Genomic DNA, 256,088 nt, shown 5'->3' on the forward strand with positions numbered 1-256,088 from the left:
GGGTCCTGAGAACCCAAAAATAAGTAAATCCCAGGCATTGATGGCCTGGCATATCTGTGAACTAAACTTTGGGGAGGATTGATGTCCTTTCCCATGAGCCTGGCACGTCTCTTTCTACACACAAAGGTTTTCTGTGCTTCCTGAGGGCTTTGTTGTCATAGGAAGAGTCCCTGATTAGTTCAGTTGGCAAACGTGAGTGGTGTTCATGTCTGTCTATCTCTTTATGTACTAAATAAAGATGTGCTAAATTAGTCATAGCTGATCATTTTTGTGACTTCTTTGAATTTCTACGTATGTATTATCTATGTTTTTATTTCTCCTTTTCCTTTTCTTTCAGCAATTTCTTTTTCATCCCTCATTTAATTGGTTAGACTCGAAAATAATGTGTAGCTGTATAATTGTTTATAGCAATATTGTCTGAAGGGTGTGTGATTTCACCCTAATTAGGCGTTTCAGAAATGTGGTAAGGTGAGCTCGTGTTTAAATGCGAATGTCCTAATCTGAGTGGTTCTCAGCGGAAATCTACAAGCATTTTCCTTTTGCTTTTGGAGCCACACACCTTGTAGTGTGTCTGATGTTTGAGCCTTTGTTCCAAGGCTCAGTCATAAGATTGGCAGGCGTGTGGCTTAAAGGCAGAATACTGAATTGAGGTAGCCTAACCGTATGGAGAAAACAATCACGGTGCACTTGGACTGAGGAAGGAACTGGAAGAGAAATTTGAAATGCAGCCTATGTGGCAATAGGCTTTTTTTTCGTTAGTTTTAATTTTTAAAAGGTTTTTATTTTTGAGAGAGAGAGAGAAAATGTGAGCAGGGGAGGGGCAGAGAGAGAGGGAGACACAGAATCCGAAGCAGGCTCCGGGCTCTGAGCTGTCAGCACAGAGCCCAACACGGGGCTCAAACCTACAGATCGCGAAATCGTGACAGAAGCTGACGTCGGATGCTTAATTGACTGAGCCACCCAGGCGCCCCGGCAATATATGTTAATATAACTTCTAAAGAAGTGATCAGCAGGTCACAGGGCAGTGGACTTAACTGCAGCCTTTGACTCTTAGAACAGTCTTTAGGAATAGAAACCTTGCTCCCTGTAGATATTACATGGAGGTTCTGACGGCCTCTTCCCCCCCCCCAAAAATCATCCACACACACAGATTGGCAGAGAATTTCACGGACTCCACAGACCTCTTCAAGCCCACGGCCAAGAACCCCGGGCTAGTTCCTGGAGAGATGTGTAGTCACGGCCCCCACGCTAGAAACACATCTGTGGAGAAGCGCTGTTTACAGGTGTCTACCTCCGGTGTAGGTGGGTGGTGTTCCGCTGTTCTCCAGAACACACACTTGACGTCTGTGAGAGCCTTCCCCAGAAAAGCTGAGATGGGATATTCTCCACGATGAGATCTGGCGATCACATGAAATTACTTTCCCTGAATAATCGGCTTCTTTTGATAGTTAGTCCGTTCCATAATGTTTTCAGAGCTTTTAGGTGAGGGCTTAAGAAAACGAAGACTCCTGTGGGGCAGCTGGAGTCTAGTAAAGAGTAACTGGACTTGAGTCCGTGTGGTCCCCCAGCTCTCTGTCTGACCTTGGCCGCCTGAGCCTCCCGGCTGCGCTCCCACGCTGGTGAGACGGGGCTCCTGCTACCACCTGGGAACCGGCCCTGGGAGATTTAAGAAGGCGGCATGAGGTAAGGAGGCGTCAGAAGACAGGGAGGAAACAGTATGAAACAACAGGTTAGCACTGGAAAAAGTAGGCGGGTTAGATTGTACCTCACCGTTAGGGGCCAAAGTCGATTCCAAATGGATGAAGAGTTTCAAGTGAAAACCCAGAACCACAGAACGGAGGAAAAGATGGAAAGTTCTTCACGCTCTGGCATAAAAGTACAGAGAATGAACAATAAAAGATAACCACGCAAATAAAACCACCATTATAAACTTAACCACACAAGAATCAAACTTCTGTCTGCCTATCTCATAATTAAAATTATGGCCAATGACTAGGTGGAAACAGGAGCAGCCACAACGGAGCATTAAGATCTTTAATGTATGAAGCTCTGTTACCGATCAGTTTAAAGAAGTGCACGACGGGGGCACCCGGGTGGCTCAGTTGGCCGAGCGTCTGACTCTTGAATTCAGCTCAGGTCATGATCCCAAGGTCATGGGATCAAGTCCCATGTTGGGCCCCACACTGAGCATGGAACCTGCTTAAGATTTTCTCGGGGCGCCTGGGTGGCGCAGTCGGTTAAGCGTCCGACTTCAGCCAGGTCACGATCTTGCGGTCCGTGAGTTCGAGCCCCGCGTCGGGCTCTGGGCTGATGGCTCAGAGCCTGGAGCCTGTTTCCGGTTCTGTGTCTCCCTCTCTCTCTGCCCCTCCCCCGTTCATGTTCTGTCTCTCTCTGTCCCAAAAATAAATAAACGTTGAAAGATTTTCTCTCTCTCTCTCTCTCTCTCTCTCTCTCTTCCTCTTCCTCCCTCCCTCCCTCCCTCCCTTCCTCAGTCCCTCCCTCCCTCCTGCTCTCTATCTCTTTCCCTCTGCCCCTCTCCTACACTAACCTGTCTCTCTCTCTCTCTCTCTCACTCGCTCAAAACACACTATAGTGAGCAAATGCCATGAACAGAATGCTCACAGGTGAAATACAGATGACCAGTAAGTATATAAGACTCATTTCAAAATTGTAACTAACCGAAGAAACCCAAAGCTCTGAGACTGCATTTTTCACTTACTAAACTGGCACAGCTCAAAATGATGATATGCTGCTGTCTTGGGAGAACTGACGAAGGCCGTCATACAGCCATACACAGGTGGGAATATAAACTGGCATTCCTTTCCAGAAAGAAATGTGCCTTGGCGTTTTAAGAACCATTTCTAAAATTGGAACCCAAATCATCCACCTCATCCTCCAGTCTCTTGTCTTTTTGGATTCCTTTCCTGAACAGTCCCCCTCTGTGCTTTGCTGGGTCCCTTTCCTTCTCTGACCTCAGTCAGTCACAGAGGGTGTCTTTCACATCCCTTCCAGCCGTCTGTCCAGCCGGCCTCTTTCCTTCACCTGTTGCGCAGAGCCACAGCCAGGCTCGTTCATCTGGGGCTTCTTCGCGCCTGTACCTGGGATGCAGGGCGTGGTCCAGAAAGATCGTCTCATGTGGAGGGTCAGGCCGGCCCAACTGTCACGGCCTCCAAGCTCAGCTGGGCTTTAAAGACTGCCTTCCAGCCCTTGGCGCAGTTTCCCATCCCGTTTCCCTAAGCCTTGTTGCCAGACTTTTACTTCCCTCAAACCTACTCCACCCCTTCTGCAGACACACCCACTCTCCTGGGCCTGATGACCTGCCTCCCAGTTCCCAGAGAAGACCTGCTGCTGCCACCTTCCCTGCCGTCAAGGTCGTTACCTCCCGCGAAGACCTGCTGCTGCCACCTTCCCTGCCGTCAAGGTCGTTACCTCCCGCACGCACACGGCTCTCCCCCTCCCCGGGGGCTTCCCTCCTCGGCCTTCCTCTGGCCACTCTGCATTTCCAGCTTCCCTCTCTCCACTGGCTCTTTTCTGCCACTCGCGATGTTCAGGTTTGCGACAGCTCGCGTCTCTCTTCACGTGGCTTTGCTTCTCTGTCTGCGCTCGGCGCCCTGCGTCTTGGCTCCCGGGAGCCACCGCCCTCACACCTTCCTGCCCTCCCTGCCACACTCTGCATTCTCGGCTGGTCCTTCATCCTTGCTCTGGTGGCCCACACTCCCGGCTTCTTGGGCTTCTTCCCCGGCCTCCCCGCTGCTCTCTGCTCTTGGGCTGCTCTTGCGCTGCGTTGCCCCTAAGGCTTCTGTGCTTAGCCTTCGTCTTCTCCCCAGATCTGCGTTCCGAGCAAACTCCCCCAAAGCAGTGTTTTTTGCTGCTCCTGCTAACACGCTCTGAGTTTCCTTTCCGGGCGCCTCTGCTGTGCTTCGGAACCTCATAGCAAGAAGCACACCGGACGTCTCCACTGCACGCCCAATCGACCCCTTAAATCCGGCATTTCCGGAGCTGACCGTGTTGACCCCAACCTCAGAGGCTCCCAGACTTTCTCTGGAGTTGAAGAGCCTCGCTGTCTAGCCGGCCACTCAGCGTGGAAACGTGGTGGCCGTTCTAGGGGATTCCCTCTCCCTCTCCATCCACGCCACGTCACGAAGTCCTGCGTGTTGTATCTTTGTAATAGCTCTCTGTCGCCTCCCCTCCCTATCCGCTGCTTTTGGGCGGGGTGGGGGTGGGGGGAGGCTCCTTATTCTCACTTGGATCTCCCATTCTCCCTCCGGTCTCTTCATTCTCAAGTCCTCAGTTTCCCTGCGCACCGGTGTGTCTTCCCTCCCCAGCCCTCCACGCACCTTCCACACTGTTGCCGGGAAGATCCTTCCAAAGAAAATAATTGTAACACTGCTAGCTTACGTGTGTTTGGGTGCTTACCATCTGCCAGGCCTTTTCCCAAGTGCTAGTCTTGTGTTGACTCATTTAATACCAAAATCAGTGCTGTATTATCCCCTTTTACAGGTGAGAAAACAGAGGCCCAGAGAGCTTCAGTTAAGTTGTCCCCAGTCACAGAACCAGCAAGCCTGTCTGCAGAGTCTACACCCTCAGCCACTTAACGTCATAACAACAAAAACCACATTTTGAGCTTTCTAGGAATTAGCTCGTTGCGTGTATCATCTCTTTTAATCCACTCAGTTCTGGAAGTTGGAAATTCTTAACGTCTCCACTTTTCGGACGAGGAAACAGGGGCACGGAGACATGAAGTAACCCGCTCATACTTACACGGCTTTTAGGTGGTGGACGGGGCTTTGACCCGCAGCAGATGTGCTCTGGGCTGTCAGTCTTAGCCACCTCACCCGCCCCCAAGGGGCCAGCACCTTCTGAACTCACACTTTCAGGAGTATTTTTCTGTTCTTCTGGGTTGTGGGTGGCAAAGGAGGTATACTTGTGTGAGATGTTCATGCTACTAAGAGTGTGATGAGAAAAGACCAGCGCCTGTTCAAGTGATATCCAGATGGAATGGGACGCTTTGCCCAGTAATGCCATTGAATTTCCTGTGCCAGTTGAACATGCTTCATTCTGTTTTTCCCTCCTGCCTTTGTAGGCGTTGACCGTATAATTTGGGATTTTTCATAAATCCTTAGGAATACAACTACCATAGTAATATGTTATAGCACAACAGCTTGTCTCCACCAGTGGGTTCCTGAAATTATCCAGGGTAGGAAAATTCTCTCGTGAACTTAAGACATTATGGGAGACGTTTTCGTTTCAGGTGACCGGGTGAACACGTGTGTATTTCTTCTCTCTCATTACAGTCCACTGAAATGTTAGGTATTTAAAAAAAAAAAGAAAAATCTGGGAATTAGAAAAGATGGTACTAAAAGCCATTCAGAAAAAGTCCCAGATGACTGATTAAGAAGCAGCCCTGGGGCTGTTTTATTTGTTCGCTCATTGTCCAAGGCAGGACAATAGGATGTTAGAAAATCCTCAGAAAGGCTCGTACATCCATTAAAAAAAAAAAAAAAAAAAAACAACAAGCTACTGAGAAAAAGGTACAGAGTTCTTGGCAATTAAAAAATCTGTCACCAGTTCATAAAAAGTCCTAGGACACTAAGCAAAGAAACGGTCTTTGGAAAAGCAGTGAAGCAAGTTTCTGTGTTCTTTCATTTCTCAGGATATAGGACTCCCCCAAATGGACATCGTCGGGAATAGCACTCATAAAACAGGCCATTACACAGTCAGAGCAGCGTCCTTCCTGTTCCTGCAAGCCTCCCGTCCTATTAAGGTGACTAAGTTACGTTGACTTTCACACAAAAAGACTGCTATCTTTTAGCCTTCCTGGCAGCCCTAAAGATTTTTTTTTTTTTTATCCCAGTGGTTCTTAACCGGAAGCAATTTTGCCGTCCTCCTCGCCCCCTGATCTGGCAGTGTCTCCAGATGGTTTTGCCTGTCCCTGCTGGGGAGAGGGGGACATGTTGCCACTGGGTTTTAAGCGTGTAAGGGCCAGGGATGCTGTTAACATTCTACAGTGTTCTGGACAGCCCACAGGAAGGAATTATTTAGACCAAAATGTCAAAAGTGTCAAGGCTGGGAAATAGTTAACTGTAAATTGCCAAGCCGACTTGCAACCAGAACTTTTCCTTATTCTCCCAAGATGTCAGAGACCTAAGAAGTTAAAAGCTGCAAGCTGAAAGTTGGCAGTCTTCTCTTTATGCTAAACTCTCCTAATACTTTACTAGAAAGTAGATAAGTCTCTAACAAACACTTCTTGTGCCTGATGTGCCCGCACAGTGAAGCTTAAGGCGTGACATCAAGAATAACATTTAGCCTGGGGGAAAAAAACATCCGTAGTTGGACTGATTGGTACATCCTTCTGTCGTCACTGTCAGTCTGTCTGGTTCTCTTTCCCAGGGTGCCTGGGTGCAGTCTCACAGCCCTCCTTTGACTGGGACTGCAGACAGCCATGACGAGTCAGTGCTGGCATCATCCTTCCCTAAGAGCTATCCCCACCCAGACTGGTCCAGTATAGATGGCAGATGCCTAAATTCTTTCCTTCTCCGCCTCCCTCTCCCTCCCCTCCGCACGACCGTGCCGTGGTGAGGTCTTCAGGAGATGAGATCTCTTTAACCTTTGTCTCTTTGATAAATGTCATGATTTTAGGGTTGCCTGGCTGGCTCAGTTGGTAGAGCACGCGACTCTTGATCTTGGGGTCGTGAGTTCGAGCCCCACATCGGCTGTAGAGATTACTTACAAAAACGTTACTAGTTTTGTCTTCATCTTTGAAATATTGGCATTTGGTGTGCAATTGCAGGTTGACTGGATTGTTCGTTTTTTCTTCCTTTAGCACTTTAAAATGCCACTCTATTATCACTTGGTCCTAGTGTTTCTGATGATGAGTCAGCCGTCGTTCCTGTGTCGCTCCCCTGCACGTTAAGTGCCTCTTTTTTTTTTTTTTTTTTTTTTTTTTTCTGTCTGCCTTCAAGATTTTCTCTTTCTCTTTCTCAACACTTCAACCTTGATCCTTTTAGGTGTGTTGTTCTCTGTGTTTATCCTGCTTGGAGTTCTTGGAGTTCTGAATAAGTGGATTGGTATTGTTCATTAAATTTGGATACTTCCCAGCCACTGGGTATTCAGTAATTCTCTGCCCCACTGTTCTTGGATATCGCTCCAATTTTCTTCCTCTCTGTATTTTCATTTGGGTCATTTTTTAAAAAATGTTTTAATGTTTTTATTTATCTTTGAGAGAGACAGAGCACGAGCGGGGAAGCGGCAGAGAGAGAGACAGAGACAGAGAGAGACAGAGGGAAACACAGAATCCAAAGCGGGCTTCAGGCTCCGAGCTGTCAGCACCGAGCCCGATGCGGGGCTCAAACCCACAAACTGTGAGATCATGACCTGAGCCAAAGTCAGACGCTTAACTGACTTGAGACACCCGGGTGCCCCTCGTTTGGATAATTTCTTTCAACTTCCAAACCTCTGATGAAACCCCTCATCTACTCATTCATTCGGCCCGCCTTTTTCACTAGATGCTCTAAGGTACTTACTGTAATTGAGTTCCTGCAAAATAATTCCAACATCTCGGCCGTCTTTGGATCTAGTTCCACTGACTGTGTGTCCTGATAATGCATAGTTTCTATTTTTCTCCTGTGGAGAGTTTTGACGGGATGCTAGCCACGTGTAGACACTGAGAGTGCCACACCTCTTGTGTCAGGCTGTTCGTGCAGGCACTCAGCTCTGCTAGTCTGTTGTTGCAGGAGTCTGGGCTCTGCTGTGGCTCTGGGCGCATTCAGTTCGCCACAGGCTTCCGCTTATTTGAGGGTCGGATGAAAATGTCTCCTTTGGCAGCTCTTGTTTATCTCAGTTGTCCTGCCTTACCCCCAAACTTAGTAGGACTTGTGTGCCTGCCTCAGGAGAGCTAGAACGCTCCTCAGCTCTCGTGCCCTCCCTACGGTAGTGGACCAGTGCCCGATACTCATTTTGAGGTGCAGAGGCCGGCAGGGACCGCTCCTCCTCTCGCTCGTTCCCACCGCTCTTCAGCAGGCTCTGCCTGTCTGAGCCTCGGATGGTCCCAGGGTCGGGGGTGTCGTCAGCTGTCCCTTGCCCTCCTTCCGTGGTGGGCGGCCCTGACCTCCCGCTCCCCCTCAGACTCCAGCAGGCCCCACACACCCAAGCCTGAGGGGCTCCGGGGCCCGGGGTTCTCCCACCCCCGTTATCGCCTTGCGTGTGATCTTCCCGCGCTCTCTTTCCCACCTCCGTCCTCACTGCCTTCACATACCCTTCCTCAGCACCCAAGCTTCTAAATCCAGCTCACGGAGTAGGTCTCAAGAGCCATCACCGGTTTCAGAAAACCTTCCTGCTCTCTCAGGCCTGCATCAGATGCCCTCCCATCACTTCTAACCTTTGGTAAGTTATCATCATCTCTGCGTCTAGGTTTCTCATCTCCAGAATGGGTATGGTGATAGCATCGATGGCTTAGTTATCTTGAGGATTCAGTGAGTCCACACGTGCAAAGCACTCGGAACACAGAGGCGAAGAACGGGATCTCGGGAGCAAAACTGCCCAGACTCAGCGCCCTCCCGTGAAACCTGGAGCAGGTCACATCACTTTTCAGTGCCTCCGTTTCCTCCTACCTAACGAGGTAACGATACTTACCCCCTGGATGTTACCGCCAATGTCAAGGGGATTAACTCTTACGAAGCACCTGGACCAGTGCCAAGCACATAGTATGAGCTCAGTACACGTTAGTTAGCTGTGATGGTGGTGACGACAGCCCTCTCCTCTCGGAGGCCATGTGCCTCACTCACTGCGCTGGAGCATTAATTGCTTACTTTCCTTGACAGCCCTTGCGCCCAGTCAGCGCAGGGGCCGTGACTCTTACTCGCGATGGCTCATGGAAGGGACTCCAACACATATTTGCTCAGTGACTAACTGAATGAAAAGGTTAGTGGCAAAGTATGCATGACAGCCTGTGGGGTCGAGTGCAGCGATGGGCCGTACTGTTCCACTCAGGCACCATTTCATCATTCTGAATATCCTTTGGAGGAAAAGCCTCTTTTTAAGGGTAAAAAAAAAAAAAAACTCGCGTTCTGTTTTGAGTCATCAATAGCGTCCTTCCCTCCATCAAGCCACGGTGTTGGAACACTCTTTTCTTTGACCTTTAAAAAAGGGCAAGTGAAGATTTATGGTGTTGTCCATCCAGAATCTCGCCGTCATCCAGCAAAAGAGCCTCACCCCAGTTTTCCAGGTGAACATTTTTTCCCTTCATTTTCTGCACCACGCTGATCATGGAACTTTCTGGGCTACATCTGCAATGTGTTCTCCTCCTCGACACTTAGAGGATCCACAGTTACTCCAAATCCTTTGCCTTGCATGCCTTGAAAAATATGTAGCATTTATTGTTGTTTATAGAGATACGACCGTACATTTGCAAAGCACAGCTCTGAAGGTTTCAAATATTCTCTTTTCTCACAAATATTCTGTTTTGTTGCAATCTCTTAAAAGTTGCATGAGATGGTTGATGCAAATGTAAATAAAGTGAGGTACAGGAATGTCACGAGTTGTATTTTTAGAGCATAAGGTTAGTTTGTGGTGGAGCTGGGACCAGAATCTGGCGTGAAAACAAATGAGGAGAGAGTCCGCTTTGGTCAGGGACCTTAAAACTGCTCTTCCTGAGGGTCCAGAGGCTTCGATTCCCATGTCATTTATTTAACGGGTGGCTGCCCCAATTTCCACACCCGTGAGATAGGGATAAAAATTGCCCGATAAGGGTACGTGTAAGAGAATAAAATGAAATAATTATGCAAAAGTGCTTTCATAACAGAGAGGAATGTACGAATGCAAGCTTAATCTAGTATTGGAAAGCTGGTTGATTACCTGAGTTATGGTCCATGAATTCTAGCTTCTGTTCTGATTTTTTTCCTGATGAGAGAGACCTCCACATTTTATAGGTTTTTCTTGAACTTTTTAAAGCGTTTTTCAAGTTGATGGTTTATAGTCAGTGAGTCAGTCAGTCCTACCATTTCTTTTAAAATAGCAGCATGGCATCGGCCCAGATCGGACTGGGAGGGCTTCCTGCCTGTGTTCTTGTTCACTGCCTGAATAACTGCAGAGGCCCTCAAATGCTCTCCTACCTTTGGCCTGTCCTCCAGTGTCAGAATTTTCATTCTGAAACTCAAGTCTGATGCCACTCCAGGACAGAGAAACCATCAATGGCTCCCTGTTGCCCCTTAGTTCCTGGTTCTTGGTTCTTTTCAGCCAGGCCCCCCTCTCCTCTTCTTCTGTGCCCTAGTGTAGGACCCTTTGCGCATTCCGTCTCCCATACTGTTGGGGTCTGCTTAGGCTGCTTCCCTGTAAAGCCTTTCCTGGCCACACAATCCATTCTGCTTCTCTCTCTGCTCCCAGAAACTCGGAACAAAGTTGGTTCTTTACATTTCTGTCTTTCCTTTTAGCTCCCAAGGGTGGGGACTGCGGCTCATTTCTCTCCTTCTAGCCTCCCCAGTTCTTGACATTTAGAGAGGGCTCCACGAATACCGGCTGAATGAATGAAGATCTACACATCTCATAGCAAGGTCATCCTAAGATGGTTTCTGTCCAGAGAGTTCTTTGGCCCTCTGGGAAGGCACACCTGAGAACCACCAGGGCTGGCATTTTTATAGCCTCATTCCCAGCGGCGTCAGGCACAGAGGACTGAGACGTTGATCCTTCGATGAAGGGTTTTTGCTAACTCACCACGTACTAGGTCTCTGAGTTTCTGTGCGTTACGTGCCTGTGATTCTCTTTGGGGGCCTCCAGCCCACGCAGTGTGACCACAACCAACTCTTTGTTGTAGTTGAACGGGCTGCCCGCTTCTGTTGTGGTTTTATCTTTGTGTGGCCTGCACTCGGCCATAACTTCTGGGAGAAGCTAGAACGCTTGGTCACTGCAGAAGCCTTCCACAGATAAGACTTAGCTTGGGAGTTATCTGAAGGTGGCGGTCATCTGTCGTACTGCTCCGGACAGCTGACGCTCCGTGAACCCTCACCCGGGACCACATTAATGAGCCGAAGGCGATGAATGGCATCGCTAAACGATCACTGTGGTGGTGGCATTATTATGACCATCGTTCCCATTTGACTGTGGAAGGCATGGGCACTCATATTTGCAGCGACCAAGCAACAGCACTGGGACTCCCAAGTCAGATCTGTCTGACCCCAGAGCCCTGACTCAGCTCGTACCGCATTCCGTCTCCTTCTTTGCCTGCGGTGAACCTTAGAGTCCGCCAGCCCTCGGGTTCTTATCTTTCAGCCTGCAAAGGCAGGAGCGTGAGCTCGGTTGTGAGTCACACACATCAGACCCCGTTCCAGGCAGTACTGACCCAGCAAGGGTGCGGCCGCGGCCCGTTCTATGGGAGCACCTCTGTTTTTGCTACTGCCAGCCATTTACTGCTGGACCCTCTTTCTGTCGCGTCCTGGTGATTACCGCGCCACCTGCCAGCTTCGGTCCTCTGACCCTCCTCCCTCGGGGGTTCTCAACCCTCACCGTACTTTGGAATGGCCGGGGAAGCTTTACAACAGAATGCCCGGCCCTACCCCCAGAGGTTCCATTCGGTCATTCCGGCTTGGGGTCCGGGTATTAATCTTTCTGAAACCACCTTGGGATGTCATAGAATTCGCACGTTTTAAGTGCAACACTCGGTGATTTCTTTCTTTCTTTTCCTTTTTTAATGTTTATGTTTATTTTTGAGACAGAGAGAGAGACAGATAGACAGTGTGCAAGCAGGGGAGGAACAGAGAGAGAGGAAGACACAGAATCCGAAGCAGGCTCCAGGCTCTGAGCTGTCGGCATGGATCCTGATGTGAGGCTTGAGCTCACGCACTGCGAGATCATGACCTGAGCCGAACGCAGTCAGACGCTTAACTGACTGAGCCACCCAGGCGCCCCCAAAACTCAGTGATTTCTTAGCAAACCGACAGCATCGTGTGACCGTCAGCACAGTCTGATTTTACAAAAGTTCTCTCACCCCGATGAGATCCCTTAGGCCATTTTAGAGTCAGTGCTCAGTTCCACCCCTGCCCTCAGTTAACACTAATCTGCTTTCTGCCTCTGTAGATTTGCTTTTTCTGGCCATTTCATACAAATGGAATCATCTGGGGGTGGCTGGGTGGCTCAGTCAGTTAAACTCCAACTTTGGCTCGGGTCACACTCTCACCGTTAGTGAGACCGAGCCCCGCGTCGGGCTCTGTGCTGACAGATCGGAGCCTGGAGCCTGCTTCGGATCCTGTGTCTCCCTCTCTCTCTGCCCCTCCCCTGCTCGTGTTCTGTCTCTCTGTCTCTCAAAAATAAATATTAAAAAAAAAAAAATGGAATCACCTGTAGTATTTTTAAAGCCCCCAGGATTATAATGTGTAGCTATGGTTGAGAATCGCTGTTACCTCTTGGATTTTTCTTTCTTTTTTCTTTCTTTTTTTTTTTTTTTTTTTTTTTTTACTACTGTTGCCTAGATTCGCAGTGGCTCAGAGAAATCAATAGGCGCCTACAAGGGCTACCTTTTAGATAAGCTGTAAGCGTAATGAGCACTTCAGATAAGCCGTAAGCCCAACGGGTCCTGGACTGAGAGCTTCATGATCATTTATAACCCGCTTTTTATGGAAACGTGCTTTTCAAAGTCCAAATGTGCTGACTTAGGGAGAAGCATTTGGAAAAGAGCTTGCACAACCTGTCTTAAGATGCGGAGTGCCTCCCTGCCGGTGGGTGGCCACGGCACTGAGTCAGAGCCGAGCCCTGAATTCGTGTGGCCTTGCCTTTGGCACTTCTGCTTTACATTTTTTTGTGTATGGCCTTTCGCCTCCGCCTGACTTCTTGCCCGGCTGTGGCAGTAAACTGAATCCCCCATCCCAGAACCGCCCCCCCTCCCCGATAGGATTTAGCTCCACATGCTTTGTCCGCATTGAGATCCTTTACAAAATATGTCTCACATATTTCTGCCTGCTTCAGTACATTTTGAAATCTCAAACTCAGCTGCCCTCAGGCCCAAGCAGGTTTACTATCTAAATGACTCCCCTGGGGAGACCGCTGCAGGGACTTGCACAGTGTCCCCGGCAGCGAGCTTCCTTCCGACTTTGCCACGAGCAGAAATTGTTGGTGGAGCACATGGTTACAGCAGGGACAGCAAATAGATTCCATTTCGTGTGCCAGAGGGGGAAAAAGGCCAACTGACCAAACAAAAAGCTGTGGGATAAGCTTACGTGCGTAGGAAGACAATAAAACCCAATTCCGTTTATCTGAGAATATAACCTTTTGTCTTATTGACTGGAATTCAAATAATAATATAGAGATTCAGTTAAGAGCCATCAGGGTTTTGTTATCGTTGTTTAAGGCAAAAAGTAAACGGTATTAATCTTAGGAAAGCTATAAATATGAAGGCAAATATGTACGTAGGTATATGTATTAGGTATATACAAATAGGTATTAGGTATATTTCACCCATCCTATTACCAAAATACTTTGATCATTTTCCCTCTGAAAAATACCCTTTTTCTTTTCAGTGTTATGCGGGGGGGGGGGGGGGCTCTTCTGTTTTTCTTTTCCCATACTTTCCCTTTAGAAGTCTATAAACCCTCTTTTAAGTCTTTTAAAACTACTTTTGGAATGTGTAACAAATTGTTTCATTTATAAAGTGTCATAGGGTTCCTTTACTTTTAAAATCCAGTTAGGTAGACTTCAGATCACTGCCCAGAAATTTAAGAAGACAGCTAATCTAATGAGACAGAACAGGAAAACCTCACCCAGTAGTTCCCTGGCTCACTGTGAAATCAGACGAGTGTGTCCAGACTGGGCACAGAGGCTCAAGTGGGTTTTGTAAAGGCTTGTACCAGGAGAGGACAGCGTTGCTTAAAATCTGGTTCCCGGCAGAATGCATCTGGCCGCTGTCATTTCCCTGCAAATATAAATTTCATTGCATTCGGTGACCATGTATGTCTTTGCCCTGTAGACCGTATTGAGACGCCTCAATTGATTGGTCATAGTTTATATTCTTTCTCAAACATGCACTTAAATATTTGCAGGTAACCAGCATTTCAAATCAGTTTATTAAAAATTCTCTCCATGTCTCCCTTTTTTTTTTTTTTTTTTTGATACACCCAACTGTGATTGTTTAAGTGAAAAACCAACAGAATTATGAGCTCTTGTGTGGATTCGTCAACCAAAGCCGTCAACACCACAATCTTGGGGCAGTGGGAAGGCACTGATGTTTGAAGTTCGTGTTGGCTCTTGGGCCGTGTGTTTGCCATCCCTGGGGAGAGAGGGACTGAGTGGTAAAAGGTGAGCTTTTGCTCTCGGGCTGAGAGTGGCTCAGAGCTGGTGAAATCCCGAAAAGCTAGCGGCGCCGCTTGCCTTCAGAAGAGCAAGTTGGGAACGCGCAGACATCCCCCTTCAAAGTAAGAAGAATTGGGAGTGATTAGAAAAGATCGAAGCTTCTTGGGAAACCACACTGAACCGGTACACAGATCAGAGGTCAGCAAACTATGCAGGTTTAAATGTTTGGCGAAAAAATCAGGAGAATATTTTGTGACCTAGGAAAGTTATGTGAACTCACATTTCAGCGGCCAGAAGTCACGGTTATTGGAACATGGCCAGGTCCATTCGTCTGTATGTTGTCTGTGACAACCTCTGTGTCTCAGCGGCAGAGCAGAGTAGTTGCAGCGGCAATGGTGTGGCCTGCAAGCCCGAAATATTTACGATCTGGCCTTTCCGGAAAAAGTTTGCCGACGCCTGACCCAGGCAGTTGTATTTATTTAGAACTTGTCCTGACATTGGTGTGTCGGTAAGGATCGGGAAGAGAACAATAGTTACAATACTTCAGTGGGTTTTGGGGAGGGGAGTGGGTGGAGGTGGGTAGGGGGGAGGAGAGACATCATTTCTGATTTCCGCCTGTCACCAACGTCACCAGCATCGGGCTGTGCCTCACATTTGGACTGTATCATCAGAGTCAGCCGCCCCCGTTCATTTTAGCAGCAGCGTCTCAAACATGAGGCGGGACTTCGGAGAAGGCCGGCTACACGCCTCCAGACCGGCTTCACGTACCAGTCCTCAAAGTGACTCCAGAAAGCCTCCTTGCGAGGGTTGCACCACACCCCGTGAGGATCACTGGTGTGCAGCCGGGGTTGGCACCCTGGTTGGTAGGCAGCCAGAGAGTAAATATTTTGAGCTCCACAGGCCGTCTGGTCTCTGTCGCAGTAACGCCACCCTGCCGTTGTGGTGTGAAAGCAGCCATAGATGATGCAGAAACGTATCAGCCTGGCTGTGCTCCAGTCACACTTGATTTGTGCACACCGAAACTTGAATTTCGTATCGTCCTTGCGCATCGTACGTATGTTCCTCTTTGGAGTTTCTTTCCCCCACCCCCAACCATTTTAAAGTAAAAACCATTAGCTTGCCATACAAAAATAGGCAGTGAGCTAGATTGGATCTGTAGGCCACAGTTTGCTGACCCCTGGTAATATGGGTAGTTTACTTGCTGTATTTTTTTCATTAAAAAAAAAACAACAACATTAGCTTTGGAAGGCACTATCATGTTTTAATTTTAGTCGCTGTGGATTTTACTGTGGAAGGCAATTCTACGCACACGTCTGCTTTTCTGCCTACTGCTATTGAATTTTTTTCTTGCTACCTCTGTTGAAATCTAGAAAGACCTTTTTTTCAAACCATTCTCTATTGTTGGGACAGCCATTTGCTTTTTCATTAATGCATTCAGTGTGTATTTACGAAGCACCCACAATGGTGTGGCAGGCAGGTGGCCATGGCAATCCGGGTGCTCCGGGGAAGGGGGCCGTGATGGCCGAGATAGACTTGGTCTCTGCCCCCGTGGATCTCTCTGGCTCGCAGGGAAGAGGTCAGTCATGCACAGTGCTTGGCAGATCACAGCATGCATTGAAGGTGTGGACTTGAGCATTTGTTTCCACGGTCCCATAATACGTGCGTTATGCAGGTGGACGCGGCCCACGTGCAGTAGTCTGTATCCTGGGAAACAGGGTGGTGTTTCACATTAGTGGCGTTGGGCATTTGAGTGTACCGATGGCAGAAACTTCTCCAGAAATCAGTCCACAATTAGAGTTGGAAATTGTCACGCCAGTTGGAGATTTTCCTTTGACTCTGTGCCCTAGTGTGAGCAGTGTCTTTCCGGGTAAGTTGAACTGCTTCAGGTTGGGGGCGTTTCCATTTTCTTCTGGCCCAGTAAGAGTGAGACTCCCGTTAGGCACGACTGAAAGGCTGGCCATTACCACAACCAGTCAAGGGAACCGGGGAAGACATCAAGGCCTGCACAGCCCTGCCGCTTGTAGGTTTTGGGGATTACAAGGGAAAAAGTTAATGCTTTACCAAAAAGTAATAAATTTAAAAATCCTGCCCTATGTAAGCCTTGTTGGAATGACTAGTGAGATTGCACGGTGGCTTGCATAGGAAAAAACAAACCCCAGAGTAAAATGGTGAGCCGGAAGTGCTTTCCTGCTTTGTATCGTTTTCCCAGTTACAGACAGGAAACATTCAAGTGTGTTTTCAAGCACAGAACGCTGGACACAAAGAAGGCTCTGACGAAGCAGAAAAAAGACCCGTATACAAAAAGTTTACGTCTGTGGAGCAAAATGTCTGATTGAAAACAATCTGATTTAGCAAGTATTATGTTTAATCGTTGGCTTGTGTTGTCTCTAGGTGCCTTGATAAGCTTAACATATTGCTCTCCCTCTTTGCTTTATTCATGAATTTTTAAAATCTGATCAAAAATCACATCTCAGGGGCGCCGGGGTGGCTCAGTCGGTTGAGTGTCCAACTCTTGATTTCGGCTCAGGTCACGATCTCGCGGTTCAGATTGTGAGATTGAGCCCTGCATCAGATTCTGTGCACTGATCTCGAGGAGCCTGCTTGGGATTCTCCCTCTCTCTCTGCCCCTCCCCTAGTCACACTCTCCCTGTCTCTCTCAAAATAAATAAATAAACTTAAAAAAAAATCACATCTCAGTAAAAACCAAGTTTCTGTGGCTAATATACTCTTTGAATGGACACCGTGGCCAGTATTCTGAGTAATTGCCAGACTTTCCCTGGGTAAAAATTCTACTGGCAAATTCTCTGCTAAAGATGAACATTCCCAAACAGTTCAGCATAGAAAGGGCTGAGCCTTGGACCAGACACAGTGATGAGAAAGATCGAGTCATTTGGAGCACATATTGGGGGAGGTAGGGACCATGGTGGTTCCCTAAAATTAAGGTGGGGATAGCATAGACCAATGGGGGTATCTTTGTGTGAAGGAGCCACCCCAGTTTGTATGTTACATTCCAGACTCATGATTCGTCACGAAAAGTAATCTTCCTCATGGTTTAGACGACTTAATGTTATTAAAACCTCCATACTACCCAAAGCTGTCTACAGATTCAGTACAGTTCCTATCAAAATTCTAATGGCATTCTTCACAAAAAAAAAAAAAAAAAAAAAAAAAAAAAATTGTAAAATCCACATGGAACCACAAACGACTGAAACAGCAAAAGCAATCCTGAGTTAGAAGAACGAGGCTGGAGGCGTCACACTTCCCGATTTCAAACTCCTTGACCCTTGAACAACGTGGGTTTGAATGGCATGGGCCCACTTATATGCAGATTTTTTACAGTACAATACTGTAGATGTATTTTCTCTTCCATACAATTTGCTTAATAACATTTTCTTTCTAGGGGTGCCTGGCTGGCTCAGTCGGTTAAGCGTCCAACTTCGACTCAGGTCATGGTCTCACAGTTCGTGAGTTCGAGCCCTGCATTGGGCTCTGTGCTAACAGCTCAGAGTCTGAAGCCTGGTTTGGATTCTGTCTCCCTCTCTCTGTCCCTCACCTGTGCGCGCGCGCGCGCACACACACTCTCTCTCTCTCTCTCTCTCTCTCTCTCTCAAAAGTAAATACACTTTAAAAAATTTTAAAAAGTAATAACATTTTCTAACTTTCTTTATTGTAAGAATACATTAAATAATGCACATAACATATAATCATGTTAACCAACTATTCATGTTCTCAGTGATGTTTCCGGTCAACAGTAGCTACTAGTAGTTAAATTTTCAGGGAGTTAAAAGTTACGTGCCAATTTTTCACTGCACAGGGTCAACACCCCTAACTCCTATGTTGTTCAAGGGTCGGCTGTATATTACAAAGCAGTAGTCATCAAAATAGGATGGTATTGGCATAAAAACGATACATAAATGGAACAGACTAGAAAGCCCAGAAATAAATCTGATTAAGAAGAGATATTGGATCTCTTTCTAAAATTAATTTTATCAACGTAATATATGGCTGAGTGTCCATAAAGGCAGGAAACATAGCGTAAACTTATTTTCAAGCTGTATGTTAACATTTTCATATAATATGTTCCACATAGATTTCAGTCTCCAGATACCTTTTTAGGTAAAGTACCTCTAAATTGAAAGCAAAGGGTCTAGTTGGTAAAATGAAAAAAAGGATAATCAATACATTGATTTGCTTTGTAATCAAATGACTTGATTACAGGGGTGTCAAATGACTCGACTTAAATCACTGTTTGAACCAGAAGTCCCACTATGGCACCTCGATTGCCATCATTCTGGGTATTACGTACAGCAACAGTGCTGCCCCTTTGGACTGCAGAGGAGTCCTCGGAAAGTACCGTGATCTGGCAACTGAGGCTCGAGCAACTCAGGCTGTTCCTCTGCCGATTGATGGCCGCCAGGTCGGCTTTCTGGAAAGGTCTACATAGTTAATGATAATTGGAAAGCATGAGTGGGAGAAAGCTGTGAAAATACTTTGTTTCTTTTTAAAGTAAAGATGAGATGCCTGAAGGAAGGAGTACTCAGTTGTTAACTATTTGTGTGTGTAGTATTGAATCACGTTCCTGGATTTGTGACAAACTTGTTTCAGTAAGGCTGTGTAGCTCAGAAATGATCGTTTTAGGAACTGAAGGTTCAGCTTCTCTACAGCGGTCTTTTTTTATTTTATTTTTTTTTAATTTATTTTAAGTAGGCTCCATGCCCAATGTGGGGCTCAAACTCATGACCCCCAGATCTAGAGTTGCACATTCTACCGACTGAGCCAGCGAGGCGCCTCTAGAGGCGCCTCTAGAGCAGTCTTTTCTCCAAGGGTGGCCTGTGGGTCTCGGCCATGGAATTCTGGGAGGCAAGGGCCTCTTAAAGAAGCAGGATCGTGTTCCAGACCTGCTTTTGAACAGAGGTGAGGCCTGGAAACTGGCATTTTAAATCCGCACACTCCCCACCCTCAGTGATTCTATACACGCCCAGGTCTGGGAGCCACTGGTCTTGAGGCTTTGTTCTTGTTTGCGGTTGCTATTCTTTGCAGACTTTTGTTTGCTGGTTTTTTTCTTTGGTTTTGCTCAAGGAGCCCTCTGATTGGTGGAATTTCCACATTAGTGGAATTTCTTCCCATGTTATCATTCATTTCTTCCTGTTTTATGTATTTTTTATTTTTTTATTTTAGAGAGAGAGAGTGTGCATACACAAGTGGGGAACGGGGTGAGACAGGGGCCGAGGGAGACGGAGAGAACCCCAAGCAGGCGCCACCCTCCACACAGAGCCTGACGTGGGGTTTGATCCCACGACCCTGGATCATGACCTGAGCTGAAGTCAAGAGTTGAACGCTCGACCGACCGAGCCACCCAGGCGTCCGTCCCTAGCTGTTTTGTTTTAAACTCTGGGATAATAATTGTTACATTTCACGAGTTCCTTTGCATTTCTGGATTTCTGACTCTGAGCTTTTCATTTTTTCCCACAGAGCTGAGAAAACAGAAGTCCTCAGTGAAGATCTGTTACAGGTAACAAAATAAAATCTTCTTAAAGTGCTTTGCTTAAAGAGGAAAACAAAACAAAGCCTCATCGGCGAGAACTGAAGCAGATCTGTGTACGTACGTCTGTATGTATGATCTGAGACACGATGAGACTGATCGGCCTGGTCCCGAGCAGGAAAGAAAAGCAGTTGGGTTGCACGGTGATGAAAAGGGGATCTGGAACTTCGGTGTCATGTTGTAAAGTTCAGATGGGGCTGTCCTGCTTTCAAGTGCCAGGTGTCGGGGTGGGGTGGGGGAGGCGCTGGCTGGCCTGGGCGGTCCACCGGCACTGCAGCCTGGTCACGGGTCCCGGGCAGGCTGCGGGCCTTGTCGCTCGCTGCTATGACGGTGTCCTTGATGGGACAGGCCCTGCCAGCAACAGCCTAGAGTTTCCACTTCTTGCCTCTCATGCTATCATCCTCCACTTCTGGGCTGAGTTGGCTCCTGAAGGACTTAGAGTCTCAGTGACGGTGACCAGACCTGTCAGAACCACCCTGAGGCCCTGAGGTGGCCTGTTACCAGCCTGGACTTCTCTGCCCTGCAGGAGGGATATTTCCTGCAGGGACCTCGGCCGGGGCCACCGCACTTCGTCTCTCACAGGCTTCCCTAACTTTGGGGCTGGGGGTTTCTTCCAGAAGGCCTGGGGCCCTTTGTGCACATCCCTTCACTCGGCCTCAGCCCCGTTCCGTCTCCGCCCACCCCAGAGCACGCCGGGAAAGACAGAACCCTTCTGCACTGAGGTTTCCCTTAAGCCTCCTTGCTTGTGTCCTTGCTTCTCATTCCATGACCTTCGGCAGGTCTTTTCACCTGAGCCCCTGAAGACCAGCAATCTGCTCCCGGGTGACTTTCTGTCTCTTCCCACAGAGAGGAGCTGGCATAGCTTAGAAAAATGGTGCCATGCCAGCCCATGTCAGAACATCCTTCTAAATTATGACAGCCACCTGCAGGTAGAAGATTCTAAGAGCACGTTTTGTTGTTGTTGTTGTTGTTGTTGTTGTTGTTGTTTTTTAAGGACCAGAAGTTTTTATTATGAGTAGGAGGGGTTGTTTTTTTTTTAAAGAATTATTAGATAATCATATTCTTTTTTTTTTTAATTTTTCTTTTTAATGTTTATTTTATTTTTGAGAGAGAGAGAGAGAGAGAGAATGTGACCAGGGGAGGGGCAGAGAGAGAGGGAGACACAGAATCTGAAGCAGGCTCCCGGCTCTGAGCTGCCAGCACACAGCCCAATATGGGGCTTGAACTCCTGAACCGTGAATTCATGAGCTGAGCCAAAACTGGACACTTAACCAACTGAGCCACCCAGGAGCCCTGACAATCTTATTCTTAGTAATATTTCCTCATTGGCTTTTATCGTATATTTCAGCTTCACTTTCAGACTTTCAGAAATGTTGCTTGGGCTCGATAACCTTTAACTAGACTAGGTTTCCCATCAGTGTTCTCTCTCCCACATCCCACATCCCACAGTATTCCGTCAAGGCTGATGTTTGCTAATACCCAGTGCAGTCAACGGAGTCGGGTGCAGGCTCGGCCTGGGAGCCGGTCAGACCACTGCACACCACGTGGCCAGGTGCACGCCACGTGGCCAGGTGACTCCCACGTGCACGCCAGGTGCAAGAGGGTTTACTCCGCAGCATGATGTGTAACGGGACCTATGACGGAAAGGACTCACATGCCCATCCGCTGGGGTTAAAGCAGCTGTGGCATGGTCGTTTAATGAAATATTACATTGCCATGAAAACAGCAAGAGGACATCCAAGTAGACGTAGGTACAGATGTAGACACACATACACAGATACGGATGTGGAATGATTCTCAGATAACAGACTCTCAAAAAGTACAGTACAGAGGGATGTGCGTAACATGCTCCTGTCTGCCCTTAAGAAAAAAAAATCTCTAGCTACATTTATACATGCACAGAATAATTCTGGAATCTGGCAGTGTTGCTTCCCAGGTTGGAGGACTCACTAAGGTCCGGGGTAGAAGAGAGACTTACCTTTCCCTGCATACCCTTTTGTACTATTTGATTTTTTTTTTGAAGTTTTGCATGTGGTGTTATCTAATGAGAAACCACTTAAAACCCCCTTCTTACAATGTTTATTCGTTTCTGAGAGAGACAGAGCATGAACGAGGGGAGGGGCAGGGAGAGAGGGAACCACAGAATCCGAAGCAGGCTCCAGGCTCCGAGCTGTGAGCCCAGAGCTCGACGTGGGGCTCGAACTCATGAGCCGTGAGATCATGACCTGAGCCAAAACCAGATGCTTAGCTGACTGAGCCACCCATGCGCCCCCCATTTACCACTTCAAAAAAACCATTAACGTATCTATACGCACAAATGTCACAAAACGTACATAATACACTGCGCACTATTATTACTTTGTCCCAAAACGTCAACAGTTTACTATACGAAACGATTCCCAGAGCTCCTGTGACAACGGTGGCAGGCAAGAAGCAGCATCACTCTCTCTCGGTGGATGGGTGAGGCTTACGTGGCACGGATGGTCACACTGGGTGTCTGTGAGCACGTGCTCCGTCGTCTTCCTGCCTGGGTCTGAATCCTGGCCTGAAACTTACCAGCCGTGAGGCTGTGCGGCCGTGGGCAGCAAGCTGTCCAATCCCTCTGTGCTTCAGTCCCCTCACCGGCCACACCCGCCACACCCTGGTTACTGTGACAAGTCGGTTAATACAGGTCACACTCATGGAAGGTGCCTGCTATATAGCAAGCAACTTCTACAAGTTTGCTACCCTTATTATATCAGTACTGAAATCTGCATCACTCAGGGCGCCTCGGTCGGTAAGCGACCGACTCTTGATTTTTGGCTCAGGTCATGATCTCACAGTTTGTGGGTTTGAGCCCCGCACTGGGCTCTGTGCTGACAGCATGGAACCTGCTTGGGATTCTGTCTGTCTCTCTACCCCTCCCCTGCTCGCTCTCTCTCTAAGATATAAATAAATATTAAAAAAAATTTTTTTTTCATCATTCATGTGGTTTTTGTCATTTTAAAATACTGATTAGGAAATCACGGAAGGCATGTGAGCAATTAGTACACCTGAGGAGGCTGATGGTTTGCATTTGTTAGGAAATTGCTGAATTAAGTTAAAACGGACACATCCCCAGGCTTGCTCCCAAGTGACTGGGTCCGTGGTCAAGATTCACTTCATCCACCATTGCTATATGACGTTGAATAAGAGAATGCACGAATGAAACAAGGTGAACAGAGCAGGGTGAACACCCACAATGTGTGAAAACAAAGCAGAATTCAGGGGCGCCTACGTGGCTCAGTCGGTTAAGCGGCCGACTTCGGCTCAGGTCACGATCTCACAGTTCGTGAGTTTGAGCCCCGCGTCGGGCTCTGTGCTGACGGTTCAGAGCCTGGAGCCTGTTTCAGATCCTGTGTCTCCCTCTCCCTCTATCTCTGCCCTGCTCGCGCCCTCTCTCTCTCTCTCTCAAAAATAAACAAACGCTAAAAAAAATAAGATAAATTTGAAAAAGAAAGCAAGCAGAATTCATTTTCCCCAGTCCTGGTATCCTGCAAGCAAAGACAGATTCCCAGGACTTACAGAAGCCAGATGAGGCCAGCTACCATTATGTCCACTCACCAGGACTGAAGACCGAGTCTGAGGAATGCCCCCAGTTACACAGAGGGAAGGAAGAAAACTCAACCGAGAACCACCTCTACGGGAATGTGGCCTGGAGCATGAAGGGGTGAGAAAGTCAACCAAGGTAAGATCTAGCCGTAGATCTGTCCATAATTATGTGACACGGGGCAAAGCCTTTACTGCTCCCATCCGTAATGGAATTTAAAAATAAAATGAGATGAAAAAAATAAAATCAATAAACTTAAAATGAAATAAGCGGGGCGCCTGGGTGGCGCAGTCGGTTGGGCGTCCGACTTCAGCCAGGTCACAATCTCGCGGTCCGTGAGTTCGAGCCCCGCGTCAGGCTCTGGGCTGATGGCTCAGAGCCTGGAGCCTGTTTCTGATTCTGTGTCTCCCTCTCTCTCTGCCCCTCCCCCGTTCATGCTCTGTCTCTCTCTGTCCCAAAAATAAAAATAAACGTTGGAAAAAGAAAAAAAAAAAATTAAAAAAAAAAAAAAAATGAAATAAGCAATGAAATTAGCCACCACGTATTCAGTCACGTGCCCCCCGCTACACATCATCTCATGAACTCCCATAATAGTCCAGAGAAGTTCTCCCTTTATAAACAAAGCCCTGGCGGGGGCACCGGGGTGGTTCAGTTACTTGAGCGTCCATCCAACCCTTATTTCGGCTCAAGTCATGATCTCACAGTTCGTGGGATCAAGCCCCGCGTCAGGCTCCAGGCTGCCAGCGCAGAGCCTGCTTGGGATTCTCTCCACCCACCCCCACCCCCACCCCCACCCCCACCCCGCTCCTTCCCTGCTCATGCTCTCTCTCAAAATAAGTAGAGAACTTTAAAAACAAATCGAAAACAAAAACAAGGACCTGGGGCTCAGAAAGATCCAAATCACAGCTAATAACCTGCTCAGCAGCCGGGCAATCCTGAAAACGCTCCTGTACAAATTAACTCGCTTACTCCTCACTACACCCTGTTAACGTCGGGACTGTTATTATTCTCATTTTCCTGATAAAGAGACAGCACGGAGAGGTTATGAAACTTGTCCAGGTCACGCAGCTAGGCAATCTACCTCCAGAGCATGGACTCCCAACCACCCTACAATTCTGCCTAAGGGCACCCGGCCAATCATAAGAGCCAGGGCCAGGACTCGGACCCACGCTGAATAATTCCAAAGCTCTAAAACAGAACCCTTCCCACCACATCAGAAGAGAAAAACAGGCAACCAGCGGGCCAAACTCGGGGATCTTACAAATTAGGAATTTTACATTAAAATTCTACACTGTAGCTTCTCCTGAAAAATTGGGGGTTCTCAACTCCAGGCTCCCATGTCCACGTGGGAACAACGAGGTGGCACTGAGCAGGGGTGAACTGTGGTTCACCAGAGTCCCCAGCACTCCTGTCTGCCTTACACCTGGCCAACTTCCTCCACTGCATCACCTGCCTGCCTCGGAAGGAATCAGGGTTCGCTACCCTGACACCCATATGTTAGCCAAAATTCCTTCCATCGCGATCTATGACTCGATAATTAATACAACGGTAAAATGTGAACTTTACAAAGTTTTTGTAAAGGCCAAGAGAGAAGTTCCAAAAACCCTGGCTGCGAGTTTGCAGGAAGTTAAGAAATCAGGAACGCTGGGAATTGCTAGAATCGATTTAAAAAGGAGATGTGTGTGTGGCCAGAGGCGGAAGGAAAAGAGTGAGTGGAAATTTATACTGAGGTTGCTCAGAGAGGGTTAGCCACCACGTGAACGCATACAGCACGCAAAGGTCTTGAGCTTCCTTTTACCTGTGCGTAGTTTATGAACATAGCTGTCTCAAAACCGTTAGCTGCCCACTTGAGAAGGTTGGCCGACTGCTCCGGAGTCATGTAAACCAGCACGCGTTCCGTTATCAGCAGTGTTGGCAATCTTCAGAGAAGAAAAAAGGCACATAAGTATGTATTCATCAAATCGGGACTCTAACGGCAGCCACGGATAGTGCTGGCAGGGCAGGAAAACCCTGGGGTGCACACCGCAGGAAGAGGAGAAGCCCCGGATAGCACGTCAACTATCAGGGCGGTAAGAGGTGGAGAGCCCCGTTGTGACCCAAAGTTTCAGACCGTAACAACGTGAGCACTGAGCAAGGTTTTGTCTGGCTTGCTCCAAATTCTCCCCCGGCATGCCCGCACGTGGTGACGAGGTGGCCCTGCAGACCCCTTGCTCCGAGGTAGTCTAGTTCCCTTCCCCTGGAATCTGGGTTAGGCCTGTAACTTGCTGTGGCCAATACAACAGTAGCAAACACGACGCAAGTGGAAGCTGAAAATCACTTGCACGTTGGCCCTTGCCCTCTTGCTCGGAAGCCTGAACCAGTGTGGCAATGAACCCAAGCTGGCTTGCTATCGGAGGGGAGGCCCTGTGCGTGAGAATGAGGCATCCGCATAGGAGGGAACCCCAGGGGATCTCAGCTACAGGAGTGAACCCCAGGGGACCTCAGCTGCAGCCGGCTCCAGTGGAAGAACCACCCAGCTAAGCCCAGTCCAAATGGTCAACTCACACAATCCCGAGCAACTTGTGAACTGCTCTGAATTGTGAGTTGTTCGAGACCGCTGAGGCTGCAGAGATTTTGGTACACGTCAAAAGCTGACTGATAAAATGCAGAAATACTGCTGTCCCTTTAACAGAATCTAATTCTTCTTACACAGACTTTTATCATCAAGAATTAAAAACAACACGAACAGTCTTCAGCAAATGACACACTAGTATGCGGTCTGAGTTACCAGACCCGAAGTAACGAACAAATTACGAAACAGGAAAAGCAATAAACTCCTACAGAAATCTCTAAAAGCTTTACATGTTGGAAGGGAACGCAGGCAGCCCTAAATTACGTGAGCTCTGCTGATTTATTCCTGCTCCTTCTGACTCCTTTACTGGATCCTCCTCCTCCTCTGCCCCTTTACGCTGCTGTTCCTCATGGCTGGTTGCTAGTTTTCTCACAAAGCAAGTAGGTTATTTTTGCCTATTTTTATTGGCGGGGAATTTCAAAACAAGTAAATTGTCTGAACTGAAAATACCCAAGAAATTTGCTGAAAAGAACATCGTGTACGCTAGTGTCAGAATGTAACCCATGCAGTTAGACTCAGTGCCTGGACTCATGATCGCTAGAGAGAAAGGCTGCCCACAAATGCTGCTGGCTTTGACCTGACAGTCCCAACTATCCACTGTTACTGTTTATCAGGATTTCCTTTTTTTTTTTTTTCTTTTTTTGACAAGGAAATGTTGTATAACTCAAGTGACTTAAAAATATACATCCAGGGGTGCCCTGGTGGCTCAGTCGGTTAAGCATCCAACTTCAGCTCAAGTCATAATCTCACGGTCCATGGGTTCGAGCCCCACATCGGGCTCTGTGCTCACCGCTCAGAGCCTGGAGCCTGCTTCGGATTCTGTGTCTCCCTTTCTCTCTGCTCCTCCCCGGCTCGTGCTCGCGCTTGCTCTCAAAAATAAACAAACACTAAAAGAAATTAAAAATATATATCCAGGTGTGCCTGGGTACCTCAGTCAGTTGAGCATCTGACTCTTGATTTCGGCTCAGGTCACGATCCCAGGGTTATGGGATTGAGCCCTGTGTTGCGCTCCATGCTGAGCATGCAGCCTGCTTGGGATCTTATCTCTCTCTCGTTTCTTCTACCCCTCTCCCTGACTTGCACATGCTCTCTTTCTCTCTCTCTAAAATAAAAATATATGTATGTGTATATAAATACACACACACATATGTATGTATATATCTACAAATGCTCTCTGGACCCAACCGGGTCATGGTACAAAGAATGAGAGAACTAAATCCAGAGGATAGACAATGAAGTCCAAGTTGCAGATGAAGTTGAAAATCAGAAAGAAAAACATTAAAAGGAAGTTTAAAGTAAGCATTTTTTTTTAACCTAAGTCTAAAACCCCAGATTATATCAATAGGAACGATTAGAAAAAATGAGTGAGTGGGGAAAAAAGTTTCAAAACCTCAATAGGTTGGTAATTAGAGAAAAACAGTTCCAAAAACGTTTTTATTTATTTAAAAAAAATTTTTAAATGTTTATTTATTTTTGAGAGACAGAGCACAAGCAGGGGAGGGGCAGAGAGAGAGGGAGACACAGGATCTGAAGCAGGTTCCAGGCCTCCAGGCTCCAAGCTGTCAGCACAGAGCCTGATGCAGGGCTCGAACCCACGAACCATGAGATCATGAACTGAGCTGAAGTCGGATGCTTAACTGACTGAGCTACCCAGGTGCCCCTCCAAAAACCTGTTTAATGCAAAAGGCACCGACTATTACATACGGTATTACCACATGGGGGGAAGCCAGGTGGAGAAGGCTACGTGGGAATTTCCTGTACAATTTTTGCAACTTTTCTTTACAAATTTGAAGTATTTGAAAATGAAAAGTCAAACACGTTTACAGTGTATTTTTAAGAGGCAGCCTTCGCCAATATTAAAAACAGGATTAATACTTTTCAGAAGAGAAGTCTAAGCGAAGCAAAAACAGCCCACGGAGGAAAACACAGCACAAATGAACCCCAGAGAATTATGGATGTAATTCTAATACTTGTGATAGCCGCTGTTCCTTATCCGTTTTGTAGATCTCCATAAGTGAGGCAACCTTGCCTATCAAGAGCTCCCCTGATTAATTTTTTTTTAAGTGTATTTACTTATTTTGAGAGAGACAGAGGGCAAGCAGGGGAGGAGCAGAGAGAGAGGGAGGGAGAATCCCAGCAGGCTCTGTCAGCACAGAGCCCAATGTGGGGCTCAATCTCATGAACCATGAGATCACGACCTGAGCCGAAATCAGAAGTTGGATGCTTAACCAACTGAGCCACGCAGGCATCCCAAGAGCTCTCCTGATTTGTAAGTGATTATTTCCCTGGCTATGTAGTACATTTGCCCAAATGGTGTGTTTCTACGTTCGCAGCGGGTTGCTGCTGGTTACCACTGCAACTGTAATAATCTACAGATTATAGCTTATGCGCCAATTTCCGTTCAACTGCTTTCACACGCATACTTAATATAATCTCCAAGCTGTCAGCGCAAAGCCTGACATGGGGCTCGATCTCCCTAACCGTGAGATCATGACCTGAGCGGAAATCAAGAGTTGGACACTTAACCAACTGAGCCACCCAGGCGCCCTGCGGTTGTAGGTTTCTATACATATAATTATCTTCTCTCAAACTTTATGGTATTAGGCATCGGTATGTTATAAAAGCAATACACGTGATTCTGATGTGAAAACAGGAGAAACAGTCCTTCTCAAAAACTTAGAAAACCTCCCTCATAGCAATGAAGTGATAAACATTTCAGAATTAAAAACGGAACACGGGTCTCATGCTGCACTTTCAGCTGACCTCATTTCGCATTCGCATGAAATCACAAACGCGTAAGAGGTTAAAAAAATATCTCACTGTGGATTCATGTTGCATTTCTTTAGCTTCTCTTCGAGTTCAGGTAAATCTCGGAGATCTGCTCCAATAATGGCATATCTCTTTGAATCCAGCAGGTGTCCATCTGGAAAGCCAAGAAGAGATTATCATTTCAACAGAAATTCATCCAGAGATGATCATTTCAATGGATTTTTTTTTCAAAATTAAATTATTTTTTCTCCAATACAGAAATACATGTCCCACTGCAAAAAGGAAAAAAAAAACAAAATCAGGAAGGAGGAGGGTGGAATGAACGAAAATCACATCTTCCAACTAGTAATGTTTTGGTATAGAACATTCCAGTCTTTTTCCTATACATACAACATAAACTCATACACACATCATAAGCACATTTTCTGTCACACAAATACATACACACACATCACACAGGAAAAAGAAAACAGGGCCAATTCTTCTTTTGAAAACTGCTTTTCCTACTTAACAGTAATATCAATGACATCATCGTCTGTAATGATTTCCCAGCATTCCATCAGTGGATAAAACAACTTACTCAGCCAAGCCCTCACGATTAGGCCTGTGGTATCTCCAAATTTTCTCCATCTGAGGCACTGCGATGAGCATCTTTGTATAGACCTCATGAAGCACCTGTCCAGTTAAGTAGGTCTCTAGGAGTAGAATTAGGAGGTCAAAGGGTAACCTATTTAAGTATTGGTACCGATCGGCTGGCCACTCTCTAAATGTCGTGCCAATTTGTGAGATACTATGTTTAAAAGAAAATAGCTTCTAAAGTATTTACAAACACCATGATAACATTTCCTTGAAAATACTCCCACAGAGATCGGACAGCATGGTTTCTATAGTGGTTCTCGAGCTTTGGCAGTCATCAGAATCACCTGGCGGGCTTGTTAAAACAGACTGATGGCTTCTACCCCCCGAGTTTCTGATGTAGCAGATCTTCCAGAAGTAGACATTTTGTCAAATTCTTTCAAAAGCTAGACATCTGTATTTCCAACAAATGCTCTGCAGTGGTGATGTCACTAGTCCAGGACTACACTTTTAGAACCACTGGTACGGATGAAATTGGCCACAGTTAAAAGTTCAGTGATGGGTACATGGAGGTTCATTTACTTACTTATTTTGAGAGATGGCGGGGGGGGGGGGGGGGGGGGGAGCGGGGGAAGGGTGGAGAAAGAGGGAGAGAAAGAATCCCAAGCAGGCTCTGTGCTAATAGCACAGAGTCCAGTGCAGGGCTCAAACTCATGAACTGTGAGATCCTGACCTGAGCCCAAATCAAGACTTGGCCATTTGACTGACTGAGCCACCCAGACGTCCCCCTTGATTTACTCATTGGGACTGACTTTTCATTGTGTGCCCATTTATATACTTTTAAGTTTCACCTCATGCATATTTCAGCTTTAAGAAATGATCAATTTCAAGATGCGTATTTTTTCTCAGTTTCACGTTTCTGAAATGAGGATGCATCAGTCAATAACGTTTCGGTTTAACTTATCAGCACCTTTTCTTTCCTGACGGTAAATAAATAGTGCGATTCTTGCAATCACAGCCTCAAACGTTTAATGAAATAGGGCAGTTTTTCAATGAAAATGTGTCAGTGTTATCATCGCCTATCACTTTTCTCAAATTTTCACTCACATTTGTATTTTCATTAATTTTTATTTCAACTGTCCCTCTCCCAGTATGATGGCAAGATCAAAAACTATCAAGGCCAGGACTAGAAAATTTGCCTACACAAGACACAAACCCAGAGTTAAAAACCAAGTGACAGGCTAGGAAAGAAATCTGCCAATCAACAGTTGACGAGGGATTTATATCAAAGAACATTGCTTTATGTTGTAAAGGATTCCTATAAATTGAAAAGAAAATGAAACAATGCAACTGGAAACTATATGAGCAAAGGAAATTTACAAAGAAATCCCACAGGCCAACAGAAGGAAGGAAGGGTACTCCGTTTCACCAGCACGTTCAAAGTTATAAAAAATTTAAAACAAACAAAAAAAGTTACAAAAAATTTTTTAATTCATAGATTTGGCAGGCTGGCAGGAATTTTTTAAAATGGTAGTAGCCAGTGTTAGTGAGGGTGTAGAGAAAGAGAACCCTCATCTACTCTAGTGAAAATACAAATTAGTCGAAAGGGTCTTGAAGCACGGCTTGGCAGTAGCTATTAGAATTCATAAGGTACAATTTTTTGAACTGGCAATTCCTGCAAACATGCACATATAACTAGGCTTTCTACAAAACTGTTTCACAGGAAACCATAAAGAAGGCGGCAATCTAAAGGACCATCAGTCGCAAATACGTTAAGTAAAATGGAATTTCCATGCAGAGGAGTACTACGAAGTCACCAGAAATAACGAGGTAGATCTAATATGGCAACATGAAGACAGCCGTGATTCACTAGGATGCACGAAGAACAAGTTTCAAAACAGTACGTGTAAATGATTCACTTTACTAAAATTATACATAAAACTGTATTTATTTATTTATAGAAGTATAGATTCACTCTTTCAACAAACACATGTTGATCTACATCATATATATTTATTTATTCAATATATGCATACATTCCTTCAACAAAAATTTACTGAACCTTTAGCGGGCCGGGCACAGGATTCTATTTACGTGTGTATTTTCTTACGCGTGATATTTATCTGCCTGTAGGGACACTGTCCATCCACAGGAGAAAACACCCTGCACAGTGGTTATCGTGGTGGGGGGAGAGATTACGCAGGGTCTTTACTTTCTACTTGACCTGTTTCTACACTGATGGGTCAAAGGCAATGCAAAGTGCTAACCCTTTCATTACAGCTAATCCTTCTGAGGCAAATATTAACCAAATACACAGAAAAGTATGACGGCTACGATGTAGAGAAAGCAGATGTGCCAGCCAATGGCAAAGCCTGAGGAGGTTCTACTTAAAATTTGTACGAGGGACACAAAGGATGGAGGAGATATTAGTTTCTGTGGGAGTCTGTTCACTAGGAGCGTGACGAGGGCACTGTGCTGGTGTAGAGGCCTGTCTAGTTGCCTGACGTTTCCTGTGTTATCTGTGCCCACCATCTAAGGCCATCCTCTCTGAGCATGTTTTCTGACCTGAATTATTAATAAGCCCCTTGAACTTCTCTGTCAGACACACACTGAACACAATGGAACATTCTGGAAGAGTGTTTGTGATCTTAGTTTTAAAGGCTTAGAAGGGAGGAAAGAGTTGTTGGAAACACTCATACTGAAAACTTACGGGGAAAAACTGAGCCCCGGGGCCAAGGACCTAACCTAACGTGAAGCGGCTCAGGTACGAGACAACAGTGGTGGGGATGTGCATTCCCTCTCAGTGAAGCAGCCATGTAGGAGTCAGGGTCTGAGGCTGCCGGACTGGATTTTTCCAAGGAAAGATTTTCGGGAAAAAGCTCCTATATTTGAAATGTTTGCAACTCACTGAAATGTTTTTAAAAAGATTTAACATTGGGACCTATGGACATCTAAGAGGGGCCATACAAAAAATTGTTTCAAGTTCCTTTACAGTAAATGTGATGCAGAAGTATACACTCTGTGACGTCATGTGCACACAAGCGCAGACTCAGACGTGCGCGCGCGCGCACACACACACACACACACACACCATCTTTAAAAAGAAAGGGGAAGAAAAGCAGAGAGGTAGCCCGTACTGTATTACTTAGGTTAAGGGTACTTGCCAATTTGCAGTGTGTCCTCTGAATGTAATTCTATAATGGGTTGTAATAAGAAAGGCTTGTATCTATGGGAAGATGGGAAAGAGAGAGAAATGAGTCAAGTAGCTTAGTTAGTGAAAAAACGCAAACACCCACTACCGAAATGGCCAATAGGTACCGCTACTGCTCAAAGCAAGGGCGACTCCAGAGGGCCTGCTGCTTAATCACGTCTGACCCTAGGCACACACATGAAAAATTCAGTGGGTCAGCTGTCAGAGTAGGTCAGTAAGCGTTACACTCCGAACCTGACGTCAAGTCACAAACTGATCATGAAACACTCAAGACATAGAAATCGCCAGATAGGCTAGCGATATGTTTCCAAACGTTCCAGTGTTTTCCAAGCCATCTCTCGTTTCCTGCTTCTGCTCACTCAATTAAAAATTTTAACCATTATTAATCACAGAGAACTAAACAAACCGATTCCTACTCAGACCTGACGTTCAGTAACATTTGTGTGATGACTCTGCTCTCCTCCAGAATGTGCAAAAAATTAGACAGCAGAGAGCCGATTTCCGTATCGCAACCACCATACACACATCTTTCACCCCAGAAACCTCCTCTAGGCTTAAGTGAGAGCCCACCTGCTCTTATTTGACTTGGTGTCCTAACAAGCTAGGTCGTATTCTGTGGCTGCACAGCGTCAGATGCCATAGCGCATCTCAAATGCACACTACGTGGGGCGCCTGGGTGGTCAGTCGGTTGAGCATCCAACTTCGTTCGGCTCAGGTCATGATCTCGCACACAGCTCGTGAGGTTGAGCCCTGCGTTGAGCTCCGTGCTGACAGCTCAGAGCCTGGAGCTTGCTTCGGATTCTGTGTCTCCCTGTCTCTGTGCCCCTCCCCAGCTTGCACTCTGTCTCCCTCTCTCAAAAATAAATAAATATTAAAAAACATTTTTTTTAGATAAAATGCACATTCCGTGTAATATAATCTTGTATTTGGAAAAGGGGAAAACTTGTTTCCATAGGGTAAGTTAGAAAAAAAAAAACTTGAAAACTATTTCTAGCTTGTGGGAATTACACATCTTTTAAGGACAAGGTGAAAGTTTTAATGTTTACTAAAAATTTTTTTCAATGTAAGACTTAAGATTTTGTTTAAATGACTAATTTAAAAAGAAGGGGAAGAAGTATATGTTAAAAACCACTGAGAAAATCTGACCTTGGGCTTGAGGTCAGGGTTTAAATTTCAGCTGTACCCCTTTGTCAACAGGTAACCTTATGGAAATTAGCTTAACTTCTTTGAGCTTTGGTTTCCTCAACTGCTAATAAAAGCATGTCATTCCTGAGTCGCCTCTGAGGGCTGAATGAGATCATCTGAGTGAAGCATTTCACACGGTGCTCCAAAAGCTCTCAGCAAAGATTTACAAACTCGTCATCTATAACTGCAGAATTCTTAAAACATGGACTCAGGGTGGCCCCCATACTATCTCATATATAGTAAATGGCCAATTTGGCCTCCCATTATTCATTCAAACGCTATTTACTACACATCTGCTCTGAGCCAGGCCCCTTTCTATGCTCTGGAGATACAGAAGTAGCCGGAGCACACATAAAAATTCAGATTATCGGAGCGCCTGGTTGGCTCAGTCGGTTAAGTGTCCAACTTTGGCTCAGGCCATGATCTGACGGTTCATGAGTTCGAGCCCCACATCGGACTCTGTGCTGACAGCTCGGAGCCTGGGCCCTGCTTTGGATTCTGTCTCTCTCTCTCTCTCTCTGTGCCTCTCCCCCACTCATACTCTGTCTCCCTCTCTCTCTCTCAAAAATAAATAAAACATTAAAACACTTTTTTAAATTTCAGATTAAACCACTATAGGTCATTTCTATTAAGTGTTCAGAGAATTACGTTAACGGACAGAAGAGTTGCAAGGGAGGGGACATTTCATTTTGAAGACAGTTTGGAATGGGGATCTTGGGGCCAGAAGGAAAGTGGGAAGGGGGTGAAAGGGAAGAGTCCCCTAAAATGAGGTGTCTGGCGTTCAGACCGGCCACCTCCTGAACGCTGCCCCTGAATCCTACCGGGCTCTCTCATCTGGTCAAAGCCATACTCACTTGATGCTGCGCAGCTTTCTCGTGACTCTCATGGGAAAGTCCACTTCACAATATTTACTTGGGAGAAGATCTTCGTCCTGAGGAAAAACACGCAGTAAGCTTTAGAATTATGTATTCACTCCTACATTTACTGACCACCTTCACGTACCGAGCGAGTACTAGGCCCCGAAGAGCATCAGGGCACTTAAGGGTTTGACATCCAGGAACGATACGGGCAGAGACGTATTTTCCAGCTTACTGTGGTCTCCACGTGGGGAATGGATGGAAGGCAGGAGTCAGGGGTTCAAGCTGTCCAGGGAAGAAGTCACGGGGAGCCTGAACTGGGGGAGCAGGGCCTGGGATGGAGGTGGGGGTATGTGGAGGCGCTGGGGGAGTAGGACCTGACAGAATTTTCTAAAAAGCAGATCGAGATGAATCAGAGAGGGTCAGGACACCAATGCTGACCAGCATTTGAGGGATAAAATGGAACAAAACAGCAAAAATCCCGAAACATCGCACACAGTGGGGATGAGTACTCTTTTGTGACACGTTTACTTTCTTCTGTGAGGGGAGGATACAGCGGGTGGTAAAGGGCAGGTGCTCTGGAGCAGGGGACGGGGGTTCGAATCCCAGCTCCACCGCCTGTCTGCTGCGAGGCCCCAAAGTCACTCCACTCCCTGGGCCAAGTTTCCCTCCTCTGCGAAGCAGAGACAGGGACAGCACCTCACGGGGTTGTGAGGAGTAATGAGGAAATAAGTACACACAAGGGACACTCAGAACAGGGCCTGCCTTAGTAAGTGCCACGTGTGTGCCTTTATCATTGACTGTCACGGGGACAGGGCGCCGAGGTGGCTCCGTCGGTTAAGTGTCTGACATTGGCTCAGGTCATGATCTCACGGCTCGTGAGTTTGAGCCCCACGTAGGGGCCAGGGCCCGCTTTGGATCTTCTGTCCCCTTCTCTCTCTGCCCTTCCCCCACCGGTTCTCTCTCTCAAGTTAGATAACTAAACTTAAAAACCTTGTTGATTGGGGCGCCTGGGTGGCGCAGTCGGTTAAGCGTCCGACTTCAGCCAGGTCACGATCTCACGGTCCGTGAGTTCGAGCCCCGCGTCAGGCTCTGGGCTGATGGCTCGGAGCCTGGAGCCTGTTTCCGATTCTGTGTCTCCCTCTCTCTCTGCCCCTCCCCCGTTCATGCTCTGTCTCTGTCTGTCCCAAAATAAATAAAAACGTTGAAAAAAAAAATTAAAAAAAAAAAAACCTTGTTGACATGGGTACTTAGAATTAGGTCTTGGCCTGGGGTGTACATTTATCTTTACTGAGGGCTGCAGTAAAAAAGCGTGGCAGACGCGCGCGCGCACGCACACACACACACACACACACACGACCCTGCTCCCCCTTCTGCATCCCCAGCCTGGTCTCCCCTTGGCCCCCTGGCCATCCTAGCACATTCTCTGTCACGTCCAACCAATCCCTCAGCCCCGATGCGTATTCACGAACGCATTCTCTCCTCCTCAGCTCGCCAACTGCACACTCTGTAAGGACACCGCTGTCTGGACTCTCAGCGACACCCTGCGTGTTGCCTGCAGCAGCTCCCGATGCCCCTGAGGCTTGGGGAAAGAAACAAGGCGCTCCACAACCTGGTGACCTGCCCGGCGCCCCCCCAAAGCGCTCTTCTAACGCCTCCGTATCCACCTGTACTTACATTCCACAAGTTCAGAGCCGCTTACTTAAAGTGGAAAGAAAGACCAAGAAAAAGACAATGGTTGGTGCCCAGAACCCGGTGGTGGGCCTCACAGGTGTGGGCCGGGATTAAGGAAGAGCTGGGGTGAGGATGACACCCCTCTTTCTGACTTGAGCAACTGCGCAGAACACCATTTACGTGCACAGTAACGAGCGATGGACAGCAGGGACAGAGAGGGAGCCGGCCCCCCAAGACAGCATGATGGCAGGGCGGGGGGGGGGGGGGGCTGCAATCACAAGCAAGCATTTTCCAGTAGGAGGTGACCCTAAGGGCAAGTGTCAGAACTGTGAGAGCCAGCTACCCCTCAGCCCTTGGAAAGTCTCAGGGGATCTGGTCTGGGGGACAAAGGGGGAGGGAGGAAGGGGGAGACAGGAAGACAGAGACAAAGACAGTCTCCTGACCCATCAGAAGAGACACGCTCACCGATCTCAACCGTTCTCTCTCGGTGCTGCCGCGCTCCCCTGCCCGTGTGTAGGGCAGGGCCGGGTAAAAAGCTGTCCGAAGATATTTGGAGGAAACGTTTAGAGCGTACCAGAAGATGACTTTTGCTAGGAAATTCCAGAACACCCTCTAAGGATTTCGCTCACACGATATGAAGTTAAGGACACGCTAAAATTCAAGAAGGCCTGGAGAACAAAAGCAAATGAAGGACAGCATACGATCCTATAGCTCGTCTAGGACTTCTGACTTTCTAAAGAGCTTTCCCACTCATCAGCTACTTGCCCTCTTAAGAATGCCGATTAAGGGGTCACCATGGAGGGAAAGCTTCCAAAAGGCACACCTGGAGCTTTTAAGGAACAGACATCTTCTTTCTTGCCTTTGGGAAAGGGGCAACAAATGGCTGTGGGACATGAGGCTTCAACTTTTTATTCTGGGATTCCCTGAGCCCTTCCGACACTCCACTCGCCAGTAGCTCGCACGTCACAGGAGGCATGGAAGGCAACCAGGACCGTGCCTAGCTACCGGAGGGCAGCCGGGGACAACCGTGAGGAAGAGTATCCCGTAGGCTCGAAGGAGATCCAACGTGGCCGACCGCTGCACAGGCTGCCATATTGAGACTGACCCCCTGCGTCCTTGATCCTCTGGCCGTGTGGAAATAGGATTCAAGAGACACCAAGAAGCTGAGGTCCCTTAAAGGGTTTCACTCACCCTTTATTCTTTGTCTGGGGTTGTACTGGCTTTCCTGCACCCTACTCTCACCCGCTGCTTGAAGGTGGGAGCCTTCAACTGTCCCAGTGGTCTTGGGGCCTGACGTCATACAGAACGAGCTCACACACCAGCGGCAGCCAAAAGCCTGTGACCCACAGCCAAGCCTCTGCTGGTGCAGCCAGGGGACCCTCCCAGGTGGAAGGTGCACGAGACAACAAGACTGGCCGACGGGATTTCCCCTCCTCTTTTACAGAAGCACATAGAGCTCAAAAACAGGGCTCAGCGAACGTGCTGTAAACAGCCAGTACTCTAGCCTTTGCAGGCCAGACGGTCTCTGCTGTGACTTCTGCACTCTGCTGCCGTAGGGCTAAAGCAGCCATAGGGAAGATGGAAGGAACTGGGAGTTGGCTGTGTCGCAGTAAAACTTTATTTACCAACACAGGTGGCAGCCTAAGTTTGGCCCGTTCAGCTCCTGCTCCAAAGAACAAACAAGCATCATTTTTCTAAAAAGGAACTCAGATTTTTTTAAAACCCTTTAGACTAATGTCATTATCAAACAAAACGAAAAAACTCCACCAAATTTTTCAGACCCTGCACTATTCTCCTTCCTCACTGCTGACAGATAACCTTTTTCTTGGAAGGGGCACATGAGCTTCAGTGTACCTTGCTCAGAAATAAAAATCTCAGATTTAGTAACAATTAACCCACCTACACGGCGGGGGGAGAAATCGAACCACGGGACCACGTTGAAAAGGGTGTCAAGCCCAAAGGAGGAGTTTCTCCCGTGGCTTCTGTTCACACTGCACACATTCTGCCACTGCATTCTCTTCCAGTTCCTTCCACCACACCGTGGTCTCTGAGGCCCAGAGGCACTGCCGACCTATAGCAAAGAGCCCCCCCCCCGACCCCCCCGAGCAGCCGCAGGGCTCTCTGGAGAGAACAAGGAGGGAATCTGGACGTGGACGAACTGCAGTCCGTCGTTTGTTCCACGCTCCAGTGCCACTGGCTGTCCGACCTGGGGACGGCACAAGCTCTCGGAGCCCGCCTTGCCCCATCTGGGTAACCACCCCCCCCCCCACCTGCAGAGCTCTCATGTTCATTCCCGAGGTCATGGATGTGCACGCACTTCAGAAACGTTAGCTATCTTATCCTGAATGAAGAATGCAGAGGCAACCGGTTAATACTAAGGCTGTGCTGAGGCCACTGATTTCTCGCCTCAGTGAGAGAGAGGCTGGGGGGCACCGATGACCAAAGACCTCATCGGGTGAGCTGATGAGGGACAAAATACACACTCAGGTCTCATTAGGCCCACACACTCTAGTTTATCTTGGTGTACTTCTACAAGAATCTGGGGAAATGCACGTACCCACGACTGCCACATGACCGACCTGACAGAAGAACCAAGAGAGATCTGTACAAACCTACAAAAAAGAAAACGCAATCAGTGAGATCGTTGTAGAGAAAAGGTTTGGTGCTACAATTCCAGCCCGGAATCAAAGACCAGGCCTGTGGTCCTGATTCTGCCACTAACTGGACCCATTTCCTCTTCTGTGAGTGAATGTAATTATACCTGCCTTTGAACCCTAACGAAGGAGGTGAGGGACCAAATCCGAGAATGGAGGGGCACCTGGATGGCTCAGGCAGTTGGGCTCTGACTCTGGATTTCGGCTTGGGTCACGGTCTCGTGCTCTGTGGGATAGGCCCCGCATCTAAGCCCCACTTAGGATTCTCTCTCTCTCTCTCTCTCTCTCTCTCTTTCTCTCTCTCCAAATGAACAAATAAACTTAAAAGGGCTTTGTGTCATGCTACCATCACCCAGCCTTGCAAATCTCCAAGCTATGCTGAAGACACCGTCACGACGACAGTAAAGTCTTTTGTTGTCGTCAAAACGGCAAATGCATGGGCCCCTGGTCTCAGCTACTCCACTGGCAGGGCTCTTGCACACACGCAGAGAATGTATACAAGGATTCTGATCAAAAGCCCTGTTTGTAACAGCAGGAGCTCAGAAGCAAGGCACATATCTAGGGCCCTGGTGACATCACGTACGTGGCTGACAGTGGTGGCACAGCGGGTGCAAGCAGATGGGGACAGGGACGCGAGACAGGCAGTCACCGCATTCCTTTTGAATAGATTTCTAGCATTTAAAAAAATGTCTATTGACTTATTTTGAGAGAGAGATGGGGGAAGGGCAGAGAGAGAGGGAGAGTGAGAGAGTGACAGAATCCCAAGCAGCCTCTGTGCCGTCAGCACAGAGCCCAATGCGGGGCCTGAACCCACAAACCGAGAGATCATGACCTGAACTGCAGTCAAGGGTCGGGTGCTCAACCGACAGAGTCACCAAGGCGCCCCTGACATTTTTGAACCCTGTGGGAACCTTCACAAAAGTAAACAATTCGGGAAACAAGGGGGCGGTATTTTTTAATTTACCTTGAGTCTCCAGAAGGGTTAGGGTCATCCCAGCCCCAAGATTTAGAATCTGACAGGGACATTCTGTCTTCCGTAGAAATGCCTTTATAAGCTGACTGACGCCGTGGACGCGAGCAACATATCCTGAGAGAGAGACAGAGACAAGCCATGACTCAGTGATGATGGAAATAAGCCTTGCAAAGTTCACACCAGGAGGACAAAACACAACCCTTCTGCCCTTCTTCAGGGGTAGCGGTTTAGGTTACCCATAGACCTTAGGGGAGAAGTAATGACTTTAACATTCTCTTCCTTTTTTTTTTTTTAAAGGCATTTGAACCAAAAGAAGCACAATCTATCCAATGGTTGGATCAACTACCTTAAGGAAAACGCAACGCCCCCTAATTCTACATATGAAAGAAAAATATTTTACATCAAAACATGGGATCTAAATGTCCCTCTTAGAAATGTGTCTTTTCGTGGCTAAGTGAGAGCTACTCTGAATTCTGCTGAAACTCAAAATTGGGAGACCGTCTGGAAAGTATTCTGGGGTCAGGAAATGGGGCAGATAAATGTCAAAGCAAAGACAGCCATATTTCTTACCGTGCTCCCTTCATCTCCATCCTGTGCGGGTTAGAGCCTCGATGTTTGTAAAACATCCCAGGCGGGGTTGGGCGGGGTGCGGTGCACAGGCAAATGGTGCCTAATAAACTGACTTGGGAAGCTCTGGCGTGGGAAGCTGGAACAGAGGAGACAAGAAATAAAAGAGGGTGAAAGGAAGATAAAATTGATCTGTGTTCTAAACCCTTCTGCTTACAGTATTACTATTTTAAGAACAAAATTTGAGTGGCATTTAGACACTTACTGCAATTTGACATAGGGATTTCATGTCTATGGATTCTACTAGTAAATAATTTGAGCTTGTCTTTTTACATGTCTCTTTTGGGGCGCCTGGGTGGCTCAGTCGGTTGAGCGTTCGACTTCGACTCAGGTCATGATCTCACAGGCTGTGAGTTCGAGCCCCCTGTCGGGCTCTGTGCTGACAGCTTGGAGCCTGGAGCCTGCTTCGGATTCTGTGTCTCCCTCTCTCTCTGACCCTCCCCTGTTCATGCTCTGTCTCTCTCTCTCTCTGTCTCAAAAATAAATAAACGTTACATGTCTCTTCCATTTTACTTTTCTAGTAAATCCTTTTTACCGTGGGTTACAGAGTTATCACCCACAACGGACTGGACATTGGAAAAATTTTAAAAATGCTCCCCACACGCTGTTTGGGAAGCGCTCTCCTACTATGGGGCCCTAGTCTAGCGATGCCAACCCAGGGAGAGAAAGAAGGAAGGCCGGAGGGCTGACCTGCTGCCCAGGGCCCCCAGCACCCAGGGCACCATGGTGGGGCCCTGCCTCTGCCTCATTTGTTAGGAAAGTGTCCTCAAGAGTGCGGGAGGGAGGCTTAAGGCCTCTTAGCCAGGCCTCGTCCAATCTTACTGATGCCTAGTTTCACCCTCAGCTCAAAGTAAGTACCATGTCCTTATTCTCAGGAAGCACCACTTTAAAATTTCTTTGCATTTCTCATTGAAACTACCCATAGGATCCGTCTTTAGGGCCAAGATGCCCTGCACCCACAAGAACTATGGTCATTTGGCCAATTTCTCAATCTGGCTGAGACTAAGTCACCCTCCTGTCTCAAATCCTTTCACTGCCTTGATAGAAATGACTTGTACAGCCTAACACGGTTACTATCACTTTGACAAGGCCAAAAAAAGTCATTCGTTCCATGAACAGTTCACAGTAAAAGACATATAAATGGCTCTTCAACATATAAAAATGATCTTGGGGCACCTGGGTGGCTCAGTGGGCTAAGCAAGTGTCCGACTCCTGATTTCAGCTCAGGTCATGATCTCACAGTTCAAGGGTTTGAGCCCCACATCGGGCTCTGTGCTGACAGCATGGAGCCTGCTTGAGATTCTCTTTTCTCCCTCTCTCTCTCTCTCTGTCCCTCCCTGCTTGCAAGCAAGTGAACTCTCGCTCGCTCTCTCTCTCTCAAAATAAACATTTAAAAAAGATATTAAAAAAATAATCATAATGATCTTCAACTTCACCCCAAAATAAGAGGAATCTAAAATAAAATTACTGTAAGACACCATGTTTCATGGATCAGATTAACACAGATGAAAAGTTTCATAATGCACTGTGTTGGTGAGGATGTTGGGAAATAAGCACTTTCATATACTACCGGAGAGAAGGAACACTGGAACTCTCATGTTAAGAATGAATCCCTATGTTACACTGCTGGCTTTGCAATGGAGAAGGGGTCATCTTCCATGGAATGTAGGTGGTTTCTAGAAGGTAGACAAGAAAAGGAAATAGACTCTCCCCTATGGTCTCCAAAAGAAACGGCCCTGATGACACTTTGATGTTAGCCTAGTAAGACCCATGTTTGACTTCTGACCTTCAGAACTGTAAGATAATAAATTTGTATTGTGTAAAAAAAAGAAAAACGAATGAATCCCTAAAACGCCAGGCCTCTCTGCTGATGAGGGAATAGTGAGAAGGGAGGGGGTCACTTGCTTCTGTTAATTTCGGGGGCCTTCCTCTCCTTAGACAGTCTTACCAAATGCTGGATGTAAGGGTCATGCCAGTAGCCAAGGCTCACTGCAAACCTGGAAGGGATAAAAAGGAGGCAGGTGAGTAGACGTCAGTAGATTCAGGTTCTCGGGAACCAGGTCAAGGAGGAAAACCATCTACTTCACAAGGCCAACACGCTCCCAGTTAGCACTCCGTTACAAATGTAAACAGACTCAGCCATCCGCCGAGGTGCTCACTTACACTCCTCTCACCCTTCCCACGGCGGCCATGTGTCACCTCTCTTTATTCTGACAGCTAATTCCTTTCCCAGGACCCTGGAGAGCATATAACCTCACCTCGTACCTCACCCAGAAGACGTGCAACCGTTTATTCACTCGGCAGACTCGCTGGCCAGAACTATTCAGACAACTCTACTCAACCAGAAGTTCTGGGTCCACAGGAAAGATCTAGAATTGTTTTGTCAAACTCGATAATGACTCCCTAAGTATTTCCCCCAGCTCTGTCATTTCACGTCCCTTAAGGAGTAAAAGGGAAAACCAGGAACAAACAAACAGAACAGCTACAACCTAGAAAATTTTGCCATTGTAGCTTACCCTCTCTGGCATGCACTACAGCCTGGAAAATGCTACAGTAACCTAACCTCTCCCCAGGCCACACGACAGGGAATCAAAGCTCTAGTGTTCTAAGCCAGGGATCTGAAACCCCAACGACCACTTAAGGTCTTCTGGCAACCATGAGTGGAACCAGCCTTAGGACAAGGACATGTAATGGAAGAAACCTGGATCCTTAAGGCAGAGCCACTGTGGGCCTGCACCCCGCTCTACCTCTCCACAGACATTTTGAGAGTTTCCAAATGTCTTCATCGCTTAAACCAAACGGAGTCAGGCTTCTGTTACCTGCTACACCCTGAAGCATCCTAAGTGATATCCTGAGTGTATGAGCTCATTTCCGTGTTTCTTGATGAACAAGCGGAGAGGGGAAGGGGTGAGTGACTGTTACCCAGCTAGAGTCTGAGCTCCCAGAGGCAGATATGATATCTTCTCTTCACGTCCACTGACAAGGCTTACCGCTGCCTTGACTGTGGTCGGTGCTAATCCTGTACAAACCTATCCCCCCCAGTCTGTCTCATGTCCACGTTCACACATACACACACACACACACACACACACACACACACATAAGGAAGCACATACTTTTGGCTTCTCGAGGCAGCAAGTCAGCACGGAAATGCACAAAGTACTCATTAAGGGATGCGATTCGCTACGGGCCCAGACTGTCCAAGTTTTCCAAGGGTGAACAGGCTCAGCTGTCTAAAACGGTGCTTTTCAAACGATGAATTAGGACCCATCCGTATAATAAAATCAGTGTAGTAGTTTGCAAGTCTCCATCTGTGAAAATGCAGTCGAATAGAGTGAAATAGACAATATCAGTATGCATTCCACACTGTAAGAGTTAAGACGGTTTTGTGAAGCTTTTGTTGAGGTGGGTGTTCGGGGTAAAATGCAATGAAAAGTCTGTTCTCCGAACAACCAAAATCGACTCTGAAACACAGAGAACAAGGTGGCGGTTGCCAGAGGGGGCGGGGGGATGGACAGAATAGGCAAAGAGGGCTTAAGAGGTACAAACTTCCAGTCATATAAGTAACGCACAAAGACGAAAAGTGGAATATAGGGAATCCAGTCGATAATACTGTTATAACAGTACGGTGACAGATGTGACGACACCTAACCGTGATGAGTGCTGAGTGATATGTAGATTTGTCAAATCACTCTGTTGCACGCCTGAAATTAATGTCACATTGTATGTCGACTATACTTCAATAAGTAAAAAAAGAGAGAAGATGCTGTTCTCACTGTTGGCGGATTTGAGGAGCCCCGGCCTCAAAGGAATCACCTAGTGCCATCTAGTGGTAAAGGCCGTATCTGCAGTCCAACAACCACAGACTAGTGATGCGAACATCAAACATGGACCTAAGGGTTGGAGGCGGCCTTGGAACTGACCTGGTCAACCCTGACATCCGACGCCAGAATCCTTCAACGACACCAAGCCACTGCCTGACTATGCACCACAAAGAAGGCACTCACTCCAATGCCCAGCAGCCCTACCTGCTGAAAAGCTGATCGAGTCGCCCCCCTCCGCAAGCTCTGCGTTGGACTTACTACCGCCCTCCTCTGGATGACAAGGAGCAGTTTCCCCTCCTCTCAACCGTATCCTCCGTCAAGTTAATACTATTGATTCCGTCAAGCCATCTTTGGTGAGTGTCTGCTAAGTGCCAGCCATTGGGGATACAGTAGTGAACCAGACACGAAGAGAAGGAAGGGCTTGTGACAGATGAAGGACAACAGCATGGAGGATGGATGGACCTACGTTAGAGAATGTGAGAGGGAAAGCCTCTCTGAAAAGGGAATGGGCTGAGTTGGGTCCTTACAGAACTGGAGAAAGCTGTGCAAAAGGTGTTCTAGACAGGAGGAAGAGCAGACAGAAATGCTCTGGACAGGAACCGCCTTGGAATATTCCAGTAACAGAAAGTCGGTAGGGAGGCTGGAGAACAGCGGAGAAACAGGAGAAACTAGAGAGGCGGGTGGTGGGAGCCAGGGAGAGACCTCTGCAGCCACGTGCAGCGGCCCCAAACCACAGCGAGGTGCACAAACGTAACAGGTGGGGACAGAACACAAACGTATCCGGTCACGAGTCCTTACGACTCCCACTTCCTAATGTTTCCAACATGCGTCTCCTTCCGGTCTCCAGATCTAGAAGACTGCCAGTGGTTTCCGGGAGGAAAAGGATGTCACTGATCTGCCCTTCAGAGTGGCTAACATGACAAGATTTACAGAGCACTGCTAAGAAGAGTAAGGGTCAAAGAACTAGCGGGCACTGCTGATGGGGAGTTCCAAAGGGAGATGGGCAACCTGTTTCAGAGCTCAGAATTCTGTCACCCCTGGGAGCCCAGCTGAACATGGTGGATCCACACAAGGAAACACTAACCGGTCATCTCAGACATGAACTAGAAGGATCAGACATGCCAAGATGTTCAAGACACCGTGAAGGGAAAAATGTTAGGCCAAAAACCTATGTAGCCAACGTGCCTGTGAACACGTGTATGTGCGTATCTACAGACGAGTACTAGGGAACTGGCGATTTCTGGTGTGTGTGTGTGTGTGTGTGTGTGTGTTTTAATTTATCTCTATGTCTTAAACTTTTTCTCCATGAACTATATGCCATATTTCATCTAAGACATTATCAATTATAAGACTAAAAAAAGAAAGAAGAAACACTGCCAGTTAGTTAGCTTAATGTTTTTCTTATTGCTTACAATTTTAATTTTGTGCTTGTTGGAAAAAGCCCGTTTACTTGTTTGTTTAATTAGTTTTCAAGTAGGCTCTGTGTGCAACTTGGGGCTTGAACTCACAACCACATCCAGAGTTGCATGCTCTGTTGACCGCCAGACGCTCCTGCAAAAGCCCTTTTGTGCTTATTTAAACGGATTGAAAGGGAATGGATGAATGCAATAAGAGGGTTAAGGCTTCCCTTTTGGGGTATCTGTGAGTTTCCACACAATATTGACCTTCGGGCCGCCAAGGGCATTGGCAAGGCTGCATCCCCAAGAGATCACCATCATCCTCTCCAAGATTTCCTTCCACGCTACCGACCCTCCGGTGCAGGTTTTGTTACTGAGCCTTTCTCGATCTCATCAGGAGGTATCAATGGATGGTTCTCCAACAGCATCAGGATTTGTGCTCCTTCTGCAAATGGCCCTTAAAAGGCACGTGGCCAGAAGCACCCAAGAGCTGACGGTGTAGTCCTCCGGCCATGCCGCAAGCAACAATGACCACATCCACTTGCACAGGTAATGACAACTCTAGCACGGCTTGGCAGTGACCGCGGGACACATCGAGAATAAATCACAGCTGACGGCAAAGACGTAAGAACGTGTGTCACAGCATGGATCAAATACAGTATTGCCTTCACCACATGAGCAACAGTAAGCTTAGATATCATAAGCAAACATAAGAGGCAAATATTAAGCGATGAAAAGTACCTGTGACATCACAGAGTAACATCCTTAAAATATAAAGAACTTATGAATCAGTAAGGAAAAAATTCCTAATATCCCAGAAGAAAGGCCAAAAATGGGCAGTTCACCGAAGAGCCAAGTGATCACTGAATATACAAAATAAAGAAACCCAAAAATGCAAAATGAAAGCAGAAACAGCAAGCAGTAAATCTGCTATCAAATCAGCAACAAAACCGTTTAATAGAACCCGGCTTTGGTGAGGATGAGAAAGAGGGTCACTGCCATGCCACGAGGCACTTCGGCTGCTGGTACTCAAAGCTGAAGAGTTATATTTACGCGATGACCAAGCAATCCCACTTCTAGGATTTTACCCTAAGGAAATACTCAAGAATGAACACAAAAAGGTTTCGGTAAGAACACTGAACCTGGGGTTACGCTATCAGGTGAACAAAGCAAGCTACAAAATTCTATGTACGGAATGTTCCCAATTCTGTTAGATGAATATACACGTGAATATACATTCATGTACAGTATACATATCAAGACTTCCCAGAGTAGGCACCAAAAGGTGAACAGTGGTCGCCTCTACACTGACGCTGTGCACCTAGTGCTGCTGTCTGTCTGTCTGTCCCCACCACAGTCCTCTGTTTCCCAAACCCAGAAAATAGCCCCTCTCTTTGTGTATCCTGACTTTGTTTAAAACCCAAAGCATCAAAAATCTCAGATTTGGGAAGACCTATTTCGCAGTCTTCGGTCAATCCCTATTGCTTTTGAAATTTTCATGACATTCACATACCACCTGTTCAGTGTAACATTTCTTTAAATCAACTCGCTTTGTTTTAGTACTCGGGTCTGACGTGCTACCTGGGATTTTCTTCTAACACACGCTATAATAAATACCTAACTATTAAAATTTCAAACATCTGTGTGCCACCTAAAGTCATTTCACATTCCTTCCGTGGGAAACACTGATCTGGGCCAACCGCCTACTCACTCGAGAGCATTTACTGACTCTGCCCTATAGGCATGAGTACCACCTGCAACAGGAAAGGGGTGACATGCTCTCCGCCAGGGATTTCTTCACCTGAAGGAAAGGGCAGGGGCCCTCCGCGCTCTCCCAGCCAGTGAGGATCAAGGCCAGGTTCATTTTACTTCTATCAACACTCCTGAGAGCTGACTACAATGCCAGGCATCATTCCAAATGCTTGACCGATAGGAACGGAACGCCTACAACCCTCATAGTGACCCTCCGTGGGAGGCACTGCTTTACAGACTGAGGTGAAGGTCGGTCCCTCAAGCTGCGGAACCTTGTAGAAAATTTCATTCTATTGCTTTTCAAACCTATTTACCCACCTGGATTTGGATCCCTCCCCTGACACTTCAGTTGCTTAAATGATATCTGTGTGTGCGTGTGTGTATATATGTACACACACACACACACATACATATTTATACATTAAACACATATATGTAACGTATGCACACATACACATACATACAACGTACTTAAATGCAATTGCAAAAATCAATCCGATACTCTTGGCATCAATTTTTAAGTTTGAAATCTGAACTACATACTGCATACTAGCCTAAGATACTGCTCTACCTCTTATTGTTAATTTTATTGTTCTTTTTTTTTAGTCTCATTTTTTTTTGTTTCTATTTCTTGGTAGTTTTATTCTTGGTTATAAATGGAAGGCAGGAAGCAAAGTCTTAAGGGCAACAGACTTTGTACCTAAACAGACTTTCAGTTTGTTTCCTTTCTTGTGAGCTCTGTTGCTTTCTTAAGTAGATCCATAGGCCTCTGTGCCCCCACCTATAAAATGAAGTCTCTTCCAGGGCAGGCCACGCAAACCTTCTCTGTTACTCTTGGTAGAGCCCTAGAAATACTGCTACTATTCATCGGCCATTACTGGGGGCTCCTGCCCTCTGCCAGTTTTCAAGGCGCACAGATGAAAAAGTACCCAGAGTTTCAGGACACTGGCCAACGTGACAGACCTCCCCCGCTCCTCAACATCACCCCGGTGTCAGAGGTGGATGGAGGATTCCACACCTCCCTGCAGGTTACCCAGCCCTTGGTAGCCTCACAGCATGTGGTACCACAGCAGCGTCTCCCCAGCACCTGGAACGTTGATGCTTTCTGGCCCACTGGAGAAAGTCCAGTGACCCCGTTAGCCCAGGGCTTGATGTGGCCACAACTGCTCCTGGAGAGACCATGAGGACTTCAGGAATGGAGCTGTGGACAGGAGCTGGGATAGAGTTAAGGGAAAATAAAGCCATCTGAGCCATCAGATTGGGGTACGTGGTGCCCCTAGTATCAATCTTAAACACAGGTGCCAGGGTTGGTAAGGCCTGGCACAGATGAGGTCCCCAGGACCCAGGTGGGTAGCAGGTAACCCAGATGGGACCAGGGCCCTTCAGGAGCGAAGGATTGCGGTTTTCAAGCCTCCCGTCACTCTGTTCCCCTGTGTTTTCAGGGCCAATTTCTTGGCCCCTAAGTAACCTCCATCCTTCCTCGTACCTGCCTCTTTCCTATCAGAGGGAGAATGGGCCGGTAAAGCTAGAAGTCCTGGTGGTGACGGTTAACCCTTCTGGGTTTCTATAATCCTTTCCCGAACTTTTCCAGATCCCTCGGGCCAGGAGGGGAACTAGTGACTCAGAGTACTCAAGCCTACTTTGCCAGCAGGGCGCATCATCCCCATTGTGGAGAGGCTCAAGGAGGGAACGTCACTTTCAGGGGCCCAGGTTCCAGATTTTCTGATTCTCTCTTTATCACGCCCCTGATTGGATCCACCCATTACGTTCACAGAGCTGCCTTGCTAACAACCCTCCCCACTTTAGAGAGCAGCTGAGACCTGGAGGGAAGTGACTTGCCCAGGGTCACATGGCTTGCAGAGATTGAGACCCAAATGGATGGACAGGGATGTCTTATCAGCTGCCTGTCTAACTAGGTAGCTGAAGAAGGGGCGGGGACTGTGGATGAGGCGCTGGGTCCTTGCTGGGCTCCCTGTGTGGTATGAAGAAAGCTCTGCTGTGGCCAGGACAGCCATCCCTAATAACCGTGCCCTCGCTTGAGGTCGCCCACTAAGGTGGGCATCAGAAACCCACGTGTAAGCCCCCACTTGATAGGGCCTAACGGGCCTCTTCTGTCCGGGGAGGATCTGCTGGGAACCGGAGAAAGGGGTTGAGAGGCAGCAGCACCGCAGGGAAGGCTGGGGACCGGAAGGAGAGACAGCTCATGCCTCCAGATCTGCCTCCAGCAAACCCCTCTCTCCTGCTGTGTGCCTCAGTTTCCTCACCTGTAAAACAGGGTTGAGTTCTAAGCTTTTTCCTCACAAAAGATCCCCTGATTTTGCTCCCTGGAGCTTGCAGTTTGAAAGATGTCATGTCAGTGCTGTGTAAGTGTCACGTCAGTTTCAGTTCCCCACCAGCCATACTGATACTGACAGTAAGGTGGCGTGTCGTTGTGGTTGACTAGAAAAGACAAATCCTGAGTAACCGTGGCAAGGGCCTGGAGCGGCTCAGACCCTGCCAGCTCTGCGAAGGAGCTGGAAAAGAGTAGGCTCGCGGCCCACATCAGCATGGGGGCTCCCACCCACCAAGGCCTGTTCCTGTGGTCTAGGGTATTTGGAGGCATTCCCCGGCTCCTGCTATGGGCCAATCTCACAAGGTAACTGAGGGGAAAGCTCAAGGGCAGGTCATTTCAGCAGACCCAGCATTCAGGTGGCCATCAGAGTCTGAGAGGTACCAGAAAATAAAGCCATTTTATTTTTTATCTGCCATCGTGGCCTGGGGAGAAGGGTACGACTGGAAGGGAGGGAGGTGATGCTGTGGCCCCAGCTGAGGCCCTCGGGTCCTCTACTTGGCCTGGACTGTCTCCTCCAGACTCTCCAAGCGCTTCTGTAGCTCCTGCACTGTGGCCTGGAGCTTCTTCATTTCCTCCTCCAGCCGGTGTATGGCGTCCTGGGGGACCCATCGTCGCGTGAGTCCCAGCTCCATCCCGGGCTCCCCTGACCCTGGCAGCCCCCCACCCCCCTACCAAGAGCCCCAGGGCCTGGCCCTTCTGTCTCTCAGCTGGTTGCTGCCCAGACAGCTGCAGGCCAATAAGCTTGAAACCTGTTTTCTGAGGCCTCAGGATCCCCCACTCCCGGCCCCCAAAGGATCCCCAACGTCGTGAGTGTGAGGGGGCCCAAACACCAGCCACCTTCCACTCGGACAATGACTCCATCTATCAGTAGCAGCCCCTGCCCTATAGGTCTTCTCGTCCTGCCTCCCAGGTTCCCGTCCACTTCTCACCGAGCTGGGGGTACCACCGGCCTCTGGTGCTGCCTTTCTGCGCCCGGTGTCCAGGCCCCGGTTGACCCTCAGCTCGCGGCTCTTTGGGGGCACATAGCCATCCTTGAGGGAAATGAGGAGGGGCCCGGCATCCTGGCCCTTCAGCCACTCCTCAGCCGTGAGGGCAGCGTCAGGCCCCGCGGTGGGTGGGTAAAGGTCCTCCTGGAACAGGTCCGACTGTGGGCAAGGCCAAGGCTGGGTAAGCGAGTGCTTGGGCCACACCACCACCACCCAGCAAGTGTGTGAGGTCAGTGCCTGGCCCGCAGCCCAGGAAGGGGCATGGGAGCATCACCTTTCTAGGCACTGTCATGGCAATGGGCTCACACCTCCGCTCGTGCAGCTTGTAGAATCTGTGGAAACGAGAAGGTGAGCAGCGCCTGCGGCATGGGGGCGGCTGGAATCCAAGGTCGGCACGGGGTCAGCACAGCCCAGGGAGCATGCTCGGGGCAGGGGCAGGGGTCAGTCACCTGGCAATCTCACACTTGTTCACCTCCAGGCCGCGTTTGGGCATGTAGCCCATGCCCCGCTGGGACTCCTTGGAACTGAACATGGAGAGATAGTGCAGATATGGGGCCTCGGAAGTGATCTCGAAGTACCGGATGGAACTGTCACCCTGCAGGTGGCGCGTGCAAACCCCGGGATCAGCACCGACAGATCCCTCTTGCCTGGTCCTCTCCAAGATCCACCCCACCCCCACCCCAGACCCCCCCTCCTCCCTCCACAAGCCGCTGCCCGACTGGGACACCTTGCCACAGAGGTAGACTATGTTGGTGTCGGGGTCAAAGAAGGGCAGCAGGACGCCACTGCTCGTGTCCAGTTCCTGCAGGGACAGTGGCTCCTCCAGGTGTTTCTGTAGAGATGGGTGAGACAGGGAACAATGAGCTGGTCCAAGTCAGGCCTGTGAAGCCCACCGGGCAGGGACTCGGGGAAGGCCCTCACAGAACAACCAGCGGAAACCTCCATCCCACAGAGGGTAAACTGAGGCCCATGGCTGTGTGGGATCATGCAAGTGGCAGGGCGGGGACTAAGCCTCCAGTCCTGCCCGATCGCCGCTCCCCACCCGGCACTCACCGTGTCCCACAGCGCCACCTGCCGCTCACTCATGCGGCTGAAGCCTGTGGTCAGGATCTTCCCATCAGATACAAACACGGCGCGCACAGGCCGGGTCCCCTCATGGGGACGGTCCTTCTCCTGGAAGGAAAGGGAGGTGGTCAGTCAGTACCCGCACACTCATCCTAATGACCAGACTCCAGGTGAGAGCAAGGGAGGGCAGCATCTAGGGACCCAGCTGGTGGCGTGTACAAGGGTAAATGTCCTAGGGTCAAGGGGCACGATACATGGCAACTCACAGCTACAACAGTGCCTTTGCGGGGCTCGATGATGCGCACGCGCTTGTCGCGGCAGGAGGTGCAAATGAGCGCGCCATCTCGGCTCCAGTCCACACTGTAGATTGTGTCCGGGTGCACGTCCGAGCCCAGCGTCAGCACAGCCGCCCCGGTGCCCACGTCCCACACCAGGATCACGTTGTCGCAACCTGGGTGATATCCCCACTGTCAGAAGCCACGAGCCTCGCTGTCACGTGACCAGCCCGCCCCTCCTCTTCCCCCAGGCACCTGCACTGAGCAGCACATTCTGGGCTGTGGGGTGCCAGGCCACGATGCCCACGCGCTTGGTGTGGCCCTCCAGGGTGACGACAGGCTCCCTCAGGGGCAGCGTCAGGCCCCCATCAGGGATCTCCCACACCTGCAGAGAGGGGGCAAGTGAGACTTGGGGGCTCCAAATATCAGATCTGGTGCTGGAGCTCTCCCGGCCCCCGTGTCCCCCCCACCACTCACCATGACTGTGCAATCCTCAGAGCCACTGGCAATGACATTATCATTGTGCGGGCACCAGGCGATGTCCAGCACCGGGGCTGTGTGGCCGCAGACCATGGGCGCGTTCTTGTCCACACGTCCAGTCTAGAGAGCACAGCAGGATTCTGAGGGAGGTGTTTTTGCTCTCCAAACCTGATCCAACCTCCCCAGACCCTTTCAGAGAGGCACAGAGGAAGGCAGTGGGGTCCCTGTCCGGGCAGCTCAGAAGGGCTGGCCACAAGTAGTGCAGGAAGGGGATGCCACACCGGGCGCTGGTCCTGCCTTAGTGTTAGACCCTGGCCAAGGTCCTGACATCTCACCTATGCCCTGGGGCTGGCCCCCGCCCCCTTCCCTGAGTGAAGCTTCCAGGGGATGACAGGCCAAGGCTCTAGGGAAGGGAGGCTGCATTAAGATTAGGGTTCCCCAAGGAAGTGTGGGGATGGGGATGGAGATGGGTCCTTCCAAAAGGACAGGGACCAGGAAAGGCCGTCATAATTGGCCCCAGGCAGGAGCAGAGGTTTGGAAATGGCCGCTTCCGGGGACGGCTGCTGCCTCGGCAGGGCTTCCTGTGTGAAGAGCGCACCCAGCTCTCACCCCACAACCACTTCCTCTTCTCTCTGCTTCCATCGGCCCTTTTAAGGTAACGTCTTAGGGCCGATCTCCCCTTCCTGTCTCACCCCCCAAGAGCACAGGAGTGTGCTGGGGGTGGGGGTCAGCAGAGCGGATGGGGGTGGCTGTGAGCAGGACCAGAGGAAAGGCAGGTTTGGGGGAGGAGAGAGGGCCTCTTACACCCTCCCTGCCTGCAGCAGGGGGGGCCAGGGCTCAAGCAGGCCCAGGCCCAGAGCCACCCCTACCCTGAGAGCACCGCTGGGTCTCCCCTCTCCCCACGGAGCCCTCTCTGTGCTCCACAGGGGCATCAGGCTTGGGAGACCAGGCCCTGGGTCTGCAGGACTCGCCGTGTGACCTTTCTGGTGTCATCTGAGCTCCAGTTTCCATGCGACCACTACATGTAGGAGCTGGAGGAGGCGTAAGGCTCATGTGGCCCAGCTCAGTTTTACAGATGACAACGCTGCCGCCCGGGGAGGCTTAGCGACAGCCATCAGGACCCCCAAGGGGCCACTGGATGGCCAGAGGCCCCCTCAAGTGGAACACTGCGGCTCCAGGGGCTCACCTTGCCCAGGGACAGCACCAGGAAGGCCCCTCCCCCGCTGGCCTCACAGATCAGGGCAACGAACTTGGGGTTGACAGCACAAAAGCCACTGTCCCAGGTGGTCTGTGAGACGCGCACGTCCTCATAGCACTGGTCGGCCTTGGCTGGCTGTCCAAACACGTGGCGGAACTTGCTGGAGCGGACCACCTGCCGGCTCATCCTGGGGGGCGGGGAACGTGGGGTTTGAGGGCTTTGAAGGGAGCTTCAGGTCAACTCTGACCTTAGAGTGTCCTCTGTGCCCCCCAGAACACCCCTCCGCCTGGCCTTTAAGGTCTCGGCTAATTCATCTCCCTGGGCTCCCTGCCCCCTCCACCATAACTGCCATCCTGTTGCCCTCATGCTCGCCTTCCTCACCCCTTCTCACCCCACCCCACCCCCACCCCCGGCTAACCTGCAAGGCCAACCTTCTCTACCCACCCCAGGCCTCACGTCTGTACCCTCAGCCTCTAGGGCAGAGCCTGGTGTGGGGTAGCACCAAGTGTCGATTTGTCGACCGCTGATGGACACAGCCCTTCCTCTCTGAGGCCTCACTCCCACACTCTGGGGGCTTCAGTGTAGACAGCCTGGAGGGTGGGTTCGCTCAGTCACAGCAGCCAGGCCTCGCATCCTTCACACCTACATGGGGAGCTTCCTGAAGGCAGGGACAGGGCTGGCCCCCCATCGCCTGCTGGCACCGGGCTCCGCAGACACAGGGAAGCAGCGTGCAGGCCTGCCTGGGAGGCAGGTCCTTGGGGTCAAGACAGCTTCCCCAACAGGTCTCTGGACACCAGAAACAGGCAGATGGCTTGGGTCCTACTATCTCCTTCCCACACCTCTGCTTCTAGAGTCTGCCAAAGCAGGTGCCCTTAAATACTGTCTCCACCTGCACTGAAACTATCCACAGGGAGAGGCAGTGCTGACTTCTCTGAGGTCCAGTGAAGACGGTTCCCCCACCATGGCTGGGCAGAGAGCGATTAAAGCCAAGGGGACTGCCTCTGGCTCCCCAGGTTCCAGACCCCATCCTGACTCCCACCTGCATCACCTTCCTGCTGAGCCGCGGGGCCACGCTGCCGGCTCAGAGGGCGCCCTGCCAGGCCTCCACTCCACCCGCCCAGCTTCACCCCTTCTCACCCAGGCATCCCCCCCGCCCCCCCCCCCCCCCGGCCTGGCCTGGGAGGTTCCAGGAGGCTCCAGGGCCACCTGCCCAGAGAGCAGGTGAGGAGCATTGTGAGAAGAAGCAGTCTGGAAACAGGGGGATCAGTCCCAGGTGAGAGACCTGGGCCTGGGGAGAGGGGAGCCCCAAAACCGAGGTTGGGGGACAGGAAGCCGGCGCCCCACCCTGCCTCCTCCCCCACCGCAGGTACCAGGCCCAGAAACCGCGGAAAGGGGAACTTGGTCTTTTCTTGTTTTGCTCTCAACCCCTTCCTGTCTCCAGGCTCAGGGCAGCTGCTCGGCGCACCCCACCCTGTCCCCACCCCCACCCCCGATGCCCGTTCCGGGGAGCGTCAGGCCCCCGGCTCCCCCACCTCCATCTTGGCTGCGGTGGTCCCTCACCCTGGCCTGCTCACAGCGCCCTGGGACACGCGGATGGGCCCTCCCACGCACGCCCACCCCCGGGGCCAGTCCCCTCCACGGCGGCGCGGACGGTGGGCTCTCTCCCACCCCCGGGCGGCGCGCGACAGCCCGGCCGCCCCCACAGCCGGCTTCCGCCAAGCTGACGCCGGCCCCACAGGTGGCCCGGGGCAGGGATGCCTAGTCCCTTGCCCGGGGACCCAGGCTTACCTGCCGCTGAGAGATGAGTGACCCACCCCCAAATGGAGGAGGAGGAGGAGGAGGAGGAGGAGGAGGAGGAGGAGGAGGAAGGAGCCGGCGGAGCCAGAGACTGCCCGCTGAGGATGCTCTTGTCAAGACAATGAATGAGAAGCGGCGGCTGCCCGCCTCCTTCGGGGTGGCAGCGCCCCTTTGGGCGGAGCTCTTAAAGGGGATAGCCCTTCTCCGGGCGGAGGCACCGCCCCCCCCCCCCCCCCCCGCCCCCCGCCCGCGGCCGCCCTCCCTCCGCCCAGCTCGGCCTCGCCTGCCAATTCCGAACCCAAACAGATGCTGCCGGCCAGTCTCTGACAATCTCATGGGCGCTTTTGTAATGTCAAAATGCAAAAATACCCTGTTCCTTCTTCCCTCCCTCGGTCCGCTCCCAGCCCACTCACCATCCTGTCCCTGGCGTTCGTAGAAGCGCCCATCAGCCCCCCCCCCCCCACCGCCCACCCCCAGCTAAGGCTGAGCTGCCTTCTGCAACCCCCCCACCCCACCCCCGCCCCCGCCAGACAGGGAATGGAGGGGGAGGGGCTCGTCCAGGCTCCTGCACTTACAAACGGTGGCCTCGGGAGGGTCACCACCTCTCGCATCTCGTGCCTTCATCCGGGAGCGCCTCCGCCCCGCCTGCCTCGCGGAGAACGAATGAGATACTCTGGCATCACGGAGGCTTCTTCGTGCCCGGGGTTGCAGAGGTGAATGAGTCAGGGAGGGTCAGGTGCCTGCCCCGCAGAGAGCTCTCAGCCTGTTGGAGGGAGGGGAGCGAACGAACGACGGCTCCAAGGATGCTAAGCAGAGGAAGAAGCCCGACTTCCTGCTCAAGAGGAAGGGGGAGTCCACTGTCATCCTTGGACTCAGAGAAGGGGTCATGGAGGCTGCAGAGGGTACGAGGGGCCTTCCCCAGAGTCAGACTGCTCTCTGAGTTGGGCTCCTGGCTGCCCCTGCTGAGTGATCCCGGGCAGGCGTATTTCACTTCCCTCAGCCCCAGTTTCTCCCCTCTGTAAGCCTCATACCCCGCTCAAGAGGTTATGGGGAAAGCAAAGCCTTATGCACTTCGTCCGGAGAGATACAAGTGCTTAAGAAGTGTGGGCTCTTATCATTTTTACTATTTCCAGGGCACCGGGCTGGGCCTGAGAAGGTGGGAGGGGGGCCAAGAGGCATGACCGGAGGAGGCCTTGTGGGCTGCGGGGCAGCCGAGCAAAGGCCCAGTGATGTGATTCCTCGAGGGACGGGGTCAAATCCCACCTCCACCACGGACTGGCGGCACGATCTCGGGCGTGAGGTCTGACCTCTGACAACCTCCGTTTCTCCGTCTGCAGATGGGGGACAAAGACCGTGTGACCTGCCCTCTTCACAAAGGTGTAAGGCTCCAATGAGACAAAACTCGTAAAAGTGTCCTACACACTATTAAATTGTAGAAACCTATGGGTGGTGTTGTACCCGAGAGCCTGCCACTGGACTGGCCTGGACCGGACTGGACGGGGATGCTCGGGGACTGCCACGGGTCGTCTCCACCCGAAGTGATGAGAATAACAGCTAGCATTTACTGTGCGCCTACTGTGTGCCGGGCGCTGTCTCAACACTATAAATATGTTACATCCTTAGCACAGGAAACCCATCCATCCCTCCTGAGGAAACCGTTTCATCCCTATAACACAGATACCACCTCCCTTTTACGGAGGACCCAGGCACACTTTGCCTTCGGCCCTGGAGTGCCCCGCTTCCCGGCAGGAGACAAGTGGACCGGCCAGAGGCCTGAAAACCATGCCCCCCGGAAGCGAGAGCCTGACAGGCCTACAGAGGGACAGGCTGGGAACCGCAGATGCCGCTTGCACATCCCAGCAGGTGTGCGGCGTGTGGTGGGACGGACAGGTATGGGGCTGCCGCAGATGACAGATGTGAGGCCAGTGGCACCGGCTACGGGGAAGCAGGTGTCCGGGGAACGCAAGCCCGAGAGGCAGTCCAGTGGTGGGTGGCGAAGGCCCTGCCGCGAGGCTCCTCGTGTGCCTAAGGAGGGGCAGACGGCTCCCTGAGAGGGGCGTTGGGACAGTGTGACTGTGGCGTGCTTCTGGCCCAGCCTCTTAGCGTCCTTTTCCTTCGGGGAACCAACCTTTCCACACTGGCAGTCTCTAAACTTCAAGAGGGGGTCCGAGGTGGGCACAGGGCCACAGCTCCCCAGTCAAAGCAATCTTTTCTGATTGGTTCAGGGAGGGCCGCTGGATTCAAGGCCATGTGATCAGAAGCAGACGCGTTGGAGCTGCTGGCAAAAAGAGCCCACTTTCCACTGGGGGTCAGTAAGCCGATAGGCTATAAGCCCGGCACTGGGAGTGACCATCTTGTCACCGTATAGGAAAAGCTGGCCCGAATCAGCCCACACAGACACCTCCAGAAGCAAGATATGAAGACTAACATGTTCTTGGCGTCATTTGAGTACCTGGATCGAGCTGTGCCTGAACCCCTTAACCTTTCTGTCACGTAAGGCATAGGTTCCTTTCTCCACATAAGCCAGTAAGTCTGAGTCGGATTTCTGACACTTACAACGGAAAGAGGTCCTGATGGGTACACCCACTCTGAGAGAGACAGGACGGCCCTAAAGAGACTGTAGAGCATGATGGAGTCGGACAGACCTGGAGAACCGTAGCTTTGCACGTTCTGCTGCCCAGGCAGAGTGATAGTTCCTAACCGCTAAAAGGTACACAGCACTGCTCACTTTCTAGAACACGTACCCATCACCCAGCTTTAACAATTATTAACAGGTACCCAGTATTGATTCATTTCTTCTTCCACATTATTGTCTTGTCTATTAAACAAATAGACATATTTGTCTATTAAAACAAATCCAAGACGTCATAGCATTTCAATACTTAAATAAAAACTTAAGTATTTTCAGGGGTGCCAGGGTGGCTCAGTCGGTTGAGCGGCCGACTTCGGCTCAGGTCATGATCTCGTGGTTCGTGGGTTCGAGCCCCGCGTCGGGCTCTGTGCTGACAGCTCGGAGCCTGGAGCCCGCTTCGGATTCTGTGTCTCCCTCTCTCTCTCTGCCATAGGTATATAATAGTTTATATTATATAGTATATTATAAGTATAGGTATATTATAGGTGTATTATCGTTTTGTAACCATTTTGAATGGATTCTTCTTATCCTAGAATGCTTTCTTTCCTTCTAAAATCGCTTTTATTTACAATAAAATACGTCTTTCTTTCCATACAATGAAACACATTCCTTTTAAAAGGCATGATTCAATCAGTTTTGACAAATGTATATACCCAAGTAATAGGCACCATAATCAAGATGTGAAATACTTCCATCTCCCCTAAAAGTTCGCTCATGTCCTTCTACAATTAATCCTCACCCTCAGCCCCAAGGAACCACTGATCTGCTCTTTATCAGTCTGGAGTAGTTTTGCCTGTCCTAGAATGTTCCACGCAAATGCAATCATACAGTATGGGTCTGACTTTTTTCATTGAGCATAATGTGTTGCAATCCATCCATGTTACTGTATGCCAGATAAGGATTTTTACTCTACCTAAGCACAATACCATTATGTAATACATAATTACACCTTTAAAAAGCTAGCAATAATTTCTTAACGCAATCTAATGCCCACGTTATGTTCACGTTTACATGATTACATTAAAAAAAGGACTTCAGCCGTCAATCTTAACCTCACTATTGAATCTACTCGATTCCCTAGATCTAACTGTTAGTTTGTATGAAATACTGGGGATAGAAAACCAGGGTATGAAATGGGCAGAAAACATGAATAGACACTTCTCTAAAGAAGACATCCAGATGGCCAACAGGCACATGAAAAGATGTTCAGCGTCGCTCCTTATCAGGGAAATACAAATCAAAACCACACTCAGGTATCACCTCACGCCAGTCAGAGTGGCCAAAATGAACAAATCAGGAGACTATAGATGCTGGAGAGGATATGGAGAAACGGGAACCCTCTTGCACTGTTGGTGGGAATGCAAATTGGTGCAGCCGCTCTGGAAAGCAGTGTGGAGGTTCCTCAGAAAATTAAAAATAGACCTACCCTATGACCCAGCAATAGCACTGCTAGGAATCTACCCAAGGGATACAGGAGTACTGATGCATAGGGGCACTTGTACCCCAATGTTCATAGTAGCACTCTCAACAATAGCCAAATTATGGAAAGAGCCTAAATGTCCATCAACTGATGAATGGATAAAGAAATTGTGGTTTATATACACAATGGAATACTACGTGGCAATGAGAAAAAATGAAATATGGCCTTTTGTAGCAACGTGGATGGAACTGGAGAGTGTGATGCTAAGTGAAATAAGCCATACAGAGAAAGACAGATACCATATGGTTTCACTCTTATGTGGATCCTGAGAAACTTAACAGGAACCCATGGGGGAGGGGAAGGTAAAAAAAAAAAAAAAAAAAAAAAGGACGTTAGAGTGGGAGAGAGCCAAAGCATAAGAGACTGTTAAAAACTGAGAACAAACTGAGGGTTGATGGGGGGTGGGAGGGAGGGGCGGGTGGGTGATGGGTATTGAGGAGGGCACCTTTTGGGATGAGCACTGGGTGTTGTATGGAAACCAATTTGTCAATAAACTTCATATAAAAAAAAAAAAAAAAAAAAGAAAACCAGGGTAAATGACACCATGGGGGGTGCAATTACATAAATCTGCATGTGAAAAATGTGTGAATCTAGAAATGTGTGAAAACCCTATGGGACAAATAAACCAGGTTATTTGTCATTCAACAAATGAATGGCATTCAAAGAAAAGGAGGGGAAACGGTATGAGAGACTTTTGAAAACATCAATCAACTGTAATATCTGGGCTGTCCGTGGATCCTGATAGAAACAAAGCAACCGCAGAAGGAGATTTTTTATATTCGGTTCTGTCACTTACAACCCAGAGTCCCGACTGCTCCAAGCAGTACTAGGTCCCCCGTGCAGCACTAACATTCTGTCCCTGAGGAGTCTCGGGAACCCTGTCAGGTGTTTTGCTGTCCCTCTTTTCCAAATGATGAAATCGAGGCTCAGAGGAGATAAGTGACCCACCCAAGAGCACACAAAGTGGCATTCAAATCCAACCCCTCAGGGCAGGTGGGTTGACAAACTGGAGTGGAGCTCTTGGCCATGGCTGGAGCCTTGGGGGCTTGGGGTCAAGGGGAAGGTGGTGAAGCTGGGAGGATCCGCAAGAAGCAGATCCGGAGGGTCCTCAACTCATGTCTTCTCGAGGAGTTTGCTCCCAAGACAAAGAGAAGCAGGGCGCCTGGGTGGCTCCGTGGGTTAAGCATCTGACGCTTGATTTCGGCTGTCATGATCTCATGGTTTGTGAGATCGAGCCCCACGTGGGGCTTTGCGCCGTCAGCGTGGGGGTCTCTCCCTCTCTCTCTGCCCCTCCCTCTCGCTCTCAAAAGTAAATGAATAAACATCAAAAAAAAAAAATGACCAGGGGAAGCGCACACAAGTCTCTAAGCAAAGAAGTGGTGGGGCCTCATTTGCAGGGCGTTACTCCGGTAGCCTGGCCCCTGCCCCTGTGGCCCCCCAGGCCTTCTCTCGGCTGTGGTCCTCCAACTGCCTCCAGGCTCAGCTCTAACCCACATCCGAGAACCAACCCTGACCTTAAGCAGGAGGCTCTAAGGGCGCCGTGGCCACAGGCTCTGGCCTAAGTTAACCTTGCCAGTCCCTCCTCCTGACCATCTGCCCAGGCAGCCTTCCTCACATTTACGAGATGATCGCCGCTCCTATTGCATGGGGAAAAGAGGTGAGAACTCTTCTGAACCCTCTGCCCCCACCAGCGACAGCACCTCCACTTCCTCTGACCAGCCAGACACTGTAATCACACAGACGTCCCACTTGGGCCCAAGGCTGAGTCCTCCTCCTTGGGACGCATTCCTTCCCTTTGCCCTAGTGACCTCACTCGGTCCCTCAACCCCTTTCTCCCGCACAGCCGAGTCCTACTCTCCACCAACCCTCTCTCTTCGCCGTGTACCAACGGGCTTAAGTCCCCTGTGCCTCTGGGGGGAAGCTCTCTCAACTTGGCAACCTCTAAACCACTTCCCTATCTCATTCTTACCCTTCACCATCAAGTTTCTTGACAGAGCTGTTCACACTCATGGCCTCCACTTCCTCATCTCCTACTCTGGCACCTACGTGAGACCGGCTGCGGTTCCCACCACCAGACATCGCCTCGCCCTCGCCAAGGCCACCGATGCCCTCCTGATCGTGAAATCAGACGTTTTGGCGGCGAGGCCGCCAAGCTGATGCCACTGACTACTCCCTCCCTCTGGACTCTTGCCTTGGGGTCCCCCTCCTGCTTCTCTGCTTTGCTCTGCAGGTTTCTCCCTCGACCCCCTGCAGAGCGGCTCCCTTTGCTCAACTGGCAAGGTGCTCCCAGGACTTGGCTGCTTCTCCTCGCTCCCAAACTCCCCACCCCATCGCATCCATGTCTGCGGCTTCAACTACAAATGTTGACGCCCCGCCCCCGCCTCGCCCCCATCTGTCTTTGTGGCCCAAACTTGCCGCCTGTGCTCCCTGGTTCTGACTGACGACTCCCCGGCTCGACCTGTTAGCACCTCAAGGGAGGGCCTCCCAGAGGAGGAAGTCTTGACCTTGAATCTCTCCCTTTCCCTCCGTGCCCAGCACCGTGGCCTGAGTTGTGTTGCTTGGGCCATCGCCCTAGCTCCCTGTCTAGTGACCGTCCGCTCTCTTATGCCATTGCTAAAGTCACCTTCCTGGTCATAATATGCCTACCTTACAAAACGCTACCGTCTCCTCAAGCAAAAAAAGTTGAAACTCTCCCAGCACGATGTACAAAGCCCTTCCTGATCTTCCCCTTCCGGCCTTGCTGTTCATGATGACATGCTGCCTCCCTCCTCCGGTCCGGAGGCTGGACCCTCGGATGTCTACAAAGGGAGGAGAGCAGGCGGCTGGTCCAGTTACCTGTTGCAGGGTAAACTAGTCCCAAACTACAACCACTTCTTTATCTCTCTTTATTCTAAGGTTTTGAGAGGGAGTGTGCCAAGAGAGAGCCCTCCAAGATGGTAAGCCCATGATTGACACGGGGTCCTTCAACTACATTCTACTGGGTGAGCAGTCACATGACCAGTCCAGATTCCAGGGGAGAGGAAATTAACTCCTCCTTTTGGTTCTTTTTTTTTTAAATTTTAATCTTTTTTTAATGTTTATTTATTTTTGAGAGACAGAGACAGAGCGTGAGCAGGGGAGGGGCAGAGAGAGAGGGAGACACAGAATCTGAAGCAGGCTCCAGGCTCCAAGCTGTCAGCACAGAGCCCAACGCAGGGCTCAAACTCATGAACTGCGAGATATGACCTGAGCTGAAGTCAGATCCTCAACTGACTGAGCCACCCAGGCGTCCCTAACTCATTTTGACGCGGAGAGTGACAAAGATCTTGCAGTCATCCTTAATCGGATGCAGAGGACTGGGCAGGTAAGATGAAGAGTTGATAAGGGCCAGGTGAATTACGATAGGGAATGGAGGGGGTGTGGCTGCACTTGACCTTTCTACCACAAGGGAATTCAGACGCTGAGCTAAACCTTCTGGTCTTCCTTCCTTCCTTCCTTCCTTCCTTCCTTCCTTCCTTATTTATTTATGTATTTATTTATTTAGAGAAAGAAAGATAGAGCGCAAGTGGGGGAGGTGCGGAGAGAGGGAGACACAGAATCTGAAGCAGGCTCTGAGCTGTCATCTTAGACCCTGATGCAGGACTCCAACCCATGAGCTGTGAGATCATGACCTGAGGTGAACTTGGATGCTTAACTGAGCTGAACTTGGATGCTTAAGTTCACTGCTTAACTGGGCACCACCCAGGTGCCCCAAATGTTTATTTTTGAGAGGGGGGGAGGGGCAGAGAGAGAGAGAGAGAGACACAGAATCTGAGCCGTCAGCACAGAGCCAGATGCTGGGCTCGAACCCATGAACCGTGAGATCACGACCTGAGCTGAAGTCGGATGCTTACCCGACTGAGCCACCCAAGTGCCCATAAACCTTCTGGTTTTTCAAGACAAGTTAGATTTATGTATTTTTATAGGCAAGCTCCAGATCTTTCAATGTTGGCAACTAATTCAAAAATTTCTAAAAATATTATATGAACAAAACTAAATGTGTCTTTAGTTTGAATGTGGTTTTTCTGGGCAACAATTTTTTTGGACTCTCTTCTTTGCCCTTGGCATAGGCCTGAAATCTCTTATTCCATGTTTGCTACCAGACTCTTATGTGCCTTACTTATCCTTTAAGACTCAGGTTAGGGGAACCCGGGTGGCTCAGTCGGTTAAGCCTCTGACTGCAGCCCAGGTCACGATCTCACAGTTCATGAGTTTGAGCCCCGCGTCGGGCCCTGTGCTGAAAGCTGGGAGCCTGGAGCCTGCTTCGGATCCTGTGTCTCCCTCTCTCTCTGCCCCGCCCTGACTCGCGATCTGTCTCCCCTCTCTCTCTCAAAAATAAACATTAAAAAAATTGTTTTTAAATAAAAAATAAAAGAGACTCAGGTCAAAATTCCCTTGTCTGTGAAGCCTTCCCTAACAACACACAGCCCCTCCCAGAGTGATTTCTCCCCCCCCCCCCAATGCTAGTGACCCCTGGTGCATTCCTCTATCATGGCAATTTGTATATTGCATAATAATTGTTTACAGGTCTGACTCTTCCACCAGGTTGTTTTATTTCCCCAGCACAGGGCCCAACACGCAGCTGGCATTCAATAAAATCCTCCTTCCTTTCCCAATACTGCTAATCAACCACCAACTCACGCACACTCTACCTTCACCCATTTGATTTCCTGCTCGGTCCATCCTCCATCCGATTGCCATTACCCCAGTTCAACCCCTCCTCGCTTCTGCCCAGAATGATTCCAAGAGCCTGCTAGCAAATCTCAATTCCAGTCTCCTCCATTGCCCCCGATCCCTGTCCCTTAACCAGGCTCCTAATGCACAGATCTGACATGTCAACCCCATTTCAAGATTCCTCCTTTATTCTTCAGAATAGAATCCACTCCATGGGGTGGGTTGGTGGATCTTAGGTTTTGTGCCTGTCCATTATGGCTGGTCCAGTAGACCCAATCAATGTCAGCCTTGGGTCTTTTTCTGGAGCCATTTCTGTCACTATGAGAGGAAAGCCTTCCTGAGAATGAGGCCAACAAAGGAAAACCAAGTGGGAGTAAAGGGTGAGGAAAGAAAAAGATACAGGTTGATTCAGTGACTGTGTTGAGCCCCTCAGTCTAATTGTGCCTGAAGCTGGGTACATTCCAGGCTCTTCTGTTCTCAGAGTCAAGTGAGATAGACAGCCTGCTAGCTAGGCTCAGGGGCCTGGTTTGACTGATGTGAAAAGCAGAAGTGATATGTACATAAAACAAAGGACATTCAGCAAAGAAGACTCCTGCTTGATTTATTTCCACCTTGCTGCATTTCCAAGAACCAGACCCACCACGAATCAACTTCCATTTTGGAATTGACAAACCAAATTCACCGCACATGAGCTCTAGAGAGGGATTTTATCCCAAAGCTTTGTCAGCCCCAGGGAGGATCTCTCCAAGTGATACAGATTCCTCCTGTAGCCTCCCTTAGGGGCTCTGCGATGGAATCTTGGGACACCAGCACCGGAAGGGATCTTTGCCCAGCTCCCTCTTTTTATGGGTGACAAAACCAAGACCCAGAGACCAGTTGGACAGAGTCTGAACAAAATTTTTCCCAAAGTAAAATCAGAGCAGAAGAAAGAATAGTCCTTGGCAGGCAAAAACACAGACTAAACTGCATGATTTAGGTGGCTATTGTCAATGAATCATCTACGTTTCTGATGCTATAGGAGTCTCACGGTACATAAATATTAGGGTAAAGAGATTTTGAGTGGTATTTACAAAAGTTGCTCTTATGTTGTTATCAGAGTTGCAGAAAAGCATGTGTGCCTTTTTCATTGCTAGAAGGCTATATTGCTATATATATATATATATATATATATATATATATATAGCTATGTATATGCTATGTGGAGATATATATATATATATATATATATATATATATATATTCAGTAGCAGGGCTATTTAAAAGCTAGAAAGAATAATTCCATTTGAAGAAACAGGCCTAAAGAGTGAAGTAATCTGTAAAATCACCCAATAAGTTAGGAGCAGAGTCCAGTATATAAGTTTTTCTCACCACATCCCAGCTGTTTCTGATGGTGCCGTAGACATCTGTTTTTTTGCCTGGTCATCATCCATTCTATACTCCAGTAATAGGAACCAGAATTCCCTTTGGAAGTCTATAATGGTGCTATGATGGTTGCCTACCTAAACCTCCATTCCACTCCAAACAATGAGTCTAATTCAATCATGGAAATTCTATTCTTCATGCTGAACCTCATTGGTTCAGAAATGATCGTTAGTCTCAAACTGGCCAATGAGACCAGAAGAAGTCATTAGGGGTGGCTTCATGTAAAGACTTCCTTGCTCACAAAAAAGATAGACTGGTGATCCCTACCTTCCAAAACTTGTTATTTTTTTCTTATTTTATTTTATTTTATTTTTTTTGTTTGTTTGAAAGAGAGAGAGAGAGAGAGAGAGAGCACTTGCATGAGCAAGGGAGGGGAAGAGAGAGAAAAAGAAAGAGAGAATCCCAAGCAGGCTTTGCACTGTCAGTGCAGAGCCCAATGCAGGGCTTGATCCCATGAACCACATGCGATCATGACCTAAGCCAAAATCAAGAGTCAGATGCCCAACTGACTGAGCCACCCAGGTGCCCCTAAAACATATTATTATTCAACTTTTTTATTATAACCACCTTAGTAAGTATGAATGGAATCTTATTGTGCTTTTTATGTGCATTTCCCTAATGACTAATGATGTTGAGCATCTTTTCATGTGTTATTGGCCACTTGTATATTTTCTTTGTAGTAGTGTCTGTTCAGATCTTTTGTCCATTTTCAATTGGGTTGTCTTTTAAATACTGAATTGTAAGTTTTTTATATGTTTTGGATATAAGTCCTATATAAGATGTATGATTTGCAAACGTTTTCTATTCTGTGAGTTGTTTTTTCACTTTCTTGATGGTGTCCTTTGAAGAACAAAAATTTTTAATTTTGATGAAGTCCAATTTATTTTTTTTTATTTTGTTGCTTGTGCTTTTGGTGACATATCTAAGAAACCACTGCCAAATTCAAGGCCATGAAGACTTATCCCTATATTTTCCTCCAAGAGTTTTATAGTTTTAGCTTTTACATTTAGGCTTTTGATTGATTTATGTTAGTTTTTGTATATGGTGTGAGGTAGGGAGCTCAAATTCATTCTTTTGCATGTGTGTCTACAGTTATGCTAGAACCATTTGTTCAATGACAGTATTTTTCCTATTGTATTGTCTTGGCAGCCTTGTGAAAAGTCAATTGACCATAGATATATGGGTTAATTTCTGGACTCTATATTCTATTCCATCGATCCATGTGCCTATCTTTATGCCAGTACTACACTGTCTTGCTTATTGTAACTTGGTAGTGAGTCTTGAAATTGGTAAGTGTGGTAAGTGTGAGTCCTCAAAATTTGTTTTTTTTCAAGATTATTTTGGCTATTCTAGGACTGCTAAGCTCCCATATGAATTTTGGAATGCACCTGCCAATTTCTATTTTAAAAACCCACTGGGGTGGGTGTTAAACACATAGGGATTGTGTTTAATCTGTAGATCGATTTAACAATGTTATGTCTTCTTATCCGTGAGCATGAAGTGTCTTTCCCTTTATTTAGATCTTCTTCAATATCTTTCAACAATTATTTGAAGTTTTGAGAGTATATGTTTTGTATTTCTTCTGTTAAATTTCTTTTCAATTACATTATTCTTTTTTTCCTTTTTTTTTTAAATTTCAATTTTAGTTAGTTAACATACAGTGCAATATTGGTTTCAGGAGTAGAATTCAGTGATTCATCACTTACATACAACACCCAGTGCTCATCATAGCAAGTGCCCTCCTTAATACCCATCACTTATCTCGGCCATCTCCCACCTGCCTCCATCCATCAACCCTCAGTTTTTTTTCTCTATCATTAAGAGTCTCCTGTGGTTTGTTTCCCTCTCTCTTTTCCCCCTTCCCCTATGTTCATCTGTTTTTTTTCTTCTCAAATTCCACATATGAGTGAAATTATATGGCATTTGTCTTTCTCTGACTGACTTATTTCACTTAGTATTTATACTCTAGCTCCATCCATGTCCTTACAAATGACAAGATTTCATTATTTTTGATGGCTGAGTAATGATGCTATTATAAATTGATTGTTTCCTTAATTACCTTTTGGACCATTCATTGCAAGTGACCATATTATAATTGATTTTTACATATTGACCTTGTATCCTACAACTTTGGACCCATTAATTAGTTTTTTAATTTTTATTAATTTTTAACTAACTTTTAATGTTTATTTACTTATTTTGAGAGACAGAAAGAGAGCGCATGTGCGCATGTAAGTGGGAGGGGGCAGAAAAGAACGAGAGAGAATCGCAAGCAGGCTCCACACTCAGCACAGAGCCCGACACAGGGCTTGATCCCACAACCACGAAATCATGACCTGAGCTGGTACCAGGAGTCAGGCACTTAACTGACTGAACCACCCAGGCAACCCCCAATTTTTTACAATATTGAAAAACATATAACATGAGACCTACTGTCAACAATTTTTAAGTGTATAGTACAGTATTATTAACTATAAACTCAGGGTTGTACCACAAATCTCTTTTTATCTTGCATCACTGAAATTTAATACCCATCTAATAAGAACTCCCTATTTCCGGGGCGCCTGGGTGGCGCAGTCGGTTAAGCGTCCGACTTCAGCCAGGTCACGATCTCACGGTCCGTGAGTTCGAGCCCGGCGTCAGGCTCTGGGCTGATGGCTCGGAGCCTGGAGCCTGTTTCCGATTCTGTGTCTCCCTCTCTCTCTGCCCCTCCCCCGTTCATGCTCTGTCTCTCTCTGTCCCAAAAATAAATAAACGTTGAAAAAAAAATTTAATAAAAAATAAAAAAAAAAAGAACTCCCTATTTCCTCCTCTCCTCAGCCCTTTTGTTTCTATGAATTTGACTACTTTAGACAGCTCATCTAGTAGAATCATGCAGTAGTTGTCTTTTTATGACTGGTTTGTTTCACTTTATGTAATGCCCTCAAGGTTCCCCCACGTTGTAGCATATGACAGAATTTTCTTTTTCATGGCTGAATAATATTCCACTGTGTGTATATACCACATTTCCCACCACACACACCCCCCCCCCCCCGTTTCATCCATCGGTGGACACTCAGGTTGTTTCCAGATCTTGGCTGTTGTGAATAATGCTGCAGTGGAGTTGGGTGTGCAAATATCTCTTCAAGTTCCTGATTTAAATTCTTTTTGGATAAATACCCAGAAGTCAGATTGCTAGATCATATAGTCATTCTATTTTTTTTGAGGAACTTTCATACTGTTTTCATAGTGGCTGCACCATTTTACATTCCCCCCAAGAGTGCACAAGGGTTCTAATCTTTCCACACCCTCATCAACACTTGTTATTTCCAGTTTTATTTTATTTTTTTTTATAATGACCATCCTAACAGGTGTGCAGTGATGCCTCACTGTGGTTTTGATTTGCATTTCCCTGATGATTAGTGGTGTAGTTCTAATTTTGAGTGGATACCTTAGCATTTTCTACATACAAGATAATGTCATCTGCAGATAGAGGTAGTTTTATTACTTCCTTTCCAATCTGTATGCCTTTAATTCATTTTCTTGCCTAATTTCCCTGGCTAGAATATCCAGTACAATATCAAACAGAAGTGGCAAGAGTAGACATCCCCGTCTTGTTCCTGAACGTTCACCATTGAGTATGATGTTGGTTGTAGGGTTTTTGTAGATGTCGTTTATCAGGTAGAGGAAGTTCCCTTTTATCTTTAGTTTGTTGCCTGTTTTTATCATGAGAAGGTATTGGATTTTGGCAAAGGCTTTTTCTGCATATATTAAGACGATTATGTAGGTTTTTTCCTTCATTCTAATAATGTGGTCTATGACATCAATTTATTTTCAGATGTTAAACCAACCTTGCATCGCTGAGATACACCTCATGTGGTCATGGTCTATTATCCTTTTTATACTTGCTGGATTCCGTTTGCTAGTATTTGTTGGGATTTTCACCTCTAAATTCATAAGCAATATTGATGTATAGTTTTTGGTGTGTTTTTTTTGTTTGACGTCTTTGTCTAATTTCAGTAACAGGGTAATACTGGCCTCATAGAAAAAGTTGGCAAGTATTCCCTCATCTTCTATTTTTGGGAAGAGTTTATGAAGAAATGGTATTCATTCCTCTTTAAATGTCTGTTCAAATTCACCAGTGAAGCCATTTGGACCCGAGTTTCTATTTGTATGTGGGAAGTTTTTTGGTTACCAATTCAATTTCTTTACTTGTTATAGATCTATTCAGATTTTCTATTTCGTTTTGAAATTTGCCAGTTTTTGTCTTTCGAGGACTTTATCCATTCCGTCTAAGATATCTAATGTATTGGCATACAGGTGTTCATAGTATTCCTGCATAATTCTTTTTATTTCTGTAAGATTGGTAGTAGTGACGTCCCCTAGGTGTCTAATAACAAATTGGCTTTAATTAAATAGAAACTGAAATAGATCAGTTGAACCTAAAATAACTTTTTGGGGGTCAGGTACTATGTTTTAAATCCCTTTCATTTTGCTGATAAGAAAAGCCATCTGTAAAAATAGACTCCAGAAATTACTAATCAGGTTTAAAAAAACTTCACTTGTGTCTTGTCTGGAATAGGCAAATCTTTAGAGACAAAAATTAGATTCATGGTTTCCAGAGATGCGGGGTGTAAGAAGGAGTGGGGGAATGACTGCTAATGAGTGTGGGGTTTCTCTTGGAGTGATAAAAATCTGGAATTAGGTAGTCGTGATTGATACACAACTTTGTGAATGTAGTGAAGAACAAAACCACTGAACTTTTTAAAGTTTATTTATTTTAAGAGAGAGAGAGAGAGAGAGAGAGAGAGAGCACATGAGCAGTGGAGGGGCAGAGAGAGAGGGAGAGAGAGAATCTGAAGCAGGCTCCGAGCTCTCAGCACAGGGCTTCGCGCGGGGCTTGATCCACCAACTGTAAGGTCATGACCTTAGCTGAAATCAAGAGTCAGATGCTTAACTGACTGAGTCACCTAGTCGCCTGAACTTTAAAAAGGTATACTATGTATTGTATTTCAATAAAACTGTTTTTTTTTAAAACATTTATTTATTTTTGAGACAGAGAGAGACAGAGCATGAACAGGGGAGGGGCAGAGAGAGAGGGAGACACAGAATCTGAAACAGGCTGCAGGCTCTGAGCTGTCAGCACAGAGCCCGACGCGGGGCTCGAACTCACGGACCGTGAGATCATGACCTGAGCCGAAGTCGGACGCTTAACCGACCAAGCCACCCAGGCGCCCCAAAACTGTTTTTTTTTAAGACTACATGTGGCCTTACTCTGTTCCCCATTTTAAGGAACTAAATGCTGTGTTTTCCTGTCATTCAATAAAAGAGATAAGAGCTCTCTTGCTGTCAATTTATTTTGTTACCACTTAAATTTTTTTTAACGTTTACTTACTATTGAGAGAGAGACACAGAGCATGAGCAGGGGAGGGGCAGAGAAGGGGGGAGGCACAGAATCTGAAGCAGGCTCCAGGCTCCGAGCTGTCAACACAGAGCCCAACGTGGGGCTCGAACCCACAAACCGCAACATCATGACCTGAGCTGAAGTCGGTTGCTCAACCAACTGAGCCACCCAGGGGCCCCAGAACTTTTCATCTTAAAAGCAATACATGCTCATTGTATATTAAATCCTGAAAAATACAGAAAAAGTTAGGGGTGGCTGGGCAGCTCAGTCAGTTAAGTGTCCGAATCTTGATTTCCACTCAGGTCATGATCTCACGGTTTGTGAGTTCGGGCCCCACATCAGGCACTGCGCTGACAGCACAGAGCTTGCTTGGGATTCTCTCTCTCCCTCTCTGTTCCTCCCCCACTTGCGCTCTCTCTCAAAATAAATAAACTTAAAAAAAAAAACAACAGAAAAAGTTAATCCTTCCATTGCCAACCCTGCATTCTCATTACCCCGAGGTAAAAAATGTCAACAATTTTTTTGTCTAAAAAAGAGAAAAAAATTATTTCTTTTTATTTTTTAAATTTACATCCAAGGTAGTTAGCATATAGTGCAATAATGACTTCAGGAGTAGATTCCAGTGATTCATCATCCCCTATGGATAACACCCACTACTCATCCCAACAAGTGTCTTCCTTAGTGCCCCTTACCCATTTAGCCCATCCCCCCACCCACAACCCCTCCAGCAACCCTCAGTTTGTTCTTAAGAGTCTCTTATGTTTTGTCCCCCTTCCTGTTTTTATATTACTTTTGCTTCCCTTCCCTTGTGTTCCTCTGTTTTGTATCTTAAATTCCACATATGAGTGAAGTCATATGATATTTGTCTTTCTCTGACTAATTTTGCTTAGCATAATACACTCTAGTTCCATCCACGTAGTTGCAAAGGGCAAGATTTTATTCTTTTTGATTGCCGAGTGATACTCCATTGTATATACATACCACATCTTCTTTATCCATTCATCCACCAATGGACATTTGGGCTCTTTCCATACTTTGGCTATTGTCGATCGTGCTGCTATAAACATGGGGGTGCATGTGTCCCTTCGAAACAGCACACCTGTATCCCTTGGATAAATGCCTAGTAGTTCAATTGCTGGGTGGTAGAGTAGTTCTATTTTTAATTTTTTTTTTTTTATAATTTTTTTTTCAACGTTTATTTATTTTTGGGACAGAGAGAGACAGAGCATGAACGGGGGAGGGGCAGAGAGAGAGGGAGACACAGAATCGGAAACAGGCTCCAGGCTCCGAGCCATCAGCCCAGAGCCCGACTCGGGGCTCGAACTCACGGACCGTGAGATCGTGACCTGGCTGAAGTCGGACGCTTAACCGACTGCGCCACCCAGGCGCCCCTATTTTTAATTTTTTGAGGAACCTCCATACTGTTTTCCAGAGTGGCTACACCAGTTTACATTCCCACCAGCAATGCAAAAGGGTTCCTTTTTCTCCGCATCCTCGCCAACATCTGTTGTTGCTGAGTTGTTAACGCTAGCCATTCTGACAGGTGTGAGGTGGTATCTCATTGTGGTTTGGATTTGTATTTCTCTGATGATGAGTGATGTTGAACATTTTTTCATGTGTCTGTTTGCCATCTGGATGTCTTCTTTAGAAAACTGTCTGTTCATGTCTTTTGCCCATTTCTTTACTGGATTATTTGTGTTTTGGATGTTGAGTTTGCTAAGTTCTTTATAGATTTTGGAAAAATTTTTGTTTTTATACTTGACATACAATGTTAGCTTCAAGTGCGATGTCAGCAGCTTAATGTGTATTCCTGCCCACCTGGTAAAGAATATCCTAAGTGTAGGTATTTCCCAGACAGCCAAAAAAGTCCTGGCCAACATAAGCATTCAAGGGAAGATGCGCCTAAGCAAGAGAATAAAAAGAGAAAGCTGATGGACTGGAAAAGGTATGGGAAATCTTTTTGAGGAGATGAAAATGTTCTAAAAGCAGATTGTCATAATGGTCACATGACTCCCATGAATTTGCCAAAAGTCATTAAATTGAACACATAAAATGGGTGGACATAAATTATACCTCAATGAAGCTGATTTTTTGTTTTTGCTTTTTATTTTTTTTAATGTTTTTATTTATTTTTGAGAGAGAGAGAGAGAGAGAGACAGACAGAGCGTGAGTGGGGGAGGGGCAGAGAGAAAGGGAGACACAGAATCCGAAACAAGCTCCAGGCTCTGAGCTGTCAGCACAGAGCCCGACGCGGGGCTTGAACTCCTGACCCTCAAAATCATGAGCTGAGCCCAAGTGAGACGCTGAACTGACTGAGCCACCCAGGCACCCTTGTTTTTGTTTTTTAAAGCAGCCAGGGAGATAGGAGGAAAACCAGGTGCTGGGGCACAACATGGGTGTGAGAGAAACTCTGCCCTATAGAAGCCACAGAATAATGCCCCTTCAGGGAGGTCCACACCTAACCACTGGAACCTGTGAATATGTTATCTTACATAGGTAAGAGGACTTGGCAGATGTAACCAAGTCTGCAGACCTTAAAATAGGGAGATTATCTTGGATTATTCAGGAGAGCCCAATCTAATCATATGAACCTGTAAAAGCAGAGAACTTTCCCAGCTGGCAGCCAGAGAGATGAGGCACAAGGGGAAGTCAGAGGTTCCACATGGTGCTGCAGGCTCTGGGCTGGAGGGCTGTGTGCGAGCGCAGGAATGAGGTCTCTGGGAGCAGAGGGTGGCCCACAGCAGACAGCAGCCAGGAAACGGGAGCCACGGCCGTACTACAACCACAACGAACTAGATGCCGTCGACTACCTGAATGAGCAGATTCTTCACAGAGCCTCCCGAGTCCGGCCGGCCAGTACCTTGATTTCAGCCTGGTGAATCCCAGAGCGGAGAAACCAGTGGCGCCAACCTTGACTGCTGAACGACAGAATTTGCGTGGCAATAAATTCGTGTTAAGTCTCTGAGTTTGTAGTAACTGGTTAGGGCAGCAATAGAAAACGAATACGATACCTAAACAATAAATCTGAAGGCGGACCCCATTTCAAACCTTAATGACCTTTACCGCCTAAAACCAAATAGAGTCTAAACTCCTTAATGGAGCACTGATGGCCCTCCGCGACCTAACCCTTGAGTCACTCAGCCAGAGGTTATATATCCACCTGAAAGCCCTCTGCTACCTCTCACCTCCCTTCTCCCTGGTATGCCTTTCTCATTCTGTGGGTCTACACTCAAGCATCACCCGTTCCAGGAAGACTCTCCTGTCTGTGTTCCATGGCACCCTCTGGATATTTCCAGCATGATAATACAGTATAATTAATAATAATAATAATAATATAGTGTATAACTACACTTGTAAAGTATTACAATGAACCATTTACATGCATGTATTCCCCACTTAGGGTGTAACTTCCTTTGGGACAGGATCAAGTCTTAGCTTTGCTTCCCCAGGTGCCCTGTACACAATGGAGTCTCAATAAATATTATTTACATGTCCCATTTGGAAGAAGAAGTTTTGGTAACTAAGAAGCTCATTAGTCTAGAGGGGCATCTGGGGGGGTTCAGTCAGTTAAGCATCCGACTTGCGCTCAGGTCATGATCTCACAGTTCATGAGTTCAAGCCCCACATCCGGCTCTGTGCTGACAGCTCTGTGCCTGAAGCCTGCTTCGGATTCTGTGTCTCCCTCTCTCTCTGTTCCTCCCCTGCTCACTCTCTGTCTCTCTCTCAAAAATAAACATTAAAAAAAATTTTTTTTTAAAAAGAAGCTCATTAAACTAGAAATAGGCTAGATCCTGAAGTGCTATTCACATGTCCCTTTATTCGTAAGGAGGTAAGCGGGGGTTGGGCTTGTGTTGCCTAGATACATTTTCATGAAACAGAACTATGTGTTAGTCCTCAAACTCTAAAACAAGCTCCTCTTATCCTCCTTCCAGATGTTTTTTTTTTTTTATGTTTATTTATTTTGAGAAAGAGAAAGCGTGCACTCGTGGGGGAGGGGCAGAGAGAGAATCCCAAGCAGGCTGTGCACACTGTCAGCAAGAAGTCCAACACAGGACTCGATCCCATGAACAGTGAGATCATGACCTCAGTAGAAATCAAGAGCCAGACGTTTAACCACACCTGAGCCACCCAGCTGTCCCCTCCTTGCAGATATTTTCTAGAACACTGCTGTTGACATCCGCGGCAGAAGAAAACCTCCTCCCCCTTTATCTCAGTGTCAGAGTGACCTCCTCGCAGCTACACACATTCACTCTTGCCACCTGGATTTGGATTTGGATGCTGTCCGTGTCAGAAGGACCTTGGGAGCCTGTAAGCTTCCCGAACTAATATCAAGCTAATAGGCCTTGGTGGCGTTTGGCCATCACCTTTCCTCTTTTCTTGACGATTAACGTCAATGACACATTTCTGCGGGTTGCATATTGGGATCTTTGTTTTTCGGGCTGGACTTCTATTGGGGAGAAATTCATCTCACGTACGCATGACCCCTCACCATTTTCTTACGACTTACAATTGTTGCTACCTGCACACTTTCTACTTCGTCCTTTTGACACTGATGAGGGATGGCAGGGTTCACAACGTTTGTAAAACACCTCGAAACCAAGCCCGAACCCAGGACGGGCTGACGCTGAGTAATGCTAAAAGGACCCACACAACCATTAATTCCATCTGTTGGTTCAAGCAGAGTTGGCACATGCTTTTTCTCGGGTACAGCTTGCTTTTTCCTGTAAAGATCTGTCCGCTGAGCAAGGGAAGAAAACCTTGTGCTTTGACTTGAAATTAAAATTGTGTTATACTATGACAGCATGCACATTTACAGGCAAATGTTCAAAAGGTTCACCATCAGCCTCCGCTGATTGTTGAGGATGATAAATCCTTTTGTTTTCTACACTTGGTCCCATCTCCTCTTTTCAATAAACGAGCGCCAGATAAGTTCCACCTCGAATCCATCATGGAACCTAAAGGTGACCGCACGTCTTGGCAAAGGAGTTTCATATTTGCGTCTCCAGCACCGCGGAGCCCTTGGTAACCTTTTCCTCTTCCTTCAAACCCACTTCCAATGCTCCAACATCAGGTACGATCCTGACATCCTGAACCTCTACTTTTTCACCCACACTATACCGGGTGCAATCATATGACATCAGTAACACCAACCGGGGAGCTTATCGGGAACCGGTACAAATGGTCACATTTTGCCTATTTTTGTAAATGCCCTCATCAACATTCAAATGTGTGAATGTTTTCCTGCAACACCCTGAAGCTGAGTAACATGGCAGAATACTCTCTCCTGGCAGAAAATCCAATCTTGTTATCCAAGCCTTCAGGATTTCTTCATAATTTGCTGTCGATTCTTCAACACACAGCTCTAATTCTTGACCCCTTCACTTCAGGCAAATACACTGTCTTCTGCATTTGGTTTTCTCATCACTTCCTCCTACCTATTCAAACCCCACCCGCATCCCCGAAATCCCGGTTTTTCCATGAAGCTATTTCTCTTCTGAACTCCTAAATAATTTCTTAAGAATCAGACAACTTCCCGCAAACAAACCGGATGTCTATCTTACACTTCAAGAAAAGATTTCCTGTTAAAAACTGGAACCCTTCAGATTAAAAATGGTGTGTTCGGGGCGCCTGGGTGGCTCGGTCGGTTAGGCGTCCGACTTCGGCTCGGGTCATGATCTCATGGTCCGTGAGTTCGAGCCCTGCGTCGGGCTCTGGGCTGATGGCTCAGAGCCTGGAGCCTGCTTCTGATTCTGTCTCCCTCTCTCTCTGCCCCTCCCCTGTTCATGCTCTGTCTCTCTCTGTCTCAAAAATAAATAAACGTTGAAAAATAATTAAAGAAAAATGGTGTGTTCAACACAGGTATTTACCTCTGCTCTGGCCCGATAATAAACATGGCAGTAAGAAGATGTTTTCAATGCCAGAAATCTACAGCCACCATGGGATTGGGAGGGAAGGCTGTAGGGACACGATTTTCAAAGCCAGTTAATAGATGGACGTGTGGTAATTGGTTTACTAGAACCCAGAAAGCAGAATCTGGAGCTGGCAGTGGAAAAAATAAGTCAACGGATTTTCTTTGCAGAAGCCACAAAGGACACACCTTCAGGCAGGAGGAAGTTGGAAGAGCTTTCGGGAGAGGATCTGGCCGGCTGGGTCCCTGCGATGAAGGCCACGGGAGAAGCCTGCCCACGTGTGTAGAGCTTTCAGCTGGCCTTGTAACTGTCCCATGATTAAGAATGAACAGACCCCCAGGATTCACCAGACATTTGAGAAAAGCATCCAATACACAAAGAACAGAGACCAACTGCTTGAGTGGGTAAACAAAATATGATACACACACACACACACACACACACACACATAATGAATTATTCTGCCTTATGAAGGAAGGAAATTCCGACACATCCTACAACAATGATGAGCCTCGAGGACCTTATGCTAAGGGAAATAAGCCAGTCACAAAAAGGCAAACACTATGTGACTCACTTATATGAGCAGTCAAATTCAGAGACAGGGAGTTGAATGGTGGCTGCTAGGGGCTGGCGGGGGTGGGGGGGACAAGGGAAGGGAGAGTTGTTTAATGGGTACAGTTTTGGTTGGGGAAGATGAAAGGAGTTCTGGAGATGGGCTGCCCAACAATGTGAATGTACATAACACCACTGAACTCTACACTTGGAGATGGCTGAGGTGGTCAATTTTATGTTACGTGTAGTTCATTCTTATAAAGTCCCAAGCAGGTGGAACTAAACTGATTGCTTAGAGATCTATCCATGGGAGGAAAACCTACCAAGAGAAGCAAGAAGATGGTCATCAAAACAGTCATGATGGTCACTAGACCCCCCAGGGGAGGGACCCATCTGGGTTTGAGACTGGGCTTCTGGGGATGCTGGCAATCTTTCATGTCTTGATCTAGGTGATAGGCTTTCTTTCTTTCTTTCTTTCTTTCTTTCTTTCTTTTAATGTTTATTTTTAGGAGAGCGAGAGACAGAGCACGAGCGGGGGAGAGGTAGAGAGAGAGGGAGACACAGAATCCAAAGCAGGCTCCAGGCTCTGTGCAGTCAGCACAGAGCCCGATGCGGGGCTGGAACCCACAGACCTTGAGGTCATGACCTGAGCTGAAATCGGACGCTTAACCGACTGAGCCACCCAGGTGCCCCTAAGTAATAGGCTTTCTTAGTACACATTTCTACTATAAAAAAGAAAAAAAAAGAAAAAATATGTAGGAAATGAATTTCCAGACTGGTGGGATCCAACACAGTGAAGGGAAACAGATCCAGACCAAGAAATTTGTATGTTTGTTTGTTGTTCGTTTGTTTGTTGAGTAATCTTTACACCCATTGTGGGTCTCAAACTCAAGTCCCCGAGATTAAGAGTTGCATGCTTACCGATTGAGCCAGCCAGGTGCCCTGAAACCAGGAAATTTTGAACACTGGGGCTGGAGAAGACCCCCACATGCTTCCAGAGAGACAAAACCATTTTCTAAAAGTCATGATCCAGAATGAAACTGGATTTCTCAAAGCTGACAACAGAAGACATAGCTGGACAGGGGTGCCTGGGTGGCTCAGTCAGTTAAGCATCCAGTTTTGGCTCAGGTCATGATCTCTCAGTTTGTGGGTTCAAGCCCGTCAGTCTCTGTGCTGACTGCTCAGAGCCTGGAGCCTGCTTCGGATTCTGTGTCTCCCTCTCTCTCTCTGCTCCTCCCCAACTCACACGCATGCTCTCTCTCTCTCTTTCTCAAAAATAAATAAGCACTAAAAAAATTGTTTTTAATGCTAAGGACAAATGATTTCCAATCTTGAATTCTCTACCCAAGCTATTAAGTATGAAAGTAAAATAAAGACATTTTTAGACAACCAAGTCTCCAAAATGCACTCTTACTTATTAAAGTATTAGAGAATGTAGTCACCAAAACAAGGGATGAGGCAAGAAAGGGGAAGATATGGAATCCAGAAAAGCAGGGATCCAACTCAAGAAAACCATGAATGAAGTCCCAGCAGGTGGTGATTAGAGTTCTCAAGGACCCGGCTATGCAGCAAGCCTGGAGAATAACCACCCCAGCTGGAAGCAGGTCAGAAGGCTGCGTAGAGGTGTTTTTTTAGAAAATAAAACCAATAGAAAATCTAATGTGCTTGAACGCCATGAGATATTTACACCTGAAAGCAGAATTTAAGATTGAATTAGTGTTGTTGGTACAATGCAAACAAATGATAAGAACAGGAAGTAATTATTAACTTAGTGGCAGGGAAAGTTGGGGGGGGGGCAGACAAGAAGTGCAGGAAAAGAAAAGTAACTGCATGGTTCAGCTGTGGATAGCATTTACATAGTTACAGTGTTGCAAACTGGGAATATCTATGTAGCCAAAACTGTGTGCGATAGAGTAACATGGGGGGGGGGAGGGGTGGATGCTGAAGACAGGAAGTTTAGAAAAGATGAAAGAGTTAAAGTCTCAACTTTCAAAATGATCACGGATAATGCCCAAAACCAAAAAAATCAAGAAGCAGCAAATGAGCACACTACTTAGATATATAGAGAATACAAAGGAATCCGCTAAAGGAGTTGAATGTGGTGCTTCTGGGGAACAGGAAACGAGGGATAGAGGACCCTGGTTTTTATAATAAGCCACACAGCATTCCTAAACAGGTGCATATGTAACTTTGGAAAAAAAAGAAAGAAAGAAACCAAATTGAGATGGAGAATTTTCTCACTTTCCACACGTCTGAGTTTTTATAAGAAGCATACATTTATTTTTTTATGCAAAGATGGCTTCATTGATCAAAAGGATAAATGTTTAAAGTAAATATTTCTGGGGCACCTGGGTGGTGCGGTCGGTTAAGAGTCCAACTCTGGATCTCGGCCCAGGTCATGATCTCACAGTTTGTGAGTTCAAACCTCATTTCAGGCTCTGCTCTGATGGTGTAGACCCTGCTTGGGATTTTGTCCCTCCTTCCCTCTGCCCCTCCCCCGTTTGTGTGCTCTCTCTTTTTCTCTCTCTCAAAATAAATATAAAAAAATTCTTTAAAAAATAATAAAATAAAATAAAATAAAATAAAATAAAATAAAATAAATATTTCTGCTCACTGGTTTGGCCACCATCCAGCCGGGGACGTATACCTGACCTTTATAAATAATTATTTGTAAAGTTGAAGCATGTTTAAAACTGGGCTATAATTTTTTTTTTTTTAATGGCTTAAAGCAATACTGTTTTATTTGGCTTACAATTCTGTGGGTTGGCTGAGCAGTTCTTCTGAGCCATAAATCCTTTGACACTCCTGACATAGGTGTGGCCAAGGTCCTTCCCCTTCCTCTGGGCAGACCGTGACTGCTGCAATAAACAGAGTGTGGTGGAAGAAATGCTATGAGACTTCCAAGGAGACTTTAAAGGCCATGCAGTTTTCACCTCGCTCACTGGAATGCTCGTTCCTGGAGTCCGGAACTCCCGGGGAAGAAGTCCAGCTCCCCTGCCATAACCAGGCTAGTAAGGACAGCCATTGGCACTACAGTTGACAGTCCCTGTCCAGGTGGCAGACAAGTCAAGAAGCCATCTGGGAAGGGGGTCCTCCAGCCGTCGCTCTCCAAACCCTGGCTGTTAGAGTCGCCCCCTGCTGTTCAGGCCAACGAGCTGAGGCTGGACATTGCGGAACAGAGTCAATGCCTGATAAATGCCTTTTCCAAATTCCTGACCCACAGAATCAGTGAGTATTTAAAAAAAGAAGTCATTTTTATGCCACTAAATCCTGTGATGATTTGTTACGCCGTAATAAAGAAACAAAAGCCGAGGGAAAAAGTTGCATGGCTAGTTTATGCATAAGTGCATGAATGAGGCGTCGATGGCTATATTAATGAACAATTACTACATGTACTAAATCTTTTTCTTTATATTCCAATACTAAATTAATATGTGTGGTTTTAATGATCATTTTAAGAATAGTCATCTCCCCCAAAGAAAAATAGTCACCCCTTCATCCCTTTTAGATCTTGATGAGGAAGCAGTGAGGGAGCATTTAAAGGGACACGGGGCGCCTGGGTGGCGCAGTCGGTTAAGCGTCCGACTTCAGCCAGGTCACGATCTCGCGGTCCGTGAGTTCGAGCCCCGCGTCAGGCTCTGGGCTGATGGCTCGGAGCCTGGAGCCTGTTTCCGATTCTGTGTCTCCCTCTCTCTCTGCCCCTCCCCCATTCATGCTCTGTCTCTCTCTGTCCCAAAAATAAATAAACGTTGAAAAAAAAAATTTAAAAATAAAGGGACAAGGGTGGCTGCATAGGAGACTCTATGAGAAAGGACAGAAGAACCACCTTCTTCTACATGGTTCAGCTGTGGATAGCATTTACATAGTTACAGTGATGCCAACTGGGAATATCTATGTAGCCAAAACTGTGTGAGATACAGTATAACACGGGGGGGGGGGGGGATGAACCGTGTGAATAAACACAGAAGGCTGGTATAAACCTGTAAGACTAGTGTCCGGATGGCCATAACGCAGAATCAGCTGAGGTTGTGAAACATGCTATAGACAACAAAAAAAAGGGTTTTTATAGCTATATTTGGAGCAAGAAGAAGGAAGAAATGGGCCCATGGCTTAGGGTAGATGGTGTAATATTAACAGATGACCAGGAGAAAGCAGAACTTTTCAACTTTCATTTGGCTTGTCTTTATAAGGAGAATGATGCTCAATAGTAACATTGTCCAAAGTTGTAGTGAGGAGGAAAATGAAGCCCCAAAGAAGTGAAGAATGGTAAGAGAACATTAACTCAATTGAAATGTTCAAGACTCAGATTTGGATGCAGTACATCCCCCACAATGAGGAAAGAAAGATACGGTTTTGGAAACATTGCAGACAAACTCTGAGACCTTTTGGAAAATAGGAAGAGGACTGGGGACGGGCAAATATTCTGACTTTCAAGACGTTTTCAAAAGTAATTGAGAAGATGGTTCACTGATTATGTTGGTATTAATCACCCTGACAAGGTTCTGGATGCTACATTCTTTCCGATAATTTGTGAACACCAAGTGGCAGGAGCAATGAGGAGTACTCACTTCCCTTTTTCAGTGTTACAATAAGGTTACAACATTGTGAGACAGGGGAACCTTTAGGACTTCACTTGCCTTTTTTTTCTTTAATTAACTTTTATTTAAATTCAAGTTAGTTAATATACAACACAGTCTTGTCTTCAGGAGTAAAACCCAGTGATTCGTCTCTTATATATGATACCCAGTGGTCATCCCAACAAGTGCCCTCCTTAATGTCCATCACCCATGTAACCCCTCCCCCCACCTCCCTCCCCTCCAGCAACCCTCACTTTGTTCTTCATACTTAAGAGTCTCTTGTGGTTTTCCATAACCAGTAAAGAAATTGAATTGGTAATCAAAAATCTCTCCAAAAAACAAGAGTCCAGGGCCAGATGGATTTCCAGGGGAATTCCACCAAAGATTTAAAGAAGAGTTAACACCTATTCTCTTGAAACTGTTCCAACAAACAGAAACGGAAGGAAAACTTCCAAACTCTTTCCATGAAGCCAATATTACCTTGATTCCAAAACCAGACAGAGACCCCACTACAGAGGAGAACTATAGACCAATTTCCCTGATGAACATGGGTGCAAAAATCCTCAACAGGATATTAGCCAACCATATCCAACAATACATTAAAAAAAATTATTCACCACAACCAAGTGGGATTTATACCTGGGATGCAGGGCTGGTTCAATATCCGCAAAACAATCAATGTGATTCATCACATCAATAAAAGAAAGGACAAGAGCCATATGATCCTCTCAATAGATGCAGAGAAAGCATTTGACAAAATACAGCATCCTTTCTTGATAAAAACCCTCAAGAAAGTAGTGATAGAAGGATCATACCTTGAGATCATAAAAGCCATATATGCATGACCCAACGCTAATATCATCCTCAGTGGGGAAAAACTGAGAGCTTTCCCCCTAAGGTCAGGAACAAGACAGGGATGTCCACTCTTGCCACGGTTATTCAACATAGTATTGGAAGTCTTAGCTTCAGAAAGAAGACAACACAAAGAAAAGGCATCCAAATCAGCCAGGAGGAGGTCAAACTTTCACTCTTCGCATTTGACATGATACTCTGTATGGAAAACACAAAAGATTCTAGCAAAAAACTGCTAGACCTGATCCTTAAATTCAGCAAAGTTGCAGGATATAAAGCCAATGCACAGAAATCGGTTGCATTCCTATACACCAACAATGAAGCAACAGAAAGAGAAATCAAGGAATCGATCCCGTTTACAATTGCACCAAAACCCATAAAATACCTAGGAATAAATCTAACCAAAGAGGTGAAAAATCTATACACTGAAAACTATAGAAAGCTTGTGAAAGAAATTGAAGAAGACACCAAAAAATGGAAAAAAATTCCATGCTCCTGGATAGGAAGGACAAATATTGTTAAAATGTCAATACTACCCAAGGCAATCTACATATTCAAAGCAATCCCTATCAAAATAACACCAGCATTCTTCACAGAGCTAGAACAAACAATCCTAAAATTTGTATGGAACCAGAAAAGACCCCGAATAGCCAAAGCAATCTTGAAAAGAAAACCAAAGCTGGAGGCATCACAATCCTGGACTTTAAGCTATACTACAAAGCTGTAATCATCAAGACAGTATGGTACTGGCACAAGAACAGACACTCAGATCAATGGAACAGAATAGAGAACCCAGAAATGGACCCACAAACAGATGGCCAACTAATCTTTGACAAAGCAGGAAAGAATAGCCAATGGAATAAAGACAGTCTCTTCAGCAAGTGGTGCCGGGAAAACTGGACAGTGACATGCAGAAGAATGAACCTGGACCACTTTCTTACACCAGACACAAAAATAAACTCAAAATGGATGACAGACCTAAATGTAAGACAGGAAGCCATCAAAATCCTCGAGGAGAAAGCAGGCAAAAACCTCTTTGATCTTGGCCGCAGCAACTTCTTACTCACCACGTCTCTGGAGGCAAAGGAAACAAAAGCAAAAATGAATTACTGGGACCTCATCAAAATAAAAAGCTTCTGCACAGCCAAGGAAACAATCAGCAAAACTAAAAGGCAACCGAAAGAATGGGAGAAGATATTTGCAAATGACATATCAGTTAAAGGGTTAGTATCTGAAATCTATAAAGAACTTATCAAACTCAACACCCAAAAACCAAATAATCCAGTGAAGAAATGGGCAAAAGACAAGAATAGGCACTTCTCCAAAGGGGACTTCCAGATGGCCAACTGACACATGAAAAAATGCTCAACATCGCTCATCATCAGGGAAATACAAATCAAAACCACAATGAGATACCACCTTACACCTGTCAGAATGGCTAACATTAACAACTCAGGCAACAACAGATGTTGGTGTGGATGCAGAGAACGACGATCTCTTTTGCATTGTTGGTGGGAATGCAAACTGGCGCAACCACTCTGGAAAACAGTATGGAGGTTCCTCAAAATATTAAAAATAGAACTACCCTACCACCCAGCAATTGCACTAGTATGTATTTATCCAAGGGATACAGGGATGCTGTTTCGAAGGGACACATGCACCCCCATGTTCATAGCAGCACTATCAACAGCCAAAGTATGGAAAGAGCCCAAATGTCCATTGATGGATGAATGGATAAAGAAGATGTGGTATATATATGCAATGGAGTATTACTTGGCAATCAAAAAGAATGAAATCTTGACATTTGCAACTACATGGATGGAACTAGAGTGTATTATGCTAAGCGAAATTAGTCAGAGAAAGACAAATGTCATATGACTTCACTCATATGAGGACTTTAAGACACAGAACAGATGAACATAAGGGAAGGAAAGCAAAAATAATATAAAAACAGGGAGAGGGACAAAACAGAAGAGACTCTTAAATATGGAGAACAAAGAGAGGGTTCCTGGAGGGGTTGTGGGAGGGGGGATGGGCTAAATGAGTAAGGGGCATTAAGGAATCTACTCCTGGAATCATTGTTGCATTATAGCTAACTAAGTTGCATGTAAATTAAAAAAATTTTTAAAGGGAAAAAAAGGGTCTCTTATGGTTTGCCTCCCTCTCTGTTTTTATCTTATTTTTCCTTCCCTTCCCCTGTGTTCATCTGTTGTGTTTCTTAACTTCCACGTATGAGTGAAATCATGGTATTTGTTATTCTCTGGCTGACTTATTTCATTCAGCATAATACCTTCCAGTTCTATCCATGTTGCAAATGGCAAGGTTTCATTCTTTTTCATCACTGAGTAGTATTCCAGTGTGTGTGTGTGTGTGTGTGTGTGTGTGTGTGTGTGTTTATCTATATACCACATCTTCTTTATCCATTCATCAGTCGATGGACATCTGGGCTCTTTCCATAATTTGGTTATTGTTGATAGTGTTGCTATAAACATTGGGATGCCTGTGCTCCTTCGAATTAGCATTTTTGTATCCTTTGATTTTCTGCCTTGATTTCAAGGAACAAACACAATCTTTCAGGACATCGTTGCAGATCAGATAAAGAAACCTGAGCACAAGCACAAGAATTTAGTGAATCTATAGTAGTTTGAACATTAACATTAATTAAATGTTCATCTTGGTGGTGTCATCAAAAATAGCAAAGAAAGGACCTATGCAAACTCACTCCTACCTACATAAAAGCAATGAAAAAGCCCACAAAAATTGCCAGAATCAATTTCTTCAGAACTCTGGAAAGTAACCAAAGGCCTACAGCCACTTGAGGAATGCTCATTAAAGAAAAATGGCTGAATCTTAGTAAGGACAGTGAACTTTGTGACGTTTTAACTTGCCCTAGTCCTATCCCCCACTCTCCAGCTCTGTTACAACCTTGAAAAACAGGCCACATCCCCAATGCAACCTGGCAGTCAATGAAGAAAACAGTACAGAGCCAGACCTCTTTCTGGGTCTTACTCCCAAAGAAATGTCATTATTGGCACTGTCTTGTGGTTCCTTGGAAGATTACACTTAACGAGGCCAGCTATATTTGGAGTTGGAGCTTGCTCAGAATGAAAAAACTTCTCCCTGGGGGTAATTTGCTGAAAGCATTTACAGACAAGTGTTTTACTTTGCAGGTGCCTAAGTTAGTGGACAACTGTTAGGACAAACAATAGACTAACCAAAAAGCTTAAAAAGAAAACCTGGGGGAGGGGTGCCTGGGTGGCTCAGTTGGTTAAGCGTCCAACTTTGGCTCAGGTCATGATCTCAAGGTTTGTGGGTTTGAATCCCTCGTCGGGCTCTGTGCTGACAGCTCAGAGTCTGGAACCTGCTTTGGATCTGTGACTCTCTCTCTCTCTTTCTCTCTCTCTCTCTCTCTCTCTCTCTCTCTCTCTCCCCCTCCCTTGCTCACACTGTCTCTCTCTCTCAAAAAAAATTAACATAGAAAAAGAAATAAAACCTGGGGGAGATCAAAGTTTTGAGATGATGTAAGGAGCTCTGTATACCCAATACCCCCCAAAACAAACAAAGCTGGTTAAAATTAAAATTAAATTAAATTAAGATAAAATAAAATCTCTGGAAATTGTCCTAATGACATATAGCCAATTAAGACCCATTTATTTAAGGAAACCTCCTACAACTTAGTAAGAATAGGGAGAGTCTGCGGCATAGGAGCCACAACCAATTCCCTCCCTGCTTCTCACCCTCTCTCTCCCCAGCTCAGCTCGAGGGAAACTCCATTTTGAGTCCGTGTAGTCAAAAAGAGATTCCCAGAGTGCCTGGCAGTTTCAGTTAGTGGGGTATGTGACTCTTGATCTCAGGGTCGTACACACTGGGTGTAGAGATTACTTTAAAATCTTCAAAAAGAGGCGCCTGGGTGGCTCAGTCGGTTGAGCTTCCGACTTCGGCTCGGGTCATGATCTTGCGGTCTGTGAGTTCTAGCCCCGCGTCGGGCTCTGTGCTGACAGCTCAGAGCTTGGAGCCTGCTTCGGATTCTGTGTCTCCCTTTCTTTCTGCCCCTCCCCCGCTCATGCTCTGTCTGTCTGTCTCTGTCAAAAATAAACAAACATTAAAAAAAAATTAAATCTTAAAAAAAAAAAGATACAGTTCCCTCTCCCGTAAGATCCCAATCAAGTCTTATCATATCTCACAAGGAGGAGAAAGCTTTCAGCATTTCTCATCCCCTCCTACTCCAAGCTAACTAAGTTCAACTTCCAGTGAGTGTGGCAGAGAGGTAAGGGGCTTCCTTCCTTTATCCAGCCTCTATTCATAGGATGGAGGTTCTGTCCCAGGTGTCTAAAAAATATCAGGTTCTGACTGCCCTCATGCCTGCTTTCTCGCAGAGCAGGGATCTCATCCTGGGAAAAGGAAGCCAAGAGGACCAGAGGCTACGGCTCTACCAGGTGCCCAGAGTAGTACCTCAGAGAAGTTGTCCAGGGGACAGGCAGTCCATAAGAAAAGACACATGAGACTTTCTACAAAGGAACTGACTTTACTTGAGACAAGGTATGTGAAAGTTCAAGCCTAAGGGCACTCTCAAAAACAAAACCAAGCCAATAGCTCCCCACTAGGCTATTTAATCCTCCAGAGAGAACCTGGGAAAGAGACTGCTAAGAAAAGCCCTCCTGAGGTCAAGACAAACTTCAAAGACCAGCCTCAAATTTACCCCTCCCCAATTTAATTGGGTCAGAATGCTATGTAATATATGCCCCAGGGCACTGTCACAAACAATAGAGCCATCAGTCAGTAATTAGTGGAGCCTAACTGTTAGTGTGTGATACCACATGAAGAGGACAGCTTAACAGAGAAGTCAGGGAAAGACACCATCAAAGAGAGCCTGCTACAATTACTATCATCCCAAAGTGACTGCGCACTTGCCCAAGGCTATGCCCTCTGAGAAGCAAAACCAAATGTTTCCCACTGGGGGGGGAATACGCCTAACCAAAATAGTGGAGTCAAGTCAGAGAATAAACAAGCAAACAACAACAAAAACAATACCCAGGCAGGGAGAAGGGAATCGGTATCCAGAGTTGCTACGATGTACTACCTAAAATGTCCAGTTTTCAACAAAAATTATGAGACATGCAAAGAAAGAGAAAAGCGTGACCCATACACAAGCAAAAGATCAGGTTACAGACACTGACTGAGAGAGGAACCAAATGTCAGATTTAACAGACTTCAGTGTAGCCCTTCTAAAAATGTTCAAAGAACAAAAGAAAGCCATGCTTAAAGAAACAAAGGAAGGCATGGCGACAATGTCTCATCAAATAGAGAATATCAATAAAGAGGTAGAAAGTATTATTTTTTAACAATAAAAATTCTGGAGTTGAAAAGTACACTAATCAAAAGGGAAAATTCATTACTCAACAGTAGGTCTGGACTGGCAGAAGAATCAGAAGACTTGAAGATAAATAGATAGAGATTATGGAATCCAGAGAACAGAGAGAAAATGAAATGAAGAAAAATGAACGGAGTCTCAGAGAAAAGTGAGACATCTTCAAGAATACCAATATAGGGGCGCCTGGGTGGCTCAGTTGGTTGAGCATCCAACTCTTGATTTCGGCTCAAGTAGTGATCTCCAGTTTGTGAGGTTGAGCCCTGTGTTGGGCTCCATGCTGGAAGCTCAGAGCCTGCTTGGGATTCTCTCTCTCCCCCCACCTCTCAGTCCCTCCCCTGCATGTGCGCTCTCTCTCTCTCTCTCTGTCTCAAGATACATAAATAAACATCAGAAAGAAAAAAGAATACCAGCATAGATGTAATAAGAGTACCAGAGGACAGGAGAAAAGAATAGAAAAAAAGTTGAAGAAAACTTGGTTAAACACTTTCCAAATTTGCTAAAATATGAAGCTCAATGAACTCCGAGTAGGATAAGTACAAAGAGATCCACACCCAGAAACATTATAGTAAGAGTACTGAAAGACAAAGAGAAAGTCTTGGAAACATTAAGAGAAAAAAAAATCATCACATGCAAAGCGTCTACAATAAGATTAACAACTGACTTCTTATCCAAAATGACGGAGGCCAGAGGCAGTGGGATGACATATTCAAAGTACAGTTGAGTCCCATTGTTCATGGTAGTTATATTCTATAAAGTCACTGCAAACACTGAGTTAGCAAATACTAAATCGCTGTTCCTAGGAGGAAATACAAGGTTAAGTTCATGCCAGCCTCTGGTCACAATATTTTTGTCAACTGATCAATATAAGGTTGACCCTTGAACAGCACAGATGTTGGGATGCCAATCTCCCATAAAGTCAAAAATCTATGTATAACTTTTGACTCCTCCAAAACTTAACTACTGGGAAGCCTACTGTTGACCAGATGCTTTACCAATAATATAAATAACACATATTTTATATGTTACATGTATTATACTATATTCTTACAATACCTAACTTTTTCTTAATATTTTGGCATTTCTAGGCTACATGGTTTATCTATGTGTTTTTATTTTTTAATTTTTTTAACATTTATTTTATTTTTTTGAGAGGCCAAGAGAGACAGAGCACTAGCAGGGATGGGGCAGAGACACAGAATCTGAAGATACAGAAGGAGACACAGAATCTGAAGCAGGATCCAGGCTCTGAGCTGTCAGCACAGAGCCCAACACGGGGCTCAAACCCATGAATGCAAGATCGTGACCTCAGCTAAAGCTGGACATCTATGAGTTTCCTTAAATTGTAAATTTCAATCTTCAAAAAATTTTCCAATATATTTATTGAAAAAAATTCCATGTACAAATGGACTTGTGTAGATCAAACTCATGTTTTTCAAAGTTTGTATAACCTTGTTTTATGTGTGTTTCTGCTTAAAGACACCTTATTTAATATATATTATTGATTCACTAACGTTAAACTCATGGCCAACTGCACTATAATTCATGCCTGAAGGAACCTTCTCTAGCACATGTATTTTTCTCCTAAGGCACATTATGGCCTTCTTGCACATAGGAACATTGGACAGCACTTCAACACTATTTTGGGGAACTATTTAAATAGTGAATACACCAATAAAATGCACAAAAATTCAAAATCATGGCACTAACTAGACCACGACAAGGACACTTGTTTATTATAAGAGCTGAAATAAGAGGGCAGAGCATCACTCTGTTCAACCTCAGCTGGGAGCACGCTCAATAAAATTTAGTAAGTAAGCAATTCGCAAATAGAGAATCTGTGAATAATAAGGATCAACTGTACTGAAAGAAAAACAATCAACCAATAAATCTTACATCCAGCAAAACTATCTTTCACAAATGAAGGTAAAATGGGTGGCTCGATAGGTTAAGCATCTGACTTTGGCTCAGGTCATGGTCTCATGGTTCATGAGTTCAAGCCCTGCATTTGGCTCTGCACTGACAGTGTGGAGCCTGCCCTGGATTCTATCTCTTTGCCTCTCCCCTACTTGCTCTCTCTCTCTCTCTCTCTCTCTCAAAATAAATAAAAAACTTTTAAAACGTTTATAAAAATTAAGATATTATCAGATAAACAAAACTGAGAAAATTTGTTAGCAGACCTGCCTTACAAGAAATACTAAGAAATATATCAGGCCGAATGCAAGTAAACCCAGACAGAAATTCAAATCCACACACACAAAAAAACAAAAGTACCAATTAAGGTGATTATGTCATTATGTCAGTATGAATGCATATTTTTGTTTTCTTCTCTTAAATGATTTTAAAAGCAATAGTATAAAACAATATGCGTATAATTGTGTTGTTGGGTCTATAACATATACAAATGTATATATAAAAACACGTAAAAATATATCTGACAACAACATCTCAAAGAAGGTGGGTGGGATGAAAGTTGTATTGGTGTAAGTAAATTATGCCAGATGGTAACCCGAACGAACCCACAGAAACAAACTAAGAGAACCAGAAATGGTGGAATAAATATAAGGAATTCTAAATAAAATGGAGCCTGGGTGGCTCAGTTGGTTAAGCACCTTTCTTTTGACCACAGCTCAGGTCTTGATCTCAGGGTCGTGAGTTCAAGCCCTGTATTGAGCTTCCTGCTGGGTGTTGAAGCCTACTTAAAAGAAAAAAAAAAAAAAAAGGAAATGCTAAATATATACTTGTTCTTTCTTTTCTCAGTTTTTTAAATGACATAAAATGATAAAAATGTGTAACAATGTATTGTCAGGTTTGAAACATGTAGTGATATGTGTTAACACTAACAGCATAAAAATGGGAAGGGGGAATAGAGTGACATAGGAGTAACATTCTATATCCCCATGGAATTAAGTTGGCATAAATTCAAAGTAGATTCTGATTAGTTAATATGCATACGGTAAGCCCTAAAGCAACTATTAGGAAAATAAATGAAAAATCAGTAAAAAAAAAAATTATAGAAAAAAATGATATATGACAATATGTACTCAGTGCAGAATAAAACAATAAAGGAAATTTAGATTGAAAGATACAAATAGGTTGAGGGCACCTGGGGGGCTCTGACTCAGGTCGTGATCTCTCGGGAGTTCCAGTCCCACATTGGGTGAGCTCAAGCCCCACTTCAGGTGAGCCCTGCTTCTCTCTCTCTCTCTCTCTCTGTCTCTGCCCCTCGTGGGATTCTCTCTCTCTCTCCCTCTCTCTGTCCCTCACTAACTTGTGCCCTCTCTCTCTCTCTAAAACAAACAAACAAACAAAAAACAAATAAAAAAGAAAGATACAAATAAGTTGAAAGTAACTGAATGGAAAAAGATCATGCAAAAAGCAACCCTAAGAGAGATGGAGAGAGAGAATCCCATGAGGGGGCACAGAGACGTGTAACATGGGTATATCCTTTGCGGTTTGGAGACCTGCGTATTCAAATATGTCCAAAATATTATTACTGTACCTCCCAACTTTGTGAAGTAGACAGCATCAATTTTATCATCCCAAATTTGCATTTGATAAAACTAAAGTTTCAAAAAGTTCATACGTAAAAGTGTTTCAGTCTCAGCATTCCTATGAAGTAAGTACTGTATCCTCTTTTCCAGGTGACAAAACTGAGGAAGAAGTTAAACCACTACGTGGTGAGCGGGTTCAAACTCAGGCAGTCTGATTCCAGAATGTGTATTTTTGTTTTGCTTTTCAGGACTTTTTGCGTTTGTTTTGTCTCATTTATTCAAGAGAGACAGAGACAGCATGAGTTGAGGAAAGGCAGAGAGCCCACCGTCGGGCTCGAACTCAAGAACCGTAAGATCACGGCCTGAGCTGAAACCAAGAGTCGGATGCCTAACTGACTGAGCCACCCAGGCGCTCCTTGCTTTGGTTCAGATTAAAGGAAAGCAAAATGACATGGGCCACACAATATGCATTTGCGAGCTGAATATGGCCTTGGGCCACCATTTGAAGCCTCCATCCTGGAGTCAGAGGGACATGGGTTTGAGTCCCAGGCCTGACACTTATCACATGTGTGGTCTTGAGCAAAAGGTCGACATCTACCTCACAAGGTTCGTGCGAGCCCCTCGGGAGGCACGCAGGTTCCCCCTCCATTGTAGCCATTGCCCCCTGGCACAAAGGGACTCAATAAAAGTGTGTTGAAGTAATAGAATTCAAGCGTCTGGAGCTAACCTCATTTCTCCACAGTTCTGGGAAGTAAATTCGCAGAAGCAGGAAGAAAAGGAACCTTGCAGCCCCCACACTTACAATCATTGCCCTCCGTCACCTCGCAAAGGGGTCGGCAAGAACAAGTTGTGATAAGTTCCACGCAAGAAAAGAACACCGTGAGGGAGGCTTATGAACAGCATATATTTCAGACTGGGGGTTCAGGGAGAGTCACTGTGTGGAGGTAGATAAAATATTGGTCCAATGCAAGGGAAGCAATACTCCTACCGCACTCCCACTGGTCTATTTTGAATGCTGCATTTTAACAGGAACAGAGTCAACCCTGCACTCATCCAGAAAAGCGCTCTCCCAAGCTGATGAAAGGTTTAATATGCACCATAAACATTCAGGTCCCTCATCCAGCAAATATCTATTGAGTACAAAACACTACTTGATACTAGAGAGAGTTTAAAAATAAAGACACCAGGGGGGCCTGGGTGGCTCAGTCGGTTAGGTGTCAGACTTCGGCTCGGGTCATGGTCTCATGGCTGGTGGGTTCGAGCCCCGCGTGGGGCTCTGTGCTGACAGCTCAGAGCCCGGAGCCTGCTTCGGATTCTGTGTCTCCCTCTCTCTCTCTCTGTCCCTCCTCCACCACCACTATCTCTCTCTCTCAAAAATAAATAAACATTAAAAAAATTGTTTAATGTCGGGGCGCCTGGGTGGCGCAGTCGGTTAAGCGTCCGACTTCAGCCAGGTCACGATCTCACGGTCCGTGAGTTCGAGCCCCGCGTCAGGCTCTGGGCTGATGGCTCGGAGCCTGGAGCCTGTTTCCGATTCTGTGTCTCCCTCTCTCTCTGCCCCTCCCCCGTTCGTGCTCTGTCTCTGTCTGTCCCAAAAATAAATAAAAACGTTGAAGAAAAAAAAAATTAAAAAAAAATAAAATAAAAATAGGGACACTAGCATTGTGGCCTTCTGGAAATTTTACAACTTAGTAGGGAGGGCAGGGTGAGTACATAAGGAAATAGAATGCAAAGTTGACGTTTGCCCCAAGACATAAGAAGTATAGATACAGCACGTACAGGTGTGGCAGGTGCAGCATCTCATAAGAGGGTGGTATTTGAGCTAATTCTGGAACTGGAAAGGATTCCTTTTACTGAAAAACCCATGCCACCTAAGGAGAATCCAAAATAGTAGTATGAGCGGAGGTACAGAAGCAGGGATGTATGCCAGTGAGAAGTCCAGTTTGGCCAGAGCAAAAGGTTCATCTAGGAAGTGAGCCCGGAAAAATAGATTTGGATCAAAGTAAGTAGGGCCTTGGATGTTGGTAAAGGAATTTGGGCGTTATTTGGTAGTTAATGGGAGGAATTAAGAATTTCTAATGAGGAACATTGTAATGAACACTGCTGCTCTGCCTGGTCAGCACTTTCTGGGGCTAGGGCCCCAATTTTCTTTTTTATTAAATGTCCTTAAACATTTATTATTGAGGGAGAGAGAGAGAGAGCATGAGCAGGAGAGGGGCAGAGAGAGAGGGAGACACAGAATCTGAAGCAGGCTCCAGGCTCTGAGCTGTCAGCACAGAGCCCGACACGGGGCTCGAACCCACGGACCGCGAGATCATGACCTGAGCCAAAGTTGGACGCTTAACCGACTGAGCCACCCAGGCACCCCTAGGACCCCAGTTTGCTGTAGGAAACCCATCCCTTCCCCAGCCTAGTTCAGGTGACACAAGTAGAGATAGCTAAACCCTCAGTTCCACACTGATTGGTTCAGGGATTTTTTTTTTTTAACATTTATTTATTTTTGAGAGACAGAGCATGAGCAGGGGAGGGGCAGAGAGAGGGAGACACAGATTCAGAAGCAGGCTCCAGGCTCCGAGTTGTCAGCACAGAGCCCGACATGGGGCTCAAACCCACAAACCATAAGATCATGACCTGAGCTGAAGTCGGAGGCTTAACTGACTGAGCCACCCAGGCGCCCCTTGGTTCAGGGATTTGTACAGGCTCCAAGCAGAACCAATAACCAATGGGAGTCAAATCTGAAGTTTTTGGTACAAGGAGACAGAGAGAGGTCACCTTTTCCCTCTGCTGGAGTTACTGGGGGAAAAATCAGACATAAATCTAGAACTGCTGGCATTCTTGATGCCATGAGAGGAACCACCTGAGACAGGAATCAATTGAGAAGAAAGCAGAGCTTAGGGCTGGGACCCAAATCTGAATGAGATTGAGTCCCTGAGCCAAATGCACCTTAATATCTACCTTTAAACTTTTCAGTAAGCTAATAAATTCCCTCTCTTGTTTAAGTTGGTTTGAGCTGGGTCTTTGACCTCTTGTTACTGAAAGATTCCTGCATGGAGTGCCTGGGTGGCTCGGTCGGTTAAGCCTCTAAGTCTTGATTTTGGCTCAGGTCATGATCTTATGGTTCATGGGTTCGAGCTCCAAGTTGGGTTCTGTGCTGACAGTGCAGAGTCTGCTTGGGATTCTCTCTTCCTCTCCCCCACCATGCCCACTCTTTCTTTTCTTTTCAATTTTTTTATTACATTTGTTTATTTTGTTATTACATTTATTTTTGAGAGACAGAGTGAGACAAAGTGAGAGTGGGGGAGGGGCAGGGAGCGAGGGAGACACAGAATCCGAAGCTGGCTCCGGTCTCTGAGCTGTCAGCCCAGAGCCCAACGTGGGGCTCGAACCCACCAACCGTGAGATCATGACCTGAGCCGAAGTCGGACGCTTAACCGACTGAGCCACCCAGGCGCCCCTCACTCTTTCAAAAATAAATAAGTAAACTTAAAAAAAAAAAAAAAAAGCATGGAAGATTCCTGCTTGATGCAAACCTTATAAGGGCTGAAGAAAGGAGACTAAGTCAATATAATAGTAATAGGACAATACGATAGTAAAGACTAAGGAACTGGGAGCGCCTGGGTGGCTCAGTCAGTTAAGCTTCCCAGTCTTGATTTCAGCTCAGGTCACGATCTCGAGGTTCGTGAGTTCAAGCCCTGCGTCAGGCTCTGTACTGACAGTTTGGAACCTGCTTAGGATTCTCTGATGTTAATGTCTTGATTTTAATAATTGGATTGTGTTAAAAAAAATAATCGTATTGTGTTTATTGACACTCTTAACATTTGCAGAGCATTGATGAAGGGTATGCGGAAATTCTTTGAACTATTTTTGCAGCTTTTTGGTAAGTTCTGAAAACATCTAAAAAGTTAAAAAGTAAAAAAATTAAAATATGAAATTTGGGTTTGATCAACAGTAGAGGCGATGGCCTTGGGAACGCCGATGGTAATAAATTGGCAAGGACTTGGCTGGATACGGAGAGGAGTGGAAAAAGGAGACAATATCCGGGTTCAACGCTGAGAGCATTGTGGCCCTACTCACCGCCACAAGCACAATCTGGAAGACAAGCAGGTTTGAAGTAGAAAGGGCACATTTCACAGGATGTGCTGAATTTTAAGTACCAGCAAGCCTCCAGGTGAAGCCGTCCAGCAAACGCTGAAACTTTGCACCTGGGATTAAGGGCAAAGACGATGCTAAGGACAGACGTTTCCATAAAGGAGAAAGTTGACAGCACAGGAGTATGATGTGACCAAGGGTGACACTGTCAAGGAAGGAGCCCAGTGGGGCAGGCAGTGCTGACCACAAAGATTTCAGAGAAGGGATAATCATCTGCAGAATGCTTATGCCAGAGGAGGGATGTTTGAGTACAGTTCATCTCGGAGATATGAAGAAGTGTCGAAACAAACAAGAAAACTCTTTCAGAGGTTTTGGGGGTCAAAAAAACCCCTAGTTCTTAAATCTTCATAAATTATTAAATGTGTTTTGACTCCTATTCCTGAACACTGGCTGCCTTCTTGGATTGTGCTGACTGGTTGAGTTGGTAGAAATGGGAACATTCACTGGTGCTCTTCAAATGTTACTCCCTCGCAAATTACCCACTGGCCTCTCTTGGGACCTTAACAACACAAATAAGGACTGGTTTAACATTTAATCTGGGTAGGGGCGCCAGGTGGCTCATTCGGTTAAGTTTCTCACTCTCGGTTTTAGCTCAGGTCATGATCTTATGGTTCATGAGTCTGAGCCCCACATCGGGCTCTCTGCTGTCAATGCAGAGTCCTCTTCGGATCCTCAGTCTCCCTCTCTCTCTGTCCCTCTCCCCAGCTTGCACTCTCTCACTCTCTCAAAATAAATAAACTTAAAAAAAAAGACCTGGTCTGGGTAGATTCAGAGGCTAGAACTAAGCCATATATGCGGCAGTCGTTAGAAAACCTCTAACAGTGCAGTGAGCTGTGAGGTAATGAACTGTCTGATGGAGAAAATTATTCCTAAAGCTCCTTCCAGATCAGTAGTTCAGTAAGCTTCTGGCTTTGTGTTCCTGTTAAATGTTCAGAGTATCTGCTTCATACGGCTTCTGTGAGGAGGACGGAAGATAAAGTACATTAAAGTGCCTGGAGCAGAATAGCTGTTCAGTCTTTATTAGTCAGATACCAATCTATGAAATAGACCAAGAAATCCCAAGGAAGTACCAACCTCGGCCACTAGAGGGGGATTTCAGTCACCCTCCTTTAAAAGACACTCTCTGATACCGCTTGATGGGGCAGACACCCCCTCCCGATGCACCAGCCTTTCCTCTGCCGGGAAAGCCAGTCCCACTCAGGAAACCTGGCTCCACGCTGAACTCCATGGTGTTTTCTCTGAGTCATTATATTCTCCCACAGTTGCAAAATGATCTGGCAAAAGTCCCTCAAAGGCTTTTACTGCTTACTGAGTAACATCCAAACTCCCTGCCTGAATCCAAAGCCTTCCTCAGTCTGGCCCCAACCTACCTCTCCAGCCTGAACTCCCTTCAGTCCTTTATACTGCGGCCACACTGGACAAATCAGCTCCTGCCTATATGTCGGGGCACATGCAGCTCCTTCTTGACGCCTTCCCTCTATCCTGACCTTCTGAAACCGTACTTCTTTTTCAGGAATGTAAATGTACCTCCCCCTTAACTCCCTTCTTACTTCTCTAGAAAAGAGTGATCTCTCCCACCGTTGAGCTCCCACACCATATATTATATCCATCTATCTTGTATTTCATTGATTTATGTATGTGCATCTTGTCTCTTCAATAGATTAGGAACTCTTTGGGTAGAGAAGCCAGGGAGTAATCTGCCCAGGATCACACAGCGAGTAAAGACGGGATTCTAACCCAGGAAATCCAGAGAGCTCTTGCTCTTAACCACGAATTCACAGCTATATAGTAACCTTTCATCAACCACAGTGCCTAGCTCAGAGCTTTGCACACAGTGCTATGCAATAGTTTATCAAATGTATAACTAAAAAACAAAAAACAAAAAACAAAAACCTCCCCCAAACATTGATCTAATTAGCATCTCTTAAACCTTCACCGACTCCTGGGCTATTGGGAAGCAGCAACTGAGTCTCATTAATCTGCACTACAGTGCCTGGCTGTAGATCTAATTATGAGCCATTTCAGAAGCATAATTACTGTTCCATTTGGTCTCTTGATCTGTAATGCATATAAGGATCTACTCTCAGCTTCTAAGGGATTAAAAAAAACCCAACGTGATTACTTTCTGAGGCCTGAGAGATGTGTTTTGTGAAGTTTCAGCTCACATCTTTTCTGTGAAGTGAGGGGGGTGGACATGGTGGTCCTTTCTTTGGTTTTAAGTCTATGATTCTGGGAGATAGGAAGGAATAAAAAAGAGCCTCTGCTTCTGCGTCAGAAGATACCATTTTGAGTCTCAACTCCCCAACTCAGATTCCCCATGTGTAAAATTTGATTCATCCGGTCAAAAAGCTTTGAATATCTGAGTGCCCCGCAAGGGAGGGGCAGTAAAGAACAAGGCAGAAGTGGTCCCTGCTCATCCTGCTAAGAAACTCGGTGGACGCCTATAGTGTGGGGTTGTCCTGTGGAAGAAACTCAAGTGGTCACAGTATGGTGTAAACTACAAAGTCTGGTACCAAATCAAAAGCTGATGATCTTGACAGGATCCCGGTTTTGTCAAGTCCAACGACAACAAAGCTTATCTCTTTTGCTGTTTTGGGGAAAAGCCTGATAGTGTGTTTTAACCAAACCTAATCAACACCGCACGCAGCTTTTGTGACTTTCTGCGGCAGTTCCACGTAAAGGTGGGCTGAGGTTATCTGTCCTCACTTCCGGCACTGGCCGGTTGCTGGGAGAGGCCAAGTTCCTAGCCCACCCCGGCAGGCCTCGGTCAGTACGCCGTCAGGCTGGGAGCCTGGGCCCCTGGGTTCTCCAGCGGTCAGTCGTCTGACGGACTCCCAGTGACCAGACCCGGCTCAGGCGTCATTCAATGACCTCGTCTGTGAAAGGCAGGCCACATCCGTGAAGAAGCCTGGCTCGGGGAGGCCACCCTCCAGAGCTCTGGGGAGGGTTCCCTTAAGGTTCTATCTCGAGCCCCAGGCTGCAGCAGAGCTGGCAGGGCCAGGCGACTCTGTCCCGGTCCCCGGGCCCGCGTACACTCGCAGGGTGGCTCTGGGGAAGGTCACCGGGCGGACCTGCCGGCTGCTCCGCGTTCGACGGGAGGCCTCGGACCGTGTCCAGACGGCCCCCGGGAGCCCCTAGACTGCCTGGAGCAGCCGGAGCGGCGGGGGTCGCTGGACCAACGCGGAGCAGGGGGTGAGCCGGGAGCGCTCGGGCGCAGGTCACGTGGCGGGCGCGGGGGCGCGCGGGGGCGGGGCCTGGTGCGCGCGGCTCCGCGGGTGGCAGGGCGGGCGGGAAGGGGCGGGGCCTCGGGCGGGGCCGCCGGGGGGAGGCGGGCGGGCCGGCGGGAGGGGAGGAGTGGAGATGGCGGCGGCGGCGGCTCAGGGGGGCGGGGGCGGGGAGCCCGGGGGAGCTGATGGGGTCGGCCCGGGGGTCTCGGGGGAGGTGGAGGTAGTGAAAGGGCAGCCGTTCGACGTGGGCCCGCGCTACACGCAGCTGCAGTACATCGGCGAGGGCGCGTACGGCATGGTCAGGTGAGGGGGCGTTCCGGGGGGAGGGGGCTCCTGAGGATGGGGGACCGGGAGGGATGCCGAGGGCCTTCTGGGCCGGGGAGACTCCCAGGGTCCTGAGGAGGCGGGGGCTTTCGGGAGGCTGGGGGGAGTCCCACGGAGGGGGCCTTGGGCTGCTTTCTGGGGGAGCGGCGCTGCGTACGTTCTAATGGGAGGGGGCTTGGAGGCCGCAGAAGCGCCCATTCCGTTGTGAGGGGAGGGGCATCTGAGTGTACGTGGGGGAGCTGTGGGGCCCTCGGGGACCCTACGGACTCGGGGAGAGGCGGAGAAACTAAGTATTCTTGGGGAGGTGATATCGTCAGCGAAGAGCGAGCGAAGGACCCTACTCTGGGGAGAGGATGCCTTGGATTCTCCCAGTAAGGCCTGCCAAAGAGTTTGGGAGAGAAGAGCGGAGCTCAGGGCTGGACAGGGTGGGGCAGGCCTTTGGGCCTGGGGCCAGGGGCCCAGTGAGCCATGAGGGGTCCAGGAGTGCCCGCTTGCAACTTTTAGGAGGGATCTGTGAGCTCTCTCATCCCCACTGTGTGCTCTGGGCCTTTGTTCATCTGGGAAGAGCTCTCCTGCCCAGGTGCCTCGCCCTAACACCCGTGTCTGTCTCAGCCCTTCTTTCCCGTCTCTCCTGTGACTCCCTCCTTCTCACTGTGTGTGCCTCACTGTACATCCTCCACTCACGTCCCACCCCCTGGACCTGTCTTGGGTTGAGGGAGCCCATCCTGGATAGGGGAGGATGAGAGGTCAGGGCAACTAGAATGGACAGGATCGAGGCAAGGGGAAGTCAGTGAGCGGTCAGTCTCTTCCTCTGTTTGTGAAGTCACTGAAGGGCTGCCTGGCTGGTCCCCAGCTTTCTCCCTGGAGATCCCAGGCCTTCACAGCAGGAAGGAACCAGCATTGTTTATGACTTGGCCAGAATCCTCTCTTGCTCCCTCCCCTCCCTGCTCAGGCCTGGGTGGGGCCCCCAGGCCTGGACTCCCCCTATGGAAGGCCACACCGACAGCATCTCTCTGGCCCCCTCAGCTCAGCTTATGACCACGTGCGCAAGACTCGCGTGGCCATCAAGAAAATCAGCCCCTTCGAGCATCAGACCTATTGCCAGCGCACACTGCGGGAGATCCAGATCTTGCTGCGCTTCCGCCATGAGAACGTCATTGGCATCCGGGACATTCTGCGGGCGCCCACCCTGGAAGCCATGAGGGATGTGTATCCTTCACCGTGGCCAGATGGCTGGCCAGGCATGGCCTCAGAGCTGGGCTGGGAGAACGTTGGCCTTCTTTCTGTTTCCTTCTTCCCTGCCACACTCCAAAACAAACCCAGTAAATGAAACTTTCCAGCAGAAAAGAGGCCACAGAGTGTAAGACGACTGGGAGGCCCGAGGTGGATCCTGGCCTGCCGCAGACAGGCTGTGTGGCCTTGGGCAAGTCTGTTCTCCATGCTCTGCCTCATTTGGAGGGGAGGGAGGGGAGGGCTGGGCTCTATGGGAGCTTTGTCTGTTGACATCTGCAGTTCTGTGACGTGATCCGGCCTCTGCCCACAGTCAGTTCTTGTTTAACAGACGATGATTCTTTTCTCTCTGGGTCCTCAGACGGGAAGGAAGGCAGGAAGGAAGAGAACTGCCCCTTTTTTGAGGGCCTACTATGAGTCAAGTGCAGTGCATGCCCAGTACTTTGACATTTCTTGTTCTACCTCCCAACTGCTGTCTGAGATGGGTCATCAGCTCCATTTCAAAGATGAGGAAACTGGGCCTCAGAAAGCCTAAAATCAAGTGCTACCCTTGCTGCCTCCTACCCTCCCCCAGATGAGAACTGTCCTTCTTTCTCTGGGACTTCCTGCTCAGAGCCTCACCCCAGTCACCTGTGGACTTGCACTTTGCCCAGGGAGGGACAGCCTTGCCTTTGTTGCCCTTCCCCCCACCCCCACATTGCTTTCCTAGCTCGCTGTCCACTTCCTGCCAGGCTCTGTTGTTAGCAGCTTGTAGCACCCATCACCTCTCCCCACCCAACCCACCCCCGGTTAGTCCCAGTTCCCCACTCAAATGTGGGGATTTGCGCTGCACTGTCTGCAGCCCCCACCACAAGCTGTGGGCAGGAAACCTCCACAGTCACCCCCAGCTTGCTGTGTGACCTTAAATCAGGCACTGCATCTTGCTGGGCCTCTTTGTCTCTTCAAACAGCAGGATTGATCCACATGTTTTCAGAAGGCCCTTTTGAGGCTGATTCTAAAAGACAGTCCTGAGGGTCATCTCACTGAATCTTCATAACTACTCTCTGAAGAACCGTTCTTTCCCCTACTTTACAGATAGGGAATTAGAGGTGCAGCCAGGTTGAGGTCATAAGGCCAATGAGCAGTGGCGTGGGGGTTTCAGACACCGGCGGGACAACTCCAGAGCATTGCTCTTGACTGTGAAGCTCTCCCGCCTCCTGCAGTTTATTATCCCCGTTTTCCCAGGAGGGAAACTGAGGCTACAGAATTGAAGTACTTCTGCTCAGCGCTCCCAGCTGAGATGCGGCAGGGGGCCCGAGCCCAACTGCTGAGTCTGGGCCTTGTCCAGCTCGTGATAAGGGCTGGCAGATCTTTCGAGTCCTAGCTGGAAGGGGACGTAGAGCCTAGTCACTAGAGCCTGTTCTTCTTAACCAAATATCTCCTGCTGCCCCCACGTGGGGGGTCTCCGGTGCCATCTTCAGCTACATTGTGCAGGACCTGATGGAGACAGACCTGTACAAGTTGCTCAAAAGCCAGCAGCTGAGCAACGACCACATTTGCTACTTCCTCTACCAGATCCTGCGGGGCCTCAAGTATATCCACTCAGCCAACGTGCTCCACCGGGATTTAAAGCCCTCTAACCTGCTCATCAACACCACCTGCGACCTTAAGGTCAGAGGATTAGGTACCTGTCCCTTCTTCCCATGGGTCTGGGGCTTCCAGGCGGCCATTCCGGCCCGCTTGAGTAGAACATCGCAAGCAAAGGGAACATTGTGGGCAGAGGCGTGGTGAGGTGACCTCTTGGGCCTTGGAGGCCTTAGGCACCGAGCTTAGCAGCCTGGGTTGGCTTCCAGATCTGTGATTTTGGCCTGGCCCGGATTGCCGATCCTGAGCATGACCATACTGGCTTCCTGACAGAATATGTGGCCACACGCTGGTACCGGGCTCCAGAAATCATGCTTAACTCCAAGGTAAAGGGGCCACCCATGCCTGAGGGAAAGGGACCAGGTTCCAGAGAGCTCCAGAGCCACCTCTGAGCCAGGCATGACCCCTAGATACAGGAAGTCTGCCCCCAGGCCTAGTCACATGACTCTGGTGCTTAGGCTCTGGAAAGAGGCTGAGCTTAGGCTCTGGAAAGAGGCCTGTGCCCTCTGCCTCCGTGGCTGGTATTAAGTCTAGACTGGAGTCGTGGCTTGGCCCAAATAGCAGGGCCCTGCTGAAGCTGGCCTAGGAGCCCACTACTTTCTCCTCCTCCCCAGGGCTACACCAAGTCCATCGACATCTGGTCTGTGGGCTGCATTCTGGCTGAGATGCTCTCCAACAGGCCCATCTTCCCTGGCAAGCACTACCTGGACCAGCTCAACCACATTCTGGGTGAGGGGGGCCTGGCCAGCTGAGTGGGGGTGGGGGGAGATTAGTGGGAGGTGAGATTTCTTTATAGTCCAGGTACCACCGCATGTGGAGCCCCTACAGCATCTCACAGTATTTCGATGAGATACAGGTACTATCCCCATTCGATAGATGGGAAAAGCAAGGCTACAGCCCACACTTAGGAAGTGCTAACATCAGATTTGAACATAACGACTGCCCAAATCCAGATCCCTTGCCCTTCATCACCATAGTATTGGCTGAGAGATTAACTGTCAGGGCCTAGAGCTCGATGGTGGGGACTCTAGTTTCTCTAGTTTCTGTTCCCAGAAGAGAGAGGAGAACTCTCAAAAAGGCACCTGCCTTACCCACAGGGATCCTGGGCTCCCCATCCCAGGAGGACTTGAATTGTATCATCAACATGAAGGCCCGAAACTACCTACAGTCTCTGCCCTCCAAGACCAAGGTGGCCTGGGCCAAGCTTTTTCCCAAGTCAGATGCCAAAGGTGAGAGAGACATGGGGGTCGGTATGGGGTAAACACACAGTGCAGAGGAGGGAACATGAGCCAAGCCCCTGGCTGAGTAGTCAGAAACCTGGGCATGAGAAGCAAAGCAATGCTTCTGGGAACTCTTCCAGCCTCCCTTTTGACCCCTGACTCTTGCCCTTACCTAGCCCTTGATCTGCTAGACCGGATGTTGACCTTTAACCCCAACAAACGGATCACAGTGGAGGAAGCACTGGCTCACCCCTACCTGGAGCAGTACTACGACCCAACGGATGAGGTGGGCCAGCCACCAGCAACAGGGCTGGTGGGTAGATGGATGGGTAGGCGACCCTCAGTACCCGGCCTGAGCCTGACTTCTTTACTACCCCAGCCAGTGGCCGAGGAGCCTTTCACCTTCGACATGGAGCTGGATGATCTACCCAAGGAGCGGCTGAAGGAGCTCATCTTCCAGGAGACAGCCCGCTTCCAGCCTGGGGCACTGGAGGCCCCCTAAACTGGACAGACACCTCTGCAGTCTGAGGCCTGGTGAGTGCTCCCCACAGCCCACGCACAGATTCAGCCTACGCCAGTGCTCCCGGCACGCCTCCGTATAGTCACAAGCTTGTTCACGCCAATGAGGCGTGTGCATGGTGGCCACAGAAAGGCTAGAGCCTGCCCGGGCCACAGACCTGGGGGCCACAGGTTCTTTACATCCATCTTCCTTTCCCCTAGTCCCAAAGTCTCCCCCCCGGGCAACACCCTGCACCCTCCAGCCCCCTCAGGGACCTCAGCCCCTCTCTCCCATCTGAGGGACAGCCAGAGTTCGGCTCTCCCGGTATGGGCAGAGAGGCAGGTGGGGCAGTAATTGCTTTGGGAGGAGCCAGCACCCGGCCTGACCCAGATGCCAGGCTTCCTCACACCTGGTGCCCGGGTCAGCGGTTTGCACACCCACCCACGCAGGGCTCCTTCCTCGAGTCTCCTTTCCACCTTTCCCGCCAGCCGCAGCTTGATGGAAGGAAGGCACACACACCTGGGCTCAAATTCCAGCCCTGCCCCTTAGTAAGAGCTGTGTGATGTTGTGCAAGATACCTCACCTGTCGGTGCCTCAGTTTCCTGGGGAGAGTCCTGATGACGAGAGCAAACATAGGGCACTAATCATTGGTCCGAGAGGCTTATGTGTATTAACGCATTCAGCCCTCCGGCTGTCCCTTGAGATAGGCACCGATGTTATCCTCATTCGCGGTCAAGGAAAACAAGACACATCCCAGTCAGCCGTGAGGAACAAATGAGGGGACTTGAGGTCAGGGCTCTGGCAGGTCATCTGGTGGGTGCTAATGGCTCCTTTCCTGCCTGCCTTTCTGTTTAGGCCCTGCCTCCTGCCTGCCCCTCCCCTGCTGGACTGTTAGAAAATGGACACTGTGCCCCGCCCAGACCCCCCCGGCAGACCGGGTCAGGGCGGAGGGCGGGCCTGGCCACCTTCCCTGATTTTGCTCTGGCCTCCTGCTTCAGGCAGGCCAAGGTTCCCTCTGCCCCACCCCCCTGTCCCTCCCAGGACCTGAGGGGCTTAGGTGGCCCCCCACGCAAACTACCCTCTGCAGCTTGCCTTTGTCTACCCCGGCTATCCCAGTCTCTGGTAGTTCTGGAATGGAAGGGCTCTGGCTGTCCCAGGACCTCCTGAAGGGCAGTGAGGGGATGGGGGACGCTGAGTAAGGGACTCAGGGCAAGCCCTGACCCACTAAAACCCCGCCCCATTTTCCCCGAAGGAATATTCCTGAGGCTCAAGGGCTAGTATCCCTGAGGAGCAGGGCCCAGGCTGAAAGCCCCTCCCCCAAAGCTGCCACATCTAACACCCCCTGCTGCCTGTGTGTGTGGGCGAACAGAAGTGGGGCTGGGGGCACGAGGAGAGCCTGGTGCCCCTGCCCACCCCTGTGCCTGTATCTAATATATAAAGATAGAAACGTGTATATGATGGCCCTGGCTCTGTCTGTATCCGCCGATGCCCTACCCTAACCATTACTTTGAGGACTGACTCGCCTGCCCAGCCCCTTCCCAGCAGGGTGGCTTTCCCCAGTCCTGGTGCTCCTTGGCTCCCCGGGTGGCCAGGGTTGAAGATGGGAGTGTAAGGAGCGCCAGACTCCTGGACAGAGTGGGGTCAATTTTCCCCTTAGTCACTGTCCTCTCCCCTCCCAAATGGCTTCCCATCTCGCTGGCTGGGGTGATTCGGGGGTGACTCAGGGACATCCTACACACCCCTGGATTCTCTGGAAGTGGCAAGGGGTGGTGTGCTGTATACCCCGGCCACCAGCACCCATGGGCGGGGGGAAGGTTGTAGCAGACCCCGCGCTTGGGGTGGGGGTGGGGGTTGTTTCCCCAGCATGGCCGAGGAGAGAGGGGTGCTGGGGTCCGTGGAGGATCTAGAGGCGTGAGAGCCAGAGCTGCCGGGCACCTCTCCTGCCTGTACCCCCTCCCCGGCTGAGCCCTGCAGCCTGGCCCCAGGCCAAGAGCCGGCTCAGCAGGTCCCAGGGGTGTGGTGGCTGCCAGCGGTGGAGCCAGCCTACGCTGGCCAGGCAATCAGCAGAGGCAGCACAGTCCATCAGGAGCAGCCGAGTGTGTGGCAGCGGGAGCCCAGAGAGGCAGCGTGACCATGAGCTCTCTGCTCTCCTACGCCCTGCCCGCCCTGGGCAGCTATGCCATGCTGTCCATCTTCTTCCTGCGCCGGCCTCGCCTGCTGCACACACCCTGGGCTCCAGTCTTCCTGCCACGCCTGGGGGCCCACCGAGCAGGTACGCTGGGCGGCGGTTGGGCGGGAGGATGGTGATGGTGACCGCTGAGGGTGGAGTAAGGACAGCAAGGTGCCAGCAAGGGTGGACGGCAGTGGGGGAGGTCCAAGCAGCGGGCTGTCAGGAAGAGGGCAGAGCCTGAGGTAGGAGAGCAGGACGGCAGGGAAGGACGTGGAAGGGGGAAGAAGAGGCAGGGGTGAGGGGAGAGGAGGGAGGCCAGGCTCCTGGGACCCACCCAGCTGCCCCACACAGGATCTGGGGAACTACTGGAGAACACCATGGAGGCCATGGAGAAGTGAGTGCACCTGCCAGCTGTGAGCTGCGAGACACCAGGAGGCGCCACTCACTTCCTAGTCTGAGTGACCGGGGCCCTCTGGAGGTGTGCAGTGCACAGCCTGCCCATCCTGCCGTGAACTCTGGCCCACGCTCCCCTAAGCCTCCCCGCTGTCCTGTGGTTTGTCCTGTTCCTTCCCCCGGGCCTCTCCGCACTGACCTTCACTCCCACAGCTCCCTGGCCCAGCGATCAGACTTCCTGGAGCTTGACTGCCAGTTGACACGAGATGGCGTGGTGGTGGTATCTCACGACAAGAACCTGTCCCGCCAGTCAGGCGTGAATAGGGACGTGAGCAGCCTGGACTTTGAGGTGGGCCTTGCCCCAGCCCCCCCCCCCCGACTCTACCCAGAGAGCCACGGTGCCTCCACGCGTGCCCCCTGGTGACGTGCTCCCTCTTCTCCCCAGGAGCTGCCCCTCTACAAGGAGGAGCTGGAGGTCTACTTCTCACCAGGTGAGAGTGTGACCTCACGAGTGGGGTCCTGGCCTCAACCTCCTGCCCTCCCTTCTCCTCTGGGACTGGTCCCCCTCCCCCTGGGCTCCCACCCCGCCCATCCCCCTCTGATCCCTCTTGCCACAACCCACCCAGGTCGCTTTGCACACGGGTCGGACCGGCACATGGTGAGTCTGGAGGACGTGTTCCAGAGGTTCCCTCGGATGCCCATGAGCGTGGAGATCAAAGAGGAAAACGAAGACCTCATTAACAAGGTGGTGCTGCTGCAGGGCTGGGGTGGGAAGGGACCTGGGGCTGGAGAGAGGCCGGACTCCCCTTCACCTCTTCCTTCTCCTCCTCCCAGATAGCAGGCCTGGTGAGGCACTTTGACCGAAATGAAATCACCGTCTGGGCCACGGAGAAGAGCTCGGTCATGAAGAAGTGCAGGGCTGCTGTGAGTCCCTGCTCCCTCCCTGCTCCAGCGGCCCCTTCTCCCAGGCGCTGGAGGCTCCAGGGGCCTAGGCTGGACAGGTGTGGGGTGTTGTGGAGGAACCAGCCCTGAGCAGAGTCTCAAAGGGTAGGATGCCGAGAGGAGAGGGGTGGGGACAGGGGGAGCACAGGCATTGCTGCTGGAGACCCAGAGGGTGCGGTCAGGCCTGAACGCTGGGCCGACATACAGCTCCGATCCCGCAGGTGGTGGACCTTCCTGAATGTCCAGCGCTGTTTTCCCTGCAGCCCAAGTCCTCTTTCTGCTTTCCTGGGAGCAGACTGACCCTCTTCTCCCTTCCCCTTGCCTCCCAGAACCCCGAGATGCCGTTCTCCTTCACCATCGGCCGAGCTCTCTGGTTGTTACTGCTCTATTACCTGGGGTTGCTGCCCTTTGCGTCCATCCCGGAGAGGTTTTTCTTCTGCTTCCTGCCCACCATCATCAATAGGTACCTGCAAGGTCCCTGCCTGCCTTCTACATCCTCCCCCAGGCCCCCAGATGCTTTTGTCCTCAAATAAACTCCCCCCACTTCAAGCCCCACTACATGGGGTCCCCAGCTCCCTGGCCACCCTCAAGGATCCCCCCAGGGTCCCCTGAAGAGAAGGATTTTCAGGAGCATTCATGAATACTGAGGAGCCAGGAGGCTTCCTCCTGGAACCCTTTCAAATTCTATGCAAATGTGTGTTGATGTGGATGGGTTTGAGGACAGAGTATTCATGTATTCATCCATTTCATCCAACAAATGTTTATTGAATGTCTCCTCTGTTCTGGGCACAGTGACACTAGTAAATAAACCCAGTGTGAGTGGAGTAAGGCCCTCGGTGAGCTTATAGTCTGGCTGGGAGACAGATATCAATCAATTATAGTATTCTCTGATTCTCAAAAGGAAAAGCAAGTTTTTTCCTGCTGGGAGAGTGGGATTAACAAAGTAACAGCTGGGTAAAGTATCAGAAATTTGGATACTTCACCAGCTCTGAAGCCTGGCCCCTCCCTTCCCTTTCTGAGAACTCTGTGGCAGCTCCTAGGCTTCCTTCTCCCCTATGTTATCCTGAGGGAAGCTCTCAGCCAGCCCCCACAACCTCTTGCTACAAAGACATCATTAGACTACCGAACTTTGTGTACAGACCTTCTCATACAGTGTTTGCAAAGTGTTTTCACATCCTTTGGTTGGTTAGAGCTTTATCTGTGGCAACCCAGAAGGTACTAGAATCATGACACCGCCCCCTCAGTACCCATGGAGAATCTGAGGCTCAGAGAGGTTCTGTAATTTGCTCAAGGCCACACAGCTAGAAGCGCAGGGCCTGGGTTTGTCTGGGTCTGACCCCAAAACCTGTGCTCTGGGACATTGTAAAGGGCCTCTAAAGTCATCCCTGAAGCGGGCCAATCATGGGCAAGTAGCCGACTCACTGGAGTGTTGTCTGGTCACAAGAAGCTGGTCGGGCCCAACCAGGGGACCTTTAGATTGTGCATCTAGCTTGAGAATCAAGCTGGGTTCTGGTCTTGGCCCTGACCCCACCACAGATTTGCTGCGACACCTTGGGCAAGTCACTTTAGCTCTCCAAAACTGAGTTTCCTCCTCTGTACAACGGCGAGGGAGGGCACACTCTCAAAGTATGGAGGCACAGATGTGCACATAGAAGAATCTCACTAAACAACAGGTGACTTTTTCATATGGGCTTCTAGAGGCGCCAGGGTAACACCGGTCAGGGGTCACTACCACCCCACTCCTGTGACAGAGTGAGACGCAGGGGGCTGATCATGATTCCACCTCTCTGCAGGACCTACTTCCCATTTTCCTGCTCTGGGCTGAACCAGCTGGCAGCTGTGATTTCCAAATGGTGAGGGGGTGAGGATGCTGGATGGCGTGTCCCCCTGGAGACCTGCCACTGCCCTTCTTAGTCCCCTCTCATCGTGGCCTTTGCCACCCTCTCCCCACTAGGTTAATCATGAGGAAAAGTCTAATCCACCACCTGGAGCAGCGAGGAGTGCAGGTGAGGCTTGACCTCCACGCCCTCAGCAAGTGGGTGATTCACAGTGTGGGCCTAGCACAGCGTTCCAGCGAACAGCTCTGCTACCGATTAACTGGGTCCCCTGGGCAGGTCACCTTCGGAGTCTCAGTCTCTTGATTTGTGAAATGGGGGTGATGGTACATTTAACTGGTACTTAGTAATGGCTTGACAAGTGTAGCCATTATCGCCATGATGCTGCATTGAACCTACTGTCCTGATTCCTGAGGAGGGGGTGAGTGGGCTGGGGAAGAAAACCGGCCGTCCCCTCCCCTGAGCATCCACTTTGATCATTTAATTAGCAAACCTTTGTTGAGAATGGACTACATTCCAGGCACTGTGGTACCAGGGATGGAGCAGGGAGTCAAATCAGGGGCAGAGGAAGGAAACGGGCACTCACAGGCACCAAGTGGACAGAAAGGAAACAGCACTGTGGTCTGTGGGGTCACAGGAGGCCCTCTGGAAGAAATGAGGAGCTGGCTCGCACGGAGGGGGAAAGGAGAGCATCTCAGGCAGGCTCAGCCTGTGGGAAAGCTGCGGGGAGCAAGAGGCCACGGCAGGAGGAGGAGCTGAGAGAGGTTCCACCAGGCCGCGGTGTGTGGCGAGGGGAGCTGGAGGAGGCGGCCTGTCAACCTCAGTAAGGAACCTGGACTTCAGCCTGGAGGACGGGAAGCTTTGGAGGGCCTGAAGCAGGGCAGAGACCTGATCCAGTGGAGTCTGGGATTAAGGGTCACTCTGGCCACCGATGTGGAGAAGCGATCACGGGCGCCAGGGTAGGAGCAGAGAATCTTAGGAGGCGCTGACTGGTCCTGGGCTGAGGCGTCAGCAGTGGGATGGGTGGACCAGCTGGCTGACGGGCCAGCAGCACTCCACAGCCCGGAGGTGGGGGTGAGTGAGGCATGGGGAGGACGCGCCTCTTTCAGATTTGCACCTCCACAGCGCCTCCACTCCGTGGGCCTTCACCACAACTCTGGAGGTTGGCCCATCGTTCCCATTTGTCACTTTAAGAAACCGAAAGGTCCTGGGGCGCCTGGGTGGCGCAGTCGGTTAAGCGTCCGACTTCAGCCAGGTCACGATCTCACGGTCCGTGAGTTCGAGCCCCGCGTCGGGCTCTGGGCTGATGGCTCAGAGCCTGGAGCCTGTTTCCGATTCTGTGTCTCCCTCTCTCTCTGCCCCTCCCCCGTTCATGCTCTGTCTCTCTCTGTCCCAAAAATAAATAAACGTGGGGAAAAAAAATTAAAAAAAAAAAAAAAAAGAAACCGAAAGGTCCAGTGACTTGCCCAGGGTACAGACACCATCTCTACCTACCGCCATGCCCACGAGAGAGGATTCAGGAGGCAGGACAGACACAGAGCGGCAGCAGATTCGGGCAGGCCTGGAGACCTCACAGCCGGCTTTCCAGGGGAGGGGGAACAAAATGCTCTGATTTGAGCAATAGACGATTTATTTCCCTGGGTGTGCATCCTCTCACCTTGTCCGATTTCAGGCCACCAACATGAAGTCACTGAGCACAGAGTTGGGTAGTATTTCCACCTTACACATTCAGCAGATGCGAACAACCGCCAGAGCGTAGGTAACAGTAAAATGTAGTAAAATCATTAGGAAGTGATGAGTTTTGAGTATTTATTACCTTCGTTTTTAAAGTAATTTATTGAATTACACGTTTATATAATTTAATATTTAATAATGGCTGTGTTTAATAACCAGTTTGCAAAAAAATCCAGACTAACAATCCACTCCAGCATCCCACTGCTGGGAGGTCTCCGCAGAGGAGGAGAGCTCCCACCATCTGGATTCAAGGGGAAACTCCAGGTAAAGTTGTTTGAAACTATGAGCCCCTCCCTCCCCACGCAGGTGGTCTTTTGGTGCCTTAATGAAGAGTCGGATTTTGAAGTGGCCTATGGCCTGGGGGCCAGTGGCGTCATGACAGATTACCCCACAGCCCTGAGGCGCTACCTGGACAACCATGGAGGAGCTGCCCAGGCGTCCTAACAGCCCGGAGGCCCTCACCCTCTCCTCTATTTCTCTTCTTCAATAAATATTTTCTTTTCAGTCATGTGGTGGTGTTTGGGGGGCATGGGTGGGAGGAGGTCCTAGCAGACTGCAGAGGGCAACTTAGGGCAGAAGAGGCCAGCCTAGGGCCAGAGTCTGGGGCCCTAACCACCTTGACCCACTGGTTCCACCACATTCCAGGCCGAGGTAATGCCACACCTTGTGCCAACCTGGCCTCCACTCTCCTCAGGAATGTCCCTTGCAGGAAGGAGCAAGGCTCCTGCCCCTTCAGGGCCACAGGTTCCATTCTCTTGAGGCTACGAAGAGCCTTAAGACACAGGCACAGGACAAGGGACTTCATCTGCTCATGGCACCGCAGATGGTGGACATGGCCTCAGAGGCTGAGTTTAGGGTTTGCTCATCTGCTGCTTCAGCCTTTCCAACCTTCACTTCCAGATCTATTCCAGAAGTTCCCCAAACTCCTCAACCCTCTCCAACCCTAGAACCTTATGCATTGAACGAATCACATGTTTCACAAACCTTTGTTGACTACTCTAGGCCAGGCTACGTACTGGGGCCACTGCAGGGAACAAGACAAGTCTCCTAGGGCAGACGCACACATTTTCCCGTTCAGAGTCACGTGAGAAGCCCACAGCAGACACCTAACTCAGCCTGCAGAGGCAGAGGCATCAGAGAAGGCTGCCTGGAAGAGGTGATGCTCAGCAGTAGGAACTGGCTTGTTCCCAGGCTCCGGCTCCCAGAGATCTAACACAGACGGACGGGCACCGTTAGCTCTTCCGTTCCAAGAGCCTGTCCCGGGTGCTATGGCAAAGACGGTGGAATCGGACCAAAGTGAGCATTCCAACTTTGCCTCTTCCCGGCTGGATAACCTCGGGAGCGTAGCTAGACCTCTTTGACCTCTGTTCCCTGTAAAATGGGGAACAAAAGCTGCCTCATAGGATTGCTGCGGGGATTAAGAGAGTGGGGCACCGGGTGGTTAAATGCAGATAATTATGGCTATTATCTCCCCGGGGACGTGCGTCCAGACACCTGACCCCGAGCCAGGTCTGGCACCGCAGATCCTCGCCCCTTCAAGGACCGCGGGAGGCCAGAAGGGCGACGAGACCCGGGCCGCGGGGCTGTCTGGCTGGCTTGCGGGCCGCAGCCGCATTTCCGGGCCGGCCGGAGCCCGGAGCAGGGGGAAGGGCAGCCGAGGCCTGCGCTGGCCGCGGTGTGACGCGCCCCCTCATTTGCATGCGGCGCGCCGATTGGCCACGGCGGCCGCCGGGACCAGAGGCCGGCCCCCTCCCCCTCCCGCCGCAGCGGCGGCAGCAGCTGGTCTCGGTGTAAACAAGTCGCGGCGGCTGCGAACCCGGGCCGGGGGGGACGGCGCCCACCAGGAGCGCCCCCCACTCCCAGGCCAGGCCACCTCGGCGGACCGGGCCCCCGCGCGCCCAGGCGAGGTGAGGCCCGCATCGTCAGGGCTGCGCGTCGCCCCGAGCCCCCGCCCCGCCAGCGAGGACTGCCCCCTTCCCCCGGCGTCCGCCCCCCACCCCCGCGCCCCAGGTGAGCCCCGGGGTCTCAGGTAAGGCTCCGCGATGCAGGTAAGAGCCCCTCGGCATAGACAGGGCCTCTGCGCCCCCCACCCCCCCCGCCCCAGGTAAGAGCCCCTCCCCTCCTAGGTGACCCTCCACCTTCAGTGAGGGCCTCTGCCTCTTCCAGGTGAGGGACCCTCTCCCCAGGTGAACTCCCTTGTACCTCAAGTGGAGCTGCTAAACCCCCACCCCGCCCCGCCCCGCCCCGCCCTTGGCAGTTCAGGTGAGGTCCTAAGGACCCTCCAGCTCCTAACCCCTCCATACTCCCCCTAAATGAGAACTGACAGCTCATCCAAGCCAGAGCCCCTTCCTCCAGCTTCAACTGCCAGGTCCGCAGGGGTGAGGCCGGAATTAGATGCGTGACTCACCTCAGGCTTCTCCAAGCCTCAGTTTCCCCGTGATGCAACTTGAGGCCTCCTCAGTGAGTCAAAACTGAGCCGGTTCCGGCCCCTGGAGAAGCTGCTGCCTCTGGGGAGAGGAGACAGCAGCCAAGTGTGACGGAGAGAGTCCCCATGGCCCTGGGTGTGCCCGCGTATGTGTGGCCCTGGTCCTGACAGCCCACTTCCTCCCCGGCAGGCACTGGGCTCCCTCTGCTCCCCGTGGGCCGCTCCCCGGGTGGGGCCACTGCCCCCGGCCCCCGCCATGGTGCGTATTTCAAAGCCCAAGACGTTTCAGGCCTACTTGGATGATTGTCACCGGAGGTATAGCTGTGCCCACTGCCGCGCTCACCTGGCCAACCACGACGACCTCATCTCCAAGGTAACCAGGTCCCAGTTGGAGGCGAGAGGGGCTACCTGGCAGCTCTCCCACCAATGGCCCTGACTCCCTTCCTTTCTCCCTCCACCCTTTAGTCCTTCCAGGGCAGTCAGGGGCGTGCCTACCTCTTCAACTCTGTGTGAGTATTTGGTCCCCCTTCTTTCTTTCCCTGACCTCTGTTGTGACCTGTGACCCCTGGCATCGTGCTGAGACTCCCAGAGTCCCCTGACTCAGGTTGGAAGCTGATGTGATCGCCCTTCTCTTGGATGCTAAGAACAGACACAGTTGGATACAAGCTAGCGGGGGGCTTTGTGATGGCGGGACCTTCCCTGGGACTGCCCCCATGTCCCTGCAGGGTGAACGTGGGCTGCGGGCCAGCCGAGGAACGGGTACTGCTGACAGGCCTCCATGCTGTGGCTGACATCCACTGCGAGAACTGCAAGACGACTTTGGGCTGGAAATATGTGAGTCCGTGACCCCTGACCCCAGGCAAGCCTTTGACCCAACCTCACTTCACCTCCTCCTCACAAGCAGTCATCTGGTAACCTTCCGGAGTGTACAGGCCCAGCTCACTCAAGTCAGACTGTCTTTTCATCCCCTGACCATGCCCTCTTCTGTCACATCTTGCAAGGGCTTTTAGAATTTTTCTCTCCCCCCATCCCTCACGTGCACATGCGTCCCATTTTAGAGATGAGGCGATCAGCAGAATGACCATTTATTGAATGCTTACGTGCCACGCACTGTTATGTGCTTGGCATATGTTATCTCATTTCATTGTTACAACAATCCTGTGGGTAGAGTCTGTAATTATCTCCACTTTACAGAAGAAAGGAAGGCCCAGAGATGGTAGGTAACTTTCCCAAGGTCACACCACGGGTAAGGAACAGAACAGGTACCAGAGTCCTGGTTGCGTGTTTTGTTGTCTGTTTTTAACTCCAGATCCTCGGCCACCGGCTTCCATTGTCATTCAGAGGTTCAGAGAAGTTGCCCCAGACCCCACAGTGACATGGAACTTGGGTCCATGAGCTTCCTTTTCACTGCCCTCATGGCCACAGCTGCTATCCGGGGTCTGATTTCACTACCTGAGTCTCATTTCCTTATCTGGCTGTGGAGGATGAAGCCACCACCTGGCACCCAAAATTGTCATGGGGATCAGATTAGATGCAGCAAAAAAAGATGCTCTTGGGAAACTGTAGGGGACATGGTTGGTTCCTCAGGCTTCACTTGGAGTTTTGGTGCCTCTGAGAGGTGGATGCCCCCAGCAGAGGCAGGCATCCCGCCCTCATGTGAGTTCACCCCTGGCCTTGCCACAGATTTGTGCTTTGTGTCCCCGGACAGGTGGCTCGGCCTCTCTGGACCTCTGTAAAATAAAGAGATGGCCTAATCCAGATGTCAAAAACTCAAGGGTTTGCAGGGCCAAGCGCATACTGTGGGTCTGCAAAAGAGGCACCATAGATCTGGGGTAGTGGGGGAGGAGGGTCTGTAGCAAACTGGAGTAAGCATGGCCTGCCTATATCCTAGTATTTTTAAGTTATTTTTACTAAACTCTCTGATGGCCAAATAAAACACCTGCGTAGGCCAAAATTGCCCTTCAGGCTACCAGTTTGTAATCCCCGGATCTTTTAGAAACTTCCATATCCTCTCTGTTGGAGCCAACATTAGTACTTAAAAAGTACCGGTGATTCAGAGAGCTCTGTCTGTCCCATTAGTGAGAAACCTGGCTCCGTCATTTACCAGCTGTGTGTCTTGTGGGCAGGTGGTTTGGCTTCTCTGCATGACAGTTTCCTTATATGTAAAATGGGGCCAGTCATATCTATTCCCCAACCCGATCCCTTTTGGTAAAGCCCTTGCTCCAGAGATGCCGTCCTCTCCCCTCTTTTCAGGAACAGGCCTTCGAGAGCAGCCAGAAGTACAAAGAGGGGAAGTACATCATTGAACTCAACCACATGATCAAAGACAACGGCTGGGACTGACCCCTGCTCCTGCCGCATGTGGCTCGAGCCCGGCCTGACCGCCAGGGGGCGCCACTGGCTTCCCTCCACCAGAAGGGAGCTCTGGACCCTCAGGGCTCCCGCAGAGGACGGATCCAGCTCCTGTACATATATTTTATTGCATGCACTGTGACCTTGGGGGGAGCTCAGAAGGAGGACGACACCCCCGCACTTCCCTGCGATCTGGCTGGCTTGGATCTCGTTTTTAACCCCTTCCTGCCCCGCCTGCCCTATAGATATGGCCTGTGTGCTGCTCTCCTGGCCCCAGTGCACCGTCTGCCCTGTGAACTTCTCCCACCGGGCCCCTTTTACCCCACGCGTGTCTGCTCCCCTTGTTCTGTAGCGTTTGTACATAATAAAACAATGGAGTGGAGACAGCCCCAGGCTCACGTGGAATCCGGGAAAGGGGGACTCAAATGCAGATTCCTTCCTCCGTCGACCTGTTCTTTTCTGGGCCCCCACAAGGCATGGAGTAGGCACTGCGGTCAAAGCTGGGAGTCTGCCCTCCGGAGACTCAGCCATCTGAGACCCGGGACCGATCTCACTGTCCGTGCAGATTCCCGAGCCCACTCTGGCTCCCTAGGCCTTGACCTCGGCTGATCTGCGCCTTCTCAGCTTTAGCGTTTTGCCGCCGCCTAGGGGCGAGCTCTCCTGGGAGGCAACCGCGCAGCCGGCTTCACCGCCCCTCTCGCCGCCACTACAACTTCCAGCGGCCCCAGCCGCGTCCGTCCGTCTCCTCCGCACCGAGTCTCGGCGCTGCGCCTGCTGGGAAGCGTAGTTCCGAGGGTTCCCCAGCGCGGGACCTTCTGGGAAACCCAGGCGCCAGCCGTCAGTGGCTGTCGAGCGGTGGGTGCTTCGGCACCTCGGAGACTCGGCGGAGGGTGGAGGTTTTTCAGAATGGGAAGCAGGAAGGACTACAGGGTTCAGGCCTCGGCTGCGGAGTCCTCGAGGTCCCCAGTGCCCCGCGTGACAATAAGCTCAGGCCGCGTCCCTCCAGCCCTGCTGTTTCCCTCAGGTCATGCTTCATCCCCTCCAAGCTCTGGCCTCCAAGTGAAGGGGGATGGGGGGGGGGGTCACCTGCTAGAAAAGTGTGGGGCGCCAAGGTCTGCCCCGGGACTCTATGGACTCCATCCCAGGGTCCAGGCCCCGCCCCTCAGTAGCTTATCCCTAGCCGGGGCTCCCCCCGTGGGAACGGGGACCAGCTGGCCGGAAGCGCCAAACTGCGTCCCTGTCGAGCCCCGGGGATCAATCAGGCCGAGGAGTTAATTATGTAATGAGGGGGCAGGGGGTCGGGGCTAATGAAGCCTGGGGTGGGGGGAGAGAAGGGGAGGGTACCCAGGTATCCGGCCCCCTCTTGGACCCCTTCCAGGCCCCAGGGGTCTCCACCCAGCCCAACTCCAGGGCCCCAAATAGGGGAGGGGCTGTGATCCCGGGTCTGGAAGGGGCTGAGCTGTGAGCTATAAAGGGGGCATCTCTCAGCACCCGGGGACTCTAGGCAGCGTGACCTGAGGCCAGACAGGACTACTCCATGTACCATCCACGAGAGTTGTACCCCTCCCTGGGGACAGGCTACCGCCTTGGGCCCCCCCAGCCGGGAGCAGATTCCAGCTTCCCGCCTGCTCTGGCAGAGGGCTACCGCTACCCTGGTGAGCATGGGGGCCAGCTCCGGTGTAGAGGCCGTGGGGGGCTGTGGCCCTCTGCTGGCTCTCATTCCTCCCCCATCTCCAGATCTGGACACTCCCAAATTGGATTGCTTCCTCTCCGGGATTGAGGCTGCTCCCTGCACCTTGGCCGCTCCCCCACCCCTGCCCCCGCTGCCCCCAGCCCTGGGCACTGAGCCGGCCCCCCCAGCCCCAGACGCCCTTCATTCGCTCCCTGGAGTCAGCCTGAGCCTGGAGAACCGGGAGCTGTGGAAAGAGTTCAATTCCGTGGGAACAGAGATGATCATCACCAAAGCTGGGAGGTGAGGGGCTGGGCCAGGGTCAAAGGGCCCAGTGTGCTCCTGGTGGGGGTCTTTTGGGAAAGGCAGAGTTCCTGGTGAAGGGGCTAGGTTTGGGGGTTCCTAGAGGGTCTAGAGCGCTCCCTAAGTTCAGGGTGTGATTGTGGCCTGGGTCACAGGTTACTCTACGGCAGGATCAGGGGTCACTCTGTGGCAAAGGTCAAGGGTCAGTCTGTGGAATCTGTAGCTGGTTTAAGGACCACCCTACGGCAAGGGTCCTAGGTCAGTCTGGGCCTGGGTCAGAAAGTCCGGCTGGGTTATAGTATAATTCATATGTGGCCCAGATCAGGGGTCAGTCTGTGACTGGAGCCAGGGTTCAGACTACGATTGGGGTCAAGGGCCAGCCAGTGACCAGCATGCAGAGAAATCTGGCCAGGATCAGGGTCAGTATGTGACTAGGTCTGGGGTCGCCCTGGAGGCATGGCGTGTGGCCTGTGAGCCAGGAGCTCGGGCCTGAGCGTGGTAAGTCCTCGGTCCCGCTGAAGGCAGGACACTGTTTTCCTGAAGCAGGTGTGTCCAGCAGTGTAGACTGTGGTGCTGGAGACTAGGTGAGGAGACCAGAGTGGGGAGCAGTAGGCTCTTGGCAAGACTTTAGGGACAGAAGCGTGTCACCACTGCTTCTGCAGATGGAGTTTGAGGGCTTAGGAGTCCAGAGTCTGGCTCTGCTCCTAATCTGTGTGACCCCGGTCAGATCACCTGTCTGTCCCGTCACTTCCGGCTCAAAGACCCTGCCCTCTGGATTCTAATTCCACCTCTCTCAACGTTTCTCTGACGAAACCGGGTGAGCGCCGGTGGTGGCTGCGCCCACCCCTGGCCGGCGGGTCGCGCCAGGCCTCTCCCATCCCCTCCCCTGTCCAGGCGCATGTTCCCTGCTTGCCGAATATCAGTCACTGGGCTGGACCCCGAGGCCCGCTACCTGTTTCTCCTGGATGTGGTTCCAGTGGACGGGGCTCGCTACCGCTGGCAGGGCCGGCGCTGGGAGCCCAGTGGCAAGGCCGAGCCCCGCCTGCCTGACCGCGTCTACATTCACCCTGACTCTCCTGCCACCGGTGCCCACTGGATGCGGCAGCCCGTGTCTTTCCATCGTGTCAAGCTCACCAACAGCACGCTGGACCCCCATGGCCATGTGAGGCCCTGGCTGGGACAGGCTGGGGGTTGGGGGTGGGACCCCGGGCGGGGAGTCATCTCGTTTCTTCCCTCTCAGCTGATCTTGCACTCCATGCACAAGTACCAGCCCCGCATACACCTGGTGCGGGCAGCCCAGCTTTGCAGCCAACACTGGGGGGGCGTTGCCTCCTTCCGCTTCCCCGAGACCACATTCATCTCTGTGACAGCCTATCAGAACCCGCGGGTAAGTGACCCTGCTGGAGGGGGTGGTGGGCCCCACCCAGGCCGTGGGAGCTCTGACTCCGAATGTGTGTCCCCAGATCACACAACTGAAGATCGCAGCCAATCCCTTTGCCAAGGGCTTCCGGGAGAATGGCAGAAACTGTAAGAGGTGGGCATTGCTCATTCATTCACTCCTTCCTTCAGCAAACGTCTATGGACGGCCCACTGTGTGTCTGGCACTGTGCTGGAAGCCAGGAACACAACAGTAAGGAAAAACACTTATTCGCTCGATGATCCCACAGATACTTGTCTTAGCACCTGCTGTGTGCCGGGCACAGTTCCAGGCACTGGAGATCCATCATGAAGAAAAGAAATGAAGCCCCTGCCCTTCTGGGACTGACACTCTAGTGGGCAGAGTAGACAAGTAAACACGAGAAATAAATAAAATATAATGTGTTAGGGATAAGTTCTGAAGAGGAAAGAAAGAAAGGAAGACAGGAAAGACTGGAGTGGGGTATTTATTAGATTAGAAGCCTGTTCCAGCTCCTGAAGGAAGTATGGGGGGAAAAAGTCCTGAAGGAAGTGGATATCTGAGGCACAGCGTGCCAAGAAGTGGGAACAGCATGGGCAAGGGCCCTGAGGTAGGAGCACACCTGCGGTGCGGCTGGAGTGGAAGAGGCGAAGAGGCAAGTGAGAGGCGAAGAGGAGCCAGGCTTTGTTGGACAGTGAAGGTTTATTTAGGACTTTGGCTTCTGTTCTGAGTGGAGCTCTCTCAGTCGAGCTGTTCTTTGCCCTCAAGGGGTGTACAGTCAGGCAGAAGAGACAGCCGTTAATCAAAGGGTCACCCTAACAAATATACAGCAGAACAGTTGACAGATGCTATGAGGGTGGTGGTGTAGTGCCGTGGGAAGTCGGAGGATTTCCTTGAGGACGTGAGACAAGAGCGTGAACTGAGCCAGGGATGAGCTGAACAGGTGAGCAGGGGCAGACGAGAGGGTTCCAGAGGATGGCTGCCAGGCAGCCAGTGATGGGGAGGTGGCCTCAGCCCACGCCCTGGCCTTCTAGCGTGGGAAGGAGTTTCCCAAATGCAATGAAGGCAATAGGAAACCACTGGAAAGGTTTAAGTGGAAGATACTTTGCCCTTTCTAGTCCCTTAATTCTCTGGCCTTGAGTTCCTTCATCTGTAAAATGGGTATAATAATGGCACCTCCCTAACAAGGTCCCTGGGAGGGTGAAAGGCCTGGCACCTGGTAAGTGCCATTATTACCATCATCATCATCATCATCACTATCATCATCATCATCATCATCATTGTCGCTGTCCTCTAGGGAGCGAGATGCCCGTGTGAAGAGGAAACTGAGGGGCCCAGAGCCAGTGGCCACAGAGACCTACGGGAGTGGAGGTGAGCGTAGTCTCAATAGTGATGGGGGCCAGTCCTCAGACGCTGTTCCTCCTTAGCCCGACCTCTCTCTTCTGCCTTCCCCAGATGCACCAGGGGGCCCCTGTGATTCCACACTGGGGGGGGACGTCCGTGAGTCAGATCCCGAGCAGGCCCCAGCCCCCCGCGAAGCGGCCCAGGCCCCGGCTCCTCCGTGTGGCGGCTCCAGTGCCGAAGCCTACCTTCTGCACCCTGCCGCTTTCCACGGGGCTCCCAGTCACCTTCCAACCAGGCGAGTGGGACGAGGGCGCAGAGTTGGGCTGTTTCAGGTCAGGGAGCCCTGCGTCCTGTCCTGACACCTCCTTTTTACTTCAGGAACCCCAGCTTCCCTGAGGCTGCGGACTCTGGGCGCCCGGCCCCCTACTCGGCCGCGTTCCTGGAGCTGCAGCCTGGGCCCGGGGGCTCAGGATACCCAGCAGCTGCACCCCCAGCCCCCTTCGCCTCGCACTTCCTCCAGGGGGGCCCCTTCCCCCTTCCCTACCCCGGCCCTGGGGCTTACCTGGACGTGGGCTCCAAACCTATGTACTGAGCTCTTGCTGGGCCCCTCTGCCTCCCTCCCTGTCCTCGGTCCCAGACCTCCGCCGCCCTTCCCCCAGGCCTGCAGCCCCATCGCTTCCACTGGCCCCATCCCCCACACCAAATGGCGGCCCGGGGGGGCCTCCCCCACCCCACTTCACACCTTGATTTCACTCCCACCCACCCTGGCTTCAAAGCTCTGGCTAAGCTGCTGGGAGTCCAGCTGGGGCCAGCTTCCCCTTCCAGGCTCTCACCTCGGTGTGAATGGAGGGAGGCTCTGCCTGGCCAAATGGGGCCACTGCCCAGCACCCCCTCCTCCTGGGCCTCAGCCTTGGGCTCTGCAAGTTCTACCCCCTCGCCCCAGGACAACCCACACCAGTTTGTTCTCAGGACCAGAGTATTTTTGTTAATAAAACTCAAAAGACCTCAGTGCTCTGGAAACATTGGCTAATGGTGTTTAGCCCTGGGCAGGGCTGGGTGAGCAAAGGTTTTGTGGGGAGACCCGAGCCCCAATTTACACTTGCCAGTTTCCAGCTGCATGACCTCGTGCATGTAAATCAACCGGCTTTGGTGCTGTTTCCTCTTCAGGGAAGTGGGGAAACGCGAATGTCCTGACCCTCACTGTTTTGAGAATTAAATAAGGCTGCTTCTGAGAACCCAGCCCTCTGCCTGGCACGGCAGAAGCCTTCCCGGAAGTCACTGTCACTGGATGCAGACCAGGAGGCTCTGGGGCAGTCAAGGTCCTCAGGTCTACCCCAGGCCCCAAGGCTGCCATCGCTGCTCAATACCAATTGAGTCTGACACAAACCCAAAGACCATTTTTCTCCTTTTATTAGAATTTTTCTTTCTCTCAAAATTTTTTTATCTAAAAACAAACAAAAAAAAAAAAGGAAAAAAGAAAAACAAAAAATTATTGGAAACATCATGGTTCAAGTGGGGAGAAAGGAGAGGAGCATGGAGCGGAAGCTCCAAGCGTCTCCAGAGAAAGTCCTCACCCTCGAAGTGCCCTCTCTGGGGGGAGAGCAGAGCCGAGACAACCCCCCAACGCCCGGCCTCCGTCTGGAGAAGAGGGCAGAGTCACAGTGGTCCGAGGGCCAGAGGGGCTGGAGGGATCACAGGAAGTAATCGGCCACGGGTTTCTTGGAGGGGATGCCCCGGGTCTCTTGGGGCGCGGCCTCGAAGATGATGAAATCTTTCTGGAGATGCTCATCTAGCTCCAAGATGGCTGCCACATTCCCACAGCTAGAAGCGGAGGGCAGTGGTGTGAGAGTAGTGGGTCAGCCCGGGCCCCCCACCCCCATCCCCTCCTCCTGGCCCAGGCAGCTCACCGGTAGCAGTAGTTGGGAGCCGACCACACAGTGAGCACAGTCTCATTGAAGTGCCACTTATAACCTTCCATCACCAGTTGGTGGGCGCGACAGATCATGTCAATGTCGTTGGCTGCATTAAACTGGGCCACCACGTCACTGCCAAACAGGTAGCCAGCCCCACGGGGGCTCACGCCCCAGCCTGTTGTGTCTGAGGCAAAGGAAGGTAGGGATGGGGGGAGAGGGTGTCCTCGAGGTTTCTCTGGTGCCCACCGCCCTTCGAAAGAGACCATCCTGTCCCCCTCTCTCAATCAAGCCCCACGGGGCCAGAGCACACGGCCTGTGTTCTGGGGGATCCTGGAGACAGGACAGCAAATGCTGGAGAAAATCAGCTCCAAAGGAGAAAGAATTTTCTGACGGTTGGAGCTACCCCATAACCAGAGTGACCACATGACTTACAGGCCAAACAGGTGCACACAAAAGCGAGAGAAGACACTTATAATGACCACATTGGTCCAGCAGGTGACAACAAGGGCTGTCCTGGCCACCCTGGGAGCAGTGGCCAGGCAGGCGGGCACGGCAGTGAGGGGGCGGAGGCTGTGCGTGTTACAGCAGGAGCTCTGGACTGGTACTTGGGAGACTCGGCGTTCAGTCTTGGCTCTGCTCTGTACCAGCTGGGGAACCCCACAAAATGAGGGACGTTCGTGGGGCCGTCGTTCTCGGAGTGTGAACTCTGCAGAAGCCCCTTCAGGTTCAGGGGGCCAATGATTTCGTCCCAAACAAGCCTCTGAGCGATGAAATACACACCCATCCCCTCTCCGAGCTCACGAGCACCAGCTGCCCACACTCCTCCTCCTCTCTGAGGGTGCCAGGGGGCAAGCCGGCCAAGTGCAGACACCAGTGAAGACCAGCTCCACTCTTCTCTTCCCTAAGCCCACCTGGCCTGTCTCTTCAAGGCGCTTGCTTTAGCTACAAGACCCCCTCAGTCTCCTGCCACACTAAGGGTAGAGCCACCCTGCCCTGCCTGCCTGCCCTCACCTTCAGGGTCAGACCAGAGCAGGTCACACATGGGCCCGTCATGGGGCACTTCTTGCTTTCGGTCAATTGTCCGGATCTGGTCCAGGGTCTGGATAGAGGGGGAGAGGCCCCCATGCACGCAGAAGATCTACAGGGGGACAAGAAAGGAGTGAAGGCCGGCTGAGCCCAGCGCCTCTTCCCCCGCGAGTCCGATCCCCGCGGGACCCGGTAGCCGGCCCACCTTGCCATCGATGATGGCCGACAGGCTGAGGTAGTCAAAGATCTCAGTGCAGTAGCGCCACACGGTCACCGAGCCATATTTGCGCAGACACTCGTCGTAGAAGCCGTAGACCTGGGTGATCTGGCGGCTTTCGTGGTTGCCCCGGATCAGGGTGATTCGGTCAGGATAGCGAACCTGGAGGGGGCCACCGATCCAGGGTTGGGGGCTGGGCTCTGTCCCTCCCTCACAGCCCCACCGACCCTTCCCAGGTCTCCTCATACCTGCCCACCCTGTCACCTCACCACTACCCCAGCCCAGAGTCATGCCATCTCTTGCCAACCTCACAGGCCCCGGTCCCTCCTCTAGGGGATTTGAGGCTGACCCCTCCCCATCAACTACAACCTATCGGTTCCCCTTTCACCACTAAGTCCTTACTGAGACCCTCAGGTGCTCTGTCATCTGGCCTACCGACGGATACCGCACCCAGGTGAACTCAACACGCTGCCACTTTCCGAGCACGGGGAGCCTCTATTCCCTCCCCTCCAATGCCGCAGCTCCGCCTTCTCCTCCAGGAACCCCATCAGATGCCCCGAGCCAAGGAAAGCTGCTCTGCCCATCCCCGGGCAAGCTGAACACCAGCAGGACGGCTCAGAGCTGGGGGTGGATGGAGAAGGAGACGAGGGCAGGAAGGACACAGGTCAGGCCGGAGGCGGCCCGGGTGTGGGCACCGGAAGCCCAGATTCCCACCTTAAGTGCCAGCAGCAGGAGGAACGTTTCGACGCTGTAGAAACCACGATCCACAAAGTCCCCCATGAAGAGGTAGTTGGTCTCAGGGACGTCGCCACCCACCTGGGGAGGGAGGAGCGGGGGGAGAAGGGTTTGCTCGATCCTCACCTGTCCCCCGCCGTGACAGCCCATGTGCCGGTCAAGTTGAGGCCCTTCTTTCACAGAGGGCCCACCAAACAGGAGGCCTCTCACTCACCCAAGTCAAAGCTTCCACTCTCAATTAAAGGGGTCTTCCAGTCACCCCCCAGGTCACCTGTCCCAGAGTCTCCCCACACTCACTCTGAACAGCTCCTTGAGGTCATAGAATTGCCCGTGGATGTCGCCGCATACCTAGGAAGTGAGGAGAGCTGGGTCGGAACTCGCACAGCCGGAGAGCCTCCGCCTCCAGGGGCTGGCCTTCAGAACACCCACCGCTTTAGTAGCTCCTTATCGCTCCCAGCGAAACCTCAACTTCTCAGGGCCACCAATCTACTCTCCTACCCGGACTTCATCTGCTCTGGAATCACCCCCCATCCCGCACTGAGTGCCAGCTGTTCTGTGGGCAAGAGCTAAAACTAGGTCTCTCGAGCTAGGCCTGTAGCTTCTGGAGGACCTGGCCCCTTCCTCTCCGTGTTTCCCTCAAGGAACCCGGAATAAAGCTACTAATGACACAGAATACACAGAAATGTGTGGGGTAGAATCACTCACCAGATTCAGAGTCCTTCTGCCCTGACCAAGAGTATCCCCCCATCAGCTCAAAAGACCCTTCCCGTAACATCCATTTCGTATAGCAAAGCTCCCTTGAAGATGGGAGAGGGATACACGGGACTTGCCGGGCTCTCAGGGATGAGGGGCAGACCTCTGTAGCCCACAAGATTAAGGGGAACGGCCATGTGCCTAGGCTCTGGAAGGACACGCGGTACTCACTGTGACTGGCGAGTCCACCCTCTGTACGTTGCTCTCCTCTACCAAGATCTCTCTGGGGACGGGAGAAGACCAGGGTCACCACAGCCAGGCCAGCCCAGCTCAGCCCAGCCCAGTTCCTCATCTTTTGGAAGGGAGGATCTGAGGTGGGCCTTGAACCTCTAGGGGGCAGGAGTGAGGTGTGCAATATCCCCAGGATGGGCTGACCGCAGGCCTCCCCAAGGCCAAGAGGCCAGAGCCCAAACTCTTGCTGCGGCATTCAAAGCCTTTCCAAGGAGACAGTGGCCTTTCAAGCCCTGACCCTCCCTGTCGCCCTCTTTCCCACATCCAGTGCTCGTTCCAGAGAACAGACCCGCTCTCCACGCAGAGCTCTCTGCTCACGCTGCTCCCTTGGCCTGGAGCGCTCCGAGACCGTGCCCCCGGCTGAGCCTCCTCTCCGCCCGTCACGGAGGCTTTCCCAGACTGTCCAAAGGCACCCAGTGATCAAACACACCATCAAAGTGATGCGCTTTTGCCTTATTTAGAGGGAGTGACAACTTTGTTCTTTCGTTCCTCCCTGCAGTGGAGTCTACTACTACTCAAGAGCGCGTGACGTGAAACCGCTCCGTCAGCTACACACACACAGCGAAGTAAGCGGTGCCACGTTTCCAGATTTCACCCTTGGTGATGATGGCAGCAGTAACCGCTCCAGTTCACGCCACACCCCAGGACCGTAGTAAGAGCTTGGTGTCGATGACACAAACCCAACGGCCACCCCCCAAGGCGGGCACTGTGGTGACACCCACTGCTCAGGCGAACAAACTGGCCACGGTCATACAGGTGGGATTTAATTCAGGCAGCCTGGCGCTGCCACCTAGCTACTCTGGTGTGGGGGGCGCCCAGGCACTGGCCTTTTTCTGCCAGCCTCCTCCTAGGAGACAAGCAGCTCCCTGAGCTCCGAGAACGGATGCTTTCACCTATGGCCCTGAAGATGCTCTCTATGAAAAAGGTGGCTTGAGGGAAGTGCGTTTGCTTGGCTTTCTGGGAATGGGGGGACGTTCGGGGGAAGGCACTGGCAGTGATCGAGCGGCCATCCAACAACCAGGCCCTCCCGCTAGGAACGCATCTGGCGTGAAGCACTGTTCCACACCAACTGCTTATGATGACCTCCCCAATGGACTCAGGGAGGTTCTTTTCCTCCTCGACAGAAAAACTAAGGCTTAGAGAAAAAAGGGGGCAGGATCACGGTCACGAAGCTGGAGAGTGAATGAACTGAACTGAGGAGCCCAATCTCCTATGAATCTGTGCCGGCCTCATCCACAGATTCCGGGCCCAGCCTCCAAGCCTAGCTCTGTCACTCACAGCACATCATCCGCCCTCTCAGGGGTCACACCTGCCCACCTTTACTTCCACAACGAATGCTACCTTTAGAAAATGCCTGCCAAAGTGCCAGCCCCTGTCCCTACAGATGCAGAATCTCATCTGAGCTCCGTAAGGACTTCAAAGACTTGGAGAGATGGAGAGACTTGACCAGGATTACATTGTTTATAGGTGACGAAGCTGGGACTCATATTGAAAACCACTGGATTCAAACCCTCTGCTCTTTTCCTGTACTGGTATTTTTAGTAGGACTGAGTTCAGTCCACACACTTCAGGCCTCTCTAGTTCCAAGGGTTTGAGACTATGTACCCTGTGAGCAAAGGGAGGTTCCTGACACTTCCAGCCTTGGCTGGGCCCCTGGTGGGTCTCCAGGAGGCCACGGCCAGGTGCAAGAGTTGTTCCCCCTTCAGAATGGGCCCAAGATAATACTGGCCAACTTGGGCCTCAGCCCAGTACCTCCCAGGCCCTTCTCAGTTTCGGCTGGATGGGACTCTCCCACTCCTCAGTCCTCTATAGCTCCCCAGTGCTTTGTACACAGTTTAAGTGTCTCTGCTTGGCTGTCAATGAGCATGGAGTACAGTGAAAGATCTGGGGCCAAAATGAACCTCCCCTCCAACGAGCTGTGAAACTGCAGGCAAGACATTATCTTTTCAGAGACTCAGTTTCCTCTTCTGTGAAACACTCACGCTTGACCTGACGAAGCCACAGGGCTGCTGCCAAGAGCAATGGAGACGGAATAAATTACCTCTCTGTTATTCTGAAAACTCCACCGTGCTATTCGAGCATTAGCTATCCTCACCACCGAATCAACTCGGGCCCTCTGGGCAAGATGAGTCTAACAGGAAAAAGAACAGTGCCAGGCAACAGTTGGTTTAAGTTCCTAAAAATGCCACTCAAGACAGAGAGAACAGGGATGACTAAAAACATCTTGGGGCTCTTCCAGTCAGGGAAATTTTCTTCAAGTGGCAAAACACAGTCACAGACAAAAAAGGGCCTTGCCTGTTCACCAAACAGGCCTCGTCTCACTGCTACGAGTCTGTCTGTGTGAAGTAAAACCAAGCAAGAGTCTGAGAGCCACAAGTTCAGAACCTAGCTCCGCCACATTCTCTCTGGGTGACCTCAGTCAAGTCATCAGGCCTCCAGGAGTCACGTTAAATGGAGCAAATAGTCCTGACCTCACAAAACTGCTGTGAGGAAGACGGAAGTTCCTTGCCAGTACAAGGCCTGTTGTGGAACCGTGGGCCTGCTGTTCGACAAACGTACGGTGGTTCTCCTGGCTCTTTCCCTACAATTCTCCGGCACGGTGCAAGCTGCAAACAGTACCTTAGGGGAGGCAGGTTTAAGTGGTCTCCTTGCTGGTGCCCACACATCTCGGGGCCTCCACTCCTGCCCTCATCCTACTACGAATGTCCTTCCTCCCTGGCCCTGCTCCCATCAGCCAGCCAAATGATTTTCATCCTTCCAGGCCACCTTCTCTTAGAAGCCTTCCCTGATGACTTCAGTCCATATCAGCAATGCCCTCTTCCTACACGGTAACAACAGTAACACCTAAGGATTAGTGAGCACTTACGTTGTACCAAGGAACTATGCTAAGCCCACCCCACGCACCAACTTACTGACTCGTCACAGCCATCTTAGTAAGTACTATTATCCCCAGTCTACAAATGAAGAAACTGTCAGGGACCTCAAGATCACCAACACAGCCAGCAAGTGGCAGAGCTCACCTCCCAACCTAGAACCATCACATTCCAAAGCCTGAGCTCCTAACCACTACATCATCCTACTTCCCACAGAACTCAAGGGTTGGGTTTATCCCCAAAGTTCAGTTCCTCCAAGAAACCTCGGTTCCTCCGGCAGGTAAAGTTGTTTCCGTGAGCTTCCTAAGTATCTTATGACTCTCTAATGCCACTGAAAACGCGTCACTTCATACTTTCGGTGTCTTTATCCAGGTCTGTCTTCTCCCAACAGGCTGGTTGCTCGAGGGAAGTGGCCCTATTCTGCTCCTCTCTGGGAAAGATGCCAGGATGATCCAGGCCCCAAGTTCTCACTGGCTTTGCCCCAGACCGGAACCCCCTTGGGCAGCGGGGCCACCAGGCTCACCTGGCCTTAGCGCACAGGGCCTTGACTTCGCTCTCTTTGATGAGCTCGCAGCGCCGCAGTTGCTCGATCTGCCGGTCCAGGTCGCTGATCTCCGCCATGGCCCACCACCCGCCCCCGGCGCGGGTCAGAGCCGGGGCCGCCGCCCCCTCCGCACCGCACAGGGGTCTCCTGAGGAACGAGAAGACGAGTCCGTGGATCAGAGCGTCCGTAGGGGAAGCGGGGGGGTGGGGGTGGGGAGGCAACTAAATTCTGGAGCCGGCCCGGCCCCCCCACCCCCACCCCCACCCCCGCCTCCCCTCACATCGGCCCCGGGACCCCCAGCGTCCCACGGCCCTGGCCGCTCCCCGCTAACTCCCGCCGAACCCCGCGATCCCGCGCTCGGGACGGTGGCCTAGAGGGGTCTCAGCCTATTACCGCCGCCGCGACTCCGGCTCCGGCTCCCGGACTCCCTGCCTGCCTTCCTCCTTCCCTCCGCTTTGGGCCGCCGCCACCGCCGCTACTACTTCCGGCCCCGCCGCGGAAGCAAAGGGAGATCAGTTCCGCCGCGCGCCGGATGTGGCGTCATACACACCTTCCCCCTCGCGCGCCGCGCCCTTACCCCCACCTCTCGGAGCAGAGGAGTGGGGATGAGCCGAAGGAAGCGGATGTGGGCAGCGTGCGGGCGGAGGTCACCGGGGGCCCGGCGGACCCGCCTCTTGCGAGCTGATGGACGCCTCAGTCCGCCCCACTCCCATCTCCGTTAGGGAAGCAAGCTGAGCCGCGGGGCCGCCGTGTAATTTTGTGACACGCTTTTATTTACCTGTTTGAGTCGGCCTACCCATCCCTGAGGGTCACCCTTGCAGCCCTGGTGCTTAGAACGAGGCCTGGCACAGTAGGCATACCTAAACATTTGTTCAGTGGGTGGAAGAATCCTGTCCAAATCTCTTTCCGTGGCCCCAGAGAAATCTCTGCCGTAGAGGACCTCCGAAGTTAGAGGCAGAAAGGAGTCCACCTTGCCCACACCGAGTCTGGGCCTCAGTCAAAATGACCTCCCCGATTCCAGAACAGTACCCCCCGACACCCTTCAGTTGCTTCCTGTTGCCTGCAAGTTTTATTCCTTTTTTTTTTTTTTTTTTTTAAAGGAATCAGTTCTAGTATCTCCACCTATCACACATTCTGGAATTCACCGTTAGTATAAAAAGCCCACCCCCCACCCCCGCCACTGGTATTTGGGGAAGGGACTGGTCTGTGAGCATACTTGGTGTCTGAGACTTTGCACATGCTGCTCCCTTTTGAAAACCCCTTTTTGCTATCTTCTGTTGACCTTCAATTTTTATTTGCTTTCCTTAAGACTTTGTTTCAGAGAATTGAGTGAGGCTAGGCACAGAAGCGAGGCCAAAGTTTAGAGAGGCACTGGGAGTGGGGTTGGTTTTGTATGTAGGTAATAGATGCAGATGTGCACTGAAGGAAATGACCAAGTTCTTAAACTCCTAAAAAGTCCTAGGTTAAGTCAGTTCTATGCACATCACTACAGGAATTCAGTAGGTCCAGAGAGATCACAAAAGTCAAGGTTATTTTTTTCCCTCCAGAAGGGAGCTCAGACAGTAAAGGGCCCAGAGGGAAATTCAGGAAGTGGCAGGACTAAGATCCCTGGTTAGAACTAGGGCCTTTAACAGCTCAAGAGACCTGATGCAGTTACTGCTACAGCCCAACCTGGGTGACTGGGAAAGGGTTCAAGGTGTGGCAGAGGCGTTAAGTACGGGGCCTTCATTCTGGCTTCACGGAACGCAGCAGCTACTTTGGCCCAGTTCTTAACCTGGAACCTGCGCCCTGTGTTGTTGAGGGGGCTGAACAATCTGTGTTGTTGAGGGGGTTGTTGGAATAAATTCCAGGTTCTTCAGGCGGTTCCATGGTCCAAGGAAGATTAATTAAGAAACCAGTTCTAATCCCATCTCCTGTTGAGATGGGAAAACAGACAAGCTCAACAGTACAGATTAAGGACATAGGCATTAATAGTCTTGTCTTCATCAAGAAAGTGCAACCTCAGGCAGCACAGACTTAAGCGGGAGATGGGAATAACAACACCCACTCATACAGATCACTTGTGTGGTGTCGTGTCGTTGTCACCTGGCTCATACCACTCAGGAAATGTTGGCTTAGGTTAGTGGCTGTTTTTGTCACAGGGGCCTTGTGCACCTGGGAGTTCTAGGTCTAAAAGTGAGACTGAGCCTAACACATACTCCCCCCCACTGTGAGCCTTATCAGGTGCTGCTGGTAAAAGCGGATGGGGAGCTTGATGGTAGGGGGAGAAAATTTCACGAGCTCTCTTCTTGAAGCCCTGGGCAAGCATAAAACAAAGCAGGAAGGTCCTCTCCCAACCCATTCACTTTTCTCCTGCCCAGGAAGGAAGAATAGGAAACAAGGGATCTTTCTTCTTCTAGGCTCTGCCACCTCCCCTGGCCCTCCCCGGTCCTGAACACCAGACACGGACGGCACACTCCCCCTTAAATAGATGTTTATTGGCAGTGGGCTGGAACGAGCAGTGGAGTTAGCATATACAGACAACACCACACACCAATGTCACATGGGAGGCAAAAGTGATGGGAAAGAGCAGCCTGGAGCCCTGGGTGAAGTCCCCTCCTCCAGAGTGAGTGTGGGAGGGGACGGGGCCTGGAGTGTTGAGGGGGCAGCCTTAGGACACCTCCGCTTAGTAGGCATGGTTAGAGATGAAGAGAGACTCGCTGGCTGCGGCCCCAGCCTGACCACTTGGGGTGTACTTTCCTTGGCAAGCGAGGCTGTTGGCCTAAGAGGGGAGAGGAGCCAGAGTGAGGTCTCATCAGAATCCCGTCCGCCCCGGCACCCCGCCCGCCTCTTGCCCCCATCCTTACCAGGGCTCGCTTGACATACTCCTCCTGGGCAGCCTTCAGGTTCTCCTTCTTTCCACCCCAGGCCTTCAGGGCAGAAGCCTGCAGGGCTCGGCCATAGGAGAAGGTCAGGGCCCACGGCTTCAGCAGGGGGCATTTGTTGATGGCGTTGAGGTTGATGGAAGCCTCCTCCTCACTCTGGCCTCCAGACAGGAAGGTGATCCCTGTAGAACAAGGGGTGAAGGGGGGGAAGCAGATATAGCCAGAGACTCAGGGCTTGGTAGGAGCCCCTAGAAGCTGAGCTGGAAGTCAGACCAAATGGGCGTAAAGATTGTGGGCACAGTTCATCTACCTCCCAGAGGTCAAGATGAGGATGTGGGTCTCACCAGTGACAGCGGGGGGCACCGTGCGGCGCAGAGCTGTGACAGTTGCCATGGCAATCTCCTCATGAGAGTATTTATGGGTGCAGGCGTGGCCTGGGGTTACCATATTGGGCTTCAGCAAAGTGCCTTCCAGGTAGATGTGGTGGTCACTCAGAGCCTTGTAGACAGCAGCCAGCACCTAGAGCAGAGCAGGGCCAAAGTCGGTTGCGATCGAGGCGGGGGGAACAGGGGTCAGTCCTACAGCCCTTGGCCCAGTCACCTATCCACCATACTGCCCAGGCAGGCAGGGAACTTACCTTCTCGGTTACATACTGACAGCGCTTCAAGTCATGGTCCCCATCAGGGAGGATCTCGGGCTCCACGATGGGCACGATGCCATTCTGTGGGGTGAGGGACAGGGTGGCCATGAGGCCTTCTAAGCTGAAGCCCACCCATAGCTCTCCACAGCTATCAGCCGAGATCTTATCTCCATGATGACAGAGACTCATGGCCTCACGGCCCTCAGCAGACTGTAGGGAACAGGCATCTCCTCCAAGACACCCACACAATCCCTATTCTGCCCCTCTGCTCACAGAACCCCTGAGTGTCCTCCACAGGCCCGAGCCTGATGCTTGGGGAAGATCCAGAACAACTGCGCCGGGGGAGGTACGTATCCTGGCAGATGGGTGGCAGGCTAGCTGACACTCTGGAACCAAATGAGGTGGGAGGTGGCCTGCTGGGGAACTGGAGGCCCACCTGCTGGCAGATGCTGGCATAACGGGCCAGCACGTTGGCGTTTTCCATGATGGCAAGGGCTGAGGGGGTGTGTTCCCCAATCTTCAGCACACAGCGCCACTTGGCAAAGTCGGCTCCGTCCTTCTTGTACTGGGCACAGCGCTCAGACAGCCCATCCAGCCCTGGAGAGGGAACAGAATCGTCAGAGCACAGCAGAGGAGGGGGCAGGCGGCTCCCCACTCAACCTTGGCACCAGAGGGCTGGTGGCCTGGGTGAGTCAGTCCGTAGGGCAGGCAACGGTTCTCACCTTGGGTGGTAGTCTCGCCGTTCGTTCCTGCCAGGGGTACCACGCCCTTGTCCACCTGTTGGGGTGGGGGGGGGGCAGCAACAACATAAGATAGGAGGAGTGACCTCTAGTACTCCACTCTGCCCCTCACTTTACTTAATCTTTTTTTAATTTTTTTTTTCAACGTTTATTTATTTATTTTTGGGACAGAGAGAGACAGAGCATGAACGGGGGAGGGGCAGAGAGAGAGGGAGACAGAATCGGAAACAGGCTCCAGGCTCCGAGCCATCAGCCCAGAGCCCGACGCGGGGCTCGAACTCACGGACCGCGAGATCATGACCTGGCTGAAGTCGGACGCTTAACCGACTGCGCCACCCAGGCGCCCCTCACTTTACTTAATCTTAAGTTAGTTACAATACCTGGGCCTAGGAAGGAAAATACACGGGGAGGTTACTGGACAAAACCTGGACTGCCACCACTTACTAACTCTGCGAGCCAAACACTTCACTGCCTTGAGCTTCTGGGTCTTAGTCTGTACAAGGGGAACGCCTTGCTCTTGGAGTTACGAGGATGAAAAGTGCCAAGCAGGGGTACCTGGCTGGCTCAGTCGGGGGAGCATGTGACTCTCGATCTTGGGGTTGTGAGTTCGAGCCCCACACCGGGTATAGGGATTACTTAACTAAAATATTAAAAAAACAAAAGAAAAAGAAGCCAAGCAGTTCCCGTAAGTTTCTGGCTTTTCTCACACATGCTTCGGAGGTGGCCTGGGGCAGACTCCACTCACGTCTCCAGGCTCCCAACCCAATGTCCACCCCCACCCCGGCCTGCCACTCTGATTTCTTTCCCCGAGATCCATCTCATATCCTGAGACCCAGCCCCCTCACCTTGATGCCCACAACACCGCCCTTGGATTTGATGACTTGGGGGAAGGGGCGGCCATCGTCTGTCTTCTGGTACAGTGTCTCATGGAAGAGGATGACACCCCCAATGCAGGGATTCACACGGTCGTCGGCAGTCAGCAGCAGCTGGCGGTAGAAGCGCCGGTTCTCCTCGGTGTTCTCGGTGCCGATGGACTGCAGCCGCTTGGCAATGCTCCCTAGGAGGGGACATCGTATAAAAATAAGAGGATCAGCCTGTCACCCTCAACCCTGGGCCCTCCTCCCACTGTGTCCTGCCCGTACCAGTGGACTCATCTGCAGCCAGGATGCCCTTGCCCGGAGCCACAATGCGGTGAGCGATGTCAGAGAGCTCCTTCTTCTGCTCTGGGGTCAGCGCTGGGTATTGGTAGGGCATGGTGCCGGTCAGTTCCTGGCCAAAGGAGGCAGACAGGGGAGGAATGGTTAGCTGGGTCTTCCCATGGTCTCCCCACAAGCAGGGCCCCTTGCCTGGAGGTCAGGATAAAGGTTCCCTACCTCCCCTAGTCCACACTGGGCAGGTCTTGGGGCACTTCCTGTGCCCAAGCCTCCCCTACACCCAACTTCCCTGTACTAGGCCTGCCTCCTGTACCTTCCCTAACTTTGTTTGTTGCTGGGTGTTTCCCACCTTAGGGTGGGGTTGCGTACTGGCATCTGTGGTAAAGCAATAGGCCAGAGACATGGAAAGACAGGTCATGTAGAAGCTGGACCCTTCTGGCTTGCGCTCTGCCATGGGGTCACCTTGCCTAGAAGCAGAACCGAACCGGAGTATTTTAGAATTCAGAGGTCGCACATCAGGCAGAGGGCCCAACAGAAGGACCCAGAGAAGGGAAAGCTCTGGGCTTCAAATCCCACAGAAACCAAGGGCCAGAGCTGAGACTAGAACCCAGATCTTCTGACTGCTGTACGGGATCCACCCAAGATTCCAGGGCCAGCCCAGGCTCCAAAGCCTCAAGGACATCCCAAGGTCAAGCTTCTCCTCCCAGGGTTGGGGGAGGGCCTTAGGAAAAGGGTGTTAGAAAAAAGGGCAGGAGGGTAACGGGAAGCCCAGGAAAGGGCAGCAGAGGAAGCCCAGCCCAAGGGGGAGGAACGGGGTAAGGTTTACCGATCTTATTGCTCATACAGGGTAAGAGAATTGTAGAGAGGCGAGCGGCCCCACCCCTTCCCCTGAAAATGCTCCTGTCTGCCCGCACAGCTGCAGCTGTTCCAGGCTCACAATCAAGGTCACCAGATAAGTAAAGGCACGGAAAGTGTTAACTGAGCAGCACGCGCCTCCAAGGGGTTTCCCCTCCTCGCCAGGGGGGTCCCACCTCCCAGGGCAGGGACCAACCACGCTTTCGGAAACCCTGAGAGTATACGGGCTGGCCCCCACCCCCTCGCTGCCTCTTAGGATCACCGCAGCGGCAAAGGGGCCGTAATCCTTTGCACCTGGGATCCCAGCAAGGAAAGGAGAAAAGGAATGGCCCTTCATCTCGTCCTGCTTCCTCCTCCGCCATGACTCAGCGCGCGTAGTCGCTGCATTGCGCAGCAAACCAAGGAAACTCAAGCTGAAGAGGGTTGAGGAGTCCGGGCTGGGAGCATGTATGTGGGAGGTAGTGGGGCGGGGGGAGATGCTGGGACGGGGGAATGGGGGTGGGCTCCGACCCGACCGGCCACTGCCCCCAGGATCCTTCTCCAGGGTCCCTGACCTTCGCACACGGCGAGGGGAGCTCACCTGGCACGGGAGGGGGCGGGTTTGCGGGGTGCGGCGGTGGAGGGCGACGGGCCGGCGAGCGGACTGAGGGAGCGAACGCGGCAGTCGTCACCAGCACCCTGGTTCTGCGGCGCGTTCCAAGCGGAACGCAGCCTACTCAGCTCCGGAGGGGGCGGCGCAGGGGGCGGGAAGCAGGGAGGTGGCGCCGGGCTTATAAAGGCACCGCGCCAGCCTCCGCCGGGTTTTTTCCCTTGAAGGGGGCCGGGAGAACGCTGGCGTCCAATTGCAGGAGAGGAACGGTGGGGAGGCCGCCCTCGAAAGGCGAAGCCCGGAGGCGGCGCTTGGGCGGGGCCAGCGCTACGAGAACACGATCCCTGCCCCCCCCCCCCAACCCCCGGCCCCCTAGGACGTGACTCGGGCCACATCCTTCGGGTCGCATGGGCTCTCCACCCCCCACCCGCCGTCTCCCTTCTCCCCCCAGTTGGCGCGTTCTGGGGAGCCGTGACTCAGCCGATTAGGGGCCCCGGAGGAGATGGGAAGGGAGGTGGGGGCAAGTGGGTGCAAGAGCCTGAAAGGACGGAGGCTCAGCCTCCCGGTCTAGGCCCAGCCGCGCGGCCGCGGGGCAGCCCCAGCTTCCGGCCTGCGCTGATGCAGCGTGTGTCACACTGTGACAGAACCCGGAGGTTGGGCGTCTGCCGGCCTCGCCTGCAGGCTCGACTTGCGGGCTCTGGCGCGCGGGGCCGCCCCTCCCTGGGTCACCAGCCCAGGCGGAAGAGCGGCGGGGGGAAAGGGCGGCGAGTGGCTGCCCCGGGAGGAACACGACAGGGCGGCGGGGCTGGCGGGGGGGTGGGGTGGGGCGGAGGCCGGGCGGCAGCCGTTCCGGGTGGCCCGCCCGCGCCGGTGTAGGCGCCCCAGCTGCCCGGGTCGGGCTCGCGGCCGCGGGGGACCGGCCTCGCCGTGCGTGCGCACGCCCTCTCCGCCCGGGCCGGCGCGGACCCGCCTGCGGCCCCCGCCGCCATCCAGAGCCAGACTGCGGCGGAACCGGCCGGCCGCCGCTCGCCCCAGCGAGTCTGGAGATGCAGCGCCAGAGTCCCCGCGCAAACGTCTCCCTGGGACCTGACTTCCCCCTCCAGACTCAAGCCTGTCCCTAGCCGGTCAGCCCCCAGATACATTCCGAGTCCCTCATCCTACCAGCCAAGCCTCCCCTCCTAATCTGGACCCCTTAGGCCCAACCCCAACCCTGCGGCGTCCTGCTGGCGCCCACCTGCGAGGAGGCTGAAGGAGCGGGCAGAGCCTGGTCAGCAGCGAGTGAGCCAGGCCGCTCCTGGGCTGGGTTATAAGGCAGCTCCTGCCCTCCCCCCAGCCAATGTCCCCAACCTTCTCCGGTGACCCCTGCCCTTTCCTTGCCACGGATCCCCTGGCAGGGTCCTATATTTAGGGAAACCTGAAGCCCCTGACATTCAGGCCAGCGTGGGGCCTAAAGTGAGAGAAGGGGGAGGAAGCTCTGGGCCTGCCCTAGTTGGGGGGCAGGGGGAGGGCCCCTGCCCACTCACGCGTCCATCTGAGGAAATTTCTTCCTTGGAAATCCAGCCTGAGGCCCTCAAAGGTTGTCAAGAGAAATCAATCTTTGCCAGGGATCTGTGGGGAGGGAAGGAGAGGAAAGGGGACTCAGATCTGTGGCCCTCTCTGCCTCCTTCTCAACCCCCTCCCCTCTGGGCCCTGATGATGGCTGTTGTGATTCTCAGGAGACCAAGGTTTTGGCGGGAGAGCAGCTGCAGGCACTACACTCACCTCAAAATAACCAAGAGTCCGTGGACAAGGTGTGGTTGTGGTACCCCTATATCCTGACGCTCAAGGCTCAAGTTTGTCCCATAATGTGGTCTGTGGTGAGCAGTGTCTCCCACCCTCACCTTCAATTTTAACAGTTTATGTGGGGAGGAGGAGAGGCGGGGAGGGGCACCTGCCAGCGCACTAGCCCCTCTCCCTCCTGGCCCCCCAAAGGGGTTGCAGTCCAGCGGGCCAAGGGCTCTCTGAGTCCTGCTCTGCAGGAAGCCAGGCTCTCCACAGCTGGTTCCCGGGCTGATGAGCTGGGCAGGCCATTTGTGGTTCCAGTGGCCTAGAGAAAGGTGTCCAGTGGCCCCTCAGGGAAAGGGACATGTGGGCCCAGGAGGTTGGCCGCTCCCCAAAGGGCAAGGACTCCGGGTCCTCATCGGAGCTTGATCTCAAAGCAGAGACAGTTGAGGCTCTGGCAGTCAGGAAGTTGGCACGCACAGGCACAGTCGCAGAGTGGGCAGCAGCGAGGGCAGCGAGAGGCCCAACCCTGAGGGAGAGGAGAAAGGGGTGAGGGCGGTGGGCAGGAGGAAGGGTGACCAGTGCCCTACGCTGTTTCCCTCTCAGGGGAGAAGGGAACAGAGAGGCCTGGAGAGTCCCATTTGCCCAGTGGAACAGAGGGTACCGTCTACCATTCTTGGGAACAAATCAATTCCCTGTGCTATTAAATCAGCAAGGAGGCAGTGTTCCAAACAACTGAGTTCAGGCGGTCCTTTCCTTCTTCCTATTTAATAGACAAGGAGACTGAGGACCAAATTAATCCTGTTTGATTAAGTCCCAATGTTCAGCTCCAAGATGATTCTACTATATCCTTGTGGCCTCATTCAATTCCAAGCCAGGAGACCGGGGAAAGCACACATTTTCTGTCCATGATGAAAATGACTTGGTTTTGTGAATTTCTTCCTTGGCATGAGACCAGATTGCGGGATCTCGTTCATCATTTCTGAGCGCCTACTCCATGCAAGGCACAGACTGTATTCATGAATGACTTTTAAAAAATCTCAATTGTCTTTGAGAATGGTAATGTACAGATCTAAGAAAATTTTTTAGTGTTTCACACAGAGTCACCTCTCTTTTATGTATCAGAACCTTGCACAGGGGGCCTCTTTACAAAAGAGGCAATGGAGGCTTAGAGAGGGGGATACCCCTCAACACCAATGCCAGGAATACAAGCTTCCTTCTGGGTCTGCTGGGACAGGGACAGTTTATCTCATGTCACCACTGGCCTAGCACGGGTACTCGTGCTCAGTAGGTATGTGAGAAACAAATGAATGTTGAATGAGTGGATAAATCAAACCATTTCCCCCTCTTTGGGCAAAGAAGAAAGAAGAGGGCTTCAAGGAAATCAGAAGGGTCTGTCTCTTGGGAACTAGGAACAGCATGTCCTTAGTGACAAGAACGGAGAACTGTCCTATGTCTCCCTTCCTGCCCTGTGACAAGGGTGATCTGTGACTGCTTCACGCATGGACTGGAGTCAGGCCAAGTGGCTGGGGTGGGACACACCCAGGATGTGACAGGAGATTGGCTCCTGGAGGCCTGAGGCAGAGCTAGTGACAGTCACAGTTGCACAGCTCAATCAGACACCAGGCCAAGCCAGGAATAGGGGAATGACCTTTCAAACAGCTGAGGTTTGGGGGTGCGGTGTCAGATGACTGGTGAGATCAGATATCAGTAGGGGCTGCGGTGAGGGGAGGGGATCTGCCCGCTGCAAGGACAGGGGTCTGAACTGGGCTGGTGTAGTGCCAGCAGAATTGTCTCTCAAGAAGGAGGCTAGAGGTGTCATGGTGGAAGGGAGATTGAAGTGGTTCCCTTGTGTTTGATGCTGGGGTGGTTTGGGGCCTCCCTGGGGAGTCCCAGTCTGGGCATGAAGCGGGCTCTGTGGGTTTTTGGAGGACCACACCGTCACTCCCTACACAGGACCGGTGGCTGAGAGACGCTCCGTTGCCATCAGCTCAGAGGAGAGGGTATGAAAAGTATTTCTGGGCTCTGTCCACTGGAAGGGTTTACAGCTAGTCATTTATAACTGTCTAATGGATTTCTCGACTCTCACAAGCAGCCATGTGGCTTCTCGAAGGAATCTGCTACTTCAGTACATTAGGCAAGAATGCCACAAGACCGTTAACCCTTGTGTGTCAGGCTCTTTCCGCTTCGATTTCTCTCACTTTGATTTTGGGAAGGCCAGCCATCTTTAGTGGCTAGAGCTCAGGCCCGGATGTGAATCGAATTCAGGCCCAGGTTTGGCTAATTCATGTTTCGAGCCTCAGTTTTCTCATCCAAATGTGCCTCCTTCATAGGCTCATGGCGGCAAGAACAATGCCTGGTACACAGTGAACACTCAATGGCAGGTAGATATTCTTGTCGGCGTTCTCTCCCCCAGGTTTTTAAATAGGCTCCGTGCCCAGCATGGAGGCAAACCGGGGGCAGGGGTGGGGGGAGGGGGGCGTGCCGACTTTGCTGCAGGTCGTGATCTCGTGGTCTGAGAGTTCGAGCCCCGTGTTGGGCTCTGTGCCTACAGCTCGGAGCCCGGAGCCTGCTTCGGCTTCTGTGTCTCCCTCTATCTCTGGCTCCCCCCCACTCGCATTCTGTCTCTCTCTCTCAAAAATAAATAAACATTTAAAAAAAATAAATAAAATAAACATTAAAAAAAAAAAAAAAAGAACTGAACCAAGATCAAGAGTCGGCCGCCCAACAGACTGAGCCACCCAGGCACTGCCCTGAACAATAGTTCTTAACCCTGATGTGCCCCAGGGTTTGTTTAATTAATTAAATAATTTGTTAAAAATGCACGAAATCCAGGGCACTTGGGTGGCTCAATCGGTTGAGCAGTCTGACTTTGGCTCAGGTCATGATCTCACGGTTCATGTGTTCGAGCCTCACGTCGGGCTCTCTGCTGTCAGCGCAGAGCCTGCTTCACATCATCTGTCCCCCTCTCCGCCCCTCCCCTGTTCGCACTCTCTCTCTCTCTCAAAAATAAATAAACATTTAAAAAAATTTTTCTTGATTCACAAACTCCAATCCCATCCCAGACCTACTGAGTGTGGGGCCTGGACGCGTGGTTTTCTATGTCTCATATGTGCCTCTGATCACACACAGGGCTGAGAACCAACCATTGCGCTGTATGACTTCATTTCTCATGGCCTAGCATAACTGCCTACTTTTTCTTCTCTGCCCTTCATTCGAATAGAAGCCCTGTGCGGCCGGGACCGTGTCCAGCTTGTTTTGCTGAGCCCCTAGGGCCTGGCACAGGGCTTCAACAGTGACTCCATAAATCTTTGGTAGGTGAAAACATAAGTGAATGAATAAATGAATAAGTGAATGAATGAGATCCTTGCCACATGCTTGTGAAAAAGCAGAGCAGGCAGGTTTGTCCCAGAAAGGAAAAGACACCTGGGTTTGTGTCCTGGCCTAGGCCTCAGGTGACTCACTCAAGCCTCTGTAAGCCTCAGTTTCGGACAGCTATAAAGTAGGCAAGAGCTTTGTAATATTTGTGGTCCTTGTTACTATAAGGAAACTGAAGAACAGACACTTTACTATACTTCGTACAGAGACGGCTCAAGGACAGAATGACAGAAAGATCCCGCCCTGCTCTGTGCCATTCTAGAATCCTTCCTTCCTGGCTCTGGCTGAAGCCGGAAAGATCAGGCCCTGAGGTCTCCAGGTCCAGAATTCCTCACTCCATCCTCACGGGTCTGACCAGGGAGGAAAGGCCCAGACTGACAGAAGGGGCAAAGGGCAACCTCCCTCCCCCCCCCCCCCCCCCCCCGCCAGGAGAGGGGGCCAGAAATCACTTTGTAATTCAGCATTTCCTATAAAATAGGAGTTTTTAGGACCCTGGGTCTTCGTTTTCCCCTTTGCCCTCTTACCCCCAGTCCTGGGCTCCTCTCCCGGCTACCCTTCAGAAACCAAAAGCAGATTATTTGAAGGAGAGCCCCTTGCCTCATAATTTATTTCAAAACTCACAACTTCTCCCAGGAATTTAACCAACTAAGGTCCGCACAAGTTGGGAATTTGCTGGGTCTTTTATCCTCTCTCTTTCCTCCTGGGGAAGGTCACCACTTCAAAGGCAAGAGCTTTGCTGTCTAAATCTGAGCCCCAAATAGGAAGGTGGTCAGTTACATTTAACATCGTAAAACCCACAAAGGCAAAAATGGCCTGGCCTCTGGGAGCAAGGCTCCTCCCTGAGGATTCTGTTTCAACACACAATGGAGCGATTTGCTCTGCAAGACTCTGACCGAATCTCCCGGAGGCAACTTGTCCCCCTGCAAAAACAGGATAAAAATACTTAACTATCTACACACACAGGCATAGCTAGGGGGTCGAGGTGTGATGTCCAGGTAAAAAGGGCAAGTAGCAGTTGTGATGAAACAGTATGTGTGGTATGACCCCATCTTTACCAAATAATGGCATAATATAGCAGGAATAGTACTGCATATTAGTATATGAGGGACGTACACAAAATGTAGCAACCTTGGTTATGGAGCTGGTTTATAAAGTGACTTGTACTTTCTATGTTTTTCGACACGCACACTGTAATCAATGCTTTTCATAATCAGTACTATATAGCTTTTTAAAAATACCCAGCGCTCTTGGGGCGCCTGGGTGGCTTAGTCGTTTAAGCGTCTGACTCTTGATTTCAGCTAAGTCATGATTTCATGATTCATGAGATCGAGCCCCACGTCAGGGTCTGTGCTGACAATGCAGAGCCTGCTTGGGATTCTCTCTCTCTCTCTCTCTCTCAAAATAAATAAACATTAAAAATAATACCCAGGGGCGCCTGGGTGGCTCAGTTGAGCGTCTCACTTCGGCTCAGGTCATGATCTTGCAGTCTGTGAGTTCGAGCCCCATGTCGGGCTCTGTGCTGACAGCTCGGATCCTGGAGCCTGCTTCGGATTCTGTGTCTCCGGCTCTTTCTGCCCCTCCCCTACTCGTTCTCTCTCTCTCTCTCAAAAATAAATAAATGTTTAAAAAATACCCAGCTCTCAGGGTTGCTGAGAAAATAATAATGCCAGTAAAAGCGGCACACTGTCTGGAATGTAGTGCTCACTCAGTGAACGGAAGGAGCGGTGAGAGGGGTCGTTTATATTTCCGTTTTCGGAAGCCATTGTGTGCCCTACATGGTACTCACCTTTCTCCGGCTGCCACCTTATTTTCTTCTCTCAAAGTAGTTTTCAGCACCAGAAAAGTATGTGATGTGCTGTTTATGGTGTCTTGGGCTGTCTCCCACTGAGCCAGGACCCCGAACGGGGCCTGGCCTAGAGCAGGTGCTCAGCAATCAACGTTGTTGAACAACAACAACACAAAAACGCACAGAGCGCGCCCAGGTCGGGGCTCGGGGAGCCAGGGACAGGACAAGAACTCACAGCTTCGGTGGGCTGGGGGCAGCAGGCATCCAGGCAGCGGGCAGGGCTGGGCAGAGGGAAGTCGCAGGCTTCCGCACAGGTCCAGCAACAGTCCTGGGGCCGGGAAGCGCCTTGCTTCCTGCAGGGGGAGCTGCAGTCCGTGCAGCAGCCCTGGGCCTAGGAGATGGAAAGGGCTCAGGATCCGGGCCAGGTGGCATGTGTGTGTGTGTGGGGCGGGGGGGGGACAGGAAAGGAGGGACCGTGATAGGTACAGATGCGGGGACTAAATGGCAAAGGAGCCTCAGAGTAAGGGCCTGCAGATGAGGGCACCAACTGACCGCCTCCTCTTCCCCAGAGCCCACCCTTCAGCCTCCACCAGGCCCCTCACCAGCAGGCAGTGTCTCGTCAGCAGCACTACACCGAGCAGCAACAAATAGATGCCCACAGCGATGAAGACGATGGCGGGGATGGGGAGCAGCAGGGAGGGACTGCTGACGGGAGCCGGGGTTGGGTTCCACGGGCTAGAGGAGGCCTGGACAAGCACAGGAGGAAGGGGTGACAAGGAGGTGGGAGGGGCTGCAGGAAGGCAAAAATACCAGGAGGGACACCGGAGGTGGCTGGGAAGAGGGGAGGAACAGCCATCAGATGCTGGGGAGAGAGTCATTGGGACTACACTATCCTGTTCCCCAAATGTGACCTTCCTCTGTCGTCCCCGTTTCAGCACCATCGGTACCTGTTGATCATTCTAGAATGTTCCAAGATGTGTTGCTCTTCCTCTCAGAATGCCTCTCCATAACATATCTATTGTCTCTGATTCCTCTGTACTACTTTACTGTCCCTTAGGCCACATTACTGGCCGCTGTCTTCCAACCCGCAATTCTGCCCCTTCCCATCCCAGCTGTGTTGTGTATCTGTCCTTTCCTTCCAGTCCTTCAATGGCTCCCAGTGACTCAGTCCAAACTTCTTATCTCGGTGACAAAGCCCTGAGCTAGCCCTGCCCACCTCAGCCTCCCTCCTCCTCTCCACTCCAGACATACTGAAGTCCCAGCAGCTCCCCAAACGCCTACCCTCCCTCCCACCCCCGAGGCTCTGCCCGAGCTGCTCCCCCAGCCTGGGATGCCTCTTCTCCTTGATTACTTGGCAAGCATCTCATCTTGCCAAGAAGCGCGGGAACGTGCGCTCCGTGGGAAGTCTATTCCCGGCACTGTCTCACAGCCCTCCTCCGGAGCTCGAAGGGTCTACGTTGGGTACAGAGCCCCCTGTCCAGTCCGGGCTCGAAGGCAGGCAAAGTCAGGGCGAGTTTAAGGCACTTAGGGGGTCCCTCCGGGAAAGGGTAAGGGGCCTAGGACTCACGTCCATGGGGCAGGACAGCGCCGGTCAGTCCAGGAGCTGCAGAGGAGAGAAAGTCCTGGGTCTCAGAGGCTGAGAGGGGCCATTGGACTGGGGTGCCCGATACCTCCCGCCCAGTTTGGAGAAACTGAGGCCGAGCGATGGCTACTGGTCGGGACAGTGGGGTCGGGGGTCCGGGGGATTCGGGCGGCGCCCCCCTCGCAGGCCCCAGCCTGGCCCTGGCCACACCCTTGACTGTCCCCACACCCCGGCCCCCTCCGTCCGCTGGTCCCCAGCACCTGCACCCGCGGGGCCGCGGGCAGTTCACGGATTCCGCGCCGCTCTCATCCAATCCGCCGCGGCGGCAGCACCGCCCAGAAGCTCCCGCTGCTTCTTGCCGTTGCCATGGGGATCCGAGCGCCGCTCCTACGGCGGCCGCCGAGACCCAAATTCCTTCTCCCAGCCGTTCTTCTCCGGCCAGATCCTCTGCGGTCACCAGCTCCTCGTAGCCGTGGTCGACCAGGTTTTCCCGCCGTTACTGAACGGAAGTGGCGATTTCCCGCTGCCACCTGCCGCAGTCGGACCCCCATCTTGTGCGGCGTCCGGCGGCGCTGCAAAGAAAAGACTGACACCCGGGGCTACACCAGCAGCGTGCTGTGTGACTTCGGCCAAGTCACTGAGCCTCGCTGAGTCTGTAAAACCGGGAAACGCCTGCCTTACGGGGATGTTGTAAAAATCAAAGCTACTTGTTAACTGTATACCGCTATTCTTTTTTTTTTTTCCCCAACTTGGCCGCACCCATTTCTATTGACAGTGTCCTAATTTAAGACTTCAGCGGGTCTCTTTAACCTTCACATAATTGTCAGAGTGATTTCCTCCCACCCACATCAGATCTTGTCCCTTTTCCGGGGGGCTGGGGGGCTCAGTTGGTTAAGCCTCAGGCTTCGGCCCAGGTCATGATCTCATGGCTCTGGGTTCGAGCCTCCAGTCGGGCTCTCTCCTGACAGCTTGGAGCCTGCTTTGGGTTCTGTCTCAGGGTCTCTTTCTCTCTCTGCCCCTCCCCTGCCTGTGCTCTCTCTCTCAAATATAAAAATAAACATTAAAAAAATAAAAAAAGGTCTTTTGTCTCTTTTTTAAAGTTTATTTATTTATTCTGAGAAAGAGGGAGAGAGAGAATGAGTGGAGGACGGACAAAGAGAGAGGGGACAGGATCCCAGCCGGGCTCCGTGCTAATAACAGAGAGCCTGATGCGTGGCTCAAACTCATGAGCGGTGAGATCTTGACCTGCAGGGAAATCAAGAGTTGGACGCTTAACTGACTGAGACACCAGGCACCCCAGACCATGTCCCTTTTCTATTTTAAACCTCCGGAGGCTCCCCAGCCGACTCCAGGATAAAGCCCAAGTGCTTAGCTGACAACATCATCCACTCTGGGCCCCTTTTGTCTTCCGTTTGTTCATTCACAGCATATCTAGGCTCTGGAACTCTAGCAGAGAATAAAGCTGACAAATTTCCTGCCCTCATGTTGCTTACATTCTACTAGGGGAGGGGAATCAGATAATCTGTAAAACCATAACTAAATAACAATATGTAATCATTCTTCCAAATTTCTACCGTAGGACCTGTTCAAGTTTCCTGAACCAGTGCAGAGGGTCTCACAGCTCCACACATTTGCAGATGCTGTTCCCTCTGCCTAGAACACCCTTCCCCTGTTTCCCTCTGAAGAGTTCCCTCATCCTTCCAGCCTCTGCCTCAGGGAGGTCTTCCTGCCAACCTCACGGGGAGGTGGCTGCTTATGACACCATATATGCACCGCTGTCCCATCACTGATGACAACTATTTGAATTCTCCACTTTGCTCCCCAGTTAGACGGCGAGTGCCTGGGTCTGATTCATCCCCATATCCCAAGCCCTGGCAGTTCCTGCGGTCTTGGGGGCCTCGAGTGAGTACTCACTGATTCTGTGAATGAATCAAATCCAATGCCATCCACCAATGAAGTGTTGTTATCCAGATGCCCTACCTCCTTTGGCTCTCAAGCCACTCGGGCCTCCCACTTTTCATTCCTGACCTTTCCGGTTCTACGCAAACAATGCTCGCGCTCGTGCACACTCACGGAAGCACGCCTCCCCCATGGAGGCCACAGACTTCCTCCATGATTACTGTATCTGGGCATGTTCCCCTGAAAGCAGTGCCACCGTGTACCTACTTTTGTCCATGTTGTCCACCCCGAAGTACCTTGCCACACTGCTGCCCCTGGGGATCTCCTGCACCACAAGGCAGCCACAGAAATCACCAGGGTCTGTGTCCCTGGTTCCCAAATCTCCCTTCTCACCTTCAACCACACTGACAGAGTCCCACCCAGCACCGCCCCCCCCCCCGCCCTCCCCAGCCCTCTCAGTGGGAGCCTCAAGCCCAGAAGACAGGAGGCTAGCTGTCCCCAATGTCACATTGCTGATTCTAAGTCAGGGGCAGATTGCCTTCTTGGGACTGTCTTCTTGTCTGCCCCATCTTCTTTGCAAAACCCCAAGGCCCAAGATGAGGCCAGTCCCCACCCCAGCCCCAGGAAAGGTCTCAGGTGACACCCACTCCCGCCCTCTGTTCATTTCCTGCCAAGAGAGACGTCAGCCTTGGCAAGGCCTCTGGACACGTCCGTGGCCTGCAGTGGTCAGACTCGCTGCTGATGGTATTCTGTTCCTACCGGGGGCTCATACATTATGCAGGATGGTGGACAGTGCACCGGGCCTGCTCGCCGTAAGACCAACCAATAAGATGGGTGATGTAGGCACCCCACTCTGCCAAGGCCACCTCTGCCCTCCCTATTGGAGGCAGGGAGAAAATGACTTCAGAATAGTCAAATAGCCATAAGGTCTCCTTCTCCCTGAAATTCAAAGCTGGGGGTGTCAGATATGATCGCATAGAGTTTTGCTCTGCCCCTGGGAAGGAGACAAAAAGACGATGTACTCTCAGTGGTCATGGGCTGGGCGGGAGACCTGAGACCCACTGAACACCCAGGAGATGAAGGAAGCCTGGGCGGGCCTGGGCTCGGGCGTGGGAACGGAATCTGGCAGCTCCGATTTTGATCTTGGACTTTCAGCCCCTCCTATGGACATCAGACAATATTGCCTCGCAGAGACTAAGAGGAGGTCCTCAGCCTCCTTCTCAGGAAAATTGAAGGCCTTTGCTCAAGTAGTTACCCTGGGGGAATAAGAAGTTGAGGTAACCAGAGCGAGAGCAGCCATTAGTCAAGGCCTCTTCCCAGACTTTATCTTCCTGAATCCTAACAGCAGACCTGAGTGGCAGCAATCATTATTTCCATTGTAGAGATAGAAAAGAATCCTGACCTGGTTGGAAAAGAATTTTAGGCCAGGCAAGATCTAGGTTTGAATTCTAGGTCTGCCACCGTGTGTCTCAGTGACCCTGGGCAAGTCAGTCGACTTCATTGTGCCTCAGTCTTCCTCATCTGGAAAGCGGGGATCACCTAACAGCCTCAGAGGGTTTGTGATGGTTGAAGGAAAGGTATGTAGACTACCTGGCATAGAATAAGGGCTCATGAGGGGTGCCTGAGTGGCTCAGTCAGTTAGGCCTCCAAACCCTGATTCTGGCTCAGGTCATGATCTCACAGTTCGTGAGTTCAAGCCCCACATCCGGTTCTGTGCTGACAGCACAGAGCCTGCTCGGGATTCTCTGTCTCCCTCTCTCTCTGCCCCTCCCCTCCCCCCGTCTCTCAAAAATAAACATTAAAAAAAGAATTTAAAAATATATAACCGGAACAACTAGGAATGAATATCACAGTACTTACAAGGCACCACATAGGAACTGTGCTTTAGACCCTTCTCATGCCCTAATCCTAGCAGCCCTGCTCCTGGCCCTGTCCTCATCCTAAGAGGAGATGAGTCGCTTGCACAACTTCTCCTGGCTACTGAGTGACAGAACTAGGATTTGAGCCCGGGGAATGGGACTTTGTGTGTGTACAACTGAGGCTCAGAGAGGTTCTGACACTTGACCAAGGTCACACAGCCCATCTATGGGAGAAAAAAAAAAACCAAACGCCTGGCTAGACTCTTGGTTTTCTCACTCCCAATGCACCTGTTGTGCCCCTCAGCTTTTTCTATCACACAGATCAAGGGGGGGGGGACTGGACTTGCTCAGAGCAGTACCTAGCCTGGGACAGGCACAATAAAAGCACTAAATAATAAATGTTCTGGCCCGCTGGGCGGGACTCTTTCCAGAGCACGGGTAGGGGGAATTGGACCCTTCCCTGGGTATCATGTGGGAAACAGGCCACTTCTGGCTGCTTATTGTTTACTTATTCACGGCCTTCGATGATATCACACCTGCACACCTCCCAGGGCCGTCGCGGGAGCCTGAAGTAGCAGGAAACGGTAAACTCCAGGCCCCGGGTGAATTGTGTGACAGGTGTGTGAGGACCGCGCGGGGGCGAGAGACTCACCCGAGGAAGCACGCTGGGCCGGGAGAGCGGGTCCCTCGAGCCTGGCACCCGGGGAGCGCCACCCACGCCGTCCCTCTCGGCAGGCGCTGTCCGAGGCGCCGCGTGGGCAGGGCCCGCACCCCTGGGCGGAACTGGCCGGCGCTGTCCTCCTTCGGGAAGTTCAGGCACTCCTAGAAGGCCCAGGCGAAGGACCACGGTGTGTGGAATGCGTCCCATCTCGGGTTTATTTCCCACGCTGCACCCCTCGGCAAGAGAGCGAGCGCGCGAGCTCTTCTCTTTCCAACTCCTTTTCAACGCTTCTGATTATTCCAGGAGCAAGTCTCATTTTGCCGCCAGAAGCCCTTTAACACCTCTCTCTCCGTGCTTATCTTGCCATGTCTTGTCTTTAACAGAGAGAGAGGGTAGGCCTCCGGCTCAGAATTCCGAGCAGATGAAAGTATCGAGCTAGAAGGTTAGAACGAGTTTGTTTGTTTGTTTTTCATTTCATTTATTTTTTGTTACCTTCTATTTACAAGTGATATTGGTTTTCTATTTTCGGTAGTGAGAAGACGTTTCCCTTTAAAGTACATGGTTAAAAGCAGGTACTCTGGAAATTAGACTAACTAGGTTCAAATCCCAGCTATGCCACTGAACTGCCGATGTGACCTCGAGCAAGTCTTGCAACCTCTCTGTGCCTCAACTCCCTCCTCTGTAAAGGGAAGTGATAATGGCATCTCCTCCTTATGTTATTGTAAGGATTATATTAGTGTATGTAAAGGGCACCGATGGGTGCCTGATATGTAGGCTGTGTAAATGTTTGCTGTTAGCTTAAATAGGGCAAAAACGAACAAACAGACAAACCACAAAACCCCGAGGTTTAGACAAAGTTTCTTTGCACCGACCCCACCATTTTCCATGTGAGGAAGCAAAGTTTTGGAGAAGATAATTAAGTGGCTAAGCTAGGATCTCCGCAGGTCTCTGGATTCCCCATCCACTTACCAGCCATTTCAAACTTTGATAATTAATATAGCTTCTCGCAGTATTCAGGTGTGCAATGAGACTAATACTATTTCACTGATGTTGAGATGGTGTGTGTAAAGGTGGCTCAGAACACGAGTTGGTGTGATGGCCCTAATGCATTTCAACAGGGGTAATATCGCCCCCAAGGGGACAGCAATAGGTTCTTGAGGAAAAAAAAAAAAAAAAAAAAAAAAAAAAAATCTTAACTTTTTTTTTTTTAAGGGTTTTATTTTTCAACATTTATTTATTTTTCGGACAGAGAGAGACAGAGCATGAACGAGGGAGGGGCAGAGAGAGAGGGAGACACAGAATCGGAAACAGGCTCCAGGCTCTCGAACTCCCGGACCGCGAGATCGTGACCTGGCTGAAGTCGGACGCTTAACCGACTGCGCCACCCAGGCGCCCCTAAGGGTTTTATTTTTAAGTAATCTCTACACCCACCGTGGGGCTCGAATTTACAACCCCCAGATCAGCAGTTGTACACTCCACCGACGGAGTAGCTAAGGAAGCAAGAACCATTAACAGAGATAAGTTCTGAAACTGTGACTGGCGTGAAGTTATTTTTTTTTTTTTTATCTTGCAGTTCCTTTAGGAAAATGAGTTTATGGGTTTTCTATATCTGCTTAACATTATAGAGACCAATGCATTCAGAAAATAAGATTTTAAAAATCCTACTTTGTTCACATCCTGTGTAACTTTGGACAAGGTACCAAACCTGTCTGTGCCTCTGTAAAGTAGACACAATAGAAAACAACTCATAAAGCTGTTCCTTTGTTAATGAGGAAATGAGTTGATATTTTTAAGCACCCAGATCAGTGTCTGGCCCATAGTAAATGCCATATAAGTAGCATTTAACAAACTGGAATTATTATTATCCCACAAATGAAGAATTGACCCACAGAAATTGACCCACAATCATTCAGGGAATGGGAGAGCCTAAATTTGTTTAGCATTTTTAAAATTCCAGGGACGACTGGGTGGCTTGGTCAGTTAAGCGTGGAACTCTTGATTTCGGCTCAGGTCATAATCCCAGGGGCATGGGATCAAGCCCCAAGTCAGGGAGACTGCTTGGGGAGACTGCTTGGGATTCTCTCTCTTTTTCTCCCTCTCTCTCTCTCTCTCCCTCTACTCCTCTCCCTCTCACATGTGCTTGCACACACTCTCTCAAAATAAAAAAATAAAATAAAATAAAATTCCAGCTTAATTTAAATAAAGCGCACACCATTTTAAGGGTATGCCTTGGACATGTTTATCCATGTATGCACTCGTGATCTACATAAGGGTACTCCTAATCTCTCAGAAGGCTCGCTGGGGTCCCCTCTCATCAATACCTCCCACCAAGTTAAGTGCTGTTCTGATTTTTCACTGAAGATATTCTGCCTGTTTTGAATTTCATCCAAGTGGATTCATACAGTATGTTTCTTTTATTATACACGGAGCCTGAATGTGAAGCCCAGATGGTCCCAGCCTAGAAATTGCCATCTTAACTCTTATCCTATACTGTACTGCCTTTTAAAGCCACGACTACTTAGGGCGTTATCTTCTCCCTCCCCTTTCCTTACTCCTCTTTTAGCTCTGGGGGAAATGTAGCTGTCCACTGAGCCATGACCAGTTCTAATTGGTCAATTCTGCATTAGAAGGCCCCACAGTCCACCCGCTGCCAGCAAGCATATGATAGGGCACAGGTGTCAAGAGTGGGCCAATGGGAGGATAGCATGGTCTAAACCGCCCACCAGTCCACCAATGGGAGGGAAGTTCCCGCCCTCTGCAACTGCCTCCCCAGAGCAGAGCCGCCTCAGCCTCGTGCCCTTGCAGTTTGACACTTTTCCTTGTATCCTGAAAGAAGGTCCCCTCCCTGCTGCCTAAGGGATGCAGGATGGCGGCCCCAACTCCCTGCATCCCCCCTGGGCTTTCTCCACCCCTCCCCTCCCTGGAGTGGACGGGAGGGGAGGCTTTTCCAGACAAAAATAACATATATGTAAATACGTCTGTTTTCAGGGATTCTGTTGTTTCTTGATTTTTTTTTCCCTTTGTCAATGGGATAATACTTTGGCCTTCCTCTTTCTTTTTTTAAAAAAAGGTTAGTTTTAAAATTCCAATATCTTTACGATGTGAACACCCTTTTTCCTTTTTCTGAATTCCGGGCGCTGATGAGAATCATCAGCCTTCCTCCGTAGCCTCCACCTCGTCCCCTCAGAGGTGAGGACCTAGGAGAAGGGAGAGGTGACCCGAAGAGCTTGGGGATGGGGCAGAAGATGGGACGGGGTAGAGTTAAGAAAGAGCAGGCACATCCTTAGGGTTGAGGATGAAGAGAAGAAATTTTAAGGTGTGAGATGGACTGGGAGGTATAGACCAGCTTCCAGGGTGACAGGGAAACTGCTTGAAATTGTTGGAACAGGTTGATAAAAAAAAAAAAAAAAAGAAAAAAAAAGAAAAAAGGATGTCCAATTGCCCTGGATGAGGGACATTTAAAGAGCAGTAAAGGTCCCAAAGAGATTAGGGAAGAGAGATGCCTGGTGGTTTTTGGTGCTTACAGATGGGTGGATCCCATGGGCTGTTGAGTTATTGGGGTGAAAGGGGTGTCTGGGGCTGAGGGACGCCAACCGTGCTGAGGCGTTCTCATGGTCACCTTTTCTCACCTTCTCTACCCCCCTCCCCCACAGGCATGCCCCTGCTCTTTGTACTGGGCTGCATTTTCTTCCCACTGAGCTTCACTGTCCTCTGCTGGGGCCTGCAGAACCACTCCCACCTGCGGATGGAGAGACCAGAGGCTGTTTTGGTGGCGTCCAAGTAAGAGGACAGAGTGAGGGCATCCTTCCTGGGGCCAGGGCTGGTGGAGCTGATCCCCTGCTTTCAGGAAGAGTCAGCGGTGAGAGCAGAAGCCCAGTATGCGCGCGTGCGCACGTGCGTGTGCGTGCGTGTGCGTGCGTGTGCGCGTGCACGCGCACCAGGGGAGATGAGTCAAAAAAAAAAAAAAAAAAAACTGGCTCTGGGATGTTTTGCAAGTCATTTCACCTCTCTGAACTTCAGAGCCCTCACTTGTAAACGGGCTTACTAAGAACACCCACCATCCAGTCCTTGTGGAGATGTTGGGTTGAGTTGAGTCGGTTGAGTTCCTATCTCCGAAGTCGGGGCTGCAGACTCCTGCAAGTCACACGAAGGCCACAGGCTCCGTGAGGACTGGTGAGCTCATCAAATGGGGCAGCGGCTGCTCAGCTCCAGCCAGATAGTATGGACCTAGAACGTGGGCTCCATGTTGTCTGGCCTTTGGATTCTTTCCTAAAGGAAGTTGAGCTTTGGTGGGAAATCTCCTAATTTTCAAACACTGACACAGAACTTGGAATTTCAGAAAATTCTGTATTGGCAACTCTATACTAGCCGAACAAAGCATGCCTGTGGGCTGGATTGGGGCCCTTACACTGCAAATTTATGACCTGTTTGACACAGCTTAATGTACATGTGACCTATCATGGAAACTTAGGTAGGAGAGAGAGCAGGCAGAAGGCAGAATTCAGTTGGGTGTCTAGGTGAATTCTTGGAGGACAGAAAAGTGTCTCTGCCTGCTGTAATTCATGTCATCTGCAGAGAAGCCACAAGTTGGCCAAGTTTGCTGTGCTCAATTCCAGTAGTTATGGTGCCCTACCATCCCCCAGGATGGTGCCCATCTTCCCCCAGACTCAGTGGCTTTACTCTTTGCCTTTGGAGCTATCCAGTTTTGCCAGTTTTCGTAGCTGTGTTATCTTGCTCAAGTTTTTTTGTCTTTTGTTTCTTAAATCTCTAAACCTGTTTCTTGTCCATCAAACATATATTACCATTTTGGGAGATTAAATAAGAATGAACATAAATCACCTTGCCTCATGCCCAGCACACAGTGAACACTCAAGAAGTTGGGTTCTGGGGCATCTGGGTGGCTCGGTCGGTTAAGCCTCCGACCCTTGATTTCAGCTCAGGTCATGATCTTGCAGTTCATGGGATCGAGCCCCACATCTGTCTCTGTGCTGATAGTGGCCTGCTTAGGAATCTCTCTTCCCCTCTCTCTGACCCTCCCCCTGCTCTCTTTCCCTCTCTCAAGATAAATAAACTTAAAAAAAAGTTGGGTTCTTTTCCCCCTGAAGGGAAGCCCTGGAGTCAGGAAGCTGGGTCCACTATTGTCTCTAAATTGTCCCCAACTTCTGCCTAAGGCCAGAGACCTCTCAGGATCTGTTCCTTCCTCGTGCCACTAGAGGGCAGCATAAAATTGCAAATCCAGCCTTTTGCCTCTCTTTTGGGGAGGAAATGGAATGGTCTGAGGACAGGCAAAAGCAAATCGTAGGGCTGCTAATTGAGGTGCACCTTAGGACAGGCCTGGAAACGAAAGTATGGTGTGGGTACAGGCCCCACATCATGCAGAAGTCCGTAGGACAGTTGGGTGCAGGCCAGGAAGGCCAACTTCCAGGAAGGCAGCACGAAAGGGTGAGAAGCCGCTCAGAGGGTTCCAGCTGGACTTTGGACACACAAATCACTGGGCCTTGATTTCCTTGTGCTTGAATGAGGGGCTCGAACCAGCGAATCCTTGAGGTCCTTTTCTGGGAAACTGGGCTGTTCTGTGAAGTCGAAAATGAAGGGGAGCCAGGAAGATGATAAACCGGGAGAAAAAGCAAAGTGACCAGTGCTTAGGGGAGGCCAGGAGAGGCCAGGCAGCCTGAAGGACAGGGGCAGGGCGTCCTTGTGCTCCAGGTGGGTTTTCAGAGAGGCAGGTGTTCTTCTTCAAACCCTGCAGCCACTCTGACACCCAGCACGAGAAGGTTCCTGCCTCTTCTTAGCTATGGGACCTTGGGGAGGGCCACTGAAGGCTTCAGGACCATTTCTTGACCTGTAAAAAAGGGATAACTGCTGTCACCTCAGTGCTATTATGATAGTTAGACAAGATTACAGGGCAGTCTTGCAGCAGTCAGGAGACACCTCATGTATACCTAGAATTTTCTTCTTCCCATTGGAATGAAGGATGTGTGTGTTGGCGGGGGGGAGGGGGGTCTCAGAGCCTGAAAGGATGCTGTGTTGAGGTGTTTTTATTCCCATGCGTCCTTAAACTCATCCTTCAGAGACAGCAAGATGCACCAGTTTGTCTTGCTCCCTCCTCCAGGGAATCCTCTTTTTCTCTTTGCTGGAGGGACACCCTTAAACTGGGACCCCAGCGGGTCACTGAGGGACAAGTGTCGGGAGGCATTGGCAGCGGAAGAAATGGTAGGCATTTGCAAATGTACTGGTGGGAAACAGGGTCGAGCCCCCATCTGACGGCTCAGAGCCCCCTCCCAGCTAGCCAGGGACCCCAGGGCCACCTTTCTCCCCAAGAGGAGAGCTGACCCTCCCCTGGCCCTTGTCCCCAGCAGCCCCCTGCGCCGCAGCTGCTGTCTCTTTAAGGGCCTCCCCCTCCCTCTTTCTCTGCTCCCCCCATCTCTGTCGCAGCCGCTGCTGTGGCTCAGAGCTGCATGGGAGACGCGCTGCAGGTCCGGTTTCTTGGTGTCTGGTCGGTGCCATCATTCCCCACCCCTCCCCCCGCCCTCCCCAAGCTGGTGACTCCCCCTCCCCCTCCCCCTCCCCTCCGAGGGGGCAGGGGGCTGGGCACGAACTCTCTATAATGCCCCGTGCAGCCTCCGGGGCCGGGCAGCGGGGACCGTGGCAGCAGCGAGAGGCGGGAGAGCAGTGCTGACCGCTGACCACTTGCCCGGCCACTCCTCTGTCTCCCTCCCTCCCACCTCCCTCCCTCCCTCCCTCTCCCTCCCTCTCAGGGCTGGCACCACAGTCCCACCCCGCCTTCTCGGGTCCTCCCAGCCTCTCCACGTAAGCCCCCCCTCCCCACCTGCCTCTTCTCTCCCTCCCCTCCCCCACCCGCATCCTCCTCCTCCGGTACCCTCTCCCTCTCTGTCCTCTGACCAAGTCCTCTCCTCCCGTCTCGCTTCCAGCCCTCTGGCCAGCTTCCTCCCGCTCCCTTTCCCGGATCCTCCCTCTCCCCAGCCTCTCCCCATTTCCCCAGTCTCATCTAACTCCCATTCTCCCTTCCTCTGGTCTGACTCGCCTGCCCCATCCCGTCCCCGCCCTGTCCCCTTTGTGCCCCTTTTTCTTTTTCTCTCTCCTTCCCTGGTTTGGTGTCCCTTCTCCACCTCAAACTCCCTTCAGCTCGGCCTCCCTGCCCCCTCACGGCCTCTCGCTTCCCTGCCTGAGGCCTGAGCCACCATGCTGACCCCAATGGTGGCTGGGGGGGTGGTGTTCCCCGGTCTCTTCCTCCTCTCCAAGAACACGCTCCAGCGGCTGCCCCAGCTGCGCTGGGAGGAAGCCGACGCGGTCATTGTCTCAGCCAGGTAAACCGCCTCCCTTCGTCTCAGCCCCTCTCCCCTCCTCAAGCATTATGGGGGTGGAAGGGATCCCATCCTTCCCTGGACCCTTGGCTCATGGGGGATTGGGGGTTCCTGAAGTGATTGGTGGGTTTTATCTCCAAGCTTCCTTCCTCCCTCACTGCCTTACTCGCCGTCCCAGGAGACCTCGTCCAAACCCAGCCATCTGGTCTACTAGTATCCAGACTGCTTTTCCTTCCTTTCCCCCATTCACCCTCCCAGCCTCCAAAACAGGGCCAGCGTGTGACTGAAACATTCCTCTAAGATATTAGGGAATAAGGCAAGGGGCAGAGAGCTGTGTATTTATTGTTCAGGGCATATGTTTGAGGGCACAAGGGACAGAGGAGTGAATGGTTCAACTCAGTACAACCCCAGAATAAGGGCCAGAGTTGAGGAGGGGAGCACGGGGGCAGTCAAAGAGTGAGTGGGAAAGTGGCCAGGGGGAACTTGAGGTCACTGAGGGGCCAGGTGATGAGTGGCATGACTGGGTGGCTGAATGTTGCAAGAACAGGCCCAGGGCTCCCCCTTGCCATCCAGTGCTGTCCCTTTCCTGCCTCTCCCTGGGAAGAGACCTCGTTATCAGCACCGTTTCACCTCAAGATGACCTCCCTGGTCATGAGAAGAGGGCGACTCAGTGTCCACAACTGAGGGAAGGAAGATGGCAGTGAGGAGTTGGGTGGACTGAGGAGTAGCAGCTGGGCAAGTCCCCCAGCCTGAGGCTGGGGGAAGCCCTGGGCAAGCCAGCCTCAGGCAGAGATGGGCAGAGAATGGCCCGAGAGGTGCCCAAGTCCGAAGCGCAGTAAGTGGACAGTAAAGAGGAGAAACTGAGATCTGCGTCTCCTTTGTCTACCACGGCTCCCTCTTTCGCCCTAGGCTAGTGTCCTCTGTCCAAGCCGTCATGGCCTCCACAGCTGGCTACATCGTCTCCACCTCCTGCAAGCACATCATTGATGACCAGTAAGTGCCATGAGACCGCCTTTGCCCAAGTTTCCAGCAGCCTGTGTGTGTGTGTGACTCCCGAGTACCCCAGGTCTTCTACGGGACTCATTCAATGGTCCCCGAGCCCTTCACTTGGGACTGAGCAAGTTAACTGCATTAGCTGCAACTCAACACCCAGGGATAAATTTATCCTTGTCCTGTCCTTAAAGGTCAGAACTAGGAGGAGAAGGAGTGGCGATCAGAAAGGATTGTCAAAGCAGCCCCTAGGCTTCCCGGCCTCTCGTACCCTCATACTAGTAGGTCCTGTGTGTCCTTCCCTCCCGACTTCTTCCCACCCTTACATCCCTCAGACCCCTTTTCTAACCAGCACCCACATGGGGTGCCTTCCTCCTCATGCTGGGCTCACCCCTCACCTCCTCCCAGAACCCAGGTGTCCAGTCCCAGCGCTGGGTACAAGAGAGAGACAGAGGAGAGAGATGACAGAGACAAGGCCACTAATGGTTAGGCAGTGGGGGAGGGGGAGGAGAAGGGTGAAGAGGCCAAAATTTGGCACTGGTAGCTGCTGCAGTGCCCGGTGCTTGCCAAAAAAGCCCAGGCCTGAGGAGGTGGGGCGGCCAGAGGAAGGAGAGGGGCCCTGTCCGTGGTGCTGACGGGCCGGCTCCAGGCGACCCACGGGCTGCTGCAGAATTGCCTGGGAGGGTGCTGAAGACCCCCCACACCTCACTTCTGGCCCTGACCCCCTTCTCTGGTGACTGTGGGGCCACAGGAACGTTGTCTGGATGACCCTGACCTGGCGTGCCCCTCTTTCTCTACAGACGAGTTCCCTTATCTGTGGGGTGAGGTACATCCCTTCCTGGAAGCGCTGCCATGAGGAGGAACTGAGCTGTGTGTCAAATGCCTAGAGCAATTCTGGCTGCCGCACAGTGGGTGCTTAACTCTTCCTTCACATCTTGGTGACTTGGGTTCCTCTTGCCCTCTTCGCTTCTTCCCCACCCCTGGGTCTAAGATGAGCCTGGATTCCCAGGCTTATCCTGCTCTCGCCTTCTCACACAGAGGTCACCTTTTGGCTCTTACGTTTCCTTCCCCCAACTCAGGTCTGTTCTCGTCCCTCCCCCTTTAATCCTCAGGTGGGTGTCCAAGATCAGGGTTAATGCGGGGACAACAGCTGTTCCTACTTCTGAGCACCTAACTGCTGAGAGGGTGGGGATGGGCTTAACTCTTCAGGGTGCAGCGCCGGTCCTGGCCCTCCCTCCCCACAAGCCACTCAGCTCCTGGGGCCAGCTCTCCCAGCCACTCCTACTGTAACTTCTCTTGGGACAGTTTGGGCTGCCTGTCCTCCTCCAGGCCAGTCTGGCCCAGGGCTTGCATTCTGTTTTCTGTTTTCATCTCACTCCATCCTTCGCTGCGCTACCGCCCCCCTTCCCCCCCCCCCCCCACCAGGCCTCATTCCCCTTCTCCCTACAGCAGCTCCTCATATTTTGTCTCCACTCTCGTTCTGCATCACTCTGGCTGACTTTGCTTTCATCCCTCCGCCTTGCTGGGCGAGTTCCCTGGGCCCTACCTCCCTGATCTCCCACTCCCACCTCAGAGCTGCCACAGGGCTACAGGATTGAAGAGACAGTGTCCAACATGCTGAGTCAAGAAGAAAAATGCAATGTTGCACATTCATGCACTTTTCATTTTTGTTTACTCCCAAAGTACACAGAACTTTCTCTGCTCTTGGCTCCTTTCGCTCAGCGTTTTCGCCTTAATGCTTGGCTGTACCTGAAAAAGCAAGAGGTTGGACCACATTCAGGCGGAACAACCAGCACTGAAAGCACCACCAAATCCCTAGCAAAGGCCCGTCTGTGACACCTGTCTCGAATATTCTAGAGACAGTGGGGCTCTAGGCGAAGGCTGTGGAACCAGACTTCTCTCATGGTTATTCCTTGGCCAAGTTACCTAATCTCTCAGTTTCCTCGTCTGTGAAATGGGGGTGATAACCATACCTACTTTGTATGAAGTTTTTTTGTGGGGAGGGAATAAGTCTATGTATGTGAAGGGTTTTAGCTATTAGGACAGCGCCTGCTTGTAATAAGCAGTCAATGGATGTCGGCCACTATGATCCCTCTCCACTGCTCTTGCCTCTTCTGCTGTTATTTGTCCTAACCTCAGCTGTCTCTCATATCTTGCCGGAACTTGCTTTCTCACTCTCACACTGCCCTATAGTCTGTGGCTGTCTTTGGGTATCTTTTCCTTTTTCTTGCCTACCATATTGCAGAAAGAGAGAGAGAGAAGAATGAATGAATGAATGAATGAATGAATGAATATGAAAAACGGGTGGGCTCTGAGATCAGACAGTCTGGGTTTGAATTCCAGCACTACTACCTACCAGCGGTGTGACGGTGTGACCTTGGGCCAGTTTCTTGCCCTCTACCCTTGGGTTCTGTCATGTAATTTGAGAGTCCACTCTCGCCTCAGGGTTGTTGTGAATATCACTTGAGATCTGACTCATGTGGCACATCCAGTGCTGACTGTGGCACCTGGTGGCTGCTCTGTCCCTCTCCTTTCCTCTTTGATCTCTCTCTCTCTCTCTCTCTCTCTGCCCAACAGACACTGGCTTTCCTCTGCCTACACGCAATTTGCAGTGCCCTACTTCATCTATGACATCTACGCCATGTTCCTCTGTCACTGGCACAAGCACCAGGTCAAGGGGCACGGAGGGGACGAAGGGGGGGCCAGAGCCCCAGGCAGCACCTGGGCCGTGGCACGTGGCTACCTGCACAAGGAGTTCCTCATGGTGCTCCACCACGCCGTCATGGTGCTCGTATGCTTCCCGCTGTCGGTGGTGAGTCGGGGTGTAGAAAGCCAGGGTCTCCTGTCCTGCTCATGCCAGCAGGAACCGGGGAAGCCCTGTGGCCGGGTCTCAATAGCAGGACAGGTTCGGGAGAGTCTCCACAGAGGGTTTCCCGAGCACCAGACCGGCCCCAAACAGCGTGAGGGTGTGGGGTCAGCCTGGCCTGGGCTGGACATGCCCAGCCGTGGTGCTTGGGACCTGTGGCTGCATGTCTCTGAGCCTCAGTTTCCTCATCTGTGATATAAGGGAGAGCGATCTCACCTGCAGGATGACGGTTGGAGGGATACAGTGAGTGATGCTCGCAGCTTTGCTGCTATACGCACGTGTTCAGACTTTCAGGGTCAAGCATCTCCGCAAGTGGCCAAGAGGAGACAGGGAGGGAGTCCAGGGTGAGGCCAAGCTGTTTCCTTCCTCTCCTCGCAGGTGTGGCGTCAGGGCAAGGGAGATTTCTTTCTAGGCTGCTTGCTGATGGCTGAGGTCAGCACCCCCTTCGTCTGCCTTGGCAAGATCCTCATCCAGGTGAGAGGGTACCTGAGGGTGTAGCGGGCCCCACGGGAGGGCAAACCTGGGAGGGGCTACAGGCCGGGGTCGGGGGAGGCAGGGCCCTGGGGGGCTGAGTGGGGGCAGTGGGCCGAGGGTGGGGCCCCTCGCCCCGCTCACTCTGCCCCCCGCCCGCCCGCAGTACAAGCAGCAGCACACTCTGCTGCACAAGGTGAACGGGGCCCTGATGCTGATCAGCTTTCTCTGCTGCCGGGTGCTGCTCTTCCCCTACCTGTACTGGGCCTACGGGCGGCACGCCGGCCTGCCGCTGCTCGCCGTGCCCCTCGCCATCCCGGCCCACGTCAACCTGGGCGCCGCGCTGCTGCTGGCCCCCCAGCTCTACTGGTTCTTCCTCATCTGCCGCGGGGCCTGCCGCCTCTTCAGGCCCCGGGGCTCCCCTCCGCCCTCCCCTTGTCAGACCCAGGACTGAGGGTGGGGCCGGGGGACCCTCCCCATCCCACCCCTTGGGGACGGGGCTCTGGGGCCGCTGGGCAGGGGGTGGGAGCCAGGGGCCTCTTGCCCTGACAGCCCGGGGACTGACAGATGGACTCTGAAGGGGCCGAGGGGCGGGACATCTGCCCTCAGGGGCAGAGGGTCAGGGACCAGGTGAAAAGGAAGGCAGGGAGGGGGAACCTCTTCTCCCAGCAGTGCCTGAGCTGAGGGTAGCAAGCCCCTTCCTGCGCGGCCCCCCTTCTCCCGTCACCAACCCTGGGGCTCTGGGGGGAGCAAAGGACCAGAGGAAGGGGGCATCACTTCCTATCCACTGAGGGCTAGAGGGCCGTGGGGAGACTGACTCAAGGGGACCAGGACTCGGAGAATGTGGGGGAGGCCCTGCTGTCAAGGCCATCCCAGCCCCCCTGCTGCAGACTCCTCTCGGTTCCCCACCATCTGGGAGGGAGGGGACACCCTAACTATCCCCCCCACCCCCACCCCAGGCCTCGCTTGGGGCTAGCTGCCTCCACTGCTCCTCCCTAGGGAAGGCCAGCCTAAGGAATCTTATTTATTTTATTTATTTGCCCAAATTCATACTAGTTTGTAGGGATGGGGGGAGGGAGGTGGCTGCTACCCCCCAACCTTCCCAGTGCTGAGCAACCCCGGGGGCGGGCGAGGGGCACCCAGTCCCTTCCCCATTAGGCTGCACATCTTGCCCTCGGGCCCTGGCATGTCCCTGGTGCTACAGACCTCTCAAGGCTTCCTCCAGTCTGGGGTCAGGGGACCCTGGGAGGTGCTTTACAGACCGCTAATAAAGACGATCTGCGTGAACGCCACCAAGGCCCTCTTCACCCAGTTCTTTGGTGCTGGGAAGGGTGGGGGGGGGTCTGGGGACAGAAAGCACAGATGACCACAGGACGGGGCAGGACCCCCTGGATGGCTACCGAGCAGTCAGGGAAGAAAAAAGCAGACTTTTATTCATCAGCGGGAAAGGAGGGCAGGTTTGGGCACTCAGGGCAGAGTGCAAGGCCCTTGTCCGGCTCCTTAGGCCCCTTTTTGGCAGCTCCTATGGGGTATGAGGTCAGAAGTGGGAGGCCACGCCCTGCCTCCCTAGGCTTTGGGGTCCTTCAGCCTCTCCCAAGGAAAGCTGGGGTGGGGCGGGAGGCCGGTAGGGGCTGGGGGGGGGGTGCTTACATGTGTGTGCAGAACTGGAAAAGGAGGAAGAGGAAGGCCACTACCAGAGCACCCACTAGGATGTGATAGAAGAACTCAGAGTTGTATCCTGTTAGACAAGAAGGGGGAGATGGGGACCCTGGACTCACCTCCAATTGGAGGGCCAAGGGCAGCTCTTCTCCAGACCCCGGCGAGGAAGGAGGCCCTCTCAAGCTGGTTCATACCTGAGTTAACAAAGATGACGGGTTTCTCTCCAATAAACCGGGCCACGGCCAGGAGCCTGGCTTGGTCTGAGTCCGGGTAATCAAAGAAGTCAGGTCTGTCCAGGAAGAGCACAGACTCTGCTCCCCGGGTCAAGGTGTTGGCCCTCTGTGGGCTGGGTGCTAGGGAGCAAAGTCTACCTCAAGAATCCAGCAGACCCATGCCCTCTACCCCAAGAAGCTGAAGCCAACCCAGGACCCTGTCAGGCCACACGGCCTTAGTGTGGCTATGGAGGGGCTTGATTTTGTTCCAGGAATCTCTCAAGGATCAACTGAGCTCTCCATGAGAAGGCCCATGCTGGATGGAGAGAAATGTGGAGGGCAAGACGAAGGCCCAGCCTTGGCCACCCAGCTCCTCGGGCAGACTGGCCCTTTAACCCCCAAGACTTTCTCCTTCCCGCGGCTCCCGGGACAGCTTCCCACCTGTTTCTATGGCCCCCAGCCCCAGCAGCCACACCCACACCCAAGCCCATAGCCACAGCCTCATGACTCCTCTCCTCCTGTGACAGGGGTGGGGGCTCTGTGATGTCACAGCCTGGAGCCATTCTGATCAGGAACTCCGGGTTGAGGGGAGAAAGTACTGGAAGCTGGGACGAAGAAGAGGTGCATTTGTGTGTGGCAGGCAGTTCTTCCTGGAGGGAGGGCAGGGATAAACACCTCCAGTTACCCCTGGATCCACTGCTTAACACAGACGACTTATTTACCCATCACAGCAAGCCTGCCTGCATTATACAGAAAAGGGACAAAGAGGAGCAAAGAAAGCAATGTAGGCAATGCACACTTCCCAGGGGTGTGCATCTTTCTCTCGGACGCTCCCCTTTGCCTTGTGTCACCAAATTCAAGGGCCTAGGGATCTCTTAGGGGTCCACTGAGGAAGACCCTGGGGTTGGCAGCCAAGAGAAATAACAGGCTTGTACCACTAGGTGGCAGCAGCGTCCACGTTTGTCTGTTTCCCTCCCACCCGGGAAGGCCCGGCTCCAGCCCTTCCAAGCCCTCCTCCCGCCTCTTCCCGCAGGTGCTGCAGGGAAAGGTACTGCAGGCGCGAGGGTTGTCAGAGGAACCCCCCCGCCCCCCGCCCCCCGCCCATCTCGACGCGGGTCTCTTGGTCACCCACAGAGCCCTCGCGGGCTCCGCTCTCTGGGTGGGCTCCCCCAAGGGCCCTCCCATTTCCCATTTCCAGTCCCTGCTTTTCTCTATTTGTCACTTCCCAACAGCCACTTTCCGTCCTGCAGGCCCGTCTCAGCCTCTAAGAGTTAGCTCCCCTCGGATTGGCAGGTGGGCCTGTCTGTCACAGATGTGTCCCGCCCCACCCAAGCCCAAGGACACTTCAGGGTCTCCTCAGTTCCGACTACACAATTGCCTGTTCAACAATCTCTGACAGTGGCAGTTCCAGGACTTACCCCTACACCAGGCATGGGTCTGTGGTGGGTTGGGACGTCCTCTGCCCTATGATGGAGGCACCCCCCTCCACTGGATCCCCACCCCTCATCTTTCTTGCCCTCAGGGTCTACCCATCTAGTCTCCTCCCCTTAGTCTTGGGAGGTCCTTGCCGTGCTCAACTTCTATTTCCTAAACCATAAAGCCCAGAGAGAAGAAAATGGGGGGGGGGGGGAGAGGCAGACTAACATCTATGGGACCTCCTGTGGGACTGTTTCCCCTTCACTTCTCTCCCCAAAGTCACAGGCATGGGAGGAGCAGGGGGATGGCTGGGGGGAGGAGTGGGGGGGTGGAGCAGGGTTCCCACCCCAGGCCTGTGTGCAACTGCTCCCCATCCTCTCCCTCGTTTAGCTGGGAGAAGGGGTCCAGAGCCTTTGGCCATTGGCGTGGATCTTACAGTTTTCTCAATTGCCCCAAAAGGATACAGCTGTCCTCTCTACCAGGAAAGGCCCTTTAGACACAGGCAGTGAATTATCCGTTCATTTATTCATCCAATCATTAGGTACATGTATTGAGCTCCTGCTATGTGCTGGGCTCCATGTATGGCTTCAATAGAAATCGCCAGGGCACGGTCTCTGACCTCGGGGATCACAGGGGCGAGAACTCAGAGTATAGACGGACAACCCCTCGGGGCTGTCTACACTCGCTGTCTCCGCTCCCTCACCTTTAATGTATTCTTCAACCCCTCCCAACCTGGTTTGGTCCCCACCACTCCACTGAGGCCACTTTTGCCAAGTCTACAAATGACCCTTTAACTTGCCAAATCTAAAGGTTACTTCCTCTGTCCATTCTGTCTGTCTGTCAGCAGGGTGCGCCTGTCCCTGCCTCACCAATTTTCAGGGTTCCTCCTTCTCCAGCCAGCTCAGCCTTGGACCTTCTCCTTTCTGTCTATATTCTCTCTCCCTAGGTGATCTCATTCAGTCTCATGGCTTTAAATACCATCTATATGCTGGTGACTCACAAATGTATATTTCCAGCCTAGTCCTCTCCTCTGGGCTCCAGCCTCCTCTACCCAACTTCCTGCTTCGTGTCTCTGTACGTCCAAAACCATCTCGAACTCAATAGATCCCAAATGGAGTTCTTGGTTCTCCTATCACAAACTGGCTCCTGTTTTCCAACGCTGCGAACGGTCGTCTCATTGTTCATCTAGATGCTCTGCTCCACACAAACACCCAGGAGTCAGGTCAACCCCTCCCCCCCCCCCCCCCCCCCCCCACCTCCTGACAAAGCCATCATCAGGACCTGTTGGCTCAATTTTCCAACATGAATCTCAAGTTCGCCCACTTCCCTCCCCCTCCGCTGCTGCCCACTGTCAACCCCATGCCTCCTCTGGTATTTCAACAGCCTGTAGACTGGCTGACTTCTCTCTGTTCACTCTTCCCTCAGGGAGAACAAACCAGAACACTCGGATCCACCACTTAAAACCCTCCAATGGCTTCCCGTGATGCCTAGTGAATTATGAACTTCTTACCCTGACCCGCAAGGCTCTTGCCCAGCCCTGTCCACCTCCCCACCTCAGCTCTTGCCGCGACCTCCCTCCCTTGGCACATGCCACCCTTTGCACACGCCTGTGCCTACGACACGCTTGCCCTCGCACTTGAACCGGCCGACTTCTCCTATCTCCCGGGTCTCAGCTGAGAAAACACTTCCCCTGGGAAGGGAACTCCCACGGCCTTTTGACCATCTCCCGTCACCGCATCAATCTCACTGCACTGGAGGTGTCTCTTTGTCCACCTCCCCTACAAGGCCGTGAAGCTAGAGATCATTGATCTTGGTCACAGTTGTCACCAGAGTATACAGTAGGTGTTCCATAAATATTTATCGGCTAAATGGATGGAAGAAAACCTTTCCACCTGTGAACATGCCGGGGCTCAGCACTGTCTGCCATTTCCCCTGCTATTGGCTTGAGCTCCAGCTTTATCCCTGTGTTCCTCCAATAAGGCTTTGTGTAGCTGGGCTTCTGGGCCTGAGCTAAGCTGTGAAAAGGGGCCACAGTGGAGGAGGCAGGACCGCTCTCTTCTTGTCCAGCTTGCCCCTCCTCTCACGCAGACCCAGATCTGCCTCGCTCCAAACCTGCCGGCTCTGGTCCTGGACAGGGTCTCTGAGTCCTACTTCCTCTCTGGTCCTGGACATCCCTGAAGGCAGCCTGATGGTTGCCTTTAAATACATATTATTTTAATGTATTCTTTTGAATAGGCAGGATATGCGCATGGTACAAAATTCAAAAGGTACAAAGGATGGAAAGTAAGTCTTTCCTATTCCTGCCCAAACCTCCCTCGCAGCAATCTCAGAGGTCAATGTAGTTACCACTTTCTTGGGCAGCCTTCCAGAGATAAGTTAGGCACACATAAACAAACATATATGAACTCTCTTCTCCTCATTCTGTACGTGCTGCCTTGCACTTTACTTTAAGTTAACCTGAGACCGCATGATGACTCTACAAGTACGAGCACAGGGGCCTCTTTCTTTGTCCTGGCTGCATACTATTTCATCGTATGAAATTGTGTCATCCCTGATTGAATGAATCCCCTGCCCGTGGACACTTAGGTTGCTTCCAGTCTTTTGCTGTTGTAAACGCGCTGTGGTTAATAATCCTGAACTCCAACGGTTTTGCTCATGGGCCAGCATGAGGATAAATTCTAGGATTTATCTATAGGATAAAATTCTAGAAGCAGAATCTCTGGGTGGAAGAGTCTGTGTATTCGTCATCTTGGTATCCACCGTCAGAATGGCCTCCGCAGAGGGGGGTGCCCATTTACCCACAGCGTTGCACACGTTGTGTGTTAACAGATGCTTTGAGTTTTGTCATCTGGTAGGTGCTAAGTGCTATCTCAGTGTGGTTTGACTTTGCTTTTCTCTCATTAAAAAAAAAAAATCGTGCATTAAAAAAATACACATAACGGTATTTCTTTCTTTCCTTCTTTCTTTTTTGAAGTAGACTCCGTGCGCAGCATGGGGCTCAATCTCACGACCCCGAGATCAAGAGTTGGATGACCTACCAACTGAGCCAGCCAGGCACCCCAACAATATTTCCATCTTAAGCATTTGCAGGCATACGGTTGAGTACTGTTGAGTATATTCACATGACTGTGCAGCCACGTTTCTCTTACTTTAAAATCACAATACTTAGGGAGGCCAATTTAGTGCTAGGCCTGCTTGGGGCGGCCTCCATGGCATTCCCTGGTGGGGGGTGGGGGAGACATGACAAACCAGGTGGTGAGAACTGAGTCTAAGCACATTCGGAGCTAGGGGGTGTGGTGGGGATGCTCCAGAAAGGCTCCAAGGAAGAGGTGACCGAGGGTGACCCCTGAAGGAAGGGAAGGTCTTCCAGGCAGTGGAGGTCCTGTGAGCAAAGGTCGAGAGACCTCAGGGATCCAGGTGTGTTCTAGGAACTGCAAGAACATTCCTGCCAGCCAGCCAAAGGTCATGGAGGTGACAAGATGGGAGAAGCCAGGGTCTTGGGCTGGGTGGCCTTGACGGCCACTGTGAGAACTCTGAGGACTCAGTCTTGGGCAGGGATGGCGGGGGTGGGGTTGGGGGATGGCGAGTTCAGGGCAAGGAAGAGCAAAGATCTCAGGCTGGAGTTTGACAGGCAGATGGCAGGGTTCAGGTGGGAAATGGCAGGCTGGTGTGGAGCTGAACTGCAAGGCTCAGGGGCATTCAGAGCGAAGCCGGACGGCCCTTCCCGCCTGATGGACAGAATCGGAGATGGCAGGGGGTGGGGTGAGGGAGGGTGGATCCCCAAGGGAGATGCCATCCCTGAGAAGGGGACCCCGGCCCTCAGAGGCTAGGGTGGGCCACAAGGAGAGACGCCTGAACGGCCACAGAGAAGAGGCTCGGACCTGTTTCCTCCCTCAGACGGTGAGGCTCCCCAAGCCTGGCTCGGGGACCCCCAGATCCCAGGCCAGCGGCCGCGGGCGGATCAGATCCCCTCCCCCTGCCCACCCCTGGGTCACTGCGGAACTCTAAGCCCCGCCCCTACGGGTCTGGGGATGGGGGGGGCCTGATTACCTACTCCCTCCCCGACACGCTCTCCGTGGGGGAGGGGCGTGAAGCTACTGGGGGGGGGAAGGGGGAGGAGGAGCGGGCGTCGCCATGGCAACCGGGCGGGTGGTCGGGCCCAGCAGACCCGGCCTGGAAACGAGGAGACCACAGGGCAGAGAGGGCCGCGGGCCCGGCGCGGGGGCGGGGGCGGGGGCGGGGGCGGAGGCCCGGGTCCCCGGGGAGTTGGGGAACACCGGGCAATTCTCGCTGCCGGTTCCCGGTGGCGCAGGGAGCCCGTGTGTTTCCGAGTGTGTGCATGCGAAGTTCTCCGGGGTGGGTTTGTGCATGTGTGCGAGCGTGCACACGTGGGCGCAGGCGTGTGCTCGGGAGTGCCCGTGTGTGTGTGTGTGTGTGTGTGTGTGTGTGTGTGTGTGCACTCGCGTGCTCCCCTAAGTGTGCCCGGCGGACGCCGGTGGGAGAGTCCCGCCCCCTCCCCAGCCTCCGGCCGCCCCTCCCCGCCCCCCGCCGCCTGCGCCGGCTGCTTCCTCGCCTCCACCTCGCTCACCCCCTCCTCCTCGCACTTTCTCCTGCTCTCCCTCCCTCCCTCTCGGCTCTCACCACCGGACTCCGCGCTCTTCTCGCTGGCCGCCCCGGGAATCGCCGGCTGCCACCGCCCAGCCTGTACCCGCCATCCCCCCAGTGCTTGGGCACCTGTTGGAGGCAGAGACACAGGTGCAGAGGGCTGGGCCGCCGGGGGGCGTGAGGGTGACAGCGAGCGTGTGTGCTAGCTTCTGTGCCGACGGGGTGTTTAGCTCCCCGGAGGCTGCAATTTCTGGCTCCTCTTGGAGAGCCAGTCTCAGGAGGAGGCATCGGAGGCAGGGGTCCCGGGGTTGGGCTGCAGGGTTGGGGGGGGGTGGTACCAAGCAGGCAGGCAGGCAGGTCCTGGGGCTGAATGAAGGGGCAGTGGGCAATGAAAGCCTAGAGGGAAGGTGACACCCGGTCCAGAGGAGCGCCTGGTGCAGAGGGATGGACAGAGCTTAAGAGAGATAGAGGAGGGGGCCTGTCGGGCTGCTTCCCAGCAGGCAGAGCCCAGGGGTGGGGTGGGGGGGCAGACGGCCGACCAGGAGGAGGGGCAGGAGCTGGGAAGATGACATAGGGACAATCCAAAGGCATGTGGGCATGGCTGAGGTGGCGCCAGGACTTATGGGGTGGGGGGGAGGGCTGGCAGGCCAGCCCCTGAGGAGCAAAGCTTGGGGTCTGGAGGGTCCAGGCCTCCTGCCTGCCCACCAGCTGGCACAGGCCACCCTCTCCCTGGACACCTGGGAAGGGAGGCCAGTGAGGGCCCCACCAACTGGGGAGGTTGCCGCCTGGCCCTCAGCCAGCAGACAGCAGGTATGAGGAGTCCGTCTTGGGCTCATGCTCTCCTGGACCTCCCTCCCGCAGCCAAGGGTGCTGCATGAGGGGCCGCAGGGGCGACCGCATGACCATCAACATCCAGGAGCACATGGCCATCAACGTGTGCCCCGGGCCCATCCGGCCCATCCGGCAGATCTCTGACTACTTCCCCCGCCGGGGACCAGGACCCGAAGGCGGGGGCAGGGATTTCAGGGAGGCCCCTGCTCGTCTGGCCCCCCTGGCCCTGGCCCCCCCTGCAGCCCTCCTTGGGGCCACCACGCCCGAGGAGGGAGCCGAGGTGGACAGCTACGACTCGGATGATACCAGTGAGTCTGGGGGCTTGAAGGGCCCTGGGGCTAACGGGGGGGGGGTGGGGGGGGACCGCCTCAGGGCTGTGGAAAGGGGCTGGGGCCCTGCTGGGCGCGTTGGGGGAGGCGGGCCCACCACGGCTGCAGTCAGTGTGGAGGCTACAGTTTCAGCAAGGCTCAATATTCAATATTTCTGCTGAGACACTCAACCACCCACACAGCCCCAGTCACGGCCCAGCCAGGGACCCAGATGCGCGCACACACTCGCAGGCTGACAGACACAGCCGGGCACACACCTTCACCGCCAGCACGACAGCCCGTCTGCCCACCGGTCTCACACACCTGTCTTCACACACTGACTCTTCCCTCTTCTGCAGCCGCCCTGGGCATGCTGGAGTTTGACCTTCTCTACGACCAGGCCTCCTGCACTCTGCACTGTAGTATCCTCAGGGCCAAGGTGGGTTCTCCCCGCCCCCCCAAGCCCTGGCCCTGTTTGCCTCGCACCCTGGGAGGGGTGACTTTCCACCTTTCCTTCCCTGGGCTGGACCCCTTCTCCTTCCCCCTCCCCCTATCCCCCAGCACCCTTCTTCTTGACTCTCCACAACCACTCTGCAGAGGGAGGGAGGGAGGGAGAGAGGGAGGGCTGGGAGCCTACAGCCCTCTTCCCTCCGCTCCCCTGCAGGGCCTCAAGCCCATGGATTTCAATGGCCTGGCCGACCCCTACGTCAAGCTGCACCTGCTGCCTGGAGCCTGCAAGGTAACGTCCTCCTTCCTCCCCTAGCCTGACCCGGCCTGTGGGTCTGCCCCCAACCTTCCCCTACCTTCAGCCTCCACGGGTCAGGGGGACATGTCCTGAGAACGTTTGCCCCCACACCTCAGGCCAATAAGCTAAAAACTAAGACTCAGAGGAACACGCTGAATCCCGTGTGGAATGAAGATCTGACGTACAGTGGGATCACGGATGATGACATCACCCACAAGGTGCTCAGGTGAGCGCTCCATTCTCCCTGTTACCAAGGATTCCATCTCAGCTGTCCTCTGGGACAGCTGTCGTTGGCACCTTCTTTGGCTGATCTGCCTCCCATTAAGTGCCTCTCAGATGCTCAAGAACAATCACGGGCTCCCCATCCCCTTCGGCAGTAGGCCAGAGGTTTCCCTGGCATTCCTGTCCCCCAAATATCTCCTCCTACTGCTACTCCAACAGAGGGCTGCTGTCTTCGGAGTGGTCAGGTTCTATGCTCCTGACCTTTGCCTGTTGTGTCTCTTCCATGGAAAGTGCTCCCTGCTTCCTCTCTCTTGGCCAGACTAAATCCCACTCAAAATTTAGGCTGTGCCTCTTCCTGGAAGCTTTCTCTGGTCACCGAGACCCCCTCCTCAGAGCCCCTGACAAGTCAGACCTGTGTAGCAACCATGCTGTTGCCTGTGTCTCCCTAACATCCATCAGGACAGGAAACCTGCTCCATCACCCCAGGAGAGGGAGCTGTGGGGGGTGTAGTCCCCGACCTGAGTGAAGGGCAGCAAAACCCAGGCTTGGGAGACCTTTATCGGCGCTCTTGGCAAATTGGGAAACCAGGGGAAGGTTTGTACTGGGGCAGGCGCACAGTCAGGGTTGTGTTTTGGAGATCGCCCTGATGTTGGCTGTGAGGCAGACTGGAGGGAAGGACAGACCTGACGCCAGGAAGGCTGGCCCATCTTTCAGATGGGAGAGAATTAGGCCCAATAACTGAGTGCTCACTAGTGCTCCCAGCCCTGGGCTATGCGTCTTTACATTTATTTCCCTTGATCCCAATAGTTCTGGGAGGTAGGTACTCATTATCTCCATTTAGAGGTGGGAATTGAGGTGACAGAGGAGGGAGCTTAAGTGGCTTATCCAAGGTCACATAGGTGGCCAGCAAGTGGCAGAGCTGGGGTATAAATATCCCTACATGACATAGCTCCTCAAGAGCATCAGGACATAGCTCCTCAAGAAAGTGCAGGGGGCTGCAGAAGGGGACGCATGGAACTAAAAGCAACCATTGCTTCATGGCTGGGCTCCCGTATCCCTCCCAGGCTGGTTCCCCGGCTCCATGCAGAAAAGGACAGGAGCGTCAGAGGAGGTGTGGGATCCTTGTCCCGCTGCGCAAGGCTGCTCAAGGCCCTTCTAGCCCTCACATACTGAATCTGTGACCCACATCCACCAGTGCATGCCCTGGGCACATTCAGTTGGATCCTGTCCCCAGGCTCTTGAGTGGAGGCAGCGGAGGGTAGTGGGCCTCAAGATCTGGGAGGGCTTCCTACAGTGGCGGCGCAGGTCCTGATGGACCGGGGATGGCCTGGGCAGCTGGAAAGGGAGGGGTGGAGGAACAGGGCAAATCAAAGCACCCTTCTCAAGCTCCGGGCCTGGTGCTCACCACACGGCCCGTGAGACAGGCGAGGCGCAGAGTATTTAGGGTACAGCTAGCACTGGCTTCAGGTGCTCAGAGTTTGGTCGGAGGACCCTTCTCCCCACACTGGAGCAGGTTCAGGTACGCCAGGGGGCCCTGACCCTGCAGTTCCCTGCCAGGATCTCCGTCTGTGACGAGGACAAGCTGAGCCACAATGAATTCATTGGGGAGATCAGAGTACCCCTCCGCCGCCTCAAGCCTTCACAGAAGAAACATTTTAACATCTGCCTTGAGCGCCAGGTCCCGGTCTGTGTGGGGCTGTGGGGTGCCGGGTGGGGGGAGCGGGCCCTGGGGAGGCCGGTTTCCAGAACCTTCTCTCTGCCCCCTCAGCTGGCTTCACCCTCCTCCATGTCAGCAGCGCTGAGGGGCATCTCCTGTTACCTGAAGGAGGTGAGGCACCTCACAGGGACCACACCTGGGGGGGGGGGGTGGTGAGGATGCAGGCTGACCCCTGCATCTGCCCCACAGCTGGAACAGGCAGAGCAGGGCCCCGGGCTGCTGGAAGAGCGTGGGCGCATCCTGCTGAGTCTCAGCTACAGCTCTCGGCGCCGGGGGCTGCTGGTGGGCATCGTGCGCTGCGCCCACTTGGCCGCCATGGACGTCAATGGCTACTCCGACCCCTACGTCAAGACGTGAGCCCACCCCTCCCTCCCCAGGGAGCCTGACCTCTGCCCCATCCTCCCCCGGGGCCTCACCTGCCCCTGACCTCCCCACTCCTCCGCCACCCCCTCCTCGGCAGGTACCTGAGGCCTGACGTGGATAAAAAATCCAAGCATAAAACGTGTGTGAAGAAGAAGACTCTCAATCCAGAATTTAACGAGGTAAGTGGGGCAGGGCTCAGAAATCAAGGGGGGCTGGGGCTCGGGACAGGGGCCAGGGCCTCAGGGAAGATGTGGCCTGCTCTGCCCCAGGACTTCTTCTACGAGATGGAGCTCTCTGCTCTGGCCACCAAGACTCTGGAAGTCACAGTCTGGGACTATGACATCGGCAAATCCAACGACTTCATCGGTGAGGAGGGAAGCCTGCCGGGTGGCGCTGATGGGGGTGGGGGGGCGCAGACCCGCAGTGAGATGGGCCCTGCTTTTGCCTGCCTCTCCCTGCTTCCCAGGTGGCGTGTCCCTGGGGCCTGGGGCTCGGGGAGAGGCCCGGAAGCACTGGCGTGACTGTCTGCAGCAGCCGGACGCAGCCCTGGAACGCTGGCACACCCTCACCAGCGAGCTGCCCCCTGCGGCCGGGGCTCTGCCCTCGGCCTGAGCGGGACCACACCTGCCCAGCACAGGGCCCCCCCCTCCCCCAGGGCCAGGTCCAGTACCCAACCTTCGCACGAGTGTGTTGCACGTTTACACGGGGTGGAAGCCCCGCCCCCCACTACCTGTCTTATTTTGTGAGAGTCTGCGTGACCGTGGGTCTGTCTTCTCGTGAGGGACCGTGGAGATCTATATTCACATATGCAAACTTCCTCCTGCCTGACTCGCTACTACGCAAATATGCAAACACCCATCCTGTGCACACCTGCAGGGGGCTGCGCTCCTCTCTCCTGCCTCTCCAGGCTGCCCCGTCCCCCTCGGCCCGCAGGGAGGAGGTCGGATTAGGGGGGGTTTGGAGGAGGAGAATGTTTCCAAAAAAGAGGACGAAAAACAAAAAAGAGCCACTCCTTTAATACAGAATCTTCGTTAAAAACCAACCAACCAACCAACCAACCAACCAACCAACCAACCTAGCCCTGTACAGCTGCCCTTTTAAGTGGGGGGCCACCGCAGGGTCTCTGCCTCTCGGAGAGGTGGCAGTGCTCCTGGCCACTCATTTAAATAACTGTCCCCTGGATGGGGCTGGGATGTGAGGGCAGGGCCTGTGCCCTCCCCAGTGGGGACCCACCTTCCAGGGGACGTTCGTGCATGTTTACGCCTTTTCTGATTGTGTCAGTGGCCGCAGCATGGCAACTGGGCGTCAATAAACGTCTCTGCGGAAGCTGGGGGCTCGTGTGTGCTGGCATCGGGCACGGGGCAAGGGCTTGGCCGGGGGTAGGGGTGGGGGGGTCACTCCGGGATGTCGATCACCAGGTCATCATCCCCGTCCAGGGCATCGTCCCCGCTGCCCGCGTCGCTGAACATCTGCCGAGGGACGGCGCTGAGGATCGTGGGGGGAGGCATCTTGGGGGGCGGCAGTGGGGCCAGGGCTGCCCCCACCCCAGCCCCAGAACCACGGCCTGGGAAAGTCAGCGGCCCTCCCACAGGGCAGTCAGGGGGTCCCACGGCCATCTGCAGCAGGGGGAAGAAACACAGAGTGGGCTTATCAGGGAGGCACTGGAATCCAGGGGGCTGGCAGTGCCTCCTAAGGCAGTTCTGGGGGATGGGGAAGGGGGCAAAGATTCATCCAAGGGGTAGTGGACACAGCCGGGCCGGCCAATGCTGGAATCAGGGGCCTGCCCCACCTCAGCCCCTTGAGCCTCGAACCAGCAAGTGCCTGGAGGTGAGGGGTGGTGATGGAGGCGGTGATGAGGGTGGTGGTGGTGAGGGGTCTTACAGAAACCAGGAGGGGAAGGCCTGGCCCTGCCCTCTCCAGGGAGGCACCTTGGCTGCCCCTGTGTCGGCACTCACAGCCGGTCAGAGTCAGCCTCCGGTACCTGCCTGCCCGCCCGCCTCTGGGCACCCCAGACCCCACTTTGCCAGCACTGGCCTCCTCTCCTCCCTCTTACTTCGGGACTCACTGGTTAGGTGGAGGGTGTCCGAGGTCTCTGCCCACGCCCCCCCCCCCAGCGGGAGGTTTCTACCTCTTATATCTTGGATGGGCCCCTCCTTGGGATACCCACAGCCGCTGGCCCAGGCCAGGCCCTCCTCTCACAGCTCACCTGGGCTACGGTCCCAGCCTCCTAACTGGACTCCCTGCCTTCAGCCTCTCCCAGAGCCAGCTCTTCCTCCACACTGCAGCCAGAGTGAGCTCTCTAAAACACAAACCTGAGCACGTCACTCCTCCACACAAGGGAAAGGCTCCTCGCTGCCCTTGGGACAGGTGGTAAGGCGTGCCTGAGAACAGGCCGGTCCCTCCACCTGGAGTGCCTTTTTCTATTTACCAAAAGTCCTGCTTTGTCCTCTGAGGCTGAGAAGTGGCCTCTGTCCTGCCCGACCCTCCAGCCTCACCGTCGCCGGATGTCCTCCCCACAGAGAGCTCTGGGGGGGGGGGGTCTCACCCTTTGCCCGTGGGCACAAACTGAGCACCTGCTCTGTGCCAGGTGATTTCCATTAACGGTCTCTGACCACTCCGAACACCCTCGAAGGGAGGGGAGGTCATGGGCCAGAGGAGGAATCTGAGACTTGCAAAGGGAGACTTTTAAGGCACAGGGCTCCTGGGACCCCAGTGGGCAGTGTGTCCCATCTGGCCCCAGGTCGGGGTGGCAGGAAGCGCTTATATGTGTCTTTACGGTGGTCCCTGGGATTGCTTTCACACTTTCAGCCCTCAGGCTGCTGTCCTTGGGGTGGCGGTGGCTTTTACCTCCTGGTCGGTGCCTCCAGGTACAAGAGTCTGCTGGGACCAGTGATAGACAGGAGGCCCAGCTCCATGAGGAAGCCTCCCTCCTCTGGCTGCCACCACTGGATCCCCACCCTCGTCCCCACAGCCCATACCTGCTTGGCCTTACTCAATGGCTGCCTCTGTGTGACCAAGAGCACTCCTGTTTACCCACAGCTTACCAGAGACCACGCACTGGGCTATGTGTTTTCTCTTCTTTAACTCATTTTATCCTACACTAACCCCACTGAACAGAGAAGAAAGTTGAGGCTCAGAGGGGCAAATGACTTGCTCAATGTCACAAGGTGGGTGCTTGGAGGACCTGGGACTCAAACCCACTCTGTCTGACTGAGGCCCAGGCTCCTAACTAACCTGTTCCTGTCTTTGTGCCTGTCTCTTGTCTCCTCAGACGAAGTCACCAGAAAGTTCAGTGACCCCCACCCCTTAACAGGACATCCTGGCTCTGGATACCCAGGCCTTCTGCGGCCCCACCTCACCCTGTCTTTCCTTCCGACGTCCTTCTCTCTTCTCACTCCTGCGTCAGCCCAAACAATATTCTCACCATGTCTCTCGTCTTCCTTCCACTCCTGCTCAGCCTGCAAATTTCCAAATCTCACTTTCCCTGGGCCCAAATATGACCTCTTCTTGGAGGCCTTCCCCGACTTATCCCTTCCTCCACCACAGCAACAGATCCCAGCCCCTCTCTCAACCAACCTTCTCGTGCTGGTATGATCAGAACTTAGCTCTTCAGGACCCAGCACTTTAGAAAGCCTCAAACCGCCATGCCACACCCCTACCCATCCGCTCCAGGCTTCGCTGACCCCTGCTTTCTCCACCATCCTGCCCTACAGACGAGAAGCAAAATCCCTGCCAAGGAGATCGAAGGGCCAGCATTATCACGCATTATCTACCCATTTCTCAGGCTCAAGACCGAAGGTCACCGAAGGAGTAAGAGACACAGCTGAGATGTGAACTCCAAAACCCACACTCCTAATTGCCACAAAGCGACCTTTCAGTTTGCTCCTGGCTCCAGGGCCTTGTGTCTATAGTCTACCCACTTTGAAAGCTGTCCTGCCCAGTCTGAATTCCACTTGGATTCAGAGCTGGGAGGGCACTGTGTCCTCTGTGCCCCATCTCTCCTGGGGCTCAGTGCACAGGCCTCTTCTGTTCTCCATCCACGTTCTCACCCAATAATCGCGCCCGCCTCCACGCTGATGACTTCAAAACGCGCACCCACGAGCCCCAGGCTCACGTTCCTCTGTTGTCTGGCTGGCATTTCCAGCCAACATCTTCATGCATCCACAACCAAACTCGTTTTCCCTCCCAAAGCTGCTCCTCCCAGATCTCCTGGTCCCAGAGAAAGGCTAGCCCACTTCTTCCCTGGCTCGGGACCCACACCCTGGACTCGCCCTTGCCTTTGCTCTCTCCCACAGCCCGTGCTGGTCTTCCCATGGCTCAATCTTTGAAATCGATCCAGCAGCCACTTCTCAGCGGCTCTACCCGCTTCCCCGCAGGAGCCTCCCCGGAGGTCTCCCCACATCCATCCTGACCCAGCCCCTCCCCAGTCCACTCTCCACACAGCAGCGAACCACGTAAACTGGAGCAGATTCCTCTCTGCCCGACCTTCTACCATGGCTCCCCGCTTTATTTGCAGCACAAGTAAAATCTTTACGATACCCGGAAAGCTCTCCACAATCCTGCCCCTTGGTTATTTCTCTGATCTACTCACTCCCCCACCTACCCCTCCTTTGCCTCCGACCACACCGACCTCCTTCCTGGTCCCTGAACAAGCCAAACACCCACCCTCCACAGGGCCTTCGCGCTGCCTGTTCTCCCTGGAACACTTTCCCAGAGAGCCGCATGGCTGGTTCTCCTTTCTTTTAAGCCTCTGACCGAATACCGTCCCAGACCAGACCCCCATAAGTATCAGCTCCTATCTACCCTGGAGTTTCCCATGCTCTTCACCTGGCTCCATGTCTTAGCACTGGCACCGATTTATCGGGTCCATTTTCCCCCGCTCTTGCTAGAACAGGGATTTCTTGTCTCTTTTGTTTACTACTGCATCTGCAGCACCTAAGACAGTACCTGGTACATAGCTGGTGCTCCAGAAACCCTTGTTCATCACTCATTCATTTACAGATGCAAAACTGGAGATCTAGAGGGTCAGAGAGACCTGCTCACGGTCACGTGGTTTTTAACTGGTGCAGCCTTGACTTGACTGTCCACAACTTTACCTGTCCCCTGGGACTGCCTGGCATCACAGAACAGCTATGAAAAACGAGACTGGTCTCCAGGAGTCTTCACTCTGAGTCCCACAAGGCTGGTCCTACCCCTCATTTTTCTCCTCACCAAGCCTATGGGCCAGCACTTCTCTGACCTGGCCCTCGGCGCCTGGCCCTGGGTTGGGCCCCCAGCAGCCCTAAATCAATCCCTGGAAGTTTTTGGACAGGCCCCAGCCCCTGTCTTGAGCCTCCCTCAGCTGGCTGTCCTGCTGCCATCCTGGCCCCTCCCTAACATTCCCCAATCAGGGTACCTTGAGTTTCCGGGGCAGGCGGGGCCGTTTCTCCCGCTTGGGCCTCAGGGGGCTGGGCTCGGGCAGCTGCAGGGCCAGGTAGTCGGAAGGGAATGGGGGGTAGGGGGGGGAAGCCAGCTGCAGGCAGGAGTCAGGGGGATGGAGATGGGAAATGGAGTGGATGGGGTGGGGGGTGAAGGGAAGAAACGCAAACAGGAGGAAGAATGGAAAAACAAGAGATGGTGATGAGTGTGGCTCCTGAGAACAGAAGGGGAGGGGACAGCAGCAGGACTTTGTCCTGAGCTCTGCTCTCCTCAGTCACGTCTGTCCCCCATTCCTACGCCAGAGAGAAGCGGGCAGCCCCGACTCACACCCCTCCAAGGAACGCTTGCTGGTCACACCCAGACAGACGCCCCCAGGGCTGGGCCGGCCTCACCCCTCATGAGGCCCATCTGCCCAAACGATGCCCACCTTCTTCCCAGGCATCTCACTTATACTTCCCACCCTTGACCCCAACTCACCGAGCTCAGGTATGGGGAGGGGGCCCCCGAGGCCTGAAGGGGAAACCCTGTTGAAGGAGGCAGGGAGAGGCTGGAGGGGGAGGGGACACCCCCCAGTGGAGGGCTTCTCTTCCTGGAGAAAGGACAGGGGAGGGGGCTGGTCAGAAGCAGCTAGGAAGCCCAGGTACCCCCCCCTACCCTCCACCCCCAGAGAAGAATGATGGCTTCTTCTCACCTCTTGGGGGCTGGCGTGTCCGACAACTTGGGTGTTCCCTCTGTCTCGCTGTTATCTGAAGATGCAGTGGCATCTGAGTCTGTGAGGGGGGAGGGCTGATCAGTGGGGCAGCGGGGGGAGGGGGGTTCCAGTCTACCTCAGAGAGGTGCAATCTCAACTCTATGGAAGGGGCCCAGGGAACCTGACTCCCCAGATGGCACATACATGCTATGCTGGGAGGCCCACAGCCTCTCCAGCTTCCTGAAACGTCCTTGACAATGGACTTCCTGCCTGGACTCCATCATAATACATCTGTCAAGCACTTAACTGTGTGCCAGGCTCTGAAAGAGTGTTCTGGGCCACTGTTACTCCCTGTCTTCATAACCAACCAAGGAGGAAGTTGAGGGCATCACATCCATTTTCCATAGGAGGCCACTGTGGCTCAGAGAGCAAAGTGTAGAGCTGGGACTTGAACCCACATCTCTGACTCCTTGACCACTTTAGACCACTGGCCTTTATTAGGTCGGGCCACCATCAAAATCACATCTAAGCAATCTCACCTCTCCCTCCACCCACTGAGTACTTCAATTCCAGAATGATCTAAAGGTAAAGTCGATCACGGCTTTTCTGGTGACATTCCCCACTGCCTGCAAGCACTCGGAGTGCTTCTTAATCTGGTCTCAACCTACCTTTCTGGTCTCCCAACCAAACTGTACTATCCACATCATGCCCACCTATGTTCTCAAAAAGAAATTCATCTCTCGGTTCTGTACCTCACCTCGAAGGCCCACGGTTCATTTCCAAATAGCTGACAGGGGCACCTGTGTGGCTCAGTTGGTTAGGCAGACAACTTCAGCTTGGGTCATGATCTCACAGTCTGTGAGTTCGAGCCCCCACATTGGGCTCTGCGCTAACAGTGTGGAACCTGCTTGGGGTTCTCTCTCCGCCCCTCCCCACCTCTAACATGAAATAAACTTAAGAAACAAAAAAACCCGAGACCCGTGATCATATGCTGTTCCCAATTTCCCTGCTCAGAGAGATCCTTTAGGAAGCGGATTAAATGCTACCTCTCTGGGAAGAATCCTTCTGGAATCCTTCAGGCTGTTAATTGCGGGCTCTCCCACAACTCGCTACTCTCACTTGTCATGGTTTTCCTCACACTGTGCTAAGATGTGTCGTGTGTGGGTGTCTCCCTGACCAGACTGTGGGCTTTTCCCGGATAGGAATGGTGGCTGACAGCTGTGGCTGTCACCCCTCAGATTCACTCCACTGTGACCGTGAACTTACTTGCTGGTTTTCTCATAGCTCCTGTCCTGAAGTCCCCCCTCAAACAGCAAACTAACTGGAAGATCTCAGGAAAGGAGTAGATAGACAATGAGAAACAAGAATAAAAAGCCAAACGTTTTGCCTTGACCTACACGAACTGGCTCCTGCCTGTTTCTCTGATCTCACGCATCATCCACCATCCTATCATACATAAACAAATGGGCGTCGTGTGTTCCAATAAAACGTTACTTACAAAAGCAAACAGCCTCGTTGACTGTTGCTTGCCCACCCCTGCTCCAGACCAGTGTTTAAAGGCACCATGGGGAAGAGGTGACCGTATTTCAAATAAGTTACATGGACCGGACCCTGGAACGGGACCACAAACGCCCACCTTTGTACTTTTTCAAACTGTGGGTCTCAATCCATTAGTGGGGTCATCAAGTCAATTGACTGGTTTGCAACCAGCATTAAGTTTAAAAAAAAAAAAAAAAGAAAGGAAGAAAGAAAGAAAAAAGTCTACACACCAACAGAACAAATTGTATACAATGATCTTAACATTGTTTTTTCATTAAATTGTTTTATAAGTAAGTATGCACGGGGGGACTTGGTCTGATGTAATGAGTCCCACGCTCAAAACAAAGTCTGGAAACACTACATGCTTCAGCCCTGCTGCTCTCCAGACAGCCTGGTCCGTTCTTCCCTCTGCCTTTGTCATTTCTTCCACCTGAAAATCTCTCCCTTCTATCTTTCCAAGATTGATTTCTGCTTCTTATCTCGGTCTCAGCTCAAATATTACTTCCTGAAAAAGGCTTTTCTTGAGCACTGTTGACGCTCTCTGTCACCTGCTTTTACATGGTCTGCAAACTAAGAATGGCTTTTACATTTTCAAATGGTTGGGGGCAGGGATAAAAAAAAAATGCTATTTATGACATGTGAAAATTACATGAAATTCAAATTTCAGTGTCCATAAATACAGTTTTATTGAAACACATCCAAGCTCATTTATTTACAGATCACCTCTGGCTACTTTTGCACCACCATAACAGAACTGGGTAGCTGCAACAGCTCTGCAAAATGTGAACTATTTATTACCTGGTCCTTTACAGAAAAAGCTTATCAACCCCTGCTCTGCTCCAATCACTACCATACAACCCTGATTTTATTCCTTTCACATCTGAGACCCTAGCTGCTTTGCTTTCCTATCACCCTCAACCAGAATGCGAATTCCACTGTATCCCCTGTGCAAAGCAATAAATGCTTGAGTGAAGGATAACTGATAGATTTAAGAACCACCGGAGGTTTTTATCAGCCTCCGCAGCCTAAAAGGAGGGGCCCAGGAGGCTTGCTGAAGTGCCAGGAGCCATGTCCTCCAACAATTTTTCATGACCTTGCTCACCAGAAGAATCTTCATCCACGTTCTCGTACTGCAGAAGTCGGTCTAGGAGGAAACTAAGGGAAGAGGCGGAGAGAACAAGAGTGTTTGTTGCCATCTCAGTAACATTCTCCCGGAACCCTGTCCCGTCCAGCCGGCCCGTTGGATCCTTGCAACAGCCCCAAGGAAGGCGCCATGCATTTGTGGCCTAATTCCAAGGACAGGGTCCGAATGTAGATCCACAGGAGCCATATCACCCGCAGGCATTCCCCTTCCCCCCACTCCCCCACCCCCACCGTGTCCCACCTCTTATCCCGGGACACCTTCAGCAACTTCCTCTGCGCCTTCCTCAGTTCCTCCTGGAAGCACTCGTGTTCCTGTATCACAGGCAAGGTGGGGCGCTGAGCCAACGGCCACCCGTAAAGACGCCCGGGACCTGGGGACAGCTCACTCCACTCCCCTTTACACGTGGGTAAACTGAGGTCCTACAGACTCCAGGCCTCACCCCCCACAACCTCTCACGCCAGCACTCACGTAGATGAGGAACTTGAGCTTCCGCTTCAGGTTCCGGTACTTCTTCTTGTAGTCCACTTCGCCGTCCGCCGGCCCGTTCATGACCTGCCCCGGGAGCAGTGCCCCAGCAGTAGCCGGGCGTCCCGCTACCCGGAGCCTGCTCAGCCCGGCTTCTCACGCCTCCACTTCCGGAGACTCCGCAAGGCTGTGTCCGCTGGGACTACAACTCCCGGCGTACCCTGCGCCCAGGGATCTTAACCACAGGGGCTGCCCTCTAAGGGAACACCGGGAAAGGAACTTTGCTTCCAGGGACTACGCTGAAGATGGCGTCGCAGCGACGCGATGAGGTCATAAAGATGGCGGACGACGGAGGCGCGTTTACTGATTCCAGATGTGCTTAGCAATCGGAAGCCGCAAGACTTGCCTCCAGGGATTCTTAGTTTTCAGGCGAGGATATCCTTTTCCATCTGTCTTTCGAAATCACAGTCGCCTAGCTAGGGCCTGTGACCACGAGAGGAGGCAGTGTCGCAGGTTGATTACGTTACACCCAAAGGTTGCGGGCGCCCAGTCGTTTTCTAACGAGAACTTGAAAAAAACGATTGGTCCTAAGAAAAGGAGCCGCGAGACCCTCCAACTGCCCGAGGAAAACAAGTTTTGTCTGGCAAAGTTCTCGGTCCAAGCGACCCGCCACCGACCCCCAACCGTCCCTCCCCTCACCGCGTCACGACCCTCCCGAGTGCGCAAGCTCCTGTCAAACGCGGTGACGGAGGCCGAGAAGAAAAAAAGGCGGGAGCCACCAATCCCAGGTGGAGCAAAATGGCGCGGGAGAACGAGATGCAGGAGTTCATCCGTAGCTTCTTCCGAGGCCGCCCGGACCTCAGGTGCATTAGAGACTGGAATTGGGGTTGGAAAGGGCAGGGGCGGGACGGGGACTCCGTCTTGACACATGTCTCCGCAGCACGCTCACGCACTCCATAGTGCGGCGGAGGTTCTTGGCTCACGCGGGCCGCGACCACCTGGAACCCGACGAGAAGCAAGCACTAAAGCGGCTGGTGGAGAAGGAGCTGCTGAAAGTGCAGGTGTGGGCGCGAGCCTGGGCCGCGGGAGGCGGGGTTTGTTGCTGAGGAGGAGGGGCCTGGGATGGCGTAGGAAACACAACCTTCCTACACGTTTTGACCTCTTGCGCCCACGCAGGTAGACGAAGCAGGTGCCAGGGAAGAGAGGCCAGATCTTGCCAAGAAGGCTAAGAGGCCTCCCACCCCCAGCAGTGGCCCTGGGAGAAAAAGGTTCCGTTTCGATTCGGAGTCAGGTTAGTGACTTTTGTACAGTTGGTTCATTCAAAAAGTATCGTGCATGCATTATATCCCAAAGCATTAGATGAGGGTACGAGGCCAGTGAGTCAGGAACCAGGAATAGGGTGGACCGATTGATAGCTGTGTTTTCTGTTGCCCTTCCCTCCATCTGTCAGAGGTAACCAATCCCAAGTGGAGGGAGAAGGGACAGGAGGAACCCATCCCAACCTTCTTTTCTCTCCATATTCCAGAGCCCAGCTCTGCAGCCTCCAGTCCAGACTGTTTTGGCCTCTCAGCAAAGAATGGGATGGCAGCAGAAGTCAGTTCAGCAGAGGAGGAGAGTCCAAAGCGAGCCTCAAGGAAAGCAGTTGAGGAGAGCAGTGATGAGGAACAGCAGAGGGACCTGGCTGCAAAGACTGGATTAGAGAGGGAGGTGAAGGAGAGCAGTGGGGAGGAGGAAGAGGGCTCTGCCAGAACAAGTAAGGTCTCAAAGGAAGAGAGCAGTGAGGAAGATGAGGAAGGGGACGAGGAGGAGTCCAGAGGCAGGATTGGGAAGAAACCTGTGACAAAGAATAAGCAGGCACCGGGCAAAACCTCAGCCAGTAGGAAGCAGGCCAGGGAAGAGAGTGAGGACAGTGAGGAGGAACCTGCCCAGAGGACAAGAAAGAAGGCAGAGGGAAAGAAAGGTGCTGAAAGCCACCAGGAAAGTGCAAAGGACAGTGAGGAGGAAGACACCATAGCCAAGAAGAAAGAGAACAGAGAGAAAGAGGAAAAGGATTGGAAAGCTGGAGCCCGGGGCAGTGGAGGGAAAAAGTCAGCTTGGGAGGAGAGGAGCTGCGAGCAGAAAAGCAGGGCAGCCAGGCTACTAGGAGACTTGGGGGAAACAGAGGAAGAAGAGGAAAAAGCAGCAGCAGGCAGTGGGGATAACAGCGGGGGAGATGAAGAGCCCCTGGTGCAGAGAAAGAGCAAGGACAGGACCCCGCAGAAAGGTGGGAAAAGGCAGAGTGGAAGCAGCGAGGATGGGGAAGACAGTCGGAGAAAGGTGAAACCAACTGCTGAAGGTGCTGGAAAGACAGCCAAAGCGGGCGGTATCAGTGGTGAGGCGAGTGACTCAGAGAGGGAGGTGAGTGACAGTGAGGCAGAGGATAGCCCTAAGGGGGAGAGGGGGAACCGCTCTTCCAAGAAAAGCTCCAGGAAAGGCCGGGCACGAAGCTCCTCCTCCTCTTCCACAGATGGCAGTCCGCAGTCCAAAGGCAGGAAGGTGAGGGTGAAGATGGGCTGGGAGGCCACCTTTAGGGAAGACGGAGACCTCACCTCAAACTCTTGAAGGTTTGGCCTTCAGCTGCTGTTTTTCCTTGCCAGGCTGGCTCCGGTCGCCGTGGTGAGGACCACCCAGCCGTGATGAGGCTAAAGCGCTACATTCGGGCCTGTGGTGCCCATCGAAACTACAAGAAGCTTCTGGGCCCCTGCCGCTCACACAAGGAGCGCCTCAGTGTCCTCCGGGCAGAGCTGGAAGCCCTGGGCATGAAGGGTGAGGCTGGGTGTGCCCTGGAGGCTGTGGGAGAGGGCCTTGGCTGCTGGGGAAGAGAGGATCATGAGCCTCTTCTGCCCCAGGCAATCCTTCCTTAGAGAAGTGTCGGGCCCTGAAGGAGCAGCGGGAGGAGGCGGCTGAGGTAGCCTCCTTGGACATTACCAACATCATCAGTGGTTCAGGTGAGGGATTTCCTCCCACTCCCCAAGAGGTGGGGCTAGGGTTTTCTCAGACAACTGATCTTTTCCTGCCCCCCAATCTAGGTCGGCCACGCAGACGCACGGCTTGGAACCCTTCAGGAGAAGCAGATCCCCCAGGGGAGCTATACCGCCGGACTTTGGGCTCAGAGGATGAACAGCCCCGCCCCCCACCCCCAGATTGGTCACATATGCGTGGCATCATCAGCAGTGATGGGGAGAGTAACTGAGCTCCTCACCTTCCCCAGGAGGCTTTCCACTTGTAGGAAGCAGATATGCCGCCCGCCAACCCCCCGCTCCAATCTGTGCCTGCAGAGCAGAAGCCGCTTTCTTCAGAGGACTTTCTTCAAGGACACAAATTGTTGGGATCCTACTTCTCAGCTTCATGTTCTCAGTTTAAGGTGTTTACAGGGATTATTTTTTAAGACTCAATAAAGGAGTTGTTTGAATCACTTGGTCAAAACTGGTCCCCACTTGGGGGGTGCCTGGCTTAGTTGGGAGGTGCAACTCTTGATCTCGGGGTCATTGAGTTCGAAGTGTAGAGATTACTTAAATAAGATTAAGTGACTAACTCTCGGTTTGGGCTCAGGTCGTGATCTCATGATTCATGGGATTGAGCCCCATGTAGGGCTCTGTGCTGACAGAACAAAGCCTGCTTTAGATTCTTTCTCTCAAAATGAATAAACTTAAAAAATAGTGAAACAAAAAACCGGTCCCCTCTCTTACCCCTATACCGTGGGCCAGGAAGGTGAGTAGCCATTGCCTCCCTACCCCATCCCATTCCCTTTCATTTCCCTCAGGTTCTCCAAAGGAAGTCCCAGCCTCCAGACCCTGCCATCCAATCTGCCACCAGGCTCTATCAGAGAAGAGGGTGGCTCCTACCCTTCTTCCTCCAGCCTGACCAGCAGGGCCCTCATTATCATCACGCTTTTAGCTATCATAACCTAATGCCTAGTTGGGAGGAAGGTCTGAGTAACTGGCCTTAAGAAGAATGTGAGGAACATAATGATAGAACTTGGGGACAGCTAGTGTATACGTCTTCCTTTTCCCCCTGGAAACAGCCATTTAGTCCCTGAGCCAATTCTTTTAGCCTTTAAGGGGTGGGTACAGGGCGTAGACCTGGTCAGGAGTACCCCAGGCCTCTGGCTACAGACTGAGCCAATGAAGTCACTTTAGGACTTTGCTGGCATTCTTGCTGTTGAGATTGCTATGAAGATACAGGCTTGGAGCTGCCAGGAGCCTGGTGTGAAGTGAACCTTTTGAAATCTTTGAAGTCAAAACAAAGGGAAGCAGAAGTCAGGAGATGGATGACCTCCTTTAAAGTTGTGGATCCAGTCCTACCCGAAGTCATTAAAATCACTGAAATTTTTAGTTACACATCCCAATAAATTCTCTTTTTAAATACAAATGACACTATCACCTCCCACGAACAGTCCTTAATACACACTTTAGACAGAAAGGGTGAGTCCCGGGGTCTGTTAGAATAACCAACAGTTTATTAAAAGCTTGCTGTGGGGCTCTGTGCCAACCCCATAGCTGGGAGGGGTAACCACGACTGCCCCCAGGTCTGGAAGCAGCCCCTTCCAAGGTCCTTCCCTTGTTCCCCTGCCCCAGCTCTGATCTCAATAAAAAAAAAAAAAAAAAAAAAAAAAAAAAGAAAAAGAAAAAAGATAAAGGACAAAACGGCACAGGACGTCAGACAGCAACGGGGGAATGGAGAGACCAGGCATCCTGACCCCAAGACAACATCCTGATCCTTTCCTAGGAAGGCCTTTTCCTTCTGTTCTCCCCACCCAGACCTGCTCTGCCACACCTCAGGTCTGGGGGGCCTGGCATCCCCAGTCCATGGCCCCATTACAGGGGGTAGTATAGTTCTCTGAATATAATATATCTAGACCCACCCTTCCCCTCCCCCAGGGGACCAGATGAATATTTGACACGCACATCTCCCTCCTTTCCCAAGGCTGTGATGGAGAGAGACCCTGGCACCATGGTGGGGAGGCAAGGGCTCCTGGTCAGCCTTGAGGCACCGAGGCCCAAGCTGGCCCTGGGCCACTGGCCAGCCCAAGAAGCTCATGAGATGAGGAGGTCTAAGGGGAGCTGGAGCCAACATCCTGATCCCCACCTGTGGGTGGACCTCAAGCTTACAGCCCTCCAGGAACCGGCTCCACCCACCCCTGCCCCTGCCCCTGCCCCATTCATCTGCTCATCCACCCTGCACTTCAGGAATAGAAGTGGGAGGAACCATTGAGGATGTGGGAAGCGACACTGGTGCTACGGCTCAGAGGCCCAGGCACTGCAGCAGCAGGTGGGCCCACGTTGTCGCTGCCACTGCCCCCTGAGGCTGCCCGCCGCAGGGGCTGAGGGCTGTTTCTTAGCAGCAGCAGGGCTCCACCACGAGGTGTCCCACTCTGTGTGGGGGGCCCCAGCCAGTTTGGGGGACCCGGAGGAGCCAGCAGAGAGGGCTGACGCCAGGCTGGGGGGGGCATGCCCGGTGGAGGAGGGCCATGGCTCCAGTGTGCCCCTGATCGGGGAACAGGACGGGAGGGCCAGGCAGGGGCAGGAGGTGGAGCAGGATAGCCCTGTGCAGCAGCCTCGGCTGGGATGCCCCCCAGAGCCATACTGGAGAAGCCCAGCCTCATGCTCTCAGCATCGAAAGCCTCGATCTCACGGGCCTGCCGCTCGAGCAAACTCCGGATTCGCTCGGAGCGCCCTGTCTGCAAGGCCAGCAGCTCCTCTTCCACCTGGGACACCCAGAAAAGAGGTTAGCGCATCCGGGGGCAGGAGGTGGGGAGCCTGCCCTCCCCAGCGCCTCTTGGTGCCGGAGCCCCCTTACCCGCTGCTCCAGCAGCGCCCGCCTCAGAGCCACCCTCTGCTCCAGCTCCCGCAGCTCCCGCTCATGCTGGCTCTCGGTGCGGATCTTGATCTTGCTCTGGTAGGCGTTTAGCAGCTCCAGCTCCTGCTGCAGCTGCTGCCGAAGGGCCTGGAATTCTGCCTCCTGGGTCTCATCAAGCCGTAGCTGGCAAACAGGGAGAACTAATTTTAGGGGCCTCCTCCCCCACCCCCGCAATCCTCCCCTGCCCCAGGTAGGCCTGGGCCCTAAGGTTTCAAGAAGCAGCCAGTCTCAACATCTATCAAAATGAAAGGTCGCCATACCCTGTGACACAGCAATTACACTTCCAGGAATTTATCCCCCAGGTATACTTGCACATGTGCTCGAAGGTGTTCACTGAAGCGTTGTGATAGCAAAATACTGGAAACAACCTAAATGTCCACCAATAAGGGATGGGTTAAATAAATTATGGTACGTCCATACCATGGAAAATTCTACACTGTTTAAAAAATGAGATAGGTGTACTGACATGGAAAAATGTCCAAGAAATACTAGGTGGAAAAAGAAGAGAGCAGTATGTACAACACAATCCTACTTTTGTTTATAATTTTGTGTAATCTTTCAAATATGCATAGGGAAAAAACCTAAAATACAATTATTAACAGTTAACTGAGATTGGGTCAGAGAATGAGATTGGGTGAGAGAATGGCAATGAATAGGGGCACTGTCACTTTTTACGCTATGGTATTTTTTAATTGGCCCATTCCAGTGTTGTTGTGTGATCACTTTTAGAACAGCAATCTTCAAAATCCTCAGAAGTCTGGGTAAATCAGCCCAAGGGCCACGATCATTTTGATTTGCTCCCTGTTCACACATTAAACTAACTCAGGCCCAGGAAACAATTATAGCCACTCTTTCCTTGGTGGTTCTTGGTAGAGTAGTCAGGCTGGCTTTGTCAAGACCTTAAGAAAATACTCAAGAGAGATAAAAAAAAAAAAAAAAACCATTGTGGAGAATACTAACAGTGGGAGAGTATCCAAGTTTCCCCCAAGAACAAAAGCCCCATCTTTCCCCGCACTCCCCCACTTCCAACTTCCCATAACCAAGGCGGGAGTACAAAGGCCAGCCTCCACCACGCTCCCTCCCTGGACCCCAGGCCTCACCGCCTGCGAGCTGAGCATCTCTGAGATGGACTGGTCATACTGCTCGGCTAGAATCGCCAGCTTGCGGGTCTGTTCTTCCTTGAGCCGCTTAAGGAGGCTCTTGTGCTGAGCTTTGGGTGTGGTCTCCAGCAAGTGTGCCCGCAGGGCCTTGTACTGCCGAGTCTGGATCTTACACGTCTCCTGGAACTGCTTCTTGATCTGCAGCTCCTTAGACTATGCAGTGGACGGACCAAGGGGAGATGGGGGCAAGGGAGAGGAGGAGGAGGAGGAGGAGGAGGAGGAGGAGGAGGAGGAGGAGGAGGAGGAGGAGGAGGAGGAACAACCAGGGGAGAAGGGGAGAAGAGAGAGAGGAGGAGAGGAGACAGAAGCAGAGACAGGGAGAGGGAGAGAAACAGAAAACATGTTAGACAGAGGGGGCGGGGGGAGCTGTATACAGACAGACATGGAGAGATGGGATTGTGCTGAAGAGAGATCAGGAAGATTCTCAATGGGCAAGAGATACAAGTAAACAAGAGCATGTTCCAAGAGCATGTTCAGGGTTGGGTAGAAAACACAAGAAACAGCAGGAGAATTCGTGGACAGAGAACTGAGAATCTTTAGGGTACGGAGTACACACAAGAAGCTCTGACCATGCAAAGACAGAGGAAATACAACCCAGAGACAGAAACCAAGTGAGCAGATACAGAACGTGCACAAGAGTGAGAAAACCAAGTCACATAACACACCCATGGAAGAGAGCGACACAGCTAAGGAAAGACAGAGAAAGTCCCAGGTTCAACACCTTAGGGTGGGAGGGAGGGAAGGAGGATAAGCTCCGAGCTGAGAAATGGATAAGATGGGGTGGCCCCATCTAGGGCCACGTAAGGGAAAGGGGCAAAGGAGGTGGCCAGAAAGGGCCTGACAGGTTCAATGGGCCAGCAGCTGCTACCCTGACCAGATCTCCACGTCCCAGCCCAGCCCCTTAGACACTCAGCTCCCACTCCAAGCCCACAACCAATCCCATTTCCATGCCCCCACTCTCTGCCTGGCCCCCCAAACTCACCACCCCCTACTGTAGTTTGCAGTCCCTTCCCCAAGCCCTCTAGGGTAAAGCCTAATTAATGCCAGGGGAGATATTCAGTTCCCAGAAGGGAACCACATAGGGAAGGGGCTGGGACAAAAGGCAGGTGATAAGGACAAAAGGCCCCGGAACCTAAGGACACTCTCTGGAAAAGAACCCACCAACAGGGGAGCTGTGGGGCCAAGAAGTTCTGTGGAAGCTCAACAGGGGCCCAGACCTCTGAGCTGGTGGTGGTCATGGTGCAACGAAGCTATGAAGGCAGAGAGGATGAGGCTGAGGAGTGAAAGGGGTTAAGATAACGTAGATGGGGGTGAAGAGGTCATGGAACTGGGGGCCGAGGGTCCAGACTGGGGGCATACCGGGGAGGCTAGGCGGCAGGACAAAGCAGACAGAGGCAGCCTGGGCCAAAGGTACAGTTCCGCTCAGATATTTTATTTGTGTTTGTCTTTTTCTTTTTTTGGTGGGGGAAAGGGGACAGGTTGGAAGGGAGACAGAAAAACAAAATCAAAGAGAGAAAAAAAAAACATGACTTCCCACCCACCGCCACCCCTGGCCCCAGGCCTGAGTTGATGAGGGTGAGGATGAGCACACACACAGTGGGAGAACAGCAATAACTTAGGGTGGGGAGGAGTGTCAGGAGAACACAAAGTGTAACTTCTGGACTCCTGGTGGAGGAGGCTGCCTGTCTAGAGGTCCAGAGGACTGGGCTGAGGTGGGGAAGTGTACTAAGGAGATAGGGGTGAAAGGGAGGAGAGGACTGGAACTCGAGAAACCTCACTGAGTAGTGGGAAATAAAGTGCTCGATGCTCTAAGATTCGGGCAGGGGAAGAGCTAGTCGGTTACCTCCAAGGAGGCAGGGCCCGGGACTGGCGGGGTCGGGATCGCCGCCCAATTAGAGTCCCGGGCGCTGATTGGCGAGAGGCAGAGGGCACTAGCCGGCGCTGGCTACGGGGCAGCAGCCGGGGGATACGGCTGGGCCTCTCACCTCGGAGCAGGCCCCAGCTGGCCAGTGTGTGGATAGCCCAAGGGGGCAAGTGGGAGGCTAAACCCTGGCTGGCCCGTGCCAGGCGCCAGTTCCAGCCCTTGCACAGGGTCCAAAACCTCGCCAACAGGGCTAGCGGGTGTCGGGCAGCGCGGGGATTACCCCGCCGGGGCCCAGGAACGGGCAGACGGCTGCGGAAGCCATCCTTGTTGGTCTTGGGGTAGAGTGCAAATAGGCCTCGGTCCCCCACAGCTCCACAGCCCTGTAGGGCACAAAAGGCCACAGGCGACAGGCGCAGCAGAGCCCGCAGCCAGAGTCGAGAGATGCCCCGGCGCATCCGGGGGCCCTGCTGCCGCACCCATTTGCCCCCAGCTGCCAGAGCTGCCAGAGGTAGAGCCAGGCCTGGCCAGGCTAGGAGCCAGGCAGCCCCAAGGCCCAGAGGGACACCCATAAGGCCACGGCGCCAGCTCAAACCCAGGACAGCCCCCAGTGCGGTGCCCTGGGCCAGGAGGAGGAACAGACTGGGGGGCAGGTGCAGAGCTGTACAAAGAAGTAGGTAGGAGGCCCCCAGGCCCACCAGCCCGACCTCAAGGGCCAGGAGCGCTGCCTGCAGGCCACCCCCACCCTGGGCTGCCAGCAGTGGGAGCAGCAGCAGAAGTAGCAGGGGCAGGAGGCCAGAGGAGGATCCCACTGCAAAGGAGAGGCCAGCCAGGAGGCCATGGGACAGGAGTCCAGGGAGCTGGCTAATAGGGCCATGCCTCAGACGTGTTGGAGGGGGTTCAGGGGGGATGTCTGGTGAGGGACAGCCATCTCCAGGATCCCTCGGGGTCCTAATTGGCGCCCCCTCTTCCTCTTCCTCATCTTCCTCGGGGACTGGGGTCAGCGCTGGGCCCGGGATCCAGCCAAGCTCAAATTCCTCATCCAGGAGGCTCCCGTCCTGCTTCTCCCATAACCTCCATTCCCCAGCTGCCTCCTGGCCCACAATGCTCCTCTCTTGGGGCGCCAGGGATGGGACCCTAAGCTCTTCTATCTCCTCCTCAGGCAGACCCCAACCTTCCTCATCAATCAAACTATGTTTTTGTGGGTTGGGACTAGGGGTTCCTGATTCTTCCCCCAATATCCTCTGTTCCTCTGGCTCCAGGGTAGCCCCTTCCTTTCCCAGAATCCTTCTCTCTGGAACTGCTTCCTCCTCCTCCTCCTCTCCCAGAATTCTTTGGTTCAGGACTGCCTCCTGGCCAGATGAGCAGGGCTGCTCTTCTCTAGGGGTGCCTGTGCTGGGTGGTCCCAGAGCCCCAGGAATGGGGAGCGGGAGGCCCGGGGGACGCTGGCCTGCACGTACTTTGAGGCTCTTGGGCTGCTGGCGAACCTGGGCTGCATGCTTCTGCCGCAACTCTTGCTCACGCCGCTTGTTGTACTCCAGCTGGTTGCCCAGCTCTGTCTGGTGCTGCAGGCGGGTGAGTTCGGCCCGTGTGCGCTGGACAGCCTGGAGCTGCCGTAGCTCCAGCTCTCGCGTGGCCTCATGCTGCCGCAGCAGCAACGCACACTCCAAGTCCTTCTGGGTCTGCTTCTTGTTCAAATCCTGAGGCAGAAGGGAGGCAGGGCCCAGAGCTCAGTCAGGAAGCCTTGTTGGTGTCAAGAGAGCCCCAGAACTCCCTGGCAGAGGGAGCTGAGCATGGGGAGCTGAGGGGTGTAAAGGAGCCAAGCTGCTGGCTGGCCTGGGAATGGAAGCCCAGGGAGCTCTAGCAGGGTGACAGGCACGAGGAAACAAGGGGTGTGGAAGAGAAGCCAAACCACAGCACGAAAGAGGGTAGAGGGAAAAATAGGTGCCTGTGCTGTGGGGAGGGGGATGGAGGGTGGGGTGGCCTACCTCCCGCAGCAGGTCCTGGTCCAGGCTGTGACGGGCCAGCAGCATCTTGCGCTTATACTGGCGACACTGAAGCTCAAAGTACTGACGCTGTCGCCGCAGCAGCCCCGCCTCCTCCTCTGCCTGGCACTGCTGGAGTTGCTCCTTCTGCCGCAGAAGCCACTCGGCCTTCTCCCGCTTGGGTGTGCTGGGGTTCTCCTGGAGCTCCTGGGCAAGGCCATGCGGAGGGCAGGGAGTCAGGGCACCTCACCCACCACAGGCCCTGTCCGTTGCTGCAGCCCCATCTCACCTCCTTTAGCTGCTCCTTCCGAAGTTTGTAGGTTCGCTTCTGTGCCTCCAGCAGGGCCGCTAGCTCTTTCTTCTGCTGCCCAAGGATGTGCTGCTGGAACTTTCGCTCCTCGGCCTGGGCGGCTCGTGCCTCCTTCTCACCAATGGCCTGGTGCCGCCGGGACAGTTTTTCTGCCTCAGCCCCAAAGCCGGCCCGCTGTGCCTCAAGCTCCCGCTGTAGCCGTGCGCTATGCTCCTCACGTTCACCCCTCAGCCGTGACTCCAAGGCCAGCAGCTGTTTCTGGTGCTGTCGTCGCATCCGCTTATAGCCACTCAGCTGCTCCCGCAGGGCTGAGTCCTGCTCATGCTCCTGGATCTGACGGCTGACCTGGGGCAGGACAGAGGATGAGAAGTGGGGCTCAGTCCTGGCCTCATCTCATTACTCACACGGTTTTCATGCTCTATTGGTGAACACAGATTTCAGACTCATGGGTTCGGTTCTCATTTGGTGCCTTCATCACACGTAGCCCCTCTGAGTCTGCCACCTCCACTGGATGATGGAGATACAGTCTATTTCACACGCTGATATCACTGAATGAGTCGATAAAAGGTGCCGCGCGCAGGGCCCGATGCAAAAGTGGCAACAATTCAGGTTAGTTCAAAGTCAAACATACCTGGGCCCAACCCCCAGCTTGGTCACTTACTAACCAGGTAACCTCAGGCAAGTTAATGACACTAGCCTCAGTTCCCTTATCTGCTAAATGGGACAATACCACCTCCTTATAGAAAGCTGTGGAGATTACGCCTGATACATGCATAATAGCGTCTAGAACACTCTGAACTAACAAACACTGTTTTTCTTCCCCTTCAGCAAACACTGAGGACTCATTACAGCCCAGGTATGCAGCTGGGATCTGGGCCCTGAGATGTTGGGAGTATCAAGAACACTGGGCCTGGATGTCCACATCTGAGGTTTGGAGCTCAGGTCCCATTGTCAAGTGGGCACAACTCCAACTAGTCCAGGTGGCCAAGTCCCTGGAAATCAGGTCCAGGAAACCCTGGACCTCTCTACACAGTACAACAAAGCACTAAGCATCACAGGATCTGAAGAGCTGTCCCATAAGAATACACTAGACCAATCACTGGCCCATAACGGAATTAATGTTGGTGTTTGCAACTAAGCAAGAATGAAATCTAAAGGTTTACTCAAGGTATGGATGAAAGACTGTGTTTTATGAAAAGTCTACCCATCTTTTCCTGTGAACTGAGAAAAACATTACCATGACTTGATCTTAGGAAAACCAGTCTTGCTTAATTTGAAAATCTGAAAACCACCAAAGGTGTTTCGGCAAGTGCCTTGGACAAGCAGAATGTCTGAGTCACCACTGCCTCATCTCTCAACTGGGATCATACCCTCTCTCTCCAGAGGAGCTGGAAGGATGAAATACTCAGGCATGTGTGTGAGCCTGAGAGCCAGTCATGGTATGAGGCAGACACTGGCCACTATTCCTGCCCTCCAGGAGCATAAAATCCAGCACACCTATCATAATGTCATTTAGAAGCACCACAGCACAGGGATGTGATACACCTGGCTGGTCAAGGGCCTGGGAAGGCACCCCAGGACATGCTACTTAAGCCTAGCCATGAAAATGGAGAAAGAGTTTATCAAACTAGGAATACCCACATCGGGCAATGTGACCAAAACAGTCCGTTGGGAGAAGAGAATGGAGAGGGTCAAGGAGAGGACAAAGTGAAAGACGGCAACAAAAAGTGAGAGCGGAATCTGAACTTAATCCAGTGCCAGAGGGGAAAAACAAATCATCTCTGGACTTAAGAGTTTGGGGCATCCAGGCTGAGGGAGGATGGCTACACTTACCAGGGAGGCAGTACGGATGGTGGCAAAGTGATCCCTGTTGCGGCAGTAGGCCCGGCGGCGGGCAGAAGAGGTGGTAGAGGTGGGAGCTGGGGCTGCGGGTGGCTGGAGAGGACCTGGGGTCATCTCCGGCTGGTAGGGGTCATCATACAAGTTGTCAGAACCCTAGAGGAAGGGAAGGTGAAAGGGATGCCCAAGGTTCAGAGGCCACTGGGCCCAAGAGGAGATCCCTGGAGACCCAGTCTGACTTAGAGGAGGAGCAATCACACTTGGGAGGGAGAGCTGGGGCTCGGCCTTGTCACCATCAGGCCTCCTGAAGGTGAGCTGCATACCGGCAGTCGGTGGATGATGGAACTATGGGAGGTAACTGTATGCTCCCCTTCTTGCATCATGGCCATCTCTCGGGCTTCAGGGCCTTCCTCCTCCTCCTCTTCCTCTTCCTCCTCCTCCTCTTCCTCCTCGTTGTCCGAGGCATCAGCTAGGCTATTGACTGAACTGCTCTGGCTGGAGGCGCTGATGGACATGCTTGGCACTGAGTGGCTACTCTCTAGACTGGTCAGCGTCCCAGCCCGGTGCATGTAGGGCTCGGCCTCCTGTGGACAGGGCGCAGGCTGTTGGGCAGGGAAGGGGAAGGATAAGGGGTATGTATATGGAGATAGCACAGGGAGACAGAGGGCAGGAGGAAGGAGAGGGAAGGTGAGCCAAGCAGCTGCTAGGAGGCAAGCAAAACACAGTGGGGAAAAAAGGGTGGCAGGGTAAGCTGGGTCACCTCCTCCTCCTCTGGGGCTTCAGCACCAGGGCCATTGGGTGCTTCTTGGAACAGTATCTTCTTCATCTTTCGGTACTGCAAATTGTCCAGCTCCCGCACGGCATCCTTGGTCCTCTGGATCAGGTCCATGATGACTGTGGGTGGCCGCTCCCGGAGCACAAAGCGGTGCTGAGGGGAGAGAACACTGAGGCCTGCTGCAGAGCACCTACCCCCACCCCAAGTATCCCATGGGCCCTGACACTCCCTCTGGCCTGAGGAACTTCCCTGGGGCCCATGCCCACCAGGAGCTGATGCTGGCCTTGTGCTAGGTAAGCCCTGCCCCCACATTTTCACCACCCAATCACCCCTCCCCAGACAGGCTCCTGTTCCTCCAAGCACAGCTGACAGACAAGAACAGTCAGGAGATCTGGATTCTAGTCCAGGTCCTCTATCAACATGCTGTGTGCCCCTGGACATGTCATGAGGCCTCTCTGGATTTCATAAGGTATCCCACAATTATAAAACAAGTAGGTCAAACTAGACTGTCTACATCAGTTCCCAACTAGGGCTCCTTAGGCCCCATGGATCTGTGAAGGGAATGGGGGCCCCTCTACTTTTGATATCTCAAAACACACCTAAGGGAAATCATACATTTACCCATGACAAGGCTACCCAGGCTTTTGGCTTGAATTACATCAGATCAGTGTGGTAACCCTGGTTATCGCACGCAGACCAGAAGCTCTGGCTGGCAATTATATACGTCTTTGATTAACAAAAGATGGGAAAACAAATTATTACTTAATAAATAAAGACAGTCTGGTAGACAAAATCTTGCAAAACACAGAGTCCATTGGGCACTGGGAATGCGGGTGGGAATTCATACATGAAGTTCTTGGTGGAGGAAGAGCTGGGAATCACTAATTTCACTGAAGGGTTTTGTGGTTCTAACAGGCAACGGTTCTAGGAGAATGCTAGGCCAGTGAGCCCTTACCTTCAGAAGAACCTCTGAGGTTGGTCTGTCTTGAGGGATTTTCTGAAGACAGGAGTCAACAAAATTCCGGAAGTACTCAGACCTAGAAGTCATGGGAGGATGAGGAAGGGGGGGAGGCCATAAGCCAGGTAGCCTTACCCTATGGCCTAACCCCTGGGCCCAGGAATCCCAGTCCTCACCAGTGTCCTGACTGGAGCACGGGGGACTCGTTCTGTGCAATGTGGTATAAGGCACTCATCGCATTCATGTTAAACAGCGGTGGTTTCCGTTCCGCTACAGAGAAAGGTGAACAGGGAGAAGGTGAGAGGTGGCAGATGGGCAGAGGAGTGGAATGGAAATCAGAGGATTTGGGTTCACACCCCAGCTCCCTGACTTCCTTGCTGTATGGCCCTGAGCAATTCTCATCATCTCAATTAATTTCCTCCATAAAATGTAACACCCATCCTCTCCCCTGTATACAACGGAATAGAGATCAAAGGCAGAAAGAAGCAGTTATCAGCCCAACTAACATTCTATTAGGTGCCAAGTAAGAGCAAAAAACTTGCTAAGTGTTAAGGGAAAGATAAGGAAAAACAAGAGACAGGCTCTGTCCTCAAGGAACCTCTAGCCTAACAGGAAAGATTAAGTAAAACTCAACAAGTACTATCAAGTTACAAGAGGGAGACAGAAAAATGGTTGGGAAGCTGGGAGTGCATGTGGGTTCTCAAGCTGGTAGGTGTGCAGGGGATTAAGGGCAGGTCTTTTGGAAAAAGGGATATTGGAGCTGGGCCTTAGATTAGAAGTTGCAAGCCAGGAGCTCCTCGAGGCCCAGACAAATGTTTTGTTATGTTTTTGGCCCAAATAGCAATTTTTAAATTACATTCCAACCTAGCAATTTAGTAATAATAACCTAAATGTCCGGTTTCTTCTAAAAACTTAGATGTGGTGAAAAGGAGCCGACACTTATGCATAACGATGGGCTAGAGCAAAGCAACAGCAGTCTCCAGTTTGCCGTAATCTTTTTCACATTACTTCTTTGATACGCACTATCTGCTTATAACCAGGACTGGTGGTTTCTTTTCAATAACAGAGAAATATTTCTTGGCGTCCACATCTCTACCAAAAAGTAGGAATAAAATGGACAGCTCTATATTTTTCTTCTACCTGGCTTGTTCCAATGTATTTGCATCACCTGCCCAGCTGTGGTCTCGAGTGACAAATGCACGTATGTGGACATGGAGGGAAAGGGCGTGTCCAAATCTCGGACTTCGGGCAGAAGACAAAATACAAACCAAGTTAAGAAAGTGGAAAAGTTCATGGCACACTCAGGGTGTGGAGCTTATAAAGGTGAGAGCCAACTTTCAGAAAGCGGGGCTTTTAGCTTGGTGGAAGGAAGCGCAGGGATGGCATAGGTCTTGAAGGGAATGGGGAGCACTGATGGCTCTGAGGAGGGGAGCGAAGCAACAGCACCCGGCTAGGGCAGATCTCTCTGACATAAGAGAGACTGGAGGGAAGAAGAGACTGGAGGTAGGAAAGATCATGGCAGGAAGTTGTTGATAAGAGAGACTGCATCTCTTTTCTTGGGCAACTGTCTGTGCCGCGCACTGTGTTGGAGGCTTTACAAACATTACCTCACTAATAGTTAATTTCAGTAGCATAGGCTGGCAGAGACGAGAACCCGGACAGGCTTCAAGGCCTCATGAACTCACGTGAGCCTTACTCTCTGGCCTTATCATTCACTGCTCTTTACATGGCATTACCTGCAATATTTCAAACAACTGAAGCCAGTCTCAGCTCCGCATGCCTGCTCTTACCTATCTGGAATGCTCTTCCCTATAGTCTTTCAAACAGCTATTATCTACTTTATGGTTCTGCTTAGATATCTGCTGTAAAATATTCCTTAGCCCCTGAAATAGATCAAGTCTCTTGCTTTATGGTTGTACTGCTCCTGTAACCTCCATTCAGCTTCTGTCCCAGTAAGAGAAAACACATCTGTTTCCCCAACTGGAATGTAAGTTCCACAAGGCCAAGAACCTCATTCACTGCTATACCCCCAAAACCTGCTAGCATAGCGTGGTACAAAGCTAGCACTCAAAAAAAAAAGTAAAACTAGAGTAGTGGACAGGAAAAGAATGCTCTGATATCCTTAGATCTAAGAACTGGTAGGATTTGACAGCTGCCTGACTTGGGGGTCAAGGGTACAGTCAAAATGGACAGGAGCTTGGAGGCCTGAGGATGAAATGGTATGGGGATGGAAAGAGACAGAGAAAGAGAAAGCAGTGGAGAGAAAAGAGGATGAAGAAACAGAGGATGTCGTCCTTACCCAGCTCGATGCAGGTTATCCCCAAGGACCAGACATCCACTTTGCCATCGTACTGCCCCTCATCCATTGCGAGGATCACCTCTGGAGCCATCCTGGGAGAATGGTCAGGAGAAAGAGGCTTATCACCTGCCCAGACTCTGCCAACTATCGCTCCCAACATCCTAGGGGCTCCCTCCACTCACCACCATCCCACTCACCAGTACGGGGTGCCCACAAAGGAGTTGGCGGGTGCCATGATAGATGCAGAGCCGAAGTCCCCTAGCTTCACCAAGCCTGGCTCTGATAGCAAGATGTTTCCAGCCTTCACATCCCTGCCGGAGATGAAGCACAAGGATGAGGCATACATCTCAGGAAGGCTGGGCAAGGGGCTTTAGCACCAGGTTTCCAAGAAGGCTGCAGCCCAGCTGAATAAGTGGTGTAGAGCGCACCCCCTCCCAGCCATTGTCAACGTTCCTTGTACCTATGGATCATGTTGTGGGAGTGCAGGTAAGCCAGGCCCTGAAGGGCCCCATGGGTCACAGCTGCAATCTCCACCTCCTGAAGGGGCTTCTTGTGCACTGGGGAGTGAGGGAAAAACATCAAACTGAGGGAGCCCAAGGGTGGGGCTGGAACAAGCTCCCCTGATCCCTTTCCCTACAGCTTCTTTGCTCTTCTCACTTCTCCCACTTGTTGGCCAAAGAGCCACTTACCTTCTAGAAGGTCAGAAGCTGAGCCCAGGCAATACTCCATCACCAGCTAAGAAAGGGTGAAGGGTCAGAGATAAGCACATCTGGTCACCCCTGGCCCACCTCTCTTGGGCAGAGATCCAAACAGAGAGCTTCTCTGCCTATTCTTCACTCAGGCATTACCTCCAGGGTGAAGACAAAGAGGAAGGACAACTGAGAAAACGTGGTGGTGGTGGTGGGAGAGTTCCTAGTCAGGGCCTCCCCTAGGAAGGGGAGACAAGATACCACAGCTCCCATCTGAATCCTTTCAAAGCCCCATTATATCTCCATTTCCTCCAGCCCATATGCCCCTTTCCAACTACTAACAGTTTATGACTCTCTTCAAACCAGCCTCTCTTTCTGGAGAAACTGTTGTCCATGGGTTTGCCTGAGGACTAAAGACGTTGGGAGAGACTTCCTCCCTTCCAAGGTCCCCATAATGGCACCTGGAACAGGGCCCACTAAGAGACTGGACCAGGACAAGGATGGGGGCAAAGATCAGGCCAGATTCAGTGGGCTAGCTCACCCAAGCCGTGTGCTCCCTCAGGTAACAGCCCCGGTACTGAATGGTATTGGGGTGCCGGAGCTTCTGCAGGAACCGCACCTCCTTGATGATGTCCTGCCACTTCTGAGAGGAGGTCAGGGGAGAAGAGGTTTACTCAGCCCGCACATTGAGCCTGGGGTCCCCTGCTCTGTCCCTTACCATTTTTGTCAAACCTGACCCACCTCATTTGACTGCTTCCCACTATAGGACATCTTCTTGATGGCCACCACCTCACTATTCCGGACATCTCGGGCCTAGAAGACCAGACCAGAAGCTGGTGAAAGCCCTTGGTCAGAACTGGGCAGCAGGAAGATTTTTTGGCCCAAAAGGAGAGGGCAGGAAAGGCTGGTGTGGTATGGCAGAGCAGAAGGAGGCTTGGAGGTCCACAGGGGGAAGAATGCAGTGCCCATCCCTACCCCATTCTCCTAAGCCCCAACTTACAAAGTACACGGCTCCAAAGCTGCCATGGCCAATTTCCCGGAGATCAGAGAAGAGCTTTTCAGGGTCATCCTTGAAGAAGAGCTCAGCCACATCAGGGTCCTTCAGGCTCCCGGCCCGGCCCCCAGCTGGCATGATGGCCCCTGGGGGCCCTGAGAGTGGGGCCTGACCTGGAGAATGAAGAGGGGACCCTTACAGCGAAGATGAGACACTCAGAGAGAGGCAGGGACCCCTCAAATTTCTGCCTTCTCCTCCCCTAGTTCCCTGATGAGGGGGAGGCACCGCTGAGGAAGGGCAGGGGGGAGATTAGGAACAACATCAAAGCTCCAAAAAAATGAAGTTGCCCTAGCAACCAGAGCACGGGGGCCGGGTCCCTGGAGTCCCTAAAACTGCTAGGAAGACTGAGAGCTAAGCATCCTCACCACCCCCCTCAGCCCTCAGCAAGATCCATTTCCCTACAAGCCCCCTACTTCTCCCCTTAAGAATAAAGATCCCACCTCCTAGCCAGAACCCCAGATTCCCAAGTGTCCTGTCCCACAAGTCCCATACCCCAAATATTTCCAGGCACCTTCCTGTTCCCCTTGGCGTCGAGGCCCCCTCCTCCCTCAACCTCTCACACCCTGGAAGAGAGCAGGAAACGGCCAGGCCGGAGGTAGTGGAAATCCGGCCATTGTTAGAAGTGGGTATTGGCCCAGAAGGGCCAGAAGACTTGCTCTCAAAAACGCCTAGGGACATTGTGGCAGGGAGGATGGGAAGGACAGGGACAGAAATGGTGGCTGGCTTTGGGGACCTCTCTGTGACCTGGGCTGTCTTACTTGACCAGTCCGATTGCATATGCATCACACACAGGTACAGGACATTTGTGGTGTACAAATAACATTTATTGAGCATGTACAGTAAGCACCTTACATGCATCTCTCTCATTCAACCCTTGCCACAACCTTGTGAGGTATTACTATCGGGGTACCCTTATCTTGCAATGAGGAAACAGGCTCAGAAAGGTTAAGTGACATCCAAAGCTGGTCCTCTACCACTGTTTTTAAAACAGCGCTATGAAACAAGCAGGGCAGGATAGTGATCACCATTTCACAGATGAGGTGACTGAGGCATAGAAAGGAAGGAGGACTTCTTCAAGGTCAGAGAAGAGGACCTTCTCTCCTGTCAGGCCTGTGTGCTTATTACTCTCTTAGCCTCCTCCTGCAGGAAGCCTCCCTTGACCACTTCAGCCTTTGGGGAGAGCTCCTAGAGCACCCAGCCAAACACCCAGAGAAAGAGCCTGCAGTACCTGGTAGCCAAGGACCCCGCCCCTTTTCCCCAGGGAATGCCAGGCCAAGCTCCTGGCTAAGCACTTGTTGGAATTTAGGCACAAAAGAGCCTTCAGCAGAGCTGGACTCCCAGGGCAGAGTTCTAGCTCCTTTAAAGCACCTAACAATTTAGCATGTAATTATATTCTGTCGGGCATTGTTTCCTGTTGTGTTGTTAATTTTGTCTCAGCCCAACTGGAAGCTGGAGGGCAAGAAGTAAGCCTGACTCTCCGGTGGGCCCCCAGGGTGCAGAGGGCTCAGAATAGCCTAGGAGATTGATTGATTGCCCTCAGCCAAGCCCTCAGCAGCTCCCAAGCTGCTCAGAATCGGCCCCCTTCTCCATTCTCCTGCCAGCAACCCTGCCAAGCACCCCTCACCCCCACCACACACCCACACACAAAGGCAGGTGCTCACAACTTGCCAAAGGAATCTTCTTGACCTCTTTACCAGCACCCAGCCCAGAATGTCAACCCAGGACCATAGGCCACATGTAAGGATGCCAACAAAATATCACACGGGGCCTCTTCCTCAAATAATGAACATTTGAGCAATTACCAAGGTCTGTGCTAAATCACAGCCACCTTCTCAAGGGACAATGTTATCACCATTCTGCAGATGGGGAAACCCAAGTCTGTCTGTCCCTAAACTACACTAACAGTACATCTCATCGGCAACATACAGCAACAGGGTTTTGAGTAAGTTCCTTATGCTTGGTCTTCTCTTCAGTAAAACGGATTACAGCATAGGGCTGTTGTGAGATTTTTAATGAGATCTCATCCTTAAGAACACTATGCAGACACTCAGCATATGGATTTTTCCTTCCCTGCCTCCAGGGTCACCACAAAAAGGACTTAAGACTTTGGGGATCATCCTACCCCAGCAGCTTGGCTTTAACTGTGAAGAGACACCACTATGGCTATCATTTGTCAAAAGACAGAACCCTCTCAGGAACCTAGACCAAAGACTGGAATCAGGGTAGAGATGAAGGTCACAGTAGGGAGAAAAATCCATGAGACAGAAGACAGGAGCCAGAGCTTCCCATCAGGGAAAGCTTCTGAGTACAGTCCTCCTAAAAAGGAAGCTCTTCTCCCCACCCCACCCCCCATTCTTCTATCTCACCCCAACTCATTCCCCTTTGGACCCCTGGCCAAGAAGAGACGGCAAGAGACAGGTATGGAGCAGGGGCAAAACTTCATCAAGAACCTGGATTCAAATCCTGATTCTGCTACTGTGTGACCTTGAGCAACCTCTCTGAGCCTCAATATTCTCAACTGTAAAATGGGAAGACGGCAATAAAAGAGGCCCCCACAGGGTGAATGGGGGGGGGTGTCACATGAGAGAACAGATATAAAACACTTGTAAATGACAGACCGCTTGACAAATGTATCACCATCAGCAGGAGGTTGGAAGGTAACAATACAGGTGGGGGAAAATATTGCCAGGCATCCCCAAACACAAATGCACACACACACTTCCTTCAAAGGACAAGAAATCCAACCAGATCATGTCTAAAAAAAAAAAGCTAAGTGGACCCATCAGAGAGATCAGAGGCAAGGGAATCAACACCCCAGGGCAATCAGGAGAAAGAGGTATAATGGAGAACAGGTAGCTGTGAGGGACAAAGTGAACATGGGAGAAGAGCAAAAGAGTGCAAACCCATCTAATTAGCTCAAGCACCTTAGGGCGTGACCCCCAATGACATCAAAGACCCTGTCACCTGAGGTCCCCCATGAAACAGATATTATGAAGGAAGAGGAACAAGGTGGCAGCAGAAGGCACGGCTAGCCAGAGGCTGACCACTGGCCCACTGGGCTTCATTCTGAGGAGAGGGCCTACCCAGGCCCAGTTCCTCAAAAAGGAGCACGCTTTCTTCTCAATGCTAGACACAGGGACCCGCGCCCCTGCACCCCGTCTCACCTGGTAGGGGTCACTATGGTGCCCCAGCGCTTCCGCCTCCTCCTGGGGTCCTCCAGCGGCTCTGCCAAGCAGGGAGAGGGGCAAGGAGACCTTTCCCCTTGCCACCTCTTCCTCGGCTTTCGCCCTTCCTGAGGGGCGGGCCCGGGAAGCCTCCCCTGGAGGGGAGGGGGTGACAACCTGATCTGACCTCGCGGTCCAGTCCTCCTCCTCCGCGAGGGCGACAGTTGCTGATTTCTGATTGTGGGGTCTGAACCCCAGATATTTGAACGAAGGGAGGCTGAATTTGATACCTGAACGCGTGGGGAATGAACCCCGGATACTGGTGCACGCAGGGACCTGAACCCGATATTTGAAATCCTATGAAACGGAGCCCCAGGTTTAGAGAGGTTAGGACCCGAGTCCTGGATATGTGGGATCTGAGGGGCTGATACCCGGATATTTGAGAAGCGAGGAGTCAAGCCCGGAAATTCACGACGGAAGGGCCTGAGCCCCAGGTCTTCGGCCACCGACAGGGGGCCCACCCCGAGGACGTCCGGCCGCACGGCCCCTCTCACGCCGGGGTCCGAGGGTGACAGCCCTCACTCCCGCCCCGGTCTCCTCCCTTTCCCCCTTCCTCTCCTGAGGGCAGCTGAAAGATTGTAGCTAAGGGCGGTCCCCGCGCCTTCTCTCCCTCTCCTCTTCTCAGCCTCAGCCTCTCTCCGCACCACAGCCCCGGTCTCGTCCCGGTCTCCCTCTCTCTCTTCCTCCCAATTCCAAGATGGAGACCGGGCGGGAGCGCGCAGGCGCGGTAGGGACGCCGGGCCAAAGGGGGCGGAGCCCTAAGTGAATAGCCCCGCCCCTCTATCCTTACTGCCGCGGCCAGGGAGATGTGCAGCCACCAAGCCGGAGTGCGCGCGCGCTCCGCCACGCGGACCCTGGGATGGAAGGAGGCGGGGAGAAGGGCTAGGCTTGAAGGGGGAGGAGCTCAGCGCGCAGTCCGACAACTGGCGGTGGAGAGGGCTTCGGCGCATGCGTTCGCTCCTCCTCAGAGCAGAGCCCGAGCTTGTTGCTAGGGGAAGCTTTGAGGGGGCGCGAGTGGAAGGAAAGAAGAAGCCGTGATCTGCGCCTGCGTGTAGGGTAGCTGTTGGGAGGGGCAAGGGAGGGAGGCTTGCTGGGCTCGGAAAAGGCGGGAAAATGGACTGCTCTGGTTAGTAACCATACAGCCAGGACGTGGGCTCCTAAGTTCGAGGAATCTGCTAGGAAAACTCAGTCAAATCCCTTCGGGAAGCAGGCATCTCACAATTGCATGACCTGCCCAAGGTCACAAAGCCTTTATGTCAGAGCATCTCCATGACCATACCCACCTAATTCTATCAACTAGTGGGAACTATCAACCTTATTTCATACAAGAAAACAAGACATAAAGTGGCAGAGCTGCGATCAAAAGGTGTTTTCCAAAGGTAAAAGGAGGATAGAGCTGCAGTAATCCACGCCCTTTGCCAGCCTCTATCCCAAACTGAAGATTCAACAAGGTAAAGTCCCCCAAACCTGTCTGCCCTGAAATTCCCACCTCCATCCAATCCCCAATAAACACCCTGGGCGACATTGGGCAAAAAAGCCTTTTATTTCCCCCCACATTCCAGCTCTCCATTTTTTGTAACATCTCTTCGAACTTAGAACAAAGGCCAGAGAAGTTGATTCACACCTGGAGAAAAACAAAATTAAAAACCAGGGCAGATCACAGGGCCCTTGGGGGAAGCTCTGGGATGGCTGCAAAGTAAGGAGCAGAGGCAATGGCAGCTAGAGATAGGTACAAGCACTTATCTTGACTGGGGTGGATAACTTCAGGACCCCAGAATCTGCCAGGAGCCAGAGAGGCTTCCTTTCCCAGTCCACTCAGATCTAAGAAAAGCTAAGAGAGTTCCACCATCTCCCATCCCAGGCAGATGGATAGGGCAGTGAAGTCTAGCCCTGAGCAAAATAAGCAAGGTTGATTTTCAGCAATCCAGTTCCTTTGGCCAGAGCCCCTCCCTGGGCTTGGGCAGTTGCCGCTTCTCCCAAGGTTATTTCCTAGGGCACAGCAGCCAGTTGTTGAAGCTGAGAATAGTTTAAGAGTTGGCTGCACAATAGGTAACTTGCATATTATGTGAGATCCATCTGACAGAGTGAGACTTTTTTACAGAAAAAAATTTTTTCTTTAATGAGCTGACACATGAAATGGTTAGCCAATATGTCCCCCACCCACTGCTACCTTTGTGAGGTGTGTTCCTCCAAAGATCCTGTTAGCAGAATCAACTTTTTCTAAATGCAGTGAAGGCTGATGGAAAAGAGGTGTATGTAAAATGCTTGGGCACAAAGTATGTGCCTAGTAAATGGGCATCACCGATCCTTTTGAGCTGTTCAATTTGAGTTTTACAAAAGCTGCATCATAAAAATGGGTATCAGGATGTCAGGACAAAAGCAAGACAACCCTAATTCGCATCCAGGATGCATCATCAAATTTGAACCCTCTTGACTCCCACTGTTACCAAAAAACTTGGATGTGAACTACAGCTATGCATGAAATCTTAAAAATCAGAATGTTAACTGAAAGAAGTCAGTCACAAAAGAATGCATGTGATTCCATCTACATAAAGTTCAAAAATAAAACCAAACCATATTATTAAGGAATGACTCTATCTCAGTTATAATTGCCACCCCTACTCCATCCCCTACTCCCACAGGACTGGGGCAAAGAACCTTACCTGAGAACAAGTTGGGAACTAGGCCAGCGCCCTCAGAGCCGGGTTCTAGACCAGTGGGATTCCCGGCGCGGGTGAAAGCACACAGCAGTGAGACAGCAGAGAAGGCCACAGAAGAGAAGCAGGAAGGAGCCCAAAACAAACAGTCTGGAGCCACACAGAGCCAACTCCTCCTAGGGATGGGCACAGGAAGGGAAGGAGGCATGAATGAGAGAGGGAGGGTGGAGAATCTTCCCCTGGGAAGACATCTTATCCCCAGGCCAAGAACTACAGAGAGAAGCCCCCATGGGGGAGAGGGCTCTCTACATCCAGGAGAGAAGGAGAACCCAAAGAGAAAATGTAATTTCTGTATAAGCTAATTGTCTCGATGGTCTACAAACTGCTTTCTTGCCCAGCCATTTACGTGAAATCCCACAATGTCTCCAAGAGGTAGGAAAGTCCACTACTATCCACATTTTAAATATGTTCAAGTAGGGCCAGGTCTGGAAACAAGTATTTTCTCTGGTTCTAAACTCCCAGGTGATGTTCCTCACCAGGGTCCTTGCAAGTGTGAGGAAGGAGTACACAGCAGCCTCCTAACTGGTCTCTCTCCTTCCACACAGCACCACTGGACCCCCTGGCCTACAGTGTCAAGTTGTAGCATTTTAGCCTGGCATCACGGTACCTCATAATCAGGCCTCTGCATCCCTTCTGTCTCTTCCCCTCAGTCATTCCTAAGCCCCTCAGCATGGAGTGCCCTCGAAGGCCAAGCACTTTTCAATCTCTAGGCCTGTGTTTGTGCCGGTCCTTTTGCCTGAAATGCGTTCCCCCTCTCCTGAACCCCCTCTATTGCATTCTCTATCCACATCTTCCTCCTCTTCAAGGGTCACCGTGAAAGGGCAGACAAAGCCTGGGACTACAGTCAGAAGGCAGAGGTTGCAATCCTGTGTCTGCCACTTAACCAGTTGTGTGGCCTTGGGCAATTTGCTCCCTCTAAGCCTGTTTCCTCATCTGTAAAATGGGATAATAACAGCTACCTCAAAAGGCTATTTTAAGATCAAATGAGATAATGAACTTGAAAGCACTTGGTACATTATAAACTACTGTATACAATTCCCTTTCTTAAATGCCACCTCCTCTGTGAAGCACTCTCCATAAATGTTCAAGTTAGGGTTAATTGCTCCTTACTCCATGTCTGAATAACACTTTGCTCACATCTCTATGATAGCAATTAGCCCATTCTGCCCCTTCTTACAGCTTCCAAATTCCTTTACTCTGTTTAAAGACAAGTTAATAGTAATAGCTGTCGTTTATCCAAATCTCTGTTATGTACCAGGCATTGTCCTGAGCACTTGACATTAATTCTCATTCATCTTTATTTGTTGGAATCAGGAGATAATATTATGTTTTCCATTTTACAGATGATGTTTCCATTTTTACAACTCAGAGAGGCTCAGATGCTTGCTCAAGGTCACAACCCCTCTGAGGCAGAATTATAGAGCCCTATGCCTTTTTCTGTTAGGTAAAACTGCCTCCAGAAGCCTTCAAGACACAGCGTTCAGCACGGCAGTCTATGAAACCCCAACAACCTGAGGTTCTTACCGACGTGAGCAGCTTGGTGAGCACAAGGCCTTCGTGGCTCCAGACCCTGACACACTCCTCAGCCATCCTAGAATTCAAGGTGGCATTTCCTGCTCCCTCCTCTGAGCAGGATATGGGGGGCTGGCTGGCAGGCAGGATTCCTGGGGCAGCACTAAAATACAGGCAGGTTCCTGGGGTCCTCTCTGTGGTCACCCTGGCTGTAATGAGGACCCGCTCTGTTGCAGAGGATCCTATGAGAGACACAGGAGAGGGGTTGGAAGAAAATGGAGGGTGGGTTGGAAGGCATCCATCTTCAGACTTACATTCATTTCTAAGGCTTCCTACAGTACCGGGTGTTTTGGCATTGAGGCTATTCAATAAAGTACTCTATGTGCCATCATCATGTCATTGAGAAATGACAATAACTGTGTACCAATATAAACAAAAAATTAAGTTAGCTTACAATCAATAAAGTAATCATACCAGTACTCACAAAGTTGCAGTGAAACTGGGGCAGATACACATTGCCAATGTCAGTCTGCATAAACTAGTTTGTCCTTTTTAAGAAAGTAGCTTTCTACTAGGTACCAAAATCCATTGAAAGGTTCACACCCCATTTCAAATTAGCGGGAAAAGGATGGCCTATTTAGTCAGTGAATTTGGAACGATTTCCATTTGTGGAAAAAAAAAAAAAGTTAGACTCATCTCACACTATAAAATAAAGTCCAGATGTGCTAAAGACCTATACTAACAAACTAAACAAAACAAAACCCAAAGAAAATACAGAAGAATATTTTCTAATTTTAAAGTGAGGAAGGCCTTCCTAAAAAAGACACAAGACCTAAAAGCCTGAGTAAAGAATGAGAGCAATAAACAACTCATAACAGTTAAAGACTTCTCTACAGTGAAAGAGAACTTAAAAAAAGTAACAGAATGGATGAAAATACCTATGTTTAACTGGCAAAAAGGTTTACTATACAGAATGTAAAAGGATCTTCTAAAAATCAAGAAGATAAAGGTAAACCATTTTTTTATTCCCCCCCCCCCACAAAACCGCAAGACAAATAAAAGTAAAATGGGCAAAGGATATGAACAGGAAATTCACGGAGGCACAAAAATGGCCAATAAACCAAAAGATGTTCAACCTCACTAATAATCGGGAGAAAGTAAATTAAAACAATCAGGTAATTCCTTTGCTCATTAAATTGGTAAAAATTAAAAAGACTGATAATAATAAGAATTGCTGAAGATGTGGGGAAATGGGCAGTTTTAATGAGTGACACCTTTCAGAAAAATACAATTTGGCTGTTTCTGTCATAATTTCAAATGGGTACAGAGAGGGACTAGGAAGATGCCCATCAAACTGTGGACTGTGCAGGGGAGATGAGGAGGATATTTTGTTTTGTTTTTCTGATAGAGAGAGAGTAGGGGGTGGGGGGGACACAAGGGAGGAACAGAGAGAGAGGGAGATGGAGAATATGAAGCAGGCTCCATGCTGACAGCATACAGCCCGATGGGGGGCTCAAACCCACAATCTGTGAGATCATAACTTGAGCCGAAGTCAGTCACTTAACCAACTGAGCCATCGAGCACCCTGAGGCAAGGAAGATTTTTACACCTGCTTTGTATACTTCTATGTGCTCTAAATCCACAACAAAATGAATTTGTCCATTAAAAAAAGGTCCATACCCTTGGACTCAGTCATACCACTTGTAGAAACTAATCCTAAGGTAAGGATTCAAAAGAAAAATGCCACGTATATTGGAAATGCCACGTTTATTGTGATTTCACAAAAAATGCCAAAAAATAAGAAACAGTAGAGATATTTAACACTAGGAAAAGCATTACAAGTGATGGCCTAGCCACTTAATGGATCACCTTACATCCATTAAAATAATAACATTCAGGCTGGGCAGTAAGAAAAAAGAATGATGTCATAAGGAGAAAAAAGAGAAATAGAAACCAGTACATATATCATAATGAGAACTGAGAAATGTACATGTAAAATTTTCTAAGAGAATGCCCCTTTTTCAGTGTTTTCCAGATCAAATTAATTACCAAAGTCCTGTCAATCCCACACTGCCAATGTCTCTTAGATCAGTCCCGGTTTTTCACAGCATTGTTTTAGCTCAGTTTTTCTTACCATCTTCTTTTTTTTTTTCCAAAGATTTTATTTAGGGGTGCCTGGGTGGCTCAGTCGGTTAAGCATCCGACTTTGGCTAGGTCATGATCTCACGGTTCATGAGTTCGAGCCCCGCATCAGGGTCTGTGCTGACAGCTCAGAGTCTGGAGCCTGCTTTGGATTTTGTGTCTCCCCCTCTCTCTGCTTCTCTCTCGCTCTATCTCCCCAAAATAAATAAATGTTAAAAAAAAAAAGATTTTATTTAATTTTTTTTAAGTAATCTCTACACCCATCATGGGGCTTGAACTCACAACCCCTAGATCAAAAGCCGCAGACTCCACCAATTGAGCCAGCCAGGTGCCCCTTCTCATCATCTTTCTATTGCAACCACCTCCTAACTGGTCCTCCTCCATCTGGGCGCATTCCTACCAGACAATCAGCCAACAGACTGTGATCTTTTAAAAGAACAACAACAAAACCCTACTATTTTTCTGCCTAAAATTGTGAGTTTGCCCAACGTACTAAAGTTCAACTACCTGGGCTTGGCACACAAGACCTTCCATAGGATTCTGTCTGCTCTCTCCAGTCCATCTGTTGCCACTCACTCAACACTCCTTCCCCTGCACCAAAATGAACCCCTTGAAGTTCTCAAACATGCCATTACGGTCCCCATCTGCATACTTTTGTATGTGCTTGTCCCTCTGGCTGGAAGAGCAAAGCCCTAAACCTCCCTCAAGCCAGCTCAGGCACTGAATCCTTGGAAAAGCCTGTTTTCACTATCCCTGCTTGGCAGGCTCCTAACTATTCCCACTGTATCTTGTGTGCTACTACATACATTGAAAGGTATTTACTTTGGGGAGCCTGGGTGGCTCAGTGGGTTGGGCATCTGACTCTTGATATCAGCTCAGGTCGTGATCCCAGGGTGGTGGGATTGAGCCCCAACTTGGCTCAGCAGGGAATCTGCTTGAGATTCTTTCTCTCCCTCTGCCCCTCCCCCACTTGTGCACATGCTTTAGCTCTTTCTCAAATAAAAATTAAAAGGAAAGAAAGGTATTTACTTCTGTTCATGTCTGTATCCTTGCTAGACTGTAAGCAGCTTGGAGTGAGGACCTAGGTCTTATACATCTCTATATTCCCCATGCTTGCTACATAATAGGTGCTCAATAATTATTACTTAGGTGATGCAATCATAGGTGGGTTATATTTTATTTTTGTCCAGAGTAATCTCTCATGATATTATTCTGGTTCTAACCATTATAAAAAGAACAAGGGCTTGTTTGCAAAAACAGAACTGGAGAAGTTGATCCTAAAATTCGTATAGTAATTAAAGGAATCTGGAATAATGACAATTTTTAAAAAGAAGAACAAAGTTAAGGACTCACATTTTCTTTCTTTTTTTTTTTTTTTTTAAGGTTTATTCATTTTTCAGAAACAGAGAGAGACAGAACTTGAGGCGGGGAGGGGCAGAGATATAGGGAGGCACAGAATCTGAAGCAGGCTCCAGGCTCTGAGCTGTCAGCACAGAGCCCGACACGGGGCTTGAACTCACAGACTGTGAGATCATGACCTGAGCCGAAGTTGGATGTTCAACTGACTGAGCCACCCAGGCACCCTGAAGACTCACATTTTCAGATTTCAAACTTAATACAAAGCTACAGTAATTAAAAGAGTGTGGTGCTAGCATAAGGATAGACATATGGATCAATGGAATAGAACTCAGAGTCCAGCAATAAATTCATATATACATCCATGCTCAGCTGGTTTTCAATAAGGGTACCAAAATTATTCGGTAAGAAAGAATAGCCTTTTCAACAAAACGTATTGGGACAACTGAATAGCCACTTGCAAACAATGAAGTTGGATCCCATCCTCACATCATTCACAAAAATTAACTCAAAAATGGATCATAGAGCTAAGTGTAAAGTCAAAACTACAAAATTTTAGTAGAAAATATACAAGTAAATCTTAGTGAGCTTGAGTTAGGCAAAGCCTGCTAAACCAACACGCTAAAAGCACAAGCAACAAAAGAAAAAATTGATAAACTGGATTTCATCAAAATTAAAACCTTCGTGCTTCAAAGAATACCATCCACAAAATGAAAAGACAACCCAGAGAATGGGAGAAAATATTTGCAAATCATACCTCAGATAAGAGACTTGTATCCAGAAAATATAAAGAACTCTTATAGGGGCACCTGGGTGGCTCAGTCGGTTGAGCGTCCGACTTCGGCTCAGGTCACGATCTCACAGCTTGTGAGTTCGAGCCCCGCGTCGGGCTCTGTGCTGACAGCTCAGAGCCTGGAGCCTGCTTCGGATTCTGTGTCTCCCTCTCTCTCTGCCCCTAATCCACTCGCATTCTGTCTCTGTCTCTCTCAAAAATAAATAAACATTAAAAAAATTTAAAAAAAAAGAACTCTTAGAAGTCAATAATTATAAGACAAATTATCCAATTATTTTTTCACAAGCAAACTCCAAATAAACATTTCTCCAAAGGAGATAGACAAATAAGTGCATGAAAAAAAGACGTTCAGTATCATTAGCCGTGCCAATCAAAACCACAGCGAGATGCTATTTCCCACTGCCTAGGATGGTTGGAATAAAAAAGACCGACAATAACAAATGTTGGTGAGGACGTGGAGAAATTGGAATTCTCATTCACTGCTGTAAAACAGCCTGGAAGCTCCTCAAAAGATTTAATGGGAACACCTGGGTGGCTCAATCAGTTAAGTGTCTGACTCTTGATTTCAGCTTAGGTCATGATCAGAGTCGTGAAATCAAGTCCTGTGTTGGCCTCCAAGCTGAGAATGGAACCTGCCTGGGATTCTCTCTCTCCCTCTCTCTTTGCCCCTCCCTTGCTCATGCGCGCTCTCTCTCTCTCTAATAAAAATTAACATTAAAAAAAAAAAGATTAAACATAGAGTTACCATATGATCCAGCAACTCCACTCCTTAGTATTTCATTTTCCTCAAGAGAAATGAAAATGTATGATCACACAAAATCTTGCATGAGAATGTTCATGGCGGCATTGTTCATAATAGTAAAAAAGTAGGAACAATCCAAATGTCAATGAACTGGCGAATGGATAAATGAAAGATGGACTATTCATACACTGAGCGCTATTCGGCAATAAAAACATGAAGCACTGGTAAGTGCTACGACATGGATGAACCTTGAAAACATGCTGGTTGAAAGAAGCAGTCACAAAAGACCACATATTGTATGAAATGTTCAGTACGCAAATCTACAGAAAAAGCAAGATTAGTAGTTGCCTGTGTCTGGGAGGTTAGGAGGAAAAGGGGAGTGACTGATAATGGGTTTAGGATTTCTTTTGGAGGCAATGAAAATGTTCTAAAATTGACAGTGGTGAGAGTTGCCCACTTTTGTGAGTATGTGAAAAGCCATTTAATTGTACATTTTAAATGTGTGAATTTTATGGTATGTGATCATATCTCAACAAAGCTCTCGTATATATATTTAGAAAATAAAAAGCACAGGAAAAAGCACCCCAAGTCTGTATGTATCAGACACCTGCCTTTATTCTCATCCTTTGATCACACATATGTATACCTGGACATAAGAGACCTTCTCCTGCGACACACTCAGCTACATATGTAATTCACAAGAGATGCTTAGAATGATAGTGTCGAAAAGGACCTCAGAAGCCACACAGTTCCACCTTTCTCTCCTCCCTTTTCATCTCCCCAGTTTCAGACAAGGAACTTGAGGCCAAATCTCATGCAGGGATAAACTGACACTCTCTCGCTCTCGCTCTCTCTCTTATCATTTTCCCAGATGACTCTAAGCTCTGTGGGAATGGAGATGCCTAATTTTTTTCTGTATCATCCATAGCACATAGAGCTGTGGTAAGAACAAAAGAGAAACTTAGGACACTTGCTTAATTGAAGGAGGACATGCTTCTTGAATATCCCCGAGGAGAAAGAAGGTAGCCTCCAATAGGAGAAAGCGGTAGAGATCAAGAAGGATGAGAAAAAACATTAGGTCAAATCTACCCCATCTCATTACACCTCCAAGGATGGAACCAAAAAACCTCAGGGGCACCTGGATGGCTTTGTCTGATTTGATTTCAGCTTAGGTCATGATCCCAAGGTCATGGGATTGAGCCCCATGTCAGGCTCTGCACTCTCTGTGTCAGAGCCTACTTAGGAATTTCTCTCTCTCTCTCTCTCTCTCTTTCTCTCTCCCCCCTGCCCCCACCCCCACTCATATTCACTCTCTCAAAAACAAACAAACAAACAAACAAACCCACCTCAGAGCCGGAAGAGGAGAAAGAAAACACTTGTTCACTGAAAGTATCTAGCCCTTACTACAGCAGAAGTGACTAAGGCCAAGGGATATGCCCAAGGTCACCAGGTTGGGGAGGTCAGAGACAGGGCCCACCCCTAAGTGTTCTGATGCCCAAACCCTATTCCTCCTTGATCTCACCTTTCAATCCAATATGACTACCCAGGACCTGGGTTTCGAATGTCTGGGTCTTGTTCCTGTCTGGACCATCTCCGAAGTTCAAGGTGGTCAGTAAGCCTACAACGTGAGATCCACGCGACTTCCGTGCGGCTGTCCCATTCACGGGGCACAGGGTCAGCTGGCCAAAAGATCTCAGGAAAGAGACCCAGTCCTGTGTGCAAAAGAAAGGTGAGAGGTGAGACATTAGCAGCATGAGCAGACCTGTATGGAAAGGATGAAGGTACTCACCTGAGGGATGTCAGGGCTGCGCAGGCCAGTCCTGTGGGTGAGGAGGAAGCTGCCAAGGCCCAGGCCTGAAAGGCCAAGAAGCAGCAGGATCAAAGTGGCACAGACCAGAGGTGGGTGGTGGGCGAGACAGAGATGCAGGTTGTGCCCTGCCTGGCAGCTGCCCATGGGGAGGAGAGGGGTCCGGGCCTCCACGGAGAGCCTGCTGGAGGACAGGAAGGAAGAACTGGACAAGAGCCTGAGAGTCAGAAGGCACTTACCCATTTTTATTCAAAGGGAGGCTAAAGCACTGAAAAGACAGGGGACTTGCTCAAGGCTCCACGGCCAATAGTGGCAGAGCCAGGACAAGAACCCAAGGCTCTTGACTCCAAGTATTCATCCCCCTGCACCACTCAAAAAATGTCTGCTGTATTTCATTTCTGATGTGATCAATGCAGAAGCAAAGTAGAGCACACTGTGCTCGAAAACGGAACCCAAATGGAGAGTTCTCAAGGGGAGAAATTGAGGAAGCAGCTGTTCTGGGGTTAGGGTTTGGCTGAAGAACAATTCCAGCCAATAGCCTAGACAAAGGAAGTGTCTGATGAAAAGAACTCCACTTTGGAGCAAAACGGTTCAGTCTGAAGCCTCCTCTGCCACTCACTGGCTATGTGAGAAAAATCTGTTAACCTTTGTGAGCTTAAGGATCTGTGAAGGGAAGGAGGGTGAAGGGTGGTTCTAAGAACACCAAATAATGAGGACTAAATGTGACAAATAAAGCAGTTTGCACAGTACTTGGGCCTTGCAGGGACGCAACAAATGTCCATTTTCTTTCTATTTCTCTGTGTCATAATGATCTTTAAAACTAGGTGAAGCAAAGCAAAAAACACTGTGGTGGAAACTGAGGTTCGGGGACTTTAACAGAGGAAGGGCAGGGCCAAGGTCTGAAACCCGTTTTCTGCTTCCAGGTAGAGAGAGTGCCCTTTGCCAAGCAAGAAGCAACAGTCTTATGAAAAGGAACATCTGGAAGACGGGATAAACATATTGGGTGGGGGGAGAAGGAAGGCTCCAGGGAAATACAGGTGTCCCAAATGCCCAGCCCCTGCCCTGCCTCCCGTCCCGACACATCTGGAAAGAGGGAGGAAGCGCGAAGGGGGAGGGCAGAGCCCGAGGTCAGCGGCTGGTGGTGCCCCTGGGCCTCCCCTCCCCCCGCCCCAAGCCCCTCCTGCATGAACTCAACACCCGCAACATCCCTTTCCCGGTCTTGCGGCGTCGGTTCCGCCTGCCGCTAGCTCTCACCGCTCGGAGCCGGGCGGAGGCCGGCGCCCCCCGCGACGTCACGCGTGGAGCAGCGAAGGGGCGGGGTCCGTGCTCCCACTCACCCACCCCCACCCTCGCCGTGGGATTCGCATGCGCAGTGGCCACGCGGGCGGCCGCCCGGCCTCTCCCAGACTGGGCGGGGGCGTACCAAGAGGAAAGGCAAGGAAGGGGCAACGGAGAAGAAACTACCGCGCGGTAGGTGAGTGACAGGGAGAGAGGCAAAGGCGCTGACTCCAGGGACGTTGTTAGAACTGGAAAGCCTCACTCCGGAGACACTGTGGGGCATTTCAACGACAATCCGGTCGCGGGCATTTTTCTGTTGTTGGTCCCCCACCCGCGCCAGTCGCACAGCCCAGCCGCGCCCAGGTTCCGGGTAAGAATTTGGGGTCCGCCCGGGGGCGGGACTCCAATTCTAGGACGCTGGCCTTCTGGGCTGTTTGGGTTCGGCTCTTCTCTGCGGACGTAACGTCTACACTTCACGCTTGGACTGTGGTTTTAGCGACTCCTTAATGCGTAGGATAGCTGCAGGGCTGCTCAATAGAGACCGTCTTATTTCACTTCTGCCCAGATTTTAGAGATGAGAACACCTGAAATAGCGAGACGCATGGAGCCAAGAACCGTGGGTTCAAATCCTAACTTTGTGCCTGCCTCTGCATAAGCCATAACCGTGCTCTTTTGGGGAGCCGAGTTTGTTAAAGGGGTTCATCCTGGGGTGCCTGGGTGGCTCAGTCCGTTAAGTGTCCGACTTCGGCTCAGGTCATAATCGCACGGTTTGTGAGTTCGAGCCCCACATCGGGCTCTGTGCCCACAGCTCAGAGCCTGGAGCCTGCTTCAGATCCTGTGTCTACTTCTCTCTCTACCCCTCCCCTGCTCGTACTGGATCTCTCTCTCTCTCAAAAATAAATAAACATTAAAAAAAAGGGGGTGGGGGTTCATCCTACTTACCTCATTGGTTGGATGGGAAGCTGAAGAGGCAAAGTGTGGGAAAACACGGGCCCGGTATGCACTGAGCACTCAACTGCACTCGACAAATAAATGCTCCGTGAAGCAAAATCTTAATATTCAACTCTCCTGACGCTCTGTTAAGACAGAGACCATGTCATTCCTGTACCACCCCGCTTCCCAAAAGTTTATAGCCCCAAACCCTTTCCTAAATCGTAAAATAATATTCAACAAGGGTGCAAAGACCATTCAATGAGGAAAAGCTAGTCTTCTCAACAAATGGTGTTGGGAAGATTAGAGTCCCACATGTTAAACCCTTACCTTACACCATATGTAAAAGTTAATTCAAAATGCACCAAAGAACTAAATGTAAGAGCTGAAACTATAAAACTCTTAGAAGAAAACATGAGGAAATCTTCGTGACCTTGGATTTGGCAACGATTTCTTGGCTATGACACCAAAAGCACAGACAACGAAAGAAAAGATGAATCGGACTACATCAAAATTTAAAACTTCTGGGGGCGCCTGCATGGCTTAGCTGGTTAAGCATCCAGCTCTTGGTTTCAGCTCAGGTCATGATCTCATGGTTGATGAGTTCTCAGGCTTGACACTGTCAGCACAGAGTCTGCTTGGAATTCTCTCCCCCCCCCCCCCCCGCCCTGCTCACACTCTCTCTCTCTCTCAGAAGAAATAAACTTTAAAAATGTTTTTTAAACTTTTGTACATCAAAGGACACAAGAGAGTGAAAAGCAACCCACTGAATGGGAGGAAGTATTTGCAAATCACGTATTTGCTAGAGACTAAATAATATCCAGAATATATAAAGAGCTCTTACGGCTCAACACAACCACCACAAAGACCCTGGTTTAAAAAATAGGCAAAGGACTTGAAGATGTTTCTCCAAAGATATACAAACGGCCAATAGGCCCATGAAAAAATACTAAACATTACTGATCATTAGGGAAATGCAAATTAAAACCACAATTAGATACACCTCACAGCAATTAGTATGGGCACTATTAAAAAAAAAAAAGAAGAAGAAGAAGGGAAAATAAGTGTTAGCAAGACTGTGGAGAAATTGGAATGCTTTTGTGCTGTGGGTGGGAATTTAAAATGGTACAACCAGTACAGAAAACAGAATGGTGGCTCTTCAAAAAATTAAAAATAGGGGTGCCTGGGTGGCTCAGTCAGTTAAGTGTCCGACTTCAGCCCAGGTCATGATCTTACAGTTCGTGAGTTCAAGCCCTGTGTCAGGCTCTGTGCTGACAGCTTGGAGCATGGAGCCTGCTTCTGATTCTGTGTCTCCCTCTCTCTTCCCCTCCCCAGCTCATGCTTGCACTCTGTCTCTGTCAAAAGTAAATAAACTTGAAAAATGAAATTAAAAATAGAATTACCAGAGGTGTTTGGCTGGCTCTTGATCTTGGGGTTGTGAGTTTGAGCCTCATGTTGGGTGTAGAGATTACTTTAAAAAAAAAAAGCCTTGGGGTGCCTAGGTGTCTCAGTCAGTTAAGTGTTTGACTTCAGCTCAGGTCATATCTCACGGTTTGTGAGTTTGAGCCCTACACTGGGCTCTGCACTGACAGGGAGGAGCCTGCTTCACATCCTTGGTCTCCCTCTCTCTCTGCCCCTCCCCTGCTCGAGCTGTCTCTCTCTCCAGAAGAAACATCTTAAATAAATAAATAAAAATAAAATCTTTAAAAAATAGAATTACCATATTATCCAGCAAGTCTAATTTTGGGGTATATACCCCCAAAGAATTGAAAGCAAAATCTCTAAGAGATATTTGTATACCCATGTTCATAGCAGCATTATTCACAAGGGCTAAAAGGTGGAAGCAACCCAAGGGTCCATCAACAGATGAATGGATAGATAAAATATGGTATATACATACAGTGAAATATTTTTCAGTCTTTAAAAGGAAGGAAGTTCTGATACATGCTACAACCTGGATGAACCTTGAGGGCATTATGCTGAGTGAAATAAGCCAGTCACAAAAAGGCAAATACTGTATGATTCCATCGATTTAAGGTAGTAGAGTAGTCAAATTCACAGAGAAAGAAAGTAGAATGGTGGTTACTGGGAGCTGGGGGGGGGGCTGGGGGGTGGAAATGGGAATGGGGAGTTACTGTTTAATGGGTACAGAGTTTCAGTTTTGCAAGATGAAAAGAATTCTGGAGGTGGATGATGGTAATGAATATACTTCACACTACTGGATTTCTGCACTTAAAGATGCACAGAAATGGTTAAGATGGAGGGCCCCTGGGCAGCTCATTCAGTTGAGCATCCAACTCTTGATTTCCGCTCAAGTCACGATCCCAGGGTTGTGGAATTGAGCCCCTAGCATGGAGCCTGCTTAAGATTCTCTCTCTCTACCCCCACCTCTGCCTCTTCTTCCCCAACCCCCGGCTCATGCATGTTCTCTCTCTCTCTCTCTCTCTCTCTCTCAAAAAAAGAAAAAAAAGGTTAAGATGGTAAATATGTATGTTATGTATATTTTGCCACAAACATAATTAAAAAAAAAAAAACCCTTGGGTTGTGTGTGTGTGTGTGTGTGTGTGTGAGTGAATTTATGGCACAGTCTCCTAGAGTATAGTGAGTGACGAATCCATTGATCAACTTAATTGAAATTCCAAGCATAGGAAGTATTTTCTTCTCAAAGGAAAAAGAAGTGTGGCCGACAGAGAATTTTAAAATCTAAGAATCGGAAGGCACTCAATAACTGAGCAAGTTCCACAATAACCACCCCCACTTCCACTTTATTTTCCGGGTGCTAAACTGATGTCTGGAGAGGTTAAGGGACTTGCCCCAAGTCTCCCAACCAGTTAAACCTCAGCCAGAACTAGAGCCCAAGTGTCCCAACACCGAATCTAGTCCTTTCTCACCAAATCCTCCTTGCTAGATCCTGCCAAGGGATCTCTCCTGAAAACCTGTAAAAGTCTCTGCCCATCTGATTCTCAGCCACACCCAGCCCCGTTGGAGCCAGTGAGGTCACCTTTCCCTAGTCTCAGTTTTGTCTCCCCAGCCTCTACCACAGTTCTTGGAATTGTATGCTCTCACAAGCCCCAGTTTTCATAGTTTGAGTACAGTATTTACTCAATAAATATTTATTGACTAATGTATTGAAAACAGCTTCTTGGGTTTTTTAAAAAATATTTTAATGTTTACTTATTACTTATTTTTGAGAGAGAGAATACAAGCAGAGGAGGGGCAGAGAGGGAGGGAGACCCAGAATCTGAAGTAGGCTCCAGGCTCTGAGCTCTCAGCTCAGAGCCTGATGTGGGGCTCAAACTCATGAACTGTGAGATTGTGAGCCAGAGTCAGATGCTTAACCCACTGAACCACACAGGCACCCCTTGAAAACAGCTTCTTACAGGCCAATTTCACTGAGAACTCACCAATTTTCGGTTTCATTTTAAGGTTGGGAGCACATCTGCCCATGCTGAATGGTTGTGAAATTTAGGTTAAAAGATAAAAGAAAGTTTATTTAGTCAACAATTATATTTTAGTGTCTACTGGGGTCCAGGCACAAAATTAGTATCCATATAGCAAAAACTTTGTCAATGTTTCTACTTAATGACAAGTCTAATTTGCAGGGTTATAAGATAAGGCATGAAAGTGCCCAGTGTGGTACACAATAGGAAGTCAACAAATGTGAATTTCCCTTTATTATTCTTGTACTGCCGAGTAATAGGGCATGTTTGGACAGCAGTTCTTGTAAATGACCATAATTAATATTTACTTATGTAGTCCAATCAACCAATTCTACGGACCAGTAGAGGCAAACTGGTTAAAGCATTGAACTGCCTCAAGGCCTAAGAATCAGGGTAAATGAATGTAAACAAATGTCTTACACAGAAAAAAAAAAAAAAAAAAAAAAAAGTTGGGGCGGGGGTAGCCCAAGAAGACACACAATTGGTTGTGTACTGTAATCCATCAGCATTATAGCTAAACTCTGGTTTGGTAATCCACTCATCAGGCCCTTAAGGTGAGTGTTACTGGGGAAAACTGGTCCTAGACAGCTTCAATAATTTAACCAGGGTCACACAGATAGTGGGAGGCAGAAGTTGGCTTATGATTCAAGCCTGAATACAAATGTAAGAATCTACAAATGTGAGAATCAGAAAGCCAATTGAGAAGGGAACCACCCATTTCTTTGAAAGGAATCGAGGGAGGGGTTCCTCCATCACTCCATAATGATAGATTCCTCTCTGAGCTCTGGCCCAGGTAAAAGCTCTTAGGGATCTGTTTGATTTTTTTCCTTCTATATTATTGAGCTCTAAAACTTTAGGGAGTCACAGGCCGCTTTGAAAATCTGATGCAAGCTTTCATTCAGTCAGATAACATCTCTGAGCGGCCAGGCACTATTCTCCAGGCGGGGAATACAATGGTGGATCCCTGACTTCCTAGAAAGTAAAATCCGCCAATGGAAGTTCTCCCTCGAAAAATGCGCTTTTACCTGAACATTTGCAGTTTCAATCAGCAGAAACTCAGTTCTCTTGGAGCCTATCCTCAGACAGGAGACCCTACAAATTTAGTAAGTTTCCTTCTACCCTAGTTTGACTTCAGTTTAGTGTTTAGTTTCATATCAGGACTGCTTGATAAAATTAGCCCTTCTTTCTTTTTTACTTCTTGATTTTATCTTGTGTTATTCACCTATTCAATCAACTCATTCATTCATTCAACAAACATTTGAACACCTGTTAAATGCCAGGTACTTGGTTAGGCAGTGAGGAAGCCACATTTCCTACCAATGAAAATCCTTACTAAAAGAGACAGATACACAAAGAATTATGATAAAATGTTAAATACCATAATAGATAATACCATAATATAAAATAACAATAGCTACCCTTTTCTGAATAACTTCTAAGTGGGTCAAGCATTTAATGGCCTTCAAAAGTTATCTAGTTCAAACTTATCAATAGCAAAAGCAAATCAGCATTATCCCTACTTTACGATGAGAAAGCCAAGGCTTAGCAATGTTAGGAAGCTTGCCCATGGTGTTCAGCTGGTCAACAGCTACATGTAATACATACATATAAGCACACACACACGTATGTATGATACACATATTGGAAAAAAGAATATTTGCAAACTTGGAATGAGATACTTTCTAAAGTAAGGCAAATACCAGAAACTATAAATGGAAAAATGGATCAACTTAGCTATTTTTTTTAGGTTTTTTTCCTTTTTTATTTTCTTATTTTTTTTTTTTTTGAGAGAGAGAGAGGGCTGGTGGGAGTGGGGGAGAGCAGCAGAGGGAGAGAGATAGAAAGAATCCTAATCTCCATGCTCAGCACAGAGCCTGATGAGGGGCTCAGTCCCATGACCCTGGGATCATGACCTGAACCAAAATCAAGAGTTGGATGCTCAATGGACTGAGTCACGCAGGCACCCCATGAATCAATTTAACTATTTAAAATTAAAAGCCTCTGCAGTAATCTCTTGGACATAGCAACATATTAGCCTTAGCAACATATTTATGGATATGTCTCCACAGGCAAGGGAAAAAAAAAACTATTGGGACTACACCAAAATAAAAAGCTTTTGCACAGCAAAGGAAACCATTAACAAAACAGAAAGGGTACCTAGTGAATGGGAAAAAATATTTGCAAATGATATGTCTGATGAGGGGTTAATATGCAAAATATATAAAGACCTTACACAACTCAACACCAAAAAAATTTCAATTTAAAAATGAACAGAGGACTTGAATAGACATTTTTCCAAAGAAGACATCAGATGGCCAACAGACACATGAAAAGATGCTCAACATCACTAATCATCAGGGAAATGCAAGTCAAAACCACAAGGAGATATCACTCCACACCTGTCAGAAAGGCTAATATCTTAAAGACAATAAATAACAAGTGTTAGATGTGGAGAAGATCCAAAGGATGTGGAGAAGAGGGAACCCTCGTACATAGCTGGTTGGAATGTAAATTGGTGCAGCCATGTGGAAAACGGTATGAAGGCTCCTCAAAAAATTAAAAACAGAAATACTACACAATCCAGTAATTCTGCTACTGGGTATTTACCCAAAGGAAATGAAAATGCTAATTTGAAAAGATACATGTACGCCTATGTTTATTGCAGCATTATTTACAATAGCAGCCATGATACAGAAGCAAGTGTCCATCAATAGCTGAATGGATAAAGAAGATGTGGTATATAAACACAGTGGAATATTAGCCTTAAAAAAGAATGAGATCTCGGGGCGCCTGGGTGGCTCAGTCGGTTAAGCATCCAACTCTTGGTTTTGGCTCATGATTTCATGGTTTCATGAGTTGGAGCCCCACCTTGGGCTCTGCACTGACAGTGCAGAGCCTGCTTGAGATTCTCTCTCTCTCTCCCTCTCTCTGCCTCTCCCCAACTCACGCTGTCTCTGTCTCTCTCAAAAATGAATTTAAAAAGGGGCGCCTGGGTGGCTCAGTCGGTTAAGCGACCGATTTCGGCTCAGGTCATGATCTTGCAGTCTGTGGGTTCAGGCCCCATATCAGGCTCTGTGCTGGCAGCTCAGAGCCGGGAGTCTGCTTCATATTCTGTCTCTGTCTCTGCCTCTCTCTGTCTCTGTCTCTGTCTGTCTCTCTCTCTCTCTGCCCTTCCCCCGCTCATGCTCTGTCTCTCTCAAAAATAAACATTAAAACAAATTTTAAAAAATGAATTAAAAAAAAAGAATGAGATATTGTCATTTGCGACAACATGGATGGGCCTAAGGGCATTATGCCAAGTGAAATAAATCAGAGAAAGAGAAATATCATATGATTTCACCTAAATGTGAAATTTAAAAAACCCCTCAAAAACCAGAGTCTTAAATACAGAGAAGAAACTGGGAGTTGCCACATGGGAAGTGGGTGGGGAGATGGGCAAAATAGATTAAGGGGATTAAGAGGTACAAAAAAAATTTTAAAGCCTATATATGTTAAAGGACTTCATGCAAGTGAGAAATAGGAGAAACTGTATATATTAATGTCAAATGATTAGTAGCAGCTAATAGTGCCCCCCCCCCACCAGGTGAAATTTACATGAAGTGCACAGATCTTAAGTATGAAATTTCTAAGTTTTGACAAATGTAATGCCCATGTAAACACTCCAATCAAAACATAAAACATTTCCCATCACTCCAGGAACTTCTCTCATTCCCCTTTCCAGTTATTCCCCATCTCCTCTGTCCAAGGAAACCACTATTCTCACGCTATCATCAAATACTTAATGTTTTTTCCTTAAATGTCCAAATTATCTTACTAGATTGTAAGTTTTTTTGGTTTGGTTTTGTTTTTTTTTAGATTGCAAAATCTTTAAAATTTTTTTTTTTTTAACGTTTATTTATTTTTGAGACAGAGAGAGACAGAGCATGAACAGGGGAGGGGCAGAGAGAGAGGGAGACACAGAATCCGAAACAGGCTCCAGGCTCTGAGCTGTCAGCACAGAGCCTGACGCGGGGCTCGAACCCACGGACCGTGAGATCATGACCTGAGCCGAAGTCGGACGCTTAACCGACCAAGCCACCCAGGCGCCCCAGATTGCAAAATCTTTAAATGAGGACCTGCCTGATTTTTTTGCTTAGTTTTCCTGATTTTTTTTTGCTTAGGGTTGTTTTTGTTATTGTTGTTGTTGTTTGTTTGTTTGTTTTAGTGTAATAAATTACATATAATAAAATTTCCCAGTTTATTTTTTTAATTTTTATTTTTTTTTTCAATGTTTATTTTTGGGCAAGCACAAGGAGGGGGGGGGAAGGACAGAGAGAGGGGCACAGAAGATCTGTGCAGACAGGCTAACAAGCAGCGTGTGGGGCTTGAACTCACGAACCATGAGATCATGACCTGAGCTGAAGTGGATGCTCAACTGACTGAGCTATTCAGGTGCCCATAAAATTAGCCATTTTAATCATTTTAAACTATACAGTTCATTCACAATGTTGTACAACCATCACCACTGTTTATTTCTAAAACTTTTCATCACCCTAAACAAAAATTCTGTAACCATTAAGCAATAGATCCCCACTTCCCCCTTGACCCAGATCCCCAAAACCGCTTTTCTACTTCCTATTTTTACAAGTTTGTCTATTCTAGATATTTCATATAAGTGGAATCATATGATATTTGTCATTTTGTGTCTGGCTAATTTTAATTAGCATAATGTCTTCAAGGTTCATCCATGTTATAGCATGTGTCAGAATTTCTTTACTTTTCTTTTTTTAATAGAGTTCATTCCCAACATGGGGCTTAAACTCATGACCCTGAGATTGAGAGTTGCATGCTGTACCAACTGAGCCAGCCAGGTACCCCAAGAATTTCTTTCCTTTTTAAGGCTGAATGGTATTCCATCATACATACACATCACATATTGTTTATTCATTCATTTATAGATGGACACTTAGACTGTTTGCACATTTTGGCTATTGTAAATAATTCTGCTACAAACATTGGTGTACAAGTAACCGTTTGAGTCCTTGTTTTCAAATCTTTATATGCCTGGTAATGGAATTGCTTGGTCATAAGGTAATCCTGTGTTTTGTTTTGTTTAAAAAATTTTTTTTAATGTTTATTTATTTTTGACAGAGACAGAGACAGAATGTGAGTGGGTTAGGGGCAGAGAGGTTGGGAAGCAGAAGCAGTCTCCAGGCTCTGAGCTGTCAGCACAGAGCCCGACGCGGGGCTCGAGCTCACGAGCTGTGAGATCATGACCTGAGCCAAAGTCAGACGCTCAACCGACTGAGTCACCCAGGCGCCCCGGTAATCCTGTGTTTAACTCTTTGAGAAACTGCCAGACTGTTTTCCGCCATGGCTACACCATACTACATCTCCACCGGCAATGTGTAAGTGTTCCACTATTGCCACATTCTCACCGACACTTGTTATTATCTTTTTGATAATAGCCATCCTAGTGTGTTGGAAATAGTGTCTTGTTGTTTTTATTTGCATTTCCCTAACAACCAATGGTGTTGAGCATTTTCCATGTGCGTATTTATCATTTGTACATGTCCTCTGAAATAAATCAAATCCTTTGTCCGTTTTGGAATTAGGTTGTTTGCGGTTTTGTCATTTGAGTTGTAGGGTTCTGTATATGTTCTGGAAATGAATCTCTTAACAGATACGTGATTTGCAAATATTTTCTCCCGGTCTGTGTTTTGTCTTTTCACTCTCTTGAGGGTGCCCTTTGATATACAAGTTTTTCATTCTAATTAAGTCCAATTTTTCTACTTTTTTTCTTTTGTTGCCTATGCTTTGATGTGATGTTTAAGAAATCATTGCCAAGGTCATGAAGATTTGTCCCTATATTTTCTTCTAAGAGTTTGGTAGTTTTCGTTTTTACATTTAGGTCTATTATCTACTTTTAATTAATTTGTGTATTTGGCATAAGGATCCAGCTTCATTTTTCACCATGTGGATATCCAGTATTTATGGCACCATTTCTTTTTTTTTTTTTCAATATATGAAGTTTATTGTCAAATTGGTTTCCATACAACACCCAGTGCTCATCTCAAAAGGTGCCCTCCTCAATACCCATCACCCACCCTCCCCTCCCTCCCACCCCCCCATCAACCCTCAGTTTGTTCTCAGTTTTTAAGAGTCTTTTATGCTTTGGCTCTCTCCCACTCTAACCTCTTTTTTTTTCCTTCCCCTCCCCCATGGGTTTCTGTTAAGTTTCTCAGGATCCACATAAGAGTGAAACCATATGGTATCTGTCTTTCTCTGTATGGCTTATTTCACTTAGCATCACACTCTCCAGTTCCATCCATGTTGCTACAAAGGGCCATATTTCATTCTTTCTCATTGCCACGTAGTACTCCATTGTGTATATAAACCACAATTTTTTTTATCCATTCATCAGTTGATGGACATTTAGGCTCTTTCCATAATTTGGCTATTGTTGAGAGTGCTGCTATAAACATTGGAGTACAAGTGCCCCTATGCATCAGTACTCCTGTATCCCTTGGGTCAATTCCTAGCAGTGCTATTGCTGGGTCATAGGGTAGGTCTATTTTTAATTTTTTGAGGAACCTCCACGCTGTTTTCCAGAGTGGCTGCATTTATGGCACCATTTCTTAAAGAGACTCTTATTTTCCCCATTGAATGATCTTAGCACTCTTGTAAAAAAAAAAAGTCAGTTAACCAGGGGCACCTGGGTGACTCAGTCAATTAAGCTTCCAACTTTCGCTCAGGTCATGATCTCACAGTTCATGGGTTCAAGCCTAGCATTGGGCTCTGTGCTGCTAGCTCAGAGCCTGGAGCTTGCTTTGGATTCTGTGTCTCCCTTTCTTTCTGCCCCTCCCTTGCTTGCACTCTGTCCCTCTCTCTCTCTCTCTCTCTCTCTCTCAGAAAATGAATAGACATTAAAAAAAAATTTTTTTTAAATCAGTTAACCATACAAAGGCATGGCCACTAGCCAATTTTCAAGACTTGCAAAATACGGATCTAATCGTTTTTCACAACCTTTTTTTTTTTTTTTTTTTTACTACAAGAAAGTTTTTTGTCATCTACCTTCTCACTGGCTTCATTTAATTTACATACAAATATTTATCTCTATTCATTAACAATATAAAAACAAAGCAACCCTGAATTCCTTTTATGAAAACCACCCTGTCAACAACACCATTGTCTAAATCTTTTTTGATTGTACACTTCTATTAGGAAGAACTTTTGAGCCTATACCTTTAATACATATGTATTTGTTTACTTATAAAGTTTTTACGATATTGCTCTACTAATACATTATTTATTGTATAAAACATGCAAAAATAGATAATTCAATGGTGTGAAAAGTCAATTGACTATAGATGTGAAGGTTTATTTCTGAGTTCTCAATTTTATTCTATTCATCTATATGTCCATCCTTATGCCAACACCACACTGTCTTGATTACTGTAGCTTTATAAGAAGTTCTAAAATCAGGGAGTATGAGTCTTCTAACTTTGTTCTTTTTCAAGACTGTTTTGGCTATTTGGGGTTTCTTGTAATTCCAAATAAATTTGAGGGTTGACCTTTCCACTTGTGGAAAAAAAAAATGCTATTGGGATTTGATAGAGATTGCATTGAATCTAGAGATCTCTTTGATTAGTATTGTCATCTTAACTATGTTAGGTCTTCCAATCCAAGACCTTCCAATCCAAGGATGCCTTTCTATTTATTTAGGTCTCCTTTCACCAATATTTTGTGGTTTTCAGTGTAAAAGTTTTGTGCTTCATTGATTAAACTTATTCCTAATTGTTTTATTCTTTTTGATGCTATTGTAAATGGCATTGTTTTCTTGACTTGCTTTTCAGATTGTTCATTCCAAATGGTCAACTTTTACTGAAGGTTTACCATGTACCAAACATGGTGCTATGGTCTTTTTATGGGATTGTTTCATTTAAATTTCAAATAAAAACTACACAAGAAATAAACTATTTATTATGAGTACTCCATTTTATAGATGAAGAAAGTAAGAGTAGTTTATAAAAGTTACACATTTAATAAGTGTTGGGGCAAATATTTGAACTGAAGCAGTCTAAATCTAGATCTGTGTTTTTAACATCTGTAGTATATTATGTCTAGAATAATATCTTGAATATATCATATAAACTTTGCTGATATCTTTCCAAGATAAATATTTAAAAAGCTATTGCCAAATATCTGTGTATATATAAGATACACTTTTTTTAAAGTTTATTTTTAGAGGGAGTGAGAGAGAGCAGGGGAGGGGCAGAGAGAGGTAGAGACAGAATCCCAAGAAGGCTCCTCACTGACAATGGGGATTGAACTCAAAAACTGTAAGGTCATGACCTCAGCCGAGATCAAGAGTCAGATGCTTAACCAACTGAGCTACCCAGGTGCCTCAATATAAGTTATAGTTTTATATAAAATTATATATGTACATACGTTTTATATAATATATATATATATATATGTTATATACACATATAGTAAAAATAGATAGTACAGGGCACAGGACCAGTCATTAAATTTAGGGGGGCAGGTGACAGTAGTAATTTTGTTTTGTCCTAAAAAAGAATTTATTTAATACTGATGTAATTTGAAAACAGCTTCTGTTTCATCAGTGGCTTCAATCACCATCTATACATTGATGATTCAAAAATCCCTATCTTTAGGTCATACAGAAGCCAAGTTTAAGGTTCATATTTTCAAATGTCTTCTTAAAATCCCCATTCATTCAACAAACATTTGTTGAGTGTCCCCTTGTGCAATGAACTTCTAAGTTCTGGGTATCTAATGGTGTGGACAGATATCTGGCTTCAAGAGTTCATAACATTGTCTACTCTTGGTGTCATATAGGCACCTCACTTAGTACATTTAAACTGAGCACATGGAACAACATCAGTGAGAAGGGCAGGGTAGAGACCTCTAGCAGCCCGTTCTCCCCAGAACTAGCAAAAATTGTCAGAATGAACATATCACAAGTCTGGACGATAGCAAAGGTTTACAGCAACTATGTGAATGCTTAACCAAAAGAAAGGTCACAGAAACCAGGTAGGAGAACTTTGTGGTGCTTTAACGTTAATGTTACTCCATCCCCATCCTGCATAGTGACAGTCTTGAAGATTGTGTTTCTGGTGTGGGTACCTGGTCCCAAAGGGAAGAGAATGGATCTCATTCCTAAGGAATTATATTTGTGTTTTGACCTGCCTATGGGTTCCCTGAAGGACTGATGAACTTGTTTTGTCTAATTCAGAACACTCTCAGGACAGAGAAGTGGCTATAGTGTAGGAGGACCTTCCCAGAACACAGTAAAAGCTAAATTAACAAGCCAGTGCCAACTAGGGGGAAAGATAATGGGAGAGGCAAACTATAGGTAGCCAGGGAGAGAAAAAAAACAAAAAACAGGAAGTGAGACTCTTTGGAATATAGGGCTTTGAAAAGCTCCCACCTCCAGGGCTCAGAAAATAACCTGAGAAGACCATAAGTTTCACTTCTGGCTGGTCTTTAGGTTCTGCACAAGCAGTAAGTGAAGCCTGAGGCAGAGTTGTGAGTGGCCTGGCTAAGTGTTGAAGGAGTGCTCTAACACAGAGACAATCTCCAAAGACCTGGAAAGTATTTTTAATTTTATTTTGCTCTCCTCTCTTCTTCCCCTCCTCTCCTTTTCCTCTTCCTTCCCTCTCTCCTGTCTCCACATCATATTTTCAAAATGTTCAGTTTTCAGAAAAAATTACAAAGCATGCAAAAAAAAAAAAAAAAAAAGCCCACAGTAAAATATGGCCCACTCACAGGAAAAAGAAAGTAATAGAAACTGTCCCTGAGGAAGCACAGACTTTGGATTTATTAAACAAAGACTTTAAATCAACTGTCTATAATGCATTCAATAAGCTAAAGAAAACCATGGACAAAGAACTAAAGGAAACCAGAATGATATCTCAACAATAGAGAGTATCAATAAAGAGATAGAAATTATAAAAAAGAACCAAATAGAAATTTAGTAACTGAAAAGTACAATAATTCTTAAAATTTTTTTAAGTTTATTTATTTCGAGAGAGATAGAGACAGAGAGAGTGGGGGAGGGGCAAAGAGAGAGGGAGAGAGTAAGCCCAAGCAGGCTCTGCACAGAGCCCGATGAGGGGCTCCAAGCCACAAAATCACAAGATCATGACCTGAGCTGAAACCGAGAGTCAGATGCTTAACCAACTGAGCCACCCAGGTGCCCCAATTTTTTTTAAGTACAATGATATTTTAAAATGTACACAGAATTTGTTTTTATCAGGTATGATAAGATATTGAAATTAAAGTCATGAAGGAAGAAGTTTCTACACTCAGAAATACCTAGAAGCAGGAGGCACGGCACAATATACAGGTCAACATGGAGAAATACCAGGACAAGTGCCTTTATTGTGGTTTTACCCATGGGAAGGAATGGGTAAGACAGGGTAAGCATGCTTAGGATTGGCTAGTTTGAATAATTTCAGTGGGCCCTGGAGTGTTGAAACTGTCTCTAGTTGTATCTAGCCCTGGGGTGATTAGGGCAGGGGCATAATGGCCTGAAATGTAGGAGGTTGGTAAAGGAGGTGGTTGGGGATATGGGCTTTGGGTTGTTTGGTTTGCATATGAAAAGCACACTTGCAGATGAATCCTTTACTATTCCTAGGAATTGACTAGCCCTGGGAAGAGGGGTCTCTCTCAGGTTAGCAAGTCTCCATATATAAAAGCATCAGGAAAAACAGAAAAAACAATTTTTTAATGATTAATAAAATGAAAAAGAAAAATTTACTAGAGGGGTTCAACAGCAGATTTGAGCAGACAGAAGAAAGAGTAAGTGAACTTGATGATAGGTCAAATAAAATGATCCCAATCTGAGGAGCAGACTGAAGGAAAATAAGAAGAGCCTGAGAAACTTGTGGGACACCATCCATTGTACCAACATAAAAATAATAGGAGTCTTAGAAGGAGAAGAGAGAGAAGGGAGAAGGAAGAATATTTGAAGAAATAATGGTTGAAAACTGCCCAAATTTGATTAAAAAGGAAAAAAAAGATATGAATCTACACATCCAAGAAGCTTGATGAACTCCACATAGGATGAACTCCAAGTAAAATAAACTGAAAGAGATCAACACTAACACACTGTAATCAAACTGTCAAAAGCAAAAGCTAAAGAGAAAATCTAGAAAGCAGCAACAGAGAAGACACTTGTAGTGTATGAGGGATCTTCAATAAGATTAACAGCCATTTTCTCATCCGAAAACTTGGTGGTCCGTGGAATAACATGCTTAAAGTGCAAAAAGAAAAACAATTGTCAAACAAGAATTCTATATCTCACAAAACTGTTCTTCAAGAATGAAGGTGAAATTAAGACTCACACATAAGCAAAAGCTGAGGGAGTTCATCACTGGCAGACTTGCCTTACAGCAGTGCCAAAGAGAATCCTTCAGGCTGCAGTGAAAGGACATGAAACAGTAACTTGAAGCTATCTGAAGAAATGAAGAATACTGGGAAAGGTAACTACATAGGTAAATATCAAAGTCAGTATTATTGTATTTTTTATTTTGTAACTCCCATTTTTTCCTATATGGTTTAAAAGGCAAATGCATAAAGCAGTAATTGTAAATCTACATTAATCAACACAATGTATAAAGATAGAATCTGTGACAATAACAACATAAAAGGGAGGGGGAGAGCTGTATAGGAGCAGAGTTTTTGCACATTATTGAAGCTACATTGGTATTCACACTAGGTTGCTCTTAGTTTAAGATGCTAATTGTAATTCTGAAGGCAACCACTAAGAAAATAATCATAAAAAAATAGAAAAGGAAGTGAGAAAGGAACCAAAAGGTTACATTACTTTAAAAAAATCAAACTTAAAAAGAAGTTAGGAGAAGAATGAAGGAATTGAGAAACCAAAAAGATATGACATACAGTGCACAAATAACAAAGTGGCACAGGTAAGTCCTTCCCTATCAGTAATCACTTTAAATGTAAATTAATTGAACTCTACAGTTAAAAGGAAGAGATGGGCAGAATGAATAAAAAAAGGAAAACATCTATGTGTTATTTACAAAAGACTCACATTAGATCCAAAGACACAAAGAGGTTGAAAGTAAAAGGATAGAAAAAGATATTCCAAGGGTGCTTGGGTGGCTCAGTTCGTTGAGCATCCAACTTTTTATTTTGGCTCAGGTCTTGATCTCACAAGCCCCACATTTGAGCCCCACGTCGGGCTCTGCACTGACAACGTGGAGTCTGCTTGAGATTCTCCCTCTCTGCCACCCGCCACTCTCACTCTCTTTGTGTCTCTCAAAATAAATAAATAAATAAATAAATAAATAAATAAATAAATAAATAAATGTAAAAAAAGATATTCCATGCAAATAGTAATCAAAAGAGAGCAGGGTGGCTCTGCTAATATCAGACATAAAACTTTAAGTAAAAAATTGTTTCAAGAGACAAAGGGCATTACATATTGATGAAAGGGTCAATTCATCAAGAAGATACAACAATTACAAAGATTATACACACCTAACAACAGAGTCCCAAAATATGAGAAGCGAAAATTGGTACAATGGAACGGAGAAAGAAACGGCGTTTAAATAATAGTTGGAAATCTCTATATTTTCAATAATGGCTAGAACAAATTGAAGATCAATAAGGATGTAGAGAATTTGAACAGCGTTTTAATTTAACAATTAAATCTAACACACATTGAGACATTCTACCCAACAATAGTAGAATACATTCTCCTCAAGTGCATGTGTAAGATTCTCCAGGTCACAAAACGAATCTCAACAAATGTAAAAGATTAGGATCATACAAAGTATATCCTCCAACCACAGTGGAATAAAACTAGAAATCAATAACAAGAAGAAAACTGGAAAATTCGCAAATGTGTGGAAATTAAACAACACACACAAATAACCAATGATTCAAAGAAGAAATGACAAGAGAAATTAGAATACTTTCAGATGAATGAAAATGAAAAAATATATGGAAATAAATATATTCCCAAATATATATGGAAATAAATATATATATGGAAATATATATATGGATATATATGGAAATATATATATGGAAATATATATATGGAAATATATATATATATATATATATATATATATATATATATGTATTTCAAAATTTAAGTTTCACATCTCCCATAAGGGATGCAGAGAAAGCAGTGCTCAGAGGAAAATTTATAGTTGTAAACACCTACCTACAGTAAAAAAAAAAAAGTTCTCAAATTAATGACCTATTTTAATACCTAAAGAAACTAGAAAAAGGAAAGCAAACCAACCACAAGTCTAAAAAAAAGAAGGAGTTAATAAATTTTAGAGTGGAGATAAAATAGAGAATAGAAAACAATAGAGAAAAACAATGAATACATAAGTTGGTTCTTTGAAAAGTTTAACAAAATTGACAAACCTTTAGCTAAATTGACTAAGGGGGAAAAAAAGAGAGACACAACTCAAATTACTAACAAAAAATGACAGTGGGGACATTATTGGCAATCTTACAGAAAGAAAACAGGGGCACCTGGTTGCTTGGTCAGAAGAACATGCGACTCTTGATCTTGGGGTTCAAGCCCCATGTTGTGTATAGAGATCATTTAAACAAACTTTTAAAAAATAAAGAAAAAAGATTATGAGAATACTACAAACAATTGTACAGTAACAAATTAGAAAACCTAGATGAAATGGATTAATTACTGGAAATACAAATTATCAAAATTGATGAAAAAGAAATAGAAAATCTGAACAGAACTATAACAAACAGACTGAATTGGTAATTAAAAAAAAAGTAAAACCTCCCCACAAAGAAAATCCCAGGACCAGATGGCCTCGCTGGTGAATGTTACCAAACATTTAATGAAGAATGAACACCAATCCTTCAGAAAGAGAAGAGGAGAGAACACTTCCTAACTCTTTCTGTGAGGCCAGCTTTACCCTGATACCAAAACCAGACAAAGGCATCACAAGAAAACTACAGACTAATATTACTTTTGAATAATGATGCAAATACCCTCAACAAAACACTAGCAAATCAAATCCAGCAGCATATTAAAAGAATTATATACCATAACCAATTTGGATTTATCCCAGGAATGTAAGGGTGGTTCAACATACAAAAATTGATCAATGTAATATACCACATTAAATAAATAGATACAAATATACAAATATAAAGTATAAATAGGATGGAACTAGAGTGTATTATGCTAAGCAAAGTAAGTCAGTCAGAGAAAGACAAATATATGATTTCACTTATATGTGGAATTTAAGAAACAAAACAGATGAACATAGGGGAAGAGATGGAAAAATAAAATAAGATAAAAACAAAAAGAGAGGCAAACCATAAGAGACTCTTAAATACAGAGAAGAAACTAAGGGTTGCTGGAGGGGAAGTGGGTAGAGAGAGAGGGGCTAAATGGGTGATGGGCATTAAGGAAGGCACTTGTGATGAGCACTGGGTGTTATATGTAAGTGATGAATCATTAAATTCTCCTGAAACCAATACTACACTATATGTTAACTAGAATTTAAATTAAAAAAAAAAAAAGAGCGGGGCATCTGGGTAGCTCAGTTGGTTAAGCCTCTGACTTCAGCTCAGGTCATGATCTCATGCTTCATGAGTTCGAGCCCCAAGTCAGGCTCTGTGCTGACAGCTCAGAGCCTGGAGCCTGCTTCGGATTCTGTGTCTCTTTCTCTTTCTGTCCCTCCCCCCCCCCCCTCAAAAATAAATAAACATCAAAAAAATTATAAAGGTCATAGAAGAATAACCCACAGCTAACAATATGCTCAGTGGTAAAAGACTGAAAGATTTCCCCTAAGATCAGGAACAAGACAAGGATGCTTACTTTGGCCACTACTTTTCAACACACACTGGAAGCCCTAGCCAGAGCAATTAAGCAAGAAAAAGAAGCAAAATACTTCCGTGTTGGAATGTAAAAAGTAAATTTATGTCTTCCTACAGATGACTACAAAAATTTTAGGAGCTAATAAATGAATTCAGCAAAGTTGCAGTATATAAAAACACATAAAAATCAGTTGTATTTCTACATATTTGCAACAAACCATCTGAAAAAGAAATTTTAAAAAAATGATTCCACTTGAAATAGCATCCAAAAAATTCTTAGGAATAAATTTAACCAAGGAGGTCAAAGACCATATACTGAAAACTACAAAATATTTCTGAAAGAATCTAAGGAGACCTAAGAACATCCCCTGTTCATAGATTGGAAGACTTACTATTGTGAAGATGACAATATTACCCAAAGCAACCCCCAGATTCAGTCCCTACCAAATCCCAATGGCATTCTTTAGAGAAATAGAAAAACCTATCTTAAAATTCATATGGACTCTCAATGGACCCCAAATAGCCAAAACTGTCTTGAAAAAAAAAAAAAAAAAGGAAAGAACAAAGTTGAAGGATTCGCTGTCCTGGTTTCCAAACATACTACAAAGGTACAGTCATCAAAACAGTGTGGTACTGGCATAAGGATAGACAGATAAACCAGCGGAATAGAATAAAGAACCCAGAAACCTTTACATACATGTTCAATTGATTTGCAACAAGGGAGCCAAGGCCATTCAATGGACAAAGGACCAACCTTTGGTAAGTGGGGAGAGGAAAACTTGATCTCCACATGCAAAAGAATAATGTTGGACCCTTATTTTACACCATGCACAAAAGTTAACTCAAATGGATCAAAGGTCTAAATTTAAGTGCTAAAACTATAAAAATCTCAGAAAAAAATAGGAGGGAATCTTTGCGGTATTGTATTTGTCAATGATTTCTTGAGTATAACACCAACAGCAAAGCAACACATTTTTTTTAAAGATAAATTGGGCTTCATCAAAATTTGAATATTTTGTGGGGCACCTGGGTGGCTCAGTCAGTTAAACACCTGACTCCAGATTTCGGCTCAGGTCATGATCTTGTGGTTGTGGGATTGAGGCCCACATCAAGATCTGCACTGACAACATGGAAACTGCTTGGGATTTTCCCTTTCCCTCCCTCCCTCCCTCCCTCCCTCCCTCCCTCCCTCCCTCCCTCCCTCTCTGCACCTCCCCCACTCACGTGCACATGTGCATGCTCTCTCTCTTTCTCAAAATAAACTTTTTTTTAATTTAAAAGTTTTGTGTATTCAAGAACACCACCAAGAGAGTGCAAAGAAAACCCACAGGAGAAAATATTTGCAAATCATGTATCTGATAAGGGGTTAATATAGGATATATAAAGAACTCCTAACAACTCAACAACAGCAAAAAAACAGCCCAACTTTTAAAATGGGCAAAGGGCTTGAATAGACATTTCTCCAGAGGAGATATACAAATGACCAATAAGCATGTGAAAAGATGCTCAGCATCATTAGTCATTAGGGAGATGCAAATCAAAGTCACAATGCGATAATACTTCACATTCACTAGGATGGCCATAATAATAATAATAATAATAGTAATAATAATAGTAATAACAAAAGGGAAATAACACATGTTGGTGAGGATGTAGAGATTTTGGAACCTTGTACATGGCTAGTAGGAATGTAAAACGGTGAAGCCACTGAGGAAGTTACTCAACAAATTAAACATACAACTACCATATGACCCAGCAAATCCACTCCTAAGCATATACCCCCCAAGGTTGAAAACAAGTGTTCAGACAAAAATCTGTACACTAATGTTCACAGTGTTTCTATTCATAATGGCCAAAAGGTGGAAATAACCCACATGTCTATCAGCAGATGAATGGATAAACAAAATATGATGGATATATAAAATGGAATACTATTTAGCCTTAAAAAGGAAGGACATTCTGACGCAGACTGCAACATGGATGCACCCTGAGAACATTATGCTAAGTGAAATGAGCTAGTCACAGAAAGATGCATACTGTATGGTTCCACGTATATGAGGTACTAGAGTAGCCAAATTCATAGAGACAGAAAGTAGAATGGTGTTGCTAGGGGCTCGAGGGAAAGGAGAATGGGGAGTCATTATTCAATGGGTACAGTTTCCGTTTGGGAAAATGAAAAAAGTTCTGGAGGTGGACAGTGGTGGTGGTTACACAATGTGAATGTACATAATGCCACTGAACCTTGCCCTTAAAGATGGATAAAATGGTAAACTTTATGTTACATATATTTTAACACAATAAAAAAGATGGGGAAATAAAGAATGAAGTACTGACATGTGACACAACATGGATGAACCCTGAAAACATTATGCTGAGTGAAGAGGCCAGACACAAAAGGTCACATATTGTATGATTCCATTTATATGAAATGTCCAGAAGAGGCAAAGCCATAGAGACCGAAAGTAGACAAGTGGTTGCCAGAAGCTAGGCAGAAGGGGTCTAGGGAATAACAGTTTAATGGATGTGGGATTTCCCCTAGGGTGATGAAAATATGTTGGAATTAGATAGAGGTAATGATTGCACAACATTGTAAATGTACTTAATGCCACAGATTATGCCCTTTAAAATGGTTAAAATTGTATGTTATATGTATTTTACCATAATTTTTTTAAAAACTGAGCTTATTACTTTTGCTCTCTTACTGTATCTTCATCTCAAGTAACAGTATCATTATCTACCCAGTCTCCAAAGCAAGAAACCTCTGAGTCAACCTTGACGCCACCCTCCCCCTCACCCCCCACACTCCATCCATCATCAAAACTGGAATCCCTCCCCTTCTCTCCATGCCTACTGCCTTTGATTTCTTGAGGCTGTCATTAGCTCTCATTGGGACTACAGCAGCCAGGTGTCTCCTCACCCTTCTCACTGCCTCCAGTTTCTCCTTCCTTCAAACAATCAGCCACATTGCCTACTGGGTTAGCTTCCTAAAAGAACAATCCCGAGATTCCACTGCTCTGCTAAAGACCTTTGCTGACTCCAGGAGAAAGTTCTAAGTCCTGGTACATATAAGATCCTTTACAACCTAGCCTCAACCCTGCTTTCCAACAACGCCTTCCATTTTCCACTCCAGCCACATAAACGTCTTGCAATTCTGCTATTCCCCACCACCATACTTTTGGCTAGCACTGTTCTGTCTTCCTGGAACACACTTACTTACTTCTACCTGGTACACACTTTCTTTCTTCAAGACCAACCTCTAAGGGCACAACCTCTGTAATGTTTTTTTCCTACTCTCAAGAGTCTCCACCCTCATCATGCCTCTCTGCAACACTCCATCCATTACAATACACAGCATCCTGCATTCCAACTTTCTTGTAGAAAGTCTCCTTTGAGTTGCAAATTCCTGAAAGCAAAGACTGTTTCACATCCTCCTTATCTCTTATACCTCAACACTCATCTGGTAGCTGGCATGTGGTAGTCTCAAAATGTTGGGGAGTTCCCTCTCCCATTCTCCTCAGTAACTGTTCCAAGGCTCTCCCACTCTCCTTCAGATCCTTTACCCAACCTCTGAAACTTCCATCTGAGTTGTCAACAGGTGACCAGAAAGAAGCCATCAACCATGAAATCCTTGGACTCCATGCCCTTGCCACACACCCACCATACCCCACAAACACACTTGCCTGCATACCCATCTAAGCTTTTCTCCTTGACTCTGTCACAGAGGAGCACGTATGTGTCCCTCATCCAGCCCAAGGCCAATCCCCTCATTGTGCTCCAGATCCCCTCTCAACTCCTCAGTGCTTTCTCCAACATCTTTCTCTCCTTTTCCACCTGTAGAATGAATGCATTCATTCTACAAAAATTTACAGAGCAACCCTATGTGCCTGGATGCTAGAATTATAGTGGGGAACCAGTTCGATAATGCTCCAGACCTCATAAAGCTTCCATTGTAGTGAGAAAGATAGACCATTAACAAGTAATTTTGAAATGGATGTGAAGGAAATGAATATGAAGATACAGGGAATAAGAGATGGGTCACTTTAAATAAGGGAGTCAGATAGGTGTTTTTTTGGGGGGGGGGTGTTTTTTGGTGTGTGTGTGTGTGTGTGTGTGTGTGTGTGTGTGTGTGTGTAAGTGACATTTGAGCTGATACCTGAAGTTTTCTGTGTGAAAGTCTGGCAGATGATCATTCCAAGTAGAAGGAATAGCAGTGATAAACCCAGAGAGGAAAGGACTGGCTTGTAGGGAGTCAGGGTGACCAGAACATGAAGGAGGGGAGGGTGGTATGAAAAGAAGTTGGAGAGCTACTCCAGGGCTGGGGCCTTGTAAACCATTGTAAAGAGACTGGAGTTTATTATAAAGAGAAATGGGAAGCCAATGGGGATTTTAAAGGAGAATAATATGATAAAATATGCATTTGTAAGTGATCACTCTGGCCTCTGGAAGGAGAATAGACAGAAAGGAGGAAATAGAGGGAAAGGGGAAATTAGGAAAAATTCCCAAAGTGCAAGGAAGATATGATGAGCTAGTACCAAGGTCATCACATGGGGTTGGAGAAAAGTGGTTGAATTGAAGATACCAGAAGCAATAGGATTTGGTGATGGAGGGAAAGAGAGAAATCTAAGACTATCCTCTACTGGTTCCCTTCCCTCACCCAAACACAGTCATACCCATGGTTTTAACTATCCTTTTTTTTTTTTTTAAATTTTTTTTTTTTAAACGTTTATTTATTTTTAGGACAGCGAGAGACAGAGCATGAATGGGGGAGGGGCAGAGAGAGAGGGAGACACAGAATCGGAAACAGGCTCCAGGCTCTGAGCCATCAGCCCAGAGCCCGACGCGGGGCTCGAACTCACGGACCGCGAGATCGTGACCTGGCTGAAGTCGGACGCTTAACCGACTGCGCCACCCAGGCGCCCCTTAACTATCCTTTGATAACAATTAGTTATCAAAGGGATCCAAAGCCCTAAGAACAAACCTTTTGGCTAATATATCTAACATCCAACTGTCACCTCCAACTCAACATATCTAAAAGGACTCATGATGAGCTCGTGTTCTATCTGCAACTGCTCCCCTCTACCTCCACTGTTCCCTGTCTGATTGACACCACCACCTGTACTCTTATCAAACCCAAAATCTTGGAATCCATCCTTGCCTCTTCCTGACTCCTGAACCCTCCTATCCACAATCAATCTGAAACTCTACCGCCCTACAGGTGTTTCTCAAATTCACTCTTCCCTCTGCCTTTCCACTGCCACTGCCTTGGTGCCGGCCCTCAACACCTCTCTTGCCTGGTCGAAACCATTTCCAGACTTGTTCCCCAGAATCCTTTCTCTCAGATGAAGAATGATCATTCTGAAATACCAGTTTCAGAAGTTGAAGTTGAAGTTTAAAGAAGGTAAAGTTGGGGCACCTGGGTGGCTCAGTCAGTTAAGCGGCCGACTTCGGCTCAGGTCACGATCTTGCGGTCAGTGAGTTTGAGCCCCGCGTCAGGCTCTGTGCTGATAGCTCAGAGCCTGGAGCCTGTTTCAGATTCTGTGTCTCCCTCTCTCTGACCCTCCCCTGTTCATGCTCTGTCTCTCCCTGTCTCAAAAATAAAACGTTAAAAAAAAATTTTTTTTTAAATGAAGGTAAAGTTGAAGTTTCATACCCTTGGCAGTCATGCTCCTGCTGACCTCTGCAGGGCTATCCTCTGCTGCTGTAACCCCCCTTGTACTTTAAACCCCAGTGAAAACTGAACACTTATGGTTCCCCAGACATAAGTTGCTAATTCAAATATTTATGCCTGTGCTCAAGCTGTTTCTTTCACTAGATCACTCCACACCCTTATCTGCCTCAAAACCCCCTATTAATCATTTACATGTGGAATTTATATTTCTTGTCTAGACCTTTCTCTCAAAGTCCACATTCATATTGTTCACTGCCTATGTGAGATCTCCACTTACATGTCTAATAGGTCTCAGAAACTTAAAATATCCAAAACTGAATACTCCATCTTACCCCCTGAAACTTCTCTTACCTTCAGCCTGCATGTCTCCTTTGAGGGTAACTCCATTTTTTTTTTTTTTTTCAGTAGCTCAGGCCAAAACCCTGGAGGTCATTTTTAACTCCTTTCTTCCTCTCTCATGCCACTTCCAATTCTGTGGCTCTACTTAAATACATGTCAGAATCCAGCCACTTCTTAGAATCTCCACAACAATCATGTTGGTCCAAGCCTCCATCATCTCACAACTGACTTACTGGTCTCTCTGCCTCTACCTATACCCCACCACAGTCTGCTCTAAATACATCTAGAATAATCTTTTTCTTTTAATTTTTTAAAGTTTGTTTATTTAGAGAGAGAGAGTGCATGCACATGCGAGCACATACATAGAGGAGGGGCAGAGAGAAAGAGAGACAGAATCCCAAGCAGGCTCCACGCCATCAATGCAGAGCCCCATGTGGGCTCGAACCATGAGGTCATGACCTTGGCAGAGATCAAGAGCTGGACGTTTAACTGACTGCACCACTCAGTCACCCTACATCCAGAATAATCTTTAAAAAAATTATTTTAGGGGTGCCTGGGTGGCTCAGTTGATTGAGTGTCCAACTTCAGCTCAGGTCATGATCTCATGGTTGGAGTTTCAGCCCCTTATGGGGCTCCCAGCTGGCAGTGCAGAACCTGCTTGGGATTCTCTCTCTCTCCCTCTCTCTGCCCCTCCCCCAATGGTGCACTCGTGTGCACTCACTCTTCCTCTCTATCTCAAATAAGAAAATTATTTTATTTTATTTTTTCTTTTAAATTTTTATATTTCATTTATTTATTTATTTTTAAGTAGGCCTCAGGCCCAGCATGGAGCCCAGTGTGGGGTCGGAACTGACAGGCCCAAGATCAAGACCTGAACTGAGGTCAAGAGTCAGGTGCTTAACTGACTGAGCCACTAAAGGGAAAAAAAATTTTTTTAAGGAAGATCATGTTACTCTTCTGCTTAAAACCATGTAGTGACTCTCATTTTACCTAGAGGAAAAACCAAAGTTGTCTCAGTGGCCTATAAGGCCCTACAAGCTGTGGACCATATCATCTCTCTGACCTCCCTCTCCTACCGTCCTCCCCCTCCCTCAGTTCACTGTCCTTATTGCTTCTTTTCAAATATGTCAGGCCCACACTCACCCGAGAGCCTTTGTGCTGGCTGTTCTGACTACCTGGAAAGCTTTTCCTTAGATATTTCCTAACCAACTCCCTTTTGACAGATCTTCGCTCAAAAATCACCTCCTTGATGGGGTGCCTGGATGGCTCAGTTAAGTATCTGACTTCAGCTCAGGTCATGATCTCACAGCTTGTGGGTTTGAGCCCCGCATCAGGCTCTGTGCTGACAGCTCAGAGCCTGGAGCCTGCCTCAAATTCTGTGTCTCCCTCTCTCTGCCCCTCTCTGCTCACGCTCTGTCTCTCTCTCTCTCTCTCTCTCTCTCTCTCTCTCTCTCAAAAATAAATAAAAACATTAAAAAAAATCACCTCCCTGACAAGGTCTACCTGACTATCTTACTTAATGTTGCTATTCACATCCCCCTCTACCAAAGATACTCCTTATTCCCCTTACCAGATTTTGCTTTTTTATCTTTTCATAATGCGCATCACCTTGTAACATGTGATATAATTTACTTATTTGTTATATCTACTAGTTATTGACTCACTAGGATGTAAGTTTCATGAAGCAGGAATCTTTGACACTAATACAGCCTAAGAATCCAGAACAGTGCCTGGCACATAGCAGGCACTTAACACATATTTGTTAAATAAATGAATTCTTCACAAATTATCTCAGATATCTGGTTCTTCACCAAGTTTTCCCTGACTGTGAACAAACCCCACTGTCCCTCAAACAGATGAAATTAACCTCTCCCTTTGTTGTGCTACCTTTGTACCTTGTACCGTTGTTGCATTTTCCAGATAATACTGTAGTTTGCATGTCTCAATTATGAGGGCAAAGTTCAGGACTTGTCCTTTTCATTTTTACATTCTTGTGCTCAACTCAGGGCCTGACAATAATATGCATCATTTTGATGAATAAACTAATAAAGCTGCACCAAGATCTAATGTCTGGAAATATCCTATTGGTGGGGGGATGGGAAAATAGGCCCACCCTCAGTGTAGATGGGAGTCTAAATTGATTTAAGCTTTCTGCAGGACAAAGTGAAAATATCTGTCAAGATGAACATAACCTTTGACCTTTACCCTTAGGAATTTATCTGACAAACTTATTTATGTATTTCAAGAAGTATTACAAATATATTCATTGCAGCATTATTTATACTATCAAAACAAAGAACACCACTGGAATTGTCCCCTCAGTAGGGCCAAAATAGAATATGGTGCAGCTGCTGAGACATATCTATATGGACCTGAAATAAGTCCCAAGTGGAGCTTATTCAGGTGAAAACAGTATAATATAAGAAAACATATAGTATGTTAATTAGTGTCTTTCACAAAAAGGAGATTAGATACACACGTGCTTATACATGTATAGTGTGTTTTGTAAAGATAAAGAAGAAACTCTAAATAGGGGCTGCCTCTAGAGAAGAGAACTAGAGGTCAGGGTTGGGGGTGGGGGAGGAAATGAATTTTATACTGCATACTCTATTACTGTTTGAATTTTTTATCATGTGTATCATATTTTCAATAGGAATTAAAAATTTCCTAATTACTAAATAAGACCCAAAGGTGCATATTGGACAAGGATGGAGAAGAGATGTAGCCCTCCATTATGCCTTGGGTGATTGATTGATCGACTGAAAAACGACAGATCTTTTTTAGGGGCCTCTGTCCCCAACACATCTCTCTCCTCTCCTTTTCTCTCTGTCTCTGTCTTTATCTCATCTTTTTTTTTTTTTTTTTTTGTCATCTCTTTCAAAATGAGCAGCTTGGCCAGAGAGACATCTTGTCAGTAGCATGGTCGGGGTGAGAAAGAGGACAAGACTGGGGCTGGAGACCTGGGCTGGGAACCTGGTCCTGCACAGAGCCACTCCTTGAGAGATGTGGCCATGAGCCACAGGACTGTGTCCAAGGCATCTTGATTCGGGCTGTTCAGATCCATATAGTACACGAGAGGCAGTCAAATACTCTCTGTAGTGGCTATATTCAGAATGTGGTTCTGAGTAATCAGTTTCTTACATCAAGGCTCAGCCTGACATTATGAGCATAGGAAGACGGTCTTGACTCCAAGGGCCAGCATTGGCCAGGGGAGCTAGCGCCAGTCCTGGGGAAACTGTTTTGTCATTCGGGAAAATTGAGGCAGAAACGTTGGCCCACATAGCAGAGAAAAGGGGAAAGGCAGGGGTTTTATGGGCTTAAGACTCCCAGGGCTCACCTTAGGCAGTCAAAGGAAGACATAGGTCCCTGGGCTTTTTGGAGAATAGAGTGAAGGACATATGGTGTGGGAAATGGCAAGGATACAGAAAGGGAAGTGAGTTAGTGGGAGCACTTAGCCTAAAGCTTTTTCTGTTTTCTCCCATCTTCACAAACCAAAGATGTCATAGAATTGGGTCCCTTGCTCCTATGATTCCAGTGCTGGAAGGATCCTTAAAGATTCTAGCCAATGCCCCGGGTGATGGTAGAATCCTTCTATACTCTAGGCACAATTCATACACTCAGAGATCTGGTAAAGCCCTCAGAGACCATGCTACCTGGTACACAAGCCCCTTTCTCCTGCTTTCTCCTCCGGAGAAGCATGCCCAAAGGATTTTTCCCCATAGCCTTTTTCTGCCTGCCCCAGACCTAGCTCCCAATAAGAAGCCCATACCTGAGACAGCTCCACTTTCTCTTCCTCCAAAGCCAGCTGGAAGTTAGGAGGTGGCACACTGCTGAGAAGCCCAGGAAGTCCCTCAGATTGCTCTGCAGTCAGACCAGCTTCATTAAAATGAACTTTGTTCCCCAGGGACTTGATCACGGAGATGTTATTGTGTACTTGATCACAGTTCCTATGGCTACAGGCTCACAGTGGGAAGGGAACAGGTATACATTAGCATTTTCCTGTAAAATAGGGATTTGACCTCATTTATAGTCAAACATGCAGCAGGCGACCTTGCAAATGGCACAGCATGAATAGAATTCAGGGAGTTCTGAATGACTTATGCAGAAAAGAACATTAAATAAAACAGTACATGTGAAAGTATGTGTTCAGTCCCTGGTTCAGCTTAGGTACTTAATGGCTGTTAACTATTCATAATATTAATCTTTACATCCAGAAGGGAGATCTTCCAACTGAAAGGTTGCAAATTGGCAGCCCTCAGACCAAATCAAGCCATAGACCTGTTGTGTATGATTTCAGACTTCTTAAAACTTATTTTGAGTTAACTTAAAAAAAAAATCAGTATCTTTCAGTGAAAACAAACAAACAAAGCCAATTTCCAGTGGCAATGTCCTCCTGTCAAAGGCAACCAAGAACACACCTATAATTGAACAAAGTTGGGTTTATTGACTCATTGCAATGAGGGAGACCACACAAGATGGGAAATTGTAGAGCATTTCAGTATAAGAAGATGTTAGAAATGACTTCATATAGGACTTGAGGTTGGGTTAAGTTTCTGGAGAAGACCCAGGGAAAGGGGCTTTGCTCTGGTTTGAATGCTATGAGGAAATGGGGATAGTTCCATGATTGGGTATCTTAAAATTTTTTATATAAAAGGTGGGAAGAGGGGTGCCTGGGTGGCTCAGTTGGTTAAACATCCGACTCTTCATTTGGGCTGAGGTCATCACCTTGCAGGTCACGAGATTAAGCCCTGCAGAGAGCTCTGTGCCGACAGTGCCGAGCCTGCTTGGGATTCTCTCCCTCTCTCTCTGCCCCTCCCTCGCTCTCCCTATCTCAAAATAAATTTAAAGGTAAACTTTAAATTTTTTTTTTTCGGGGCGCCTGGGTGGCGCAGTCGGTTAAGCGTCCAACTTCAGCCAGGTCACGATCTCGCGGTCCGTGAGTTCGAGCCCCGCGTCAGGCTCTGGGTCGATGGCTCGGAGCCTGGAGCCTGTTTCCGATTCTGTGTCTCCCTCTCTCTCTGCCCCTCCCCCGTTCGTGCTCTGTCTCTCTCTGTCCCAAAAATAAATAAAAACGTTGAAAAAAAAAAAAAAAGAATAGAAATACCATACGATCCAGTAACTCCACTGCTGGGCATTTACCCAAAAAAGATGAAAACACTGGGGCGCCTGGGTGGCTCCGTTGGTTAAGCATCCGACTTTGGCTCAGGTCACTATCTCACAGTTCATGGGTTTGAGCCCCACATCGGGCTCTGTGTTGACAGCTCAGAGCCTGGAGCCTGCTTCAGATTCTGTGTCTCCCTCTCTCTGCCCCTCCCCTGCTCATGCTCTGTCTCTCTCTGTCTCTCAAAAATAAAAACAAACAAATAGATAAATAGATAAATAAATAGATAAGTAAATAAATAAATAGAAAATGAAAATGAAAACAGTAATTCGAAAAGATATATGTACCCCTATGTTTATTGCAGCATTGCACTAGCCAAGATATAGAACCTAAATGTCCATCAATAGATGAATGGATAAAGATGTGGTATATATACATAATGAAATATTACTTAGCCATATAAAAGAATGAGATCTTGTTATTTTCAACAACATAGATGGACCTAGAGGGTATTATACTAAGTAAAATAAGTCAGAGAAAGACAAATACCATATAACTTCACTTATATGTAGAATTTAAAAAGCAGAGTAAATGGACAAACAAAAAAACAGAAGCAGATTCATAAATACAGAGAATAAGCTGGTGGAGGCAAAATAGGTGAAGGAGATTAAGAGGCACAAATTTTCCAGTTATGACATAAATAAGCCATGCAGTTGAAAAGAACAGCATAGGGAATGTAGTCAGTAATTATGCAGTTCATAATACTGTAATACTGTTGGGTGGTGACTACACCATATTATAGTGATGAGCATTGAGTAATGTATAGAATTGTCCAATCACTATGTTGTACACCTGCAACTAATGTAATAACATTGCGTGCCATTTCTCTTTTAAAAATAGAAAAAAAAATTTAATGGAATGTTGTACTTTACTTAGATTAGTGATAGATAAAATTTAAAATGTGATTTTAATGTTTTTGTAATGTGCACATTGTAAAATAATTAAACACTGCCTACCTATCTGTGAAAGAAAATTCAGAGCAGTAGCTAAGGTCTGAGAAATATGCACCAGCATTTTTTTTTCCTTAAGTAACAAAAAGAAACCACTGGGGTTCAAAAGTAACAGAATGAAGATACAGAAGATCATATTAAGAAAATATTAGTCAATTAAAGAGGGGATGTTAAAAGACAATAATAGGTAGAATTACTAGTAGAACAAAGGGTATGGAAAAGGGTACAGAAGAACTAAAAAATTGATCTTGTCTTCTGCAGAAGCTGCTCCATTAGCATTCTGTTCCATCATCTGGGACAGAAGCTGCCCACAGTCAGCAATTTCTAGAGAAATGCTAAGAATCCTCATTTTGAGGTCCCCTATTGAACTAGATGCCAGTATTCAGGAGAAAGCGATATATGTCTTTTTAGTTGGGAAATATGAGCCTCAGGATCAACAATTTAGAGTTTATTATCGTATCAGTTATTTGTTAAAGGTCATTTGTTTAGAGGATCAAGAGCAGTTGTTGTGGTGGTTGTTTTTCATTCTTTTCCGGAAGACCAAATCTCTAGGTATCAGATCATGCAGAGCTGCTTAGGTGGATGTTTTGGAAATACTTATCAGTGGTAAGTCTGGAGGTATTATATGAGTCCCTGCAGAAATTAGTCATATAAGTTTATAACAGGATCAGTCTAGGATTAGAAGTAATTCCCAAATGCATGGGGCCGTTAACTCAGTAGGAAATAACTTGTGAATCCTGGAGGGAATTGATCTTGTGGTACCAAGCGCAGTGGCAAAGCTTGGGGTTTCTGAGAGTTTTGATAATTATGAGTTTTCAAATTCCTTTTAGTTCTCTTATTTTTGTTGACGATAGTGGATGATATGGAGAGTTTATTTTCTGAGTAAAAGAAATTAAGAAAATAATGGCACCAGTGCATGTGTTTCTGTTATCAGAGAGATAAATTGAGACACCCCCCCGCCCCAGCACCACCAACGTCGGGAATTTTAAAATCAAGTAATTTTTTCTCCACTAGTACGTACATAGCTCTCCAGCGAGAGAAAAACTTAATCCATCGTGAGAATAAACCATAATAACCAGAACACTCATAGTTCATCTGGAGGTGTTCACAGGGCCTGGGAGGCTTTGGTTCCTGTTCACGTCCTACCTTTATAGATAGTCTTGCAGGGAATATGTCCTTGGCAATTAGGGCGTGCATTGGAAGCATCCTCTGCAAGACCCTGAAAGTTACCCCCACCCATGTTGGTTCAGTGTTGTTAATTTATCTCTGCTATATGGGCAGTATCAGGAAGCATTTATGCTAAACTCCATTTTGACTATGTTTACCTCTTAGATAACAGCAAAACATCTAAAAGTTCTTTTTTTTTTTTAGTTTTTTTTAAATGTTTATTTATTTTTGAAGGAGAGAGAGAGCATGAGTGGTGGAGTGGCAGAGAAAGAGGGAGACACAGAATCCAAAGCAGGCTCCAGGCTCTGAGCTGTCAGCACAGAGCCCAACGTGGGGCTTGAACTCAAACCGTGAGATCATGACCCAAGCCAAAGTCGGATGCTTAACCGACTGAGCCATCCAGGCACCCCAAACATCTAAAAGTTCTTAATTTGCTGTCCATTTTAGAGGGATATGTCAGGAAATCTGTTTCTTTTTTAAAATTTAATAAGTTTTTATTTGGAAATCATAACATATCCACAAGTAATTCCAGTAATTCTACTTCTGGGCATTCACCCAAAGAAATGGTAGCAATCCCAATGGTAACATCTTACATAACAGTAGTGCAGTGTCACAATCAGGAAATTGATACTGGTACAATCCACAGACTATTCAGACTTCATCAGTTTTACATGCATTCATTTGTGTCTGTGTATATACAGTTCCGTGTACATACTGAATTTTATCATGTGTAGAATTATGTAACCACCACCACCATCAAGATACAGGAGCCTGCTTGAGATTCTCTCTCTCACCCTCTGCTCCCCCCGCTCAAGTTCCCCCCCACACACACAAAAAAATTTTTAAATAATTTTATGTAAGCGACCTTGAGGTCTAAGTTGTTGCATGTTTCAATAGTTTGTTCCTTTTTATTGCTGAGTAGTATGATAACCAATGGCCGAGAACCCTAACAGGAGGTGGTAAGCTTCTCCAAAAATTAACAATAGCTGAAAGCTGTTAACCACTCTTAGGATGGAGGGACAAAGTTTAGTGTTACCAGATCCTAGGGTCAGGGTCACCTGTAGAAGTTGGAATTATGGCCAGCCTCTCCCATGGGAGATGTGATAGCTACAGCCATCATAGGGTATACTATGGGAATAGGAAGTGAGGGGGGGGGGAGGGTGCTGGTAGAGAAATACCCTGGCTCCTCCCTTCCTTCTGCTTTACATTCTCCTTCCACTGCCTTCCATTGCTTGAACCCAACTGGAAGCCAGCTGACATGGCTGCTTGAGATGGATAGCCTGTAGCAGTCACCCAGCCATTTAACTGAGCACAGCAGGGGACTATGAGGAGTGGCTCCAAGAGCAAATAGGCCCAGAACCTGCACAATAGCATATACGAGTGTTCAATTTTATGAGATGAAGCCACACCGTTTTTCTAAGTTAGAACGTCTGTTTCCGATGCATTTTGAAGTCAGGAATTGACCTAAAAGTGTAAACCCACCGTCGGTATGAATATTTGTTTTATTATCTTTCATCAGTTTGCAGGCCTGGGTGAAGGTAATTTATTTACCATCTAAACTGATTTAACATCTGGAACAAGCTTACAAGGATAAATCCAAGATTGTGATAACATAGGCTGCTTGGATTTTTTTTTTTAATTTTTCTTTTTTTTTTTAACTTTATTTATTTATTGGGGCACCTGGGTGGCTCATTGGTTGAGTGTGCAACTTCGGCTCACGTCATGATCTCACAGTCTGTGATTCTGAGCCCTGTCTGAGCCCTCTGACAGCTCAGAGCCTGGAGCCTGCTTGAGATTCTGTGTCTTCCTCACTCTCTGCCCCTCCCCCACTCACACTCTGTCTCTCGAAAACGAATAAATCTTTTAAAAATTTTAAGTTTATTTCTTTATCATGACAGAGAGCAAGAGAGCACAAGCTGGGGAGAGAGGCAGAGAGAGAGGGAGAGAGAGGATCCCAAGCAGGCTCAGCACCACCAGCGCCTAACCCAGCATGGAGCTCAAACCCACAAACTGTGAGATCATGACCTGAGCCAAAACCAACCGATGCCCAACCGACTGAGCCACCCAGGTGTCCCATATATTTCTCTCTTTTCTAAATTGTTAGTTGTGGTAAAATACACATAAGGTAAATCTCATCTTATGGCTTAGCATCTTAGCCATTTTTAGGTGTACAGTTCAGTACATTTTTAAGGTACATTTTAAGAGTACATTCACATTGTGCAACCATCACAACCATCCATCTCCAGAACTTTTTTCATCTTGCAAAACTGAAACTCTGTTCTCGTTAAATAATGACTCCCCATTCCCCTTTTCCTCAAGCCCTGGCAACCACCATTCTACTTTCTGTCTCTATGAATTTGACTACTCTAGTACCTCGTATCAGTGGAGTCATACAGTATTTGTCTTTTTGTGACTGGCTTATTTCACTTAGCATAATGTCTTCAAGGTTCACCATATTAGAGCATATGTCAGAATTTCCTTCCTTTTTAAGGCTAAATAATATTTCATTGTATGCAGATACCATATTTGGTCTATTCATTCATCTGTTGATGGGCCCTTGGGTTTTTTCTACTTTTTGGCTCTTGTGAATATGCTGTATACATATGGGTGTACAAATATCTCTTTGATACTCTGCTTTCAGTTCTTTTGGGTATATATCCAGAAGTGGAATTGCTGGATCATATGGTAGATATGAAGTGGTCACTAACTGTGGTTTTGATTTGCATTCCCCTAATGATTAGTAATGTTGAGCATCTTTTCATGTGTTTTTGGTCATTTGTATATGTTCTTTGGAAAAATATCTATTCAAGTGCTTTGCCCATTTTTTAGTCAGGTTAATTTTTTGTTGTTGCTGTTGTTGAGTTGTAGGAGTTCTTTACGTGTCCCTGATATTAAGTCTTTAGCAGATACTGGATTGGCAAATATTTCCTCTCATTCCACAGGTTCCCTCTTCACTCTGTTGATTGTGTCCTTTGATACGCAGAATTTTAAATTTTTATGTAGTTCCCGTTTATCTATTTTCTTCTCTCTCTCTCTCTCTTTTTTTTTTTTTTTTTTGTCTGTGATTTTGGTGTCTTATTTAAAAAACATTGCCAAATCCAACATCATGAAGCTTTTCCCCTATGTTTTCTTCTAAGAGTATAATTTCAGGTCTTACATTTAGTTCTTCCATGCATTTTGAATTAATTTTTGTATATGGTGTAAGATAAAGGCTCGACTTCATTCTTTTGCATGTGGATATCCAGTTTTCTCAACCATTTGTTGAAAAGACTAGCTTTTCCCCATTGAATGATGTTGGTATCCTTGTTGAAAATCACTTAACCATATGTTTGAGGGTTTATTTCTGGACTGTCTATTTTATTCCATTGGTCTATATATCTATCCTTATGTCAGTGCCCCACTGTTCTAATTGCTATAGCTTTGTGGTACATTTTGAAATCAGTAACTGTGAGATCTCCAATTTTGTTACTTTTCAAAACAATTTTGGCTATTCAGGGTCCATTGGGATTCCATATGAATTTTAGGATGGATTGTCCTATTTCTGCAAAAATCACTATTGGGCTTTTGATAGGGGACTGCACATATCTGTAGATGAATTTGGGTGGTATCGACATCTTAACAATATTAAGTCTTCCAACTCATAAACTTGGATTTCTTTTGATTTATTTGGTTCTTCCATAAGCTCTTTCAGCAACATTTTATAGTTTTCAGTGTACAAGCCCTTTGTCTACTTGGTTAAGCTTATTCCTCAGTATTTCATTACTAAAAATTTGTTTTATGTTTTGTTTTACATTTGAGAGAGAAAGAGAGAGAGAGAGCAAGCAGAGGAGGGGTAGAGAGACAGAGACAGAAGCAGACTCCAGGCTCCAAGCTGCCATCCCAGAGCCTGATGCAGGGCTCGAACTCACGAACAGTGAGATCATGACCTGAGCCAAAGTCAGATGGTTAATGACTGAGCCACCCAGGTGCTCCAGTATTTTATTATTTTTGATGCTATTGTAAATGGAATTGTTTTCTTAATTTCATTCTCAGATTGGTCATTGTTAGTATGTAGAAACAACTGATTTTTGAGTGTCAATTTTGTATTGCACACTTTGTTAAAATTCCTTTATTGGCTCTAGTGGGTTTTTTGTGGAATCTTTAGGGCTTTCTACGTATAAGATCATGTCATCCTTGAATAAAGAAAAATTTACTTCTTCTTTCCAATTTGGATGACATTTTTATTCAGTTTGGATGACTTTAATTTTTCTCTTGCCTAACTGCTGTGGCTAGGACTTCCAGTACTATGTTAAATACAAATGGCAATAGTCGGCATTCTCATTATTTTTCTGATCTTAGAGGAAAAGCTTTCAGTCTTTCCTCATTAAGCTCCATTATGTCTGGTATTAGTATTTATCTTTTTAAAGTAAGATTAATCAACAAACGCAATTAAAGCAGGGGTACAAGGGAATCTCTAGAAGGTCTTTCCAGGATTTGTGAGTTCCCTAAGAGAGAAAAACAACCATGGGCTTCTCCTCCTCCATGTAAGAAAAGGAGGGTGTCTGATTTACAGGGTTGCAGTGACGGACAATGACACGTAAAGGGAAAATAATAGTATTTCATAGGGAGATAGGCCACCAGCTGAGAAGTGTTGAGTGCTTTCTGTCAGTAGAAGAGTCTTTAGAATGGGGAACCATAGTTAGCAGAGACCTTAGAACTAAATAAATCAATGGAAAGTTGTATGCATTCTGCTGTTGTTTCTATAGCTCTTAGACAAGGTAGGTATGCCATGGCTATTGGATCTAATGAAAAACTGAAATAAGCAGTAGGCCTCTGATGACCCCCATCTGAAAGTTGACCAGTACTCCTAATGCTTGTTCAGACTTTTTTTTTTATTATTAAAAAAAATTTTTTTTTACATTTATTTATTTTTCAGAGACAAAGAGAGACAGCGTGAGCAGGGGAGGGGCAGAGAGAGAAGGAGACACAGAATCCGAAGCAGGCTCCAGGTTCCAAGCTGTCAGCACAGAGCCTGACGCGGGGCTCGAACCCATGAACTGTGAGATCATGACCTGAGCCGAAGTGAGACACTTAACCCACTGAGCCACCCAGGAGCCCCTTGTTCAGACTTTTCATGAAGATAAAGGAAAGATGCTTGTGACACTAAAATCTTGGAAACTGATCTTTTTGTAGATAGTTATCACACCAATTTTTGTGCTTAAAATGATTATGCTTGGGGCGCCTGGGTGGCGCAGTCGGTTAAGCGTCCGACTTCAGCCAGGTCACGATCTCGCGGTCCGTGAGTTCGAGCCCCGCGTCGGGCTCTGGGCTGATGGCTCAGAGCCTGGAGCCTGTTTCCGATTCTGTGTCTCCCTCTCTCTCTGCCCCTCCCCTGTTCATGCTCTGTCTCTCTCTGTCCCAAAAATAAAATAAAAAAAAAAAACGTTGAAAAAAAAATGATTATGCTTGGGGTGCCTGGGTGGCTCAGTTGGTTAAGAGTCCGACTTCAGCTCAGGTCATGATCTCACAGTTTGTGAGTTCAAGTCCCACATTGGGCTCTGCACTGGTAGTGTGGAGCCTGCTTGGGATTCTCTCTCCCTCTCCCTCTCCCTCTCTCTCTCTGCCTATCCCCCACTTGTACTCTCTCGTTCTCTCTCCCCCCCTTAAATAAATAAAAACTTAAAAAAAGATTATGCTTTTTTTTTTTTTTTTACTAAAAAGCATATAATCATTGACAGATATTTACATTAACCTACACTTTAGTCACGTGTAAATAACTTAGGAAGAAAACTCTTTGGTTTATTATTTTTTAATTACGAGTATAGAAGACAAGAGTTCTTATTTAATGAATTCAAACTAATAGGAGAATTTGGAGAAGAGGAGTTTGGAGAATTCCTGGTAAACCTAATGATTCCTATTGTTCTTCATTTTATAAAGTAAAGGAGAAGATCTCTGTGTTACCTAATGGCTTTTTTAGAAAATCGAAGCTAATTTAGGCATAAAAAATATCCTAATAGTGTTATTAGTCTAATTTTGAGGACTGAATCTAGGAAAGGAAAAATCAAGAATAGTTGTAGAGGAAACAATATACAGGAAACAAATATCTAAAGAAAAGAGATATTTGGTGCCTGGGTGACTCAGTTGGTTTGAGCATCTGACTCTTGATTTCAGCTCAGGTCATGATCTCATGGTTCGTGAGATTTAGCCCTGTGTCAGGCTCTGTACTGACAGTACTAAGCCTTCTTGACATTCTCTCTCTCTCCCTCTCTGCCCTTCCCCCCAAAAAATAAATAGATAAACTTAAAAAAGATAAAGTACCAAGAGTTAATAATCCCCAAATTTTTATGGTGTCACAACAGACTCCAAGTAGCCAAAGCAATCCTGAAGAACAAAGTGGGAGGTATCACAATTCCTGATTTCAAGTTTTCCTACAAAGTTATAGTAATCAAAACAGTATGGTACTTGCACAAAAAATAGATATATAAATCAACAGAACAGAAAAGACCCTAGTAATAAACCCACACTTATATGGTCAATTAATCTACAACAAAGGAGGCAAGAATACACGATAGGGAAAAGACAGTCTCATCAATCAACAGTTTATCCTGGGAAAACAGGACAACTGCATGCAAAACTGGATCACTTTCTTACACCAAACACAAAAATAAACTCAAAATGGATTAAAGACTTAAATGTGAGGGGCGCCTGGGTGGCTCAGTCGATTGAGCATCTGACTTCGGCTCAGGTCATGATCTCTCAGTTTGTGGGTTCGAGCCCCGCGTCGGGCTCTGTGCTGACACCTCAGAGCCTGAAGCCTGCTTTGGATTCTGTGTCTCCTTCTCTTTCTGCCCCTCTCCCACTTGTGCTCTATCTCTCTCTGTCTCTCAAAAATAAAAAAACGTAAAATAATTTTTAAAAAAAGACTTAAATGTGAAACCTGAAATAATAAAACTTCTTAAAGAACACATAAAAGCAGTAACCTCTTGGACACCAGCCTTAACAACATTTTTCTAGATATGTTTTCTCAAGCAAGGAAAACAAAGCAAAAATAAACTATTGAGACTACACTAAAATAAAAAGTTTTAGCACAGCAAAGGAAGCTATCAACAAAACAAAAAGGCAACCTACTAAATGCAAGAAGATATTTGTAAATGACTATCCAATGATGGGATTAGGGTGTCTGGGTGGCTCAGTCAGTTAAGTGTTCGACTTTGGTTCAGGTCATGATCTCAACGGTTCATAAGTTCAAGCCCCATGTTGGGCTCTGTTGCTGACAGCTCAGAGCCTGGAGCCTGTTTTGGATTCTGTGCCTCCCTCTCTCTCTACCTCTCCCCCGCTCTCTCT

The 256,088-nt window shown here is 49.5% G+C and overlaps 15 protein-coding genes and 6 long non-coding RNA genes across 46 annotated transcripts; 11 read left to right on the plus strand and 10 right to left on the minus strand.

Annotated features, from left to right (window-relative positions):
- Positions 1-3,295: 3,295 nt before the first annotated feature.
- Positions 3,296-11,700, plus strand: LOC115504568. The gene is made up of 4 exons (XR_003965715.1): positions 3,296-3,371; positions 3,422-4,742; positions 5,654-5,764; positions 8,410-11,700. It is a non-coding gene; the product is annotated as an uncharacterized LOC115504568 (long non-coding RNA).
- An 18,424-nt stretch (positions 11,701-30,124) lies between these two features.
- On the minus strand, positions 30,125-39,971 carry LOC115504569. 2 transcript variants are annotated; one of them, XR_003965717.1, is made up of 3 exons: positions 39,883-39,971; positions 34,588-34,664; positions 30,236-32,563 (listed from the first exon to the last, which is right to left on the minus strand). It is a non-coding gene; the product is annotated as an uncharacterized LOC115504569 (long non-coding RNA). The 2 variants fall into 2 exon arrangements; XR_003965716.1 differs by lacking the exon at positions 39,883-39,971 and having other exon boundaries at positions 30,125-32,563; positions 34,588-35,486.
- Positions 38,743-40,784, plus strand: LOC115504571. The gene is made up of 2 exons (XR_003965719.1): positions 38,743-39,005; positions 40,189-40,784. It is a non-coding gene; the product is annotated as an uncharacterized LOC115504571 (long non-coding RNA).
- LOC115504573 lies at positions 39,015-40,069 on the plus strand. Its single transcript, XR_003965720.1, has 2 exons — positions 39,015-39,050; positions 39,959-40,069. It is a non-coding gene; the product is annotated as an uncharacterized LOC115504573 (long non-coding RNA).
- Positions 40,785-42,446: 1,662 nt separating the features above from the next.
- LOC116737822 lies at positions 42,447-44,788 on the minus strand. The gene is made up of 2 exons (XR_004343058.1): positions 43,635-44,788; positions 42,447-42,515 (listed from the first exon to the last, which is right to left on the minus strand). It is a non-coding gene; the product is annotated as an uncharacterized LOC116737822 (long non-coding RNA).
- Positions 44,789-50,201: 5,413 nt separating this feature from the next.
- CORO1A (coronin 1A) lies at positions 50,202-56,223 on the minus strand. Of its 2 annotated transcripts, none has more exons than XM_030301591.1 (11): positions 56,200-56,223; positions 53,816-54,014; positions 52,627-52,749; positions 52,405-52,534; positions 52,141-52,325; positions 51,863-51,982; positions 51,537-51,641; positions 51,259-51,404; positions 51,084-51,141; positions 50,753-50,968; positions 50,202-50,419 (listed from the first exon to the last, which is right to left on the minus strand). In XM_030301591.1, exons 2-11 carry the CDS (start codon positions 54,011-54,013, stop codon positions 50,315-50,317), a joined length of 1,386 nt encoding a protein of 461 aa, XP_030157451.1. In that variant the 5' UTR covers position 54,014; positions 56,200-56,223; the 3' UTR covers positions 50,202-50,314. The 2 variants fall into 2 exon arrangements, with proteins under 2 accessions (XP_030157451.1, XP_030157450.1); XM_030301590.1 differs by lacking the exon at positions 56,200-56,223 and adding an exon at positions 55,616-55,760.
- A 24,368-nt stretch (positions 56,224-80,591) lies between these two features.
- On the plus strand, positions 80,592-96,669 carry LOC115504504. Its single transcript, XR_003965709.1, has 3 exons — positions 80,592-80,922; positions 87,500-87,662; positions 95,935-96,669. It is a non-coding gene; the product is annotated as an uncharacterized LOC115504504 (long non-coding RNA).
- A 2,825-nt stretch (positions 96,670-99,494) lies between these two features.
- Positions 99,495-106,520, plus strand: MAPK3 (mitogen-activated protein kinase 3). 3 transcript variants are annotated; one of them, XM_030301674.1, is made up of 9 exons: positions 99,495-99,664; positions 100,712-100,894; positions 102,376-102,565; positions 102,748-102,864; positions 103,153-103,267; positions 103,636-103,767; positions 103,935-104,044; positions 104,138-104,292; positions 105,113-105,710. In XM_030301674.1, the coding sequence occupies exons 1-8, from the start codon at positions 99,495-99,497 to the stop codon at positions 104,258-104,260; spliced, it is 1,140 nt and encodes a 379-aa protein (XP_030157534.1). In that variant the 3' UTR covers positions 104,261-104,292; positions 105,113-105,710. The 3 variants fall into 3 exon arrangements, with proteins under 3 accessions (XP_030157534.1, XP_030157533.1, XP_030157532.1); XM_030301673.1 differs by lacking the exon at positions 105,113-105,710 and adding an exon at positions 106,432-106,520 and having other exon boundaries at positions 103,935-104,292; XM_030301672.1 differs by having other exon boundaries at positions 103,935-104,292.
- Positions 105,811-111,835, plus strand: GDPD3 (glycerophosphodiester phosphodiesterase domain containing 3). Its single transcript, XM_030301676.1, has 10 exons — positions 105,811-106,529; positions 106,779-106,821; positions 107,034-107,169; positions 107,266-107,311; positions 107,447-107,565; positions 107,655-107,744; positions 108,092-108,225; positions 109,556-109,615; positions 109,717-109,768; positions 111,638-111,835. Exons 1-10 carry the CDS (start codon positions 106,391-106,393, stop codon positions 111,773-111,775), a joined length of 957 nt encoding a protein of 318 aa, XP_030157536.1. The 5' UTR covers positions 105,811-106,390; the 3' UTR covers positions 111,776-111,835.
- Positions 111,836-113,143: 1,308 nt separating this feature from the next.
- YPEL3 (yippee like 3) lies at positions 113,144-116,495 on the plus strand. 3 transcript variants are annotated; one of them, XM_030301679.1, is made up of 5 exons: positions 113,144-113,360; positions 113,947-114,129; positions 114,222-114,265; positions 114,482-114,590; positions 116,010-116,495. In XM_030301679.1, the coding sequence occupies exons 2-5, from the start codon at positions 114,013-114,015 to the stop codon at positions 116,097-116,099; spliced, it is 360 nt and encodes a 119-aa protein (XP_030157539.1). In that variant the 5' UTR covers positions 113,144-113,360; positions 113,947-114,012; the 3' UTR covers positions 116,100-116,495. The 3 variants fall into 3 exon arrangements, with proteins under 3 accessions (XP_030157539.1, XP_030157538.1, XP_030157537.1); XM_030301677.1 differs by lacking the exon at positions 113,144-113,360 and having other exon boundaries at positions 113,386-114,129; XM_030301678.1 differs by lacking the exons at positions 113,144-113,360; positions 116,010-116,495 and having other exon boundaries at positions 113,367-114,129; positions 114,361-114,591.
- A 925-nt stretch (positions 116,496-117,420) lies between these two features.
- On the plus strand, positions 117,421-121,828 carry TBX6 (T-box transcription factor 6). Its single transcript, XM_030301680.1, has 8 exons — positions 117,421-117,763; positions 117,846-118,080; positions 118,975-119,242; positions 119,321-119,467; positions 119,544-119,614; positions 120,774-120,847; positions 120,932-121,115; positions 121,199-121,828. Exons 1-8 carry the CDS (start codon positions 117,646-117,648, stop codon positions 121,410-121,412), a joined length of 1,311 nt encoding a protein of 436 aa, XP_030157540.1. The 5' UTR covers positions 117,421-117,645; the 3' UTR covers positions 121,413-121,828.
- Positions 121,829-122,456: 628 nt separating this feature from the next.
- On the minus strand, positions 122,457-129,617 carry PPP4C (protein phosphatase 4 catalytic subunit). Its single transcript, XM_030300196.2, has 9 exons — positions 129,506-129,617; positions 129,092-129,259; positions 125,636-125,687; positions 125,009-125,059; positions 124,691-124,792; positions 123,965-124,138; positions 123,745-123,871; positions 122,728-122,917; positions 122,457-122,641 (listed from the first exon to the last, which is right to left on the minus strand). The coding sequence occupies exons 2-9, from the start codon at positions 129,187-129,189 to the stop codon at positions 122,512-122,514; spliced, it is 924 nt and encodes a 307-aa protein (XP_030156056.1). The 5' UTR covers positions 129,190-129,259; positions 129,506-129,617; the 3' UTR covers positions 122,457-122,511.
- A 1,951-nt stretch (positions 129,618-131,568) lies between these two features.
- On the minus strand, positions 131,569-137,252 carry ALDOA (aldolase, fructose-bisphosphate A). Of its 2 annotated transcripts, none has more exons than XM_030300195.1 (9): positions 137,189-137,252; positions 134,499-134,625; positions 134,202-134,413; positions 133,339-133,393; positions 133,053-133,213; positions 132,614-132,697; positions 132,321-132,495; positions 131,959-132,158; positions 131,569-131,873 (listed from the first exon to the last, which is right to left on the minus strand). In XM_030300195.1, the coding sequence occupies exons 2-9, from the start codon at positions 134,608-134,610 to the stop codon at positions 131,778-131,780; spliced, it is 1,095 nt and encodes a 364-aa protein (XP_030156055.1). In that variant the 5' UTR covers positions 134,611-134,625; positions 137,189-137,252; the 3' UTR covers positions 131,569-131,777. The 2 variants fall into 2 exon arrangements, with proteins under 2 accessions (XP_030156055.1, XP_030156054.1); XM_030300194.1 differs by lacking the exon at positions 137,189-137,252 and adding an exon at positions 135,946-136,106.
- Positions 137,253-138,130: 878 nt separating this feature from the next.
- LOC115503896 (keratin-associated protein 10-2) lies at positions 138,131-143,814 on the minus strand. Its single transcript, XM_032591582.1, has 3 exons — positions 143,482-143,814; positions 143,115-143,270; positions 138,131-138,244 (listed from the first exon to the last, which is right to left on the minus strand). The coding sequence occupies exons 1-3, from the start codon at positions 143,755-143,757 to the stop codon at positions 138,131-138,133; spliced, it is 546 nt and encodes a 181-aa protein (XP_032447473.1). The 5' UTR covers positions 143,758-143,814.
- Positions 143,815-155,866: 12,052 nt separating this feature from the next.
- On the plus strand, positions 155,867-161,029 carry TLCD3B (TLC domain containing 3B). The gene is made up of 5 exons (XM_030300182.1): positions 155,867-156,208; positions 157,115-157,198; positions 159,773-160,007; positions 160,440-160,535; positions 160,699-161,029. Exons 1-5 carry the CDS (start codon positions 156,084-156,086, stop codon positions 160,984-160,986), a joined length of 828 nt encoding a protein of 275 aa, XP_030156042.1. The 5' UTR covers positions 155,867-156,083; the 3' UTR covers positions 160,987-161,029.
- A 5-nt stretch (positions 161,030-161,034) lies between these two features.
- Positions 161,035-163,143, minus strand: CE3H16orf92 (chromosome E3 C16orf92 homolog). Its single transcript, XM_030300188.2, has 3 exons — positions 162,845-163,143; positions 162,386-162,544; positions 161,035-162,270 (listed from the first exon to the last, which is right to left on the minus strand). Exons 1-3 carry the CDS (start codon positions 162,906-162,908, stop codon positions 162,179-162,181), a joined length of 315 nt encoding a protein of 104 aa, XP_030156048.1. The 5' UTR covers positions 162,909-163,143; the 3' UTR covers positions 161,035-162,178.
- Positions 163,144-168,424: 5,281 nt separating this feature from the next.
- Positions 168,425-173,373, plus strand: DOC2A (double C2 domain alpha). The gene is made up of 11 exons (XM_030300169.1): positions 168,425-168,574; positions 169,286-169,563; positions 169,923-170,002; positions 170,228-170,302; positions 170,425-170,534; positions 172,088-172,214; positions 172,299-172,358; positions 172,437-172,600; positions 172,708-172,789; positions 172,880-172,976; positions 173,077-173,373. The coding sequence occupies exons 2-11, from the start codon at positions 169,299-169,301 to the stop codon at positions 173,220-173,222; spliced, it is 1,206 nt and encodes a 401-aa protein (XP_030156029.1). The 5' UTR covers positions 168,425-168,574; positions 169,286-169,298; the 3' UTR covers positions 173,223-173,373.
- A 231-nt stretch (positions 173,374-173,604) lies between these two features.
- On the minus strand, positions 173,605-181,972 carry INO80E (INO80 complex subunit E). 10 transcript variants are annotated; one of them, XM_030300173.1, is made up of 8 exons: positions 181,871-181,972; positions 181,643-181,713; positions 181,361-181,413; positions 178,720-178,798; positions 178,506-178,617; positions 178,006-178,122; positions 175,970-176,068; positions 173,605-174,226 (listed from the first exon to the last, which is right to left on the minus strand). In XM_030300173.1, the coding sequence occupies exons 1-8, from the start codon at positions 181,949-181,951 to the stop codon at positions 174,005-174,007; spliced, it is 834 nt and encodes a 277-aa protein (XP_030156033.1). In that variant the 5' UTR covers positions 181,952-181,972; the 3' UTR covers positions 173,605-174,004. The 10 variants fall into 10 exon arrangements, with proteins under 10 accessions (XP_030156033.1, XP_030156032.1, XP_030156035.1 ...); XM_030300172.1 differs by having other exon boundaries at positions 178,506-178,641; XM_032591663.1 differs by lacking the exon at positions 175,970-176,068 and adding an exon at positions 174,817-174,909 and having other exon boundaries at positions 174,149-174,226; positions 178,506-178,641.
- A 223-nt stretch (positions 181,973-182,195) lies between these two features.
- Positions 182,196-185,321, plus strand: HIRIP3 (HIRA interacting protein 3). The gene is made up of 7 exons (XM_030300167.2): positions 182,196-182,730; positions 182,808-182,928; positions 183,044-183,158; positions 183,393-184,402; positions 184,504-184,672; positions 184,756-184,854; positions 184,936-185,321. The coding sequence occupies exons 1-7, from the start codon at positions 182,666-182,668 to the stop codon at positions 185,097-185,099; spliced, it is 1,743 nt and encodes a 580-aa protein (XP_030156027.1). The 5' UTR covers positions 182,196-182,665; the 3' UTR covers positions 185,100-185,321.
- Positions 185,322-186,342: 1,021 nt separating this feature from the next.
- TAOK2 (TAO kinase 2) lies at positions 186,343-204,619 on the minus strand. 7 transcript variants are annotated; one of them, XM_030300163.1, is made up of 19 exons: positions 203,860-204,617; positions 200,642-200,808; positions 200,383-200,454; positions 200,183-200,284; positions 199,642-199,687; positions 199,413-199,509; positions 199,150-199,263; positions 198,953-199,044; positions 196,830-196,923; positions 196,651-196,732; positions 195,681-195,848; positions 195,244-195,504; positions 194,915-195,076; positions 193,061-193,426; positions 192,775-192,978; positions 192,247-192,486; positions 188,866-189,078; positions 187,706-187,888; positions 186,343-187,613 (listed from the first exon to the last, which is right to left on the minus strand). In XM_030300163.1, exons 2-19 carry the CDS (start codon positions 200,771-200,773, stop codon positions 187,092-187,094), a joined length of 3,150 nt encoding a protein of 1,049 aa, XP_030156023.1. In that variant the 5' UTR covers positions 200,774-200,808; positions 203,860-204,617; the 3' UTR covers positions 186,343-187,091. The 7 variants fall into 7 exon arrangements, with proteins under 7 accessions (XP_030156023.1, XP_030156022.1, XP_030156024.1 ...); XM_030300162.1 differs by having other exon boundaries at positions 195,244-195,522; XM_030300166.1 differs by lacking the exon at positions 186,343-187,613 and adding an exon at positions 188,026-188,133 and having other exon boundaries at positions 187,796-187,888; positions 195,244-195,522.
- An 820-nt stretch (positions 204,620-205,439) lies between these two features.
- On the minus strand, positions 205,440-216,354 carry TMEM219 (transmembrane protein 219). Of its 4 annotated transcripts, none has more exons than XM_030300186.2 (6): positions 216,243-216,354; positions 214,971-215,169; positions 214,704-214,893; positions 208,161-208,390; positions 206,583-206,752; positions 205,440-205,543 (listed from the first exon to the last, which is right to left on the minus strand). In XM_030300186.2, the coding sequence occupies exons 2-5, from the start codon at positions 215,133-215,135 to the stop codon at positions 206,615-206,617; spliced, it is 723 nt and encodes a 240-aa protein (XP_030156046.1). In that variant the 5' UTR covers positions 215,136-215,169; positions 216,243-216,354; the 3' UTR covers positions 205,440-205,543; positions 206,583-206,614. The 4 variants fall into 4 exon arrangements, with proteins under 4 accessions (XP_030156046.1, XP_030156047.1, XP_030156045.1 ...); XM_030300187.2 differs by having other exon boundaries at positions 214,971-215,172; positions 216,243-216,311; XM_030300185.2 differs by lacking the exon at positions 216,243-216,354 and adding an exon at positions 215,739-216,187.
- Positions 216,355-256,088: the final 39,734 nt, after the last annotated feature.

Source organism: Lynx canadensis, chromosome E3 (genome assembly GCF_007474595.2).
Source record: "Lynx canadensis isolate LIC74 chromosome E3, mLynCan4.pri.v2, whole genome shotgun sequence".
NCBI lineage: Eukaryota > Metazoa > Chordata > Mammalia > Carnivora > Felidae > Lynx > Lynx canadensis.

Excerpts from the sequence above, each read along its gene's own strand:
- INO80E (XM_030300172.1), bottom strand. The coding sequence starts at position 181,951 with ATGAACGGGCCGGCGGACGGCGAAGTGGACTACAAGAAGAAGTACCGG. Across the intron at positions 181,714-181,870 it reads AGCTCAAGTTCCTCATCTAC|GAACACGAGTGCTTCCAGGA; the intron begins GTGAGTGCTGGC and ends CCTGTGATACAG. Across the intron at positions 178,642-178,719 it reads GACACGCCAGCCCCCAAGAG|CCCCCTCCCCTGTCCTTTCT; the intron begins GTGAGAAGAAGC and ends GCTTCTGACCAG.
- PPP4C (XM_030300196.2), bottom strand. The coding sequence starts at position 129,189 with ATGGCGGAGATCAGCGACCTGGACCGGCAGATCGAGCAACTGCGGCGC. Across the intron at positions 124,793-125,008 it reads ACCTCAAGGAGCTGTTCAGA|GTGGGTGGCGACGTCCCTGA; the intron begins GTGAGTGTGGGG and ends CTCCCTCCCCAG. Across the intron at positions 124,139-124,690 it reads TCCTGCTGCTGGCACTTAAG|GTTCGCTATCCTGACCGAAT; the intron begins GTGGGAATCTGG and ends GGCCCCCTCCAG.
- CE3H16orf92 (XM_030300188.2), bottom strand. The coding sequence starts at position 162,908 with ATGAGGCTGTGGCTATGGGCTTGGGTGTGGGTGTGGCTGCTGGGGCTG. Across the intron at positions 162,545-162,844 it reads GCTGGGGGCCATAGAAACAG|CACCCAGCCCACAGAGGGCC; the intron begins GTGGGAAGCTGT and ends TTTGCTCCCTAG. Across the intron at positions 162,271-162,385 it reads CGTCATCTTTGTTAACTCAG|GATACAACTCTGAGTTCTTC; the intron begins GTATGAACCAGC and ends CTTGTCTAACAG.
- HIRIP3 (XM_030300167.2), top strand. The coding sequence starts at position 182,666 with ATGGCGCGGGAGAACGAGATGCAGGAGTTCATCCGTAGCTTCTTCCGA. Across the intron at positions 184,673-184,755 it reads GGAAGCCCTGGGCATGAAGG|GCAATCCTTCCTTAGAGAAG; the intron begins GTGAGGCTGGGT and ends CTTCTGCCCCAG. Across the intron at positions 184,855-184,935 it reads CAACATCATCAGTGGTTCAG|GTCGGCCACGCAGACGCACG; the intron begins GTGAGGGATTTC and ends CCCCCAATCTAG.
- DOC2A (XM_030300169.1), top strand. The coding sequence starts at position 169,299 with ATGAGGGGCCGCAGGGGCGACCGCATGACCATCAACATCCAGGAGCAC. Across the intron at positions 170,303-170,424 it reads TGCTGCCTGGAGCCTGCAAG|GCCAATAAGCTAAAAACTAA; the intron begins GTAACGTCCTCC and ends CCCACACCTCAG. Across the intron at positions 172,790-172,879 it reads TCAATCCAGAATTTAACGAG|GACTTCTTCTACGAGATGGA; the intron begins GTAAGTGGGGCA and ends GCTCTGCCCCAG.
- GDPD3 (XM_030301676.1), top strand. The coding sequence starts at position 106,391 with ATGAGCTCTCTGCTCTCCTACGCCCTGCCCGCCCTGGGCAGCTATGCC. Across the intron at positions 107,170-107,265 it reads TGAGCAGCCTGGACTTTGAG|GAGCTGCCCCTCTACAAGGA; the intron begins GTGGGCCTTGCC and ends TCTTCTCCCCAG. Across the intron at positions 108,226-109,555 it reads CTGCCCACCATCATCAATAG|GACCTACTTCCCATTTTCCT; the intron begins GTACCTGCAAGG and ends ACCTCTCTGCAG.
- LOC115503896 (XM_032591582.1), bottom strand. The coding sequence starts at position 143,757 with ATGACTCTCTCCCCAGCATCTGATGGCTGTTCCTCCCCTCTTCCCAGC. Across the intron at positions 143,271-143,481 it reads TGACGAGACACTGCCTGCTG|GCCCAGGGCTGCTGCACGGA; the intron begins GTGAGGGGCCTG and ends TCCATCTCCTAG. Across the intron at positions 138,245-143,114 it reads GCCCCCAGCCCACCGAAGCT|GGTTGGGCCTCTCGCTGCCC; the intron begins GTGAGTTCTTGT and ends CCTCTCCCTCAG.
- TMEM219 (XM_030300184.2), bottom strand. The coding sequence starts at position 215,231 with ATGGGTAAGTGCCTTCTGACTCTCAGGCTCTTGTCCAGTTCTTCCTTC. Across the intron at positions 214,894-214,970 it reads GCAGCCCTGACATCCCTCAG|GACTGGGTCTCTTTCCTGAG; the intron begins GTGAGTACCTTC and ends TTTTGCACACAG. Across the intron at positions 208,391-214,703 it reads TAGTCATATTGGATTGAAAG|GATCCTCTGCAACAGAGCGG; the intron begins GTGAGATCAAGG and ends TGTCTCTCATAG.
- TLCD3B (XM_030300182.1), top strand. The coding sequence starts at position 156,084 with ATGCTGACCCCAATGGTGGCTGGGGGGGTGGTGTTCCCCGGTCTCTTC. Across the intron at positions 157,199-159,772 it reads AAGCACATCATTGATGACCA|ACACTGGCTTTCCTCTGCCT; the intron begins GTAAGTGCCATG and ends TCTGCCCAACAG. Across the intron at positions 160,536-160,698 it reads TTGGCAAGATCCTCATCCAG|TACAAGCAGCAGCACACTCT; the intron begins GTGAGAGGGTAC and ends GCCCGCCCGCAG.
- CORO1A (XM_030301591.1), bottom strand. The coding sequence starts at position 54,013 with ATGAGCCGGCAGGTGGTCCGCTCCAGCAAGTTCCGCCACGTGTTTGGA. Across the intron at positions 51,405-51,536 it reads TAGTCTACCTCTGTGGCAAG|GGTGACAGTTCCATCCGGTA; the intron begins GTGTCCCAGTCG and ends CGCCACCTGCAG. Across the intron at positions 51,142-51,258 it reads AACAAGTGTGAGATTGCCAG|ATTCTACAAGCTGCACGAGC; the intron begins GTGACTGACCCC and ends TCGTTTCCACAG.
- ALDOA (XM_030300195.1), bottom strand. The coding sequence starts at position 134,610 with ATGCCCTACCAATACCCAGCGCTGACCCCAGAGCAGAAGAAGGAGCTC. Across the intron at positions 133,394-134,201 it reads GCGGTGTTGTGGGCATCAAG|GTGGACAAGGGCGTGGTACC; the intron begins GTGAGGGGGCTG and ends CCACCCCAACAG. Across the intron at positions 131,874-131,958 it reads AGTATGTCAAGCGAGCCCTG|GCCAACAGCCTCGCTTGCCA; the intron begins GTAAGGATGGGG and ends CTCCCCTCTTAG.
- TBX6 (XM_030301680.1), top strand. The coding sequence starts at position 117,646 with ATGTACCATCCACGAGAGTTGTACCCCTCCCTGGGGACAGGCTACCGC. Across the intron at positions 117,764-117,845 it reads AGAGGGCTACCGCTACCCTG|ATCTGGACACTCCCAAATTG; the intron begins GTGAGCATGGGG and ends CCCCATCTCCAG. Across the intron at positions 120,848-120,931 it reads AGAGACCTACGGGAGTGGAG|ATGCACCAGGGGGCCCCTGT; the intron begins GTGAGCGTAGTC and ends TGCCTTCCCCAG.
- TAOK2 (XM_030300160.1), bottom strand. The coding sequence starts at position 200,773 with ATGCCAGCTGGGGGCCGGGCCGGGAGCCTGAAGGACCCTGATGTGGCT. Across the intron at positions 199,045-199,149 it reads TTTGTGGGCACCCCGTACTG|GATGGCTCCAGAGGTGATCC; the intron begins GTGAGTGGGATG and ends CCATTCTCCCAG. Across the intron at positions 192,487-192,774 it reads ACCAGGACCTGCTGCGGGAG|GATTTGAACAAGAAGCAGAC; the intron begins GTAGGCCACCCC and ends CTTCTGCCTCAG.
- YPEL3 (XM_030301677.1), top strand. The coding sequence starts at position 113,905 with ATGTGTGGCCCTGGTCCTGACAGCCCACTTCCTCCCCGGCAGGCACTG. Across the intron at positions 114,130-114,221 it reads ACGACGACCTCATCTCCAAG|TCCTTCCAGGGCAGTCAGGG; the intron begins GTAACCAGGTCC and ends TCCACCCTTTAG. Across the intron at positions 114,591-116,009 it reads CGACTTTGGGCTGGAAATAT|GAACAGGCCTTCGAGAGCAG; the intron begins GTGAGTCCGTGA and ends CCCTCTTTTCAG.
- MAPK3 (XM_030301673.1), top strand. The coding sequence starts at position 99,495 with ATGGCGGCGGCGGCGGCTCAGGGGGGCGGGGGCGGGGAGCCCGGGGGA. Across the intron at positions 102,865-103,152 it reads AAATCATGCTTAACTCCAAG|GGCTACACCAAGTCCATCGA; the intron begins GTAAAGGGGCCA and ends CCTCCTCCCCAG. Across the intron at positions 103,768-103,934 it reads TCCCAAGTCAGATGCCAAAG|CCCTTGATCTGCTAGACCGG; the intron begins GTGAGAGAGACA and ends GCCCTTACCTAG.